Below are 288358 nucleotides of genomic sequence, written 5' to 3' on the forward strand. Positions count from 1 at the left end.
AGGCTTCGCGGCATGTGGGATCTTCCCGGACCAGATTACGAACCCGTGTGCCCTGCATCGGCGGGCGGACTCTCAACCACTGCGTCATCAGGGAAGCTCAAACAGGGCTTTTTAAATGAACTATTTCATGTCAGCTGCGTAGCATAAGTAGTGGCATTCAAAGCATTTTAGATTAGCAAGGAAGAGGCTTCAGGGTGAAAATAAGGTTTCTGGTCATCTTGAACTACTCAACAGGGACTAGAGCCTGAAGCAGGCCTTCTTCATAGAAGAGGTGTAAGAAAACAAACCTGGAAAGACAGATGTGAGGTCAGCATAGCCTTGTTTTACCCAGAAGCCTTCCTTTTCCTCGACTGCAGGTAAACTATGGCCCATGAGCAAAGAATTTTTAAACGGCTGGGGGGAGAGGTGCAGCGTGTAAATTGAATTTAGTAGTATTTTGTTAAACACACGAAAATTAAGAAATTATTTCAATTTCCCTGCCCGTAAACAAGGTCTTGTTGGAACGTAGCCATGCTCGGTTGTTTATAGTCCGTGGCTGCTTTCGTTCTGTAAGAGCAGAGGAGTGAGTGGAGAGCTATGGTTGTGACAGAAACCACCCGGCTGGCACAGCCTGACTTGTCCAGCCTTCACAGAAAAGGCTTGCCCACCGCTTTAGGCGTTAGTCCCCTCAAGGCTCTCCTCCGAATGAAACAAGTTCTGCCTCAATGTATGGATGTTTTCCTCAGTAACAGGAAATGGGAACAATCATTTTAACTACTGAAGTGCCTGAAGGTACACATTGGCACTATTTCTCACTTACTACACCTGCCGATATTTTCGCCAGTCACTTCTCACTGTACTGCGAGCTCCTTCAGGGCAGAGATCATTTACTTGACTGGTGAGGAACCTGGTACAGTGTCGGTACTTCAGAAATTGAATGAGCCAAGTAAAATGTTTTAAGGTAACTCTATCTCGAAATATTCTTGAAGACACCTATTTTATCATTAATAATCTTTGTGGTTGACAAGGAAGTAGGCACGGGCACACCAAGTAGCAGTACTTCAATCTGTTCCCTTTAATGTCCTCATGCAACCCCTCCTTTCCTCCATAATCTGATATATATGCAATTTAAAAGCCATTATTAATTGCCTCCTTATTTTATAAGTAACACGATGTGATGTTTAAAGGGCCATCTCTATTCTTTCTTTTAACCCTAATGCCTTATTTTCGGGGAGATATTTGAGCTGAAGGTCAAGGATGATGATCACACTTATTATCTGGTATTAAAAAAACAACTATTTTTCCAGTTAGATCAAAATATTCTACTTCACCTTCCTTCAACACCCAATTCCCAAACATTCACAGCTGTTCAAGAACCACTAATAAAATGCAGGAGGCTTTTTAACAGTACAGGAACACTTAGTATAAGTCAGGTAAATTAAAGGTGGCAAAGGAGATTAAATGCTGAAGTCCCTGACAGCTCCTGACTTCACTGTCTTGAAATCTAAAAACTGCCGTACCACACACTGACAGCTTTCAAGACTCAGAAAGAATAGACTGTTCCTTCTAAAAATGTTATATTTTCTCCATAGGAAAATTATAGTTTTTTTCTATCAATAGTAGATAATCAAATTACTTATGCAAAATTCATCTCCTCTTCAGTGAGCAGATGAGTGCTCCCTTTAAATGATCTTTACAGATCCCTCAAGTTGTTATCCTGTCACTATTTAAGTGATGGTTATTCAATCGAATTTTTCTGCATAAATAGTTCTGTTCAATCCAGAAAGGAAGTAGTATGATGGGACAGACACAGTCAACAGTTCAATAAAAATGCAAATTTTAAAAATTATTAAAATGTGCTTAGAAGTAACAAACTGTATCACACACTTCTTAGGTTTACAAGTGTTCCCTCAAGATTTTTTTTTTTAAGGAAACCAATCTTTGAAGCTTTTTTTTCTTGACTGTAGCTATTTTTGAAGCTTCTTCTTCTTTGTCTCTGGTTCACTAATGTCCACGTTTGAAGTATCAGTAGGAACGCTTATTCCTGGTATCTAAAGTAATGCAAATGGGAAAAATAGGTGAGTAAAAGCGTAAAATAAGGAATAAATCTTTCTCATCTTCCCCCTCCCCACTGACGCTTTTAAGTTCAAAAAGATGCAGGGGTGGTAGGGGGAAGAAGGAGCAGATTTTCCGCAGGATGCATGTGTTGGTATATATTTCACACACAAAGGAACAGTGGTTCAGAATGTAAAAGGCAGACATGATCTCAGCAGGTAGAAGCATGTCATTTGGGAAGGGTGGGTTTAACCAAAACGTTCAATTTATCCTAGCTGTGAGCCACTCTGTCAGAATCAGAGGCCTCAGGTGTGTCGGGGGCAGAGACAAGGTTAAGAACCAATGTCTTAGGTGGAAACACACTTTAACTTGATCTTCAAAAGTGCAGATTTCAGAAAGAACTAGGCAGATCTCAGAACTCCACTTTTGGCCCCAAGGACCTCAGAAGAAGCCCAGATGCCTGGGTTCCTATGGCCTAAGGAAATCAGTGAGAAAATAGGATTTCCTATACAGATATTTGTCTTCCACAATACTTACAGGATTCTATCCTTAAACAGGAATAACTTATGACTATATCACTCTCTTTCACAAAATACATACTGTTTATTCCACCACAACGTGGACACTCTAAGTTTGGTCTTACCTGTGGTTCTACCAGGGACATTCGGATTTTCTGATGCTGAAGATTAGATGAGTCTAACATGATTTTCACTTTAACTTTATCAAATATATGAAACACTGTATCTTCTATTTTAAGTGATGGTATCTAAACAAAACACATTTTACTATTTTTAATTGCTTTCTTACACTTGAGGCTTGGTTCTAATTCTTTATAATTTATCTTCCATATTAACTTAAAAGTTTAAATTCTAAAATAACTTCAATATTTATTCAGCATCTAGGTGTTCAACATAACAAAAACCATTAATCTAACAAACTCACATACATATGACCTAATTATGTGCAAACCTCCCCCTTTCATTAATATTAATTAACTGTAGGATTCTCACCCCTTTAATTGGCAAATTGTTGGTGTTATACAGGAGCACAAAGGTAATGTGGGCAGAATTTATTGTTCTGTAGTTCTATTAAGTTAGGGAAGTAGGGAGTGTGTCAGGTAAGAGACACTTGGAATTGGTTGAAAAAATTCCCTTCTTGGAGCTATAAACAGCCATTTATTCCTTTACTTTAATCCATTTGTCCACTAGGGACAAAGCATAATTCAAGTTTTCCTTAGAGGGGAAAACTTTTCATGGTATAAAAGAAAGAAATCAAGAACAACTTTTGTATATGGGAAGATACACTGAGCCAAGAAATTGTGAGTAAAACGATAATCTTAGCTAGCATAAAGTTCTGTAGGGTACAAAACTAATTTTACCCTTTATAGGTACCATTTGCAACTGTCCCCCCTCCAAAAAAAGCCAAAATAAAAACATTAGAAATACTGTACCTCATCATCGTAAGTAAGCCGTGGCTTTGGTTTGTCCTTTTCTTCAAAAAACACTGTACCTTCTAATCCATACTTTGGAATTAACACCACAAGAGCATTCTTTCTCACAAATAGAATATAAGCTTCTTCACTTACTATTCCTTTGCTTTTGAAAAATAACTGTAAAAAAGCATACAACCTTATCAAGGATTGTCTTAAGATATTTTGAACAACAACAAAAAAAAATTTTGCAATTAAAAGTGAACGAAACTTCATTTCTAACATTAGTGATAGAAGGCAAATACCTGGGTATGAAAAGCCACAGATGCACGCTGAGCGTACTGTGCCATTTTGTGCCGAAAATTGAGATTTTTACATAATTCTGCAAGCTTGTGTTTGTCTGTCAACTCTGGGTAAGTGCAGTCAGCCCCGACAGCCACAGCCAATAACCGATGAACGATGATGTCTGCGTATCTAGATATATGAAGGAGAAATAAGAATCATGCTATGTTAGCATTAAAATGTCCTTTTAAAATTTGAAATCAACTGTTTTCTATCTCTAATTTCATAAGGAAAAAGTACCTTCGGATGGGTGAAGTAAAATGTGTGTATATTGGGGACGCTAAGCCATAGTGATGAAAATCAGTATCCATTCCAGAGCAGAAGTACACAGCTTGCATCATGCAGCGAGTTGCCAATATTCTTAACAGGGTGTTTAGATATGGGAAGGTAAGTGAATCAGCCCGGTCCAAAGAGTCAGCCAAAGCCTTGGCTGTATCAGTTTTAATTTCCAAATTCTGTGGATAAAGAAGAGGGGGAAACACATCATATTAAACATTTTAAAATCAGTACCAGCATGTCTTCAAAATATAATCAATCAGATTGAACAAATATGGTGTTTTTTGACCACGTAATAAGTGTTTATATCTTTTATCCTAAACCTAGGAGAACTACAAATAAAGTCATAAAAAGTAATGGTTGTTTTTTGCAACATTAAACCTTAAATTTTTCTGAACGCATTTGAAGGTACTACAGTATCAACATTCTTAAATTTCAAGGGGAAGAGAACACTGGGAGCAGTAGTGCTATCTCTCAAAGTCCAATCTGTACTTGCCTTATCTCTGTTGGGGCAGAAAAAAATCAAAGTAGATCTGGATATTTTTCAGCATATCTGGATTTTCTCTGCAGAGAGTTTCCCTCCATTCAAAGTAGAAGACCAGAGGCAAAATAAAACTGTATTGGTTACTACAGCTCAACGTGCTGATACAGCAATTGGCTGCTTGTTTTACTTTGGGAGATGAGGCAAAAATACTTATTTCTTCCTTCCTCTACCCAGGTCATAGAAAGAAATAGGACAGTAAGAGAAAATTCTCCAATTTACAGTACAATCCTTGGAGCAGAGGAGAAGCTGATTCTGTTCTGATGGATATAATAGGAGCAGGCCCACCATAAAGGTCTGAAAAATCAGAAATCAACGTCATCCTGTTAGAATAATACCCTGAAATCCAAGCCACAGTCACCCCAAGGGTAGGGATAATCATGCCTAAATAAGTCTACTAACCAGAGGCAGGGAGCATAAGGGGCTGAGGAAAGGGGTGCCCCTTCTATGTTTTTCCTTTTTTCCACATATGCAAAAATGGACTTCTTTCTTAGGGACATGACATAAAGAGGGCTTAAGTGAGTTGAAGATAAAGAGAAAAAAAAAACTATCTGTTAAGTCTCTAAAGGTAGACAGTTTGGAGGAGGCAGGAAATAATATAGGCATAAAAAACGTGTAAAGGCACAGAGATATGGAAGAGCTTGATACGTTCAGGATATTATAAATAACTTAGTGTGGAATATCTGGCTTTAGTATAGGGCTCTCTTTATTTAAAGACATTAAAGAATTTTATTAAACAAATGATTTCAAGGTGCGAAGAGATGACCACACCCAAGTTAGATGACTTCTTTTTTAATTAAAAGAACTACGGGCATATTTTTGCATCAGGAGACAACAAAATTTTTATGGAAATGTAAATATAGATTATTCAGTGCGATGGCTGGATCACTACACAAATACAGATGCTTTTTCAAACTATGTGACCTTACCTTTGATTTAGCTGCCTTAACAAGAATTTCGTAATTTGATGGAGGAGGGGCAGGATGTTTTCGAAGCAGAGCATGCTCAGAAAATTCTTCGTGAATTTTTTTTGCAACAGAGATGTTGGCAAGTAACATAAATTCTTCCACCATGGAATTTGTTTCTCTGCCAATGGCAAAATCGTTAAATAAGGAAAAAGAATGAGACTTCTATATATCGTTCACAGGTTACCTTCTCTACCAAGAGATAATCAAAATTCCTATGTAAACATTCATGTGTGTATGCACGTGTTTTTTTAAGAATTTGGTATCCCTTTCATTTCTCAGCTACTGTGCTAACGATCTCTTACTAGGCATCTACTCCATGAGTAAATCTCACGCTAGAAGAGACTTTACAAATGGCAATAAAAAACAGAAGCTTTAGTAACTCTAGTAATATATAAAATCTAAATCATAAGCATTTTCACCTCTTTATACTGAGTACAAAGAGATTTTTATTCAATAAGTCCACAGAAATAAAGTTTTCTAAGAATTAAAAGCTATTTAGGTCATATCAATTTTGGCTTTAAAAAAATTAAAACTTTCACTAATAAACTTTCACCCCAAAACGAAGAGATATTTAAAATAGCTGTTTTGGGTGCGTATTATGGCCCAGGCATTGTGCTCTAAGTGCTATATACATTGCGATATGTGTGTGTGTATACATACACATATACAATACATATACACACATATGTGTGTGTATATATATATATATATATATATATGGATATAGATATTAGTCCTGTTTTGCAGGTGAGAAAACTAAAGGTGTGTAACATTATTCTCTTGCTCAAGATTAGAATTATCAGTAGAAACAGGATCTGAGCCCATATAATCTGAATTCAAAGCTCTTAACCAATGTGATATTGTTTTTCATTCTACATAGCCTATGTCCACTTAAAATTTAGTTTAGTAAATGATCTGTGTTGTTTAATAGTGCTTTCTTTCTCCCAAGTTACTGAACATGCATTATTAATCTGTCATTCATGTTTCCATTTTTAACAACATCTTATAACTTCTTGACAAGATTCCTAAAATATATTAATTTTTTTTTTTAATATTAGGAAGACCTCTAATTGTACCTTTAAAACTATGGGACAATCTCTTAGAAATGTGGTTTTTCTTCTTGGTAAGAAGAAATGGGTGATGTTCTGCTTTGGCAAAACTAGATTCAAGATATTCCTCAAAAAAGCCCTTGGTATTGGGTTCACTGTTCCTATTAACATTAGACTTATTTGCACAGAAATTCACCCAAAGGTATTTTTAAATTTTAGCTCTAATGCTATAACGCACACACTGGTCCTAACTAACAAACTTGAGTATATTCCCATTTTTAATCCTTGGTCATCTACTAGAAAAGAGTAAATGCATGATTAATTTCAGATCACCTTACATAACAGGCATGGAAAAGAGGCCTAACTCTGATTTAATCCAAAACAACCTTGCTCCCTAAATCTTAGCCCAAATCAATAAAACTGTAACAACAATACCTAACCTCTGACTATTCTTCGCAACACCCTATGAGGTAGGTACCATTACCAATCCTATTTTACTGACAAATAAATCGAGTCATAGAGAGGTCAAATAACTTGACCGGAGTCACTGGCAGAAGTGGGATCCAAATCTAGGCAGTCTGGCTTCAAAGCCCAGTGTTTGGCCACTATTCTACCCTATCACAGTATATTCTCTATTAAATACGTAAGAAATTAATGAGGGTAATCTTCCTTTACTTACCATAGCTATTACTAGTCAAGTTCTAATATACCACACATTAAGACAAACCAAACTGGCCGTTTTCCTTTTATAATATTTATCTTATAAATAAGATACATAGGTTTTATATAAAAAAGACTAGAAAGTGAAATCATTTACTTTTCTCTATATTTCGTAAGTAAAAAAAACTCTGTAGAAATCATAACCCTACTAAAAATAGATATTTGGGGTACAAATGTTTTATTAATATATATACTAGATATTACCTTAAAATCAAAATCTTATCTACTACCCATCAAAAAAATTGCATACCTAAGTTCCTTGGTCTGCAGATCTATAGGATCATGAGTTTCACTGTCCATGTGGAATCGAACTTCTGGAGAAGAAAGAGTCAAAGCCCTAAATAAGATAAAGAGGTGAATCAGTCATGTGAGCAGTAACAGATATAATTCTGGAAGTGATTCTTTTAAAACAGAAAATGATTAGAGCAAGTGCATAACAGTTTTTCTTATGAAAGATTTATGACCATCTGCTAAGTTTCATGTTCCATTTTCACGGATAGCCTAATATTTTACAGTTCTAAAATGCATTTTAAAAGGGAGGACAGTAGCAACACAACAAAATGAGTCCTTGTGTTTCTCAGGATTTGAATGACTTCTGTACCGAAACTGAGTTTTTACTTAGCTACAAGAGTTTGTAATCAGTTTTATAAATAAATAAGGTAATCAATAGTATTTTATTTACTATAGGAAACAGTGTATTAGGGTGAGGGATGGTGGAGAGAGGCAAAAGGGAAGCTGCCATGGGTAGATCAGTAACATCAGAAGATCCCCAGTTCGAAAGTATCTTCCACATACACTCAACCAAGGAGAGGAGACAAACTACAACTAATGTCACAAACACTAATGGCTATTAATATCTGAGTGCTGTGGGTCAGAGAGTACACTAGGCTAAGTGCTTTACATGCACAGTTCATTTAATGATTTGGCAAGTTCTCCTTTGAAAAGTAAATTCCCACAAGGCAAGGCAAGTATAATGTTTCTACACACCTTGATGCTATTTTCATCAGGTCAGCTCCAAATCAACCTAAAACTAAGAATTTTAATGAGGCTGGGTAACTTTGGACAATCACAACGAAGGGAAAAAGATGATTTGGGGCAAGTTAAGTGCGATTCCAAGTCCTTTTTTCCCTTGACTCTTCACCTTTGTTAGAAGAACTACAGAAGAAATACTAGAGAGGGAATCTCGACAAATATTCCTTTCTTTCCATGCATAATTTACAATAAGGTTCTAAACCACAATTAATCTGTGTTAATCTATACATCTTTACCTAAAGAGCAAGGTATACTAATCACATTTTGATCACTTTTTCTTCACAGAACATTTAAAACATGACATTTATTCTTTAACATAGACATATGATAGATATAATTTAAGACACAACATATCCTTTAAGAAGGTGAAAGACACCAATTTTTTTTTACTGATTCCTTACTCTATTCATCCTAAGACTGAGAAGACTCGATGATATGTTTTACCAGTAGATGACTATCTATCAATACTTACAAAACTAGAAGTACAGAGTGTTCAAGTTAACGAAATATCTTTCCTGTCCTAATTAGCGGAAGCTGTTACAGATGCAAATTATATCTCTTACTTTAAAACTGCCAAAATAAATACAGTTTCAATTTGTTTTATTCACTTTGCTTTTACAACAAACTTTCTTCTGATGCCTGGCATACTGAAAACCTTCAATAAATGAATACTTGATGAAAAATGTGTTGTTTTGTATTACAAAAGAAATCTAACTATACTCCTCTTATTTACATCTTAAGGACAAACTTGAGCAATAGTTTCATTGGGTTTTACTACATCCAAATTATCCTTATATAGTTCCAAGTTTCAGGAGAAAATTCCCAGAAAACTGAAGTGTGAGTAGAGATAGGGTTGGCTCAGCATAAATACCTAGAACACTGTCCAATGGAACTTTCTGCAGGGATGGAAATGTTCTCAATCCACCTTGTCCAACATGGTAGCCACTAGCCAAATGTGGCTACTGAGGACTTGAAATATGGCTAGTGTGACTCAGGAACTGAACTTTTTATTTTAATTTGAATGAATTTTAATTTAAATAGGCACATCTTATGAAAACAGCACAGATCTAGAGTTTGCACTCCCCAACAAAAACACTTTTAGTAACTACTTGTGACCCTACCCTAGATGGGCACGGGAACCCAGAGACCAATATATGAAAGGCTCAAGAACCTGCTTTACTCTGACAGTTGATGTTTTTCAAGAATCAAATTTCTTCTAACTACTTCAACAAGTTTGGGTACTTGGATACTCCTTAAAACTCCTCTGCAGTTTGGCAAATGCCATGATATAACAGCTAAAAGTTGTAAACCTGCCGCTAGCAATCAGATCTTTGGGAAGACTGCTTCTAGGTAACTCTTAATCATTTAAAAAATGAAGGTGTTGGATTAAACAACCTCTAAAATCTCTTCCAACTCTAAGTGCAAGAAGGACTTCATCTATATGTATTTAAACATCTGAAAACCAATGTTCAATCTTGAAACTCATTTCTAATTAAAATCAGGAACAATCCATATAGAACAGTCTTAAGACAATCTTGCCTTCCTAGAATTTCTTCAAGATCTTTAACTCAAACATATCAAGATCTTTGACACAACAGAACTCTTGAACAAACCAGAATCATGTCCAGAATCGAGCTGCTAATATTTAAAAAGGTATCTAGAAGAAACGGAATGTTTCTACTTAAGAGCCCCTATTCAGCCTATTAAATAATTCATCACCGTCCATGATAAAACACTTTAAAGAGTTCACAAGTTATCTTAATGCCAGGATAGGTGAATTAAGACAAATCTTAATAACTATTTTTGAAATGTACCCATTTTCAATTCTTCCTTTTTTCAAAATTTTAGCTAGTTTATTTAGTCCACGGAGACTAGTAGTAATACTATCATTCATGGTTGATGAATCAATTCTCATCTGAGCTTCAGCATATGTAAGGGAAGCCTATAAAAGAAACCATATGTTAATACAATGCTTATAAAAACTGGCTTACTATGTTCTCATATTTCCACTATATAAAATCCATGATTTCAGAAAACCTAAAATCAATAACAAAAGAAGAGATTCCTATCTATAATATTTATACTCCACACCTATGATTTCTGGTTCATTTACTCTTATCTGATGCATTACACAACATAAGCGAACTTATGTTAAAACAAAATAAAACGGTAGAATGGTTAGTAAATAGTTTAAACTATTTACTCATAGTTCAGTTAATGTATAAATACTTAGGTAATGTTAAAATAAAATAAAAGGAAGGTTAGATTATTCTCTGATAATGACTGTAAAGTGAAATCCTTTTCGGAGAACCAATACTGCCTTACTCACAGCAAATAATTAATAAAATTGTAATAGTCTAGACATCGTGTTTTATAGGAAATCTACTAAATACCCAAAATTGGGTATTTAACCTAAGAATCGGAAAAATCATAGTAGAAAACATTAATTTCCAATTACAATACAAATAGTACCCCTGTTCCTATTTTCCTCCTTATGTAAAACACCATTTTTTAGCTTTTTTTTTTTCTAAGCAGCTTCTTGAGTAAAAATCAGGAATAGTACAAGAGAGTTAGGTGATGCAGACCAGGTCAGATTCTTGGGAGAACCAACTTATCTATTAGGGGATAAGAGTTCCCCATCTAAAAATGTTTTCTGTTATATGTTTACTAATTTTTTTTCATATAATTTTGTTACACTGACCAAGTCTAGGAGAATTATAAACTCACCCTATTTAAAAATACTAATCTAGGAAAATTTAAATCATTCCCACATTACTGTCAGTTTAACATTGCTTTCTTTCCAATCACTAGCTGATTAGAAAAGAATGATGTCAAAGGGAGAGAAAAAGCCGGTAAACTTGGAAAACAGATCATTGGAAGAAAAGTGGTTTGGCAAACATCAGAGGTAGATTCAGGGCAAAATGAGAACACAAGGGAATCTGGGGAAAAGTATTAAAAAAAGGAGAAGAATGAGAAACATAATCTGGCTCCATTCTGTGTGAACATGGAGCTCACGCTAGTCCTACTGGAATTCAACCATGATTTATCACATTATTTCAGTGAGAAAATGTGAGGAACAAGGAGACGGTGTACATGCCATCTTTTAAAATACTAACCAGTTATAAACTGGGACAACTTCAAACACTGGAGCTCCTGAGGTAGGGCTAAAAGAAACCTACTCGGTCTCCTCAAGTATATAGGCTTGGTAAGTTTCTGAATACAGGAATAAACTCATTTCCAAATAACAGCAAAAATTAAGCAAATAACTGAAAACAACTAGAGTTTGCTGCAACACTGGGGAAAAACTTCTTCTTATTATTAATAAGCCTACATTTTTCAAAACAATCTAGAACATTGTTAAAAGTACCAAAGATGTTAAACATGAGGTAGTAACCATGAAACCAACCTTTGAATTAATGACACTTTTGGTAAACCTTGTTTTTAAGATTTCTGCATTGTGATTCATTTCCCAAATACATGAAAATGCCAACCTATGAGGAAAAATAGATGGTATCTGTTAATGGGAATCAGTTAAAGAAGTAAATACTATGTTTTTATGAAGAAATGTGATTAAGTACCTGTCAACGTTAGATCTTAGGGAACATAAGTTAGAGCTAAGCAACTCTGGAACCATGTCAATCCTCTGGAACAAATAAAATAGAGTTGTGGATTACTGAGCTGTCGCCACACGTTTTTTGAGGTTCTACTCTCAAATATCAATAGCATTGAACTTACAAGGGGAAAAAAAAGGCCTTTGTGAAAAGAAGTGAGAAAATGTGAAATAAAAAGTCTATTTCTAGAAAAGTAGTTACACACAATTTTTACAAGAGGGAAGCAATGAAAGAAAACTGGATTTCATGTCAGTCGGTCTAAGTTTAAGTTCTCTACACTACCCACCTAGCTGTGCTCTGAAACTTTGAAATCTCTGGTCTGTACAATACGTTTGTACCAGATAACAGACACAGGCCCTAATAGCTCTACGACTGGACCTTCCTCCAACACTTCACACAAACTACATGGTGTTTTCAACATTCTAAAAAAAGAGAAACACTAAATTTTTATGGAAAAAAGCTACACAGAAGAACTTTGACAATGAATTTACCACAGACTAAGCTTAACTTTCCCTTCTACTTTCACAATTTTTCTCTGTAAGTTTATGGGAGCATACTTAATGAAGAATAAATGGTAAATTGTGACAGTACAGACTCGACTTAACTATATATAAGAAACAGAATATATATTAATTACCCACCAATAATAAGTTAAATGCTACACAACAATTTATATCAACTACATCTACTTGTTATTTGGGTCACTCAATAACAAAACACATTGCAATATTTTCACTGATTTAAGGCCATCTTATTCTATGTATGTCTTTTAGCTAATTCATGTACTATTCCAGACTGTTCAAGAATCCAAAAAAGCCCATGAATTTGACAAACTGCACAATTAACAAAGTAGTAATTCATATTTCACTATATACTGAGGCTGTCCTCTTCTCAGGAAATACCTCAGATGGTTTTATTATTAAGAATAAAACAGATGATGGAAATGATGTATCAAAATTCCACTCTAAATTTAACATATTTACCTTTTCACAGAGATACACAGTTGTTCCCCTTCTAGCTGATTCTTGATCCAATGCATTTCCTGGTCTAATAAAATAGCTAACATCGGCAATATGAACACCAACCTTAAAAAGATAAAAAGGATGTCAACATGCTTAATTGGTTAAATGTACTAATGGAGTTCTAATGAGAAGAAATACGGCCAAAAGGAAAAAGGACCTTAGTCACAGTTACCATTTCAATTTTTTACATGCCCATTAGTCTCTGCAGCTACAACTGACTCTACTTGACATAAATAACTCACAAACAAATTCTACAATGGGTCAAAAGAAAATTAACTCAAGACCAGAACTATATTTGGATAGAACGTCATTATAATTATGAATACCTCCAAATTTCCATTTTCAAGTTCTCTACAATGGAGAGCATCATCTATATCAGTACATCCTGGGGGGTCCACACTACAAACACACAGATGTCTCAGGTCTTCTCTGTTTTTCATGTCCTAGAAGATGCCACATTATTAAGAAAGAAAAAACTATTTTGGTGGTACAGATGTAACACAAGCTCTTATGCAATCAACAATATCTATAAATTAAAAAAAAACAGCTTTATTTCTTAATTATAACTGCACATTATGATTTATAACTTGTGAACTCTTCATCTTAGGAAAATTTGACATAAGCTAATGTCTGTCCCCTAGAAAAGTCTGTCTTTCAGTAAAGCAAGTGATTTCCATGATATCTAAGAGTTCTGTACCAAACTAAATGCAGGGGAGGAGGGAACTACGGTTTCTACATATTTTAAAAAAACACATACAGAAATCAAACAAAATTAGTAGCTCAGATACAGTGATTCACTAAGAATTCTTTTCAACATACCTTCTCAGTGATGCTCCAGGGCATCTTTGGTAGAAGGCTAAGAACAGCCTGTGAGAAAGGCTGATGGGGAACATCGTGCTCAAGTAACAAAACTTCCGTTTCAGTCTCTTTGTCTCCGACTTCACCTAAATTTTTTACAAAGTGCCCCTAAAACCAAAAGATATTATTAGAAAGGTGTATTTTACAGCTTTTTGTTTGGCAATTTATTTTTACTATCACATTAAATCCCTCAACATTTACATATCACTTTAGTATTTCTAAATGTTCTCCACACTTCTTAAAAATGACAACTAGGTAAATTAAAGCTAAAAATGACAAAGACTTCTCAAGTGATTTATGGGGGAGACTTCCCAAGGGCCTGGTTCTCATATAAAAAGGTGTCTGTTTATTTCCTATTATTTTTCAAGTTTAAAATGTGCTTCAAATATCCTATCTTCCAAATTTTTTTATTTACAATCTACTTAGGTCTCAAATGCTGTTTTTGTAGTAGCTGTCACCAAAAGTTATTTGTTAGGAAGTCTGAGTAAAAGTCACCAAATGATTCACATTGGAATTTCCTAAAATTAATTTTCAGCTTGGACGTACACTTACCAGGTAACTGTGAAATACTTCTAGATCTCAGTATGTATTTTATACAAAAGCAGATTCTATTTTCAGTAAAAGAAGCAACTTTATTCCCAAAGTTTTAACTAAATATTCTAAAATAAAATGATTAATTCAAACTTACATTTGGATATCTGGAATTTCTCGGCCAACCATCAATAGCAACAATAATTCTCTGCCCTTCTAATGTAGAGGCCTGTCTGGTTTCTATCCGAATTCTAGGGATTCTCTTATCAGCAGGAGTAAAGAGATGTCTTCTTGACTAGAGAAAATTAGGAAAAAAGATTTTACACATACAAAAAAGGCTGGGGATGGGGGCAAGGTGAGGGCTGTAGGTTCTATTCAATGTATTTCATTTTCTATTACATAGCAACATGCTCTTTACTCACCTCTTTAATACCAGACTTGGAAAGCATGCCACAATATGGTCTCCAGTTCCTTCTTATTATTCCAACAACTCTACCTGTAGGCTTTAACATTTTTTCACTTACAGCAGTCTTAAGCTGAGATGTAAAAATAAAAGTAAAAATCTTCAGTTATCTTTCCTGTAAGGATAATAAGACAATTTCCCTTCAAAATTAGAATACAGGTACTTTCTCAGGCAGTAAATTATGACATAAAACTATGGAATTTTGATGCTTCAAAATTCTAGGCGAGAGCATGCCAAACAAAACTACAAAAACAGTTCCATAGTAAAGCACTACAAAAAAACAAAAGTAACTGAATAAATATGTCAGAACTGGACTCTGCAGTTTTAATATGAAGATTTACTGACTTGCACACATGTGCGTGCATGCACACACACACACATGCACAGGTCTGGTAACTAAAAGACTAGGATTTTAGTACTAGTTTTCAATAATTAGCTGAGTGGCATTCATTAATTCATTTAAAAAAGAGATGTATCTCTAAAGGTTCGTCCTTATCCAAAATATAAACCCAAACAAATAATAGTTTTTATTAGAAATAGCAGAAGAACCTTATGGTATTTCACCTCTAACACTCTCCTATGGCCTAGACTCTGCAAAGATAATGTTATAGTAAGACTCCAGAGTAGTGAATATAATTCATATAAAGAGAACTACTACTAATGTTGTGTGAATTCCAACTAATTGTATTATTCTTGTAATTCTAAAATGGGAAAATAAATAGGTCATATCAGGTAGACTTTAGGTCAAAAGAAACAACTGAAAGCACTCTCTTCATAGTAAATATGACAATAGAGAAGGAACTATTAAACAGACCCATTTGTAAGGGCCCAGAAGTACATCTCTTATGCTGAGGGAACTTTAACATTACATAAAGGCATTTCAGAAAATTTAAAATTTTTATTTACTTAAACCTCACTAATTCAGCCAGACCGTACACCTGAATGTCAGAATTCAAGTTTCATACTCAAGTCTTTTTGTATTTAAACCTTTGTTTTATTTGAGCAAAAGAAGACATTAATTTAAAAGCAGACTACTTAGAGGAAAAGAAATCAACTATGTGTATGACATATATTATTAAACTGACAGAACTATAATTTTATTCATCATACATAGCGAATAAAAAAAATTAATAAATCTGAAAGCAATGAAACTTGTTTAATTTTTTCCAAAGACAATACATTAACAACTTATTCAAAGCTACACAGACAAAAAAATAAAACTTTCTTGGTTTCATACAATGCATTCTCTCTCCTCTTCTTTCTCCATATCATCTTCATTTTGACCTTCGTCAAGTAAAACCACAGAAGATGGTGCTACCCACTGATTCTTCGGAAGAAGCTCCACAGCCACAATATCTTCATGAATAGCTCGGTTTAAATTTTTAAGTCCTTGTAAGATTATCTGTGTGAAACAGCAAATGACACGTGCCCAGATATTTTCAAAGGCAATATAATAATGGGAAGGTTGCCTACAGAAGTTTAGATATATTCTGATGTCTCTATGTTTCTATTTCCCCTCCTTTATATATTTCCTTCCTTTATAGTGGGGGCCCTTTACTCTGCCCTCTTAATTTCTCAATGGCAAATAGAAAAAACATGGTCAGAAAATATGGGTTGTGTTCATGGCTCTACCATAACTCTTACATTAGTACCACAATTTCTTAATCTCTCTAAATCTCAGGGTCCTGATTGGTAAAACAAAAAAGAGAGTACCTACTCTTACAGGCAGAGTTGAAAATATATGAAATGCAGCGTTCAAAGCAATGAGATGAGTACCTGCCCAATAGTGAGCACCCCAAAACAACTGCTATTTGCTTTAAAGTGTGTGAAGCTCTCCAGAGCAATTATACATTATGCAAATAGTATTTCCCACAATAGATCATAATACAGAAAATAGAGGTACCATAGTGGGGTTTTTTATTGATTAGATTTTTATTCTCTTAAAAGTGGGTTAATAGTCCTTTTCCTCAATAAGCAGTTTTCTGAAAAAGTGATTAATTCTACTAGTATCTATGACCTTTCACATAACTTTCTTCAAGCTGATAAATTGGGAGGATAAAGCAAACTTAACTTCTTGTACAAAAATGTTAAACACTTGTGAAAAAAAAAGAACAGAAAACATTTTAGTGTAAAAGGAATTTATGTACACACTTGCCTCTTTATTGTCTTCAGTGTCACCATGAACCCATACTGTAGCTTCTAAGTAATTTTCCCTGCTGGCTCTAAATGTCCCTTGAAGGTATGCACCAGATTTTATGCCTTGTTGTAGCTTACTTAATGGAAGATGCTCTGAAAATATTATTTTTCCACTATCTATTTCATTCTGTGAAATAAACAAACCAAGAGATATAGTTAGTAGTGAGTCTTCTGTATGCTCCATATACAACTATTAACACCATCAGGTATTTTTTAAAACAACCATCCACATTATGGTATATACCCCTGTATGAATTTGAATGAACATAGCACAGGAAGAAATTGATGCTACAGCTGTATGCTCTCTCTGCAGTGCCCACCACTTCTTTGTCAAATACCTACTCATCACAAGCTAGCCACGAACTCCTTCATTTATTAATCAAACAGATAGTGCCACCTTGTGCCAGGCCCTACTCGGGTTGCTGAGGATATATCAGTAAAGAGCGCTATTTGAGAAAGTCAAGTCTTTAGGACATTTTGATAAGAAGTCTATTAGAGCCACTCTTGTTTATAACCCAACTCCTATTCCAATTCCAGCTTACCCACCGATATTCCAATTTTTAAATTTGGTAACTATGAGCCTAACATCCGGAAGTGGATACATTAATAATTTCACTTTTCAAAAACAAAATAAAACAAACTCAAACATACCCCTTCTTCAGACAAACAAGCAAGACGATCTATGAGTTCGGGGTTAGCAGTTAGGCTTTTTACATATTCTTCACCTGAAAAATAAGTTTTTTGTTCTTGATAAATTCAAATGTGGTTTTTTTTCCTCCTTTGATATGTTTTTTTCCCCTTCTTTTGTTTGTGACAGTACATATGTCAATTTTTTTTGGTGGGGGGTGGGGGAAGCCCTCTGTTGAAGTGGTCACGCCCAAAAGGCAGTGGGTCAAGTATATCTATAAGCTTTCATTGCTAAGCCAATTCCAAGTCTTGATAGGGAAATTAATAGCCACTGGTGGCACAACTCACTTAGCTTAGAAATGCTGAGAAATTAAAAAAAACACAAAAATATCATATTAAGTTATATAGGACTATGAAAATACCAAATGGTCAAATGAACATCTGATTATGGGCCTGATGATAGTTTTTATATGCATTTGCAAACATGAACTAACAGTCCGGTCTCCATGGAGACTTACAAGTGAAAGCTGGTATCCCTTCTTCTATGGCTTTCTCTTTGTTTTTCCTGTCATTGGTTATGAAGATAACTCGCAGCTGATTCTCTGCCGACATTTTCTTCAAATGTTCATTGTACCACTTTGCTGCTACTCGAATGGCTCTATCATTCCTGTCATTAGAAGTTTCTCCCTGTAATTGTTCTACATAAGTTTCTCTAAGTGTAATAGAAAGTGAAAAAAAAGAAACAAATGGAAAACAACAGAATCAAGCACATGTAAAAAGTCTTAGGACATAAATGCCTAATAATTACTAAACTTAAAGTCAATGGTACATCTTTTTCTCTTGAATGTATTCACATTTATACCTCAGAGTGGAAACAAATAAGATCCCCCTAGTCACGTTTTTAAGACAACAACTTACTTGGAAAAGAAGAAAATCACATTAATGGAGCAATAAAAAAGACTAAAATAAATTTTTTTCACCAAAAGAAAAATTCAAGATCAGAATTTCTACTTGAAGTTGGGACATTAAAAAAGTAATAGTTTGTTGGAAAAAAACTATACTAAAATTTTGCAGGTCTGATAATGAAGTTTCATTCAAACTGTAGATTAACAGGAATTCCTAAAAGCTATTGATTGTATGATTAGATGATTTGTGATGATATGATTAATGTATAGTTATTAAATACATAATGCACATAAATTATCCATGGTAAACCCTGAATAAATGACAAACACCATCTAGGGACTTAAAGACCAGATACAGATATGATTGTATATTCCTTCTAAGTCTATCCACTCTGAGCTATCAAATGTCAGCATACTTATTTCTTTAAGTCTGTTCTTCGAAGCTAAATTTAAGTACAATAACAAAATTCAGCACAACAACTTCTACCTACTTCTTAAAAATTATAAGCTCAATTTTAGAATTCTGTACTTATTTATATGGTTTTCAGAATTATTTTATTATTCACCATTAAATACACCTGATAATGCTTTTAAGCTTATCAAAGACACTCATAAATTTTTGAATTGGTTTTAGCATGACTGAGCAACAACCTGACATGAGATTTGCTCGAGTGTCTTAATTCTTCCTGTCAACCCCAGTATTGCTAAGCTCTATTCACTGCACTTAAGCTAACAAAATTGCTAACCTTGGATTAAAAATCCAATGATCATGCTCCACAGAAACTAGGTCTTTGAGCGCTGAAAAACAGTGAAGTTTCTGTTTCTGGATTTCGAGAGGAGACAGAAATAAGAAGTCTACAGGTGCTTTACTGATGTTCTTTATAACAACAGTATTTAAGTGTGGGATATAAGAATAAAGAAGAGAGGGCTTCCCTGGTGGCACAGTGGTTGAGAGTCCACCTGCCAATGCAGGGGACACGGGTTCGTGCCCCGGTCTAGGAAGATGCCACATGCCACGGAATGGCTGGGCCCGTGAGCCATGGCCGCTGAGCCTGCGCGTCCAGAGCCTGTGCTCCACAACAGGAGAGGCCACAACAGTGAGAGGCCCGCGTACCACACACACACAAAAAAAGAATAAAGAAGAGAAATTTGAGAAATTAAATATTTTTAATTTGCATATTCCAGTGGGATTTCATTATTACATCTACTGTCTCATCTAGCAGTTCTCAACCAGGGAGTGATTTTCCCCGCCAGGGGACATTTCACAATGTCTGGAGACATTCTGGGTTGTTACAGCTCGGTGGATCGGTGGGGAAGGGGAGGTCTGTTACTGGCATCTAGTGCATATATGCCAGGGATGTGGCTAAACATCCTACAATTCCTAAGACAGCCTTCCCATAACAAAGAATTATCCAGTCCAATATGTCAATAGTGCCAACATTGACAAACTCTGATCTAATAAAAGTAAACTAGGGACATCCCTGGTGGCGCAGTGGTTAAGAATCCGCTTGCCAAGGCAGGGGACACGGGTTCGAGCCCTGGTCCAGATCCCACATGCCGCAGAGCAACTAAGCCTGTGTGCCACAACTACTGAGCCTGCGCTCTGGAGCCCGCGTGCCACAACTACTGAAGCCCTTGTGCCTAGAGCCTGTGCTCCTCAACAAGAGAAGCCACCGCAATGAGAAGCCCACGCACCACAATGAAGAGTAGCCCCTGCTCACCGCAACTAGAGAAAGCCCGCGCGCAGCAATGAAGACCCAATGCAGCCAAAAATAAATAAATAAAATAAATTTATAAGGAAAAAAAGTAAGCTAGGTACTTACTTTATGCTAGGTACTAATTTATGATGTACTAGGTACATCATAAATTATTTCTGTAACATAAGGAACAGGCAATATCATATTTTCTAAGATCACACATTAAGTTCAAACAAAGGTCTTGAATCTGAAACATAAAGACTTCTATTTCTTAACCTTATTGTCGTCAATGTGATCAGTTATAAGGTATTAGTTTAACTGTTAAGAGCTCATTAAGAATATATCTGCTTTATATTTTTAAAACTTTCCTTCACAAACTCCTATATTTTATTAACCTTTGTTGGTTATTCGCTTAATATGGTATACCAGGAACTTAGGCAAATCTCGTCTTCCAAAATCCTATTGCTCGACTCATGCTAAAACCAATTCAAAATGAAAACATTTTGGAAATTAAAGTACCTACCATAGCCGAGGAGCCAGGAGACTTTGGTTCTGGGTTTGACCCAATCAATGCCTATGTGAACTTAGCAAGATTTGTAAACTCTGTAAGAACCAAATATTACTCTCAGAAGTATGAAACCTATGGTGTATCTTCTGACGATGTCACAGATTACCGCCAGGAACTCTCCCCCCAGCTAATTCTATAGTTTCCTGATAATTGACATAATTTCCCCCCTACCTATGGTGCTCGTTAGTAAATGTATAGAAATGCTTCTCCTGGTTATTAGTCACATCTCGGATTCGTTTATATACCGGAGCACTCCGATTTCTCACTTCTTGGAGAACTGTTTGTAGCACAATGACATTCCTGATGGCAGGGTCCTCAAGGACATCAATCTTTTAAATAAATAAACAAATAAATAAATAAACGAAGAGTTAATTTTTCCTCTGTTCATTCATAAATTGCTTCTGTTGAACGTGAAACTCTGCCGGTTAAAAAAAAACACTAACCGTACATTAAATAAGGAGCTATTTTGCAACAGAAAACCCTTCAGGTCCATTAAAAAAGTACACATGTAAATAGGCTAATTACAAAACTTTGTAGAATTAACTTCATTAATAAAGTAATACGTTGGCCCACATAGCTTTCGTTCGTAGGCACTTACAAGCTGCCTGGGGGTCGCAGGCTGGAGGCCACAGAAGCCCAGGTCCCCGACCTCCAGACATTAAAATCTAAGGCAGAAGAGACACCAGGAGTTAGAAAATTGACGTATTTAAAATTCCTATAACTCCAAGAACTCAAAAAAAAAAAAAAACCAAAACAGTACATGGAAAAGAACCTCGGCCTGGGGGGGCAGGAGGTATAGGTCCTGACGGGGTTTGCCTTTCCCTAAAGTACGTGATGCTGCCCAAGTCGCTCCTCCTTGGGGATCAGTCTCCCTATCTCCCTTTCTCCCGGTGGCGCCGCTGTGCCCGCGGTTCGCCCGCCTACCGGCGCACCTGGTGGAGCAGCACGTTGGTGTCAGGCAGCAAGTAGTGCGGCTGTGGGCAGAGGCTGCTGACCCGATCCAGGGGCTGCGGCTCGAGGACCGGCCCCTCGTGCGCACTTCCGCACGCCGCGCATCCAGACGCACCGCAGCCTATGTCGTCTCGCAAGTAGTGCTCGCGCACGATCTTCATCACGCCGCCCGCCCGCGTCTTTTTTAAGAAAGTCCTGGACTTGAGCATCTTGCCTCGCGGCTTGGAATCCCGACCTCAACAGTTCTCTTCCGGCGGAAAATGTCAAGCTTGGAGCCCTGTCGCACAACTACACTTTACCCAGAGGTTTGCTCCTTCCCCCTCCAGGATATTAGTAAACCCCTCTTGTGGGGAAACTTCGAGACAGCCGTTGGTTGGCTCTCTGAGGGCTGCGAGGATTGGGCGAAAGCGGGTAGATGGGAGGAGCCCGGAGCCATTTCCGCCCGCGAATTGAGCAGGGCCGCCTCCGGACTCCATCTCCCAGCATGCATTGCTTTCCGCGCCTGGTGGACGCGGGCTGAGTTCCGGTAGCGCGGGCGTCTGCCTGCTGCAGCTTCCTCACTGTGCGGAAATGGTTATTTTGGTTACGGGTGCTAACGGTCACCGACCTCTGATTTCTCGTTAAGAGACTGCAACCCGAGCTGCTGTCTGGAGACACCTTCAGCTCACCTAAGGTAGCGGCGGTGGCGGCTTCTCTAGCCTGCGACGTGGAGTAATTGAAGCTTTCCAGGTAGCTCACGGCTCGCCCCTACCTTTTTTGCCTGGGACAAGGAATCTTCTGATGCTGCCAAATTCGCGTTTTATTCTTCACGCCGCACGTGTGGGCAGTGCCAGTCCCGGACCCTTTGTATCCCAGGTGATGTTGCCTGTCTTTGATTTCGCCTTTCCTTATCCCTTTCGCTTTAAAAACGAGGGAAGCCGATCCAGTCAGAGTTCTTAGGTTTCCCTTCCACACACCTTTTTTCTAATCGTTCAGTTTAGAAAAACTGGTATCTACAATACCGTGACTTATTATATCGTGTAGTATTAAAACGAGGGAGTGGCTGACATTTTTGTGAAAGGGTAAGGAGTTCGAGGAATTTGTCTTTTACACTCTTGTTTTCATTTTGCTATCTGCAAGTCTATAAAAAAATTTTATCTCACTATTTCCCTTTTAAAAAAAACTTAACTGATGCCTCATTGCCTGTAGAATAAATTTCGAACATACTGAAACATTCAAGGTCCTCCACAGTCTTGATTATGTATAAGGGACAACCCTTCTGTGTTTGTGTTTGGAGTCACTACTCAGATTCACATGGGCTTGGCCCAGGCTGACTACTACTATGTCCCTCTGTTGTTTTACACTTTCATCACTTCTATACCAACCTTAATATGTGAATGATTTTTCCTTTTTATTACTCCTTTCCAAATCCTTCAAGATTCTAAGTCCTACCTCTGTATAACCTTCCCCTGACCAACTCAGACGAAACTTCTCTATCTTCAACATGTGCTGCTTTTATTAGTAGTATTCCTGGGTACTAGCGATTTAGGGCTTTATTGTTTATCTCATACATTTCTTTGTTTACTCCAAGTAAGAGTCCTGCCCCCAGGAACTGGGTTTTCTATTCATCAAAAGTATGGGTTCAAAAAAAAAAAAAAGCATTGTAAAGCAACTATATGCCAAGAAAAATTAATTCTAAAAAAAGTATGTTTTAGAATAAGACTTAATGAGTTTGATTTAATATGTTTGAGCAGTAACTTAACCAATCTGCCCTAGATTTGGGGTCCTCCAGTTTGCCTAATATTTACTTAGGGAACCCTTAGTATCTCTTTGATATACTTTATGCTTTCCATAGAGAATGTTTGAGTACGTTTAAATCAATATTTTTTAATCTACAGAAAATTGAAATAGAATTGGAGAAGAAAAGTGACCCATAATAATTAAAAATGTCTCGAAAAGTTGCCAAGCCATCAAAAACACTGAACATCTCTAGCTCTCTGGAATCTGAAGATATTAGTTTAGAAACAACAGTTCCTACAGATGATATTTCCTCATCAGAAGAGAGAGACGGTAAAGTCAAAATTACCAAGCAGCTAATTGAACGGAAAGAACTGCTTCATAATATTCAGTTACTGAAAATAGAGCTATCACAGAAAAATATGATGATCGACAATTTGAAGGTTGATTATCTTACAAAGGTAAGATCATGTGTAAATTTGCTATCTGTGTGCTTTATTGTCTTGAAACTGCAGATATATAAGAATTAAGTTTATGTAATCTGAACTTGAAATGATAAATTTAAAATATCAAGAAAATAATTATATTTTCTTGCATAGTTAAAAAAAACTGTTTTTAAAAAGAGAAAGGGGGCCTCCCCGGTGGCGCAGTGGTTAAGAATCCACCTGCCAATGCAGGGGACACGGGTTCAAGACCTGGTCCTGGAAGATCCCACATGCCGCGGAGCAGCTAAGCCTGTGCGCCACAACTACTGAGCCTGTGCTCTAGAGCCCATGAGCCACAACTACTGAAGCCCGCGTACCTAGAGCCCGCACTCCACAACAAGAGAAGCCACCGCAACAAGCCCGCGCACCGCAACTAAAGAAAAACCGCCCACAGCAGTGAAGACCCAAAGCAAAAATAAAATAAATAAATAAATTTATTAAATAAATAAGTAAAATAAAAGAAGGGAAGTGAATAATAGTTCTGTGTACCAAATAAAAAGTCTTGAAAGAAGGGGTGACTTAAAGGTGGACAGGGATGAATTGCTTCTGTAGGCTCAGTTTTTTTTTTTTTTTTCGCCATACGCGGGCCTCTCACTGTTGTGGCCTCTCCCGTTGCGGAGCACAGGCTCCGGACGCACAGGCTCAGCGGCCATGGCTCACGGGCACAGCCGCTCCACGGCATGTGGGATCTTCCCAGACCGGGGCACGAGCCCGTGTCCCCTGCATCGGCAGGTGGACTCTCAACCACTGTGCCACCAGGGAAGCCTCTAGGCTCAGTTTTTTGAATGTGTGAGGTATATTTTCTCTAGTGTTTTTTTTCTGGCCAAGTTTTTTCTGCTTCATTGAGAATTAGCCCTGATGTGACTAGTTGGATAGGGAGAATCAAGATCATTATTACATTACTGAATCTGTTGAGTCCTCTAGCATGGAGATTTGGTTTCTTTATATCTTGCTCTTTGATAGTTACTGTGTCATAGTACCAAGTGTAACAAATTCATTTACCCTATTCTTTAACAAGCGGTATCTGCCAAGTAACAAGGGATGCCCTAGTCCTTGTTTTTCTGCCTTGTGTGTTTATTTACAGTTACGGAGTGTTTTATGTAAGGCCTGGTAAAGTTGTCGCTAGTTATAAAAAATTGACAGTGATTTCAGAAAGACAGGATAAACATTGTAACTCTTACTACTTCTGTCTTCTGAGAAAGTCTTTTCTTTCCAGTAGTAAACCCTCCATCTTTGCTCTTGATCCCACCTCTTCCTATCTCCTCCCCTCCCCATTTTGTTTCAGTTATATTTACCTTCTCTCTTGTTAAGTCAGTCTTGGCTAGTTCTTGCCTATGTATAAGTATCATGCTGCTAGAAAAATTTCTTGACCATGCCTCTCTAGGAAAATGAAATGTCCTAAATCCCAAGGTCTTGATGAAATCATTTAGGTACATTTAAATATATATATTAGTAGCTAACATTTATTGAGTGCTTATTCTGTGCCAGACCCTGTTCTGTGAGCTTTTTCATGTATTATCTCATTTAAGCCATACATCTCTTTGAGGTGTAGGAGCTTTTAGGGAGATCTTCTCTGACCTCTCATATTAAATGAATCAATAGAATAAGTTAGACTGATATTTAGTAAGCACACAATAAGTATTAGTCATTGTTGCTGTTATTAACTAAAATAATATTCTCATTTTTTTCACTCTGCTTATTTTCTGTGCCTTACATCTATGCTCATAGGACTACCTGCCTTGTTTGTTGGGTATTTGTCTCTCTTAATAAAGTGTAAGGATCCTGAGGACAGGGACTTCTTTGTAGTCCCTGTTGTATCTCCAGCACTTAGAACTGTCCCTGGCACCTAGTAAGTGCTCAGCTGTTTCTTAACTGAGTGACTTAACCTCATTTTGCTGTTGAAAAAAACAGAACCATAACTGGTTAATAGCTTGCCAAGGCCATTCAGATGGAACTGATAGCGCCAGGTGGGATTAACACCAAGAAGTCTAATGCCTATGCTCCATCCAAGTAAACCTCCTAAGACTTCCTTTTAGGTTCTTTATGAAGTCACCTACCTAGACTAGGTCACTTGGTATTTTATCAGTGTATCCTGTGGTTTCCCATTCTTTTCCCTTAATCATATTGTTTTTACTCTTCAAATGGACTGCCACAGTGTTACTGGCTCATGTATCTCTATCCTTAAGACCTCCTTCAATGGAAGTCATTGAAGAAGCCTGAGGTAGTATCCCACTTGTTAATCTACCCACTCAGTCAACAAATATTCTATTAAGTGCCAACTGTATACCACATTGAAAATTACATTTTGTTTGGCCACTTTTTAAATTATTTGTTTTCAGCTTGCATTGTGCTTGGTTATAAATAGCTTCTCTCCTTTTTTTAAAATGTAACGTTTACATTATTGGCATGGTGATTTATTCATGAGAGGCTTTCTAGTATAACAGATCAGAGCTGCAGTTCCAGACACACACAGTTTGAGTTTGAATCCCAGCCCTTATAGTTACCTTGAGCAAATTCCTTAAGTTTTTTTTCCCTGATTTCCTGTAAAATAAGAATAATCATAGTTTTTACTTCATGGAGTTGTTGGAGGATTAAATTAATCAAGGCACATAAGCTCTTAGATGCCTGGTATATAATAAATAATAGTAGTTATATTTATTCAGCACTGTATATTATTATTATTGTATCCCATGGTGCTTAGTATAGTTTTTTACTTTTGTGGTTTTCTGATTGGGCTGAAAATGTAGAAGATTAAGTTAGTCATATTCCTGAGCTTATGACACACAGTCATCATTGATCCTTGCAAGATCACTTCTTATTTTGTACATTTATTCTTTTTATTCCCATAATTCATTTCTCTTCCTCCCTTTCTCTATGTTTATTTTTTCCTTTTAGCATTTATTCTTTAAAAAAATTATTGAGGTACAGTCAATTTACAGTATTATATAAGTTTCAAGTGTACAACATAGTGATTCACAATTTTTAAAGGTTATACTCAACTTATGGTTATTATAAACATTTATCTTGAACACGAGTATTTTTCTTATTTTTTACCTTTACATAAATCTGAATTGCATGTTTTGTTTTAGATTTTATTTCTTTTATAGTTTTTCCTTTCAACTCAGTGCGGTTTTTAAGATCCTTCATGTTACCATGTGCAAGTCTAGTCCTTTGCTTCCAGCAGCTACACAGTTCAGGTGTGTGTCTACCCATCCGTCCACCCATTCCCGCAGTGATAGGCACCCAGGATGCCTCTAGCTCCTTGCCACCACATGCAACGTGGCCTTCTTTAGACATTCCTCTTCTGGACCTGGTGTGAACATTTCTTTGACATATATACTAAGGAGTGGAATTTCTGGCTCACAGGGTATATGTCTACTTAATTTAAGTGTACTTCCAAATTGCTCTCCAGAGTAGCTGCCTGCTCTACATTCCTGTGTTTTTTGTCTATGAGCACTAGGGTTGTCCTGCTTAGAGACCCCTTGGGGTAATATATTTGCTGTCAAATATGGGAAGAAGTATTATATGGTAGAAGAATTACTCTTCCTTAATTCGTCAAATCCAAGCCACCTGGATTGGAAGGCGTACCACTATGTGTATTGCTAGCGTTAAACACTGCCAAGTTAAACTGTTATGTGCTGTAGTTTGTAAGATGCACTCCAGCTTCAGAGATGAAAAATGTGGAAAAGTGTGAGTCTGGGACTGATGAAGAAACAGTATTTTTAGCCACTCATTCATTCTCCAAAGCTTACTAGTACATTGAACATCAGGGATACGAAGATGAAAATGTCACATTCTAGCATTACAAAAATAAATTTCCCTCCCAAGACTATAGCTCCATGATAATGGTTGGAGTGGGAAGCTGGGAAGTGTAAGTCTTTAACTGGACAGATTGTTGTCTCTAATAAAAACCAGAGTTACCTGAGAAAGAGGGGAAAACTTGATGTTGGGAGACAAGTAACAGTTTTTTCCATTCATCAAGGTCTTTTTTAGTTCGGAAATATGTGAATCTATATAATATAACCTCTCCACGCCAATATGGCAAGGGTACAATGCTTATGTTTATTATAGCTTATTACTGGTGGTACAGTTTATTACTAAGAATGCCTCGACCCATGTTGATTTGACAGAAGCAGGTTGGTCCCAGGAAACTTAAAAATCATGGATTCCCCCTCCCCACTCAGCTGCTTGCTGACTGAGAGCACTGGGAAGGCGAGCCGCTCAGGCCAAACTTCCTAATCTTAGAGGATTGTTAGCTTTGCACTTTTATCCCCACTTATTGCTACCTAAATTGCTTTCCTTATTCCCCTCCTTACTCCTTTCTTCCTCATTCTTCTTGCTTGTCAATTTTTAAATGCCAAAATCTCTCTTGGTTTATCTCTCATTGGAGATCTGTGGGTTCTTTATTGCTTGGAAATGGAGGAGTGAATCTCCCTAGCTTGACTGTCTCTGAGTTGAGGGACTTAATCTAAAAGTCAGTTAAAATTGTAGAAGTTCTAACCCTGGAAAAAATGGAAGTTTCTCCTTGTGGTAACAGTTTTCTTGATTTGCAAAATAGTAATTATGAGGAATGTGGTTATCTTTTGTTGATTTAAGACATTTATCGAGACATGTTGCCAGGAATATAGCAGTAAATATGACAGAGTCCCTTTTTTATGGGACATGATCAAACAACAATTAAACAAGATATCTTCAAGATATGTGACGTGACATTGCTCAGCAGTGGGAGTTTTCTGCTTTGGATAGGGAGTCAGCAAACTTTCTCTGTAAAGGCCTGGGCCAGACAGTAAATATTTTATGCTTTGCAGGCCACATATGGTCTATCACATATTCTTCCTTTTTTTTTTTTTTCTTTTAGCAACTTTATAAATGTAAAACCTATTCTTAGCTTGTGGATAATCAGGAACAGGACATGGGCTGGATTTGGCCCATCACCATGGTATATTAACCCTTGCTTTAGATTATGTAACAGAGAAGCTATTTGCAGATTTTAGGCAGCTGGAGTGACATGTCCTGATTTTTATTTTCAAAATGTTGGTGAAGTAATAGACTAAGAGCAGATAAGGTAGAAGAGGAAGACAGTATTAGGCTATTGCCTTATGTAAGACTCCTAACTTTTTGGCTTCATCACCTGGAGCCATTTATTGAGAAATAGAAGGCTGGGAGAAAACTGATATAGGAGATAAAGTTTAAGTTCTGTTTTGAATATGTTAAACTTTAAATGTCCACCCATTAGACTCATAAATAGAATTGTCGCTCTGACTTTAGAGGACAGTCCATGACCAGGGAGTGTGTGTGGGGGGGGGCACACACACGTAATATACATCAGCATGTAGGTGCCACTTAAAGCTATGGGATTTGATGGCATTACGTGGGGAGAGTAGAGGGCCCCAAACCAAGTCAAGGAGTAGTCAAATATTAGAAATGGGTTAAAAGAAGAAAATCCAGCAAGGGAACCTGAGAACCTTGAGAGGGTCCAGTGAGTTAAGCAGGAAAACCAGGAGGAGTATCACATAAGGTGAAAGAGGATGGAGTGGTCAGCTCTGCCAAATCATGCTGTCAAGTAAGATAAATACGCAGAAATAACCATTGGACTGGGCATTATGGATGGGATTCATAACTTTAACGAGAATTGTTACTGGAATAGTGTGGGACAAAAACCATATGGAAGTTTTGCTCTGATGATGAGCACAGAAAATGGTACTGTGGCAGAGGAAGTGGTGGGATCAAGGGAGTGGTTTGTTGGGTTTTTTAATGGGAGACAAAAACATGTTTGTTTAATGACAGGAGTAGTTCAGTAGAGAAGGAGAATTTGATGATGCGAAAGGAATTCACTTGAATATATTAAGGACTGACTGTTAAATTAATCTGCATATTTTAAAAGGTGAAAAAGAACTGCCTGGGTTGAAAGGGAAAGAGTAAAGAATTTTTAAATAGTCTAAGAGTGAACTCAGGTGCATGGAGGCTTAAGAGGGAGCACAGCATATTGGGGAAATGGCAAGCACTTACTTTTGCTGGAACAGAGTTTTCTTTTAAGCTAGGGATGAGAGACATGGTAGGTAAGGGCCAGATCAAGAAAGATTAGTATGCCATTAGGTTTGGAATTTATTCTGAAGACAGTGAGGACCCTCTGAAGGATTTAAAACTGGGGAAATAAATTTTTGATAGCATTTTTAAAAGATAAGATAAAGGAAGATAGTTTTGGAGATTGACAAAACTGAAAGCAGGGAAACCAGTTAGGAAACCATTATAATAATCCAGGTGAGAGATGACAGGGGTCTAACTGAAGACTTGTCACTGGGTATTAAAGAGGATGGTATAGTTTTGACAGCTTTTTACGGAATAAACTCAACAATAAAAACAGTGATGTCAGAAGAGGGGGAAGATGGTGGAAGAGTAAGACCCGGAGATCACCTTCCTCCCCACAGATACACCAGAAATACATCTACACGTGGAACAACTCCTACAGAACATCTACTGAATGCTGGCAGAAGACCTCAGACCTCCCAAAAGGCAAGAAACTCCCCCATGGACCTGGGTAGGGCAAAAGAAAAAAGAATAAACAGAGACAAAAGGATAGAGATGGGACCTGCACCAGTGAGAGGGAGCTATGAAGGAGGAAAGGTTTCCACACACTAGAAGCCCCTTCGCGGGCGGAGCCTGTGGGTGGCGGAGGGTGGGGAGCTTCAGAGCTGCATAGGAGAGCACAGCCGCAGGGTTGCGGAGGGCAAAGTGGAGAGATTTCCACACAGAGGATCAGTGCCGACCAGCACTCACCAGCCCGAGAGGCTTGTGTGCTCACCCGCTGGGGCGGGCGGGGCTGGGAGCTGAAGCTGGGGCTTCGGTCGGATCACATGGAGAGGACTGGGGTTGGCTGCGTGAACACAGCCTGAAGCGGTTGGTGCACCACGGCTAGCCAGGTGGGAGGCCAGGAAAAAGCCTGGAGCTGCCGGAGAGACAAGAGACTTTTTCTTCCCTTTTTGTTTCCTGGTGCGCAAGGAGAGGGGATTAAGAGCGCTCCTTAAAGGAGCTCCAGAGACGGGCACGAGCCACGGCTAACAACGCAGACACCAGAGACGGGCATGAGACACTAAGGCTGCTGCCACGAAGAAGCCTGTGTGCGATCACAGGTCACTCTCCACACCTCCATTCTGGGGAGCCTGTGCAGCCCGCCACTGCCAGGGTCACGGGATCCAGGGACAACTTCCCTGGGAGAATGCATGGCACGCCTCAGGCTGCTGCAACGTCACACCAGCCTCTGGCACCACAGGCTCGCCCCACACTCCGTACCCCTCCCTCCTCCCGGACTGAGTGAGCCGGAGCCCCCGAATCAGTGGCTTCTTTAACCCCGTCCTGTCTGAGCAAAGAACAGATGCCCTCCAACAACCTACATGCAGAGGCGAGGCCAAATCCAAAGCTGAACACGGGGAGCTGTGAGAACAAAGAAGAGAAAGGGAAATCTCTCCCAGCAGCCTCAGGAGCAGCAGATTAAATCTCCACGATCAACTTGATGTACCCCGCATCTGTGGAATACATGAATAGACAATGAACCATCCCAAATTGAAGAGGTGGACTTTGAGAGCAAGATCTATTATTTTTTCCCCTTTTCCACTTTTTCTGAGTGTGTACCTGTACGCCTCTGTGTGAGATTTAGTCAGTATAGCTTTGCTTTCACCATTTGTCCTAGGGTTCTATCCGTCCGTTGTTTTTTTTCTTTTTTTACTTCAAAAAAATTTTTTAATGATTTTTCTATTTTAATAACTTTTGTTTTACCTTTATTTTCTTTTATCCTCTTTCTTTCTTTCTTTCTTTCTACTTTTTCTCCTTTTATTCTGAGCCATGTGGATGAAAGGCTCTGGTGCTGTAGCCAGGAGTCAGTGCTGTGCCTCTGAGATGGGAGAGCCAACTTCAGGACACTGGTCCACAAGGGACCTCCAAGCTCCACATAATATCAAATGGCAGAATTCTCCCAGAGATCTCCATCTCAACACCAACACCCAGCTTCACTCAACGACCAGCAAGCTACAGTGCTGGACACCCTATGCCAAACAACTAGCAAGACAGGAACACAACCCCGCCCATTAAAAGAGAGGCTGCCTAAAATTATAATAACTCCACAGACACCCAAAAACACACCACCAGATGTGAACCTGCCCACCAGAAAGACAAGATCCGGCTGCATCCACCAGAACACAGGCACTAGTCCCCTCCACCAGGAAGCCTACACAACCCACTGAATCAACTTTAGCCACTGGGGACAGACACCAAAAACAATGGGAACTACGAACCTGGAGCCTGCAAAAAGGAGATCCCGAACACAGTAAAATAAGCAAAATGAGAAGACAGAAAAACACACAGCAGATGAAGGAGCAAGATAAAAACCCACCAGACCTAACAAATGAGAGGAAATAGGCAGTTTACCTGAAAAAGAATTCAGAAAAATGATAGTAAAGATGATGCAAAATCTTAGAAATAGAATAGAGAAAATGCAAGAAACATTTAACAAGGACCTAGAAGAACTAAATATGAAACAAGCAACGATGAACAACACAATAAATGAAATTAAGAATACTCTAGAAGGGATCAATAGCAGAAAAACTCAGGCAAAAGAACGGATAAGTGACCTGGAAGATAAAGTAGTGGGAATAACTACTGCAGAGCAGAATAAAGAAAAAAGAATGAAAAGAACTGAGGACAGTCTCAGAGACTTCTGGGACAACATTAAATGCACAAACATTCGAATTTAGGGGTTCTAGAAGAAGAAGAGAAAAAGAAAGGGACTGAGAAAATATTTGAAGAGATTATATTAGAAAACTTCCCTAATATGGGAAAGGAAATAGTTAAGTCCAGGAAGCACAGAGAGTCCCATACAAGAAAAATCCAAGGAGAAACACGCCAAGACACATATTAATCAAACTGTCAAAAATTAAATACAAAGAAAACATATTAAAAGTGCAAGGGAAAAACAACAAATAACACACAAGGGAATCCCCATAAGGTTAACAGCTGATCTTTCAGCAGAAACTCTGCAAGCCAGAAGGGACTGGCAGGACATATTTAAAATGATGAAGGAGAAAAACCTACAACCAAGATTACTTTACCCAGCAAGGATCTCATTCAGATTTGATGGAGAAATTAAAACCTTTACAGAAAAGCAAAAGCTGAGAGAGTTCAGCACCACAAAACCAGCTTTACAACAAATGCTAAAGGATCTTCTCTAGGCAAGAAACACAAGAGAAGGAAAAGACCTATAATAACAAACCCAAAACAATTAAGAAAATGGGAATAGGAACATACATATCGATAATTACCTTAAATGTAAATGGATTAAATGCCCCCACCAAAAGACACAGACTGGCTGAATGGATACAAAAACAAGACCCATGTATATGCTGTCTACAAGAGACGCACTTCAGACCTAAGGGAGGGTATGGAAAAAGATATTCCATGCAAATGGAAACCAAAAGAAAGCTGGAGTAGCAATTCTTATATCAGACAAAATAGACTTTAAAATAAAGACTATTAGAAGAGACAAAGAAAGACACTAAATAATAATCAAGGGATCGATCCAAGAAGAAGACATAACAATTGTAAATATTTATGCACCTAACATAGGAGTACCTCAATACATAAGGCAAATACTAACAGCCATAAAAGGGGAAATCAACAGTAACACATTCACAGTAGGAGACTTAAACACCCCACTTTCACCAATGGACAGATCATCCAATATGAAAATAAATAAGGAAACACAAGCTTTAAATGATACATTAAACAAGATGGACTTAATTGATATTTGTAGGACATTCCACCCAAAAACAGCAGAATATGCATTTTTCTCAAGTGCTCATGGAACATTCTCCAGGATAGATCATATCTTGGGTCACAAATCAAGCCTTGGTAAATTTAAGAAAATTGAAATTGTATCAAGTATCTTTTCTGACCACAACACTATGAGACTAGATATCAATTACAGGAAAAGATCTGTAAAAAATACAAACACATGGAGGCTAAACAATACACTACTTAATAATGAAGTGATCACTGAAGAAATCAAAGAGGAAATCAAAAACTACCTAGAAACAAATGACAATGGAGACACGACGACCCAAAACCTATGGGATGCAGCAAAAGCAGTTCTAAGAGGGAAATTTATAGCAATACAATCCTACCTTAAGAAACAGGAAACACCTCGAATAAACAACCTAACCTTGCACCTAAAGCAATTAGAGAAAGAAGAACAAAAAAACCCCAATGTTAGCAGAAGTAAAGAAATCATAAAGATCAGATCAGAAATAAATGAAAAAGAAATTAAGGAAACGACAGCAAAGTTCAATAAAACTAAAAGCTGGTTCTTTGAGAAGTTAAACAAAATTGATAAAGCATTAGCCAGACTCATCAAGAAAAACAGGGAGAAGACTCAAATCAATAGAATTACAAATGAAAAAGGAGAAGTAACAACTGACACTGCAGAAATAAAAAAGATCATGAGAGATTACTACAAGCAACTCTATGCCAATAAAATGGACAACCCAGAAGAAATGGACAAATTCTTAAAAATGCACAACCTGCCAAGAATGAATCAGGAAGAAATAGAAAATATGAACAGACCAATCACAAGCACTGAAATTGTAACTGTGATCAAAAATCTTCCAACAGACAAAAGCCCATGACCAAACAGCTTCACAGGCAAATTCCATCAAACATTTAGAGAAGAGCTAACACCTATCCTCAAACTCTTCCAAAATATAGCAGAGGGAGGAACACTCCCAAACTCATTCTACGAGGCCACCAGCACCATGATACCAAAACCAGACAAGGATGTCACAAAGAAAGAAAACTACAGGCCAGTATCACTGATGAACATAGATGCAAAAATCCTCAACAAAATACTAGCAAACAGAATCCAACAGCACATTAAAAGGATCATGATCAAGTGGGGTTTATTCCAGGAATGCAAGGATTCTTCAATATACGCAAATCAATCAATGTGATACACCATATTAAAAAATTGAAGGAGAAAAAAAATATGGCCATCTCAATCGATGCAGAGAAAGCTTTCGACAAAATTCAACACCCATTTATGATAAACCCCCTGCAGAAAGTAAGCATAGAGGTAAATTTCCTCAACATAATAAAGGCCATATATGACAAACCCACAGCCAACATTGTTCTCAATGGTGAAAAACTGAAACCATTTCAACTAAGATCATGAACAAGACAAGGTTGCCCACTCTCACCACTCTTACTCAACATAGTTTTGGAAGTTTTAGTCACAGCAATCAGAGAAGAAAAGGAAATAAAAGGAATCCAAATCGGAAGAGAAGAAGTAAAGCTGTCACTCTTTGCAGATGACATGATACTATACATAGAGAATCCTAAAGGTGCTACCAGAAAACTACTACAGCTAATCAATGAATTTGGTAAAGTAGCAGGATACAAAACGCACAGAAATCTTTTGCATTCCAGCACACTAATGATGAAAAATCTGAAAGTGAAATCAAGAAAACACTCCCATTTACCATTGCAACAAAAAGAATAAAATATCTAGGAATAAACCTTCCTAAGGAGACAAAAGACCTGTATGCAGAAAATTATAAGACACTGATGAAAGAAATTAAAGGTGATACAAATAGATGGAGAGATATACCATGTTCTTGGATTGGAAGCATCAACATTGTGAAAATGACTCTACTACCCAAAGCAATCTACAGATTCAATGCAATCCCTATCAAACTACCACTGGCATTCTTCACAGAAATAGAACAAAAAATTTCACAATTTGTATGTAAACACAAAAGACCCCGAATAGCCAAAGCAATCTTAAGAACGAAAAACGGAGCTGGAGGAATCAGGCTCCCTGACTTCTGACTATACTACAAAGCTACAGTAATCAAGACAGTATGGTACTGGCACAAAAACAGAAAGATCGATCAATGGAACAGGATAGAAAACCCAGAGATAAACCCACGCACATATGGTCACCTTATCTTTGACAAAGGAGGCAGGAATGTACAGTGGAGAAAGGACAGCCTCTTCAATAAGTGGTGCTGGGAAAACTGGATAGGTACATGTAAAAGTATGAGATTAGATCACTCAAAATTAAGCTCAAAATGGATTAAAGACCTAAATGTAAGGCCATAAACTATCAAACTCTTAGAGGAAAACATAGGCAGAGCACTCTATGACATAAATCACAGCAAGATACTTTTTGATCCACCTCCTAGAGAAATGGAAATAAAAACAAAAATAAACAAATGGGACCTAAGGAAACTGCAAAGCTTTTGCACAGCAAAGGAAACCATAAACAATTCCAAAAGAGAACCCTCAGAATGGGAGAAAATATTTGCAAATGAAGCAACTGACAAAGGATTAATTTCCAAAATTTACAAGCAGCTCATGCAGCTCAATAACAAAAAAACAAACAACCCAATCCAAAAATGGGCAGAAGACCTAAATAGACATTTCTCCAAAAAAGATATACAGACTGCCAACAAACACATGAAAGAATGCTCAACATCATTAATCATTAGAGAAATGCAAATCAAAACTACAATGAGATATCATCTCACACCGGTCAGAATGGCCATCATCAAAAAATCTAGAAACAATAAATGCTGGAGAGGGTGTGGAGAAAAGGGAACACTCTTGCACTGCTAATGGGAATGTGAATTGGTACAGCCACTGTGGAGAACAGTATGGAGGTTCCTTAAAAAACTACGAATAGAACTACCATATGACCCAGTAATCCCACTACTGGGCATATACCCTGAGAAAACCATAATTCAAAATGAGTCATGTACCAAAATGTTCATTGCAGCTCTATTTACAGTAGCCCGGAGATGGAAACAACCTAAGTGTCCATCATCGGATGAATGGATAAAGATGTGGCACATATATACAATGGAATATTACTCAGCCATAAAAAGAAACGAAAATGAGCTACTTGTAATGAGGTGGATGGACCTAGAGTCTGTCATACAGAGTGAAGTAAGTCAGAAAGAGAAAGACAAATACTGTATGCTAACACATATATATGGAATTTAATTTTAAAAAATGTCAAGAAGAACCTAGGGGTAAGACAGGAATAAAGACATAGACCTACTAGAGAATGGACTTGAGTGTATGGGGAGAGGCAAGGGTAAGCTGTGACAAAGAGAGTGGCATGGACATATATACACTACCAAACGTAAAATAGATAGCTAGTGGGAAGCAGTCGCATAGCACAGGGAGATCAGCTTGGTGCTTTGTGACCACCTAGAGGGGTGGGATAGGGAGGGTTGGAGGGAGGGAGATGCAAGAGGGAAGAGATATGGGAACATATGTATATGTATGACTGATTCACTTTGTTATAAAGCAGAAACTAACACACCATTGTAAAGCAATTATTCTCCAATAAAGATGGAAATAAAAATAAAAAAAAAAATGATGTCAGATAAGAATAAGCAATGGAGGAGATATATCAAATATGCGTGACTCGGATTTTTTTGCTTTGGAGACCAGGGAGATGTAAGGAATATAAAATAGGTGAGGGTGATGACTAGGTTCATTTTGGACATTTATAGCAACACCCATGTAGTCAATTGAAGATGTATAGTAGGCAGAGATTATAGATGGATCTGAGGTATATATTCAGGGTCTGACCAGGAAATAACTAGCTGGGCAAGGCACCAGCATAAAAATTCCAGTTGTCAAAGGGTTTTTCACTTAGATTAGATTAATGGGAAAAGATGATCTTAATGACAGCCTGGCAAGAAAACATTCATAAGGCAGCAGATTCAAAGCATAGTTTTTTTGTTGTTTGTTTGTTTGTTGCGGTACGCAGGCCTCTCACTGTTGAGGCCTCTCCCGTTGTGGAGCGCAGGCTCCGGACGCGCAGGCGCAGCGGCCATGGCTCACGGGCCCAGCTGCTCCGCGGCATGTGGAATCTTCCCAGATTGGGGCACAAACCCATGTCCCCTGCATCGGCAGGCAGACTCTCAACCACTGCGCCACCAGGGAAGCCCCAAAGCATAGTTTAACAACCATTTTTATGAACAAACAGAAGGTTTTATTAAACGATAAATTTGTGAACTGACCGTATAATTTATCTTTTTCTCTTTTTTAAGATTGAAGAATTGGAAGAGAAGCTTAATGATGCACTTCACCAGAAGCAGCTACTAACATTGAGATTAGAAAACCAATTGACTTTTCAACAAAAGGATGCCAGGTAAAAGTTTTAAAAAGCAGCAATACCGGGCTTCCCTGGTGGCGCAGTGGTTGAGAGTCCACCTGCCGACGCAGGGGACACGGGTTCGTGCCTCGGTCCGGGAAAATCCCACATGCCACAGAGCGGTAGGCCCGTGAGCCGTGGCTGCTGAGCCTGCTCGTCTGGAGCCTGTGCTGCGCAACGGGAGAGGCCACAACAGTGACAGGCCCGCGTACCGCAAATATATAAATAAATAAGTAGCAATACCTGTCTAGCAGTTAGTAATGTCATTACGTATTCATGCATGTGATCGTAAGCTAAAATAGAGAAATCTTAAAGACGGTAATAATTTTTACATCCAGACTGACAAAAAAAACTACTTGATACGTACACAAAATTCAAAAAGCCAGAATTCAACATTCATTCAAAAATATTGCCAGTGTCAGTGAACCATAAATGACAATGGAAGCTCTCTAAACTCACCACCACTTAACTGGCTGTCTGGATTAAATTTTTCATTTGCTCTGTAGAACATACTGATATATTCTTATGGCCCACTGAATTCTTCTGGGTTAATGTATCTTTTGTTTGCCTACATACTTCCTCCACCTCAGTTGTGTGTTTATCCAGAGTCTGTTGTGTTTACTCTCAAATATGCCTATGCCAGTCATATTTATTATACTTACATAATCATACTTACACTTAATTAAAATTATATTTTAAAATGAGTACAAAAACATATGTCATTTCTTTGCAAACTATAATGAATTCTTTGGAAAGATTCAATTAAAGTGAGTGACTAAAAATCATCAAATTAAGTGTAAGCAAGAGGTGTTTAGAGATTAGGGGCAAAAATCAAATCCATAAAAAGTATCCTCAGATTTCCCAAGTGTCTTTTCAAAAGGTCTCCTGCCATTGTAAAGAAATCAAATTTGGAAATCATGAAAAATGATTTACAGATAAACAAAGCATATCTCCATATTACAAAAAATCTGTACCCTACATAAAAAATGTTGCCAATGAATGTTTATGCTATATTTTAATTAGCTGTAAATGTGTAAAGTAGGTGTCTTTTCCCTTTATAAGATCTTACTCTTTAACTTATATTTTAAAAAATTATCAGACCAATTATCAGCTACTATCTCATTAGATAAGTGGTTCTCAAATTTTAGCATGCATCGGAACCACCTGCCGGGCTGAAAAAAGATTGTTGGGTCCCACCCTCAGATTCTGATTTGAGTTGAGCCCTGAGAATTTGCATTTTTACCAAGTTCCCAGATGATGCTAATGCTGCTACTGGTTTGGGGATAACACTTTGAAAACCACTGCATTGGATAATAGGACTTCTACTCTATTTCTTTAGGCACTGATCAAATTAAATGAAGTGGAGAGGGCAGTAGGAGACTATTGCAGTAATTCTCTTGATAGCTGATAGTGGTAAAAAGTGGTTGGATTCTGAATATATTTTGAAGGTAGAGTTGATAGGATGTCCTAATGGATTAGATGTGGGGTTTAGGAGAGAAAGAGGAATCAAGGATTGTACCAACATTTTTGGCCTGAATAAATGAAGGGATGAAATTGCTGTCAAGTAAAGATGGTTGGGGGTGGTGGTGGGATGAATTGGGAGATTGGGATTGACATACATACACTAATATGTATAAAATAGATAACTAATAAGAACCTGCTGTATAAAAAAATAAATAAATAAAATTCAAAACTAAAGATGCTGAAACCATAGGTTTGTGAGAGAAGAGCAGGAGTTCAATTTGGAACATGTTAAGTTAGAGTTGTCGTATTAGAAATCCATGTGGAGGTATATGCGAAGTCTGATCTAGAGATATAAATCTGGAGTCATTAGGATATAGATGGTATTTAAGTCACGAGACTGGATGAATTCCCCAAGGGAGTGAACACAGACAGAGGAGGGGACTGAGTACTCCAACACTAAGGCAAACTAGATAATAAGACCGAGAAAGTGCCACCAAGAAAATAGGATAAAAATGAAGAGGAAAAAAATATGGTGTCTGGGAAGCCAGATGAAGAAAGTGTATAAGGAGGGAGAGATCAGATGTCTCAAGTGCTATTGATAGGGATGGAAAGAACTGAGAATTGATCATTAGCAATCTGAATGTTACCAGACCTGATTGGCCTGGGTTTAAGAGGAAAGGCATTGAAGAGAGCACATACAGAAAACTTTTGAGAAACAAAAGGGGCAGTGAAAGAGGGTCAAAAATTGTGGGAGCTTGTTTGTTCATTTATTTTAAGACAGGACGAATAGCAGTATGTTTGTATGTTGATGGAAGTGATACAGTAGGAGGGGGAAAAATCAGAGGGTGCCTTCCTGCTCAAAATTTTTGGGTGGGCAACTAACAATGTGTACTACATGGATTCCTTGAGAAAGGTGGTTGATTATGTGTGGATTACTGATTTCATTACCTCATTGGTTGAATGAATACATTATGGTGGTTCAGTGTTGCCATCTTAAAGAGGTACACCTTGAAGTAACTGGATAAAGACAAATGAAAATTACTTTAATGAGTAGGGTCCAAAGCAGATATGTAAGATTTACACCTTAAGGAGAAGACATGTATAATTTTATAATTTGAATTTTAAACATTATTAAGAACATTAATTTTCTATTTAATAATTTATGTGGCTACACATTCAGTAATTAGTATAGCATTGTCATTTCGTGTTTAACTGGTTAAGTCAGCATTTAGCTGGAGCCAAAAATACTATTAAGCTTCTCATTTCTTAATTTTATGTTACTATAAAAAAGGAACTTTGAGAAAATTAGATCTCAGTGATTTTTTTAAGCTTGCTATACATTCTCTCCTAATGTAGAAAATATCAAGAACTAATGAAACAAGAAATGGAAACTATTTTATTGAGACAGAAGCAACTAGAAGAGACAAACCTTCAGCTAAGAGAGAAAGCTGGAGATATTCGTCGAAACCTGCGTGACTTTGAGTTGACAGAAGACCAATATATGAACCTAAAAGGTCTTCCGGAAGATCAGCTTTCTATTCCTGAATATGTGTCTGTAAGTGTCTTGTATCATTTAAAAAAAAAAAAAATGCATATATTTCCAGACTAAAATTTGCCATTTCTATAGTAGCCATAACTTTTTTTTCTTTTGCCATAACTTTTGAAGTACCTAATTGATAAATTATTTTATGGCTCTGATCTGAAGGCAGTGAGTGAATGGTGTTCAGATCACCAAATTTTAAAGGGTCTTGGCCATTGACCTCCAAATTCAAGCAATAAATAGGGCTCTAAAGTTAATGGCTGGATAATCCATAGAAATGAATTATTTTATCATAAACTGTGGCAGTTTATAGTGTTCTCAAATGAAAAATTATAGAGATGACAGATTAGTGTTTGCCAGGGGTTAGGGACATTAAAGAAGAGGGGAGTGGTGTGATTATAAAGGGACAGCATGAGGGCGATCGTTACGGATCTAGGTCAGGATCTCAACTGCAGTGTTGGTTACACAAGTCTGTATGTAGGATTGATCTATGGCAGTGTTCTCAAATCTTTCTGATATCAGCATCCATTTACACTCTAAAAATTATTGAAGACCCCAAAGAGATTTTGCTTATATAGACTATATCTGTTAATATTTATCATATTCAAAATTAAAACTGAGAAATTTTTACAATACAGGAATACACAAGTACACACTTCATTAGCCTTAAGGGCAATGATATCATCACACATCATGTAGCCACCGGCAGACACTTAATGGGCATAAGATTAAGAGTAAAACAGGCAAAAAATCTTAGTATTACTAGGAAAATAGTTTTGGTCCCATTGATTTCCTGAAATGGTCTCAGAGTGGCAGGGTGGGACCAGGGCTCTCAAGAGCACACATCTCACACAAACTGCAAGTTTGTGATATATAGAGGTCATTTCACCCTAAGAGGCTTGATTTTTTTCATCTGTAAAAGGGTTAATAATAATAACAGTGCCATTTATTCAATAGCTTGTCATAATCTATGATGAAAAAGAATCTGAAAAAGAATATTTATATGTATAACTGAATCACCTTGCTGTATAGTAGAAACTAACACAGCATTGTAAATCCACTATGCTTCAATTAAAAAAGAATAATAATAACAGCAACTTTCTGTTGAGGTAATTGTGAAGATTAACTATAAATTTGTATGTAAAATGCTTAACACAGTGCTTAGAACATAGTAAACACATAATAAATATTATCAGTTCTTTTTGCTGTAGTGGTTGCTACTCTTGGTTCTCATTTGGATAAGGCTTCCAGATTAATGATTTCCTATAAAACGGAGTACTGTTTTTTGTCCAGCTTTTTATTTAACATAGCTTGAACATAATTGTTCTGCCCAAAGTACTGTCCAAAACCAATTAAATATCTCAAGTGCTGTCATTGAGGCTTTATCCACTGTAGATGGAAAGTATCCCATTAGTGGCAGGCATACATATTTTTGTTCTCTGATCTGTTAATGTTCCTTGTCTTATCTTTTGTTTTCAGACAGTACCATCCTAACTAGTTAATTATACACAGGTTCATTGTGTCAATTACTAGCCTTAGGACTTGCCTCTTACCAAATATGGTACTCCTGCAATACAGCAATACATTAAGGAGTTTCAGATTGTATGCCTATAAAATAAATAGTCCCTAATTGTCCTCTCCTAATTTGCTGATAGCTTAGTTTTGTAGGAGCTTGTTAGTTGGAACACTTTACTAAGTTAGGGCAGGCAAATTCCCCTGAGAGAATTATGAGTGGGAAGAGAGGTCCAACTGAATGGAACAGTGACATGAAAATACCTCCTGATTCATCCTGATTATCCCTTCCACAGCGGTGGTAGTAAGTAGATTTCACCAAGAGCCTGGGGTGTAGGCTTTTCCTATATTTAGGCATGGGAGACAGAGCAGTGCACAAACCAGACAAAAATTCCTGTCCTCACAGAGCTTACATTCCAATGGAGCAACACACACAACAAATTAAAATATGTAGAACGTTTGTCCTAAATGCTATGGAGAAAAGAGCAGGAATGAAGAGTGAGGATGCTATTTTAAATCAGCGTAGGGGAAGGACTTCCCTGGCAGTCGAGTGGTTAGGACTCCGTGCTCTCACTGCCAAGGGACCGGGTTCGATCCCTGGTCGGTGAACTAAGATCCCACAGGTGGCGCGGCCCCCAGAAGAATCTGGTTAGGGAAGTCAGGGAGGGTTTTACTGATAGGGTGACGTCTGGTCAGAGACCAGAAGGGAGTGAAAGCATGAGCCGTACATTTATATGTGAGAAGAGCTTTTCCATCAGAGGAAAGAGCAAGAGCAAAACTCTGGAACACTTGATGTGTTGAGGAAATAACAAGCGGATAGTGTGGAGTGAGCAGTAGTGGGAGGTAAGGAGTAAGGAGAACATGGAGGACTGATAGAAGAGAGGAAAGAGAGACCGTGTCACAGGTGGGGAGTTACAGATAATCTGGGCCTTGAGGGGACTTAATTGAACACTAAGACTTAATGAAGTATTAGTGGTCAGGGACAATTAAAGACCGTCTTGTATCATTTTTGTACAAACAGAACTTTAGTGTACAGGCATATAATCTGAAACTCCTTAACAGTTTCCTTTATTATCTTAATACTTTTCCTTGTAGTACTGATAATTGAGAGTGCTGTTAATTAGCAAATTTTAATTGTAATTTGGGTCTCGAGACTGCTTATTAATTTGATTTTTTTTTCAAAGATTCGGTTCCATGAACTAGTGAATCCATTAAGAAAGGAAATCTCTGAACTACAAGTGAAAAAGAAAGACCTAGCCGAAGAATTAAGTGAAAACAAGGGTCAGCTGAAACAACTGACTGAGGTTTGTATAATTTTGATCCCTGGTGTGAAGAAGCTCCAAGAGGTCCTTAAGATTTGTGATAGGGAATATAAAAATCAGTAAAAGAAGAATGGAACTTGGGGATGCTGACTGCTGTGATTCTTCATAAGTAGTGGGAAGGAGGTGAGACTGGAAATAGCCATCTTATCTTGGCAGGGTATGTCCATGATATTGGCCATAAATCCCCGGCTGAGTGTTTTGTTGTTGTATCTCATTTCATTCTCAGTTCTTCATTATAGATCCACCCTGTTGGTGATAAGAAAGGGAGCCCTTGTCCATTTATAAGTCATTTTGCCTCTTCATCCAATACAGTTAGCTCTCCTAATACCTGTTCAGAGCACATGCACTAATATTAGCATCCACTCCACTGATGCCTGGTGCTGTGCTAGGTGCTGGCAGCAGTGAGTACGAGAGACAGTGCCTGCCCTTCCAGAGTTCAAATTCTAGTAGGTTGGAGTTATACCTTAGATGATATCTTGATACTCATTCTTTGTGTGACCTTGAACAAGTCATTCAATGTTTCCTGCTCTGTCAAATGAAGAAAATAATACTATTTGTCCCATTTACTTCATTGAATTGCTCACAATTCTGTTTCAGAGTAAAAATGTGATTTTTAGCAAGGTTGCCTATAAATAACTATTTTGTGTCCTATTTCAAGGGCAACTTTTACCAAAGACCTGTTATCCAGAAATAAACAATTATGATTTAATTTATATTTTGATGCTCTGATTTGCTGCACTGTTAGTGCTGGATGGAATCTACTTCGGTCATTATAGAGGCAATATTACAAGCAAATGAAGACTCAGCTTCCATCTGCTCATAGGAGCATTGAAGTAAGTCATCAGGAGCGATGCCAGAGAGGCCGATGTGCTGATGTGAACCCTACCACAGGGGTCTATTATGGTGGCTTTTTTCTGCTGCTAACCTGCCATATTGTGCAGGTAAACTGCTTTGCACATTTAGAAAAATAGCTCTTAACTTTTAAAAAATTTACATCTAAAGTCAAAATAATAAAGGACAAAGAAGACCTCAGTTTGGCTACTAATTTTTCAGCCTCGAGCAAATCATTTAATCTCCATTGTCTCTGTAGAATGCCCAGGATGGCGATGGTGGTGGCAACAGCGGTGGCGGTGTGGCACAGGGTTCGTTAGAGACAAGGCAGATAAGTTTTCAGGCTTAGTTCTGCAGCACCTTATGGTACGTCAGCGTCCCTCAGGGACTTATTTTTTAGAGGGAGGACTGGAGGAGCTTTCTATGTTTCTATCAAACAACCTCTTTTTCTTTTTTTTTTGCAGTACGCGGGCCTCTCACTGTTGTGGCCTTTTCCCGTTGCGGAGCACAGGCTCCGGACGCGCAGGCTCAGCAGCCATGGCTCACGGGCCCAGCCGCTCCGCGGCATGTGGGATCCTCCCGGACCGGGGCACAAACCCACGTCCCGTGCATCGGCAGGCGGACTCTCAACCACTGCGCCACCAGGGAAGCCCAAACCACCTCTATTTTAATCACTTTTGACATTTGGGGATTCTAAGAGTACTTTCTCCTGAACAAAGTATTCTTTGGACCAAAAAAAAGAAGGCTTGGATCTCTAAAATTATCATTAGTATGTGACATATTTTTACTGTGTGGTAAAGCAAGTCTTTCTACTCTCAAGGGTCAGTAATGGCATTGTATCCCAGATTTTAGTTTGTTTCAACCTTACTAATACCTTTAGTATTTTATTGACATGAAAGCATAGAAAATTAACACTGGTTTCACTCATAGAGTTCCTGAGTGTTTTTAGTGTGTGAATACCTCTTGAACACAGAAGCGGTTTTGTTTGTGAACTTGTGTTAGGGTTCTCCAGAGAAACAAAGCTAACAGGATATGTAAATATATATGGAGAGACGTATATTTTAGGGAATTGGCTCTTGTGATTGTGGAAGCTTGGCGAATCCAAACTCTAATGGGGTAGGCTGGCAGGCTTGGAGATTCAAGGGAGGGTTGCAGTTTGAATCCAAAGGCAGTCTGCTGACAGAATTCCTTCTTGCTCAGGGGAGGTCAGTCTTAGTTCTAGTGAGGCCTCAGCTGATTGGATGAGGCCCACCACGTTATGGAAGGTAAACTGCTTTACTCAGAGTCTGCTGATTTAAACGTTAATCTCATCTAAAAAATGCCTTCACAGAAACATGTAAAATAATGTTTGACTGAATATTTGGGTACCATAGCCTAGCCAAGTTGACATAAAAAATTAGCCATCATAGAACCTTTCCATGTGCAAGTTTGCTTCTTAAAGGTTTACCACCTCTCAGCTGAAAATATAATCTTCTGTCTTAAACCTTTTCCTGAACTTAATATAAAGAGGGAACTGAATCACATTCAGGAAAGAAAGAAAAGTAATGCCTTATCTCCATAATAAAAGGTCTTAGAAACTCAGAGAATATGATTTAGACATAATAGAATTACTTTTGTATTAAAGCCGCCCTTAAAGTTAGATTCTTCTGCTCTGTCAAGGGCCTAGTACAGGTCAACTTGCCCAACACTCAGAAAATATAGACTGAAAAGTTTTAAATGAAAAGTCACCAGCTAGGACCTTTTTATAAGGATATAGTGAGTAAATGTTAATATCAAATATTAAAAGAAATTTATTAGCAATATATTGTGGGGGGTTATTTTTTGAAATGGTTTGTTAAATTATTTACTGCTCTGGTATCTGGGGAATTCAGAGATACTAGTTTGAGTTTCATCTCTGCAACTCAGCGATGGTGTGATGATCTTGGATAAAAAACTTCGTCTTTACTACCCCTCCCTGCAGTCCCCATCTGTAAAATAGGGATGAGAATATGTAACATCTGCCTCACTCACATGGCCATTATTGTGAGAATAAAATTTATTCAATAAATAATTCACTATACCTTGATTATGTGGCAAGCATTGTTCTAGGTGCGTGGAATACCTCAGTGAACAAAACAGAGATCTCTGGCCTCATGGAATTTATGTTTTAAAAGGAGCGCAGGGGGCTTCCCTGGTGGCGCAGTGGTTGAGAATCCGCCTGCCAGTGCAGGGGACACAAGTTCGATCCCTGGTCCGGGAAGGTCCCACATGCCGCGGAGCAACTAAACCTGTGCGCCACAACTACTGAGCCTGCATGCCGCAACTACTGAAGCCCGTGCGCCTAGAGCCCATGCTCCACAACGAGAAGAAGCCACCGCAATGAGAAGCCCATGCACTGCGACGAAGAGTAGCCCCTGCTCACCGCAACTAGAGAAAGCCTGTGTGCAGCAACAAACACCCAACACAGCCAAAAATAAATAAAATAAATAAATTTATAAAAGGAGCGCAGGGAGGGACTTCCCTGGTGGTCCAGTGGCTAAGACTCCATACTCGCAATGCAGGGGGCCCAGGTTCAATCCCTGGTCAGGAAACTAGATCCCACATGCTGCAACAAAGAGCTCACGTGCTGCAACTAAAGATCCTGCACGCCACAACTAAGACCCGATGCAGCCAAATAAGTAAATAAATATTTTAAAAATAATAAAATTAAATTTTAAAAAAAGGAGTACAGGGGAACAAACAGTAAACATTATATTGGAAAGGAAGCACAAAGTAAAATCTCGAGTTTGCAGATAGCAAAGTTTTTCTGAGTGGTAGAGTACTACGCTAGTAAGGCAAATTGGAGGAAGATAGCAGAAGATTAGTAGACTGATTATAACCTGTGTGTTTTCTTTTATGTAACCTCTCAGTTTATGATCCCCAAATCAGCATATTCAAAATTGGTCACCAACCCTAGAGACTATATTTTTTTTCTGTTTTATTATGAAAGTTTTTGAGCATAGGTAACTAGAAAAAATTTTACAATGAACACCAGTATACCTGTCACCTAATTTCTGCCATTAGCATATCACTATACTTATCTTAATCACATACCTGTCCATCTATCCATCCACTGGTCATATTTAATTTATGAGAAATTGCCAGACTGTTTTCTTTTTAATGTATCAGTAGTTCCTTTTTATTGTTGGGTAATATTTAATTGTATGGATATATCCATCCTCCAGTTGATGGGCATGTGAGTTATTTCCACTTTGGAGACATCATAAATGAAGCTGCTACAAACATTTGAACATTGGCTTTTGTGTGGACATACATTTTTGTTTTTCTTGTGTAAAATTTAATAGTCAGATTTTTCACTTCTAGATTTCCATTTGGTTATTATAGTTTTTATTTCTCTGCTATTTGTGTATTCATTATAAGCACATTTTCCTTTACACCCCTGAGAATAGTTAAAATCTCTGCTTTACCTTGTCTGCTAATTCCAAAATCTGAGTCACCTCAGAGTTTGTCTCTGTTGATTGTCTTTTCTTTTAAGGATGGGTCACATTTTCCTGTTTCTTCAAAGGTTGAGTAACTTTAAATTGATAATTTAAATCTGAGTAAATTTAGATCTTAACATTGCAACTGTTAGGTTGTGGAGACTGCATTTTGGCAGTGCTGATGCTTTTGTTTTAGCAGGAATTTAAATGGTTTGTACTCAGATAGCATGCTCTGTCTCTTGGGCAGCAGCTCAAATTTCAGTTAGGTTTTTTTGGCCTTAGTAGGACTGCTTGGGTCTGTCCTACACATGTGTTGTTCAGAGGTGAGCCAGAGATCTGGCAGAGATTATTCACAGAACTCAGAGTGCCCCTTTTCTGGCTGTCTCTAGAATTCCCTCCTCATTTTAGAGCAGCTGAGTTGCCCCAAACTTTTGTTTTCTGGTTCTTCAAGCTAGAAAGATGTTTTACCTTTATCATCCAACTTGGCACATAGTAGGCCTGCCTTCCAGCTAAAAGGCATTTTAAAAAGAGAGAGAGAGACCAGGAAATTTACCCAATGCTGTTCCCTTCTTCCTCTTGTAGAAGACATCCCTCCAGAATCTGCCTGACTTTTGTCACTTTCCTGTGCCTTCAGGTGGTTGTTGTATATTTTGCCCAAAATTTGAAGTTGTATCTGCAGTAGGGTTGGTCAGATGGGAACTTGGAACCATCACCAGAAGTGGAATCACCTTACAATTTTGTTTTAAACACAGGTGAAGGAAGAGAAAATCCAGTCTGTGCATGTAAAATATTTAGCTTTGAAATCCTCTGTTTTCTCTAAAAAGAATCTTAGCTTCATTGGAGAATCTTTTTTCTCAACATGTTTAACTTTGTACTGATATGGGTGATGACTCGTTAGGCATTATGAAGAAAAATATTAAAAGCAAAATAAAATACATCACTAGACCTTGAACAAAATGTACAGCTTTGAACATTGTAATTTTGGTTGTTTGCACTACTTACCTATTAATAATTATTGAATTCCTGATATAGCCATAAAGTTCAGAGTTTGGAAAGTAAGATCTGATATTTGGGCAGCTGAGTTTACTATCTGAGGACATATAAAGATTAGTATGTGTCAAATGAACACCAACAGCTGGGGAAAATGTGATTGAAGTTCATAGAATCACAAAATCATAAAATCACGTAAGGTGAGGATTGGCTTGCAAGGGGATAAACTCAGGACAAATACAAGATGGTACTACTATTTTATAGAACAAGTAGTAAATTAATAGGAAACTTAAAAGAGGAGGCAAGAGCCAACAAATATAAATGCCTCAAAAATGGCAGCATCATGGCAATTCCATGTGGGTTACTAAGAGAAACTAAGATATTTGTTAGTTATGTCTCTGAGTTTTAAAACTGGGAGTTAGGAAAAAAAACTTTCCGCTTTACCAAGACTGTTGGATTGAGTTTTGTCTTTTCCAAAAATGAACTTAATGTTTGTTTTTTTTTACCACATGGTGGCAGCATATATCCATTTATTTCTGTAACTGGTTTTGGGCTACTCAAAACATCTTGTCATTTTTGACCTAGAGGCCAAAGTGTTACATTGTTACCTTATTTTCATTTATATTCCTTATTTCATATCCATTGCCTTAAATCAATCAAATACTATGTTTTTTTAATAAAATTTAGTAGATCTATAACTGGGAGATAGAATTTTTAAAAATTGAAACTTTTCTGGCAAAACATGTAGTCTTCAGATCAAAGGTGTCTCAGTTATTACACTGATTTTCATAATTACACCTAACAAAAGCATTCAGAGATGTTAAAGCCCCACAAGTACACAGTTAATTGTGCCTTTATTCATATAAGCTGCTAGTTCATGGCAGATATGAAGTGAAAAACTGATTTGTTCAATATCTATTACATGAAATGTAATAAAATGTGATTTTTGACCTTTAAAAAAGAAGTCACTCTTCCTGAAGTGCCAATTTTAGTAGATTTCTGGAATTTTCTTTCGTTATTTTTTTCCACACCTTTAGTTATTTGGAAATAATATCTGGATACTAACCCTGGAAAATAGGGCTCATCTTTTACTTCCAAGTTGAGAGTTTTTTTATAAGCATCAGTAACATAGTCTAATTATAGCATATTTTGAGCTGTATTTCATACATGAGCTTGTGTATGGTACTTAGTGTTTTCATAATTGCTATACGTTTATTTCCTATTTATGAAATCTCTTTGTAACAGGTCAGAATTTTGGTCCAGTACATGTAGCTAAGCTATGTGCAGCTGTTGTGCTATTGTAGAGTTATTTCAGAATGCTTCTTTTCAAAAGAAAGAAATGTTAACAATATTATATAGGGCATTAATGAGTCTGTACTTAGAGCCATTAAGTTTCATGAGGAAATGGTGAAATACTTTTCTCTTATGAGAACTTTGGTAACTAGGAAGCAAGAAGAGTGTTTTGTTTAAGAAAACTTCCTTGTTTAGGAAACATAGTTACATTTATTGAGAAAAATTCTGCAAAATTACCTTGAGGCTCATCTTAAGTATTCATACATGAATAATCCTGTTAATTTTATTTGAATGAAAATGAAGTATTTCATTAATGACACATACTTGTTAGTCGGGTTTTTTAATTTCAGGGCATTATTAACTATTTGTTTTCTGAAGTTTCTTTTTTATCCTGCCCAACTGATGAATTTAAAATTCCTTTATAAGATACATGTTATGATGATACTCATCAGTTGTAATTATTTTTGGGTATCTGACAAATTCATTAGTAAACAATAATAGTTTTGCCTCTCTATATTACATTTAAGTTGAGTAAGCTCTGCTTAAAACTTAGATTCCTGGATACTTTCATAGGTTCTGGTTTTGGTTTGAGACGGACCTAAGAATCTCAATTTTAATAAATAACCTAGGATTCTAATGTGGCAGGTTCATGGACCATGAACACAAATCTCCTTTGTTGTTGTTTACTTATTGAGGTACAAAAACACTTTATATTCTTAATTAAATTTCATATTTTTAATTTTATATATTATAATAATTAATATTTTAATGTATTTATAACATCCACGAATATAATAATTAGAATAACACTAGCTGTAGTATTACTACTTGGAGGTTCTAAAACCCATTTCTTACGTATACATCTGAAACCTGTTGCTTCTTTATAAACTTGTTGTATTTTTACGAATTATGTAAATGACTTAAAGATAAAAGTTCATGAGGAGGGAACAGTTCATGGGAAAGCTATAATGAAGGCAGTTTAAAATAGGATGTTATCGGGGAGAAGCCTCCTTTAACTGATTGTTTTATACATGGCTGTAAGTGGAAAAAATTTTTAAAGAGTAATGTGGCCTTTTTTTTTCCCCATCTGCCACTGTGTTTATAATCTTAAAGAAATTCAGTGGCATTGTTAATTTATTTCAGGGACAGATTTTGAGGGGATTATTAGGTCTTGAGATGAAATTTTGAACCTAGGGGCCAGGATGGTATATCATCATATTTTGGGAAGGGAAAACAACTCATGAGGGACCTTACCAAGTACTGTAGCTTCAATCTGGGTACACTATGAACACTTTGTTCTCTTGCTATACACATCTCAATCCAGATTCTACAGACATAATTTGGAGTGTCTAAGAGGGTTTTTTTTTTTATCATTTTAACTTTACAATTTAATTTCTTTATCGATATAAAAAAGTAATTAATAGCTGTATATGCTGGATCATCTGAATAAATAATTTATACTGGAGTATTATCCCCATGACATTCATGCCTATGTTTGCATTTAATTTTGTCATGGCATTAGCAGCACAAAAAATAATTTTAAAAACAGCCATCAACCTGATATGTAAAATAGGCATTTCAGCCAAATAATGGCCAGATATTACCATAGGTCACTGTATGAATAAAGGTTTCACAGCTCAAATAGAGAAAAATAGTGTCAAAATTGAGTCATCATACTACTGGGTATAGCCATGCCAAGCTCAAACCTAAATAAACTCCTACTTATTGTAACACTTTGAAGTTACATGACATAGTCAACGTAAACTACGGAAAGAATAAGCCTTGCTATTGAGGCATATTTGAAAGAGATGACACCCTAAATGCACTTCATTTTTCCTTTTTTTTCCAATTCCAATGATCTGCCTCTTCTTAGCCAAGCTCGCATTAGGGCTAGGAGGTGGCTAGACCTGACTGAAGTCTGGGGCTTTGGGAAAGCTAATGTTCCAGTTATGTATTGCTGCATAACAAACCACACTAAAAACTTCGTGACTTAATTTTTATCTGTCACAGCTCTGAATATTGATAGGCTCAGCTGGATATTTCTTACCTGTCTGAGGCTGGAGTCATCGGAATTCTTCATTCACATGTTTGGGGCCAGATCACTCTCCAGCTGGCTTCTCCATGTGACTAGTTTAGGCATCCTTCAATGTGGCAGCCTCAGGACCTAGCAGTTGGTCTCCAGAGTAAGTGTTCAAGCATAAAGAAACCCAGGCCAAAGCTGAAAGTCTTCTTAGGACTTAACTTTAAAGTCCCAGCAACATCATCATGTTCTCTTAGTCAAGCAGAGCATTAAAAGGAATAGTCTTCAGTCAGGGAATATCTTGCCATATACAAGGGAAGAAATTGGTAGAGGCCATCTTAGAAATAAGCTACCATGTTTGGGGTTTTTCTCCCCTGGCCTGAGTGAAAGCCTGGACACAGTATGAGAAAGCCCTAAGCAAGACCAGAACAGATTGTTGACAGAGCTTAACCTGTAAAAATCTATAGGACTCCCTGCCCCTCCCACTCCAGATAAGGTGGATAAAGTCTCCTTTGCCTCCAGAAAGCTGAAAAATAAAGTATTCCATTGAAAGAGTCTGCCATATTGACTGTAAAACCACACTCATTTCTATTTATCTATAAGGAATATGCTTAATGCATATTGATAAAGATTGAAAATTAAAGGGATGGACTAACAGTTATGAAAAAAGAACAAGAATGTAATAGTAATATAAGATTAGAACCACAAAACAGGGTAACAGAAAACAATAATGAAAGGTGATTTTAGAGACATAAACTTCTACGTATCAAGGAACATAGTAATTATAAAGAAAAGAGTTTTAGGAAAACAAGGAGAACTTAATGAAAGTGTAATGATGGGGGGAAAGTTTATAATGTACTTTCTACAGAATTGGATAGATTTAATAGACATAAAAATAAGTCAGGGCTAAAAGAATTGATTCAATCAATAATTTTGATTTAGTTGCTATGTATAGAGCTTAACATTCCTTGACCAGGGAATAACTTTTTTTTTAAATGTCAATGAAGGGAATTCCCTGGTGGTCCCATGGTTAGGACTCTGTGCTTTCACTGCCATGGGCCCTGGTTCAATCCCTGGTTGGCGAACTAAGATCCCACCAGCCACACAGGGTGGCCAAAAAATAAATAAATGAATAAATAAAATGTCAATGAAAAGTTGACAGAACTATCATGTATACACTTGACCACATAGTAAAATAATAAATTTTTAAGTAAAGATTTTGTAGTCCCTATTTTTATCCTAATTTAGTAGTGATAATTAAAAGGTGAGCGGAAAAAGTTTAGAAATTAAGAAACATTTTTTAGATCAAAGAAGAAACAAAAAGAAGAGAAACATATCTTTTAGATCATAGAGGAAGTGAAAACAAGAAAGCAATTAAAATGAGAACATTCTATATCAAAATCTTTTAGACACATTTAAAGCTGGGCCAGAGGAAGATGTATCGCCTTAAAGTGCCTTTATTATTAAAGAGAAAGATGAAAAATAAAGACATTTAGTAGTCATCTTAGAAAAGAGAACAGTCAAAATAAGGAGTTTGGAATTATTGGACATTAATATTGCATGTGGCTCTGTGAAAAGCTTGAAAACTGAAAAAAATGTCCCAATGAAATATAGATTACTAAAATTAGCAGAAGTGGAGAACTTGAATAGAACGATTACCATAGAGGTATTACAGAGTGAGTAAAGATGTACTGTTGATGAAGTTACCAGGTTCACAGATGGATTACCCTGATAGGTTTACAGTTGATTTCTATAAGCACAGCTGATTCCAGTTAAATAAACTCTACGAAACTAGTATTGAAAAAGATGGAAAGCTCTGAGAAGGATAGTACAAAAGCAAAAGAAAACAAATCTATCAGCTAATTTTACTTACTGCTAAAGATGCAAAAACTAAATGTTCAAAAATGAATTCTAGCATTGTATCAAAAGAATAATACTTTACGACTAAGTAAAGTATATTCTAGGACAGAAAGGATTATCCATTACATCAGCAAGTTTAAGGTGAATAACCATGTAATTGTATCATTAAATGATAAAGGATGTTAAAATTCAGTGACCATTCCAAATAAAGAGACTTAAAAATATTTACTTAAAAAAGCCCGCAAAAACTTTATCCTAAATGGCAAAACAGTAAAACCTTTTTCTGTAAAAATCAGGAACCAGACACAGACTGAGTTGCTCATTATTACCTAACATGGTCTTGGAGGGACCTAGCATCTGCACTAAGAAGAAAAAAACTATGCATGTAAAAATTTGAAAGGAGATTAAAATTTTTTTTCTCTTAGTTTAAAAACCAGCTAAAATTAATGTAGAAATCTCATATTGTGACTGAATGCAGGATAAATGTGTAATTGACCAATAGCATTTCTCTAGGTTTAGAGTAATAACTGCTAGAGATGGACTTGGGGGAAAATACTTAATTCATGGGGAAAGTAATGGACTTATATGAAGAAAATGATTAAATCTTACTGTTGTACCTGGAAGCACTATATCTCAGAAAGGAGACAAAGTCATAAAAATAGCAATTTTTCCACTGTTAATATATTAATTAAATGCAATTATTTATATTCTGAATAAATAATGTATAATAAAAGCAGTAATTTATATTATCTATATTATTATTAATATATTAGTATATACTGTTATATACAATAATATATTATAATATATACTGTTATTAATATATGCTACATATTAATATATACTAAATTAATATATTATGTGTGTTCATATGTTAATATTAATATATACTGTTAATGTATTAATTAAATGCAGTTATTTATATATTTATATTATAAATAAAATATATAATAGATGCACTTATTTATATTATTTATATTATAAGTTAAATTATATCCCAATAATTTTGTTATTTTCTATGTTTGATGTTTTGGTGGAGGAGAGAAATGCCATACAAGGATTGGGATTGGATAAATGATTTTAGTTTATGTGAATAAAACAAATGTTCTGAAATTGCCAAGAAAAATGTGGGGGGAAGAAATGTGAAAGGTGTGGAAAGCTGAGATGCTGGGCCTACCAAGATCCCAGTATATACTTCAGAACTACTGAGGTCAACTAAATGTGATATTGGCAGAGAAACAAATATCAGTAGAACAAAGTATAGAAACAGGTCTAATTATATACCACAATAGTGGTCGTTCAATTCAGTTGAAAAAGAGTGTTTTTTGTTTGTTTGGTTTGGGTTTTTTTTTTTAATTAAATTATTTATATTTTTGTTTGCGTACGGGCTTTCTCTAGTTGCAGTGAGCGGGGGCTACTCTTCATTTCAGTGCGCGAGCTTCTCATTGCGGTGGCTTCTCCCGTTACGGAGCACGGGCTCCAGGCACGCAGGCCTCAGTAGTTGTGGCACATGGGTTCAGTAGTTGTGGCTCACGGACTCTAGAGCTCAGGCTCAGTAGTTGTAGTGCATGGGCTTCATTGCTCCGTGGCATGTGGGATCCCCCCGGACCAGGGCTCAAACCAGTGTCCCCTGCATTGGCAGGTGGACTCTTAACCACTGAGCCACTAGGGAAGTCCCAAGAGTGTTTTTTTAGTATAAGGGTCCTAGCACAACTGGATGTTATTCATCCGTTAAAAAAAAAGTTGGTCCTCACATTCCATACCATATACACATATTAATTCCAGTTGGATTAAAATTTTTAGAAGGAAATCTAGGCCATTACTTCAGTAATCATGCAGATTCTTAACTCAGGGTCCACAAGCCTCCAGGTGGAATGGGGAAAACATTATTTTCATTTCTTACTGAAATTTAACATTTCCTTCAATTACAGGTAAATACAAAAACCACAGTAGGACTGTCACTGCCGATGACTCTGTCAGCATTAGAATTCAGGTATTTCCATATCACAGTGTAGTTATTGCAGGTATCTTTAGAGATTATGCTCATCACTACTTCAACTTCAGTGTAGTTGTAGACCCCTCACTGGATCTTATCTTTAGTGCATTAATAAAAAAGGACATGTATAACTTTAAAAAATATTTCAGTAGTTTTATTGCAGTATACAATTAACCCCTGAACAACATGAGGTGCTGACCCTCTGCGCAGTTGAAAAAATCTGCCTGTAACTTCTAGTCAGCCCTCCCTATCAGCAACTGTGCATCTGTGGATTCAACCAACCATGGATCGTGTAGTACTGTAGTATTTATTATTGAAAAACATCTGCATGTAAGTGGATCTGCACGGTTCAAACCTGTTGTTCAAGAGTCAGCTGTAATTTGTTTCCTTTGCAATTCTGTGTATTTTAATTTTTGATTTTAGAGACCTTAGTCTCAGAAGGGGTTCACAAGTATCACCAGATTGCCAGTGGGGTCCATGGCCCAAAAAAGTTTTGAGACTCCCTAATTTAGATGATTAGTAGTGCTTCTCAAACTTTAATGTAAATACGAGTCACCTGGGGATCTTGTTAAGATGAAAACTGACACAGTAGTTCTGGGATGGGGCCTGAGACTGTTCACTGTTGGCACACCTCCCGGACTGTATTAGTGCTCCTGGCCTGAGCCAGTTCATGGACTACACTGTGAGTAGCTAAGTTCTGGACTGAGTTGTCCAATATAGTGGCCACATGTTTACATTTAAATTAATTAAAATTCAGTTCCTCAGTCTTACTAGCCATACAGGTAGTTAGTGACTACTATATTGGATGGTACAGATATAGAACATTTTCACCATTGCTGAAAGTTCTGTTGGACAGTGCTGTTCTAGAGGTTGGGGTAATCTTAGCCAAGACAGAGAAACAAAAAGCTTTAAAAGAAAAAGACAAAAAGGAAACCACAGGCAAAGTTTAATATTTAAAGTACCCATTTGGGACAAAAATTGGAATGCAGATGATCAAAAGTTAGTATCAGCACTATTTCTAGCTCTTAGAAATTAACAAGAAATAGACAACCCAATGGAAAAATGGGCAAAGACTATAATAGGCATTTCACAAAAAGTGCAAATCCAAATGTCCAGGTGCTCAAACTAGCTAGCATTTTGGGAAATACAATTAAAGTAACTGAGAACTCAGGTTGGCAAAAATGGAAAAGGTCTGATATCTGTGTAGATATAAGGAAAAAGATACAAATGTTACTGGTGGAAAAGTGAACTGCCATAGTCTTTTGTAAAGACATCTGACAACATCAGTTAAAATGGAAAATAAGCTTTCTTCAACACAGCAACCCCAGTGCTGGGACTCTGTCCCATAGAGTAAAATACTAGTATGTAACCATAAATGCCTGTCAACACAACAAGGAAACGTTTGCATAAACCACGTACAGTGTACACCCTGGAATATTGTGCAATCACTGACAAGAATGAATTAAAGTATATCAGTTGATTTAGGATTTACACCAGGTATCCATCCTCCCATTTGTGTTGATGAGTATATGAACGTGGAGAAGAATAGGGAAAGATACATGTTACTTAACGTGAGTTACCTGGGGATGTGGATGGGAGTCAAAGAGGAAGAGAGGGAAGAAAGAGATAAAAAAATATGAAATTCTTGCTCTTAAACTTACCAGTATGTAATGATAATTCCATAATATATATCTTTTCATTTATAAAACTTATAAAAATTTATAAAATTGTTTGTGTATGTTTAAACTGTTGAAGTATTTTAAATAATTACAGTAATTTACTGGTAAAACAAAAATGACTTTCTTTTGCCATGAATGAGTCACCTGTTGTTGCACCATACATCCTCATTTGCTTCAAGAGCTAAAAAAGGGCTTCCCTGGTGGCGCAGTGGTTGAGAATCCGCCTGCCAATTCAGGGGTCGTGGGTTCGTGCCCCAGTCCAGGAGGATCCCACATGCCACGGAGCGGCTGGGCCCGTGAGCCATGGCTGCTGAGCCTGCGCGTCCGGAGCCTGTGCTCCACAACGGGAGAGGCCACGGCAGTGGCCACGGCAGTGAGAGGCCCGCGTACCACAAAAAAAAAGAGCTAAAAAAAATTATTTGAACCTGACCGTAAACTGGTGAATCAACTTAATTTTTTATTCTTTCTACCCACACTTATTAATACTTTTAATGCTTATCTAAATCACTTAAAAGGCATGGGAAACCATACCTTTTTGCATTGATATACTTAATTAACTTCTTTGAATTGTAAGGGAGATTTTAAAGATAATTTAGCCACTTGGTCTACTTTAAAATGTTAAGATTTAAATATTTTTGGTTCAGTCATATTTGGGTCAATACCTGTTGAAAGGCCAGTACTTCAAATTTGTTTTTGTAGTTTGCCGAATAAAATGTTGGCTATAAAAGTTGCCTCTCAACAAATCAACATATGGTTTAGCAATGGAGGGTTCTGCTAGATCCATGAGCTAGTTATGAATAATAGTCATACAATGTTTAGTACAATAGTAGGCACATAAAATGAGTTGGTGAATTAGTGTCCTTACTTTGCAGAGGCATCAGTTAAGATCCAGAGACCTTGGGAATTCCCTGCCGGTCCAGTGGTTAGGGCTTGATGCTTCCACTGTCTTGGGCCCAGGTTCAATCCATGGTTGGGGAACTAAGATCCCACAAGCCACCCAGTGTGGCCAAAAAAAGAGAAGGTCCGGAGACCTTGGCTTGCTGGGGCAGTTAGTAGCAGAGACAGATTTGACCCCATGTCTCTATCTTAATCTGATGTCCACGACACTTGATGAAAGTTACCTTTCTTCATCTCTCATCTCTTTCTTCATTATTGTTTAAAATTTTTCCTTTTAGAAAAGCTTCAACTTTTATGTTTGAGTTCACATTTACTGAAAAGATATTGAAGATTATCTTGTAATATAAAATATTTAAATGTTCATGTTTTCTTTCTAACCCAGAGTAGACTTTCAGTTCTTCAGTTTTGTCTTTTTTTCCTTAAGACCTTAGAAGAAGTCCAGAATTTTTTCTTAAATAATACATTTCTTGAGGCTCTTAACAACAACAAAATGTAGTCTCTAGGAGCAAACTGTTGTTTCTTAAAGGAACAGTCTTTAACAATCAAAGATTAATTAGGTTTCTTGTTCTTTTCAGTATTTAGTTGCTTGGAGTAGATTATAGGCAATGTGAAACTTGTAAGAGTTCTGAGGAGTGAATTCTCATTTTCTCAGAATAGCTAATCAAGACATTTCTTCTCATTCACTAAACTGCTATCCAACGTAAACTGCTTCTGATCTGAACCATTGACCATAAGATAAATGACACTATTTCCCATTTCTAATTTTCTTAGCTGCTCTGTCTTTCCCCAGGCAGGAGATCACTTCATTTATTAAAGATTTATTTTGAAACATAGGTTACCACTCTCTTCTCAGTTACATGGTGTGAGAGACAGATGATTTAAATGATGCTTAGAAATTGTATCTAAAGTAATTGCTTTTGGGTTTATACAGCAGCTAACTGTTTAAAATGTGCCTGTTGAATCTTTGAATACATTTTTACTTTTTGTAGAAAACATTTAGATTCGATGTTATTTTGTCAAATTATTTTTTAAATATGTATTTAAGGAATAATTGTAGTAATTGTTATAAAGGAGGGGAGTCCAAATTTAAATATGAATTATGCATGTGCCATATTTGAACCTGTAAAATTTGCAATAAGTTTTTTTAACACTCTGGATTTGAGCAGTAAATAATATTAACTTCCAATCAGTGGTTTTATAGGTTCCATGGAATAGAATCTTTAAAAAACAGAAACTTGAAATTAAGAAAGGAATGAACTATTTATGAATTCAAGAACCTAAATTCTAGCTCTGTCTCTGCTAGCTCTGGAATCCAGAGGTTTATGGGAGTGTGGAAGTGCCACACTTAAGGACAAATCACTTAACCCCCCTAGGCCTTAATGTTCTTGTCATGGAAATAAGAAGTTAGTAATAGATTATCTCCAGTCTATCTTTCATCTCTGAAATTCTATAACTGTGAAACGCTCAGCTGGTGGTGTTTGGAAATAAGAGCCTTGCAGGGGGATGGGGGAGAGAAGACATCTCATTTTAAATATAAAAGGCCTAATAGTTGATAACTTTGCCAAAACACCGTATAATATGAAATTTTCAGTTTTTATATCAAACAGTAGAGAAATATATAGAGTAAAAAACTGAGTGTCTCTTTATTACCCCCTTCCATCCTGCTCAGCCCTTTTCCCCTTCAGTGTGACCCTTGCATGTCCCCCTTTCCATTCCTAAGACCAGGATCCCTGCAGAACTTCTCCCCAGTTAGCGTTTTCTTACTTTTTTAAAACGTTTGTGTTGTAAAGAAATTTTAATTGACTTTTCACAAAGTGAACACACCCATTTAACCACCACCCAGACTGAGAAATAGAAGCGCCCTTTCAAGCTGCTTTTCTCGAAATCTTTGAGAAAATTCTGCGTATATGTTGCATTGATGTCATTGTTTCAACTGAGGTGTTTTATTTGCAGATTTATGATAATCTTTAATTTCAGTTGGAAAACTGATGATTTATTAATCCTTAATTTTTAAAGTCACTTTTGCTACATCTTGAACTGGTTATTTTAAATGCTAGTGCTGTATAGTCCCTTTATATTTCAACATTAGTTGACACCACAAGCATTTCCAGCGTTAACTACTATGTGAGGGTTACTGACTGTAACCAGAGATAAGGCAGGTCTTCAAGGAGCTTCAGGGTGCGTATCAGGAAAACCGAGGATTACAGACAAGACAAGAAAACATGCAACTACAATAACAGATTTACTTTTTTCAGGCTAGAGATAGCCTTCTATTATTTCCTCTTATGAATAATTTAGGAGATGGAAAAGATGACATTAACTCTGGCAATCAAAGTCAGTTCCATTCTAGATGTGTAGAAAACCGGCAAACAATTGAAATCTCAGTGACTTAATTGTCATTATCCCTATGCAGTTTTTTTTCTTTATTCAGAAAGGACATTGAGACTTGCTGTTAACCAAACCTATTTACTTCTTATGTAGAAATTTTCTGTTAGAAATGGCTGGTGATTGGAAATTTTGTGTTCTCTTTCTTTATGTTTGAAAAGATTAAGCTTTTTCCTTCTTTGGTTTCAGTCTGTTTAATATCCTCTTTTGCTCCTTCTTTTCCAGAAACATTAATTATATACTTTCTATGTTATAGGCAGAGTACTAGGTACTAGAATTATAGAAAATTTCCTTTAGTTTTTCCTTTGATGTGAGAGGCAAGTAATGGCTGCTCACAGCACATGTGATGTGTTTTCTGATGAGGTAAGAACCAGGTGCTGTGGAAAAATGTAAGACAGACATCTAACTCAGTTTTGGGGCTTGGAGTCTTCCCACAGAAGGTATTGCTGAGTTCGTAGGAGTAATACGAAGTAGTCTTCTCTACCATCTTTAGCCTTAGACTTAAAGTTCTACACAGTCATGGGTTTGATTCATTTTTTATTTTTTTTCCAAAGCTATGCCTTAATCAGTTTTATTTGCTAACAGTAAGAGAAGCAGATTATTTTTTTCAAAATATAAGCATAATCATTTTATTTAAGGGGAAGTTTTTCAGTTGAAAAGTCTTAGAAGATTTGGTAGGATATGTACATTCCTGTATTGAACTTCTGCTTATACTTGGTCATATAATGTTTATATTTAAAGAATATATATATATATTCACACCCACACATATATACTATGTTACAGACACATGCATGTACAATATAATAAATACACACATACGCATATCTCCTATGGAATTGCTCTCTGCTCCAGAAGTTTATACCCTGTATATTTCAGGGCAAGGTACTGATGTCCTCTCTAGATCTTAGATTTTGGCACTTCCACACTCACATAAACCCCTACCTTTGGGGGGACATTCATTTCATCTAGATGCCCTACTCTATAACCTTCTTCATTTGCAGACCACTGGGACATTGTTTTTTACTCAGTGGAACCCGCGGTCTAGATTTAGTCTTCCTTTTTACCTTAGCTGCTGCCTGGGTTACTTCTTGTGATTCATCCACGACCTTGGCCTTGCACGTCATTGATCTTCTCATTCTGAATGATTACCTCTTCTTTTCTTTAGCACTCAGGTTCATGACCCGTGTTCTGTTCCTTGTCTCCCAGAACTGATTTACTTCTGAAGTTATCAATTCAGGCTGACCACTGAACATACTACTTCCTATATTTCCACGTTTTTCAATCAACTGCTTTCAACCTATCTTTAGCAGAATTTCCAATCCATATAATTTTTTTTTATCCATATCTTCCTAAATGTCTTTTCTTCCCTCTTCATCATGTTATCAGTCTTAAACCTTTCTCTTGTCAGTGTTGTCGAATTCCTCCCTGTCTTTTTATCGAACCTGCCTGACAGAATCTCAACTCTTTATTTTTCTACATGAGCGCTACTGGAGAAAATCACAGAGGCAGTAACAAGGCTGTAAGTTTATTGTTACCGACTTCGAACGGGCCCACACAATTGTGCTGTAATTCTATTTTTTCTAGTTCTCATTTTTCACAGCAGTTATTTTAGGCATTCACCACTCTCCTGACATCTCCAGCTTTCCACTTTCCTTCTCCCTCTCAGCAAATGACTTGGTATTTCATTGCACAGAGAAAATGGAAATCCTCAGATGAGAACTCCCACAATTTCTTGCCATAAGCATATTTACATCTGCACTCGTTCGGTTTTGTTTGTTTGTTCTTACTGTTTATAGTGGGAAGAGCCTTTCAAGGAGTGGAAAGTCATATGCCTTTAGAAACCAAGTGGATAGTAGAAAATAGGTGAAGCAGTAGGGTAAGGAGTATTCTGTGACTTGTAGGGCATTGATAAGAGCAACCTGAGGACATCCAAATTCAAGTTTTTAACACTGTATCAGCTGGAGAAAATCCTGCCATGGTATGAGCATGGCTGCTGTTCTAAGACAAGTCTTCACAGTGAAGATGGAGCCCACACCCTGAGCCTTCTTAGGGGCTTTACTGCTCTGCCCCCCGACCATGCCCATTTTCTCCAGCATCAGTACCTCTTTTGCTGTTCTTTCCCATCGATATTTTAACATGTCCAAGCTTGTTCCATCTTTTGAAACCTTCATTTATCTCTATTTTCTTCTCTAGCTACTTCACTTTCTCCACTCTTAAACTAAAGAGAGAATTGCCTACAGTTCGGATGTTTGACAAATTTAGATTGGAGTCCTTACCACCCTGTTCGTGAGCTCTGAGACTTTTATCCTCTCCAAGCCTAGTTTCCTCAACTGTAAAAATGAGGATAATACTTTGCTCCGTCATAAAGTTAAGTATTAAGCAAGAGAATGCATGTATCATAACACGAAAAAGGACATATTGTATATTCAGATATATTTGCTTTAGCCCCTGGCAGTCTACTTTCTGTCCCGATCCCTGAAGAGTTAATGGATTTGTTTATGGGTCTCTTCTCAGTAGTAATTAGTACCCCTGACAGTCTTGTCTCCTCAAAGTAGCTCTTCTACGGTTGTCCCTGCCACACACCCCTGGTTCACCCTCTGTTTCTGTGAATACTCCCTCGGGTTCCTAGGGCTCTTTGTCCTTTCCTCACCCTTTAAATGTTTATATTCCTCAGGAGTCTGTCCCAGTCTTTGTGCAATTATTAAGGTCGAGCTATCAATTTGGCTATAATCTCCCTAGTAGCCAAAGCAAAGGAAAAGCATTGTGATGATATTAATTTATAGTTTATGATCATTTACTATGTGCTAAGCATTTTTATAAGCACTTCTCATGTATTACTTGATATAATCTTCACAACAACTCTACAGGGTAGATGACGTAGATGAGGACAATCAAGTGCTGAGACGTAAACCTGCTCGAAGTGTTACTGCAGGTAATTCAGTTCCGGACAGTTGAATTCTGGAGCTTTCCATCCTAACTATAACACTATACACTCTCCCAAAACAGTTACATGATTAGTAGTGTTTAGAAGGGTAAAAGCATTCTTCAGGGGAACTAAAGCATCTTCTGGGACTTAGGTCAGAAATGACGTGTGTGATGATTCTTTGGGGAGATGATAGAGTATCCTCAGCTATGATCCTCTAATAAATACCACATAGTAGCATTTCATTCTCATGGAGAACATCAGTGCAGAAGAACATAGTATGTACCAAAGCAAAGCACAGCCAGTATAGTTTTTCCATTATTACATTTTTCAAACAGCCCTTTGATAGCAATTTGGGAGCTAACATTTCAAAGTCATGTCTAATAGTTTAAAGGGGACAAAAACAGTCTTACTTATCTTTGTATCTACAGTGTCTAGCCCAGGACCTGTCACTTAGAAATAGTTCGGTCAGTATTTGGGGACTGAATGTGACCACACTGAGCTCATCAGCTCCTTAAAAAAGAATGACTTGGGACAGGATATATTTCTCGTGACAGGTTCTGGGGGTGGAGTTGATGACTGCTTGCAAGATCTGATGAGTTCAAAGTGGGAGAAGAAGTGGGAACTCCGTCTCTGTGTCCTGCTTCTCCTCCCCATTCCCATATTCCTGCATTTCTTCATTGATTTATTGAAAAGTATTTCATTCTTACCAGCTCCTGTGTAAAGTGATGGAGATCCAATGGTGAGCAAGACAAAGTCTGTGCCCTTGAGATGTTTACACTCTGATGTAAAAAAACGAATTTGATGATACATTAAGATCAATACTCTAAAGGAGTATTGACAGTATTCAGCTATTCAGGCAGTGCAAACAGATTAGAGCAGGGGTCCCCAACCTCCGGGCCACGGACTGCTACCGGGCCACGGACCGCTACTGGGCCATGGCTTGTTAGGAACTGGGCCGCACAGCTGGAGGTGAGCAGCACATGAGCAGGTGAGCAGGCGAAGTTTCATCTGCCACTCCCCATCGCTCCCCATCACTCGCTTTACCGCCTGAACCAACTGCCCCCCAACCCCCACCCCCACAGCCCCAGTCTGTGGAAGAATTGTCTTCCATGAAACTGGTCCCTGCTGCCAAAAATGTTGGGGACCGCTGGGTTAGAGGAAGTGTAGTGTGTTCAGAGAACCTCAGATCTTTATTAGGGTTGGAGGTGAAGTATGATTATGAGAAATGGCGAGAAACGAGGCTTGTAGTAAGCAGGGCCAGGTGTGCTTTTAAGGATTTCACTTCTACCCCTCTTCCACATCTCTGCAGTCCCTTTCTACTAGTCTGATGAGTACAAGGAAGATCAATGTAGAAATAGGTTCCAAGTGCCACAAAACTCCTTTTTTTCTGAATACCACAACTGAAAATGCATGGTTAATCTCTTCAGTAACTATTTTTCATTGTGAATGTTTGATGTTCATGTGGCTCTTTGTCTCTCGTTGTAAACTCCTCAAGAGCAGGGTCAGTGTTTTATTCATTTCTGTGTCCTTAGCATCTGATAGTAATTCAGTAAATGTTGAAAACATCCTTAACATTAGTAGTCATTTTATGTATTATTCTATTAACCAAACCATAGTTGACCTATTTATTTTTTCTTTGAAAAACAGAGCTCAAGTTTTAAACAAATGAATTTACAGACTACTCAGTGAGTTTAAGATTACCTGTCTTTGAGTAGGGAAACATTACTAAATAGAAAAATTGAGGATTTTTTAAAATTACAAAGATACGCACAACTTAACAGAAGAATTCAGTACAGAATTTGGTCAAGTACGTTTAGTTTGAAATGCCTTATTATTGTTTTTATTTATAGACTTATGAGGAAGATCGCAGAAACTACTCTGAGCTTCAAATTAGATGTCAACGTTTGGCCTTAGAATTAGCAGACACAAAACAGTTAATTCAGCAAGGAGACTACCGTCAAGAGAACTATGGTAAAGTCAAGAGGTAAGTAGTTAAGATGGCTACAGTTGCTCTCATTTTTAGCATGCATCAGAGTCACTTGAATTCTTACCATCAATGTCATTAATTCTACTTTGTATCTTATTTTTTTTCTGTCTCCATGGTTTTGCCTTTTCTAGAATGTTGTATAGTTGGAATCATACCATATGGAACCTTTGCAGATTGGCTTCTTTGACTTAGAAATATACACTTAAGGTTCCTCCATGTCTTTTCATGGCTTGATAGCTCATTTGAATAATGAGTAGTATTCTTTTGAATAATATTCATTGGAAAATAATGTGCTATTGAATAATGAATAATATTCCATTGTCAAGATGTACCATAATTTATCCATTCACCTATTGAAAGACATCTTGGTTGCTTCCAAGTTTTGGCAATTAGGAATAAGGCTGCTATAAATATTCACGTGCCAGTTTTTTGTATGGACATAAATTTTCAACTCCTCTGGGTAAATACCAAGGAGCATGAGCATACTTGTATTGTAAGAATGTGTTGAGTTTTGTGAGATACCACCAAACTGTCTGTTCCGAAGTGTCTGTACCATTTTGCATTTCCACCAGCAATGAATGAGAGTTCCCGTTGCTCCACTCCCTTGCCAGTATTTGTTATCAGTGTTCTGGATTTTGGCCATTCTAATAGGTGTGTAGTCATATCTCGTTGTTTTAATTTGCATTTCCCTGATGATATGATACAGAACATCTTTTCATGTACTTATTTGCCATCTGTATATCTTCTTTGGTGAGGTGTCTGTTAAAGTCTTTGGCTCATTTTTTAATTGGGTTGTTTGTTTTCTTACTGTTGAGTTTTAATAGTTTTTTATATATTTTGGATAATAGTCCTTTAGCAGATATGTCTTTGGCAAATATTTTCTTCCAGCCTGTGGCTTGTCTTCTTATTCTCTTGACATATACCTTATGTCTTCTTATTCTCTTGACATATACCTTATTCTTCATTGCACAGAAACATGCAGTTTTGGCAGTTTGTTGGATTTAGATTGTACTTTTATGTCAGTTGTTTTTATTTTATTTAGAAGCTGCTTTTGTCTTTTAAAATGTGATGCCTTAGAAGATAGGAACCCAGTGAAATCCTATGTGTGTAAATATTTTTGAAATCTTACTTGATTATTTTTATTTTATGGCATCAATTTAAATACTTTGCAGTTTTATCTAAAGTTTTCTCAGCTATTCCTTTTTGACAAAAGGCACACATACTTTCAAAAAATAATACTTTCTGAGGATATGTTTCCTATTGTGCTGCTGCTAAGGCAAAGAATTTTCTTTTTGCTGGAATGTACTAATGAACCACCACTTTAGCTGTATGTCCCTAGGAAATCTTAACATTCTAAGCCAAAGTTTTGTCATCTCTCAGATGGTGCTAATACAATAACTGCACTATATAAATTAAGAAGATCAAATAAAGTAATATTTATGAAAGTATATATATGTATGCATATATAGAGAGAGATGATCCTAATTGTTCACTGCTACATCTACCTGCACCTAAAATAATTCTTGAACTAAAGCAGTCACTCAATGAGTGTTTGTTAATTGAATGAATGCTTTATAAATTGTAAAACGCCATAAGTAAATTTGCCAGGATCTGGGGGATATAACATTGGTGTTCCTACGCCCAGCATGACTGACATGCATCATGTATTATTATGTATGCACTGTTATGTCAAAATATAGTGATTGTTGGAGCTTGAAATCCATGACAGCTATACTATTGGGCTTTCAAAGAAAGCTAGATTTCAAAAGAATCATTTCAAAATGAAGTAGGTTGTGATGGTAAGATGATACTTTGAGTTGGTGTTTTGATGTCCTCTCTGCCACTATAAATCTATAGCAATAATAAGCGAAATATGAAAGGAGAAAACCAGAAGGCATAGCCATTAGAATAATCCAGGGTGGCCATGAATGAAGGGTAAACAAACCAAGATGAGTCCTGAGTTGATAATTCTTGCAGGTGAGTGATGAAAGTGGGGGTGGGGAGGTGTCTCACTTTAGCATCTCTCTTTATGTGTGTTTTATTTTCTATAATGAAAACCTAAGAAACAAAAACATAATAAGCATCATCATGTGCTAGAAATGGAACAGGAAAACAACCAAGCAAGAGTGGCTCAAACTGTGAATCCTTTGGTTCACTCAATAGAAAGAATGGATTTTTAAAAAATGGTCTGGTCACAAACATATAAGATAAACTGGGGGAAAAAAATCACGTTTATGTCCCTGATAAATTCTCACAAAGGTGCAAAAGCAAACAGATACATGGATGTTAGCTGCATCATTATTAGAAAATTCAAATGCTTTTCAACAGCAGCCTGGAAAATAGATTGTGATTTATTTTTATAATGTAATTCTACATAACAATTAAAATCATTAAATTAGATCTGAATGTATATATGGATAAGTCAAACACATAATATTAAATTTTAAAAAGCAAAATGCATTTGCCCATCTTTCTTTCTTTCTTTCTTCCCCACCCTCCCACCCCCAAAGCAGGCAGTTCCTAAACTTTCTGGCATAACAGAAAGTTCTCAGGTTTATTTTGTGATTTCGTTGCCTCAGCCCTTTCTTTAAGGAGTCTTGGTTCCTTTTAGTGGAGAATGCTATTCAGAAATTAAGATTTGGGTCCTGGTCATTGCTACATTGAACGTTATTTCTAGGCCCTTTCAGTAGGCAGAGGCGCAATGAAGAGGCAAGTGAAAGGATGGCTTAACATACTATGGATAAGATCATACCGATATTTCTAATTCCAATTCAACACCACAGTAGCTAGTTTGAAGGGGCTCCAGCTGGCCAAATAGGTACAACTTGAATATCAAGACGAATATTAACGATAATGAGTTACAATCCATTGAACAGAATAAGAGTCCTTGAGTGTGTGCTAGTAAATAAAGAGGATCTTCACAGTAGAATGCCAACCAATAAATACATATGCTTATTGGAATTACTATTTTGTAACCTCATAATACTGTTTGATTTAGAGTCATCATTGGAAGCTAAAGCCACTGGGTAAAAGTATATTAGAGAGCAGAATGTTAAAATATATCCCATAGCAAATTTGGGTGAATATCTCTTCCTTTCAGATGTCACTGAAAGTGTGTAGAATCAATTATCCAGTTATTTTATAGGACTCAGTAAACTGTGAAACGTTGTAAAAGAAAATAATTCCCACAGATTACCTATTAATTGCAAAGGGCAAAAAGATACCTTTATAGTTGAGAACTTCGGCAGATACCACCTTAAGCAAATGATCAAAGTTATTGTCACCAATAATGAGATTAAGTGACATCATCTCAATATATCTTTATTTGATGTATCGGGGATACATTATCACTTCTGTAATATTCCTGCCCAAAATGCTTAATCTAAATCTAGTCATAGAAAAACATCAGACAAATGACAGTTGAGCAACATTCTCTAAAGTTGGCCTGTGCGCTACAAAAGGTCCATGTCGTGAAAGACAAAGGACGGGAGAATCTTAACCACTGGACCACCAGGGAAGTCCTGATGATTATATTCTGATTACATTAGAGAATATCTTTAACCTTTGGATTCACACCAAATTATTTAGGGATAAAGGGACCTAATGTCTGCGTATGACAAATAGTTGAGGGGGAAAAAATGCACATGTAGAATTGTGTGCGTGTGTGTAGATGTGTATACCTGTATATGTGTATGTATTTTTATATATGTAAATGCATATATATATATTTATTCACATATATGAACAACAGAGAGGGAGAGAATAAATATAACAAAGTAATATTTAGTAAATATTACAAAGTAAATATGACAAAATGTTAACAATTGGTGAGTAAAAGTATGTAAAAAAACATATGATATGGAAATTTATCATTGTATCTAGGGGATGATATTGGAACAGTGAGAAAATATAGGGAACTTCAGCTTTACTCATTGTGTTCTATCTTTTTAAAAAACAGAACAAAACTTTAATGCAAATATAGACAAATGTAACTGTCATCAGCTGTGGATAGCAAGTTCTTGAGTATTTTTCTGTATCTGCTTTATAATCTATTTTTTTACATTAAAAAATCATAGCAAAAGTCCTTACTTTGTGAGAATAAAAACATTTGTATGTAAAGGCATAAAATACTTAAAATAATATTACCAAAATATTAATATTGATAGTCATCTTTAATTAGTGGGTTTATGGGTGATTGTTATTTTTCATCTTGTGCTTTGCTCAAGTATAATTATAATACTTTGTTAAGCAGAAGAAATCTTAGAAGTCATCTTTCTAAATGTGTTATTGAAAATCTAATGAAAAGAAAAACAGTTCTTAATAGCTCTCTCCATGGAAACACCAGGGGAGTAAATGAAATCAAGTGCAAAGGAACTGATTCTCACTGCAGAGAACAAGTTAAGAATTAGCAAATCTATTTCTCTGCTCATTTTTTAAGATACCTGTTTGTAGGGTTGGTCCAGTTCTTGGTTTTGCTGTGTTGGGGAAAGAGCTGGTCTGAAAATGGAAATAAGAATCTCTGGGTAATCATAAACAATTTGTGAATGAAATAACCACAAGAATGCCTGCCTGTGTATCATCTATGCAATCTGAGTGATGATTTAAGGCCTTTTTAGCCTAACAACTGAAAGCCTAGAGCCATGTTTTAAATTCTTTAAAAGTTTTGGCTTCAAGATTAGACTGAAGATGATTAATGAAAAGATACCAGAGTGTACCTTAGAAAGTTTTATTATTTACTTTGCTGATTAGTGTAGCTTACATATTTATTTTTTGAAGATAATAAATTCATGTTTATGTATCTGAACAAGGTCTTGAACAGAGTCTCTTCTAAATTTGAAAAGCAGATACTTTATCGTTCATGGAATGACACTGAAGTATCTGTTCAGTTTCCTGAAACATAATTGATGCTTTTAAAATGTTCGTTATAAAAAGAGACATAGAATTTACATATGTGTTTGAGTTTTATTTTAGTAAAAATAAATAAATATATTTGAATTTTATAGTGAGCGTGATGCACTTGAACAGGAAGTAACTGACTTAAGGAGAAAACATGAAACACTTGAAGCCTCTCACATAATTCAAGCTAAAGAAAGAAGTGAATTATCAAAAGAGGTAAGCTTATAGAGACACTTGTATTTTATTGTACCGTGATTGTGGACACAGCTCAGGGCAGAATTGTGAGAGGGACATTTTTCTTCCTTTCTGATGTAATTGCTAGAAAGAAGGGATTTTTTAGTAGCTCTGTTTATATGAAAATTTTCATGGTAAGGATTATCCCTCTTTATATGTTGAACAAAAGCACAAATGAAAGAAAATAACTCAGTAAGCCTTGAAAAGTAAGATGACATTGCTCTGGACACTGTCTGTCTCTGCGTGTGTGTAGGTAGCCACCTTACAGCATACTGTTACTTTACTGCAAAAGGATAAAGAATATCTCAACCGCCAGAATATGGAGCTTAGTGTTCGCTGTGCCCATGAAGAGGATCGTCTTGAAAGACTTCAAACTCAACTTGAAGAAACCAAAAAGGCTAGAGAAGAGATGTATGAAAAGTACGTAACATCAAGGTAAGATTTACATTATTTTCCATATCAATAGATATAAATTAACACCAGCTTCTTTGAGGGAACTCATGGCTTTGGGGAAGAATAGTGATTTTTTTGTAAGGTCTATAGGATGATATTACGATAATCGTTCATTTTGTTTCCTCATAAGTTACTCATATTCTAATTGATTTTTTTCTTAAGATATTTTGTTTTTTCCAACAACCAAGAGCCTATTTCTTTTAGGTAGCGATATATACACTATGATTATTTTTATTTATTTTTTCTTATGATATAACCTTTTTTTTTTTCGGTATGCGGGCCTCTCACTGTTGTGGCCTCTCCTGTTGCGGAGCACAGGCTTCAGACACTCAGGCTCAGCAGCCATGGCTCACGGGCCCAGCCGCCCTGCGGCATGTGGGATCTTCCCGGACCAGGGCATGAACCCGTGTCCCCTGCATTGGCAGGCGGACTCTCAATCTCTGCACCACCAGGGAAGCCCAATATAACCTTTTTAATTCCCAGTGACTAAGATCTCTACATAAATGTTTTATGGAAGTATGTAAATATCTTTATAGAAGTATATTTTTGAAGAAAATGTAATTGTGTGGAGCCTGAGTAAGCTGACCTTTTCTTGACTGTGTGAAACATTAAAGAATAAGGAGAGACAGCATTGAGTACTGGTTTAAGATACAGGCTCTGGAATCAGACTCCTGAATTTCAATCCTGTCTTCTCTCTTCAAGTAGATGAATAAGCTATTCCTTTATACCAATAGCCTTTATAATCCTTGAATTATTTATTCTTAATAACTTTTTTCCCAGCTTGTGATATTTTTCATCAGTTTGTGCTTCTGCTAATACCCTGTGTAACGCTTTGTGACTTTGCTAAGAGATCACAGTGGCTATGGTTGTTGTGCTTAGAAGGAAAGGTTTCGTAAAGAGTACATTCGGGTCATTTTTTTTAAGATTAATTGTCTTCCAATATGCACCACATCAGATCATTGTTTGTAAACGAAGGACCTTCCGTAATGCATTAGTTTTCAAGTCTTTTGCCATATGCGTTAAATTAGTAAAATATTTTTGAAGATGAATAATTATTCAACATGAATGAACATTTTATATAGCAATTAAGCCTTTAGGGTAATATGTTTAAAAGAAAATCTCACATGGAACTAGTTTGGAATGGTATTTTTAAGAATTTTAAAGCTTTATATCTAAACTGTGTTTTTCAAGTAACATTGTATGTAGAGCATATCTGACATAAGATATTAAAATATTACATGAAGGGCAAAGACCTATTTCTTTTACAAACAAAGAAAAAAGGATATTCCTTTTGACTCTTTGCAGAGACCATTATAAAACAGAATATGAAAATAAGCTACGTGATGAACTGGAACAAATCAGATTGAAAACTAATCAAGAAATTGATCAACTTCGAAGTGCCTCCAGGGAAATGTATGAACGGGAAAACAGGTAAAAAAAAACCACGAAGTTTATGTGATATTTTATTGCTCTTTGTTTGAAGCTTATAGTTTTTTTGTTGTTTTGTTTTTTTTTTTTAAAGTATTTATTTATTTATTTATTTATGGCTGTGTTGGGTCTTCATTTCTGTGTGGCGGCTTTCTCTAGTTGCGGCAAGCGGAGGCCACTCTTCATCACGGTGCGCGGGCCTCTCACTATCACAGCCTCTCCTGTTGCGGAACACAGGTTCCAGATGTGCATGTTCAGTAATTGTGGCTCACGGGCCCAGCTGCTCTGCGGCTCGTGGGATCTTCCCAGACCAGGGCTCGAACCCGTGTCCCCTGCATTGGCAGGCAGATTTTCAACCACTGCTCCACCAGGGAAGCCCGAAGCTTACAGTTTTATCAAAGTTAAACTTTAGTTCATGACATAATGTCTTTTTTAATACATTAAAGAAAATTTGTCATAAATCTAAGTATAATGGAATATTAAAGTTCTAAGGTCTTTGATAACTAGCTTAGAACAGCATTTATCAGATGTTAGGCCTGTTTATTCTGGTATTCCTATTATCTTTTTATTACCCTGTTAGCTTTTCCTTTTGCCTTTACCTTAGTTCAGATTAAGGACAGAAATGAAAAGGAAATTAGAGAGTACTAAGAGATACCAGTAGTTCTTCCTATAATATGCCAGTGATTTCTCCAGGAAATTTTTAGAAGCTGGAATAATAATATGAAGTATTGCTTATGCCTCATATAGCTGCTGGTCCTAATGTTAGATAATCTTTAAGAAGGATCAGTTTTATTCATGCAGTTACTTTTAGAACAGCATATATTAGGTTTTTTTAGAGATTGGCAGCATTAAGGGAAAAATAAATGCTACTTATTTCAATAGCAGTTATTTTTATATACCATCATTATGGTTCATATGGCTTTTCAAAGTTGATGTTTTAGAGGGAAACATTTTTGAAATGGACTTAATTGTCATATTAGTTTATCAGCACTGACTTGAGTGTATGCTGTTATCTTTGCCAACAAGCAAGACTTTAAATCAGACTAAGGTTGATATTAGAGAAGGTTACATTTGAGCTCTAAGAACAATAAATTTACTTATTTAGCAAATATTTATTAAGGTCCACCATGTTCTAGATACATGTCAGATGCCATAGATACAGTGGTGACCTCTGCCTTTGCAAAGCTGGTAGTCTAATGGAGAAATAGAGAAACAATGATCAAAAGTATGATGATAATGGAGCAAATGGCAAGATACACAGGGTGAGACCACATAGACTCAAGGTATATCTAACTCAGCCCTGGGAGGAATCAGGGAAGACTATGTGGAGGGAGAAGTACCCATGCAACACCTGCATGATGACTAAGAGTAAGACTGTCAGTTATGGGAGGGAAGGGAATTAGGGGAATTAATGCACACCCTGGAGGCAAGACAAAATGAAGTTGTTTGAACAAATAGAATAATTCAGAGTGGTTAGACCATAGACCAAGAGGCAGCGAGTTGTAAGGGATGAAGCAGAAGAGGGAAGCAGGTCCAAATCATGCATTTGAGCCATTGTCTAAGACCATGAACAATCGAAAGATTTGGGGAATATGCGTGATATGATCTAATTTTATATAAAAAGACCATTCTGTGATGTGGAGGATAGACTGAAAGAGTATAAGGCTATAGACAAAGAGGCCACTTTTAGAGGTTGTTTCCCTTATCAAGACGGGTGGTGAAGATGGAACTGGATTAGTAGCAGTAGAGACGGGGAGAAGTGGGCCAGATTGGAAAAGTGCTCAGGAGATGGAACTAACCTAACTAAACAGTCAGGAGGATTCATTGGCTAGATTGGATTGGGGAGTGAGAAGTTACGGATGTCACCAGGTTCTTGATTGGGCAGCTGCGGGGATAGTGATGCAGTTTTTAAAGCATTAGAAAAAGACACGGCTTTAATTGGGAAACATGACAAATTTAGTTTAGTTTCATTAAGTTTGTGTGACATATGCAAATAGAAAAGTTGCTTATATAAGGTCTGAATCTCAGGAGAAAGATCTAGATGTGAGCTAGACCTGTGGCATAGGTGATACTACTATTTTGTTTTACAAATAAGTACTTATAGTCCTGTGACTCAATTCTGTTATGGATTTTATAATAAAGGCTTTTATTGGCCAACTTAATAACCTTAAAATTTATGGGATTGTTTCTATGGTAACGTGTGATTACTTCCAAACAATTCACATAGACACATAAACCTTGGTATGTAATCATTTTGAGAATGCACTGATTTTTTGGTTTTTGTTGTTGCCGTTGTTGTTTTACTTTTTAAAGACTCCTTTAAAATGCATTCCCTGGTAACATAAATTGATGTAAACTAGCCCCTATTCTCTAAGATGATTGGTAGAGGTAGGTTGAGAAACAGTCGACAGAACCATTTCTGGAAGCAGGGAAGCTGAAGACAGGTTTCGTTTTTCCCTGTGTTGTTCTGACTCCATAGCCACGTCAAAGTGGATACCACCTAGTCAGGGAATTCCTGGGACTGGGGCTACTGCCCTAGAAACCCCAGTCAGCCACCAGATCCAGAATGACCCCATGGATATTGAAGCTAGGGTGGATGGTTGCCACCAGGTGGTGCCAAACTGCATCCCAGGCCTAAAGACATTTGAATTGCACAGGACTTCTAGCCAGCTGTATGTAGTGTAGGCTCACCTTTATCATTGTATTAACCTCACAATAATCCAACCCTGTGTTTTGTGTGGCTGAATCTTTTTTAATCCCAGTTTCTTCATTCTGGCAGGATTTAACTATAGTTAGAGCTTACGTTCCACTGGTCTTTCACAAGGTAAAAATAAATTGCAACTTATTTCTTTTTAAATCTTACAACTTAAAATAATTAAGGAACGGATTTTAGTATTCCTTGTTATGAAACATGAGATTCAGAAAACACAAGTGTACACATTTAGATATCTTTGTGTCTGAGCAAATTAATCATGTGCTTTGGACTTACACGTTTAATTGTGTCAGTTTTATTTTAGCAAAGTATGCTGTTACAATATGAATTAAAATGGATAAAGTACTTACACTGGCATATTGGTACTTAGTCTCCTTGCCTCTTGGCCAATAAACATTTTTAGGAGAAAGTTAAATAATAAGATTAGAGAAATATATTTTGCCTTTGATTTGCTTTCTATACGTTGGGGGATATTAAGAGAGTACCTTTTTAAAGACTTAAATATAAGACATGACACCATAAAACTAGAAGAGAACATAGGCATAACATTCTCTGACATAAATCATAGCAATGTTTTCTTAGGTCAGTTTGCCAAGTCAGTAGACATAAAAGCAAAACTAAACAAATGGGACCTAATCAAACTTACAAGCTTTTGCACAACAAAGGAAACCATAAACAAAATGAAAAAACAACGTATGGAATGGGAGAAAATATTTGCATGTGATACAAGGCTTCATTTCCAAAATATACACGCAACTCATACAACTCAATAACAGAAAAGCAAACAACCTAATCAAGAAATTGGCAGAAGACCTAAATAGACATTTCTCCAAAGAAGACATACAGATGGCTAATAGACACATGAAAAGATGCTCAACATTGCTAATTATTAGAGAAATGCAAATCAAAACTTTAGTGAGGTATCACCTCACACCAGTCAGAATGGCCATCATTAAAAAGTCTACAAATAACAAGTGACAGAGAGGGTGTGGAGAAAAAGAAACCCTCCTACACTATTGGTGGGAATGTAAATTGGTGTAGCTACTATGGAAAACAGAATGGAGGTTCCTTAAAAAACTAAAATTGGAGTTGCCATACAATCCAGCAATCCCACTCCTGGGCATATATCTGGAGAAAACTCTAATTCAAAAAGATATATGCACCCAAATGTTCATAGCAACTCTATTTACAATAGCCAAGACATGGAAGCAATCTAAATGCCCATAGACAGATAAATGGATAAAGAAGATGTGGTATATGTATACAGTGAAATACTACTCAGCCATAAAAAAGAATGAGATAATGCCATTTCAACATGGGTGACCTAGAGATTATCACACTAAGTGAAGTAAGCCAGAAAGAGAAAGACAGATAACATATGATATCACTTATATGTAGACTCTAAAATATGATACAAATGAACTTATTTACAAAACAGAAGTAGACTCACAAACAGAAAACAAACTTATGGTTACCAAAGGGGAAAGGGAGTGGGGGAGGGATAAATTGGGAGTTTGGGATTAGCAGATACAAACTACTCTTACCTAAAATAGATAAACAACAAGGTCCTACTGTATATCACAGGGAACTATATTCAATATCCTGTAATAAACCATAATGGAAAAGAAAAAAAAAGATATGTACTCAAGGGTTGAGATTTAATAAAGTAATTTTACTGCTTTAAGAAAAGAGAGAGACAGAGTGCCTTTTATTTTCTCCTCTTAGATGTGGAAAAGAAAGATGGAATTCAAGCCATGCAATCTTGGTATCTGCCCCTGCAGTCAGTCATACCAGTAGTTTGTGAAGTTAAGGTGTTGAGAGGGAAGAGGAAGAGAAGAGATAAAGACCTAAGAAAAGGCAGAGATAAGCAAAGAAAGAACTTGGGTATTTGGGTACATCCAAAATACCATAGTTGGGATTATAATGTGTATGTATGCTTTGGCTCAGTCTATGAGTTAGGTTTCTTGTCTTTTTCTGTACTTTATATATAGTTGCTTTAAAATGATATTTTGGAGCTGTGGGAAATAATGAGTGAAACTCACTATGGTGGTGAGATTTATTGTATAAAAAACTTCTTACATAGTAGGACCATCTTGCACATTTGGAAGAAAAGCATTATTCCCTGAACAGGGAGTATATTATGAAAGAGATTTGGAATGAGACTAAACTTAAATCTTGGCTCTGCCACTTACTAGCTGAGTGAATATGTCACTTAATATCACTGAAGTTTAATTTTCTCTTTTATAAAATGAGCTCATAATACTCTTTCACAGGGTGATCTGTAAGGTCTAAATGAGATAATATATGTAAAAAGTACAGTATAAATTATAAATCTGTATGTAAATGGTAGTTATTTAGATACCTTTTGCTTATGAGAAATACTTTAAAAAATTATTTTATCCATTGTGTTGACAATTTAAGTAAAATGAGCATTATATAAAAGAAAACTGGTAGCATTATGGAATTGTTTATCGTCACTGAAAGGCACTATTACAAAACATATAATTATTCTTAAGTATTGATCTCCGTGGCATTTAACCACTTGTGTTGAATGAGACAATATAGACAGAGAGTCTGCATGCCATTTGTTTCAGTCCAAATTTTTGCATAAGATGGCTAACTTATTTGTTCCTGATTAATACTGTGAGATAATGAAATAAGAGGAGTTAAATTCAGCTGATTGTTTTTTCAGAAAGTAAAACTACCTTTACCTAAGAAAGGCTCATTATTATAAATAGTCTCATTATTATAAACACAGAAAGAGCTAGGCTCATAGTAATGCTGTAAAAAGGGTAAGGATGAGTTTGTTAGAGATATTCATTATACTCTTTATACTGCACAGAATATGGAAATTCAAATTGCTCTACAGTTATTTGAAAGGGGGAAGGCAGTAGGGAAAAGGGATCAAAAATATGTTTTTAAATGTAACAATTAGTATTGCTTTAGTGAATTTATTTTCCCACCGTATCAAGAAAAGCTATCTTGACCACAGTTTATCATCCTCCAAAAGTACTCAAGAAGAAACTTAATGACGTAAACTTAAAATATGCATAGAATCTCAGAGTGATAGTAAACACTTTTGAATCTTGAATCTAAGTTTATTTACAAAGGTTAGTTGAGTATACCTAATGCATTACAATAGGTGAATTGGAACTAGTGTACAGAGGTTCCGTTCATGATTTAAGAAATATATGTCCTCATTAGTGCTTAAACAAACTTCTTTCATTCATATCCTACCAGATACCTGTATAATTTTTAAAGTTCTTTTATGGAAAAACTTAAGAATATTCTACTTTATCTTTTCAGCTAGACTATTCTGAAAGTATATGGCTTTACAGATAAAGCCATAACTCAGTATCTTAACTTCTCAAATAATTGTAAATGAAATTTTATTGTTAGCTGTCTTTTATTGTCAACTATATTCTTTATGCCTATAAGTGATTACACATGCATTCACTGCTTAATTCATAATATTTAAGAATTTCAAGGTGTATAGGGTGTTCCAGGTATGAAGCAAGGACAGTTTGGGTTATGCAAAAACTTAGATTTTCCTTCATTGTATCATTCATAGGGTGGTGAGGGAGGCTGGTAAAGGGTAGGGTCAGATTTTAAAATGTCCTGTTGTCAGGTTATGTGGGGACGTTTTACAGTAAAAGGATGGCATGATATATTCATTTTTTGTAACCATGGTTGCAGTGTGAGGTGGATTATGGTTGAAAAGGACATGGGGGCAGAAAGATTGGTTGGGAGACAGTTGCAGAGTTTAAGTGAAGATGAGAAATGGAATAAGAGCTGAATTTAAAGATTATTTAGGTAGTAGAATTGACAAGACCTGGTTATTGACAGGAAGTGGACCAGAATAACTCCAGCTCTTCTGCTTTCCTGGTCTCAGAGAGGTGGATTGTTAGGCACAGCCATTAACTCAAGGTTGTAGACAAGATTGAGAAAGGAAGATAACACTTAATTCCTGATGTTTTACAGATATGGCAGCTCTGATCAAGCCCCAAAGTACTTCTCTAAGATCACATGGTTTATTTGTCTACTATTCATTAAGAAATTTTAAATTTTATTATTACTTATTTTATTATTATTTATGAGGTAACATTGATTTATAACATCAAATAAGTTTCATGTGTACAACATTGTATTTCTACTTCTGTATACCCTACAACATGCTCATCACCAAAATTTTATTTTTCACCTGTAATCGTACAGTTAATCACCTTTACCCATTTTGCCTTCCCCTTCCCCTTCCCACCACCACTCCATTCTCTGTATCTACGTGTTTGTTTGGTTTGTTCATTATTTTGTTTTTATTTATTTATCAGTTTTTCATATTCCACATATGAGTTAGATCTTACGATATTTGTCTTCCTCCATCTGACATATTTCACTTAGCATAATACCCTCAAGGTCCATCCATGTTGTCACACATGGCAAATTTCATCTTTCTTTATTGCTGAGTAGTATTCCATTGTTTGTGTGTGTGTGTGTGTGTGTGTGTGCGTGTTATATATATATATATGCCACACCTTCTTTATCCATTCATCTGTTGATAGGCTTAGATTGTTTCCATATCTTGGCTATTGTAAATAATGCCACAGTGAACATAGGGGTGTGGATATCTTTTCAGATTAGTGTTTTCTTGTTCTTGGACTATATACCCAAAAGTGGGGTAGCTGGATCATATGGTAGTTCTATTCTGAATTTTTTGGGGAATCTCCATACTGTGTTATAGTGGCTGCACCAATTTACATTCCCACCAGCAGTGTAAAAGGGTTCCCTTTTCTCTAGATCCTCTTCAACACATGTTATTTCTTGCCTTTTTGTTAATAGCCATTCTGTCAGGAGAAGGTGATAGCTCACTATGGTTTTGGTTTGCATTTCCTTATTAATTGGTGGTTTTGAACATCTTTTCATGTGCCTGTTGGGCATCTGTTTGTCTTCTTTAAAAAATGTCTGTTAATCTCCTCTGCCCATTTTTTAATCAGGTCGCTTTTGTTGTTGAGCTGTATGGGTTCTTTATGTATTTTGGATATAAACCCCTTATTGCATATATCATTTACAAACATCTTCTCTCATTCATTAGGGTCATTGTTGAGTTATTAATGGCTTCCTTTGCTGTGCAGAAGCTTTTTGATTTGATGTAATTCATTTGTTTCTTTTTGCCTTTGTTTCCCTTGCCTGAGAAGACATATCTAGAAAAATATTGTTAAAATTGATGTCAAAGAGCATACTGCCTATGTTTTTTTCTAAGAGTTTTATGGTTTCAGGTCTTACATTCAAGTCTTTAACCCATTTTGAGTAAATTTTGTGTATGGTGTGGGATAGTGGTCTAGTTTCGTGTTTTTGCATGTGGCTGTCCAGTTTTCCCAACACGATTTATTGGAGAGACTATCCTTTCTCCACTGTATGTTCTTTGCTCCTGTGTCGTAAATTAATTGTCCATATGTGTGGGTTTATTTCTGGGCTCTCTATTCTGTTCCATTGATCTGTGTATCTGTTTCTCTGCCAGTACCATGCTGTTTTGATTACTGTTGCTTTGTACTATAGTTTGAAACCAGGGAGTGTGATGCCTGCAGCTTTGTTCCTTTGTCTCACAATTGCTTTGCTTATTCAGGGCATTTTGTGGTTCCATATAAATTTCAGAAAGTTTTGTTCTATTTCTGTGAAAAGTATCTTGAGATTTTGATAGAGATTACATTGAACCTGTAGATTGCTTTAGATAATAAGGACATTTTGACAATGTTAATTCTTTCAATCCATGAGCACGGAACATTTCTCCATTTATTTGTGTCTTTTTCAATTTCTTTCAACAGTAAGATCACATAGTTTATAACTAGAAAATTTTCTCTACTGTGCCCCAGATACAACTCCCCTCACTTCTCAGGTAAGGCGCTGAGGCAAGAAGCGACCTTAAGGTGATGAAGCTTCTCCAGCAGTTTTCTCTGTTTTCCCCATGGTACTCTTAGAAATGTTATAATTTTCTTTATATACAATAAAAAATATTGGGAAACATTGCCCCAATTATCATTCTCTAAGTGAATACCTTCATATTTTTAATTTAGATTTTCATATTTTAAAATTTTTGTATTGAAGTATAGTTGATTCACAATATTAGTTTCAGGTGTGTAGCATAATGATTCAGTATTTTTATGGATTATACTCCATTTAAAGTTATTACAAAATCATGACTATAATTCCCTGTGCTGTACAATATGTCCTTATTGCTTACTTATTTTACACATAGTAGTTTGTGTCTTTTAATCCCATACTCCTATCTCACCCCTCCCCTAGATTTTCATATTTAGATAACATACTAACAATAGCTACTATTTATTGAGTATACATAAATAGATGTATCACATACATTATAGAGAGAATTAAATGGGACAGTTTATGAGGTTATAGGTATTAGTATCCCCATTTTACAAATGTGGAAGCTGAGACACTGAGAAGCTGTTATTTGTCTATGATCATAGACTTTTTAACTGGTGAAACTAGGTAGCTCTGACTCTGCAGTGTAATGCATACTCCCATCTTACTGGGCAAGGCTATGAAAATTGACAAAAGATTTCTTACTGAAACCTAATTTTGGACTTCCCTGGTGGCGCAGTGGTTAGAATCCACCTGCCAATGCAGGGAACACGGGTTTGAGCCCTGGTCCGGGAAGATCCCACGTGCTGCGGAGCAACTAAGCCCGTGTGCCACAGCGACTGAGCCTGTGCTCTAGAGCCCGCGAGCCACAACTACTGAGCCTGTGTGCCACAACTACTGAAACCCGCACGCCTAGAGCCCATGCTCCGCAACAAGAGAAGCCACCGCAGTGAGAAGCCCGCGCACTGCAACAAAGAGTAGCCCCCACTCACCACAACTAGAGAAAGCCCGCATGCAGCAACGAAGACCCAACACAGCCAAAAATAAATGAATAAGATAAATAAATTTATTTTTTAAAAAAAAGAAAGAAACAAACTCTAATTTTAGTGGCAATGTTTTTAGAAAAGAAACTCGGTCTTTTAAGAGAGTTTGCAAACCCTGCTTCACACTTGAGGGCTGAGTGCGGATTATTAGAACTTTATAAAAGCAGTAAAAGCATTCGTAATTTTGAAAATTAGGGAAGAGGCCTTTATTTTTCTATAAAATGGTATAATTTTTTGACAAGGTCTGCCTCAGACACTACTCTGCACTTATAACTAGAGCCCATCCCCTCTTGCTGTATAAGGACACACTCCAGAAATTCTCCTCTATGTCTCCTATATTGACAGTTTTCCCCTCTCTGCCATGTATTAAACATATTATTTCTCCCCTTTTTAAAAAGCCTCTTTTATCTCCACTTCCCCCTCCAGCCACTGCCCCGTTTCTTTGCTCCCCTTTGTGACCAGATTCCTGCAGAGTTTATATACTCATTCCTTACCCTCATTTTTAAAATTCCACTACCAAACTTTGCCCCCACACCAGTCCAAAAAAGCTGTTCTTATCACAGCCCCCAGAGACCATGTTCCCAAAAAGTCTAGTGGTCAGGTTCTCTTCTTACCTTGCTTGACCACAGCGATATTGAATATAGTTGATCACTCCCTACTCCTGGAAACACACTCTCTTTAATGGCTTCCAGGATCCCACACTTTGACTGTTCCCCTTCCTCACTGGCATCTTTACTGGTCTTTCCTGTCTCCTTGATGTCTTTTGCAGCTGCCTCCGTGACATTTCCACTTGGTTATCTAATAAGCGTCTTAAATTTAACATGTCCAGATGCAAACTTCTGTCCCTCCAACCTTGCTCTGCCTCAGTCTGACCCAGTGTGATTAAGGACAACTCTAGTCTTCTTGCTCAGGCCAAAAACCTTGAGGTCATCTTCAACATCTTTTTCATATTCCATGTGTTATTCATTAGCAGATCCTTTTGATTGTGTCTTCAGAATTTATTGATCTTTTATCATCAATAAATACTACCTTGGTCCAAGTTATCATTATCTCTTGATTGATCTTTTATCATCAGTAAATACTACCTTGGTCTAAGTTATCATTATCTCTTGCTCTGATTACTGCAAGAGCCACTTAAGTGGTCCCCCAGCTTCCTTCTGTGTTCCTGTTAAACAGTAGGTCAAATTGGATCACTCCTCTGCTCAGATAAAAAGGCACTCCATCTCACTCTGTCAAAGTTTAAGTGATTAAAATGGCCTGTGATGCTACCTCATCTGTGCCCAGCGTTCCCACCCTCATTTTGCTACTCTGTTCTACTCACTTACTCAATGACACTGCCTCCTGTTCCTTTAACAGTGGCATGTTTCCCACCTCAGGTCCTTTGTATTTACAGTTCCCACAGCTTAACCACCACTTCTGGATACCCTGCAGCCCTGTCTCCTCTCTTTCTCCACATCTTCAGATGTCACCTGCTCTCTCCCATCTTTCTTGACCACCCTGTTTAAAATTGTGAAGGCCCCCCACTCCTCCCACACCTACTAGCCCACACCCATCAGCCCCTTCTCTGCTTCATTTTTCTCCAGAGCACTTAGGACCTACAGACATACATTTGGTTTCTTTCCTACTAGAATGCAATCTCCACGTGAGTACGGACTTTCCTCTGTTGTTCACGGTTGGATTCCCAGGTACCACTGTCTGGTCTGTTGTAAGTGCTCAATAAATATTTGTTGAATGGAAGAATGAATTGCTCCTACTTTTGAGAAATCAGACTGTTGCTTTAGATGAAATGAAAAGCTGCACAAAATTTATAATGAGATGGATTTGATCAGAACCAAGCATGGTGACTGACATTTGTAGTACCTCAATTAACCATCCACCAGAGTCACCTAGTTTCATTTCAATATATTACATTTTATTCCATCAGCTACTTGTTAAACCTCAACACATTAATGGATTTCAAAGTGTTTTGTATTTTGGTGCTTACCTTTTTTTTATAATTTAAAAAAATCATTTATCTACTTTTAGCTGAAGTTTTGATATCTATAAAATGAAAAAAAAATGTGCTTGAGCACCAACTAAAGTAAAACGATAGGAAAATGTAGCGTCTTCATTTAACAGTAATCTCAAAAAGTTTCCACTCTTAAAATGCGTAACTTCCCCCAAGAAATTGTTACATAAAATTTGTACTTTGTTGTTTTTTTCATGTCCTATTCATTCACTTTTCAACTATGTTAATTAAAGGAAAAATTATCAGTCATTGATTATATAATAACAGATAATCCACTTGGAATTCTTTTATTTCATGCCATCTTTTTTTTTTTAAATCTTTATTGGAGTATAATTGCTTTACAATGGTGTGTTAGTTTCTGCTTTATAACAAAGTGAACCAGTTATACATGTACATATGTTCCCATATCGCTTCCCTCTTGCGTCTCCCTCCCTCCCACCCTCTCTATCCCACCCCTCTAGGTGGTCAAAAAGCACCGAGCTGATCTCCCTGTGCTATGCGGCTGCTTCCCACTAGCTATTTTACGTTTGGTAGTGTATATGTGTCCATGCCACTCCCTCACTTTGTCACAGCTTACCCTTCCCCCACCCCATATCCTCAAGTCCATTCTCTAGTCGGTCTGTGTCTTTATTCCCATCTTGCCCCTAGGTTCTTCATGACCTTTTTTTTTTTTCTCAGATTCCATATATATGTGTTAGCATACGGTATTTGTCTTTCTCTTTCTGACTTACTTCACTCTGTATGACAGACTCTAGGTCCATCCACCTCACTACAAATAACTCAATTTCGTTTATTTTCATGGCTGAGTAATATTCCATTGTATATATGTGCCACATCTTCTTTATCCATTCATCTGTTGATGGATACTTAGGTTGCTTCCATGTCCTGGCTATTGTAAATAGAGCTGCAATGAACATTTTGGTACATGACTCTTTTTGAATTATGGTTTTCTCAGGATATATGCCCAGTGGTGGGATTGCTGGGTCGTATGGTAGTTCTATTTTTAGTTTTTTGAGGAACCTCCATACTGTTCTCCATAGTGACTGAACCAATTCACATTCCCACCAGCAGTGCAAGAGGGTTCCCTTTTCTCCACACCCTCTCCAGCATTTATTGTTTCTAGATTTTTTGATGATGGCCATTCTGACTGGTGTGAGATGATATCTCATTGTAGTTTTGATTTGCATTTCTCTAATGATTAATGATGTTGAGCATTCTTTCATGTGTTTGTTGGCAGTCTGTATATCTTTTTTGGAGAAATGTCTATTTAGGTCTTCTGCCCATTTTTGGATTGGGTTGTTTGTTATTGAGCTGCATGAGCTGCTTGTAAATTTTGGAAATTAATCCTTTGTCAGTTGCTTCATTTGCAAATATTTTCTCCCATTCTGAGGGTTGTCTTTTGGTCTTGCTTATGGTTTCTTTTGCTGTGCAAAAGCTTTGAAGTTTCATTAGGTCCCATTTGTTTATTTTTGTTTTCATTTCCATTTCTCTAGGAGGTGGGTCAAAAAGGATCTTGCTGTGATTTATGTCATAGAGTGTTCTGCCTATATTTTCCTCTAAGAGTTTGATAGTTTCTGGCCTTACATTTAGGTCTTTAATCCATTTTGAGCTTATTTTTGTGTATGGTGTTAGGGAGTGTTCTAATCTCATACTTTTACATGTACCTGTCCAGTTTTCCCAGCACCACTTATTGAAGAGGCTGTCCTTTCTCCACTGTACATTCCTGCCTCCTTTATCAAAGACAAGGTGGCCATATGTGCATGGGTTTATCTCTGGGCTTTCTATCCTGTTCCATTGATCTATCTTTCTGTTTTTGTGCCAGTATCATACTGTCTTGATTACTGTAGCTTCGTAGTATAGTCTGAAGTCAGGGAGCCTGATTCCTCCAGCTCCGTTTTTCGTTCTTAAGATTGCTTTGGCTATTCAGGGTCTTTTGCATCTCCGTACAAATTGTGAAATTTTTTGTCCTAGTTCTGTGAAAAACGCCAGTGGTAGTTTGATAGGGATTGCATTGAATCTGTAGATTGCTTTGGGTAGTAGAGTCATTTTCCCAATGTTGATTCTTCCAATCCAAGAACATAGTATATCTCTCCATTTATTTGTATCATCTTTAATTTCTTTCATCAGTGTCTTATAATTTTCTGCATACAGATCTTTTGTCTCCTTAGGTAGGTTTATTCCTAGATATTTTATTCTTTTTGTTGCAATGGTAAATGAGAATGTTTTCTTGATTTCACTTTCAGATTTTTCATCATTAGTATATAGGAATGCCAGAGATTTGTGTGCATTAATTTTGTATCCAGCTACTTTACCAGATTCATTGATTAGCTGTAGTAGTTTTCTGGTAGCATCTTTAGGATTCTCTGTAGTATCATGTCATCTGCAAACGGTGACAGCTTTACTTCTTCTTTTCCGATTTGGATTCCTTTTATTTCCTTTTCTTCTCTGATTGCTGTGTCTAAAACTTCCAAAACTATGTTGAATAATAGTGGTGAGAGTGGGCAACCTGTCCTGTTCCTGATCTTAGTGGAAATGGTTTCAGTTTTTCACCATTGAGGATGATGTTGGCTGTGGGTTTGTCATATATGGCCTTTATTATGTTGTGGTAAGTTCCCTCTATGCCTACTTTCTGGAGGGTTTTTATCATAAGTGGGTGTTGAATTTTGTCGAAAGCTTTCTCTGCATCGATTGAGATGATCATATGGTTTTTCTCCTTCAATTTGTTAATATGGTGTATCACGTTCATTGATTTGTGTATATTGAAGAATCCTTGCATTCCTGGGATAAACCCCACTTGATCATGGTGTATGATCCATCCTTTTAATGTGCTGTTGGATTCTGTTTGCTAGTATTTTGTTGAGGATTTTTGCATCTTTGTTCATTAGTGATATTGTCCTGTAGTTTTCTTTCTTTGTGACATCTTTGTCTGGTTTTGGTATCAGGGTGATGGTGGCCTCGTAGAATGCGTTTGGGAGCATTCCTCCCTCTGCTATATTTTGGAAGAGTTTGAGAAGGATAGGTGTTAGCTTTTCTCTAAGTGTTTGGTAGAATTCGCCTGTGAAGCCATCTGGTCCTGGGCTTTTGTCATAACATCTTTTTTTTTTTTTTTTTTTTTTTTGCGGTACGCGGGCCTCTCACTGTTGTGGCCTCTCCCATTACAGAGCACAGGCTCCAGATGCACAGGCTCAGTGGCCATGGCTTACGGGCCCAGCTGTTCCGCGGTATGTGGGATCCTCCCAGACCGGGGCACGAACCCGTGTCCCCTGCATCGGCAGGTGGACTCTCAACCACTGCACCACCAGGGAAGCCCAAAATGTTAGCTTTCTAAAAAGCATTTCTAGGGATTAGATTTTTGAATTTTTATATTTTAAAACATTTGTTATAATGTTGGCCAACTCCCAGCATCTTTCTCTGTTACGATTACATTTGATTATATACTCGGTTTGGACTTTTAAAACTTTAGCTCCATTAGCTTGTTCATGCTGTCAATTTTTATAGTTTGTCTTTTGAAGAACATTTGAATTCCTGTTATTTGTTCTGTAATTGTATTTCTGTTACATTTTCTAATGCATTTAACATTTTTAAATGGATGGTTTATTAGTTATATGGCAGTTATGGTTTTATCTGTGACAGGAATCAATCCATCTAGTGTTTTTTTTCAAACCAGTCTGAGTTTCAAAGAGCATGGGCCAGACAAACAAGTGTATAATATATTCACAATTCTTCCAAGAATTGTTTTTGATTTAACATCTATTTGTGTTAGGAGATAATCATGTAATATAAATCTCATAATGACAGAATTTCCCAAGGAGAAGATTTCTGTGAAACAAGGGGACTCTTCAGAGAGGCAGCCTAGTATGATGGAGAGCATAGACTCTAGCACCATATGGTTTTGGTTCAAATTTGGGCTCCATAGCTTACTTGCCACGTGACTGTTGTAGGCAAATACTTAACTTCTCTGTGTTTCAGTCTTCTTCGTAAAATGGAGATAATGATACAACCTACACTTTTTGCAGTTGTCATGAAGATTAAATGAGTTATTATATGGGCTTCCCTGGTGGTGCAGTGGTTGAGAGTCTGCCTGCCGATGCAGGGGACACTGGTTCATGCCCTGGTCCGGGAAGATCCCACATGCCGCGGAGCTGCTGGGCCCGTGAGCCATGGCCGCTGAGCCTGCGCGTCTGGAGCCTGTGCTCCGCAACGGGAGAGGCCACAACAGTGAGAGGCCCGTGTACTGCAAAAAAAAAAAAAAGAGTTTTTATATGTACACTGCCTAGCAAAGTTCCTAGCACAGGGTGAGTACTCTGTGTTTGCTATTACTGTTATCGTCAGTGGAAGAATCACTCAGTTTCTCTTTCTCAAACTTAATTTGAAACATTAAAAGTCAATAATATTAAAGGAAGTATTTCTAATCTTTATGTTAAAAGGAATTGTGTTGCTTCTTACTGAAGTATGCAGGTTGTGACAGGATGTGGAAGACATGTTGCCTGATAAGAACGGTTTACAGGGACTTCCCCAGTGGCACAGTGGCTAAGAATCCGTCTGCCAGTGCAGGGCACACGGGTTCGAGCCCTGGTCCAGGAAGATCCCACGTGCTGCGGAGCAACTAAGCTCATGCGCCACAACTACTGAGCCTGAGCTCTAGAACCCGCAAGCCACAGCTACTAAAGCCCACACGCCTAGAGCCCATGCTCCTCAACAAGAGAAGCTACGGCAGTGAGAAGCCCGTGCACCTCAGCGAAGACCCATTGCGGCCAAAAATAAATGAACAAATAAATACATTTATATAAAAAAAAAAAAAAGAACAGTTTACACGGAAATCTTATCAGCAAGCACCTATGAGAGGATCTACTGGTAGAAACTTCAACTTCTAGCACTTTCTTCCATTCATTTCAGTTTTTCTCTTTTTGAATTACCTTTTTTTATTGGTCCTTCAAGCCCCAACTTACATGTCTTCCCGTCATTCACTCATCTGTTCCTCCAGTTAAAAATAATCAACTCCTCTTCTTTGTGGCCATAGAATTTTGTTCATGCCTAAATATAGTACTAATTATAGTTAACCGGATGGTGTAGATTGTAGCATGGTGAATGCCCTGGTATCTTCTAATGACACCTCCTTTCATAAGCCCTAATGTTTGTTTATTCTGGGTTTTATTTCTTTCTCTGTTTCTTCCTTTCTTTCTTCCCTCCCTCCCTTCTTTCTTTCTTTCTTTTTCTTCTTTCTTCCTTTCTTTCCTCCTTTCCCCCTTCCTTCCATCCTTCCTTTCTTTCTTTTTTCTTTCTCTTCCAGTTTTGAAATACAATTGACACACAGCACTGTATAGTTTCAGGCGTCCAGCATAATGATTTGACTTACATACATCATGAAGTGATGACCACAAGAAGTTTAGCAAACATCCATCATCTCACAGAGATACAAAATTAAAGAAATAGAAAATTTTTTGCCTCACGATGAGAACTTTTAAGATTTACTCTCTTAACACCTTTCGTATGTAACATACAACAGTGTTCATTGTTTTCATCATGTTGTGCGTGACATCCCTAGTACTTATTTACCTTATAACTGGAAGTGTGTACCTTTTGACCCCTTTCATCCAATTCCCCCTCCCCCCATCCCCACCTCTGGTAACCACAGATCTGATCTTTATTTCTGAGTTTGTTTGTTTCTGAGGTATAATGACCTACAATACTATGTTAGTTCCTGTTCCACAGCATAGTGATTCCATAGTTCTATACATTTCAAAATGATCACCATGGTAAGTCTAATTACCATATTTGCTTTTATTTCTGTTGCCCATTTTTGCAGTAAAGAAAATATATATAGTTAGGGACTGAAGCTTTGCCATCTGCCAGCTAAGCATTCATGATTAATTCGTACTGTAAATGTATCTACTTGGAATTTTGCAACTGAAATAGCTTATAGAATAATAAGGCTATAGTATTTGAGAAATGAAAGTTGCGACCAATTTTGGATGGTTTACTGACTAAAATATATAGATCCTCTAGGGATGAAAAATATATAAATGTTTAATATACTTTGAGAATTTCATTCTATCTATAAAATTAAAAATTTCATGTTTCAGTTAATTTGAGAATAGTAGAATATTTCTGAAGGTCTTTGCAGTCAGGATGATATCAGAAAATAATGACTTGCTATTTTATGATATCTACTTTAAAATGTATCTGCACTTAGATAATAGTGTACAAAAGTTATTTTCTTTTTAATAAGAGTTATCTATATTCCAGTTTTTTTTAATTATTTTATTTCTGGCTCATAAGCTATTTTACTGATGAATCTCTATTGGCTGACATATTCTAAGTTTTTAAATTGTTGTTAGCATCACTGTACAAAAGATGACTAAGCACTGCCACAGCAAGTATGACCACTAAATATTTCTATCTAATAGTTATTAGATAGATTTACTCAAACTGTGTGGATTTTCATGGCTCCCTACTGACATTCTCCATCAGTAATAAAAACCAAATTCTAATATCCAATCCAGTTCTTTATGGGAGATAGGTTGATGTGATGTAAAAAACACTCACATTGGAGTGAGACATAACTGGACTCAAATTATGGCTTTAACACTTCGGCTGTGTGACTTGGGCCTAGGGACTTAAGCCCTCTAAACTTCAGTTTATTCAGCTGTAAAGCAGCTTAGAAAGTATAACATCAAGGATTTGTAGGGACTAAGTGAGCACAATCATTTATGTTATACTCCAAATTTATTTATGTTATAACTCTGTTAGAGAAGAGGATTTTCAAAATAAATTAAGTGACTCTCTGAAAGAAGAGTTACTGTTGGTATTTTTCTTGATTCAAACTTCCACTTTGATTAAAAAACAAACAGGATTTGATCTTTGAGGGCCCATATCTGTCTATATCAGTCTTAATTACTCACTATTGTTACCTTCCACCTTTTGGACATTCCCCTTAACTGTCATTCAATGTATCGTTCTGTCAATTTCAGTTCCTGCTGTCACCAGCACTGTAAGTGGATGACTCATAGTCTGACCTCATACTTCCTTAAGCCCTGCATGAGTATTGACCTTCATCTCAGCTCTTTCATATAGCTACTCTAATGTCACACCCTGCATCTTATGAACTAAAATTCCAGGGCTGAAGACACTACTCTACCTCTGAATCACTGTTCTCCGACAGCAATCTCTAGTTTTCCATCTTGCCTGTGCAGCCACTTCCACTTAATCTGTTAGTTAGTTATTTTATCAGGACTTCAAGTCCTTTGTCCCTTACTTTCTCCTAATCTCAGTCCTTCTGTGTTCCCTTCTCTTTCCTTCCTCTCCATGTGAGACCCAGGGTCTATCAGTTTAGCTGTTTTCCTGCTTTTGTCCCAAACTTCATTTCCATTTGGATTCCTGTGATCTCTGTATCCCTCATTATAACATTTTATATTGCATTTATTAACTTCTCAAAACCTCAGCTCTCTTGTGGATAATATGTTGGTAATTATACCTACCTCATTAGATTATGGTAAGAATTAAATGAGTTGCTATAAATACAGCTGTTTACCCTACCTTCCCTTCGACCCTTGTGGAGAATAATTGTGGAGAAAGGTAATATGACATTTAGAGAGTAGACCATGTTTGTACCTACACTGCTGTGTGCTGCTAGAGAAACTCACCAAGCCAGGCACATTTGTATAATATACACTGTGGGACACCAACACTTAGGGTGTCCCCGAGATTATCAGTTAGTCCAATTCCAAGCAAGCCCATTTATGAGTCTTTAAAAGATGGATACTTGTGTAGTCGGAATAACTGAAGTGTACATTTACACTTTAGAAACCTCCGAGAAGCAAGGGATAATGCTGTGGCTGAAAAGGACCGAGCAGTGATGGCTGAAAAGAATGCTCTAGAAAAACATGATCAGCTCTTAGACAGGTAAGCATCCTGAAAATAGAAATGTTAAGACTCTTCGACTTTTGTTCCTGTTACTCTTTCTTTTAGAATATATTTTTTAATAGAAGTTTAATTTTCATTTCAGTTGAAGTGTAATTTATATGTAATAATTTACATATGTAAAAATTGCATATATTGAAACAAGATAGAGAAGAGTTTCCTTATACCCCTTTGGTCAGTCTGAACTACCACCTATCAAGAGGCAAACACTTTGTGATTTCTCTCACCGTAGCTTAGCTTGTTCTTCATGGACTAAAAATAAATGGAATTGTACAGTATGTACCCTTTTGTGTCTAGCTTCTTTCACTCAACATTATATGTTTTCATCCATTTTATGTTGTATCAGAAGTTCATTTCTTACTGTTGCTGGGCATAAATATACCACAGTTTGTTTATTCATTCACTTGTCAATGGACGTTTAGTTTGTTTTCAGTTTGGCGCTATCATGAATAAAGCTGCTATGAACATTTTTATACAAGTCTCTTTGTGGGTATATGTTTCTGTTTCTCTTGGATAAATACCTAGGAGTGGAACTGCTAATCATCGAGTAGATGAATGTTTTACTTTAAAAGAACCTGCCGGACAACTCCAAGGTGATTGTACCATTGTATACTCCCCAGTTTATTTTTCAAAAACCTATATTTTCTGGTTCATGTCTGTTGGAGGGAGGGGAAGAGAGAGAGTAATTTGTCTTTAATTAATCAATAGAAAATATATTTAATAACCTAGTTAAAAGGAAAATCACTGATGAGTATTAAAGTAAATATCATTACCTCATCAAACAATGTATTTTAGTGGTTCAACTACATGCAGAGTAAACAGAGTAGTTACCTTTTTTTTTTTAACTTTTTATTTTGAAATACTTTCAGACAGAAAAGTTGCTAAAATAGTACAGAAAAGTTTTCATGTACCTTTCCCATACTGGTAAACTTTGAAAATAAACTTTGAAGATAATCTCAGTGGGTCTTTTAATTGTTAAATGAAGATTACAGATTAATTTGTGGTTTAAGCAATACATGGAACTAATAATTCAAGCAAGTTTTCACATAATTAAACTATTGCTAATCCTCTAGAATGTCAAAATCTTTTAGAATCGTCCAAATTGTTATACTTCTGAATTCACATCAACCTTATAAACTTGACTCATGGAGAAATTCTAATAAATGTAATAATGAAGAAATCTTTTCTATAATGTGAAAGTACGTCTAATTCTAAAGATCTTAATATAAAATTAAACATTTATAAACCAGCTGCTTTTATTAGCATGCTGTTGCAACCTATCTTAAAATTGTCTTTTATTATGTATAATCCTTCTGTTTATAAATCTATATCATGTCCACTAAAGATTTACTTAGCTCCTTGTTGTTGTTTTTGAATGTAATATATTTAGTAATGGCTCTAGAATAATATTTATGGACCAACTAACAAGCTTTAAAAGAAAGAATAAGTAAACCAGAACTTATATTCACGCAAAATTTCATAACTTGCTAACTTGGTATGTGGTTGTGAGTTTGGAGAGAGAAGAATAGTAAATGTGACCTTAAAATTGGCTGCTTATACTAAGCTCTGTAATGTCCTACACTCTGAATCTAAAATCCTTCTTATCCTACTTGTTCACACACTAGCAACTGGGTATTTATCCTGAAAGCCATGCGATACTTTAATATCTTCTGAATTACAGAGAATTCAGTCATTTAATGTTTGTAAAGGACATTAGAACAGTGTCTTGCACATAGTAGTTCTATAGAAATTATTGGTATTATAGGAAAATTTGCTGAGTTAATTCTGCTTTAACTAATGGAATTTTTGCTCTTAATTCCTTGAAGTGATAGTAAAACTTTCCTTATTTGGAGCCTAATTTTCATCCAACCTTAAAAAATTAGGACAGTTTTAAAATCAGGACAAAGAAGGAAAAAAAAGAAAATGTTTCTAGACACACTAGAAATAACCTATGAGCAGCAAATAGTGTTAGTGCTCAGAACTTTAAAGCACATTATAGGACCAAGGATTTATTGAAAAAATGAGAATAATGTCTGGAATCTAAAACTCAAAATAAGCTTGGACTTTAATAAAATGCCTAAAACAGCTAAATGTACTTATCTGTTTTTTGAGCTACAATATTAAAGTAAAGGAGAAAATCCCCATGCTTAGGGTTATAATGTTGCTAGATGATTTCAAAAAAGTAGGATTCTAGATATCCCCACAATTTAATTTTTCCTTAATTACTCTATAAACTTATTACAATTCATGTCAATAATTTCAAAAGACTTTTAGTGAAACTTGACCAGCTGACTCTAAGATTCTTTTTCAGAATTGCTGTGGCTATGCTTGTGCCTACTCTTGTACGTTTACTCTTCCGCATGAATTTCTGTAGTTATATTTTTCATGTTAATACCTTTCATCCGTCCAGAGTTCATTTTGGGGTATGGTGTAGATAGAGAACAAATTTTATTTTATCTTGCTCACTATTAAGTTAACTGTACATTTAATGGCATCCAAATAAAAATACCAGCAAGATTTTTTTCTGCTTAATCTACACTCTAACTTTCTCTTGTGTTGGGTGGTATGGGAGTAGCACAGGCCTTTTGGGATCCTGGAAAGGGTAAGTGAGTTAGGGATGTATTTGGATTAAGTGGTTTGCAGTCACTTCTGTTTACAGTTAAATTATTGCTAGCCATTTCTGAGTATCAGTGGCTTCCAGGAATATTCTTATTACCCACTGTGCAACACAGGTTGTGAGAGATAGGAATGTGTCTCAGGTACCCATTACTGGAACCAGGGATTATTGACCTTCTTTCTTGGTGGAGGGATAAGCAAGATGCAATCATTTATCCTTTATTTTGGAGGGGAAGCCCTGGCAGTCCTCTGACCAGTGGATACTTAAACTTCTTACTGATGTGGTGGCTTCTCGAATCTTCATAGGGTTTTTTCCCCCCAGCTTTATTAAGGTGTAATTGACAAATTAAATTGTAAGGTATTGAAAGTGTACAATGTGATGATTTGATATACACATACATTGTGAAAGGGTTCTCCCCTCATGGAGTTAATTGACACATCCACCGCCTCACATACTTACCTTTTTTTTTTTTTTTGGTGGGAACATTTATGGATTTAAGGTCTCTCATAACAAATTTCAGTTATACGCTACAGTGTTATCAACTGTTGTCACTGTGTTATACATTAGATCCTCAAACATTATTCATCTTACAGCAGGATTTTTTTTAACCAAACATATCAAATCTATGGTTCATACGAAAAAATTAAAGATATTTCTTAAATAATAAGACTTGAAAGTCGAAATTACTCCTTGATCCATGGGCTGCAGAATCAATGTGTTAGCAGGCATGAAAACAACATTCATCTCATTGTACATCTATCCTCAGAGCTGTTGGTTAACTAAATACATTGTCATTGAGCAGTAATATTTTGAAAGGAATCTTTTTTGTTTTTTGAGCAGTAGGTCTCAACAGTGGGCTTAAAGTATTCAGTAAAACCATGTTGTAAACAGATGTGCTGTCATCCAGGCTTTGTTGTTCCACTTATAGAACACAAGTAGAGTAGATTTAGCACAATTCTTAGGGCCCTAGGATTTTCAGAACGGTAAATGAACATTGGCATCAACTTAAAGTTACCAGCTTCATTAGCCCCTAACAAGAGAGTCAGACTGTCCTTTGAAGATTTGAAACCAGGCATTGACTTCTCCTCTCTAGCTATGAAAGCCCTAGATGGCATCTTCTTCCAATAGAAGGCTGTTCCATCTACATTGATAACTTGTTTATTGTAGGCATCTTCATTAATTATCTTAGCTAGATCTTGTGGATAACTTGTTACAGCTTCTACATCATCACTTGCTGCTTCACCTTGTGTTTAAGTTTTATGTTATGGAGATGACTTCTTTCCTTAAATTTCATGATCCCATGAACCAGTCTCTTCAAGGTTCAAACTTTTCTTCTGCAGCTTCCTTACCTCTCTTAGCTTTCAAAAAATTGAAGAGACTTAGGGCCTTTCTCTGGATTAGGCCTGGCTTCAGGGAGCGTTGTGGCTGGTTTGGTCTTCTATCCAGACCACTAAAACTTGCTTCATATCAGCAGTAAGGCTGTTTTGCTTTCTTCATTCCTGTGTTCACTGGAGTAGCACTTTTAATTTCCTTCAAGAACTTTTCCTTTGCATCCACAACTTGGCTAACTGTTAAGCACAAGAGGCCTAGCTTTCAGGCTATATTGACTTTCAACATGCCTTCCTCGCTAAGCTTAATCATTTCTAGCTTTTGATTTAAAATGAGAAATGTGTGACACTTCCTTTCACTTAAACACTTTGGAGGCCATTGTAGGGGTACCGATTGGCCTAATTTCAGTATTGTTGTGTCTCAGGGAATAGGGAGGCCCAAGGAGAGGGAGAGAGCCTGGGAGGATAGGCAGGAAATCTGTACATGACCTTAAATGCTAAGCTATGCAGTCTGGATGCCATTCTGTTGAATGACATGATCAGAGTTCTCAGTTTTAGAACAATTACCCCAGAAGAATGAGGAATGAAAGTAATACTAAACTGATAACAGGAAGATAGTTCAGAGAACATTATAAATAGTTTGCTATCTTATATAGGCATGGTTCATGGCACCCCCAAACAATTACATTAGTAACATCAAAAATCACTGATCCCAGATCACCATAATAATAATAATAATGAAGAAGTTTGAAATATTGTGAGAATTGCCAAAATATGACACAGATACTAAGTGAGCAAATGTTGGGAAAATGGCACTGATAGACTTGCTTGATGCCACAAACCTTCAATTTGTAAAAAATGCAGCATGTGCGAAGTTCAGTAAAGCAAAAGCACAATAAAAGGAGGTATGTCTGTATAGGCGTGGAAGATTTTAATATGGAGATACTATTCTACAGTAATAGAAGTTATATCTAGAATGTGATTGGTGATTATCTTATTTATAGAATCATGCTGGGTCTGGGCACCCAAGCTCTAAACCAAAGGTCTTAAGAGGAAAATGACCAAACATATTCAAAAGATTAGAAAATGTCCTACAGTGTCAGATTATAACTGTCTACAGATATTTAAAGTGTACTTTTCTCACGTGGTCAGGCCTAAAGTAGTAGAATTGGGACCACTGAGTAAACATTACAAAAAAGGGTAAAGATAAACTTTCTAATAGGGACTTTCAAAATGCCTTGACATCAAGTATATTCTTCATCATTAGAAGTGTGCAGGCATCAGCTGGCCAGGCATTCAATAGGACTGTGTTTGTAAGCATCGAAGTATCAAGTGAGTAGCTTGATGAGTCTAAAGTCCCTTTTGATTCTGAAATTATCTGTAATGTAACAACAGCTCAAAAGAGTTGATACACTGGTTAAGTTACCATGTAAAGGGAATGGTGAACCCAAGCTGTTTTTGAGTGTATTTTTTTTAATCTCTGCAGTTCACTTTTCCTGTTTTTTGTTTGTTTCAAAATAAAAACCTAGTATTTAGGACTATTATTTGAAAAAGACACTATATATTTTTTAAATATCCACTGGATTTTAAAAAAAATATTTATTTATTTGGCTGCATCGGGTCTTAGTTGCAGCACATGGGACCTTGTAGTTGCAGCATGCGGAATCTTTAGTTGTGGCATGTGGGGTCTTTAGTTGCAGCATGTGGGATCTAGTTCCCCAACCAGGGATCGAACCCAGGCCCACGGCATTGGGAGTGCAGAGTCCTAGCCACTGGACCACCAGGGAAGTCCCTCCACTGAATTTTTTTTGGGTATAGATTGCCTAAGAATATTTTGGGCATATCATGTATATTTTTTGTATATACTGAAACCCAAGGAAAAGTATTATTTTATTTTTCAGAGGTTGAGTTTTTAATACTCAGGTGTGTGATTCTGGTTTCCTTTGTGTCAAAATCAGAATAAACAGATGTATTTCAATCTTTACATGCATTGTGATTTCTGTGAATCATGCTTAAGTAAAGTCCAAGACATGTCTATACACAATTTTCTAGTCAGGTATAACTAATCTCAACTTTTCATTTTGTTGAAAGTTTTACTTTATCAAATGCTTCATTAATGATCAAACAACCTGTGTTATTATAAAGAGAAATGTAAGGAAGTAGTATGCCGCTTTCAAACTTGAATGAAAAAGGCTTTTTGCTGAAGGACTTTAATTTTCTACAAAAAAATGGACTTTTCTCAGGCATATAAAAGACCTGTGTATGTCCCAATTCAAGTCCAACAATTCATTTAATAGTAAGTAACAAATACCCAGCTTTCATGAACAGGAACAGTTATTACCTCTTATTCTGTTGCTTTGAATCTCTGTAAGCACTCTGAGGATTCTTTCTGCCACAAAGGGGAAATTTTTAAACTCAATCAGGGTGACTAGAATAAATTTGAATACACTGTTACATCTGTGGGATCCTACAGAAGAGACCTATGTTTGAATCTAAAGTGTTAGCTTGTAATCCAGAATTAATTTTAATAGCTTTTTTTTTCAGTTATAGTTTTAATTTTTTTTAAACTATGGTTTGATGTATTCGGAATAGTTTTTTCAGTTTGTTAAGTATTTTTAAATGAATATTACTTAAATTATGCTTTCATAATTATTTAAATTATGTTTTCAATCCCTACAACTTCTCTGGTAATAATAGAATTTTGTCCTTATTTTTTCTCTTAGAAGACCAAAGTAAGGGGGAATAGATCTAGTGAGTAGATTGAGTTTTATGTTATACTGGGCTAGTTTAAAGCTTGATATAGCAGCCAGCTGTCCTAAATTTCCATTCAGTGCTTTATCCCCAAGAGTAGAACAGTTCTGACATGCTTTTATTCTACCTTTTGTCATATTCTTATACTGTTTTATCTTTGTTTATCCGGTTTTTTAATCTTGCCTTGCTTCTTCAGCAGGCAAGTAAATGTTTGTGTCATTTTCAATATAAACTTAATGGGATAAAGGATGTTGAGATTTGAAATAAAAGCTATAGTACTGTACTTAAACTTTGTTTACTTAGTAAATTCTGTGATAATTTTATTCATATTATTCTTAGTTTTCATGATTACATAAAGTAATCACATCATAATTGTTACTTGAATGCAGAAATTCTTGATTCTCAATCCTATATTGTTATTCTTTTGACATACCTCTCTATGAAAGAGGTATTCTTTTGACATACCTCTTTATGACATACCTCTTTATGAAGAAAAAATATAACATAAATTCGTGCTTCTTAAATAATTTTTAGTATTTGATTTTTTTCTTTGAAAATTTGCAAAATACTCTAATTATAAGCTACTCTAATGATTTTTCAGAGTTTATAAAATTATCTTTTGTTACTTGATTTCTCTTATTCTTTAAAATGTTCTATTTGCCTATTGGTTTGTTTCATTTATATTGAAATAGTCTAGCCCCATGTTCTCAAATTTCTCTTGGCTTTTAAGCTGCTGTTCCATCTGACATATATTTGTCCACTTATATAGGATATCTCAAGCTGGTCTCATTACATCCTAAGTTACCACAATTGACTCTATTCCTTTCCTAATAAAGGCTTTGGAAATAGTAGTACATAATGTAGTGTACATGAAAGCATTAAGAAATTTATTGCTGAGGTGAAAAATATCTGTTCCTTCTCAGTCTAGACACAAACCTTTGAAAGGAACCGATAGGAAGCACCCACATTTGGATCACAATGTATGGATTTTGTTTTATCCACCTCTCATCTATCTTCCTTTTTCTTTATTAGGTATTGGTCTGATCTGACATTCCTTGCCCCACCAGAAACAATGGCCCAGGGTGTCCTTTAACCATTCATGGATAATTTGTTGCCTATAATTGGGCTTAAATGGCACTGCTAGTTCTGAAGTGATACACCTATTCTCCTCCACTTCAAAAGAATGTATCTTTTTTTTTTTTGCCACATCTTATTTAATTATGAATAAATTCAGAGATGTGTGTTGTATTTATAATTGAACCATTCTGCATTCATGTTCTCAAACATAATATAAACTTAAGTTTCTAATATTCCCATTATTTTCCAGATGGGAAAGAAAAAACCTCATGAAACTTGGAAAATAATTTTTTTTCAAAAGAATGTATCTTGAATATTTTTGTGCAGCGAGTCAAAATACACACATACACAAAGCAATTAGATATTCTTTTCTGTCAGCCTTTTTTTCTCAAAGAAGGGCTGATGGCTTCTGTGGCCAAAAAGGATATTTACTCTATATCAGGAGAATTAATGATGGATGCCAATATTGTTAGCCTGCAAGTCCATGGGATAGAACATCTTTATCCAGTAATAGACTAGAGTTATCAGCATATTTTGTTGTTTAGGTGGAACAATTGATGTAGAGAAGGCTGTTTTCATACCTACCGATTTAAACCTCTTCTCTCCTCAACCCTGAATAACTCTCAATGGCCGTCACTCTCAGGAGATCAATTGACTGTTGATCTTATAAAATCAAAGCTGTGCTCCAGCATTCTGTCTTAGTCCTTACTCTTTTTTAACTTCTTATTTCAAATTTCATGTGTACACAAAAGCTACAAGAATGATGCAAAGAATTCCTTTATATCTTTTATCTAAATTCACCCCTTTTTAACATTTTGCTACATTTGTTTTATCATTTTTATTCTCTCTCTCTCTTTCTCTCCCCTCACCCCACACATTATTTTTTTTCTGAATAGTTCAGTAGACTGAATGCATCATATACTCTTGCCTCTTCAAGGTTTATTTTCTAGAAGTAAGAATATTCTCTTATATAACCACAGTACACTTATCAAATTCAGGACAACATTGATAAAATACTTTTATCCATTTTTGTCAGTTGTCCGAATGATATCCTTTTATAACAATTTTTTTCTGGCACAGCATCCCGTCCAGAATTATGCTCTGCTTTTTGTTATCACGCCTCTTCAGTGTCTTTTAATCTGAAACAGTTCTTCAGTTTTTCTTTTCTATTTTGTTTTCATGACATTTGATTCTTTTTATGTTGGATCATATACACATATATGTCTCTTCCTTCTGGGATCTCTCCTACTCAGCTTTAACTGTCACTTTAGGGAATGATCAACAGTGTTTTTAAACTCAAACCATACCTTTCCTTGCGTTTTGTAAACTTGTATTTCCAGCTACGTGATTGACATTTTTATCTCAGTGTTTTTCTGGGACTTTAAATTCAGTATTGGTGAAACAAACTCAGCTTCCTCTCACATGCACCCTTCCCAAGACAGAATGTGGGTTCAGCTGACTTCAAGTCAGTAAACTATACTGCCATTTTAAAGTCATTTCTGTTTGAACTTTCAGAATAATAATCCTTTCCCCTTGCTCCTGTGTGTAGGTTTGTCAAATTTCATAGCTTCTCCCCCTATAGTATCACTAAAATCCTCTGCACTCCTGCTGGCAGTCATCCTGGGTCAGCTTCTCGTTACTTCTTGACTGGGGTCGTGCTGTAATTGTGTACGATAACCTCTCAATTCGTTGCTCCATCTTTCCCCCTTGCTTAATCCTCTTGCTCAGACCTTTTCTTCCTGCCATAGTTTTGCATCCTAACATCATCATTTGCCCAGACACTTGAACAAGAAAGCTGGTGGTTCACAACTACTTTTTTTCCTCACTCTCCTTCCTATTTATTCAACCAACAGGTTGTTTATTGATAACTACCATGTGCCATTTGCTGTGCTAGATGTTGATGTACATAAATAAATCAATAAATGGGAGGTTGCCCCTGCTGAGAGTCAATTGAGGTAAATGGAAAATAAGCAAACAGATTCATAATTGTTATAATTATGTGTTTTGATGATTGCTATGAACTAGATTGTGTGAGGAGGAATAATGGCTCCAGCAGGGTATATCATGATAGGATAGTCCAGAAAGGCCTCTCTGAACACTTAAACTAAACAAATATCATGTTTTTTCTAATTCCTAAATATATCTAATCTTTTCCCACCTCTTAATCCCAGGTGCCACTGCTTTAGTCAAGTCTTTCTTTTCTCTTGCCTGAACTATTTATAATAGTCTCTGAACTATCTCACCGCTTTCAGTTTAGTCCTATTTTCATCACTTATTCTTCCAGGGTAATTGTTCTAAAACTCAGAACCCTAATTATGTCATTCAGCAGAATGGCGTCCATACAGCACACAGCTTAGCTCAGGGTCATTCACAGACTTCTGGCCTGTCTTCCCAGTTGCAGATACTTCTTTTGATTCTCCCCCATTTACTCAAGACAAACAGATCTCTTCAAGTTCTGTAAGTGTTTATATGGGTTCTTTGCTAGGAATGACCTTTTCTCTTCCCTTGCTCATGTATCTTACCATTCATCTACTAGGTAGATACCCATTCATTTGGTAAGAATGAAATCCATGATCATGTCTTCTATGCATACCTTAACTTCCTGTCAGAAATGCTGAAGTCTCTTCTCTCTGTTTTCTAGCATTATATTATAATTGTGTGTTTGTTTACAAGTCTTTCCTCTGAAGTATTGGGGGTTTTTTTGAAGTCAGAGATTTTCTCTTCCCCGTTTTTGCTTCTCTAGTAAGGTAAGGCCTCTACTCAGTGTCTTTGATGTAAGTAATTCTCAATAAATATCAATTTCAGTTGATTAGAGCTTACCATGTTCATTTTGACTCACAACTTTCCATTATGAAGGCAGTTCAAGTGCTGAAAAGAGTGCCCAGGACTTGTCTTCATTTTATTGTATCAGTGGTTCCCAAATCTAGATGAATTTCAGTCACCTGGAGAGATTTTTTTTTTTGGAAGACGTATTTTTTTGCCTCCCTCTACTCCTAGTATCTAGTGTACTTCCTACAAAACCCCCCAAATAATCCTAAACTATCCATTCATCGAATATGTGTTTGAGAAACACGACAACAGCTTTTGAAAACACTTGTAAGCTATAAGTTCTAAAGAAATGCTAGTTATTACTATCTATCACTGTGCCCTTCTTGGTGCCTTAACCAGTAATCTCAAAGAAGATGTAAGCTTTTTCTCGAAGGCTAATGCCCTAAGTACCCTAAGATTTGAAAGAACTTGAGCAACTGTTGGTTATCTTATTAAAACATTGTTATCAGACCAAGGCCAGAAGACAGGAAATAAGCAAATGTGCCTATGCTCTGAAACACTGAAGAGGAAAGATTCTAGATCTATATATATCAGTAAACTTGAATGTAGCCCACTATGAACATTCTAAAACAGATCATTAAACAGATAGTGAGCATTTAGAAATAGAAATGGTGAAAACCAGAAGTCACCATTAGTTAACTATTAAGTCTTGACAAACTACTTTTACTTCTTTTTTTTTTTTTTTTGAGGTATTTACTAGAATTTCTAGAGAAGAGTGCCAGTGATAGAAGGTATCTCAATTTCAGCAAAACATTTTATTAAGATTATCTTTGTAAAGACATGGGAATTGTGAAATTAATAACACTGTAAATAAGTGATGAATTGAAAGCAGTTTAAATATCAGTTTCAAAGAATGTTGATTAGTAGATCAACCTAGAGGGACATTACTGATGAAATGTTTACAGGCTTTTTACTTAATTCTTAACCTGCCATTGGTTAAATCATATTGGTTAAACCTAGATTTCTCAGTGAGCCCAGTGCGTAATTCTCTTCAAATTTCACACTTTAGACAGACTTTCATTCAGTAAATAAATTTAGTGAATCGTGCACCTTGTACCTGTCACGTACCCCATTTTGATATCCCTCTTTCCGTTCTCAGTGATTAACAGGGAAGTAACTATAAGTTAGCCAGTATTGCATAAAATCATAGGCTAGGAAACTCTGACCTATGATTTAAAGAAACATTTGTTTTTAAGGGAACTCTGAAATGTTAAATTGATGGAGGACTTCTAAAAATGAAGATTTTGTAAGAGCATTTTTAGGATTTTCTCTGTTTGAATATTATATGGATGAAAATAAAATGAAGAAGATACTCTCATCTCCATTGGAAACTAAGGGAAGCCTCAATATGGTGTCATAAATTTCAAAGAATTTTGGTCAGAAACCGTGTAACCAGAACACTCTACAATTCAGCAGGTAGAGTATAGTGAGGTGGATAGTATACAGAGGAAATTCTGCGCAGCTCCTGGAACTCTGCAGTAGAACTTTCTGTAATAATGGAGATATTCTTTATCTGCCCTATCCCATACAGTAGCCACCAGGCACGTTGGGCACTTGAAGTTTAGCTAGTGTAGCTGAGAAACTGAATATGTTTTATTTTAATTAACTTAAATTTAAATAGCTACTTGTGGCTTCAGGCTCTTATTATATTAGACAGCTTAGCCCTAAAGTGAAGGGGTAAAAGCTGGAAATTTCAACCTCTTTCTCCATTATATATCTGCAGGAATGCCAAGCTAGAGGAGAGCCTGTTTAGTTGTGCTGTATCTTTTTTCCTTTGGTGTGATTTAGATTCTCAACCAAGAGTGATGGGGTTTGTATTAAAGCAAACCAAATAGATGTAAAACAGATAAATTGCAGAGAATGCTTGCTGTTCCATAGGTTGAATGGGGGTTATGTAAAATCTGAGGGGTTATGATGAAATTTGTAGTCTAAACTGACTTTTTACCAATATGACTAACTCTCCCAGAAAGAGAAATAAATACAAAATATGAGAGAGAAGACTAGAACTATAAACTTCCAATCCCATAAACTTGACCATGGGTAAAAGTATTTGGAGAAAATACAAACATAAGCTTCCAGACTTGGAACCTCAGCTTTCTCCCCACCTTTAAGCAAGGAAATTGCTGACCAGATAATATTTTCCTAGTCCTCCAGTTCATTGGATAATGGAACAATCCAAACAATGTTTTGTTAAACAGGAAATAGGCAAAATGAAGTCTTGGCTAGAACTGCCTTCATTCAAAGATTATTAAGTGATGGGGTGGGGGGCGGTTCAGGGAAGACAAGTATGAGATATATGTAAATATTTTTTTAAGTGGAAGGAGACAGCAGGAGTCCTATAAAAGCTGCAGAAGATAAAGAGAACATTTTAAAAGATCTATGCTAGGAATCTAGAAAGATTTTATAGATTATAACCTATTCACAACTAAAAGAATTTAAGAAAGCACAGAACTCTTTGAAACCAAAGACTTTGCAAAAGAATAAGATAGAAGGTGACTGGCAAAGTTAAAGAAAAAGATTACATAGAAAAATGACATACAAGACTTACAAAGGAATTAAAGAGAAAAGGGGGTGTAGGGAGATCCAGAAAACTGAATTAAGGGAGGGTTTATAAAGCAGAAACAAATCAAAAAAAAGAAAAAGCAACAAAGAAGTGATGCAAATGGTTAGAGAGGAGGTATTAGACATGGAGAACAGGCAACACATATCCACATTCAGAAAATTAGTGTGTCAATGGCAGAAAACAAAATGAAAGAGGAAAAAAATATTTAGAGATACAATAAAAGAAAATTCTTTCTGAAATTTATCAGAACTCACCACATTCTGGGTGGTGTGAAGAGGATGGGAAATAGCAATGTATTAAATCCAATTGAAGTTATTGAATATGAACATTAAAGGAACATTATTAGAAGCATCTGGGCTGGATAAGTAAGTCATTTGCTAAGGAAAAATTGCAGGTTGAGCTTAAGTTTCTCCTCCATAACTTTATACTTTATTTATTCATTTAGCAGTATTTATGAACAACCTGCTTTAAGCAAGCACTTTAACACTGGGATTGAAGGTTTAACAGTGGTCTCTGTCTCAGTGGAATTTACGTTCCTATGATGTAAATCAACACATATAAATAAATGACAAAATAAAGAAGATAATTTTAGAAAGTAACAATTATTTGAGAGAAATAAAACAAGAGTGTGATTCAGGTAAGTGAGACTATGTGAGGGGTGACATTTTCTGCCTCCTGAGTGATGAAAACTCACTAGTCATGTGAGGACTCAGGAAGCCTCTTACCCACGTGGCATTCCTGAAAAACCTACTTGGAATGGTAACCTCACTAACCAAAGAATCAAAGAACTCATTAAAAAGAAAAAAAAAAAAACTCATGAATTGAGATGTCAAGGTATAAAAGAACTGGCAGTGAATATTTAATGTAAAATTAAATCTCAGTAACTATTGTCATTCTGCTTTCAAAACACATTGTAATCATAATTGTTATGGGGAAATTACAACATAAAAATAATAATTTAACATAAGTAGAGGCAAAAATAGCAACTTGCAACTAAAATTAGAGAATTGACGGTAAGAGGAAATAGTGTGTATATAATATACTTAATATTGTATAATTATAATTTCCTCAAACTTCATAAGAATTAGTGGTTTTATGAAGAAATATCTATTTAAACATATTAGTCAGGAAACAAAACATTAATTAAACTGTAAACAGATGATATCCTGTGTATATTGCCAGAGGAGAGGGAAGAAAAAAGAAAGCACAGACCTTATAACAAAAGATAGATAACAAAGCAAACAACAAAGAAGCAAAACACAGAAAATATAAATTCTTAAGATGGCAGATGACCAATTGTGTCTTTTCTGACAACAGTTGTAAATGTGATGAACTCACTATTATACAAGAAAAGAAATACAGTTTGGGTCAAAAACTATATTCTTTTCACAATAATAAGTGACTCTGGATGTATAAAGATAAAAAAATGAAAAATAACACAGGATCTAAAACTCTTCTGCAATAAATATTTATTAAAATTTGTTTTAATAATTCAGGATCTTGAGACTCCCTTTGTCATGACTATATATGCACAACGAAATGCTCCAGAGCATTTATGCGTCGAATTTGCCACAGGGAAAGTGCTGATTGTCCCACTTACAGCCCACACCCAGACTGCTCACTGTTGCCAGGGATCATTTAAAACATGGTTTGAGGGTAGGGATAGTTTCTAGATAAAATTCCTAGATAAAGGGGGGTGCCAACAGTTACTATAATGCACTGTTTACTACACTTCCTGATCAATAAATAATTGATGAAATAGGAAATAAAGCTCAGAAAATTTAAACAAACTGGAATCATGTTGTTAATTCATAAGCACTTTTTCACTGAATTCAGCTTAAGGGTCACATGAAAGTTATATCAACGATACAGTTCAGTATGTGGCTTATTAATTAGCTTAGAGAGAATGTGTGGTAGTGAGATCAAGGTTTCAGGTCCATTCACCTTGCAGACCTTTTTTTTTTTGCAAAGGTGGGTGGAGGGGGATGAGTGGGGACTATGATCTTTTCTAAATCTAGCCAGCTGCCTCAGAAATGTGTAATTTTGGGTCACAAGCAGAGAGAGTAGATAGAATCAGTACAAATATCTAAGTATTAAAAAGAACTCAAGTACATGTCCTCCTGGTGACTGATCAATAACGTTGTGTTTGTAAATGAAAGAAAACACTTTATTATATATCTGCACATTTTTTAAGATGCTTTCTTAGAAATCCAGAGTCATAGGTGGTCAGTCATGCATATGAATTGAATCACAGAGTGTGTGTGTGTGTGTGTGTGTGTGTGTGTGTGTGTGTGTGTGTGTGTTTGTACAGCTTTCTTTATAGGCTGCTGCTCTGTTGCTGAGGGGGAAATTTTCATAGATTTACATTTGGTAAATATATCCACGTCCAAAAAAAGATGTGTAAAATATTGGAATGCCAGCTGACTAAATCAACTCATAAAAACTTCAGTTAAAAGTAAGATATTTTCCACGATTATTTTAAAATATGATGTTTACTGGAAGGAAAGTCCAGAGAATTACCACAGTTGAAGTGTGAGTGTATTTCTCCCACTTGTAAATGAGCTCTTATTTCCTACAGTGCATATTCTGGTCCACAATGAGTCATTTTCAACATGTTTCAATTTAACTCCTAATACATTTTTAAACTTGGCAGGCATATTTAGATGAACGTTACTTCCAGTTTTAGAGACTGCTTCTAAATTATACTTCAGTACTGCAGTCATTATGAAAAGTTCTTTCAGTAAAAAGGAAACAGGATTGATTGGAAGTGTATGTTTTGAGGAATAAAAAAATGGTTGCCATGAATAAAAATCAGATAGTTAAGCTTTTAAAAATTTTGTTACTACATAAACCCTCTTAATATTATATTAAAAAGTTGTAGTATAAGGTTCTTTTTATTGATAGAAGATACTTAAGAAAAAATAAGATTTATTCTAGATAATAAAGTTAATATTTATTGATCTCTTACTATGCCTAGCACTTTTGTGTGTTAACTTTTTTAATACCCATATAATAGGTAGTAGTTTAGTTTCTATAAACCATTCAGGCTTTTTTTCTATTATAGTGCATGGAGCCTAATACATTTCTGGACATATAACTGGTGCTACATGAATGTTTGTAAAAGCTAATACTTTATGGAGAATTTTACATATTGCCAACTCTCAATAAGTATTTAATAATTACCTTTTATAAATTTATGCAATCCTGTAAATCTTATGAATCTTCTGGCAGATTTCAGTTGACCAAGCTGTCCATTGTTAACGATTTTAATATCTTAATTTTTATCATAATGATGTTTACACTGTGCCTTACTCTTTTTAACACTTTATTTTGTATTTAATTTAATTTATTGTTTTTGGCTGTGTTGGGTCTTCGTTGCTGCACGTGGGCTTTCTCTAGTTGCGGTGGGCAGGGGCTACTCTTCGTTGCAGTGCATGGACTTCTCATTGCGGTGGCTTCTTGTTGTGGAGCACAGCCTCCTAGGCACATGGGCTTCAGTAGTTGCAGCACACGGGCTCAGTAGTTGCGGCACATGGGCTCAGTAGTTGTGGCGCACAGGCTTAGTTGCTCCGTGGCATATGGGATCTTCCCAGACCAGAGATCGAACCCGTGTCCCCTGCATTGGCAGGCAGATTCTTAACCACTGCACCACCAGGGAAGTCCATAACACTTTAAAGATTCCCAAAAGTTTAGAGTTGGGAAAAACTTAGAGGTTATTGAAAACAGTCCACCCATTTAGCAGATGAGGAAACAAAATCCAAAGAGGTTATCTGACTTGTCCTGAGTTACACTTACTAGGAGCAGGGCTAGAAGTAGATACACATTCTCTTTGTTCCCATCCAAGTTGTTCGTTCTGCCACACAATTGTGTCCTTCCATCAGTAAACAGTAAACAACATATGAAGCACAACATGTGTGATGTTAAACAACATCAATAGGTACATCTTTTGCTCTCCAGTATGCATATTAAAAACAACAGGCTCTTCTCTTCCCGTCTGAGGTGGCAGCTGGCTCCCTCTTCGCCAGCTCCATTTTCTCTCTGCTCCTGCTTCACTTTTCCCTCGGGCTGGCCCGGCCTGAGCGCTTCTGCCCGCCTCCTCAGGGTGGCCGCCTAGCCCCTGACCCCTGGAGTGCTACACCTTCTCCTTTCTCTGGGCTTCAGTCTGCACCCAGCCCCTCCGTCAATGAGGAGTACATGATCATGCTGGGCACTGGCCTGATGGAATGTATCCTGTCAGGTATAATGTCAGTGAATGGAAAGAAAGTTCTTCACATGGATAGAAACCCATATTAGGGAGGAGAGAGTGCATCATCTGTAACACCACTGGAAGATTTATACAAAAGATTTAAAATACCCGGAGCACCACCGGCATCAATGGGGAGAGGAAGAGACTGGAATGTTGACTTCCTTCCCAAGTTCCTTATGGCAAATGGTCAGCTGGTTAAGATGCTGCTTTTTACACAGGTCATTCGCTATCTGGATTTCCAAGTGATTGAAGGGAGCTTTGTTTATAAAGGAGGAAAGATCTACAAGGCTCCTTCCACTGAAGCAGAAGCTCTGGCATCTAGCCTAATGGGGCGTTTGAAAAACGTCGATTCAGAAAATTCCTGGTGTATGTTGCCAACTTTGATGGGAACGATCCTAGAACTTTTGAGGGCGTTGATCCTAGGAAGATGGCAGTGAGAGAGGTGTATAAGAAATCTGACTTGGGCCAAGATGTTATAGGTTTTACTGGTCATGCGCTGGCACTTTACAGAACTGATGACTGTTTATATCAACCATGTGGTGAAACCATTAACAGGATTAAACTTTACAGTGAGTCTTTGGCAAGATATGGCAAAAGCCCATACCTTCATCCACTCTACAGCCTTGGATAACTGCCACAGGATTTTCACAGCTAAGTGCTATTTACAGAGGTACATACGTGCTGAATAAACCAATTGAAGAAATCATTATGCAAAATGGAAAAGTGATTGGTGTAAAATCTGAAGGAGAGATTGCTCGCTGTAAGAAGCTCACCTGTGATCCCATCTACTCCATCATCTTTGATCGAGTAGAGAAAGCAGGCCAGAGACTTCCCTGGTGGTCCAGTGGTCAAGAATTCACCTTCCAATACAGGGGATGCGAGTTAGATCCCTGGTCGGGGAACTAGGATCCCACATGACGTGGGGCAACTAAGCCCACGCGCCGCAACTACTGAGCCTGAGCCTACTCTCTCTGGAGCCCGAACGCCACAACTAGAGAACCCGAACACCACAATTACTGAGCCCATGTGCCATAACTAGAGAGAAGCCCATGCACTGCAGCAAAGGATCCTGCATGCCACAGAGAAGATCCCACGTGCCACAGCTAAGACCCAACACAGCCAAATAAATAACTATTAAAAAAAAAGAAAAGAAAATTGGGCCAGGTGATCAGAGTCATCTGGATCCTCAGCCACCCCATCAAGAACACCAACAATGCCAGCTCCTGCCAGATCATTATTCCACAGAACGAAGTCAACCAGAAGTCAGATATCTATGTCTGCATGATCTTCTCCGCGCACAACGTGGCAGCACAGGGCAAGTACATTGCCATCGCTAGCACAACGGTGGAGACCAAGGAACCCGAGAAAGAAATCAGACCAGCTCTGGAACTCTTGGAACCAACTGAGCAGAAATTCGTTAGCATCAGTGACTTCCTTGTACCAAAAGATTTGGGAACAGAGAGCCAGATCTTTATAACCCATACATATGATGCAACAACTCACTTTGAGGTGACCTGTGATGACATTAAGGGCATCTATAAGAGGATGATGGGATCTGAGTTTGACTTTGAGGAAATGAAGCAGAAGAAAAATGACATGTATGGGGAAGACTGACAGTAGTACATGTTGCCAACTAATTAGGACAAACTTAAAATTTGGCAAATGATGCATATTGTATGAAATCAATATTGTAAGGCCTGCTTTTGTAATCAAAACTGAGAGATTGCAGAGCACCATACCAGTAAATATTCCTCCCCTTTCTAATATCATGTATTAACTTGTTTTCATGGAGTGGCTCTTCAGAATTGGCAGGTTCCCACATTCTGTTCAATTTAACCGATACCAGCTTATTTTTTCTAGTGAAGAATCAGTTTTAAAACGTCATACTGATACAGAGAACTTGATATAGTATTTGTATCTTTTAATCAGTGTAACCTTTACAGTTATGAGCTTCTGCTGCTCGAGAGCTGGGTCAGTACAGTTTGCGTGCCATCTGTCCTCTGGGCATTAAGGAGATTCAGAATCGAATGTTCCATAATCAGGGATAGCATACCTCATTCCTCCCCACCCCTTTTCATTTACATCACGTGTTATAACAGTGCCCAGGCAGCACAGCCACAAGCTTGGTTTATGTGGGCCTCCAATTCTAACCAAACTCCAGACTTTGAGAGTCATTTTGGAGGAAGCCTCTGTGCAGTGTTTTAACCTAATAAAATTGATGAGAGCAGAGGGAAGAGAAACCTATCATAAAGCAGGTAAATGTAGAGCTTCTTTTGTGTCCCAGGTGTGACTTCTTCAATGGACCAAACTGCAACGCAGTATTTATTTGACAGAGCCTCTGCTTCAACGATGTCTGTCTCACAGTGGCTCCGAATGATTTCTGTACTGCAAAATGAAGCCAAACTCTGGAAACCAAAACAAAACAACAGCAACAAAATTCACAATGATACTGTATTAATTTCCTGTGGTTGCCATAATAAATTACCACAAATTTGGTGACTTAAAACAACAGAAATTTATTCTCTCATAGTCTGGAGGCCAGAAGTCTGAAACCAAGGTGTCTGTAGGGCCATGCTCCCTCCACAAGCTCTAGGGGCAATCTGTTCTTTGCTTCTTCCATCTTCTGGGGCTCCAGGCATTCCTTGCTTTCCTTGGCTTATGGCCACATCACCTCCAGTCTCTGCCCCCGTCTTCACATCACCTTCTCCCGTGTATGTGTTTTATAAGGACAAATGTGATTGTATTCAGAACCCACCCAAATAACCCAGGACAGGCTCTTCTTCTCAAGGTATTTAATTTAATCACATCTGCAAAAAACCTTTTTCCGTGTAAGGTAATATTTACAGGTCCTAGGGATTAGAACATGGACATATATTTTGGGGAGGGACCACCATTCAACCCACTCCATATGCCTTTTAAGTCATTTGAATTAGTATTTATTCAGATCCTCCAATCGGAATATGATTTTATTTTTAAGTTATCCAACCAGAACTTTTTAAGGTATCAGCGAATTTTAGGAGTTATTAAAATTCTATAAAGTTAGATTATCTTTTCAACCTACTAACTTGACATTTAGCAAATTACTTGCTCTTGAGCAAATGGCACCTTAAAGATATCTAGACTCTGTACCATATAATGTTGTGGCATATTTATTATGGATTAAAAGACATCCTACATGACTTTTAGTAACATATTTTAAGAACATCATGGCAATGACATTAAGGGTTAAAGAAATAGAGTTGGACATTTTCAACAGAAACAGTGTAAAAATCTAGCTTTAAGCTAAGCTATATTAACTTCGTTTAGACCGTATAATTGCTTTCTTCTATATAGCGATTGAATTTTGCTTTACTCTATTTAAGATTCAATAAGTAAGATCTTGAATGCTTTAATAATATAATGACTTTCACGTTTTATTTTTGTTCTACTTATTTTTTTCAATCAGCAAACTTTTAGCCCTTCCTGGTTTTAATAAATGTATGTGTAACCTGTTTATTTCTATGGCATATGCCAGATATATGATCATTTAGTTTCTCCTTCTGTAGAAATCATTGTTACTAGACATGAAGAAATTCCAGAAATCATTGTTACCAGATGTGAGAATATTCTCAATTCCTTTTATCCATTAAAGTGTCTTACTTGTAAATGAAAGAAGAAAACGTAACTGATATTTTACATAATACTGTGCATCACAAAACTAAATGATTTTTATTATACAGTTTTAAGTTCTCAGTAAATGTTAACTATTATTATTTGTTCTCATCATCCAGTTAGTTGACTTTTAAAGTTCAGTTGTGTCTGTTCTCTATTCAGTACGATAAAGATAAAGGGTTAGGAGCAGTCTCTGACACAATCTAGTAAAACTATTTCATGCACATGGATAACTGGACTTGTTACAAGCCTCTCTGAAGAAGGGATCCCTTTCCTCAACTTACTGTTTATTTTAATTATTAGTAATTTACTGTTGGGATTTCCCTTGCATTGTTGTGAGTTTTAAAATATATATCCATGTATTTTTTAAATGGATCTTTTTAGCTTAAAGGCAATGTGTTTTTATTTTACAAATGAAAAGTCTAATCTGTGTATTTGTTAAAAGTAGGAAATGAGTTAATGGGTCTTCAAACAGTGAAACTTAACTGACATCCACATACCTATTATTAGAATTCAGATGTTTCCTCCTAATTCACTGGGACCCCAAATATGAACTTCTATTAGCTAGAATATTCATAGATACTCCAAATGTGATGATGCCTACCATTTCTAAAATTCCTTTTGTCCAAAATCACAGATGGAAAATGCCCAAAAGAATGCATCTCCCAGCCTCCAGGCAAGGGTGCACCCAGATCATTCTAGTCAGATAGACTGTCCATATGTAAACCTGTAAAGGAACTCATATACCTGTAAATGACAATGAAATGTTAGCTTTGAAATTGTTTTTTAAAGTAGTTTACAGGAAAATCAAGGTATGGTTAATAGCCTGTCATTTATGAGAATGGAATGTTCTGTATGTTGCTACCACAGGACATGTCTGTTCTTACTCACTTCTCAACTTTTGCCATTGGTTAAACTGTGCATTGATCCAGAAATAAGTCAACATGTTTTAATGGGAAGTGTGTTATTAAATTCAATCATTTGTATATAGTAAGCATTTTTTTTTTTGGACCCCAAATAGCACTTGTAAAATATAAATCAGGTTGTTTAACTAAAGTGCTGGTCTCTAATTTTTGAAAATTAAAACTATGAACTGAATGCTTCTAAAGGAAAACAGTTTTTTAGCCAGTTTTCCATGTTGCTAGCTACTCTACATTTATATGTTATCCAGTATAGTAAATAATGCCTCTTTTCATTATAGAAACCACCCCTTGCCCACCACTATCAATAGCTCCCTTAGATATTAAGCATTACACTTATAAGAAATTGTAAGCTCTAACAACCTTTCTGCAGGCTTATGTACCAGTTCTCATCCCACAGATTTTAAGCACTACATTTACAAATTAAGGTATACCAAGACATAGCTAAAGTTTATGACTTCTTAAACCATACATATGTCTTTGATGATAGAGAGCACTAGAGAAATGTTGAACTAATGGCTCAAACTTTTTATAAGCTTTCAATAAAAAGAACAGCAATAGTAATTCTTGGGGTTCATTTGAATAGAACTATGAAAAAGGTATCTAACTTCTTGCTTTTTATGAATTTTATTTATAAAAATTATGGTAGGGCTTCCCTGGTGGTGCAGTGGTTGAGAGTCCGCCTGCCGAAGCAGGGGACACGGGTTCGTGCCCCGGTCCGGGAGGATCCCACATGCCGCGGAGCGGCTGGGCCCATGAGCCATGGCCACTGAGCCTGCGCGTCCAGAGCCTGTGCTCCACAACGGGAGAGGCCACAACAGTGAGAGGCCCACGTACCGCAAAAAAAAAAAAATATATATATATATATATACACACATATATATATATAATTTTATAAACACTTCTAAGAATTTTTAGTTGCCAATACTATCTGATAGGTGTTACAAATTTATACCTACATAATTGTACCTAAAGTAAAATTCCATACAGCTAAACTCATTTTCCTTGATCATTTTAAAATAGAACCTAGTGGAAATTAATTGCCATGACTGCCTCTTCCCTGTGAGAATTTGAGTATCCATCGCACAATTCTATGAAATGTTCTCTGCCTCCCTCGTTTCTTTAATATGCGGATGAACTTAAGGCTTCCTTCCTGTCAATTCCAAATGTTTAACACTGCTTGCCTTATTTCCTTTTATTTTAAATGGGAGCCAACATCATGAACTCCGTACTTTACAATGAACCTCAGAAAGCAGAAGAGAAACATATCTCTCCCCATAGTTTCAGAGGAGAATGTGGAGAAAAATACGTTATGCTGTGCTCAGATTTCTCTTTGGTGGAGTGTGAACTATGATAACAGTAATAGGGAGGTAAAATCTCTCTCTGAATTTTTCTTATGCTGGGCTAGAAAGTATTCAACTCAATATACATTGAACCTTTGTGCATAACACTGTAGAAGAAAAAAAACTTAAAATATGATTTTTGTTTCCAAAGAGCAGAAAGAATAAATGTATATATATATTTATATTTATATTTTAAAGCAAAATGTTCTCTATCTTAAGGAGTCTATACTGGTCTATGAATGTCCCTATCTATTTTAAAGGAGTATCGGGAATGACCTTTTAGAGGAGGTGGTCTATGAAACAAGCATCTGAAGTATGAATTGTGATATGCAGATCTGAGAGAAGGGCAGTCCCAAAACTTTATAAACCTTCCTAAATGTAGGAGAAAAAAAAAGTGAAGAATTGTCAGGAAACAGCAGATAATTCAGTCAACTGATTTGGAGTGTACAGTTAGGTAGAGAATATAAATAATTTCATATTCTGGTAGGCCTGAAATGTCAGAATAAAGAGCTTATATTTCTTCAGTGAGCAATGAGGGGTGTTGTGATAAAAATCATTTTAGAGAATTAACTTGGCAGTAATATATCTATATAGACATATTTTATATATATATATTATATATACTTCTACATATATATATTCAGAGTAATTCAAGATACCATGAATAGGAGCACCTGAAGCTCAGGTGACATGTAACCATGGCCTCAATTGGTGTGATGGCATAGGGAATAGATGGGAAAATTGGTTTTAGAAATACAGCTGGGGGATGGTGACTTTTGGAGATTTTTATACCCTGCTCTCTACTCACCACGCTCCCTTTCCTAGAGAAAAGAAATTTCTACTATGTTTGGATCCTATTCCAAGACATTGTTCGGGCCATGTTTCTAGTTGGGTAGTCTCTAGCAAAAAGGTCAGAATCATGAGGACAGCTTGCTCTTCCGCTTCCTCTTTTCCTGTGACTAGAAAAACAGGGTTGGAGATCACTTGCAATTTTCAGCCTTTGGCAGTATATATGCGCTGATGTATATAGTCTTCAGAAGCTAGCCCATGTTAAGATGGGACTGGGGCTTAATGGCCTCTCTTAAACCTATCTCATTCTCCATCCACATCTAGCAGAGACCTCTGAATTGGGGTTTTCACTATGAGCCCAGCAAATAACATAGTCATAATTTTATTTCCCATTTGCTCCTGGCCTCTTTGCACCTGTCTTTTTCAAGAACATCATGCTGAGGGTGCATTAATGCATTTAATGGAGCATTAAATATTTCTTGGATTTCCCCAAATATTCTCTAATAGTACCCAATCCCACTATCTTCACAAACAAGTGGATCCTACGGTCTGCACACGTTAGAGGCAATATAATTTATGTTTCAGATTACTGTTTCTGGACGTAGATTGCCTAGCTTATGATACTGGCTCTATTGTTACTGGGTGCATGCTTTAGGAAAGATATTTAACCTCTGTGTCTCAGTTTCCTCATCTATAAAATGAAGACAGTAATAGTAACTTAACTCATAGAATTGTTGTGAAGACTAAATTAGTGTTTGGCATAGAGTTTGTCACATAATCAACATTAAACAGTAGCTATCGTGGTTATTAAGGACTCAGTAACTGACTAGATTTGAAAGTATGTTTGGGGCAGTTATCAGTGGTTCCTACAAAAGTTTGGATAGTGGAGTTGACAATGATTTCATACAGAAATAAGACTTTCTGAAAGCAGAGGTGATTCATGGATGAATGAAGGTTATGATATTGATTTAGGACTTGTACTTGAAGTTCTAACACACCATTGACATAATAAAAATATGGTAAATAAATGGGACTAAGGAACTCAAGCCTGGGAGAAAGATCAGGCCTATAAGATAAAAATTTTGGACACGTCAACATTGCTGGAACTTGTACTAAGAACTGTGACGTTTGGGAAGAGATTTAATAAGTGCTAAATACTTTCTGTGGGTTAGATACTGTGCCAAATGCTTTGAGAGTTTTTTTCCTTCCTTGATTAATTTTTTTTCTCAATTTCTGTTATTTCTCACAAATGCTAATCTTTTTAAGTGAGGAAATTAAGGCTGAAGGAGGTTGTTTTCTTAAAATGTCATAGCTGAAATCTACAAGCAAGCAATTAAACTAATGTAACTTTAGCAAGATTACAGAATACAGAGTCATCATGAAAAAAGTCAATTGTATTTCTGTATACTAGCAATAAGCAGTTGAAAATTTTGAAAATTAAAAGTTTTTTAATACTATCTGTAATAGCATCAAAAATACTAAGTATTTAAGGATTAAATTAACAAAATATGAAGCAAGTACACGACACTGAAAACTAGTAAATATTGTTGAGAAAAAGTAAGGTAGACCTAAATAAGTAGAGAGACACATCACATTTATAGATTGGAACACTGAATATTGCTAAAGTGTCAGTTGTCCCCAAAATGATGAATAGATTCAGTGCAATCATGATGAAAAATTCAACAGGTATTTTGTAGAAAATGAGAAAGTAATCTAAAATTTATATGGAAATGTACAGGACCCAGAATATCCAAAATATATATATATTTTTTTTTGCGGTACGCGGGCCTCTCACTGTTGTGGCCTCTCCCATTGCGGAGGACAGGCTCCAGATGCACAGGCTCAGCAGCCATGGTTCACGGGCCCAGCCACTCTGCGGCATGTGGGATCTTCCCGGACTGGGGCACGAACCCGTGTCCCCTGCACCGGCAGGCAGACTCTCAACCACTGCGCCACCAGGGAAGCCCTATCCAAAATAATTTTTAAGAGATGAAAGTACCAGGATAATTCAATAAGGAATTACATAGTCTTTTCAACAACATGCTAGAATGTTTTGATATCCATACGCAAAAATACTACACCTCAACCCTTACCTCAAACAAAATATAAAAATTAATTTATAATCATTCATAGATCTAAATATAAGGACAAAAACTAGTAAAAAAAATAAGAGAAAAATCTTATTAACTTTGGGTTTATCAAAGAGTACATAAATAGGACACAGAGTGAAGCATGAAGAAAACACTTCTTAAATTGGACTTCATCAAAAAAGAAATTTTTGCTCTTCTGATAAAAAAGGAAAAGGCAAGACACAGACTTGGGGAAAATATTTGCCAAAAATGTATCTAATAAAGGACTTGTATCCAGAATGCTTACAACTTAAGATAAGCATTCCAATTTTTAAGAAAAAAGGCGGGGGGGGGGGCGGTGTCCAAGATTTGAATAGACATTTCATGAAAGAAGAAATGCAAATAACCAATAAGCAAAAGAAAAGATGCTCAACATCATCAGTCATCAGGAAAATGAAAACAAAAACCACAATTAAATACCACGACAACCAGAATTCTACAATCTAGAATGGCTAGTTTTTAAAACACTGTTGTTACCAGATGTTGACAAGATTGTGGATTAGCTGGAGTATCCATACATTGCTGGTACAAATGCAGAACAGTACAGTCACTTTGGAAAACAGTTTGGCAGTTTTTTATAAAGTTAAACATTAACTTACTATGTGATTCAGCAGTCCCTGCTTCTGGTTGTTTACCCAAGAGAAATAAAAACATGTGTCCACACAGGACCTGTCTGTAAATGTTTATAGCAGCCTTATCATAATGGTCCAAAACTGAAAACAACCCAAATACTCATCAGATAGTGAATGAATGAACAAATTTTGGTATATTCATAATATGTAAAACTACTCAGCAAGAAAAAGAAACCAGCTACTCAACATACAATAACATGGGTGAATCTTTTAAAACTCATTATGTTGAATGAAAGAAGGCAGTTACAAAAGGCTACATACTGTTTGATTTCATTTTTGTGACACTCTAGAAAAGACAAAACTAATGACAGATGGTCAGTCACCAAGAGCCAGAGGTAGCTAGGTTAAAAATATTGACTTCAAAGTAGCACAGAGAATTTGGGGGTTTGATGGAAATGTTCTGTATCATGATCGTGGCCATGATTATATGACTATAAACATTTGTTGAAACTCATAGACTTATATGCTCAAAATTGGTGAACTTTATGTATGTAAATTACATCCCAATAAAGCTGGGTTTCTTTGAGTGATTAAAAAAGGTATAGCCAATGGGTGCTTGTGCCAGTATTCAAATTTATTTCTCTACTTTATGGCCGGGGTGGGAACGTCAGACAAAAAATAATTGAAAGTTGGGAAGCAGAAGAAACCTTTGCTGGATAGATAACTGATCTTAGTAAAGAGGAAGTCGTCAAAGGAGAGTGAAGAGGGCTCTGAATGTCTTAATAAAAGACAGCAATTTTTGGAACACGCAGTGCAGAGAATATAATAGTCTAATAGATATGAATAAGTTTATTCCAAGCAGCAGTAAGAGCCAGGTCATGGACTTCGTTAGCATGTTGTCAGTAATGTTCCAGAGCTTCTAATCAGAGGTTGACAATTCAAATCAGAGCCAAACCAAATCTAGCCTGCCATCTGTTATAGCACAACCTGCAAGCTAAAAATGGTTTTTATATTCTTTAATTATTAGAAAAAAATCAGAATATGTCATGACATTTGAAAATTATGAAATTCAAATGTTAGTGTCCATAAATAAAGTGTTATTGGAACACAGTACACACATTAGCTTATGGATCATCTATGCCTCCTTTCATGCTACAACTGCACAAAGCCTAAAGTTTTTGCTCCTGGACCTTTACAGAAGTTTGCTGATTCCTCATCTAAAGCATTTGCGCCAGCTTTTCAGGAGCTTCCACAAGTAGCAGTGGTCATTATCCACCTCCTTCTCTGCGGCCATTCCCAGGTCTGAGTAGGCGGGTCACCGTTTGTGGACTGCTTCCTGGAGATCAGCATGCTTTTCCCAGTACATCTCTTTAGCTGGGCAAATGAAAAATTATTTGACTTTGAAGACATAGTTCTGTGTCTTGGTAAGGATAACATTCTACTAACTGGAAAAAAAAATCAAGTTCTATGCTTCCAAAATTTCTATATTTCAAGTAATTAGAACATCTTATGGTTCATGTGAAACATGATGAGACATGTAGGCCAGATTGAAAGATGGAACTGCTTGGACAGGAAAGCATGTAAGGTCACCTATCGTTTTACCCATGACAGCCCTTTTTTAAAAAATTTTTATAAAAAGTGTCTGGCAATCTTGAGTCTTTAATTTCATTCAATAAATACTTAGTGTTTACTGTACCAGCAGTTTTAAGCATTTTACTAATATTAGTTCATTTAATCCTCATAACATGATGATATTACTATAATTATTCACATTTTATAGCTATGGAAACTGAGACATAGGTAGAAAGGGGATGGTGTGGACCCACACAGTCTGGCTTTAGAATCCTTGCTTGATTTAGTTATATGTAAATATTTAAAATTACATTATGTAAAAGAATGCTTCAGTCTCATTACATGAATCTTCAATATCACTTGAGGCACTTTTTTAATTAAAACAATTAAAATAGTTTTCCAAAACAAGTCATCTTCACTGCTTTTTTTTAATACAGCAGGTTCTTATTAGTCATCAGTTTTATACACATCAGTGTATACATGTCAATCCCAATCTCCCAATTCATCCCACCACCACCCCCAACACCCCGCCACTTTCCCCCCTTGGTGTCCATATGTTTGTTCCCTACATCTGTGTCTCTATCTCTGCCCTGCAGACTGGCTCATCTGTACCATTTTTCTAAGTTCCACGTATATGTGTTAATATACGATATTTGTTTTTCTCTTTCTGATTTACTTCACTCTGTATGACAGAATCTAGATCCATCCAGGTCTCTACAAATGACCCAGTTTCATTCCTTTTTATGACAAATATTCCATTGTATATATGTACCACATCTTCTTTATCCATTTGTCTGTCGATGGGCATTTAGGTTGCTTCTGTGACCTGGCTATTGTAAATAGTGCTACAATGAACATTGAGATGCATGTGTCTTTCTGACTTATGGTTTTCTCTGGGTATATGCCCGGTACAGGGATTGCTGGGTCATATGGTAATTCTATTTTTAGTTTTTTAAGAAACCTCCGTACTGTTCTCCATAGTGGCTGTATCAATTTACATTCCCACCAACAGTGCAAGAGGGTTCCCTTTTCTCCACACCGTCTCCAGCATTTGTTGTTTGTAGATTTTCTGATGATGCCCATTCTCACTGGTGTGAGGTGATACCTCATTGTAGTTTTGATTTGCATTTCTCTAATAATTAGTGATGTTGAGCAGCTTTTCATGTGCTTCAAGGCCATCTGTATGTCTTCTTTGGAGAAATGTGTATTTAGGTCTTCTGCCCATTTTTGGATTGGGTTGTTTGTTTTTTTAATATTGAGCTGCATGAGCTGTTTATATATTTTTGAGATTAATCCTTTGTCCGTTGATTCGTTTGCAAATATTTTCTCCCATTCTGAGGGCTGTCTTTTCGTCTTGTTTGTAGTTTCCTTTGCTTTGCAGTCTTTTAAGTTTCATTAGGTCCCATTTGTTTATTTTTGTTTTTATTTCCATTACTCTAGGAGGTGGATCAAAAAAAAATCTTGCTGTGATTTATGTCAGAGTGTTCTTCCTATGTTTTCCTCTAAGAATTTTATAGTGTCCAGCCTTACATTTAGGTCTCTAATCCATTCTGAGTTTATTTTTGTGTGTGGTGTTCGGGAGTGTTCTAATTTCATTCTTCTACACATACCTGTTCAGTTTTCCCAGCACCAGTTACTGAAGCTGCTGTCTTTTCTGCATTGTATATCCTTGCCTCCTTTGTCATAGATTAGTTGACCATAGGTTTGTGGGTTTATCTCTGGGCTTTCTATCCTGTTCCATTGATCTATGTTTCTGTTTTTGTGCCAGTACCGTATTGTCTTGATTACTGTAGCTTTGTAGTATAGTCTGAAGTCAGGGAGTCTGATTCCTCCAGCTCGGTTTTTTTCCCTCAAGACTGCTTTGGCTATTTGGGGTCTTTTGTGTCTCCATACCAATTTTAATATTTTTTGTTCTAGCTCTGTAAAAAATGCCACTGGTAATTTGATAGGAATTGCATTCAATCTGTAGATTACTTTGAGTAGTATACACATTTTCACAATGTTGATTCTTCCAATCCAAGAACATGGTAATCCAAGCTCTCGATCTGTTTGTGTCATCTTTGTTTTCTTTCATCAGTGTCTTATAGTTTTCTGAGTACAGGTCTTTTACCTGCTTAGGTAGGTTTATTCCTAGGTATTTTATTCTTCTCATTGCAGTGGTGAATGGGATTGTTTCCTTAATTTCTCTTTCTGATCTTTCATTGTTAGTGTATAGGAATGCAAGAGATTTCTGTGCATTAATTTTTTTAAATTTATTTTTGACTGCATGGGGTCTTTGTTGCTGTGTGCGGGCTTTCTCTAGTTGCAGTGAGCAGGGGCTACTCTTCATTGCAGTGCAGGGTCTTCTTATTGCAGTGGCGTCTCTTGTTGCAGAACACGGGCTCTAGGCGCACAGACTTCAGTAGTTGTGGCATGCAAGCTCAGTAGTTGTGGCTCAGGGGCTCTAGAGCACAGGCTCAGTAGTTGTGGCACACGGGCTTAGATACTCTGCAGCATATGGCATCTTCCTGGACCAGGGCTTGAACCCATGTCCCCTGCATTGTGCCACCATGGAAGCCCCGTGCGTTAATTTTGTACCCTGCAACTTTACCAAATTCATTGATTAGCTCTAGTAGTTTTCTGGTGGCACCTTTAGGATTCTCTATATATAGTATCATGTCATCTGCAAACAGTGACAGTTTTACTTCTTCTTTTCCAATTTGTATTCCTTTTATTTCTTTTTCTTCTCTGATTGCCATGGCTAGGACCTCCAAAACTATGTTGAATAATAGTGGTGACAGTGGACATCCTTGTCTTGTTTCTGATCTTAGAGGAAATGGTTTCAGTTCTTCACCATTGAGAATGATGTTTGCTGTGGGTTTGTCATATATGACCTTTATTATGTTGGGGTAGGTTCCCTCTGTGCCCACTTTCTGGAGGGTTTTTATCATAAATGGCGTTGAATTTTGTCAAAAGCTTCTTCTGCATCTATTGACATAATCATATGGTTTTTCTTCTTCAATTTGTTGATATGGTGTATCACATTGATTGATTTGCATATATTGAAGAATCCTTGCATCCCTGGGTTAAATCCCTCTTGATCATGGTGTATGATCCTTTTAATGTGCTGTTGGATTCTGTTTGCTAGTATTTTGTTGAGGGTTTTTGCATCTATATTCATCAGTTATATTGGTCTGTAATTTTCTTTTTTTGTAGTATCTTTGTCTGGTTTTGGTAGCAGGGTGATGGTGGCCTCATAGAATGAGTTTGGGAGTGTTCCTCCCTCTGCAATTTTTTGGAAGAGTTTGAGAAGGATGGGTGTTAGCTCTTCTCTAAATGTTTGATAGAATTCATCAGTGAAGCCATCTGGTCCTGGACTTTTGTTTGTTGGAAGATTTTTAATCACAGCATCAATTTCGTTACTTGTGATTGGTCTGTCCATTTCTTGCAGGTAGTCCGTTTTATTAGCATAGAGTTGCTTGTAGTAGTCTCTTATGATGCTTTGTATTTCTGCAGTGTCTGTTGTAACTCCTTTTTCATTTCTAATTTTATTGATTTGAGTGCTCTCCCTCTGTTTCTTGATGAGACTGGCTAAAGGTTTATCTATTTTGTTTGTCTTCTCAAACAACCAGCTTTTAGTTTTATTGACCTTTGCTATTGTTTTCTTTGTTTCTATTTCAGTTATTTCTGCTCTGATCTTTATTATTTCTTACCTTCTGTTAACTTTGGGGTTTTTTTGTTATTATTTTTCTAATGTTAGATTGTTTATTTGAGATTTTTCTTGTTTCCTGAGGTAGACTTGTATTGCTATTAACTTCCCTCTTAGAACTGCCTTTGCTGCATCCCATAGGCTTTGGATCATCCTGTTTTCATTGTCGTTTGTCTCTAGGTATTTTTTTGATTTCCTCTTTGATTTCTTCAGTGATCTTTTGGTTATATAGTAACACATTGTTTAGCCTACACGTGTTTGTGTTTTTTACGTTTTTTTCCCTATAATTGATTTCTAATCTCATAGTGTTGTGGTAGGAAAAGATGCTTGATACGATTTCAGTTTTCCTAAATTTACCAAGGCTTGATTTTGTGATTCAAGATGTGGTCTATCCTGAAGAATGTTCTGTGTACACTTGAGAAAAAAGTGTAATCTGCTGTTTTTGGATGGAATGTCCTATAAAAATCAATTAAATCTATTTGGCCTATTGTGTCATTTAAAGCTTGTGTTTCCTTATTAATTTTCTGTCTGGATGATCTGTCCATTGGTGCAAGTGAGGTGTTAAAGTTCCCCACTATTATTGTGTTACTGTTGATTTCCTCTTTTATAGCTGTTAGCAGTTGCCTTATGTATTGAGGTGCTCCTATGTTGGGTGCATATATATTTATAATTTTTATATCTTCTCCTTGGATTGATCCCTTGATCATTATGTAGTGTCCTTCCTTGTCTCTTGTAACATTCTTTATTTTCAAGTCTATTTTATCTGATATGAGTATTGCTACTCCAGCTTTCTTTTGATTTCCATTTGCATGGAATATCTTTTTCCATCCCCTCACCTTCAGTCTATATGTCCCTAGGTCTCAAGTGGTTCTCCTGTAGACAGCATATATATGGGTCTTCATTTTGAATCCATTCAATGAGCCTGTGTCTGTTGGTTGGAGCATTTAATCCATTCACATTTAAGGTAATTATTGATATGTATGTTCCTGTTACCATTTTCTCAATTGTTATGGGTATATATTTTTTTCATATTTAGTACGATTTCATTAGAATACAAATGTCATAGTGTGAACTAACATATCACTGATGAAAACATTTTAAATTACATTAGCATTGAAATTTAACCAATTTGTAACTTTCAACATTAGTGACTATTAATCTCAATCAAAATAAATTTGTTTGATAGTGCCACTTAAGCAGGTCAATGATAGGGTTTTGGTTTTTTTTTTTTTTAACATTTTTATTGGAGTATAATTGCTTTACAATGGTGTGCTAGTTTCTGCTTTATAACAAAGTGAATCGGTTATACATATACATATGTTCCCATATCTCTTCCCTCTTGTGTCTCCCACTCTCCCACCGTCCCTTTCCCACCCCTCCAGGCGGTCACAAAGCACCGAGCTGATCTCCCGGTGCTTTGCGGCTGCTTCCCACTAGCTGTCTACCTTACGTTTGGTAGTGTATATATGTCCACGCCTCTCTCACTTTTCACAACTTACCCTTCCCCCTCCCCATATCCTCAAGTCCATTCTCTAGTAGGTCTGTGTCTTTATTCCTGTCTTACCCCTAGGTTCTTAATGACATTTTTTTTTCTTAAATTCCATATATATGTGTTAGCATATGGTATTTGTCTTTCTCTTTCTGACTTACTTCACTCTGTATGACAGACTCTATGTCTATCCACCTCATTACAAATAGCTCGATTTCATTTCTTTTTATGGCTGAGTAATATTCCATTGTATATATGTGCTACATCTTCTTTATCCATTCATCCTATGATGGACACTTAGGTTGTTTCCATCTCCTGGCTATTGTAAATAGAGCTGCAATGAACATTTTGGTACATGACTCTTTGAATTATGGTTTTCTCAAGGTATATGCCCAGTAGTGGGATTGCTGGGTCATATGGTAGTTCTATTTATAGTTTTTTAAGGAACCTCCATACTGTTCTCCATAGTGGCTGTACCAATTCACATTCCCACCAGCAGTGCAAGAGGGTTCCCTTTTCTCCACACCCTCTCCAGCATTTATTGTTTCTAGATTTTTTGATGATGGCCATTCTGACCAGTGTGAGATGATATCTCATTGTAGTTTTGATTTGCATTTCTCTAATAATTAATGATGTTGAGCATTCTTTCATGTGTTTGTTGGCAGTCTGTATATCTTCTTTGGAGAAATGTCTATTTAGGTCTTCTGCCCATTTTTGGGTTGGATTGTTTGTTTTTTTGTTATTGAGCTGCATGAGCTGCTTATAAATTTTGGAGATTAATCCTTTGTCAGCTGCTTCATTTGCAAATATTTTCTCCCATTCTGAGGGTTGTCTTTTGGTCTTGGTTATGGTTTCCTTTGCTGTGCAAAAGCTTTGAAGTTTCATTAGGTCCCATTTGTTTATTTTTGTTGTTATTTCCATTTCTCTAGGAGGTGAGTCAAAAACGATCTTGCTGTGATTTATGTCATACAGCGTTCTGCCTATGTTTTCCTCTAACAGTTAGAGAGTTTCTGGCCTTACATTTAGGTCTTTAATCCATTTTGAGCTTATTTTTGTGTATGGTGTTAGGGAGTGATCTAATCTCATACTTTTACATGTACCTGTCCAGTTTTTCCACACCACTTATTGAAGAGGCTGTCCTTTCCCCATTGTACATTCCTACCTCCTTTATCAAAGATAAGGTGACCATATGTGCGTGGGTTTATCTCTGGGCTTTCTATCCTGTTCCATTGATCTATCTTTCTGTTTTTGTTCCAGTACCGTACTGTCTTGATTACTGTAGCTTTGTAGTATAGTCAGAAGTCAGGGAGCCTGATTCCTCCAGCTCCGTTTTTCGTTCTTAAGATTGCTTTGGCTATTCAGGGTCTTTTGTGTTTACATACAAATTGTGAAATTTTTTGTTCTAGTTCGGTGAAAAATGCCAGTGGTAGTTTGATAGGGATTGCATTGAATCTGTAGATTGCTTTAGGTAGTAGAGTCATTTTCCCAATGTTGATTCTTCCAATCCAAGAACATGGTATATCTCTCCATCTATTTGTATCATCTTTAATTTCTTTCATCAGTGTCTTGTAATTTTCTGCATACAGGTCTTTTGTCTCTTTAGGTAGATTTATTCTAGATATTTTATTCTTTTTGTTGCAATGGTAAATGGGAGTGTTTCCTTAATTTCACTTGCAGATTGTTCATCATTAGTGTATAGGAATGCAAGAGATTTCTGTGCATTAATTTTGTATCCTGCTACTTTACCAAATTCTTTGATTAGCTCTAGTAGTTTTCTGGTAGCATCTTTAGGATTCTCTATGTATAGTATCTCGTCATCTGCAAATAGTGACAGCTTTACTTCTTCTTTTCCAATTTGGATTCCTTTTATTTTATTTTCTTCTCTGATTGCTGTGGATAAAACTTCCCAAACTATGTTGAGTAAGAGTGGTGAGAGTGGGCAGCCTTGTCTTGTTCCTGATCTTAGTGGAAATAATTTCAGTTTTTCACCATTGAGGATGATGTTGGCTGTGTGTTTGTCCTATATGGCCTTTATTATGTTGAGGAAAGTTCCCTCTATGCCTACTTTCTGCAGGGTTTTTATTATAAATTGGGTTGAATTTTGTCAAAAGCTTTCTCTGCATCTATTGAGATGATCATATGGTTTTTCTCCTTCAATTTGTTAACATGGTTTATCACATTGATTGATTATTATACATTGAAGAATCCTTGCATCCCTGGAATAAACCCCACTTGATCATGGTGTATGATCCTTTTAATGTGCTGTTGGATTCTGTTTACTAGTATTTTGTTGAGAATTTTTGCATCTGTGTTCATCAGTGATATTGGCCTGTAGTTTTCTTTCTTTGTGACATCCTTGTCTGGTTTTGGTATCAGGGTGATGGACTCGTAGAATGAGTTTGGGAGTGTTCCTCCCTCTGCTATATTTTGGAAGAGTTTGAGAAGGATAGGTGTTAGCTCTTCTCTAAATGTTTGATAGAATTCTCCTGGAAGCCATCTGGTCCTGGGCTTTTGTTTGTTGGAAGAATTTTAATCACAGTTTCAATTTCAGTGCTTGTGATTGGTCTGTTCATATTTTCTATTTCTTCCTTATTCAGTCTTGGCAGGTTGTACATTTCTAAGAATTTGTCCACTTCTTCCAGGTTGTCCATTTTGTTGGCATAGAGTTGCTTGCAGTAATCTCTCATAATCTTTTGTATTTCTGCAGTGTCAGTTGTTACTTCTCCTTTTTCATTTCTAATTCTATTGATTTGAGTCTTCTCCCTTTTTTTCTTGATGAGTCTGGCTAATGCTTTATCAATTTTGTTTATCTTCTCAAAGAACCAGCTTTTAGTTTTATTGCTCTTTGCTGTCGTTTCCTTCATTTCTTTTTCATTTATTTCTTATCTGATTTTGATGATATCTTTCCTTCTGCTAACTTTGGGGGTTTTTTGTTCTTCTTTCTCTAATTGCTTTAGGTGCAAGGTTAGGTTGTTTATTCGAGATGTTTCCTGTTTCTTGAGGTAGGATTGTATTGCTATAAACTTCCCTCTTAGAACTGCTCTTGCTGCATCCCATAGGTTTTGGGTCATCGTGTCTCCATTGTCATTTGTTTCTAGGTATTTTTTGATTTCCTCTTTGATTTCTTCAGTGATCACTTGGTTATTAAGTAGTGTATTGTTTAGCCTCCATGTGTTTGTATTTTTTACAGATCTTTTCCTGTAATTGATATCTAGTCTCATAGCGTTGTGGTCAGAAAAGATACTTGATCCAATTTCAATTTTCTTAAATGTACCAAGGCTTGATTTGTGACCCAAGATATGATCTATCCTGGAGAATGTTCCATGAGCACTTGAGAAAAATGTGTATTCTGTTGTTTTTTAATGGAATGTCCTATAAATATCAATTAAGTCCATCTTGTTTAATGTATCATTTAAAGCTTGTGTTTCCTTATTTATTTTCATTTTGGATGATCTGTCCATTGGTGAAAGTAGGGTATTAAAGTCCCCTACTATGAATGTGTTACTGTTGATTTTCCCTTTTATGACTGTTAGTATTTGCCTTATGTATTGAGGTACTCCTATGTTGGGTGCATAAACATTTACAATTGTTATATCTTCTTCTTGGAGCGATCCCTTGATCATTACGTAGTGTCCTTCTTTGTCTCTTCTAGTAGTCTTTATTTTATAGTCTATTTTGTCTGATATGAGAATTGCTACTCCAGCTTTCTTTTGGTTTCCATTTACATGAAATATCTTTTTCCATCCCCTTACTTTCAGTCTGTATGTGTCTCTAGGTCTGAAGTGGGTCTCTTGTAGACAGCATATATATGGGTCTTGTTTTTGTATCCATTCAGCCAATCTGTGTCTTTTGGTGGGAGCATTTATTCCATTTATATTTAAGGTAATTATCAATATGTATGTTCCTATTCCCATTTTCTTAATTGTTTTGGGTTCATTATTGTAGGTCTTTTCCTTCTCTTGTGTTTCTTGTGTAGAGAAGTTCCTTTAGCATTTGTTGTAAAGCTGGTTTGGTGGTGCTGAACTCTCTCAGCTTTTGCTTGTCTGTAAAGGTTTTAATTTCTCCATCAAATCTGAATGAGATCCTTGCTGGGTAGAGTAATCTTGGTTGCAGGTTTTTCCCCTTCATCACTTTAAATATGTCCTGCCAGTCCCTTCTGGCTTGCAGAGTTTCTGCTGAAAGATCAGCTGTTAACCTTATGGGGATTCCCTTGTGTGTTATTTGTTGTTTTTCCCTTGCTGCTTTTAATATGTTTTCTTTGTATTTAATTTTTGACAGTTTGGTTAATGTGTGTCTTGGCGTATTTCTCCTTGGATTTATCCTGTATGGGACTCTCTGTGCTTCCTGGACTTGATTAGCTATTTCCTTTCCCATATTATGCAAGTTTTCAACTATAATCTCTTCAAATATTTTCTCAGTCCCTTTCTTTTTCTCTTCTTCTTCTGGAACACATATAATTCGAATGTTGGTGTGTTTAATGTTGTCTCAGAGGTCTCTGAGACTGTCCTCAGTTATTTTCATTCTTTTTTCTTTATTCTGCTCTGCAGTAGTTATTTCTACTACTTTATCTTCCAGGTCACTTATCCTTTCTTCTGCCTCAGTTATTCTGCTATTGATCCCATCTAGAGTATTTTTAATTTCATTTATTGCATTGTTCATCATTGCTTGTTTCACCTTTAGTTCTTCTAGGTCCTTGTTAAATGTTTCTTGCATTTTGTCTATTCTGTTTCCAAGATTTGGGGTCATCTTTACTATCATTATTCTGAATTCTTTTTCAGGTAGACTGCCTATTTCCTCTTCATTTGTTAGGTCTGGTGGGTTTTTATCTTGCTCCTTCAACTGCTGTGTGTTTTTCTGTCTTCTCATTTTGCTTATCTTACTGTGTTTGGGGTCTCCTTTTTTGCAGGCTGCTGGTTCATAGTTCCCATTGGTTTTGGTATCTGTCCCCAGTGGCTAAGTTTGGTTCAGTGGGTTGTATAGGCTTCCTGGTGGAGGGGACTAGTGCCTGTGTTCTGGTGGATGAGGCTGGATCTTGTCTTTCTGGTGGGCAAGTCCACATCTGTTGCTGTGTTTTGGGGTGTCTTTGGACTTATTATGATCTTAGGCAGCCTCTCCGCTAATGGGTGGGGTTGTGTTCCTTTTGTGCTAGTTGTTTGTCATAGGGTGTCCAGCACTGTAGCTTGCTGGTCGTTGAGTGAAGCTGGGTGCTGGTGTTGAGATGGAGATCTCTGGGAGATTTTCACCCTTTGATATTATGTGGAGCTGTGAGGTCTCTTGTGGACCAGTGTCCTGAAGTTGGCTCTACCACCTCAGAGGCACAGCACTGACTCCTGTCTGCAGCGCCAAAAGCCTTTCTTCCACACAGCTCAGAATAAAAGGGAGAAAACGTAGAAAGAAAGAATTAGTAGAAGAAAAAGAAAGAAAGAAAGAAAGGAGGGAGGGAGGGAGGGAGGAAGGAAGGAGGGAAGGAAAGAAAGAAGATAAAGTAAAATAAAATAAAGTAAGATAAAATATAATAAAGTTATTAAAATAAAAAATACTTATTAAGAGAAAAAAATTTTTTAAAAAAACGGACGGATAGAACCTTAGGACAAATGGTGGAAGCGAAGCTATACAGAGAAAATCTCACACAGAACCATACACATACACACAAAAAGAGGAAAAGGGGAAAAAATCATAAATCTTGCTCTCAAAGTCCACCTCCTCAATTTGGGATGATTCGTTGTCTAAAGGAGGGAAGGAAGGAAACAAAGAAAGAAAGAAAGAAGATAAAGTAAAATAAAGTTATTACAATAAAAAATATTTATTAAGAAAAGAAATTAAAAAAAAAAAAAACGGACAGATAGAACCCTAGGACAAATGGTGGAAGCAAAGCTATACAGACAGGGCTTCCCTGGTGGCGCAGTGGTTGAGAGTCCGCCTGCCGATGCAGGGGACACGGGTTCGTGCCCCAGTCCGGGAAGATCCCACATGCCGCGGAGCGGCTGGGCCTGTGAGCCATGGCCGCTGAGCCTGCGCATCCGGAGCCTGTGCTCAGCAATGGGAGAGGCCACAACAGTGAGAGGCCCACGTACCGCAAAAAAAAAAAAAAAAAAAAAGCTATACAGACAAAATCTCACACAGAAGCATACACATACACACTCACAAAAAGAGGGAAAGCAGAAAAAATCATAAATCTTGCTCTCAAAGTCCACCTCCTCGATTTGGGATGATTTGTTGTCTATTCATGTATTCCACAGATGCGGGGTACATCAAGTTGATTGTGGAGCTTTAATCTGCTGCTTCTGAGGCTGCTGGGAGAGATTTCCCTTTCTCTTCTTTGTTCTCACAGCTCCCAGGGGCTCAGCTTTCGATTTGGCCCCGCCTCTGCATGTTGGTCAGCCGGAGGGCGTCTGTTCTTCGCTCAGACAGGACGGGGTTAAAGGAGCAGCTGCTTCAGGGACTCTGGCTCACTCAGGCCGGGGGGGGGAGGGGGGGGGGACGTGGGGGTGAGGGAGGGGCACTGAGTTCGGGGCAGGCCTGCAGCTGCAGAGGTCGGCATGATGTTGCGCCAGCCTGAGACGCACCCGTGCGTTCTCCTGGGGAAGTTGTCCCTGGATCCCGTGACCCTGGCAGTGGCGGGCTGCACAGGCTCCCCGGAAGGGGAATGTGGATAGTGACCTGTGCTCACACACAGGCTTCTTGGTGGCAGCAGCAGCAGCCTTAGCATCTCATGCACGTCTCTGGGGTCCGCACTAGTAGCCGCAGCTCGCGCCCGTCTCTGGAGCTCGTTTAAGCAGTGCTCTTAATCCCCTCTCCTCGTGCACCAGGAAACAAAGAGGGAAGAAAAAGTCTCTTGCCTCTTCGGCAGGTCCAGACTCGATAGTGCTCTTTTATTAATAGTGTAGGATATTTTTTTCCTTTGGGCTTAGTCTGACTTCGGTTGCTCAGAGGGTGGCGCGTGCAGAGGCTTCACACCCATCCTTTCAGACCAGATTTCCTGGTGTGAAATGTTATGGGTTTATTTTTGTAGCTCCTTTTCTTCTCTTGTGTTTCCCACTTAGAGAATTTCGTTTAGCATTTGTTGTAGAACTGGTTTGGTGGTGCTGAATTCTCTTAGCTTTTGCTTGTCTGTAAAGCTTTTGACTTCTCTGTCAAGTCTGAATGAGATCCTTACTGGGTAGAGTAATCTTGGTTGTAGGTTCTTCCCTTTCATCACTTTATTTTTTTAATTAATTTATTTTTATTTATTTATTTATTTTATTATATATTTTTTTGGCCACATTGGGTCTTCGTTGCTGTGTGCAGGCTTTCTCTAGTTGCGGCAAGCAGGGGCTACTCTTTGTTTTTGGTGTGCGGGCTTCTCATTGTGGTGGCTTCTCTTTGTTGTGGAGCACAGGCTCTAGGCACGCGGGCTTCAGTAGTTGCGGCATGCAGGCTCAGTAGTTGTGCCTCGCAGGCTCTAGAGCACAGGCTTAGTAGTTGTGGCACATGGGCTTTGTTTCTCCACGGCATGTGGGATCTTCCTGGACCAGGGCTTGAACCTGTGTCCTCTGCATTGGCAGGTGGATTCTTAACCACTGTTCCACCAGGGAAGCCCATCATCACTTTAAATATATCATGCCACTCTCTTCTGGCTTGTAGAGTTTCTGCTGAGAAATCAGCTGTTAACCTTATGGGAGTTCCCTTGCATGTTATTTGTCATTTTTCCCTTGTTGCTTTCAGTAATTTTTCTTTGTCTTCAATTTTTGCCAGTTTGATTACTGTGTGTCTCAGCATGTTTCTCCTTGGGTTTATCCTGCCTGGGACTCTCTGCGCTTCCTGGACTTGGGTGGCTATTTCATTTCCCACACTAGGGAAGTTTTCATCTGTAATATCTTTAAATATTTTCTTGGATGCTTTCTCTCTCTCTTCTCCTTCTGGGACCCCTGTAATGTGAATGTTGTTGCTTAATGTTGTCCCAGAGGTCTCTTAGGCTGTCTTCATTTATTTTCATTCTTTTTTCTTTATTCTGTTCTGTGGCAGTGAATTCCACCATTCTGTCTTCTAGGTCACTTAGCCATTCTTTTGCCTCAGTTTTTCTGCTATTGATTCCTTCTTGTGTATTTTTCATTTCAGTTACTGTGTTGTTCACCTCCGTTTGTTTGTTCTTTAATTCTTCTCGGTGTTTTTTCTCTAATTCTAGGTCTTTGTTAAACATTTCTTACATTTTCTCAATCTTTGCCTCCATTCTTTTTCCGAGGTCCTGGATCATCTTCATTATCATTATTCTGAATTCCTTTTCTGGAAGGTTGCCTATCTCCACTTCATTAGTTGTTTTTCTGGGGTTTTGTTTTGTTCCTTCATCTGGTACAAAATCCTCTGCCTTTTTATTTTATCTTATCTTTCTGTGAATGTGATTTTCCTTCCACAGGCTGCAGAATTGTAGTCCTTGCTCCTGCTGTCTGCCCTCTTTCTGGAGACAAAATCAGTGACATCATCTGCCTTCCAGTGGAAAGAGTACTTTGTGATGTACCAGTGTTAGCCTGTCTGATATAATAGGTCATACAATACGGGGAAGGAAGTTCACTGCTTTTTATATTTTTTCACTGTTGGAATCCCTAGATGGTACTGTTGTCAGATTTTCATCTTTTGCCACAGTATCCACTCAAAAACAATTTTTTTCCATTTGTTTTTTTGGTGTGTTTGTGATCTTCACAGTGTGATTGATTATGTTTCTTTTTTAAGATAATCTTTAACACCTGCTTGTGGTGTAGTTGTGAGGCTGCATCCCAGAAATAATTATTATATGTGTTAAGTATCTTTGCTTCTATATTTATTGATTCTTTTAAGAGAACAATATTAGCATCAAAATTTGCGTTGATTATGGTCTTTGCAAGCCAATGTGTCCTCCCTACACAGTGTCTTATATTTCCAAATAAAGCTATTGAGAGAATACTCAATGGAAAGGATTTTATGAAAACTCAAAGAAAAAGTGACACCCTTTTTGCCTTCCGAATGATTTGAGGGAAAGGCCTCATCTTATATTCACACCCGTACTGTAGGTATTGGTGGGGCACAGAGCCAACTTTGTCCAAAGCAACAGGAATAACTTTTCTCTCTAGATTTCTTTCTAGGACATCGATAACACCTTTAATGATTTGAACCTCCTTAAACCCCACACCTAAACCCAGGTTTACTCTCCCCATGGGGAGTCATTGTGTGTTTGATTCTTTTCGTGGACAGCCCTGGCCTGTTTCATCTTCTTTTTTCACCTTTCAGTCATGCCCTTTGCCTCTGCTGTCTTCCTTCTTTAGTTGTGTCTGTCCACTCTTAGCTGCCAACAGGGTATTGCTGGAGTTTGTGTATGTCTTTTTGGTACATACTTTATTTTTATTTAAAATTTTTTTTCTCTCTTGGATACAGGTTGTTATAGGGTAAGAGCCCAGAAATTTGAGGCAGGCCTGGGTGCAAATTCCAGCTTTGTTACTTACTTGGGCAAGTTACTAACTTTTCTAAGTCTCAGTTTCTTTATCTCTGAAAAGAGAATAATCTGAAACTCTGTGTTAAAATTTTAGAGATGATTAAGTGAAAAGCATATATATACATGAATAGCAAATATAAACATAAGGCACTAAAACGTTGGGCTCCTTTCCTTTGTATTGTTTTGTACACATGCTCACAGGAGTCGTGCCAGTTCAAGTTTCCTTGTAGTAAAATCCTATAGAGTTCATCTCTGACGTTTGATCACAAACCTCTCTCTCACTTGCTATTCTAACCAAGACCCAAAGCCTCCTACTGCTTTGGGTCTCGATTAGAATAGCAAGTGAGAGAAAAGGAAGAGGCGGCAGGCCGTAATCAGTGGGCGGTAATAAAAGTGCCAACTTTCCCCCAGCCTAGGGAGGAGGAGCACGAGAAGCAACCAACAGTTGCTGGGATGGAAGGGTATATATAGGAAAAGTATAGGGAGACAGGTGAGGCTCCGGAAAATATTTAAGGGGAGAAAGCATTTCTTCAAAGTACTAATGTGAGATTTTTTTAATGTTTAATTTTTTTATGTTTAATTTTTTTCATTCAATTAATACTTATCTTTGAGTATATGAGATACTTTATTATTTCACTTTTATCCTGATGCATTTGTAGCCATAAATAGACAGTTAAATAAGTACCTAGGTATGCAGACATTTTCTGAAATTTTATAAGCTTTCTCATTTGACAAACGGCTGTAGAAAATAAAAAGTATGATAATAACATGATATGTTAACTGTGCTAATATAACATTGTCTTATCTATCTAGTTGTTTGAAAATCCCAAGGTAGTATTGTATAGAAAAACTAATAAGCAGTTATTTAGTCCGTTAAGTCTAATGAGAGAAATTTAGAGATGAGGAAGTAGACCTAACAGAGTGATTTAGTTCTTCTCATTATTATGTTATGTTTTTCTTCTTCATTTCTGTTTTACATGCCTTCATGAGAGACATTCATGCTAGTGAGTTGCACTTATATTTTTTAAATTGTGTGTACATTTTGCAACAACTTTAACTCCTTACAGAATTTAGATATATCATGCTATCATGTCACACTAACTTTGCTTCTTGTTTGTATGTCTGTTTTTTAAATGTTTTTTGAATGTGGTCACATCTCCATCCTACCACCTTAGCCATTAGGTAAACTACATTTTTAGAAACTTTAATCTTTCTTGTAGCTCATTCATACCTATCCCATCATTTTGGTTTCTTTTTCCTTCATTCCCCGTGATTTGTTTTCAGCTTACACTGACACCCAAACCTGGAAATAATCATCTTAATTCACTAGTTTTGTCACACTTCAGAAAAGACTGTCCCTCATCAGATTAGTTTATGATACTTTAGTGTTTTCTACCCTGGCTTGAACCGACTTAGTAATTTCAGTTTTATAACACCCAAAATGGTTAATATGACTCCATTTATTCATTCAGTAAAGAGTCATTAAGAGTTTCTTATATACCAGGTGATACACTAGATCCTAAGAATCCAGAGATACATTAAACAAGATTCTTGTACTTGAGTAACTTTTAATTGTACAAGGCACTGTTGTGAGCATTTCACTTATATTTGCTCATTTAGTCAACTAGAACTCAGTATTCCCAAGTCTGTCCTTAGAGATTTTGATGCAGTAGGTCTAAGGTGGAACCGCGGCATCTAGAATTCTTGCAAGTACCACAAGTGGTTCTGAGGTCATTCCTGATTGGGCAGATGGAATCAAGCTTAGGAGTCATCCTCACACTTAGAAAATAAAAAAGTCTTCCTAGTGATCCAGCTCTACTATCAAACTCTATGATTTTGAAGACCCAGGACTCTGGTTTCTAGATCCCTATTCAGGAATTTTCTGAGAGTTCGCATGGAATTCTTTAGCCTATTTTCAAAACACATTTATATAAGTTAAGGTTTGTAGTTTTTGCCTGTTAATAGGAAGTTAGTCTAAATGACCTTTATATTCCTTTTTGCCTTATACAGTACTTTGTATGTTAGCTGTAGTAAGTTGATATCCTTTCTTTGCACTATGTCTTCTGGAAAAATAGGACAAAACCATGATTAGCTTATATTCTGCTTGTTCATACCTGACACTATTCTTCATAAAAGCATCCCCCCAAAGTGTATTTTCTTATGCATTTTTTTTAAGACTTCATTTTTTTAGAGCAGTTTTGGGCTCACAACAAAGTTGAGAGGAAAGTACATACAGCAAACTTAATGACTTTTTTTAGATTCAGCTTTATAATATTCTGATCTTTTTCTTTAATGTAGCCTAACACTCTAGGGTCTGTATTGAAAGCAGCATGAAATAGTTTTGAGTACTCTGATGCACTGATATAATAAATACTCTTGGTTCAGAGGATGATTCAAGTTGAATTTTTAGTGTTGTCATGTTGCCACCAAAGAGAAAACAGCTCCCCATTCAAACACTGTTATAAAATATTTTACTCTAATTTTATCTCATGCATGCTTTGATTTATTTTAAGGCTACATTCCTTTCATTATATTTGTTTCACTTAAGTACTTACTTTTATCTTCACATACCTGGTATCAATTTTTTGCCTTTATAGACAGCCAAATATTACTACATATTGTTTATTAATGACATTACATATTTTATTTGATCATGATATGATAGATGCATTGAATTACTCTAAATGCATGCTTGAAATTCTTATAAATCCATGGTACAGTTGTTAAACATACTCAGCATTTTTAACTCAGCAAAAAAAAGATCTCTCACATTCATTTAAGAATAAGCTTGTAAGCCAAAAATGACAGATGTAGTATTACAGCTGATCAGTGGACTTGTTGAAGAAATCATCTAAATGGCAGAAGCATTTGGACAGATACCCAAACGCCTTTTAAATTCCTTCCTCATGTCCTGTAATAATCATTGTTGCAACATAGATGGTCGTTTTATAAGTTTTTTCTGCCTGCTTTTTCAGTTTTGAAAATTTCACACTTGAAATGGAAAGACCAGAGTTACTAGAATTCTGTTTCTCTGTAATGTTTTATATATATATATATATATATATATATATATATATCTTTAAACTGCAGTCATTGCTCTTCTAACTTTCACTGAAAATAGTTTGGATTCAGTATCTAAGTATATATTTTAAAATTTTGTAATATCGAGATGACAAAAATAAAAGAACAGTTGGTAGAACACTAGGTAGCAATAATGTATAAAAGTAAAATCTTAAAAATAACACTTTCCATTTCAATGTCAATGAAAATAAAACAATTTCAGATATATTCTCTAATATATATTAATTGTTTTAAACATGTTTTCTACCTTCAAAGCTTTCACATGGGCAACATGGTCCTATCAGTAAATTTCTCTCATTACATACAGCAATTCTCGATTAGAAAACAAACACTTCCCAGTGGGAGGGCATATTAACAGGATAGTAAATTAGTATGTAATCCGAATAATAGGAGATTCTGACCTACTCCCCTTTCCAACTGATATATAAATTCATAAATTGAAGAATATAACTATATATTTAAATATTAAAGATATAATGATATAAAAAGTTATTTTTAAAGAAATACCTGTAGAAATTTTCACAAATCCTCCTTTCAAAATTCAATTGTAAGTTCTGGTATTAATTTGTATAAATGTAAATGTGTATATAAATGTGCATTAATTTGAAATATGTAAAACTACATAAAATTGTGGTTTTTCAATTTGGGGTTTGTTTTGTTTGCTTTTTAAAGTAATGGATTAGAAATTATAGATTAGGTCTGGTAGAGCAGGAGTACTTATTTCTGGCTTCAGAGATCTTTCAGGTGTTTTCAGGATATTAAAAAACTTAACCAACCAAAGATTTAGCTTTACTAGACAGTGATGATGTAGTGATAAGTACTTCATCCCTTACTTGGCTAATAAATACTTTTATTTTGAGAAGTAAAATGTATGTCAACCAAGATTATTTAAATGGAAAGTGCTTAAGTTTACATTTTTTAATTGCCCATATCAAAAATTTTTGAGTTGCCTTTAGCAAAATTAATTTTAAGTCAAACCACATAATGTAAAAAGAGTAACTTTATTCCACCCTCCCATCTCCCAGATACCTTTACCTACAGTAATATCATTTTTCCCAAATGTACACTTTTCTTTTTAGATATCTGTAAATGTCCTTATGTGATTTTAGATATATCCGTGATACATGTCTAAATATGTGCATACGTAATGAGTCAAGTTTATATTTTTTTAAAGAAACACATCAGGATATATGGATCCAAACAATAATATCCTCCACAAAGTAGACATATTTGGGCCTCATATACTTTTCCCAGCTATCCTGGCATTGCTCATTATGGTTACTTTATAGCACAGCCTTTAATTGTAAGAGCCTTCTTCCTTCAAAGATGTATTTTGTTTCTGGAAATTCATACTTTGCTCAGAGTAAAGAATAAACTGGGTACGACTATTTGGTATGAACAATGAAGTAAGAAATTTGGGAGATGCTAAATGTCTGACAATAGAGGAATAATAAAGAATGGAAAATTATGTGTCCAATAAAAATAATATTTATAAAAGGCGTTTAATAGCATAGGAAGATTTTTAAGTTATATCTGGGGGGAAAAGATAGCGAATTCTATATGAATATATAATTTACATATATAATGTGCATAGCAAACATGTTTATATATGATAATATCAAATATTGGTGAGGAAGTAGAGGAACCATATTTCATACACTTCTGGTACCATTTTTCATTGATACTGCCACTTGGGAGGGAAATTGGGCAGTATCTCTTAAAATTTTAAATCTTTTGATTCAACAATTCTACTTCATGATGATCTTTCTTAGAGAAACATTCGCTCGTGAAGTGGAGGCATTATTTATGGTGGCCTTTGAAGCACTGTGTGTAATTAAAAATTGGAAACAATCTAAATGTTCATTAGTTTAGGATAAAATAAATGAATTATAGAATTAAATGATTATGTCCACATTGTGATCTACTGTGTAGCAAATGGAAAGAATGAAGTAGAAACATGGATGGATCCCAAAACATATTCTTAGGTGAAAAAAATTTGCAGACTGTATGTGACATGAGCCACTTTTTAAAAAATGAAAAAGGAGACTGATATGTCCTTCTGTGTATAATACACATGTATTGTTTAAAAAAAAGAAAAAAGGGCTTCTCTGGTGGCGCAGTGGTTGAGAGTCCAACTGCCGATGCAGGGGACACGGGTTCGTGCCCCGGTCCGGGAAGATCCCACATGCCGCGGAGCGGCTGGGCCCGGGAGCCATGGCCGCTGAGCCTGTGCATCCGGATCCTGTGCTCCGCAACGGGAGAGGCCACAACGGTGAGAGGCCCACGTATGGAAAAAAAAAAAAAGAAAAGAAAAGAAAAACCACAATGAGGATGCACAGAAAAGTGATAAATAGGAGGTCTTTAATCTTTACTTGTAATATTTGAAGTTTCTTCCCTAAGAATGGATGTGATAAATTACAGAATTAAAAATAAAAACTTGAAAATATTTACTTGTGCAGAGAAGGAGATATATGAAAACATAAACAGCAATTATCATTATGAGCTTACAGTTGACATTTTCTTCTATTTTCTGTATTTTCTAAAATTCTATAATAAATGTGTTATTTGTATAATCAAGACAAAAATTGTAAAGCTATTTTCAAAAAGACACACTATAAATGATGAAAGGACATTTCTTATGTGGCTTATGAATTACTTCAGAATAAAAATGAATTCAAAGCATTTCTTTTTTTTTTTTTTTTTTTTTTGCAGTACGCGGGCCCCTCACTGTTGTGGCCTCTCCCATTGCGGAGCACAGGCTCCGAACGCACAGGCCCAGCGGCCATGGCTCACGGGCCCAGCCGCTCCGCGGCATGTGGGATCCTCCCGGACCGGGGCACGAACCCATGTCCCCTGCATCGGCAGGCGGACTCTCAACCACTGTGCCACCAGGGAAGCCCCAAAGCATTTCTTAAGTTGATCGAATTGTTTGTTCAAATAAGTGTCTATTTCCCAGTCCTGTGAAATAGTAGCATTCATCCTGATGTCACCAATGCATTTGTTAAAAATTCAGTCCTCTTTGTTCTAGTTACAGTTCATATAGATTAGACTCTCTAGTAAATCCATTAGTATAGTTTGGGTAGGTAATTTTAACTACTGGTTTAAGATACCAAGTTTCAAATCAGTGTGAAGGACTCCTATTGCCTTCATATTTTTAACATTGTATCTCTTTAAAATGAAAAAGTCTTTATTATATAAATCTTATATAATACATATAATCTTTACATGGCCAGTAACTATTTTTTATTAATCATTTATTTTAGTTTTAAAATATAGATTTTATTAAATCCTTTGCTCAAATATCACCTTCTAACAGAGCGATGCCTTCCCTGCCCAACGTCTTTAACATAACACCACCACTAATATCTCTATCATTCTCTCTACCCTCACTCTATTATTATTATTAGAATTTATTAGCTTATCACCCAACTTTTGTTTGCCTTTTCATCATTACAATGTGAGATCCTTAAAGAGTAGTGATGCTATTTGTGTTTCTCTGGTATCTAATAGTACCTGGCACATTTAGGTGCACAATAAATATTTTTAAATGAATTAGATGTTGAGGAATGAAATATTCTGGTTGGGACTTCCCTGGTGTTCCAGTGGTTAAGACTCCACGCTTCCATTGCAGGGGGTATGGATTCGATCCCTGGTGGAGGAACTAAGATCCCTCATGCTGTGCAGCATGGCCACAAAAAAAAAAAAGAATAAAAGAAAAGAAAAACAAGAAAAAAAAAAGAAAGAAAGAAATATTCTGGTTAATGGAAAGTTAGTCCTATATAAAACAGCAGATATGAAAGAGGAAATAAAAAGTGTACTTTTGTAAAAAGTATTAAGTGTCTTGTACTTCATACTCATTATGCTTTAAATATATATTTGATAGAATACCAGTTAATATAAGATTAGATATGGGTCTATAAATATAGATATACAGATAGATACTATTGAGAGTAAAAAAAATATTTAGGGATAATTGAAAAATCAGTAGTTTAGTATCTTTAACCTAAGATGATTAGCTTTTCCTCAGTTCATAGAAGCAGAAAATCCAAACAAACAGGTTTTTGTGTCCTGTTTTCTTTTTCCCCCCTCAATTCTTAATTGGCATAAGTGGATCTTAGGGTTTGGTTAACTATCACTCAGTGACTCATCCAGAAGCATTTTCAGCATGTGGTACAGGGCTAGTAATACATGTAGAACAGGTTCAGAAACACAACCGAAATTCTCTGTAAATAGAATGGAGATGAGTTTTATCCCCTGAGAATTACAAATAGCAGGGACAAAGAGTAGTTAAGGTGTGGATTAGTTAAAATGAATAATTCAAAGGGAATTGAACATCAACTCAATGAAGCCTTATTAAAAGAATAAGGAGAGGGCTTCCCTGGTGGCGCAATGGTTGAGAGTCCGCCTGCCGATGCAGGGGACACGGGTTCGTGCCCCCGTCCGGGAGGATCCCACATGCCGCAGAGCAGCTGGGCCCCTGAGCCATGGCCGCTGAGCCTGCGCGTCCGGAGCCTGTGCTCCACAACGTGAGAGGCCACAACAGTGAAAGGCCCGTGTACCGCAAAAAATAAAATAAAAGGACAAAGAGGAGCCCGAAACACCAGAATAAAATGGGATCAGTGTCCCACTCAGGTAGGCAAGATTGATTCTCAGTTGCTTAGAGATGGCAGCTTCTGCCCTTGTCAACTCCAGTTTCCCACAGCGAAATCCCTATCTGGAATCTCAGGCCCATCTCTGTTTAAAAGCAATTTTTTTTTTTAATACACGTAGAAAGTTTATCAGCAGCGTATGCGCCAGTTGCTTGTCGAATTTAGAATTAAATTATCCTCCCCAACACAAAGGATTTAGTGGTCCAGCCATGACTACCTGCTCCCATGTATTCTTTTAAACCCCACAAGTATTTTCTCTATATTGACCCAGAGTCCCTTTCAAAACTTAATCTAACTGATGCCTAACTACTAAAATCCTTCCCTGAACCCTTTCCTGTAACTGGAAATACTGTTACTTTGCTTAACTTCTTTTACCAATCTTCCTTGTGCAGGTGTTATTTCCTGTGCTCTTTATCTATCTATAGTTGTTCTCCTGAACATAGACAAATGCCTTGTCTCAGCTGCTTCACTGCCTTACTTCTAAACTGGACCAGCTCTCAGAAAATCTTAATGGAAGGACCACTTACTGGTCCTGGTGATTATAGGAGCCTTACCACTTAATATAATATTTGGGGGTATTTTGCCTTAGAAAGTCTATCTAGGAAATGAGATTAGATAATTGGGTTCAGAATAAATATCCAGTTTTATTTTTTATTTTTTTTTTAATTTTATTTATTTATTTTGGCCATGCCACGCTGCACGCAGGATGCAGGATCTTAGTTCCCCGACCAGGGATCGAACCCGTGACCCCTACAGCGGAAGCGTGGAGTCTTAACCACTGGACTGCCAGGGAAGTCCCATATCCAGTTTTAATATTGGAGAAGCCATGAACATTTTGTGGATAAAATTCAAAGATCAGTTGTTGTTTCTCATTGCAATAAAAACTAAAATGAATAATTATAGGAGTCTTTGACTTTCGTACCAGTGATAATCCTGTTGATAGAGATTGGAATAAACAAGCATTGCTTGGCTTAATACATCAGAGTGTAATGAGCAAACTTTTCACCATCATATATATGTAAAGACTGCTGATGTAAATATTGTTATGAAAACCTGTTGTTATTTAGTGTTTTATCTGGTGCTTTTGTTCAAGTGAGCTCTCCCATTTCTGAGAACAGAATTCCATGTTGATGTCTCTCCTGCAGTTATTTCTCAGCACTGCAGAATATGCCATGCTGCTTGGAGTTTAATTCACCATAGCTGAGAGCATTTCTCATGGGTTAACATCTCTGTTGTTTCCTGTCTAATTGCTGATTTTCACCTTTTAACAGGTAAAATTCTCCTTGTTTGTCCAGCCCAAAGTACGTTGCAGTGAATATTCCTTGAGAGCAAAAACAGTTCATTCTAGGTCCTTATATTACTATTTTTAAAGTAGTATGTGATTTATGAAAAAGTCGTATGAAAACTAAAAACCCAGCTAGCATAAAGACTCATCTAGTCACGTTGGGGGCCTGGGCTAACAATAGTTGGAGATTCTGATTATACTTTAACTTTGTAAGAAATGTGACCTCTTAAGGTTACTAGGTTAGGATATCAAACATAAACTTGTTAACATGTGAATAATATTGACTTAGTTCAAATAAGATGTTCACATTAAGAGGATAAAATGAGAAGTCTGAGTCAACAAAGTAAAATGTGACAGGTTATATTAGCAAAACAAGTAGGAGGAAGTTACCTGAGATTGTCAGCCTGTACCCTTGTCATCTGTTCCTCACTCTGGAACTGCTTTTGCAGCTCTAATGTTTCCTCAGCATTTTCACAGTTCAACTTAAATTAGAAGAGTAACTATTATTACAAAGTCAGAATGATTTGAGGCAGATTTTCTTTTAGTGTGTAAGCAACATGAGAATAGATGAGTCCTTTAGAATTATCATTTGAGGTGGGGGTGGTGGTGGTATGAATTGGGAGATTGGGATTGACGTATATACACTAATATGTATAAAATAGATAACTAATAAGAACCTGCTGTATAAAAAAATAAAAAATAAGTATATCTGGTTAAAAAGAATTATCATTTGGTTCATAGAAGTGTCATTTTATTAAACTTAGTATCCTCAAATTTCTAGGAGATAACTACTTAACTGTTCAGTATAGGGGAAGAATAATAGTGCTAAAAGTAACTTTCAAGTGTCATATAACGAATAAGAAGAGCAGGTGAAATCTAAAAGCTAAGTCTTTCATTTCCTGTTTGGAGTTAGCATTGACCTCAGAATTAACCACAATGTCCTGAATCCAGAAAAAGGCAAACTTTGCTGTTTAATTTTTTCGAAACAAATTCTTTTAAAGATAAATAGCACATTCCAAATGACTTATCAAGAATATATTTCAGTAATGAAGTCTAGTGTGTCTCACAGTTTAACATACAAATAGGTATGGATTTCACATACGTTTTATGCATTTATAAGACAATTTACCCCAGGGAGTACAGGGCATTTTCATGTCAGTAAATTGTTGAATTAATAAATTTTTGAGTAAAATAATTTTTTACTACTTCACATCCATGATGATGGCTATCATCAAAGAGACAATGGTAAGTTTTGATAAGGATGTGGAGAACTTACCACCCTCGTAATTGCTGGTGAGAATGTGCAGCCACATTGAAAAGCAGTTTGGCAGTTCCTCAAAAAGTTAAAACTGGAGTGACCATATGACCTAGCTGTTCTTTTATACATACATAAAATTAATGCCTGGACTTTCCAGAAAGTTAAAGACACAAGCTGCATTCACCTTAAAGCCTTGGTATGAATTAAAGAATGTGTAGCAATATGCTTGAATGGAACTTCCACCAATCTGATTGTGAGATGCTTTTACTAAAGATAAGAGTACCAAGAGTGAAGTAGCCTGTAGCAAGTATCTAAATGCCTATTTTCTCTGGTTATACTTTGAATGTTATTGTCACTTACAAGAGTGAAATGACCTTTAAAACACATTTGAAAGTTTATCTGAACTCAGAAATGTCAGTTAAGAGTACTGTGTAATAGTGGAAAGATCATTCCTGTAGACTCAAACATAGCTGAATTTGAGACCCCACCTGAAATTTACCAGCACCTTCTTCCTGTTTAAAGAAATTAATCTCTGAACCTCTGTTTTTTCATCTGCAAAATACCTAATAGAGCTCTTGTAAGGATTAAATGAAATACTGTGAATAAAACAGACTATGCTCTCTGCTTCCCGCCCTGCACATACTCTTGTTTCTACTTCCGAGAGTACTTTCCACCCTGTACCTCCGCCTGCTGCGCACACACAAACACACACCTGCACAAACTGAGTTAAATCTTCTTCCTGTAGGTTCCCATTGAACCTAGGGATTACCTTATTGAAGCACTTACCATATTCTATTGAATTTTCATGTATATTTTCCTCTCTTCCCCAGAAAACTAAGTTCTTTTTTTTTTTTTTGCCACGCCACGCAGCTTGTGGGATCTCAGTTCCCCAACCAGGGTCTCAGTTCCTGGAACAGGGACTGAACCCTGGGCCACAGCATTGAAAGCGCTAATCCTAACCACTAGACCACCAGGGAACTCCCGAAAACTAAGTTCTTTAAGGGGGAAGAAAAAAAAGAAAACCTATTTTGTCTTCCATTGTATACATATTTGCTTGGCATGGTGTCTAGCTCAATAAATATTTGAAAAAATGAATTTTAGGAACATCTAGCATTATACTGGGTTCATAATAGCTCCCTGAAAAGGTGTAATATGTCTTTGTTTGCTTTCTGTTAGAACACAGTCAACTTGAAGCATTTTCAAATCTATAATATGCAGTGAAATATATGTTAAATGGAAATGTTTTCATTACTAGCTATACCTATGGAATGAAGAGAATGTTTCTTATCTGTGTTGTAATAGACTGCTTATCGTTTTATATTTATCTTTGTACTTTGTACATTGTGTTTTCTTGTAATATTCAGATATATACATTTACTAACTTAAAAATTTATTTTACAAATATCTCAAGAAGATGCAGGTTAATGTGCATATTTCACGCCATTCTTCTCCATCTGATATTATTTAGACTTAGATGAAATAGCAAGTTTGGAAACAATGCTATAGATTTAAGAAGGCCTATGAAATATATGGAAATTAAGTCATTTTAAGCAATATAACTGAAATTTGTTCTTACCATTTTTTATTTTAAATGTCTTACAAAATAATAATAATCATAGAGAGGTAATAACTATTTTTGGATGGAAGGAATGAAAAGAAGGGAGGAGTAGAGGAAGTTTAATTGGTATGTTTTGTTTCCTGGACTTAGCATATTTCCATACATATGCCTCTCTAAATTATTTACAAAACCTTTGCTGAATAAATAAAAGTTATTAACTGCATAATAATATGGGGATATAGAAAAAAGTAGAAGTAATGTTTATGTTTCTATAAATCGAGATTTCTTTAGTGTTTCATAATTTTCTTCTTTCAGGTACAGAGAACTACAACTTAGTACAGAAAGCAAAGTAACAGAATTTCTCCATCAAAGTAAAATAAAATCTTTTGAAAGTGAGCGTGCTCAGCTTCTACAAGAGGAGACTGCAAGAAATCTCACACAATGTCAGTTGGAATGTGAAAAATATCAGAAAAAATTGGAGGTACATATACAAGCTTTTCTTTTAAAATTAACACAGACTGTAAGCTCCATAAGTACAAGGTCTGTATCATATTGAGCTTTATAAATAATATTTGTGTTATGTATGAGAACAAGCCTGTGTCCTTAAGTTTTAGAGATCTCTTATCAAGAGGACATATCTTCCTCTTTTAGATAAAGAGGTGGAAAGAAGGAATGGACCATTTCTAAGAAAAGGAATGCAAATTGCCATAGGTCTGTTTGTTGTTTTTAAAATACTGGCAAAAGTACCCTTAAATCAGAAATCTCATTTAGCTAGAAAATGGAGGGCTTCCCTGGTGGCACAGTGGTTAAGAATCCTCCTGCCAATGCAGGGGACAGGGTTTGAGCCCTGGTCCAGGAAGATCCCACATGCCGCGGAGCAACTAAGCCCGCGAGCCACAACTACTGAGTCCATGTGCCACAACTACTGAAGCCCGCGTGCCTAGAGCCTGTGCTCCACAACAAGAGAAGCCACTGCAATGAGAAGCTTGTGCACAGCAATGAAGAGTAGCCCCGCTCCCTGCAACTAGAAAAAGCCCACGTGCAGCAATGAAGACCCAATTCAGCCAAAAATAAATAAATTTATTTAAAAAATAATAAAAAATTAAAAAAATAAAAACACTGAATGAGGAACTTCCCTCGTGGTCCATGCTAAGACTCCATGCTTCCAATGCAGGGGACCCAGGTTCAATCCCTGGTCAGGGAACTAGGTCTCACATGCCGCAACTGAAGATCCCACATGCTGCAACTAAGCATGGGACTTCCCTGGCGCTCCAGTGGTTAAGACTTCGCCTTCCAATGCACTGGGTGTGGGTTCCATCCCTGGTTGGGGAGCTAAGATCCCACATGCCTCATGGCCAAAAAACCAAAATGTAAAACAGAAACAATATTGTAACAAACTCAATAAAGATTTTAAAAATGGTCCACATCAATAAAATCTTTAAAAAATAAATAAAATAATAATAAAAATTAAAAACATAGAATGAAAGGTGCACTAATACCATTAAAAATTAAAAACATGGAAATATCATTAACATGATTAATTAGCTAATGATGTAAGTATTCATTACAACAATCTTTCAGAAATATCATTTCTGAAGAGTACTCTGTTAAGTAAAACTAACAAAATAGAGTCTCAGAAAATAAAGCCTTAGGGAAAAACATAAAAACAATGTTAAATAATACATATTTAAAGAAACGTAAGTGAAAATTGTAGATGATGCTTACTTCTAAACAAAGCAGTGTTCAGCATTTAAAACTTCTTCAGGTACCTTCTTTGGGAAATTGCTGCAGTCATAATCTGCTACTGCCAACTCTCCCACACATTTTAGATTAGATTAGCTCTGATTTTGTATTCATCTTTTGCAAATTTTTCATGGTTTAATTTTATAATTCCTAGCAATTTCTTTTTCTTTTCACATTGGATGGCTGTGCTTAAGGATATGTTTGGGATGGGGAGGTGGGGTTATATTTAGGAAGGTAAAGAAGCACTTCCCCTCTCTCTGTACTGAAACAAACATTTCACTAACCAGTACTTCACAACATACAGTGCTGATATTTTCTAAGCCATTCTATTCTATTATTTTTAGCTGGTTGGAGTTTAAATTGATTTCACGACCTCCTAAACGTTGTGACTTTAGGAGGTCTATGGGAAAGTGGTATGAAAACCACTTTCCCATAGACCTACCCACTTGGTCTGTGGATGCAGGTGACTAATAATTATTGTGTTCTCTTGTGTAAAGGTCTTACATGGAAAAACAACTTTGTAAAAAATATCATGATTCTAAAAACTTTGGTTGATGAAACTGAAGCTGTAGGGGAGTTTCTTTACAGCTTCTCCTTTGTTAAACTAGGATCTTTGAGAGGACAAGGACTGTTTGTTTATTACTGTGTCACCAATGCCTAACACAGCGCCTCACTCATGGTGGATGTTCAATAAGTATTTGATGAGTGAGTGACTGGTTTGATGAAAGCTAATATAATACCATTGTTTGAATCCATTTTTCTGATAGCAGAAGGTATCTTAGAGAATTGTTATTTATAATGAATTTAGAGAGAAATAATTTTGTGAAAGGTAGAGATTGCTATAATTATGTACTTTTCAGTGGCTTTTACCCAGTATTCTCATTGATTTATAACTTGGGAACAATTTGTTTTATTTTTACATAATTATGAATTGCCAAAAGCTTTCAAAACACTGGCTTTATATTTTTGTCTCTTTTTAAAGCAATTATTGACCTATAATTTTGTATTTTCATTCATTTTATATATGTGTTATCTATATAATTTTATATAATTTTGTATTATTACTAAAAGGAAGGAGATATCCACTGTGAAAGCTTGATATTTAATGGATTCCTAAAAGCAGTTGACCTATTTTTTGCATTCGTGTTTAAACTCAAATGTTCATAGACTGGTTTTTTCCTAAAGAATCTTTAATGTAATAGCCTTCCATGCGTCCAAGAATCAAGTTCTTCAATGGCTTTTCAGAAACTGTAATAAATTTTTTCATAGCAGCCACTCAGACAAATCCATAATAAAGGAGAATTCACTACCATGGGGTACTGAGGTATTGGAAGGTACCCCAAATCAAAAGTTTCTTACAATCTCTTCTCTATGTTATGAATGAGAATTTTAAATTGTACCTCTCAATTTAATACTACTTTTAAGTCTCTTCTTTAGATAGTATTTTATGAAATATCTCATCTTCAGCATTTTGATTCTTTATCTCTTTATATATCCATTTCTGCATTTTTTCTTTGTGTGGTATTTTTATTGGAGAAAGTGGAGTACAGATGAAAAGTATCAGTTGTGCTGTAGGAATTGCCATTTAACACTATCCTTACTGATCCTCTCTTTGACAAGGAATTCAGCCACCAGATTCTTAATGAATTACATCGCAATGTAGTGAACTCTCTGAAAGCTCCAGATTGTTAAACCGTGCGGTGATTTTGTTATAATAAATTCTCTAGAAAACATTTCCAGCCAGCAAGAATGAATAATGCTAAAACAGGAATTTTCTTTTTCTGACCCAATCAGGGACACTAGAAATCATACTACAGATATTATTCCCATGTTATTCTTTCTCCGCCCTTCAAAGGAATGTATTTGGAGGGTGGGAATGATGTTTAGTTTATCTAGGGTTAGGGGAGGGGGGGTTAATTAATTTATTTATTTGTTTGGCCGTACCGTGCAGCATGCGGGAGCTTAGTTCCCCAACCAAGGATCAAACCCATGCCCTCTGCACTGGGAGCACGGAGTCTTAACCACTGGACCACCAGGGAAGTCCCTGGGGTGGGGGGGGAGTTCTGATGGAAATAATTGAAGAAAATGAGATGGAATAGATTAAAAGAATATTAAATCAAAATTTCTGCTTGTTAAAAACTGTAAATAGATCTTCCACATCTTTCTCGCCATCACAGGAAGCACACAATCACATACATTTGTTAAGGTAAACTTTGTCATTAGAGAAACTAATAGAGAATTCAGAATAATTAAAGCAGTACATCTCATTTTTACAAACCATTTAATACGAAGTTCTCATAGTTGTATTTCCTGCAGTGGTAATAATATTTTTCAGCACTTTTACTATGTTCTAGGTACTCTGCTAAGCACTGTGAGTTTATCCTGTCACGTAATCCTTCCAGCAATATTCTGAGGTAGGCATAGAAAGAATAATTACCTAAGATCACAACGAATAAGTGTCAAAGACCGGACTGAAATCCAAATCTTTCTGGCTCCAAACCATATTCTTACCATAATATTCTATTGCTTCTCAGGAAATACTACATTACTTATGTTGTGTTAGGAAGTAAGTGTAATACCACCCCATAATTTAGTCTGTACTAGTAAGTAAACTTTCTAGGTAGTTGGAATTTAATGTAAGCATTAGAACATTCCTTTGTTGCTAGAAATGTCTCCTGTTTTAGTGAATTCATTATTGTCACCCTAGTGATTCCTTCAATGAGTTACCATAGGAAAATTCAGGATTTTTTGTTCTTACATAAAATAACTCCAATTTCCATGTCTTTTATATCTCTTTTTAATAATTTTTTAGCCTTTCTTTCTATACAAAGGCATTTTCTGATACTGCCCCGAGTAGCACTTCACATTTACATTTTGATTTGCTGCTTTGGATTTTTGATTGTTCAGCAAACCAAAAATCTTATTAAAACCATGGTAAGAGTAAATGAAATAGGACTTCCCTGGTGGCGCAGTGGTTAAGAATCCGCCTGCCAATGCAGGGGACACAGGTTCGAACCCTGGTCCGGGAAGATCCCATATGCCACGGAGCAACTAAGCCTGTGTGCCACAACTACTGAGCCTGTGCTCTAAAGCCTGCAAGCTACAACTACTGAGCCCATGTGCCACAACTACTGAAGCCTGCACACCTAAAGCCCGTGCTCCGCAACAAGAGAAGCCACTGCAGTGAGAAGCCCACGCACCGCAGCGAAGAGTAGCCCCTACTCACTGCAACTAGAGAAAGCCTGCACACAGCAGCGAAGACCCAATGCAGACATAAATAAATAAATAAATTTTAAAAAAGACTAAATGAAATAATCTCTGGTGAAAAACTGAAGGACTCATTATGAGTGTATAATTTTTACATACAGCTCTGTAAGCCTTTCTCAAATACCTGTGGTCACCAGATAAATAACCTCCACCTAGGTGAGGAGTATAACATTATTGAATTTTTTGAATTCTAATAAGCAAATGCTAATGTTACTCCTATAACTATTACTAAGTTTTAATATTTTTTCAATTTATATAATAAAGTGCTTCATAATTTTCATTTAAAAACAAATTATTTTCCTCAGAAATAAATGTATTTTACCTCCTCAGTCATCTTAATTGAGCTACTTCATGTCTAAATCATTAAAAAAAAATTTTGTATCATGTTTTTTTTGTCTTAACTGTCAACCTATTTAATTCTGCTTTTGCAATTTTTTTTCTTCCACTCTTAGGTTTTAACTAAAGAATTTTATAGTCTCCAAGCCTCTTCTGAGAAACGTATTACCGAACTTCAAGCACAGAACTCTGAACATCAGGCAAGGCTAGACATTTATGAGAAACTGGAAAAAGAGCTTGATGAAATAATAATGCAAACTGCAGAAAGTAAGTCTCCCACCACTCCACACACAGCTTTTTTTTCTGGCAGCACAAGGAACCTGATATTGTTTCTAAAACTGCTTGAAATATAACTTGTACCTTTTTGTTTGAAAGAATACTTGACATTTTAAAAATTAGTTAACTTTGGACTTGCCTGGTGGCGCAGTGGCTTAGAGTCTGCCTGCCAGTGCAGGGGACACAGGTTCAAGCCCTGGTCCAGGAAGATCCCACATGCCACAGAGCAGCTAAGTCTGTGCACCACAACTACTGAGGCTGCACTCTAGAGCCCGCGAGCCACAACTACTGAAGCCCATGCTCCTAGAGCCCGTGTTCCACAACAAGAGAAGCCACTGCAATGAGAAGCCTGCGCAGCGTAACGAATAATAGCCTCACTCACCGCAACTAGGGAAAGCCTGTGCACAGCAATGAAGACCCAAAACAGCCTAATTAATTAATTAATTTTTTAAAATTAGTTAACTTTAATTCTAGTAGTTGAGATCAAAAAAAATATAACTATGATCGATTTTATCTTTTCACTTATTTACCTCACTCATTCAGCAGTAAAGTGATTACATATGCCAAGGTTTTATCTTTTCATTTATTTAGCTCATTCATTAAATAATTATTAAGTGAATACATATGCCAGGATCTGGGGATATGGAGTTCATGCAATAATTCTTGCTTATAGGTATTCCTAGTCTAGTCTGCTGGGAGAGACAAACATATTAACAGATAATTAAAGTGCTATTAGCAAGAGAGAGGCAGTTCTTGGTGTAAGTACAGAAGAGATCTTGAGTTAATTCCATGTTGGAGGTGAGGAATCCCTGAGAGGGGAGATGACACTTGAATGAGGGACAGATAGAAATTGAGGGACAGATAGAAATTGAAGGACAGATAGAAATTCATTGCATACACTGTGTTATAGACTTTGACTTTAATTTCTACTTCTTTTTTTTTCCTCTTATTGTCTGTCTTCCAGTGTTGTCCCTGACTCCAAGGGAATATTCTAAATTAACATTTCACCATTGACTGTGATGTTTGCTACAGTACATTATTTCTGTTCAGAAGTCAGAAATAATAGTGGCATTCTTATAAAAATGGGTTTAAAAACTTCAATTGAAGTTGAGGTTGACTTTATATGGGGCACCTTTTCTCGTAAAGACTGTATTGTGTTGATAGCCCAGTTTAAGAAAAACTTTTGTTTTATTCCTATCATTGCCTTTTTTTTTTAATTTCCAAGGCCAGTGTCTGATAATTACAATAGTTTCCAAATTTATCTTCAGTTTCTTCATGGAGTCTGAGTAATCTTTATAAAATACAGATTTGATCATACCATGCACCTGCTTTAATTCCCCTAGCAACTTTAAACAGCCTAAAGTCAAATTCCTTAGCATGTCTTTTTATGATTAGACTTATTTATCTTTGTACTTTTTTATGCCTTGCCATTCCCTATCATATTGCATTATTTTGAAAGTTCCATACTTCTGTATCTCTATAGTTTTGCAGATATCCCTCTGTCTAAACAAATTAGGAGTAGAAGAGAACTTCCTCAATCTGATAAAAAATATCTAGAAAAAACGTACAGCTAATATTATACCTAATGATGAAATATCAAATGCTTTCCCTTTAAAGGAGAGAACCAGGCAAGGATTTCTATTTTCATAACTTACATTAAACATTGTATTTGAACTCCTAGCCCGTGAACTAAGGCAAGAAAGGAAAAATAAGTATAAAGATCGGAAAGGCATAGGAAGACTGTATTTTCAGATTACAAAGCAATCACTAACACTGATAAGTAAATTTAACAGGCTATAATAATTACACAGAAATATACTAGAAGCTCAGACTTCCCTGGTGGTGCCGTGGTTAAGAATCCACCTGCCAGTGCAGGGGACATGGGTTCGATCCCTGGTTGGGGAACTGAGATCCCACATGCTGCAGAGCAACTAAGCCTGTGCGCCACAACCACTGAGCCTGCGCTCTAGAGCCCGCGAGCCATGACTGCTGAGCCCGTGCACCACAACTACTGAAGCCTGCACACCCTAGAGGCCACACACTGAAACTACTGAGCCCATGCACCGCAACTACTGAAGCCCGCATGCTTTAGGGCCTGCGTGCCCCAACTACTGAGCCCACATGCTACAACTACTGAAGCCCACGCACATGGAGCCCATGCTCCTCAACAAGAGAAGCCACCACAATGAGAAGCCTGCGCACCGCAACAAAGAGTAGCCCCCGCTTGCTGCAACTAGAGAAAGCCCCTGCTCAGCTACAAAGACCCAATGCAGCCAAAAATAAATAAAATTTAAAAAAAAAAAAAAATATATATATATACACACACACACAGACACACTAGAAGCAAACAATTGGAAAAAGAAATTTAAAAAGCAATTTCATTTACAATAGTATCAAAAAACATAAAATATGTAGGAATAGATTGAACAACATGAAATACAAGCCATTGCTAAGAAAAATTAAAGAAGACTTGCTAAAACATCAATAGATATATCATGAATTCTATAAATTCAATATTGTTCTAATCATAATTCCTTTTTAACATTTTTGTATTCCATTTATGTGGAAATTCAAAGGACTTATTAAAAGGTCTACTTTTAATAATACCAGGGCACACCTACCAGAATGGCTGAAATTAGCAAGACTGGTTATACCAGACGTTGGTGAGACTGTGGAAGAACTGACACTTTGTTATAAAACCAAACAGCCTATCCAGTGATCCAGCAATTTCATTCCTAGTTATTTGCCTAAAGGCAAAGAAAACATATGCATACTAGAATAACCAAAATAATTTGAAAAAAAAAAGAACAAGATTGGAAGAGTTACACTTCAAGACAATATAAAGCTACAGCATCAAGCTAGTATACTACTGACATAAAGAAAGACAAATACAACAACAAAATGGAATAGAGAACTAAGAAAGAGACCCACACTTGTCTGATTATTTGATTTTTAATAAAGGAATCATACCATTCAGCTAGAGAAAGGAATGTTTGTTCAATAAATGGTGCTTGGGCTTCCCTGGTGGCGTAGTGGTTGAGAGTCCCCCTGCCGATGCAGGGGCCACGGGTTCATGCCCCGGTCCGGGAAGATCCCACATGCCATGGAGCGGCTAGGCCCGTGAGCCATGGCCGCTGAGCCTGCGTGTCCGGAGCCTGTGCTCCATAACGCGAGAGGCCACAACAGCGAGAGGCCCGCATACCGCCAAAAAAAAAAAAAAAATTCATGTTTGAGTGGACCCAAGCAGTTCAAACCCTGTTGTTCAAGGGTCAACTATTTATATTTCTCAAAATTCATTGAATGATAGACTTAAGATTTGTACCTTTCACCATATGTAAATTTTATTTTTAGAAAGGAACTATAAGTAATATTCAACTATAGTTGATGATTTACATGTTGAACTGTTTGGAGGTGAAGGCACAGGTCTGCAACTTATTTTGAAATGCATCAAAAAAATAAGATGGATTCATGAATGGATACAGTGATAGATGAATGTGTGAGAAATAAATATAGTACGATGTTTAATTTTGAATCCAGATGTTGGATATATGAGTGTACACTTCTTTCAGCTTTTCCATGAGTGTAAATATTTTCTAAACAAAATCTTTAGAAAAGATACATAAATTAATTTTTTGCTATGATATTTTATAAACCATCTTAAAAGTATCTTAGAATAAAATACATTTGTTTGTACTTGGAAGAATAGTAAACTAGGTTCTTTTCTATCTGTTGACATTAGAAATTAGAATATTCCTATCCTTGTTTAACGAATTCTTACTGATTAAACAAAATTTGTAAGATGTAAGTACAGAACATTCTTTTTTAGTACTATAGTGTGTACAATATTCAAAGGATTATCATCTAATTCAGCTGAGATGAAGATGGTTAGACTTCATTTGTTAAGGTGTAACCATGGCAAATTACAGTATCCTGTTTACACTTGAATTGCTTTTTGTAATCAAATAAGTTTAATGTTTGTATATTTGAGGAGTTTCGTTTTCAAAGATCGTCATCAGATTGTTAAAAGTACAGGTATTGTCTAGAAGCTAAATAAATTTTTTTTAAATATCAGATTTCTAATTGTCAAATTGAGGGACCTACTCTCCAACCTCATCCTACTTGTAACCTCTGCTGGGCATTTGTCACATTTCTCGAAACTCTTCTCTTGCTTAAGTCACCTGCCTTTGATTGTTTCTTCTCCGTCGCTTTTGTTGTCTCTTCTTTTATCTAACTCTTTCTGGTTCCCAGGGTTTTTTTTTTTTCCCCTCATCCTCTTCAATTCTTACTTACCTACTTTCTGGATAATTTTATCCCTTTCCACAATTTCAGTTACTGACCACAGGCTAGTGATTCCACAGGTCTGTATGGAATTCTTGCAGTCATTGAAGATGTAACATTATTTATATTTTCCCTTCCTTCCCTAAGACGTATTAATTTTCTTGTATTCTCGATCTGTTAGTAAGGTTAAAGTCTTTCTAATTACCCAACTAGCTTTTGTCAACCTTGATTCCTCCCTCATCCTATCTAGTGCCTCATCTCACCTCCATACCTACTCATTTGTCTAGAATCCAGGTTCGTTTCTCCATCCTCCATTGCTATTATGGACCAAGTCACAACTGGATTATTACTATAACCTGTAAGGAGTTCTCTGTGCTACCAATCTAGGTCACCCTTTTCCCATTATTGGAATTTTTTTTCCTATAATATCAGCATCAACAACAAAAATCTATTGGTCATGTCACTTACCTGTACTAATCTCTTAATTTCTTGTTGTCTCTAGAATAAAATCCAGACTCTTTAGCCTAGCAAACAAGACTTTAGTCCCATTCACAGTTGGAACTTGGCCTCCCTTTCTACTACTATTGTTTTCCAGACTAACTTCAGCCACTTTTCTCACAATTACTGAAACTTTACAGCTCTGTGCCTTTACACATTGCAGTTCCTTCCTGCACGTTCTCTGTGAATGTCATTCTCCCCATACCTTCCTAATGCCTCTAGCATGGGAAAAATAGTGGTACTAAGACACATTCATATCTCTTTAGTACCATTTGCCATTTTGTGTAGGACATTGTTTCTGTAATTAAATCACCACTGGAATAGTTAGCCCATGAGTTATTAATCCAGTAAGTATTAAACTCAAATGTAAGTTGTCCATCAATATCTGATGGGTTTTTGAGATGTTAGCTAAATCTACCCCTCTTTCTTCTGACCTTAGAACTATTTAAGAGAAACAAGCGTTAGATAGGTATCTAAATGCCTCCTCTAGTTCTGATAGAGCTGGATTGGAGAAGCCAACTTGGATCTGAGCAATGAGATGTTACTATCAGCAATGGCACATAGGATCTCTTGCTTACACTTGTCCCTCATAACTACTAATCCTACCTCTGAAAACTGATCTTGGTTCACTGTGAATAGGGTCAAAATTGAAGAAAAAAAACACATGAATATTCCTGAAATGTTTACTACAGAAGGATCAAACAACAAATAAGTGCATATTACAGTGATAGGCCTGCAAATAGCTTCACTTACTAATGTAAAATATTTGGCTTTATTTTAAACCTGAAACATTTCTGAAAGTAGTTTTCTCTTTTTGACATTAAAATACTGGTTATTGATGAATAATGTTATAAAAATTGTTATATGTCATGAACTGCTTTAAATTTAAATTTTAAACCTTTTTTAAAAGTTTAAAAAAACTTTAGCTTTTATAGCCTTTGATTAAATATTTTTTCATCTCAACTTACAGTAAATTGTCATCGCATTTAAACGTTTTACCCATAAAACATTAACCTTTTAGTTGAAATTCCTTTGGGAGAGTGGTGTGACAATAGCAAAATTTAGAAGTAAATGGTGTTACTGTGTTTTCTGTAATTTTTTAAAAAATGCCATCAATAGATTCTTAGGACTGTACATTTTCCTCACACAGTAGCCTACTTAAATGCATAATTTCATTATTGCAAGTTAGGATAAAGTTGTTCTTCTGATAAAATAATGAACATCTTTCCTAATTAAAAATAATCATTTCTCTTATCAAGAAAAGAAGTAATGAAATTGAGTTTATCATTACTTTTTCAGAAGTACATAACATACATTTCATGCAGAAAGCCTTTGAACCTCAGAGTAAATAACATCTGTATTATTATGCTTTATAACAAGAAAACTTAACGTGTCATATGATGCAGTCCCTTACTAAACCTTTTAAAAATAGATGGAACAAATCCAAGCAAGCATATACTTTACGAAATAACTGTGCTGCTGCTTACAAATGGTCTGCTTGAGGTTATGCATTAGCCCTTTTAAATGTTCTTATGCTCCTTAATTCATTATTATGACCTCTTTTATTTTCGCTTCTGCCATACTTTTTAAGAAAAAAAAGATTTCACATTGTACACTTCAATATTTTCCAGTTGAAAATGAAGATGAGGCTGAAAGGATTCTTTTTTCTTATGGCTATGGTGCTAATGTTCCCACAACAGCCAAAAGACGACTAAAGCAAAGGTAAAATCAATATATATTCATTTCACTTATCCATTCAAGCTAAATGTAATTACATTGTGCTTTTTGATGATGTACTGAGTGGAGTGACAAAATAAAGTTACTTTATTCTTAGTATGCATAAATATTAAATTGCTCACAAACACAGTAAGTAATAATCATGCATTTTCATGTATTTTTAAGTGAGTTTAATGTTGGGTAGAATGTAAGTGTACATTAGAATTTTCCTAGAATTGGAGTCAGTGATAATGACACCATTTTAAATTTATTTTCATCTTAATTTCAGGTGAGTTACAAATGCTTTTTTGTACCAACAATTTTCAGGTTAAAATTAATGAATTATGCTTCCTTTTATTTTCACTTGTTTTTTATTCACCTGTCTACATTCCTTGATGTATACTTGAGAGAGAGAAAAAGAAAGAGATTGGGAGAGAGAGATAGAGCTAGCATATATACTGTGATTGAAAGTATAAAACACTTTGTGAAGACCAAGAAAATTTTTAGAAGATCCACTAGTTATTTGTTGAGATACTATTTAAAGTATACTAAGAGAAAATTGTACCTATGTTAATTGGTTTTCTAGTGACCTAACTCCTAACTCCTTTCTCCCACCTGAATTCATCCTGCTTTGCAGAAAGAGCCCTGCTTGCTACCATAACAAATCTAAATGTTTCTATCAGACTTCTAAGCCCTTCCATGTGGCCCTACCTCTCCAGCCTTATTTACCTCTCTACCCCAGATGAGGGTAGTATATCTCTCTGCCTATAATGTCTATTTTCCACATACCATACAACAGAGCATTTGTCTTATCTCACTAGCTCTCATTTTCCATATTGTTTCCCCAGCTAGATGGAAAGTTCCTCAAGGTCAGCAATTACATCTTATTCTTGTTTATTCTCCATTGTCCCTACCTAGCATGGTATAAGATACCTAGTAGAATTGTCTCTTCATCTGAGTATTTGAGGATTCAGAGCTGCTATCTGTTATTTTTACATGAATAGATTTAAACGTTTAGAGACATTACACACTAAGTAAGAAAAACAATTCATCTTAATTCTAATACTTTTGTAGAAACTTTGGCTCAGAGGGCAACGGCTCTTTAACAGCTATCTAAAGTGATGTAAGATATAGACCATTTTGTGAGAAGTAACAACAGGATGCTTAGAATTTAAGTTTCTTACTGGTTACACTGAACAGATCAAGGGTAGAAGACTACCAGATGTCAAATTGTAGTTGGAATGGTTAATTCTGTTTAGTGAAGATGCAATATTTCTAAATTATGTATTACTTGAAAAAATCGGTTATAGTCCCATTCCATTCCCATTCTCCCCTGAGTCCCTCCTGAGGGTGACCTAGGATAATTTGTGATTTTCAGCATATCTCTGTTTTTGAGCATTATGTTGCCAAGGGAGGAATAGAAATGTAGTTTTATGGGCAAGCGACTTTTTTATCAGTGGCAAATGATTGGTAAAATGCTAAAAATGGAAATTTGAAGGAGGAAGTCCATTCTCTTCTCTATTTTATCATCTGATTCCTTCAAAAGAATCTTGGTCACAAGAAGAAAAAAGAATTTTTCTGTTGTAAGCTTTCTTTCTTTAGCCCCCAAATGCTGAGTTCTTCTAAAATTGAAAGCAATTATTACTATTATCTTACTATTTTTTTAAGAATTTCCAAAACAGATGTTGATTTCTTAATATTGAGATTGAAGATTTAAGGAACCACAACTGATTTATATTCTGAATAATCTTAACTGTCCAAATATTTCTAAAGATTTTATCACTGAGCTATCTATGTGCCTTGAACAAGTGCCTAATGGGCATGCTATTAATATCTCCTACCAGCTGGTGCCAGGCATTCTTCTCATGATGAACCAGAGGGTTATTTTGAGGAAGTGCTTCTGAGGTCATCTAAACTGAGTGAAGGGAAAGTAAGTCTAGATAGCCAAAGAGGACATTTATGAATTCCTTTGCACATTCATTGAACAACTTTTATTGAGTGCCTACTGTATGCACAAAATCAACCAATGACAAAGAAGATCCCTGTTTAGCGTCTGATGCATTTCTGAAGTTTGCAAAGTCCATATTTGATTTCTTAATGGATATTTGTAAAGAAGTCAATGGCTTTGTGCTCTAAGTTTAATTTATTTAAGATGAAAGCAATATAACCTTCAAGAGAATCTATATTTAATTTGTCACATTTGAAATTAAAGCAATGGAAGCTTAAGGTGAATTATAAAATAACTCAGTCATAATGGCAAATGAAATATTTGCATAATAAAGTTTTCATTATACATCAGCACATTTCAAAATATATTAAAATTTCAAAGGAACTTATTTCTCATCTGCTACACAATATATCCCATTCATACTAAATTTGATTTAAAATTTCATATATTCAACAACCAGAATTAAATATTTTAGGGTAACACTTAATTGGAGGGGATTTCTGATTATAAAAATAATATATGTTTATTTTAGAATATTAGGAAAATTACCAGTAATCCTACTGTCCAAAGATAGCCATTCAAAAATGTATACAGATACATATATTTTCTTATGTATTTAGGGTATTATTGTATGTAACTTAGAAATTTAATTTTTTATCTTATAATTTCACCCTGAATATTTTCTTATATCACTGACTATTCTTCAAAAAGGTAATTTTTAATGGTTATTCACAACTTTAATTTTTAGGCCTTCTGTTTTTGAGTGCCATATTGCTGTTAGTAAATTGGATAGCCACTGAAATTTTTCACTAGTTACCTATTGCCACCCAACGTATATTATGAAATTAAAATGAGAAAATGGATGTGAAGAAGTTCACCACACAGTGAGTGCCTGGCGTAGAGTAGGTGTCCAATAAAAGTTTTTTATGTCAATTAATGTTTCTTAACATAAATAGATCACACAGTTGATTTTCAAGGTAAAGCCAATGTTCCAGAAACTTTAATGAGGCACAAGGTGAGTTTTCATTTAAAACAATTTTGTTTTAAAATTTTAATTAGACCTCTTGAAATAATTAGTGGAAACAACTCCTGGACATGAAACTAGTTTTGAGATTCACTTTCTTTGATATTAATCAGTTTCTTAAGACATAGACCATAATGCCAGTTTCCAATAAAGAAGTAGCAAAACTAATTTTTCAAAATTAGTTTGAAAAATAACTTCCAAAAGTGTATCTTAAACACATTATAATTGTTAAAGAAGGTTACTCACATTTTGAATTTTCAGTGGAGATATGAACAGTAACTATTGCGTTAAGCTTTCTGGGACAAAGTTGTGGAAAGTTAAAAGTGCATATACAATTAAAGTTGCTTAAAATAAAAAAGGCTCTTCTTGACTAAACTTGAAAATCTGAAGTAATGTTTTTGTTTTGGTAGTGATTGTTTTGAAAATAGCAAACAAGATTTTCTAGTTGCATGTTTTGGTTATGCTCTTTAACCTGTAACACTAAATGGGTAGCACCCAGGCACTAACGTGGCCTTAGTGTGTGCTTCTCTGTTTGTTTTGGCATATCTGAATGTGGAGACTTTTCTGAAGGTTTTTAAACCTTTCAAATTGCAAGATTTACTGCATACTATTGATCTTTGTTTTAGTTTCTGTCTAGTTTTATAAAGAGCTTTAAGTTGAAACTTTCACAGTAGACTAATCTTTATAATAAAGGAAAAAACAAAGCAGAGGAAGCTTTTATTTTCCTAGCAAACTTTTGTGCATAATGAAATTTTGTTTTTATCTCCTTTATTCTCACATGTGTGAGTTCTCATTTTCCTCCTTAGAGAAAGTTTTGCTTATTTCATTTGGGTTGGTTTTAGAAACCTTTAAAAAGTTATTGCTAATCTACTCATGATCAACTTGAAAGTTTAAACCTACAGAAAAACTAGAAAAACACTCATATAACTATAGGTAATCATAATGCACCACTATTTAGTCCTCAGTAACTGCCAAGAAAGCAGTCAGTGCAGGGAGCAACCTTATGCTTTCTGAAGCTGAAATCGTTCTGGCCCATGTGCCCTTTTTTTGAACCATTTTTCCATGCCATGCTAATTGAGACAGGACTCTGACCTGTTAAAACTGAAAAAGAGCAAAAAACCAAATGTTATTTCAGACCAAGTAACTAATTAGCAGGTAACTAAGTACCTACACTTACTTATTTGGAGTTTTGGTAATACTAAGAGAACCATCCAATATTGAAGGACTCAGGACAGAGCATCAGTCCTCCACTGTGCTTTAATATCGCAGATATAAATGGAGGTCAGCCATGTTCACACTGCCTGGGCTAGGCTACTATGAAACTGTATGTGATAATCAGAAGTACTGACTGCCATTGACAAATCCAAGAGGATAACTTTTATTTTGAGTCAAGAGGTGCTGAGAGAGCTAAGAGGTAACCCTTGGGGAAGTAATTTTACCAGATAAGAGGTGAAGTTTTAGTTTAAAATTCAAATACAAAACTATACTCTTGTGGTATTGGTTTCTAGTTGATGTAAAACTTAATGTTGGTGCAGGTAAAAATCACATGGCAGTTATATAATTACAAAGAAGAATTGTATGCTGTACCTACGTGTCCCAACAGAGAGCCTGTAAAAGCAGTGCTTTCTTGAGGAGTTCAGTACTAAATAAATAAGTAAATAACCAAACAAACAAACAAACTTTAGCAGGAGTCATTTCCCCTAACTGTATCCATGGTTACTCATTATAAAAAAACTCATTAAAGATTTGTTTTCATAGTACGTACATTGTCGTTAAGGAGACATAAACTCAGCTAGTTGAGCAATTCTTCTTTTGTCTTGCTTTGAATTTCAGTTAAACTAAACTCCCCTCCTGTCTTCTGACTTCTAATATCCCAGATTTCTAAACAGAATCCACCTATAGCACCAAATCACTCAGCACATCAATGTGCCACATTTAAAAGTTTAGGAGGTTGAAATATGGAAGCGGTGAATTGGTATCTGTGACATTTGCCTTCTTCCCTTATAAACTTTATGCTCTTTTTTATTACTAGTTCAATGCTTAGATGCTGAGCATTAGTTGTACTTTAATATTGAGACTCTGCAACCTTGGAATATGGTTTGTAGCAATTTGAGCAAAATTCTAGCATTTGAGCAAAATTTACTTAAAATCAGTCAGGAAGGATTTAGTAAGTGCCCCCTCTGTTCAGTACACACCACAGAGGGTAAGTCTTCATTTAAATTGTATCTTTTGGGGGAGAAAAGATGAACACCTGAAAGACTATCAAGAAATATCTAAAACCATATAATTTAGCACTGTATTGTGTGCCAGCCTATGTCAGTCAGAGGAATAGAGATCAGTGAAGGCTGGCCTGGTCAGAAATGGAGGAAGTGGACCTCAGAGAGAGCCTTCCAGAAAAAGCTGGGCTCCCAATCAGTGGAATAACCTATCTTCTCCAGACTGGAGGACCAACAGAGGTACAGTGGAAGGAATATACAAAACATGTTTATGGGACATTAAGCAGAGTAGACATTAATGGAAAATAGGTTGGTTCTGTTGAGATTTTGGGAGGCCGTGATACTTTTAGGTAATTTAGATGTAGAATAGAGTTAACCACGTAGGTAAGATTTGAAGTGAATGGTAAAAGGACATAAACATCAATTTATTAAATAAGAAATACACATGTCTGACAAAGGTAGAGATGTTTAACCTCACAAATTTAATTTAAAATAAGATTCTATTGTTTATATGTAAAGTTAGCAAAACTTTTAAAGATTGATATTGCCCAGTGTTGGCTAGGGCATAAAGAAACAGGAGGTCTTGTATAAAGTTCATTCACCGAACAGTTTATTACTGAACAGATTATTATTGTACCAGCTATTCTCCAAGGCACTTAGAATACGTTAGAAAACGAATTTTTAAAAAATTTCTGTCATTGGAGAACTTTCATTCTAGTTCATAGGAATTTAAATTTGTACAGCCTCTCAAGAGGAATATCTGAAAATTCATAATGCACATGTGCTTGGACCCAATCATTGCACTTCCTAAGGAAATCACCATATGAGAAGTGCAAAAATGTGTGTATGCAATTATTCAGAACTTTCTATAGATAAGGCACTGTTGTAAATTCTCTAATTGGACTGTCTTGTAATTGTTGAGTTATAAGTGTTCTTTAAACTGCAAACATCTTAAAAATCAATAAAGGAAGAAAGTAGATTAGTGGTTCCCTAGGGCTGAACTGGGAGGATGGGGAGTTATGCTAAGGGGTACAAATTTTGAGGGGGTGGGTGTAATGAAAATATTCTAAAACTAAATTATAGTAATAGTTGCACAACTCTAAATATACTAAAAACCATTGTACAGTTTAAATGGGCAGGATTTATGGTATTATAAGTTACATATCAAGAAAATTTTATATCAATAAAGCTGTTTTTTGTAAAAAATGACTGTCAGGGGCTTCCCTGGTGGCACAGTGGTTGAGAGTCCGCCTGCCGATGCAGGGGACGCGGGTTCGTGCCCTGGTCCGGGAAGATCCCACATGCTGCGGAGCGGCTAGGCCTGTGAGCCATGGCCGCTGAGCCTGCGCTTCCGGAGCCTGTGCGCCAGCGGCGGGAGAGGCCACAACAGTGAGAGGCCCGCGTACCGCAAAAAAAAAAAAAAAAAAAAAAAATGACTGACAGAAAACGGGACTGTGTCTTTTCCATCTCTGACTCCAACTGATTATTAAGGCAAAATCTTATGCCAGTTGAAAGGATAGGAATTTAGATATGAGCATATCTAAATAAGCTACCCAATTCACTGTATAACAAAAGAACTCATCTTTTTCATTTGGAATAACAAGTTCTTAGAAATAGATGTATAGGGTGACATTTAGCATTTTTTTTCAGAGTTTTGTATGAATTCCTTTATCTGATGTTAGGAAATATTTGAAATACAATGGAATTATTTCTGTCCTATAATTTCTTTTAGAACAAAAATATTTTACTTCTTGTCATTGTAAAACATCTGTCTTCTCAGTTTCTACAGATTTTGCAATTCAGAGATTAATGGGTTAAGTCACATAGAATATGAAAATGTGATAAATATTAAATTTTTAAGTTTCTGGAATTACAGAGAGGGGCTTTGGAGCAACATCTGTTCTCAGCATTATTAGCAGATATTTTAAAGAATTATGCCTCAGTGGTTAGTAGGGATGATTTTATGATTCTTATAGCTAAACCTTTTTTTCTTAATTATGTCTTAAAAGTAGAATTGGGACATTTTACATTTAATGTGATTTAAAATACTAAAGATTACACTCAGTACAATAAGTTGTGATCATCTTGTGATGATCACAGTGTGATCTTTTAGTGGTTTCTTTTAATACAGAATTGTTGCCTTTACTGTTAGACATCTGTCTCCACTTTTCAGACATCTTTTCCATCTCTTTTTTCAATAGAAAATCTATTCAGTTGTGTTTTGTATTATAAAATGCATTATGTTGTCTGAGGAAAACACTGATGCTTTTCAAAGTACAAGGTTATTACTGTTTCAACTAATTGCCTTATTTGTTTGTAAATGGTAAATTTTTTTTTTTTTTTTGTAAATGGTAAATTTTTATAAAAATGAAGAAAAGCTGTGAATTGCTTTCTTGCGGTCTTTTCAAGCAAGTATCATAATGTAACTTTCCACTTTTATAGCAAGGGCTAGAAACTATTACTGTGATAATCAATATATCACAGTTACATTATTATGCAGATTTTTAATGTTACTTTCAAATTTTGAGTTGTTGGGATATTGGTCTTCCACTGTTGACACCTGAAAATATTATTCGACTCCATATTTTTCCTGTTAATATTTAAGTATTATTAGGAAATGGTTAGTTTTCAAGCACACAAACACATTTTGAGTATTTGAGATAGTATTCCTCATTTGTAAGCATTAATTTTCTTATTCCATTCTCCTAGTGTCCATTTGGCAAGAAGAGTGCTTCAGTTAGAAAAACAAAACTCGATGGTTCTAAAAGACCTGGAACATCAAAGGAACCAAGTAACACAGCTTTCACAAGAGGTAAATAACCTAAATAAAAGAAACACATATAAAGAACCACAGTGTTCATTTTAATTCCTTGTTACTCCTTTATGTATTTTCTGAGCAGTTTTAAAATAAGCTGTTCGCTAGTATAAGATGATTTTATAAGCTATGAAACTAACTTAATGGTAAAGCCTTATAAAACAACTTAAAGTGTATGGCAAAACCTAAGATCAAAAGAGAGATTAAATGCCCAGACTAAATATAAATGCAGACTAGACAGACAAAGCTTTGATTTCTGCAAATATCAACTGGCAAAACAAGTTTGGCAAATTTTGGTAGCACTTTAAGTTTTTAACTAAAACCTCGTTTTTAAAATAGATTTCTTTTTGCCTTCTTTGATAAAAAATCACTTATCTATTAAACACACTTGACTTGGTATACACTTAAGCTCTCACAGTCTTTGGTATATGATAGTTCCCAAATTATACTTATTCTTTAAAAATCAGATTCATAATTATTTTTCTTAGCGTTCTGTTGTATCATTTAAAGAATATATATACATTTTATATAGTATTTCCAATCTTCTTCTTTAATCACTATCTAATTACACTTTATATGCTTCTAAAATTCAAGTAATGAAACAATTCAAACCAAAGATGCTACCTCCCTAGGGTTCTTTATTTCCTGAGCTTCAGCATAACAAGTTTCTCTATGTTAATATTTTGGATCTTATAATAAAGGAACTTTAAAGGCATATATTAAAAATTATTAATACATACCATGTATTCTGCATTTGTTTTCCTACAGACCTATTCACATTTGTCTATTTGGTGCCTTCTATTTAATATGCTTTTAATACTGTAACATTAGAAGGATCATTATGCTCAAATTTCAAAAGACAAGAAATATATCATGTGATTCCAGTACCTGACTCAGAGTTAATGCTCAAGGTGGAAGCAGTGTGGTGCTGGCCACTGTTAACAACAAGCTGTCCAGGCAGGGGTGTGAGGGATGGTTCTAATTTGTAGCATTTGCTTATATCTGTGGCATAAATATTCCCACCATGACTAACTTCAGGCCTCCAACATAACATTACTAAACATGGAGTAGAGAAAAGATGCTCAGTAGCAAACATGATGTTTCCACCACGCAGATATTGTACAATAGACATGTAAACTGAAGAGCATAGATAATAGTAAAATTAAAATTGTTGAGTTTTTGAGTATTGGGGGTTTTTTAATAAAATTTGTTTTATTAAAAATCTAAATAATTTTTAATAATAGTGATGTTTAACAACCAGCTCACAAAATTCCAAAAACTTTACCAGCCATCTCTCACAAACTGCTACAAGCCAGCTCCACTACTGGCTTGGAACTGGGTGGAACCATGGAAGGATATATAAATAAGTGAATTACTAAAGAAACAAATGAACCTCTGTTTGTTAATATGTTCTAGATCCCTCCTGTTTGTTTTAATTTCAGAATAACCTATCAAAAATATTTCTCTTAAAAATATTAACATTCCTATAAACTTATACATATGTCTTTATATTGCTTTTCTTAAAAACCATCTTCCTGAGCACTTCAGTTAATGAAACAAGAATTTCTAAATGGGACACACCCCTATACAAATTGTAGGGAAGAAGCATAAGAAATTAAATTAAGTGTTCTGGTAATGAAATATAATTAACTTTGTGTGAGGCAATTTTTTAGAAAGCTGTTGGCATATTAGAAAAAGATGTAAATATTGAAATATCTGTGATATGAAATGGTATGATACCTGGAATTTGCTTTAAAATGTTCCATAAAAAGGTGAGGGGAGCTCAATAGATAAAACAAGAATCTCAAAATGTTGATAATGATTGAAGCTTGGTGACAGGTACATATAGATTCATTATTCCGTTCTGTACTTTTGTGTATGTTTGAAATATTTTCGTAAGACATATGGAGAATCAGTACCCTAAATTACAAGGTCTGTGCTGACTGTAGCATATAATTTTTCCCTTGAGATTGAAAAAAAAAGCGTTATAATTTGAAATATTCCATGGATTTTACTTTTGTCTGCCTCACAAAAATTGCTTGCTTAAATTGAAAAACAATGACATAAACTAATTAGCTGAAAGATAGTACTATTAGATTGCTTCTATACCAATAGACTATTCATGATAGATGGTAAAAAAAACAGAGAAGGAAAGTTTTTCAGAATCTATTTTTTTGAGCAGATTATATATTTAAACTAGCTTGGAGTTTTTGAGAATAATATGGAGATGAAACTCAAATGACTGATACTAGAATTAACAATAATTTATATGCTATTCAAAATATGTCTGAGATTATACATAAATGAATTGCCAAAATCAAAGTGCTAAAAAATATTCAAAATGAAAACAAATACTCCTTTTATAGCAGCTTTATTGAGTCATAATTGATATAAACTAAATTGCACAAATTTAAGCTGTACAATATAACTTTCAACACGTATAACCATGAAACCATCACCAAAATGAAGATAATGAACACATGCGTCACCGCCAAAGAGCCCCTTAGGAATCTCTCTCTCCCAGCCCTCTCTACCCACAACTTTGTCCCCAAGCAACCACTGATTTGCATTCTGTCACTGTAGATTAGTTTGCATTTCTTAGACTTTTATATAAATGGAATCAATATATACGTTATGTACATACATATACACACACACACACGCACACACTACTTTTTTTAAGTCTTCTTTCATTCTGCATAATTATTTCAAGATTTGTCCATAGTTCATTCCTTTTCATTGCTGAGTAACATTCCATTGTATGAATTTACAACAACTGTTCATCCATTCACCTGTTGGTAGATATTTTGGGTTATTTCCAGTTTTTATCTATTATAAATAAAGCTGATATGAACATCCATGTACAGGTCTTTATATAAACATATGCTTCTGTTTCTCTGGGGTAAATACCTGGGAGTGAAATAGCTGGATCATATAGTAGGTATCTAATGTTTTAAGAAACTGCCAAACTATTTTCCAAATGTTCATATTATTTACTCTTTCCACCAACAGCCTATGAAAGTTCTAGTTCCTCTACATCCTTGCAAAGACTTGATATGGTCAGTCTTTTTTAAGTTCAGCCATTCTAATGGGTGTATAGTGGTATCTCATTGTAGTTTTAATTTGCATTTCCCTAATGATTCATAATTGTTGAACATCTTTTCATGTGCTTCTTTGCCCTTTGTTGTTTCTTATTGGGAGAAGTGTTCAAATTTTTTGCTCATTATATCAGATTGTTTTCTTATTATTGAGTTTTGAGAATTATTTGTATATTCTAGATACAAGTCTCTTATCAGCTATATGATTTGCAAATATTTTCTCCCCCTCCATGGCCTGTCTTCCCATTTCTTTACAGTGTTTTTTGAAGAGCAGAAGTTTTTATCTTGTCCATTCTTTCAGTTCATTCTTTTTTGGACTATGTTTTGGGTGTTATATCTAAAATATCTTTACCTAACTCAGGGTCACAGTGTTTTTATATGTGTTTTCCTTTTTTTTTTTTTGCGGTACGCGGGCCTCTCACTGTTGTGACCTCTCCCGTTGCGGAGCACAGGCTCCAGACGCGCAGGCTCAGCGGCCATGGCTCATGGGCCCAGCCGCTCCGCGGCATCTGGGATCTTCCCAGACTGGGGCACGAACCCGTGTCCCCTGCATTGGCAGGCAGACTCTCAGCCACTGTGCCACCAGGGAAGCCCTGTGATCCATTTTTAACGTTTGTAAAGTGTGTAAGATATAGATTGAACTTCATTTATTTGCATATTAAAACCAAATTGTTCTAATACCATTTGTTGAAAAAAGACCCTTGTTGAAAATCAGTTTAAAAATCTGTGTGAGTCTGTTTCTGGACTCTCTCTGTCTGTTCCAATTATCTCTTTGTCTTTCTTTATGACAGTACCACACCATCTTGATTACTGTAGCTTTATAATGTCTTGAAATTAGGTGGCACTGGTCCTCCAACTCTGTTCAGGTTCAAAGCTTTTTGGCTATTCTGTGTCCTTTTCATTTCCATATGAATTCTATAATCATTTTTACAAAAAAAAAAAGCTCTCTGTGATTTTGATTGGGATTGCATTGAGTCTGTGGACGAAATGAGGAAAATTGGCATCTTAATAATATGAATATTATGACCATGAACCCATTATATCTTTCCGTTTATTTAGATCTTCTTTAATTTCTCTTAGTGGTGTTATTTTTTAGTTTTTATTTTAAAGTTTCACATCTTTTGACTAGTGTTAACAGGGTATGTGTTTTTCCATCCTTTAACTTTTAACTTGTTTATGTCTTACAGTTGTCTTATAGGCAACATATATAATTGTATCTTGCTTTTTAATCTAGTCTGACAAAATACAACTTTTAACTGGAGTTTGGAGAACATTTACATTTAATGTGTTTATTGTTATGGTTATTTTTAAGTCTGTTATCTTGCTATTTGTTTTTTATTTGTCCTAGCTATCCTTCCCCCCTCCCTTTTATTTCCTTGCCCTCTTTTGGATTAACTGAATATTTTTTATCACTTTATCTCACTTTATCTCATTGTTGGCTGATTGGCAGTAGCTCTTTGTTATTATAGTGGTTGCTTGAGATTATACTATATACATCTTTAACTTATCACCACCCAGCCTTTGTGTGCCCATTGTCACATATTCTATTTATACATGTATAAGCCTCACATTAAATTGCTATCATTTTTACTTTATCTTTTAAAGAAGTATAATAATATGAAGAAAATGTATTACATTTAACCAAATAGTTACCATGACCTGTGTTCTTTATTCCTTTGTGTAAATCCAGATTTCTACCTGGCATCACATTGCTTCTGATTCATCTACTTCTTTTAACAATACTTATAGAGCAGGTCTGCTGGTGATGAGTTCTTTTCACTTCCGTATGTTACAAAAAGTTATTTTACCTTTTTGTTGTTTTGTTGTTTGGTTTTTTTCTCTTTTTTTTTTTTTTACATTTCTATCTATTCTTAACAAAAGTAAAGATTAAAACATATTTCTCTTGTTATGCTACTATGGCCAAATAGACTGGAAGGGTTCACTCTTTTTTATTGGAGTAAAATTCACCATTTTAACCATTTTAAATTGTACAATTCAGTGGCTTTTGTTGTGTTTGTAATGTACAACCATCATCACTATTTAGTTAGAGAACATTCCCATCACCCAGAAGGAAACCCTGTACACACTAAGCACTCACTCCCCAGTCTCCTCTCCCTCCAGCCCCTGGAAACCACTAATGTGCTTTCTGTCTCTATGGATTTGCCTGTTCTACATACTTCATATAAATGGAATCATACAATATGTGACCTTTTGTGTCTGGCTTCTCTCATTTAGTGTAATGTTTTCAAGGTTCATTCATGTTGCACCATCTGTCAGTACTTTATCCCTTTTTATGACTGAATAATATTCCATTGTACAAATATATCACATTTTGTTAATCAGTTAATGGACATTTATTGTTTCCATCATTTGGTTACTGTACATAGTGCTACTATGAGCATTCATGTACAATTTTTTTGTTTGTTTGAACATGTGTTTTCAGTTCTTATGGGTGTATACCTAAGTAGTGGAATTGTTGAATCACACAATAATTCTGTTTAACTTTTTGAGGAACCACGAAACTTTTTCACAGCAACTGCACCATTTTACATTCCCGTCAGCAATGTCCAGGGTTCCAATTTCTCACATCCTCACCAATGCTCATTTTTCTTTTTTTGTGTGTTTTTCTAAATTCTAGCCATCCTAGTGGGTGTGAAGTGGTGTCTTGTAGTGATTTCTATTTGCATTAACCTTATAACTAATGATGTTAAGCATTGTTTTGTGTTCTTATTGGCCATTTGTATATCTTCTTTGGAGAAATGTCTGCTGAAGTTCTTTGCCCATTTTTAAATTGAGTTGTTTGTCTTTTTGTTGTTGAGTCATAAGAGTTCATTATATATTCTGGATATTAAATCCTTTTAGCTATATGATTTTCAGATATTTTCTCTCGTTCTGTGAGCTGTCTTTTACTTCCTTGTTAGTTCATTCAATCACAAAAGTTTTTAATTTTGATGAAGTTGAAGTTATCTGTCTTTTCTTAAGTTTTGTGGCCTTCACCTTTGGGAGTTTCTGTTTGTTTTGCAACTTGAATTTTTATTTTTGCTTTTTTCATTTTACTTTTTAATTATTTTTAATAAAAATTGTATATGTTTAAGGTGTACAACATGATGATATATATATATAATGATTACGACAGTCAAGCTAATTAACATACCTATCTCTTCACATACTTACCTTGTGTGTGTGTGTGTGTGTGTGTGTGTGTGTGTGTGTGGTGTGAGCATCTCACTATAATGTACTATACATAATACTGTATAATACTATGTATAATGTATAATACTATACGTGAGGTAGTAAAATATGACATGAAACTGGATAGTGATAAGTTAAAGATATATGTAGTATAATCTCAAGCACCTGAAGTCTACTCTTGTAGCAGATTTCCAGATATATCACATTTTGTTTATCCATTCATCCCTTGATGGCCATTTGGGTCATTTCCATCTTTTCGCTGTGAATAGTGCTGCTATGAACGTTTGAGGACAACCACCCTATACTTAACTACCTATTTTAATTTTTTTTTGAGTACACACCTAAGAATTTCTGAGTTCATCTTTGTTTTGTTTGTTTGTTTGTTTTCATCTTTGTTTTTGAGAGATATTTTTCCTAGGTAAAGAATTCAAGGTTGACTTTTTTTCCCTCTCTCCCTCTTTTTCAGTACTTGAAAGATGTTGCTCCACTCTCGTCTAGTTTACATTGTTTTTACCAAGATATATGCTGTCATCTGTACCTTTGTTCCTCTCTAGGTAATGTGTCTTATTTTTCTAGCTGCTTTAAGATTTTCTTTTTTTCACTAGCTTTAAGCAATTTGATTAAGATGTGGCTTGCTGTTGTTTTCTTCATGTTTCTTGTGCTTGAGATTTGTCAAACTTCTTTTCTCCGTAAGATCATCAAATTTGGAAATGTTTCAGCCGTTCTTTCTTCAAATGTTTTTTCTGTCCTACCCTCTCTCATCCCTTTGGAGACTCCATTACACATATATTTGGCTGCTTGAAGTTGTCCTACAATAGAACAAACAATGTTCTGTTCAATTTTTGCAGCCTTTTGAATAGTTTCTCTTACTAAGTCTTCAATTCCACCAAGTTTTTCTTCTCCAATATGTAATCTGCTGTTAATCCAGTACACTATGTTTTTCATCTCAGATATTATATTTCTAGAAGTTCAATTTGGATCTCTTTTGTATCTTCCAGGTTTCTATTCAACCTTTTCAAACTTTATTTTCTTGAGCATATGAAATACAGTTTCAATAACTGTTTTGTTATCCTTATCTAGTAATTCTGTTATTGTGTCATTTCTTGATTGGTTTCAATTATATTGATTTATCTCATATATAGCATATTGTCCTGCTTCTTTGCATGCCTATAAGTTTTTATAAGCTTTTTTCTCAGACATGATTAAGTTTCTTGGAAAACATTTTGTCCTTTCGAGTCTTGCTTTTATAAACAAAGAAGTGTTCATCTTAAGGCTAATTGTTTTCCCTGCTGCTGAGACCAAAGTCTTTTAGTTACTATACCCCATGTCCTGTGAATTAGTAGGTTTCTTACTTTGGCTGGTGGGAACAGTACAATTCCTGGCCTGTGTGATCTTCAGAGATTGTTCCTCCTAATCTTTTCAGTGGTTCTGTCTCAGTCTCTCGTAGCTTCTTTACACACATGCACTGTTCAGTGCCCATGTGAATACTCAAATTTTAGTGTTTTTTCTCTGTGCAGCTCTTTTATTCAGCACTCTGCCATGTGAACTGTAGCCACCTTAAGTTCTTCTTCTAGCAGCACTCCTTAATTCAAGGAGTTTGGCAGGCTCTGCCTTGATTCTCCCTCCCTGCACCATGGCCTGGAAACTCTCTCCATGCAGTAAACTGGAGCAGTTGTGGGGCTGGGCTCACTTTGTTTCCCGTGTCTCAGGGGTCACTGTCCTTCAATGCTTGATGTCCAGTGTCTTCAGAGCATTGCTTCATTAGTTGGCCCAGTGTAAAAGAGAAGAAAGTTAATTGGCTTCCTTTTTTGTGCGTATGTATATGCCCACCTAATTCTCAAGAAACCACCAAGTTAGTTAAGAGTGTCGATGTGGAGTTTATTAAACAGTAGAAAATCTAGGCTAAATCGTAAATTATGCCACATTACTAGCAACAAGAATTGGTCTTCCTTCACCTCCTTACTCCAGATTCTTGCTCTTTCTCTTTCTAGTCATTCAGTAAATATTTATCAAACTCCCACTATATTCAACCACTGATAAACAAAGGCAGCATGGTCTTGCCCTCTTAGGGTATACACCCTTTTTCACAAAGGCCTTGTCCTCTAGTGTAAGCAGTTACAGATTTATCTGTTATAGCTAACTTAATTTTAGAAAACTTATTTAGAAAAGGACATGCACAATCTCAAGCGCCCAAATGGATTGAGTTGCCTGGAATTTTGTACTTAGGAGGCACTTAATGCAATCCAGGTAATTTGTTACAAAAGTTTAGATTGCTAGATTTTTTTTTTTTTTTTTTTTTTTTTTGTGGGGTGTGCAGGCCTCTCACTGTTGTGCCCTCTCAAGTTGCGCAGCACAGGCTCTGGACGCACAGGCTCAGCGGCCATGGCTCACGGGCGTAGCTGCTCTGTGGCATGTGGGATCTTTCCAGACCAGGGCGCCAACCCGTGTCCCCTGCATCGGCAGGCGGACTCTCAACCACTGCGCCACCAGGGAAGCCCTAGATTTTTTTTTAATAGATCTTTATTGGAGCACAATTGCTTCACAGTTCTGTGTTAGTTTCTGTTGCACAACGAAGCAAATCAGCCACATGCATACACGTCCCCATATCCCCTCCCTCTTGAGCCTCCCTCCCATCTTCTCTATCCCACCCCTCTAGGTCATCATAAAGCACCGAGCCGATCTCCCTGTGCTGTGCTGCTGCTTCCCACCAGCCAACTATTTTACATTCGGTAGTGTATATATGTCGATGCTACTCTCACTTAGCCCCAGCTTCATCCTCCCACCCCATGTCCTCAAGTCCATTCTCTATGTCTGTCTCTTTATTCCTGCCCTGCAACTAGGTTCAGCAGTACCATTTTTTTTTTTAGATTCCGTATATATGCATTAGCATACAGTATTTTGTTTTTCTCTTTCTGACTTACTTCAGTCTGTATGACAGATTCTAGGTCCATCCACCTCACTACAAATAACTCAATTTCATTTCTTTTTATGGCTGAGTAATATTCCATTGTATATGTGTGCCACATCTTCTTTATCCACTCATCTGTTGATGGACATTTAGGTTGGTTCCATGTCCTGGCTATTGTAAACAGTGCTGCAGTGAACATTTTGGTACATGACTCTTTTTGAATTATGGTTTTCTCAGGGTATATACCCTGTAGTGGGATTGCTGGGTCATATGGTAGTTCTATTTTTAGTTTTTTAAGGAACCTCAATACTGTTTTCCATAGTGGTTGTATCAATTTACATTCCCACCAAGAGTGCAGGAGGGTTCCCTTTTCACCACACCCTTTCAAGTAATTATTGTTTCTAGATTTTTTTTAAAAAAAACAAGAAGTTTATTTAAACAAACAGAAGCTTGACTTGAAGGGAAAACTATCTAGGATTCATTTATTTTAGAGTAATTTATCCCTACTTAAAGACAGATTGCCCTGCATGTAACAGCTACGTACAAAAAAGTTGTAAAATTGTCCTTGGTTTTACAATGATAAATGAAAAACATTAAAATTCTCCAATTGAACAACGTATGCAAGAATTTTTATGTTCTTTTTTTGTTAAACAGTGAGAGCAAAATATCTTACTGGAATATAAAGATAAGAGCAGGGCTTCCCTGGTGGTGCAGTGGTTAAGAATCCACCTGCCTAAAAAAAATAAAATAAAATAAAATAAAAATTAAAAAAAAATTATAAAAAATTTTTTAATTAAAAAAAAAAAATCCACCTGCCAATGCAGAGGACACGGGTTCGAGCCCCGGTCCGGGAAGATCCCACATGCTGTGGAGCTACTAAGCCCGTGCACCACAACTACTGAGCCTGCTCTCTAGACCCCGTGAGCCACAACTACTGAGCCCACGTGCCAAAACTACTGAGCCTGTGCTCTAGAGCCTGTGCTCTGCAACGACAAGCCACCACAATGAGAAGCCCACGCACTGCAATGAAGAGTAGCCCCCACTCTCCGCAACTAGAGAAAGCCCACGCACAGCAACGAAAACCCAATGCAGCCAAAAATAAATAATTAAATAATTTTTAAAAAAAAAGATAAGAGCGGATGAGCATGCCACTAATGGAGAAAAGGGGGTATCTTCACAGAACCAGTATTTTTCCCCATTCCATCTCCATTTGATGTCAATCAAAACATACCGTTGGCCATTTAGTTAAAAAAAAAAAAGCAATATGCTTGTGCACATATACCAGTTACTTTATGTATAAAAATAAAGGAATGGGGAAGGGGAAAAATGAAAGAATAGAGAAACTATACTGTAGTAGCCAGGATGTGGTGGAACCAAATTGCTGTTTTCTAATTGAGAATGTCTTCTTGGTCTGGAGGAACAGAACTCTGGAGTAAAGTAGCAGGTTCCCTTTTTAGTAGACACCTCCTGTCTGCTGCTGGAGCACATCAGTTGTATCTTCAGCCTCCATTTCCAGCTGCAGGTGTGTCTGTTTTATTGATTGGCTGCCCGTCAAATTGGAATCTGATCTGACTCATTGACAAACCCTGTCATTCACAATAGGCTTTCATTAGTTTACTAAGTGGTGTATGCCACTTAATCTTCAACTGCACCACGGAACCATCCTGCCCCGTCACCTTCAAATTAATACTATCGTTGTTCTCAGTCTTGACTCCTTCCTTGGACTTTTCATCGGCCACGGCGAGCGCCGGAGCCTCCTCCGCTGCTGGAGCCTCCTCCGCTGCCGCTTCCCAAAAGAGGTACCAGGTCCGCACCGAACGAGCACACAAGCAGCACCAAGAGGGCTGTTTCTAGATTTTTTGATGATGGCCATTCTGACCAGCGTGAGGTGATACCTCGTTGTAGTTTTGATTTGCATTTCTCTAATAATTAGTGACGTTGAGCATCTTTTCATGTGCCTTTTGGCCATCTGTATGTCTTCCTTGGTGAAATGTATACTTAGGTCTTCTGCCCGTTTTTTAACTGGATTGTTTGTTTTTTTGATATTGAGCTCCGTGAGCTGTTTGTATATTTTGGAGATCAATCCTTTGTCTGTTGTTTCATTTGCAAATATTGTCTCCCATTGTGAGGGTTATCTTTTTGTCTTGTTTATGGTTTCCTTTAGATTGCTAGATTTAAGAAAGACTTCAAGATGCATAGGTAGAATAAAGTAGATCTATATGTACTAACTTTAAAGAACATTCATACTATCTTGATAAATTTTTTTAAAAGTAAGATTGCAGAATAATATTGTGTTCCTCCATTTCGGTTTTAATGTGTGTGTGTATGTGAATGTGTGTGTAGGGGGTAGGGTTGTGTTTCTGTTAAAACGTAGGGAAAGGGCTTCCCTGGTGGCGCAGTGGTTGAGAGTCCGCCTGCCGATGCAGGGGACACGGGTTCGTGCCCCGGTCCGAGAGGATCCCACATGCCGCAGAGCAGCTGGGCCCGTGAGCCATGGCCGCTGAGCCTGCGTGCCCGGAGCCTGTGCTCCGCAACGGGAGAGGCCACAACAGTGAGAGGCCGGCATACCGCAAAAAAAAAAAAAAAAGTAGAGAAAAAGTTTAGAAAACATACAACTCTCATGCCAGGGGCTTACAAGTACCACTATTCACGCATTATGAATATAAAATCAGCTTTATTTGATAAACTTACAATCAAAGAATTAACAGAGCATACACCATCACCCAAGTTATCTTCCCACAGATAGGTGTGCTTAGGCGTAGCAGAGGAGGTCTGGATGCACCACATAAAGGGATCTGATAGAGATCCCCAAACACTGCACATTTAAAGTGAAAGAGGGTAGGGAGCATCTAGGTGACTGTGTAACAGTGGAAGAGGGAACCTCTAGAACTTACCGCCTATCAGCCTATTCTAGTAGTAGGAAGTGAGCCTCCAGGACCATCCATGTCTGTCTCTCTGACATCAAGCAGTGGTACCACTGGGATTGGGAGTAGAAGCGAGGAACTAATTTTCACCGTATTTTTTTTTTTTTTTTGCGGTTCGCGGGCCTCTCACTGTTGTGGCCTCTCCCGTTGTGGAGCACAGGCTCCGGACGCGCAGGCTCAGTGGACATGGCTCACGGGCCCAGCCACTCCACGGCACGTAGGATCTTCCCGGACCGGGGCACGAACCTGTATCCCCTGCATCGGCAGGCGGACTCTCAACCACTGCGCCACCAGGGAAGCCCCTGTATTTTTTAATTGTTGGGATCTATTCCAACTCACATAAGATTTTTCAAAGGCATAGATTTGGCAACCAATGCATTATCGAACTCATAATAGGTATAAAATAAATGTTGATTCATTAGCTCGATCATTGACCTAACCCATCCACCAAACATAGGTAGATTTATAAAGGTTATGAAAATAAGTGGTAAAATTTTTTCTAATGTATCTGTAAACAAGGATTACATTCCAACAATATTGTTTGTACCCAAAATCTAACTGCCAAGTAAGTATATACATACATATACTTGGAGACCCATACATACACACCTAAATGTGCTTATGATGTATGCATGGAAATACTTGGAGTGATGCACTCCAAAAGAAATCATTGATGTTGGTTGTTATTGGAGAGGAGGTACTGAGGTTCTAGGATGGATGGAAGAGATCCTTTCAGTTAATATTCCTCCTCTGTAGTTTGAATTAGTTACTGCATGCATGTGGTAATCCCTCTCTCTCTCCCTTTCTTCCTCACCTTCTCCATTTCATTATCAAGAGCAAGTATATTAAAGGAATATGGAAATGTTACAGCATCCCAGTAAAGGGATTTACTATAGGAAAAATTCAGAAGCATCTAAAAACATAACATGTGATTTGGAAGCTTCAAGACTGAGAAAAGGAGATAGCAAGGGTATCTAATGTATGCTCAGACAAGGAAAAATTATGTGGCAGAAGGAGTTCGTGCTTTATGGAATCTTTGTAATACTTGCCTGTGTGTTCTAGTATCTACTAGTGACCTTGGGAAACATGATTTCCACAAACATAGTAAGCATAAGTATCTAGATGAGTAAAACATTTGCCTCTGTCCTTTGAGTTACCTGACGCTAGTAATTGCAGGGAGTGTTCTGCCAGCATCCTCAGTGAGCCCGGTCCCTTGGAAGGAGTCTACAGTACACACGACTCCTACAGCCCCGCCTCAGCGTTTTAAAGGAGGATATTCACATGCCAACCCCAGCCCTAAAACTTCAAGGTCAGCCTTTCCCACCATATTTCTAGCATTCCATTGGCACAATAAAAAACTCCACTATTTTATGTACTAAAGAGTAAAAGCGGGGATGCTGCCAGTTAAACTGCGATGCAATGCTTTATTATCACTTTAATTTTAATTTTAGGCAAACATTCCTTTAGTCTTTAGGCAGTGATTTTTATCATACATTACACAACTTTTTCTCTATGCTTTTCTTCTAACACAAACTTTGTTTCAATGCCAAATCACGTTGTAATCTTTATGAAGACACTTTAAATGGTGGCTAAACTCAACCTATGAAGGATTATCCATACTCAGAACTCAGTTGAAATCACAGTATAAACAGCTACAACCAAATTTCTTCATGTGCAAGCATGTGCAAGTATGACCTTTCCTATGAAAACCTTTCCATTTTCATTTCATAGGAAAGGTGAAAAATAGTGTGATTTATTGGGTCCCACTGCCTCCCAAGGTGTTTTCCTGAAAACTTGTTGATACATAAAATTCCTTTAATAAAGAACAGTGCTTTTATTTCACCATTAGAAATACAAGGCTTAAAAAGTAAACACTTGGATGAGGTACTGTGTTGCCTACAATTTTTTAAATTTAGCAAATGGAGTTTAATTCATCAGTCCATCAAAAGTCTTTCTTCCAACCAGAGCTGTCCTCCCTACTGTAGATCATGATTTCCTATTTTAAAATGTCCATTGCCTCCCAATGTCCAGATTCTCTAGCATGGCATAGAAGACCAATTTGACCCTAACCTACTTGTCGTCCTCATTTTCTGTTACCCTCCCTTCCCCAGGCCCTTGTTTGCAGCCTCCTTCTCCTCCAGGTAATGTGTCTTTTGCTCCTACCCCACCACTTTATTATCCTGCTACTTCTCAGTCTCCTTCGTTTCCTTTTGTTCCTCTGTTCTGTAACTGTCAGCGTGCCCCCGAGTTCTGTCCTGGCACTGTTTTCTTCTTACTAAGATGCACGTCTTACCTCATCTTGTTCCGTGGCTTCAGCCACCACCCGCAATAAATCTTTTTGTTTTAACCTTTTTTTACTAAGTCAGTTGTGTATGGGCTAAGTATAGATAATCATAATTCAAAGAGTACAGAAGTATTCAGCAAATACCAAGTCCTCCCTGCTCTTTTCACATCATCTCTGAACGTCTCTCTACTCAACCTCCTGCTTTAGTGGTACTGACTGGGTACAACCTCTTATACCATCTCTCATCTGAATTATTTTAGTAACCATCTGTTCTGCCTTACTCTATTCTTTAAGCCCTCCACCTTGTTGCCAGAGTGCTGTTTCTAAATATAAATCTGATTTTGTTTCTCCCACAGTCAGAGTTGTTTGTTTCCTAAGAATAATGATATATAAGACCGTCCATTATCCAGCCCCTGCCCACCTACCCAGTTTCATCTTACATCACACACACACACTCACTCACTCACTACACCATGCTCCCTCCATACGTAACTACTTGTCCTTTACTTGTAATTCTCCAAGCACTCTATGCTATTTTGTGTCTCCATGCTTTTGCACATTCTGGTGTCTGCCCAGCACACGCTTGTCTAAATCACAGATACTTGTCTTTCAAGATCAATTTCAAGTAATCACCTACTCTTTTAAGCCTTTTCTGAACCCGTGGTAAAAATGACTTATGTATCCCCATGATACCAAATATACCTATACACACACACACACACACACACACACACACACACACACACATAATTGTTGACATGGCTGTCTATAAGCTTTATAAGGGGAGGGACTCTGTTTTTATTGGTCTGGGTATCTCTCCCATTTAGTACAGTTCTTGTTTCTAGTAGGTAGTAAATAGACATTTGTTGAAGGATTAGTTTTGGGTTTTTATGGGACAAAGTATATTAAAGTACTGAGGTATACTAGAATGAACTTGAAGCAGAGTGGAGATCCCAACCAAGAAGGCCAAAGAATGACAGTGAAATCAGAGCTGCTAATCAGAGAAAAAAAGAAAACCTTATAGTATCACAGACTCTACCACATGCTTTCTGTTATATATGGAACCAGAAGTCAGTATATATCATCTCTACCCACCACCACCATGAAAAAAAATACTCCAATTGCATGGGATCCGTAGAATCATCAACCTTTATTAAAAACACTGGGGAGTTTTTTCTTTTGCTTTGTTTTGTTTTAGGGTGAAAGGGAAATAAAACCAATAGCTAAGATGAGTAATAAAAAGATATAATAAAGGTTAAGAACGTTTTACATGTCTGTAGCACTTAAATGTTGCTATATTCACTTACCATTGGATTATGAAAGCCATGGGCTTTCAAGTAAGGCAGACTGGCTTACATGACTCTAGGCAAGTTATTTATCCTCTGTAAGCCTCAATTTTTCAACCTGTAAGGTGGGAATAATAATACTGTATATATGTTTGCCCCAAGAATTAGAGATAACCCAATCTAAGATAAGCATTTAGCACGCTGACATGTTAATCACTCAGTAAATGCTGACAGTTTTGTTGTTTGTTTGGTTGGTTTTTGTCCTATATGTCATTATATTTCACCTGGCCATGGTATTGATGAAATAAGTATTTTATTAATAAAGGTGGCATTTTTTAAAAGAAATAGTAGTTCCAGAATTGGAGTAACTTATGCTTATTTTGCCTATATGGAAATATTCAGAGTGAACTATTTGAATGAATTTTAACACAATATAGTAAGATTTGTTAATGATAATTAATTTCTATGAAGACGTACATGGTATTAAAACTGCAATTCTAAAGAGTAATCAGTTGCTCTTCTCAAATGAAAAAGTATATATATATATATATATATTTTTTTTTTTTTTTTTTTTTATGGTATGTGGGCCTCTCACTGTTGTGGCCTCTCCCGCTGCGGAGCACAGGCTCCAGATGCGCAGGCTCAGCAGCCATGGCTCACGGGCCCAGCCGCTCCGCGGCATGTGGGATCTTCCCGGACCGGGGCACAAACCCATGTCCCCTGCATCGGCAGGCGGACTCTCAACCACTGTGCCACCAGGGAAGCCCGAAAAAGTATATTTAATTGCATACAAACTTAGCATTTTAGGAGAAGTGTGCAAAACTGCATATTTTAAAACTAATTAAAAACTTCAAATTAACCAGAATTGTTCAGTTTAAATTAGAGAACATGAATTACTGATAAAATTCAACTAATTCGTTGAATCATTATATAGAAAAGCAAGGGTTAAGCAATAATAATATGTAATAAGATAATTAAGATAAACATTATTTAACAGCACTGATAACATAGTCTTTATTACAAATATTTAAGTAAATACTTTATTAAAATCAAATTATGTGAATAGATAATAATAATAAAAGCTAGCAATTTTGAGTGCTTACTTAATACTAGTGGTACTATGGTGTGAAACCATAGAAATGTTCCTTGGGCTAACTGAAATCTTCACAGTGTGAGACCCATGAGTTTCCCAGCCTCCCAGGCTCCCTGAGGCCTGAAAGAAGTTCTTGTGACTGAGTGGACTTCATTAGATTGCCAAGTGTATCAGAGAAGAATCAGAGAATCAGAAAAGTGACTCAAATGCAAAGTCTATTCAGTTCATTCAGGTTCCTGATGGATATGCTGTTGGCCTAGTTAGCATATTGAGTACTGAAACACATGGTCCCTTCACTCTTCAGATCTAAAATTTTCACTTAGTGATCAAGCCCTCAGAAAACTGGCTACAAAGTTGACCTGAGACTGATTTGGATTTGGACTGATTTGAATATAAATCTGGTCCTTTATAATTAAAGATGTAACTACCACCTGAACAAATAGCTTTCATATTTTTTTGACCATGACCTGTAGTAAGAAATGCATATTACATAGCAACCCAGTACATACGTATGTATGTGTATTTGCTTGTGTGTGTGTGTGTGTATGTGTGTGTGTGTGTGTGTGTGTGTGTATGTATATAGGTATGTGTGTGTATCTGAAATGGTTTTCCCATCACAGTGAATACCCTTACCACGTGTAGCACCTTCTATTCATTGCTATTCTGTTCTGTTTCTTTTTTCTTTTTTTTAATACTGCTTGCAACCCACAAAGTGCAAACACTTATCTGGACAGATGTGTAACACATTTTTTTCTCCTTATGGAAGCCTTCTTGAGAAATCATTTTAGGGGTTGAAAAGAGAAGAAAGGTGAAAAAGTAAGAATGAGTAAAGCATGTTAGAGAGATAGGGAGTCATCTGGTGTGACTGTCGTATAAAAACCTGTAATGCTTCCCAGTTGTATGTATCCACCATCTCCAGGAGCAATGCTAATCTAATCTCTCATTTTGAATTAATAGTATCATGGTGAAGCAATTGTTAATATGTTTCCATATTTTTGTCCTGCCCCTTTTCAATCTGTTTTTTCAGTTTGTTCAAGACTGCCCCTTGAACAATCTTGAACAAATTTACTGTGGTTTCTCCCATTGGTTGGAATTAGTACCGTTTACAAATATGAATAATTTCAGTCTGTAACTCTCCTCCAAATTATTTATAATTCATATGTATGACCATGACTCAGAGAACCCCACTATTTTCCTTCTTTATCTAGGGAAATAGTCAGGCTTCATCTTCACAAAAAGGCAACCCTCTCATTCCATGGTGGTTCCCTTCTTAAAATAAATCTTGTTTTACACTTTACTGAGTTTTTTTGAAGGCTTTATATCCATGTTTTAACATTTTTATCACTAAATCACAGACATTATTCTTGACAAACTCCAATAAATAGCAGGATTTTCCATTATAGAAACCATGTTACTTTTCCCCCAAATAAATTTGTATCCCTATGGCTCTTCACACAAGAAAGGACTATGTAGGAAAAATTTATGAAGGTAATGTTATTGTAAAATGTCTTAGTCTATTCCATGTCATTTAACACAGCCTAGGAAATAAACTATTTAGGGACTTCCTAAATAGTGCAGTGGTTAAGAATCTGCCTGCCAACGCAGGGAACATGGGTTCTAGCCCTGGTCCAGGAAGATCCCAAATGCTACCGACCAGCTAAGCCCGTGTGCCACAACTACTGAGCCCGCGTGCCGCAACTACTGAAGCCCGCGTGCCTAGAGCCCATGCTCCGCAGCAAGAGAAGCCACCGCAATGAAGAGTAGCCCCTGGGCTTCCCTGGTGGCGCAGTGGTTGAGAGTCCGCCTGCCGATGCAGGGGACACGGGTTCGTGCCCCAGTCTGGGAAGATCCCACATGCCGCGGAGCAGCTGGGCCCGTGAGCCATGGCCGCTGAGCCTGCGCATCCGGAGCCTGTGCTCCGCAACGGGAGAGGCCACAACAGTGAGAGGCCCGCGTACCGCAAAAAAAAAAAAAAAAAAGTAACCCCTGCTCCCCACGACTAGAGAAAGCCCGCACTCAGCAATGAAGACCCAACACAGCCAAAAATAAATAAATTAATAAATTAATTTTTTAAAAAAATTAAAAAGGAGAAAAAGTAAGTAAGTGACTTTGTCAAATGTTAGGTAGTATTTATATGAAATTCAGTCTTACAGTAAATATTTATTGAACACCTACTATGTGCTGGGCATTGTTCTAAGCCCTGGGAATAATCAGTGGATAAAACAGACAAAAATTCCTGCCCTTTGGAGCTTATGTTCTACTGGGAGGAGAAACAAGGATTTGTTCCAAGTAAAATATATTCTCAATTAGAACTTAAGTTGTATGAAGAAAGTAAAGCAGGAAAGAGAATAGCGACTGTTGCTGCCTGTAGTTCTAGCCAAATGAGCATAAGAAAGACATAAATGAATGCCATGGTTCTTGTATATCTTCTGAAAGTGACCAAAGCAGCAAGGAAAGTGGCTCTAGCTTGAAAGTCCCACATGAACAGAGGTGCCCGGGTAGAAGCAATCAGATATTTTTATCATGGAAGAATGGCTATGAAGCATATTTCTTTGTGGTAAATTGGCCACATTTCTTTACTGTTTGTCTGTGTGCATATTCATGCAAGCTTTTAGTCCACGTTCTTTATTTTGGGAATAAAGGGTAAGGGAAAGGAATTCTTATCTCTTCACGTTTTGGGCTAGTCTTACATAATACTGCTTTCTTTTCTGTTATCAAGAGGCAATGATGAATATTGGCGAAGCACGTGATACTGGAGGCAGACCCACTGGGTTAAAATCTCATTTTTGGTAACTTACAAGTTGTAAACGTTGGATAAGTTGTTTAACCCCTCTGTGCCTCATTTTCCTCATTTGTAAAATATTAACTTCCAAATAAAATGTTTTATTGAAATTTGATCAAATGAGTGGATTACTTTTAGTTTTGAAGACAGATTGTTTTGTAACATTTAATACAGAAAAAAAAACAGAAAAGCAAGGCAGAAGGAGAAAAAATAACTTTTAAAAACAGACAAAGACATTCTGAAAAGACTACTTACTGTATGGTTCCAACTAAATGACATTCTGGAAAAGGTGAAACTTATGGAGACAGTAACAAGATCAGTGGTTGCCAAAAATAATAGACAGAGCTACAGGGGATTTTTAGGGCTGTGAAAATATTCTTTATGATATAAACAGTGGATACATGGGATTACGGTTGGTCCTCCGTATCCACAGATTCCACATTCACGGATTCAACCAACTGCAGGTCAAAAATATTCAGGAAAGTGTCTGGAAAGTTCTAAGAAGCAAAACTTGAATTTGCTCACACCAGCAAGTATTTACATAGTATTTACATTGTCTTTGCAACTATTTACATAGTATTTGCAATTATTTACATAGCATTGACATTGTCTTAGGTATTATAAGTAATCTAGAGATGATTTAAAGTATATGGGAGGATATGTGTTGGTTATATGCAAACACTATGCCATCATTTTTTTTTTTAATTTATTTATTTTATTTACTTATTTTTGGCTGTGTTGGGTCTTCGTTGCGGCATGCGGGCTCTCTCTAGTTGCGGTGAGCGGGTGCTACTCTTCGTGGCAGTGTATGGGCCTCTCACTGCAGTGGCCTCTCCCGTTGCGGAGCATGGGCTCCAGGCACGCAGGCTTCAGTAGTTGTGGCACATGGGCTCAGTAGTTGTGGCTCGCGGGCTCTAGAGTGCAGGCTTAGTAGTTGTGGTGCACAGGCTTAGTTGCTCCGTGGCATATGGGATCCTCCCAGACCAGGGCTTGAACCCGTGTCCCCTGCATTGGCAGGCAGACTCCCAACCACTGCGCCATCCAGGAAGCCCAACTATCATATTTTATATAAGGGACTTGAGCATCCTCGGATATTAGTATCCATGGTGGGGGGGTCCTGGAGCCAATCCCCTGTGGATACCAAGGGACGAGTGTACGTTTGTCAAAACCCATAGAATATACAGCACCAAGAGTGAATGCTAATGTAAACTGTGGACTTCTGGTGATAATGGTGTGTCAGTGTAGGTTCATTAATTGTAACAAATGGTGATGACTGTGGGGTTGTGGGAAGGCAGAGAATATGTGGGGCTCTCTGTACTTGTGCTCAATTTTGCTGTGAACCTCAAACTGCTCTAACAAAATTAAAAAACAGAGACATGAAAGAGAATGAAATCTGAGAACCACAGAGAAAAGATAGGAGGAAAGGAAAGGAAGGAGTAGGGAAGATGTCAGTGACTCACTTTTCTGTGAAGGTAACTGTGGCCACCTTTTGTCACTTGTGCGATTTGGCAGTCCTTAAAGCTATTTTTGTTGGTAGCAGGAAGATACCCCCAGGAAAGTAACATTGTCTAGAGAAAAATTAACTTCTTGACATAGACAAGAGAACTTACTTTTTTGTAATGTTAAGGAATTTGGGAGAGACTTCCTTTTCTCTGTGTGTCTGTGTGTATTTCATGTGGTATATCACTCCTTGTGAAGTTAGTGTTACATATTTTATGGATGCACACTATGTAATGTGACTGGACATGACGAATAATTAAATTGTTGATGGGTGATAGTTTCATAAAGATTTAAAGCGAAGAGGCTGTTGGAACAAACAGTATTCATAGGTAATATGTGACATAATCAAAACACAATACCAGAAATTGCCCTTAACGTATATAAATTATCATTAATTATTGTCATTCTGTCTCTTATTTTTTGAGGTTCTGATGTAGAATTATATAGAAATTAACCTTTTTATTTTAGTAATGATGAACATATATTTACCATACAAAGGTCTGATTCATTACGTGGACAAAACATTAACTTTAATTGTAGTAACAGCTCTGTGTCTAACCTTGCCAAGTGCTTAAACCAAGATGTCTTTGTTATAGTTCATTCTGGAAAAAAATTCAATTACATGGATCCAGGACAATATACTAGAATTTATTCTTTAAGCCATCTTTTTAAAGGTTCGCATACCAGGTCATATGAATGTGTGTGTGTGCGCGTGTGTGCACCAAATGCCAGCCACCACTGAAGAAAAACAATGACTTATTTATAAATTATATTCTGTTTACACATCAAACAAATAATATAATTGTTTAAACTTTTTCCCTTACTGGTGTGCCTTGATAATTCATAAATGACTATAATTTTTTTCTTTCAAGAGCTATTACAAATCACACTATAAATCCCTCCTTCCCCATCAGCATTGTTGTACAAGTGAACCATATTAAAATGAATTTCTCAGGGGCAACTTTGAGGGGGAAAGAAATTTAAAGCACTTGAACTTGAAAATTCCATTCTCTGACGCTAATCACCGGTCCTTCCAGCTCTCCCAGTCCTTCCAGCTCTACCAGTCCTTTCATTCCCAGTAAATCTGTGCTTTATTTGTACTCATTAGGAGTCCCAGACTTATAAACTCTTTGCATTTCCAATATGTCAAGCCCCTCCTGGCTCCACTTTGCCTCCTAACCCAGCCTTGGACCTTATCAACCATCTGAGCACTACATTCACGAGCACTCCCCATTGCTTTGTTGCCAGATTCATCCATCAGGCTTTTCTTGACATTCCCACCTTTAGCCTAGTATCTTACAATCAGGTAGTTACTCTATCAACATTTAATGAAAGGGAGGAGAGGAGAGAAAATTATTTGATTCTTTGTTAACGTACTGAAAATTTCTTGTGGAAATTTGTTACTTTTGCTGCTTGGAAGCATAACAGATTCATGTTGTTGTACATCAACAAGGCCCTCATTCCTGTTGCCCGGTATTTTTATTTTTCTGTATCTATCCTATTTCCCATTATCTTTATTGCAGGTCACTTCCACTTCCCCAAACCATCAATTCCATCATATATCTTTTCATTATTACAATTAAATCATCTAAATTTATTTTCCTTGAGTCTTTTTCACCCAGGGATTTTTTAGTCTCTTCCCTTACTTTTTTTCCCTGTGGTCCCTCTTCAACAAATGAGCGCGAGTGTGCGTGTTCGTGTGTGTGTTAACATACATAACTTTCAAAACTTAACCGTTCTCTCTGTTCTTAATTCCTTCTGCTCTCTCCCCTCTTCCTTCAGCTATGCCCTTCCTCATTGATCACCAATGACTTCCTAATTGTCAGTATTCTCGTCTCAGTCCCCTGATCTATCTGTGGCATGACATTATAGATATTATAGATATTCTAGAAATTTTGTCCTCTGTTTGCTTTGCAACACGGTTCTCCCTCATATGACTTTAGTCTTCTTAGCTGATATAGTCATCTTCTTCTAGATCTGGAATGTAGGTGTCCCTCATTGTCTGCCCTTTGCTCTGTTCTTACACCTCAGTGGTGGTTCTCAAATGTTAGTGAGTGTAAGAATCATCTAAGATTTTTGTTGAAAATGCAGGTTTCTAAATCCTGCCCTCAGAGATTGTGATTAAGTAGGTCCAGAATGAAGCCCAGGAATCTGCATTTTTAACAGGCTAGTCTTGTGACTCTAATAAAAGTGATACAGAAAAGAAATAATCCTCTGCCATCCTATGTACTCCTGTGACTTCAGTCATCACTTCCACGCTGATTACTTTCAAATATTTTAACATCCTCCTCTCATGAATTTCTCCTTATTATCTGGACCATACTCAGGACCAGCGCAGGGCTGATAGTCAATGAGTATGCGCTTGCTTTTGGTTATTAAAATAATAGAATATTTGCACAAACACTTGTAAAACAGATGTTGCCCTCAGCCCACAAGTGTCATTCTGCCACCACTATCCTGTCTGTCCTGGTCCCTCTCCTAAGATCTTCTAGACCTCCCCATCTTCTGGCAACAAAAAAGTAACACCTAGAACCACAGAGTTTCTTCAGGATCCTGCCCCAGTGCAAAGGCTGACATCCTAATTGGTTGACTTGTATCCATTAAATATTACCCCTGTTGAAGATGATGATGTCATTAACCATATAGGGACCTAGGAGAAGAAGCCAGCGTTAGTGGAGAGGATGGCAAATTCAGCATGTGAGATGGTTTATGTGCAGTACTTTTAAACCTACTAGAATAGTTGAATGGAGTGGCCTATAACAAGTCCAAGACCACAAGAGCTGTGCCTTCCAAATTGGACTGATCATCAGAATCTAAGGCCCAACCCTGAGAAATTTTGATTCACTGGGACTGGGGCAGAGCCCAGAAATCCACTTTTTAACATTTCCCCCAGTTCTTATGATGATTGGCTGGGTTTGAGAACTACTGCTGTGGACTGAGAACACAGAAAAGTAGTACCAAAGTATTGCCCCCTACTGGACCTCAAATAGGCATTTTCCATTCCATGGCACAATCAGAAAGTTCAGGCAACAGGATATGTGGGTTTTTCAGCACAACTAATTACCACTACTAGAAGGTGTCACTTGTATATATTTTATACACAGAAAACAACTCAATGTTAAATTCCATTCAACAGAATGTGTTTTGTCCCTGGTAAGGAAGAGTACCATTTCTAGGAGTTTCTTTGAAAATAAACTCCACAAGAAAAAAAATCCCACTTTTAGGAAAAACACAACAAATTGTAGTCACCTTCATATGTCTTTTAACTGTAAGAGAACATACGTATTATAATCAGGTGTTGCTTTTCTCTGAATCATGTGTACAGTTTACTGAAACAAAGGAGAAAAAACGATTCTATAAAATGTTGTATCATGGGTTTGGTCCTGCATCATTCGTTACGTATATGATTCCTGAGTCACTAATTACTAAGGCTTTATAAGGAAAAGATTACTAACAATAGGCAAAGTGAGCGATTGTGAAACTTTTTTTAATACTAATGATTATAGTTACAGAAAGCTTTTTTAACCATATTGGAGGAATTAAATTCTGTTAAGTTACACTGATTTCAAAAATAGATATTAGCATCACTTTTCACTGAAAAATGTACGTGTACCTTTCCCTGAGGAGTTAAATTAAATTGAGGAGATTTAGAAGCTCACAAGTTTATAAAGAAACATTCTTAAAATTGACAGCACTATAGAAGTTTTATTATCTAGAGAGTGAGAAGTTTGTAGGTTGTATAGTAGAAATACATTCTGAAAGTAAGGCTTTTGACCCTTAATTTTGTTATAATACTAAAACCTAATATATGTAATTGCTGTAATGAGAAAAAAATGAACTAAAATAATTAAGACTAATGCCTGCTGTTATATTTTTTATGTAACTGAAGTCAGGTTTGGTAAGTTTAAACATGGCTCATTCTAGACTACAGCTGACTACAATTTGAAAATGCCCTTAGTTCTTTCCTACACCACCCAATCCCCCCACATGCACCCCGGGCTATTCTGCACTTCAAAACACAAAACAACTTGCCAGTTCAGTTTATTCAGTTAGGGTCAGTTCTGTAAAAACAAAGTCAAGGCAATTGTTTGATTTAATTAACTAGTGAAACTGGTTGTACAGGTAAGTAGGACTTAGTTTTATTTTTGTCCAGCTGCATATTTGAATGTTCATAAAGTAACTTAGTAGAGTAATAAGATTCCAGTGACATTGTAATAGATTTTAAAGAATGATTACCAAAGCAAGGAAAAAGGACACTAAAACCCAAACCATAGAAAATATTTATGGTATTTTTTTCTTTATGGCTCTCCTTTCACTGCAATGAATTGTGTCCAAAAAAAGTCTTCTTTCCTTTCACTATTCATTTCTTATTCTTTGAGGAATTTTTTTCCTGGGCTATACTTAATGCAGCCATAACAAAAATGTCTAGTATAATTTAGATGAATAGTTTACATAGCTTTTATAAAGTGGTCCTCAAACTGTGTGCAGATATCCTCTAACAGTTGGTCAGCCACCTCTTGGCTTCACTTTCCTCCTCACCTACCTGGACCTCATGGTTGATCATTTTCACAATGAATGTTTCTGCCTTTGATTATTTCTGCCTTCCTCTCTACCTTCCACTATACCCATCCTGCCCTTCTCTCCACCTTCAGCTTCGAGGCTGCTAGTAACTCGTTATTTTTTTTTCCTTGTGAGAGGGAGACCAAAAAACTTGCAGTGCTACGGACTTCCCTGGTGGTGCAGTGGTTAAGAATCCACCTGCCAATGCAGGGGACACAGGTTCAAGCCCTGGCCCGGGAAGATCTCACATGCTGCAGAGCAACTAAGCCCATGTGCCACGGCTACTGAGCCTGAGCTCTAGAGCCCATGAGCCACAACTGCTGAGCCCATGTGCCACAGCTCCTGAAGCCTGCACGCCTAGAGCCCGTGCTCCGCAACAAGAGAAGCCACGACAATGAGAAGCCCACACACCACAACAAAGCGTAGCCCCCGCTGACTGCAACTAGAGAAAGCCTGCGCGCAGCAACAAGGAGCCAACACAGCCACAAATGAATTAATTAATTAATTTGTAAAGAAAATTGCAGTGCTAAAATAAATATGTTTAGATCTTAATTTGAAGAAAAAAATGTATAGAACTTGTAAATGTAGTTTATTTGAGAAGGAAATAATAATCATTTCTTGTCCTAGAAAAACAGCAAATCTTTAGCCTCAAACTTGTTAGGGGTTGTAAAGGAAAGAGGAAAAAAATTTTTTTCATATAAAAAGCTAGACATTTTTTGTCAAAAAACATTTAAGTTCATAAAGCAGGAATTTTATAATTTATTATTCTGCATAATAAAATACTCCCTTCCCCACCCCCTCATCCTTATAATAATAGATACCCACCCTTTTGTTCTTATTGTTCAGTTTTTGCATATCCAACTTTAGAATACCTTTTTTGAGAACTTACTATATACCAAAGTAGGGGCCTCCTGATACTGACAGTGCTGTGTTTAGTCCTGTTCTAGCATACATTTCATATTTGCTTAGGAGAAAAAGAGTAAACACAAAGAAACAAAAAGAAAACTAAGGTTGGGACTTCCCTGGTGGCCCAAGGGTTGGGAGTCTGCCTGCCAACGCAGGGGACACGGGTTTGAGCCCTGGTCAGGGAAAATCCCACATGCCGCGGAGCAACGGAACCTGTGCACCACAACGAAGAGTAGCCCCTGCTCGCCACAACTAGAGAAAGCCCACATGCAGCAACGAAGACCCAAAGCAGCCAAAAATTAATTAATTAATTAAAAAAAAAAAAAAACACTTAAGGTTGGTTGAGTATACAAAATGATAAAATCCTTTAGAAAGAACTTTGGTCTTATGTGTCAAGTGTATTACATAGTTATACTCCTTTAACCTTAGTGCATCTTCTGTTCTGAAAAAATTTAACAAACAAAATATTAAGAAAAAACGTCTAGGGACTTCCCTGGGGGCACAGTGGATAGAACTCTGAGCTCCCAATGCAGGGGGCCTGGGTTCAATACCTGGTCAGGGAACTAGATCCCTCATGCATGACGCAACTAAGAGTTCACATGACACAGCTAAGGAGCCAGCAAGCCACAACTAAGGATCCCACGTGCTGCAACTAAGGAGCCCTTCTGCCGCAACTAAGGAGCCCGCACAGCGCAACCAAATAAATAAATATGAGAAAAAGATAAAACATCTACAATACAAAACTAGTTTGTTTTAGCATTATTTATACTAGTCAAAAATTGATAGCATCCTAAATGTTTACTAGTATAAACAATGTAATTAAACTCTAGCACATTGGCTTACTAGACAGTTTTGTAACCATTAAAAATACAAAAATATAAATGAAGGTATTCTAACAGCCTGGAAGAATGATTATGATATAAGGTAAAGTAAAAAAGAATAATATAAAGTTGTACATAGTATACAACATAGTATATATACAACTATATACATAGTATACAACTGTACTAAGTTGTACATAGTATATTAACATTGAACAATCCAGAAAGGAACTAAAATAATTTCATTTATAAAATAAAATAGAAATAAATTTGATCAAAGGGGAGAAAGACTTGTACACTGAAAACTACAAAACATTCCTGAAAAAAATTAAAGAAGACCTAATAAATGGAAAGACATCCCAGGCTAATGGATTAGAAGACTTAAGATTGGGCTTCCCTGGTGGCGCAGTGGTTGAGAGTCCGCCTTCCGATACAGGCGACACGGGTTCGTGCCCCGGTCCGGGAAGATCCCACATGCCCGCGGAGTGGCTGGGCCCGTGAGCCATGGCCGCTGAGCCTGTGTGTCCAGAGCCTGTGCTCTGCAACGGGAGAGGCCACAACAGTGAGAGGCCCACGTACAGCAAAAAAAAAAAAAAAAAAAGACTTAAGATTGTTTTTTGGTTGGTTGGTTTGGGGGTTATTTTCTTGAATTTTTTAAGTTGAGGTATCATTGATTTACAACATTGTATAAGTTTGAGGTATACAACATAGTGATTCACAATTTTTAAAGATTATACTCCATTTATATTTATTATAAACTATTGGCTATATTTCTTGTGGTGTACATTATATTCTTGTAGCTTTTTTTTTTTTTTTGGCCACTCAGCTTGTGAGATCTTAGTTCCCCAACCAGGGATTAAACCCGGACCCTCAGCAGTGAGAGCATGGACTCCTAACCACTGGATCGCCAGGGAGTTCCCACTTATTTATTTTATACCTACTAGTTTGTACTTCCCCTACCCCTCTCTTCCTCCTCCCTCTTTTCCCTCTTTCCACTGATAACCACTAGTTTCTTTTCTATATCTGAGAGTCCTTTTCTTTTTTGTTATATTCACTAGTTTGTTGTATTCTTTAGATTCCACAGATAAATAACATTATAGTATTTGTCTTTCTCTGTCTGACTTATTTCACTAAGCATAATACCCTCCAAGTCCATCCATGGTGTTGCCAGTGGCAAAATTTCATTCTTTTTTATGGCTGAGTAGTATTCCATTGTGTGTGTGTGTGTGTGTGTGTGTGTGTGTGTGTGTGTGTATACCACATCTTCTTTATCCATTCATCTGTTGATGGACACTTAGGTTGCTTCCATGTCTTGCCTATTGTAAGTAATACTACTGTGAGTATTGGGTTGTGTGTATCTTTTCAAATTAGAGTTTTCATCTTTTCTGGATATATGCCCAGGAATAGGATTGCTGGATCATATTGTAGTTCTATTTTTAGTTTTTAAAGGAAACTCCAGACCGTTCTCCATAGTGGCTGTATCAATTTACATTCCCACCAACAGTGCACGAGGGTTCCCTTTTCTCCACATCCCCTCCAACATTTGTTATTTGTGGTCTTTTTGGTGATAGCTGTTCTGACAGGTGTGAGGTGGTATCTTACTGTGATTTTGATTTGCATTTCTCAGATGATTAGCAATGTTGAACATCTTTTCATGTGCCTGTTAGCCATCTGTATATAGAAGACTTAATATTGTTAAGATAGATAACAGTACCACCCAAAACAGCTTACAGATTCAGTGTAGTCTGTATCAGAATCCCAAAGGCATGTTTTTGCAGCAATAGAAAAACCCATTCTAAAATTCATGTGGAATTTCAGGTGACCCCAAATAGCCAGAACAATCTTAAAAAACAAAAGTTGAAAAACTCAGATTTTAAAATTTACTGTGAAGTTACAGTAATCACAACAGTGTTGTGCTGGCTTAAGGATAGACATATAAGACTGATGGAGTAGAATAGAGAGCCCAGAAGTAAATCTCACATATATGGTTTTTCCAGTAAGGTTGCCAAGACCACTCAATGGAGAAAAGACAGTCTTTTCAACAAATGGTGCTGGTAAAATTGGATATCTATGTGTAAAAGATTGAAATTAGACCCATGTCTTACACTATATACAAAAATTAACTCAAAATGGATCAAAGTCCTAAATTTCAAAAAGAAAGGTATAAAACTCATAGAAGAAAACATAGGAGAATATCTTTATGACCTTGGATTTGGTAGTGGTTTCTTTAAAATGACACCAAAAGTATGGACAACAAAAGAAAAGTAGGTAAGTTGGATTTCATCAAAATTAAAAACTTTTGTGATCCAGAGGGCAGTATCAAGATAGTGAAAAGACAACCCACAGAATAGGAGACAATATTTGCAAATCATACAGCTAATAAGGGCTTAATATCCATAATATATAAAGACCTCCTACAATTCAACAGCAAAAAAAAGAAAAAAAAAAGACAGCCTAACTAAAATATGGGCAAAAGACCTGAATAGACATTTCTCCAAAGAGGATATACAAATGGCCAATAGGCACGTAAAATAACTTTGTTGGCGAGGATGTGGAGAAATTGGAACCAAGTGCATTTCTGGTAGGAATCTAAGATGATGCAGCCACTATGAAAAACAGCTGGCAGTTCCTCAAAAAGTTAAATATAGAATTATCATTGACCTAGCAATTCCACTCCACTCCTAGGTAGATACCCAAAGGAATTGAAAACAGGGACTCAAAACAGATATTTATACACCACAACATTGGTCACAATAGCCAAAAAGTGGAAACAACACAAGTATCCACCAACAGATGAATGAATAAATAAAATATACTATAAACATACATTGGAATATTATTTAGCCATAAAAAGGAATGAAGTTCTGATACATGGTACAACCTGGGTGAACCTTGAAAACATTATAATAAGTAAATTAAGCAGACAAAAAATGACAAATATCATATGATTCCACTTACATGAGGTATCTAGAATAGGCAAATACATACAGACAGAGAATAGGGGTTTCCAGGAACTGGGGGATAAGAGGAGTGTTTTTGCTTAATGGGTATAGAGTTTCTGTTTGGGTTGATGAACATGTTCTGGAAATAGATACTAGTGATGGTTACACATCAAGAATGTACTTAATGCCCCTGAATTGTACACTGTAAATTGGATAAAATGGTAAATTTTATGTTATTTATATTTTAAACATAATTGTTTAAAATTTTAATTATACATAGTGATTTACGTACATAAATTATATATAGTGGTTTAGGTACATAAGTAAAGATGGAAGGGAATATGAAGACATGAAAAATTACTAAATTATCATGTGATTATATTATTTTGAGTAGAAATAAAGTTCAAATAAAAGTTTCATTTTTAGCTAAAGAATAGTTTTGTTGATTAATAATTTTTAAAACCTTCGAATTTATACAGGAAGAGCTTTTCAGAGTAATTCATATAAGGGAGAGTTGGTGTACTGTATCTGTGCTAGAACATTTTGAACAATTTTAGGTTCTTATAAAATTGTCTAGATTTTAATGAAATCTGTTTTTCTTTAGCTTGACAGGGCCAATTCTCTGTTAAACCAGACTCAACAACCTTACAGGTATCTCATTGAATCAGTGCGCCAGAGAGATTCTAAGATTGATTCACTGAAGGAGTGTATTACCCAACTTGAGAAAGACGTCAGGTAAACCATCTACAAATCTTTTATTTGAGTAATAAAGGCATTGTAAGCACAATACTGCTATAGACGAATTCAGGTTGGAAATTGTGAAGAAAATATTGAAATAACGAAGGGGGTCTTAAATGTAATGAGTTCAATTTCTCTTAGAAAAACTAAGGCACATCACATTTAAGGTGTTCAAAAACAGATAAAATGTACAAATTTACTTAGATTCATGTTGACTTTACCAAGGAATTTTTAGGCATTTCTTCCACTGACCCTTTACATGAAGTAAACCATGAATTACCTCGATGTAAATAAATTCCTTTCACTTCCTTAGATGATTGAAATTGTTTTCTTACATGACACCTTATCCAAAAGACTTGCTCCACTGAATAATCATTCAAATTCTTTACCTGTTCATCTATATGATCATTTTAGTCTTTTTAAATAACAGTAGAAGAATGATTCTATATAAAGAAAGAGGTTTTAATTCATGGATGCTTAGTTAGTTGGCTTGTTATTAGATTTTAAGATTATTTAGAATAAGTAATTAGATAAATTATCAACCAATTTATAAAGGTAGAAGCAAAGAATTAGATGGGAGAGAAAATTCTTAAATTAAGGAATTAGAAAAGGTAGTTTATTGAAAAATATAGTTATTGGAAAAGATAGCTATTAAATTCAGGTTTCCTAAGATATATAACCAAAAATATAAAACTGCTGGTAATTAACTCCAAACTGTGAGTGTTCTTTTTGATAAATCAGAGTAGCTATCTTTTCCTCTCGTTTCTACCCCACCAAAATAATTGGTCCAAAACTTTATTCCTGATCAGAATTTTTTGACAATATAATGAAGTCATTTAAAATCACATTTATGTTTTAAATGTCAACATGAGTAACAATTTATTTGTAGATTAACTTTAAAGTTAAAATTAATATTTAGAATATTCATAACCAGCATTAATAAATCAATTCAGTGAATTAATTAAATAGTTCTATAAATAGCTGTTGGGAGCAATAGAAATTATGTCTCATCATTCACTGGAGACTTGCTTATCTTAAGGAAATTGAGGAAAGAACCCCAAAGAGAACCTTTTCTTTCCATATTATATTTTCTTTCCATATTATATATTTGATATATTTGAAATTTTGTATAGTGTTTTGTCTTACCTTTGTAATCTTGGAGCAGGGATATATAAAAGGCCTGTGGAAAAAATTACCTCTTTCACAGTTACCTTCAAGTAGGTTTATTTGAATAGTTATTTTACCAAGAACTAGGAAAGCTGAAAATGTTTAATATAAAGAAAAATAATAGCCAGCTACAGGAGAAAATTGTAATGATGAACAAATTCAGCCCTAGAGAAATTTAGCACCTTGTCATCTAAAAACATATTAGTTTTGTGATAGGGCCAAAATTTGAATCCAGATCTGTCTGCTTTCTAATTCCATACTCTTAACCATTATGTTATACTGCCTCCCTATGTTCTAATCTGAATAAGGGATAATTTTTCTTTAACTAATGTAATTAACGAAAAGAAGCAAAAAAAAAAAAGTGTAGAATAGTGGTTAAAAGGAAGGCTTTTAATGAGTTGATAATTGTTGAGGCTGGGTGACAGATACATTGTTATAGTTTCTCTCTTGAAATATTTCATAATAAAAAAAAAAATTCCCTATCTGCATTGTCCAATATGGTAGCTGCTAGCTACATGTGGCTATTGGGCATCTGAAATATGGTTAGTGTTTCTGAGGAACTAAAATTTTAATTTTATTTGAATTAAATTAATACTAATTTTCATTGCCACTTGTGGCTAGCTAATAGCTATGGTATTGGACCCTATAGCCAATTTTCTCATCTGTGAAATGAGAGTAGCACCAACAGCACCTAATTCACATGGTTATTCAGAGGATTAAATGATATAACCTTTGTAATATATATAGCACTATTCCTATACATTGTTAAAAATGCTTTTTAAATGTTTGCTATTACTAGTATTGTCTTATATTTAACATATTTTTGTGTTGAAAATTATCTTTGAAGTGAGAAATAACATTTCTCAAAATATGCTGAATTTTGACAAAAATTAGGACTCCCTTAATTACAGCAACAGTAATCACAAGAACTATGCCAATTATGGAATTAAACAAAAACAAAATATTTTGTGTGCTAAACATCTGAAGGCTTTAAAGCTGTCTGTGTCTCATATATTTATTGTATACTATTTTAGTAGATTCTGAACTAATATTTCACAGGATATGAAGTCTTGCTCTTCATTGAAGCAACTATCTTCTAATGTGAAAAGTTAAGGTGCTTTCAGAATTTTAATTATGGCTTGTGAGATGCTGTAGCTGTACCCTGATGACGTGAATGAAAGGATGTGATGCCATACAATACAATCAACAAGTCAGATACAACAGGTTAGATCACATTTCTATCTACCATCACCCTGACTCTGAGCCAACGGCATTTCAAATAGAGTAGAATTATCCTGGGCTTTGACTACACGTCAGCCTGATTTCTCTTCTCATGGTAAATGTGTCTGTAAAATGTAGATATTAATGTGAACATCAAGGGGTAGTTGTGAAAATTAAATGAAGTAATATATATAAAAAGCTTCCGGCACACAGGAGGAGCTCAGTAAATGTTACCTCCCTTCCTTTTGTCCTTCATTAATTCGAAATTTAAACATTCGATGATCCATCCAGAAAGATGACTAAGTGATTATGTTCCTTGATCATTCCTGTTACTTTTTGCTGGGTGTGGATTTTAATTGTAAAGAATACTTACATTAACTGGTTAATTTGTAAATGTTTCTCTAGCTTATACAATAAAAGCTCTTTAAAGAACTGAATATAAATTTTATCATTTTCTTACAAAATAAAACAATATCACATCCACAACTTGCCAATTTAGCCATCGATACAATTTATTCAATGCCTAGAAAGATTAGCGCAAACATGCACTAAAATGAAATTGTGATAAACATGTTAAAAGCTAACATTTGAGATATCACTACTAACTGTCATTAAAGTAATACTCTGTTCTAAAAGTAGTACTTTTAACTCTCCTCCACCAATCCATAAGAGACAATCTGCGTTATAGTGTTTGATCTATAGTTCAGGACCAAAGGAAGCATAGAAAGAGAATAATTAGCATAAGTTTTCTTTCTCTGTTTTCAATTCGCCATTTATCGTTAACTAGTCATTTAGGAAGAAAAGACTACTTAGGCACTTATAAGGCTAGGCCAGAGTATATTGATCCAGGAAGTTAAAGAACAATATATCAGGAATATGTTTTCATATAGCAGGTGAAACAGAGCCATAAACATGAATTTCTGAGTAATAATTAACAGTGAATTGAACAATTATGGGTGTAATATACCATTCACGGTAGACGTGCTCATAAGGAGATTTGTTTTGTAGTTGCTTTATGAGTCACACATAGAAGCTTTGTATTTTTAAAGGTAAGTTTCCACTGTTATGAAATGTCTTATGGAGACTAAACTTCTATTGAGTAATTACTGTGTGTGGAAGAACACAGTATAATCATCATCGTATTCAGTTTTAGAGACCCACGTGTTGAAGGTAGTCTCCCTTGTAATTTAAGAAAGAGAAGGCTAAGACTTTGAAAATATATATCCAAGTATTGTCTGTGGAGGCAACGTCTTGCAAATAGAACTGAGTTGCTTTGTCAACCAGTTTATCCACTTACCTTTTATTCCATGTTATATGTTTAGTTTTGTTATTTAAATATGGAATACTTACTTTATTCTGAAAAAATTAAACACTACATATAAAGCATTTGTAATGAATTATTCAGTCAAAATTCTTTAATTACATCAACATTCCGTTCCTATTACACTACACTTTATTTAATGGGTCTGTTGGTATTTGAGAGCCTACGTGTGTGTGTCGTGTGTCTGTGTATGTGTTTGTGCAAGCGCACCCATGTATGTACTGCATGTAAGCGCATGTTTACATTCTGTGTGTATGTGAGTACATGTATACGAACATGTATATGTGCATGTATATGAACACATCTGTTCCTTGAATATTCCTATTCGTATTTACTGAACATTTATTTTCACTTTGAAAAATATTTTGGGGACTTCCCTGGTGGCTCAGTGGTTAAGAATCCACCCACCAGTGCAGGGGACACAGGTTCGAGCCCTGGTCCGGGAAGATCCCAGGTGGCACAGAGCGGCTAAGCCCGCACACCGCAACTACTGAGCCCACGCGCCGCAACTACTGAGCCCACACGCCGCAACTACGGAAGCCTGCACATTCTAGAGCCTGTGCTTTGCAACAAGAGAAGCCACTGCAGTGAGAAGCCCGTGCACCGCAATGAAGAGTAGCCCCTGCCCACCGCAACTAGAGAAAGCCCACATGCAGCAACGAAGACCAAACACAGCCAAAAAATAATAGAAAAATAAAAGAAAGAAAAATATTTTGTCTTCAGTGTGACCCTAGCTAAAGAGAGAATTTTAAAGTTACAGAAACACCTGATCTTTACCGTGCTTTGGGGGACTCAAGCAGAACACAGCGCTCAGTTTCCTTTTTATCATCTAGTTCTTTTCAACTCCTCGGCTCAGTAGGATCTCTGACGCCTAACTCCAAAAGTCAGTTTGTTTTTATGCTGAGCTGCTTACCTTTATTGACATTTAATTACTGTTTTCCTCTGATGACTGTTTCTCATCTAAATTAGTAAAACGATATAGCATTTTGTAGAGTTTTATGTGCTCGGTGTTTTATGTAATCATTCATTAGATAATTCACATGTCCCTTTGACATACATGAGTATTATTTTCCACTTTTACGGATGTGAAAACAGGTTCAGTGGGGTGGTATGTGTCGTGCTTTACACCACACAGTTGAGTCAGTGGCACAGTTGGAAACAGAAGTCAGAGTTGCATCTAGTCTTTCTTCTCAGAGGACAAACTCTGATGCTTCCTTGGGGAAGTTCTCAATTAGTAGGAAGGAGGAAAATGTATGTTTTTTTTTACTCTTAAGTCCTTGGAATTACCAGTGCTTTCAGAATACTACTACTATTCACTGAGTTTAAAAAAACTTCTCCGTAATATTTTGAAAATTGGTGGCATTCTATTTTCTTAAAGTATAACTTAAAACATCTTACCTGTTCAGCAAAACAATTCTCATTAATTTTACCGTTACAGATTTTGTTTTGACATTCAAGGAATTATGTTGCTTCAATTCAGTGTTGCTTTTCTTAATCCTTGTAGTGCTTTCTGGGTAGACTCATCCCAGTGGCATTCAAAGAATATTTTATTTAATGGTTCTAAATATTTTTATATGTTGAATAATCAAACTCCTGACAATATAAGACAGGCCTCAAATATTTATGTTTTAAAATATTAACATGTCCTTACAATTAGGCTTCTCATCCTTTCCTATCAGAAGATAGGTCATTTCAAAAAGAAATTCACAATGCGGACTTAGAAGTTGAAGATTGAACTAAGAATTTGGAGACAAAAATTGTTTCCCCGAGGGCTTCCCTGGTGGCGCAGTGGTTGAGAGTCCCCCTGCCGATGCAGGGGACACGGGTTTATGCCCCGGTCCGGGAAGATCCCACATGCCATGGAGCAGCTGGGCCCGTGAGCCATGGCCACTGAGCCTGTGCTCCGCAACGGGAGAGGCCACAGCAGTGAGAGGCCCGTGTACCGCAAAAAAAAAAAATTGTTTCCCCGAATTTACTGTAGATCAAATATCTGATTCATTTATCTCACTCAGTTATATACCTGGTAATTTAGTATGTGATAAATTATAAGATACTACTTTCAGTTTTAAGGATAAATGTTGTACTTTGACTTTCAGTGTCTCAAATTTTAATATGGTGCCCATACGTACTTTCTTTTTACCTTTTATATAAGTCCCACTTCATCTTTTTACATTTCAGGAGTAACCAGTCATCTTTAAAACACCAATTTTATGCCCCTACTAGGCAGGAAAGTATTCTCAGAAAGCATCTCAGTTGCATTGTCAAATAGTTGTGAAAAGAAAAAGTATTCTTATAAAATAGCCAGGCCAATGATTGAATCAAACATTGTAGTCACTGATCTGATATCTTTATGAACTATAAATTTAATTTTTCTTTAATTCAAACCATCAGATTTAGTCTTTTGCTATTTATTATTTGTTAATTAAATTTATATTAGTATGACAACTTTTAAAAACTTGGTGGGTTTTTTTTTTCCAGCAATTTAAATAAAGAAAAGTCAGCTTTACAGCACATGAAGAATCAAATGGCATTAGATTTGGAACAACTTCTGAATCATCGTGAGGTACTTTTTCCATTTTGTCATAATTTTTACCACCTTAGGCTTTTTCAAAATCATATTGGGTTAAGATTATTGGATCCCAGTAGTCTGTGTTAATTATGAGTTAATTCTTATTTCTGGAATGCTCTTTCTTGATGGCCCCTATTGCCTTGTTCATATCTCTGTCATTGAATTTCCATGTTATTTAATAATTATCTGTCTTATCCCTTTCTCCCTCTAGACAGTAAATTTCTTTTTTTTTTTTTTTTAATATTTATTTGGCTGCGTCGGGTCTTAGTTGTGGCATGCAGTATCTTTAGTTGTGGTATGCGGGATATTTTAGTTGTGGCATGTGGACTCTTAGTTGCAGCATGTGGGATCTAGTTCCGTGACCAGGGGTCAGACCCAGGCTCCTTGCGTTGGGAGTGCTGAGTCTTTCCCCCTGGACCACCAGGGAAGTCCCTAGACAGTACATTTCTTTAGTGTACCTCTGTCTTATTCATCATTGTATGGCCAGTGCCTGGTGTACAATATTTGTATTGAACTTTAAAATTCATAAGTTTTCTTTTAATTTGTTCCTCACAAAAAATATTTTAAAGGTAACAGAATCCCTATTTTATAAAAGAAGAAAATCAGGTTTTTGTGGCTTCCCCAGAGCCAGGTGGTAACTAAGAGATAACCCCAGTTTTTTTTCCTCATTTTTTTAAGTCAGATTTATTGAGATATGATATACAATAAAATTTACCCTTTCCAGCATACGTTTCTATGATTTTTGACTAATGCGTACAGTTGTGTAACCATCACCATAATCAATATATAAAATCGTTCCATCACCCCAAAAAATTCCCTCTTGACCCCTTTGTAGTGACCCTTTTCCCTAACTCCGGTTGATCTGTTTTCTATCCCTATAGTTTTGCCTTTTTTTTTTTTTTTTTTTTTTTTTGTGGTGTGCAGGCCTCTCACTGTTGTGGCCTCTCCCATTGTGGAGCACAGGCTCCAGATGCTCAGGCCCAGCGGCCATGGCCCACGGGCCCAGCTGCTCCACGGCATGTGGGATCTTCCCAGACCGGAGCACGAACCCGTGTCCCCTGCATCGGCAGGTGGACTCTCAACCACTGCGCCACCAGGGAAGCCCTATTAGTCTTTTTAGTCTCGGTTTTTTCACTTACCATGAAACAGATCAATCTATGTTGTTGTAAATATTAGTAATTTGTCCTAATTTTTATTGCTGAGTAGTATTCCATTGTATGGATATACCACAGTTTGTTAATCCATTCACCAGCTGATGGACATTTGAACTGTTTTCATTTGGGAGTGCCTATAAATAAAGCTGCTGTACACAATTGTGTACGTATTTTTGTGTAAATATAAGTTTCCATTTCTCTTGGTAAATACGAGGAACAGGACTGCTGGGTCATATGGAAAGTGTTTCATGTTGTAAGAAACCACCAGACTATTTTCCAAAGTGACTGTGTCTTTTGCATTCCCACCAGCAGTGAATGAGAGTTCCAGTTGCTCTGCATCCTTGCCAGCAGTTGGTACCGTTAAGCCTAGTTTTTTAATCCATGAATTTTTTCCACTGTACTATCACTGCCTTGTCTTAGCCATGTTTTTACCGTTTTGCTGTCCTAACAGAGAAAAAATGCTCAAAACAGATCATTGGTTTATGAGTATCCTGAAGACATTGTTTCCTAGTCTGGGAAAGATATATCAGGTATTTGGGAAGAAATTATTGGAAGGAAATTATTGAGAGAGATGAACTAGGGAATATTCCTGGAAGCAGCTCAAAGATGCATATCATCTAGAAATGGTGTCAGGGGAATTGGGGGAAGTGCCCAGAACAGCCAGTAGATAACAGTTGAATAAGAATAACTTGGATAAATAAAATTTTTTGCAAGTTAAAATCAGGGCTGAGACTAAGGTGAGGGCAGCCAGGCACTGAAGGCACAGAATAGAGGAGGTGCCCCCTCTCAGAGGCATGCACAGTGCAGCGCTGGCACCTGAGACCTTGCCTTACCCTAGTCAGGACCCTGTGAAAATGATCTAGTATGAATCATTGCTTCAATCAGCTAAATTTTCTCAGTTTAAATTAGTGACTCATAAAGAGACCAAATGAACATTTAAAGTGTTTCATTTTCTTTTTGCACTGGGCAGCTCTTGCTCTAACTTTTTAAGTGGTGTCACTTAGTTCTGGTAAGACTGTTTATGGTAATATGAAATGAGATCCCCACCTCATTTACATAGTTGTCCAATATGTGTTACATGAAAAAAGAAAATGAGTGGGATAGTTCTAGGTTGACAATGCTAGGATAGTTGAGGCATGGCCACAGAAGATTTATTTTCTATTCGTGTTAGCTCAAAACTGTTAGCTTAAAACTTCTCTCACGTTGGGAGTTCAATTGTGGTCCTAAGGGTTTCCAGGAATGATAAAATCCATAGTGGCCTCTTATTCTATAAACTTCTAGCATTTATACATTCAAAAATGGTTGTGTGGGGCTTCCCTGGTGGCGCAGTGGTTGAGAGTCTGCCTGCCGATGCAGGGGACACGGGTTCGTGCCCCCGTCTGGGAGGATCCCGCATGCCGCGGGGCAGCTGGGCCCGTGAGCCATGGCCGCTGAGCCTGTGCGTCCAGAGCCTGTGCTCTGCAACGGGAGAGGCCACGACGGTGAGAGGCCCGCTTACCGCAAAAAAAAAAAAAAATGGTTGTGTGTGTTTGGAAAGTGTATTAGGTGATTTTTATTCTCATCTTTAGAGAAAATGTATTAACCTAATAATAAAAAAAAAGTGAAGAGAGGGTGAGTATGGAGAAAATTAGCCTTTTTTATTTTGCCTTTTCAGACTACAAAGCTCAGCTGAGTAAATATATTAGGTTAAAGGATCTGCCCAAAAAATACTAACTGAAAGATGTGATCATAAATTGAATTGAGATCTCATATCTGTCCACGTCCGTCTATTCTGAATTCTCCAGGTTCTGTCCCTGTATTCAGTGAAACCTTTGGAAAGCAGAGAGAAGGGGAAAGGGGCAAAATATCTCTCCCAACAAAATTCCTTCCATTAAGGCACAATTGAATGTCATGACCTCTGCCTTTATAGAAGATCGGAATAAAATCTGGTGTCATTTCTCTTTGTTTCGTGAAACTATTTAAGGCAATCTACTAAGTACTTCCATTTATATTACATAATTTAGTCTTTGCTACAGTACCCTGAGATAAATATCTTTGTCCCTACTTTTACAGACGAAACTGATGCTGATAAGAGTTAAGCAACTCAACCATACTTACTGTCGAAACTTTTTTTTTTTTTCTGAAACAAAAGCTTATGATCTTTCTCCTTAGTCACATTTAGACAAAAATCTCAGGATGAATTACTGCTTGTGTGAGTTCCAGGAAAATTTTTGCCTCTGTAGATGAAGTTATATCCTTCTGTCTTTTTTACAGAAAATGAAAACTATGTAATTTAATGTGCTTCCTTTTCGTCTTAGTTGCCAGAAAAGTCAGAGCTGAATATCTTATCCAGGTGTTGTAATCTTTTTTTCTTTTCTTTCACTTTTGATGCTTCAGAATAACTTTTTCTTTGTCTTTCAAGTGGAATGTAATCCTTTTTACCCTTAAATGTCTTCATTTATGCTAAGAGCTTTTAGGTATAAAAATATAAATCTTAAATAATTAGGTTTTACAAAAGGTAAAGGAAAAGATTGATAGGATCTCACTCTTAGTTAACATTGTCAGGGCTTCAAATTAAGCATTCAGTTTTGAGTATACGAAATGTGATTCCTTAGAATGGCTTCTCTCTCGTTGAGCATACCTCTCGAGTCTTCTTTAATGGCCTTCATTTTTCATTCATATTTATCCACTCATATTTGCCTTAATGAAACAAGATTTGCTGAACACCTTTGGAAATTTTAATCCTGCTTTTATTTGTATATATTTCATCATGTGTCCTTAGAATCTAAGCTTTCAAAAGTAGGAGAAGTATCTTTAATCAGCCATGTATCTAATAGAATACTGAGCATAATTTTAAGAAACTGATATAAAAGCCTTTCTCTCATTTCTTTTGCAGCTGTATTAGGGGGAGTGGTAAGAGCCCCACTTAGGAAGCTATTTCAGTATTTCATTGAGCAATAGGTGGTATCGTGAACTAAACTGGTGATGATGGTGTCCAACAAGCAGGGACCAATTTGAAAACTATTTAGAAAGCAGAATCACTGGGCTTGGTGACTGACTGAATTTAGGGAATGATGAAGAGAGGAGGAATGAGAATTGATGCCTAGGGTTTTGGCTTGTATCCTGGGTTTATGGTGGTGCTACAAAGAACATAGGAGGAATAGGTTTGGGAAAGAAGAACTCAAGAAAATATCTAAGTGGATATATTCAGTAGAGAGTTAAAAATGTAGGTTCTGGAGCCCAAGAAAGAGAAGTTATCTGGAGGTGGAGATTTGAGAGTCAACAGCATAAAGATGGTGCTTTACATGGAAGTAGATTAAATGAACTAGTAAGGGTATATAGCGTGAGAACAGAAAAAGGCCTAGGACAGATTCTTGATGAGCACTAATATTTAAGGGCTGGGCAGAGCAAAAAATGCTTACTCAAAGAAGAGTGAGGAGTGACCAAAGAAATGGCAGGTGCCTCAGGAAAAGAGTAGACCCATGCGAAGCCAGAAGCATTCAGAAGGGAGGAAGTTGTCAGCAGTGGCTTAGGCTGCCAAGGGGCCAAGTCGAACAAAGATGAAAAAGAAAATGGTATTTGGATTTAACAAGATGTTTAAAAAAAGCAGTTTCGTGGCACTAAAGGCAGATTGCAGTGAACTGATAAATAAGTAGAAGTTGAAAAATAGTAAAAGGAAAACTAGGCAACCCTTTGAATAAGAGAATATAAGGTGATCAGGAAGGGAGCATGAGATCAAGGGCCTTTACCTCCCAGAGTTGGAGAGTATCCGGCTTAAATGGGGATAGGAAGGAACCAAACAGAGAGAGACATTGAAAGTACAAAAGAAAGGGATGATCAAGTGAGCAAAAGTGTTGGGAAAGGAGCAAATCCAGGGCGAAGTGATGGGATTTAACTTTAGACAGGTGGGGTACCTTTTCCATTTTGCAGGGGAGAAATCAAAATTACGTTAAAAGTAATAAGTTAGTAGGTTTGGTGGTAAGAATTTAGGGAGTTCCCTTCTAATGGGCAAGACACATGATAAGATCAGAGTTTTGAGGAAAATAGAAGTTTGAAATGGCTATGTAATAAATGAGTGATGTACATTACAGAAACAAATAATTGCCAAGATGAAATGTCATATATTTGTAGTAGTGCCATTCTGTGTAATTTTTCTCTAGCAGCTTACACTCAGCATGCTAGGTGCAACCATGGAGAAGGTGGACAGCTGGATTAACCCAGAATTACATATCTACTTGTTCAGCTCTCTTCTTAAATTCTAAGGCTGGAATTACTCTTATATTCCTTACATCACCTATATTTTGTAATACTGTGGGAAATGCCAGCAGTCAGACAGGCAGGATGGCTCTGCTACTTAATAGCTATGGATTCTTTTTTTTTTTTTTTGAAGAAAATTTTTTAGAGCAGTTTAAAGTTCACAGCAAGATTGAGAGGAAGGTACAGAGATTTCCCATATACCCCTGCCGCCGCCCCCGATGCACAGCCTCCCCAGAGTGTGGACATTTGGTACAAATGATGAACCTATGCCAACATGTCATAATCACTTAAAGCTCACAGTTTAATAGCTATGGATTCTTGAGACAATAATTTAACCCCTCTAAACTCAATTTTCTCATGTATAAATAAAGGTAATATCTACTTTACAGGGTTATATGAGAATTAAACAATGTAGTACATTCCTGGCATGTGACAGTAACTCAGTGAATGTAGGACCCTTCCCTCTTTTCCTTCCTTTTCAAGAGTCAGTTCAAATGTTATCTATTCTTTGAAGCCCTTCATAACTCAATAAAGAAAAACTTATCTTTGTTTTTTACTTCTTTCCCGTAACTTTAAAAATACTTGTATTAATATTCCTATCACTATATATCACAATTACACATCTGTCTTGCCAATAGAGTGCCTAGTTTTCCTTTGTGTATTAGCCTTTAGCACAGTATTTGGTAAGTATTCAATTGAATGTTTGTTAAACTAACTATGATCTTTTCCAACCTTCAATAATAATTGCAATAGAAGCTGTCAAATTAGAAACCAGCCTTTAATATATTCACATTCTCTCTCCTCAAAAGTAAATATTTGTGGAATATAAGAAATCTGTTTCTCAAACCTGAGATTCTTCTACCCTTTCACTCACTACTTCTGCCAATAATCTCTCTCAAGGTCCACAAGCATTTCAGTTAGTATTTAACCAGCATTTAACCAACCACTTCTTACTAAGTGCCTAGCATGTGCAAGGCCTCACACTTACCTGGTTGGACTAACTCCCATGGTTCCAGATAACTTGCCTTTTATTGCAGTGAATGTCACTTAACAAAAAGAAAACAAACCCTACAGTTAGCCAGGTTTCTGAAAAGTGAAGTCACAGTATAATTATCATTCTTTTATGGTATGTTTATGTTCCAGGACTCTAACTCCTGTGTTCTTTGTGATTTCTCGGAAAGTTTCAGGGACATTTCAGCATCACAAGTGCCCCTTAGGCAATCCACTTCATAAAGGGTTCAAACAAATTACATATTTCTATATGTGTGTCATTCTTTTTGGTTCATACTTAACTGTTTTGAAATTTTCTTAAGAATACCTTTTTACACGATTTTCTTATACACATATGTACTTAAATTTTACAGTCAGAACAGTCAGTATGACCAAAATAACAAAAAGTGTGTGGGTAAGTTAATTTTTCTTTAAATGAAGATGTAATTATTTCTCAGATTCATACATTTCTCATCGTAGTGGTGCTCTTCAAGTTCAAGTTTGTTTTTGATTTCCTAGATGTAAATGTATATTTTAAAGACAGTTATTATAGTGGAAACCTAAAACACATACAGTATAAGTCATATTTTCCCTATAAAGTTTTAGAATGTTTATTTTTTCCATATAAGGGTATGTGAATTTAGGTCTGAGGAAATTCAGGGAGTAAACTATTGCAAAAAATACTCATTTGTGAATGTTGAATTTAAATATACTTTAAGTATGACAAAACTAAACCTACTGTATAAAAGTAATAATAATATCTTGAGTTTTTATAACTTCTTCCTACCAAAATATTTTAAAATTTTTCAGCCCAATTATGTTATACTAAAGTGTCTCAAGAGCTCTGTGATGGTCTTATACCCATTTGACAGACGCAGCAACTGAATGTTCCCTCTCCTCAATTTTGAATTGCATAAAAGATACAAATTTTTTTAGATTGTACTCTGTGGACCTCTATGTTTATGTGGACTTATACAAAACTTAGTAGAACTAGGTCAGATTATTTTGATTTTATAAGTATTTTGGCTTCATTTTTCATCTTTTCATCATCAGCTTTAAAATTACAAATATCTCTGTTGTGTCCTGCAAGTAAAATTCTGTCTTGTGTGAAACATTCTATCTCATCATAAAAATACTTTATCTGTGTATATATACTCTTTTAACTTTTTTCACATCACACTTTCACATCTATTATGTATCATATAGACCTGTCATTTTCTAGTTATTGTTTTTGCTTTTTTTTTTTAAAGAATGAAATGTGTATTTTTCCCACTACATTTTAGAAGTTTGGTATGTTTTCTTTTAAATAGTAAGTACACTTCTCTGACTCTTTTTTATCAGTAAGGAACAAGTAAATGACCTCTTGCTATCATTTCTAACCCTGTGTTTTTATGACTTCTAGAATAGCAGCAGTTTATAACAAACCAAACAATTTCTAGCGTATAAGGAAACACGCAAAACAAACTGCAAAGCTATTAAAGTAAGTCTCTGGAAATATGTTGGCCAGGAGAGATTATTAACAATGAAATGAAATGATTATGGTCTTATTTGGCAGTATTTTAATTTAAACTTAACAAATCTATATCCCATATGAAGGAGCTGACAGTGAGGGAAGGCAGGGAATACAACACGAAGAAGGTACAGGCACTGGAGTGAGTCACGCTCTGGACACCAGTGCTCAAAATGGAGGATAGAGTCTGGAGTCTGAAATTGATGATGGAAATCAACAAGAACATGCGTCAAAAACTATCCGATTATACTGAAGTAGTAAAGGCCAGACAGCAACTAGATGAATACTGGTATAGAAGGGAAAGCCAGGCACCAAGAGGACGTGAATACCAGAAGGCAAAGCAGTTAGAAGTCCAAGGTACGATTCAGTAATCAGATGAGTGAAAGGGTCTGCACAAACCAATCAGAACAGAATCAGGGTGCCCACACTTCTGTTTTAAGTCAACAGTCGCAGTAAATTTCAGTTCAGAGGGGCCTACTTCACTGTGTTACTGCTAGCTTCCTCTACCTTCCGCTGTTGAAGATGACCTTAAGATTATATCCAAATTTAGGAAAGAATGTTGTAGATGATTAGTTACGTCCCCTAGGCTATGACAGCACAGTTGTGTCTCATTCACCGAACACTTGAGCTCTCACTAAGCTTTCAGTGGTAGATAGGGTATGACTCCAAAAATGTTTGTCATCTGAAATGCATTAGAATAAGGAGTAGATAAGCCTAACTTCCCTCTGCTCTGGCCAAGACTCCTTTCTTTATTCTGTCCTAGGCCCAAAACTTTGAATACTAGGAGATAATCAGAGGAAAATAATCAAGATGATAAAAGAATTCTTTTCAGTCATAAGAGAGATTAATGGATTGGGGGTGTTTAGAGAAGAAAAGACTTAGAGAGATACAAGAAATTCAAAGTAGGCAGAAATAGACTTGCGATATGTCTCTGCAAAGGCTGAAATTAAAACCTAAGGGTAAATATTATAAGGAGACATGTTTTGTTTGCTTTGTTCAGGTGTTATTGTTGTTGTTCTGCTTTGTTTTGTATAGAGGTTAAATAACTTGAAGGTCCCTTCCAAACCTGAAATTGCGGCTATCAAAGGCCTTGACAGAAGGCATCTGCATTACTGTGTACATAATGTCTAAATAATGACAGCTTTGAACCCATTTGAATCCTGATTACATTTCTTAATAGCTAATGAATCTGGCTTTTTTTTTGGCCGCATTGCGTCTTCATTGCTGCACGCAGGCTTTCTCTAGTTGCGGCGAGCCAGGGCTGCTCTTCATTGCGGTGCATGGGCTTCTCATTGCGGTGGCTTCTCTTGTTGCAGAGCACAGGCTCTAGGTATGCAGGCTTCAGTAGTTGTGGCACGTGGGCTCAGTAGTTGTGGCACATGGACTTAGTTGCTCCACGACATGTGGGATCTTCCTGGACCAGGGCTCAAACCCATGCCCCCTGCATTGGCAGGCGGATTCTTAACCACTGTGCCTCCAGGGAAGTCCTTGGCTATATTTCTTAAAATCTTCCAGACCTCAGTTTCCTTATCTTGAAAATTGAAGTCATATCTACCTCTTGGTATTTGGGAGAGGATTAAATTTTTATGTAAAATACTTAGTGCAAAGCCTGGCACATAGTAAATACTGCATGAATGTTAATTTGCCATACAAAATCTGTTTTGTGTATTGTTTAGAATATAGTGCCATTGACTTTCAAGGTGTATTTTTACTTCTTCAAAAATCATACATTGAACTATGTTAAAAATTTGTTTTGATAATATTAATAATTTAAAATTCTCATTGAGCACTTAGAGTATTGATAGATGACTTTGAAATAAATTTACATTTTCTTTTAAACTATAGTGTTAGATATGATAATGATATTGTGGGGTTGGGTTTTTTTTAATCTTTATCTGTTAAAAATCTCTACTGAAGTATTTACAAGTGAAATGATCTGAGGTCTGAAATCTCTAAAATATTTCAAAATAACTAGAAAGGAAGTAGATAAAACAGTGTTGACAGAACATTATGGCAGTTCCTCAGATGATTAAGCATAGAGTTACCATGTGGCCTAGCAATTCCACAACTAGGTTTATACTCAAGAGAAATGAAAACATGTCTACACAAAAACTTGTACATGAATGTTAGATGTTAGCAGCATTATTCACAACAACCCAAATGTTCACCAGCTGATGAATGGATAAACAAAATGTGGTATAGCCATACAATGGAATATTACTTAGTCATAAAAAGAAATGAAGTACTGATAGATTTACAACATCGATGAACCTTGAAAACACTATGCTAGGTAAAAGAAGCTGGTCACAAAAGACCACATATTATATGATTCCATTCATTTGAAATGTCTAGAACAGAGAAATCTACAGAAACAGAAAGTCGATTAGTGGTTGCTTAAGGTCAGGAAGTTGAGGACCAGATGGGATAGAGGAGTGATTCCTAGAGGACTTGGTGTTTCTTTCTGAGGTGATAAAAAAAAGTTTTAAAATTGTATGCTTTAAATGGATACCAATATGGTATGTGAACTGTATCTCAATAAAGCTGTTTGAAAAAAATGATACTGACAAAATGTTGATAATGATTAAAGTTGGGCAATAGACACTGGGGGCTCACTGTGCCATGCTCTCTTCTCTTTGGATGTTTGAAAATTTCCATAATAAAATGTTGTTTAAATACTCTTTTAGATGAAGTTTAAACCTCCAAAATATGGATGTACTTGGTTTAAAACAAGGTTGGTTTCTACCTTGCATTAGCTCAGGTAGGAAAGATGCACAGAATTCTGACTTGACTGCCAGATACATTGTTACTCCTCTAAAAAAGCACTTACATTTAGCCTCCAGTGGAGCACATAGTTTGCATTATACTTGTCAGAGCTATTTTCATCAAGAAATGCCATCTATGTGTCCCCTTGCCAACATCTTTGCAGAGTTTACAACTTTCAGCAATTTATTGGCATCAACTATGCAATACTCTTAAGCAGCTGCTCTGCAGTTGAGCTGTTTTAATATGCCACCCTCTATGCAAATAGTTTATATTAAATGGCCAAGATATGTGCTTTCGGATTCAAGAGAGCAATTTCTCTCTTTTATAGAGATTGTATAGTAACAGTCATCATCTTCATCATCATCTGGAATTTTCATAAGAATGTCCTTAACTCTTCCATTTTGAAGAGTACTGTACTGCAATGTGCGTTTTATTGTTTTGTTTTAAGTTTCAATTGTGTAATCAGATGCGGTTCTACATTTGTTCATTTTAATGAATGTTTCCTTCATTCTTGAAATTACTGTAATTGTCTTATGTATTTGATATACTAGAATTATAAGATATATACTGTAAGGTTTTTGAAAATCACTATAAAAGCATATCAGAATTAATGAATATTATTAGAAATCAAACTGTTATAGAAGAGTGTTTAAAGGTCTCATACAAGTGGTAAAAGGAAAGAATTTGAGGCATGGCACTTTTGCTGTATTTGAATTTTACAATGAACAAGTAATGCTTCTATAATTTTAAAAAGCAGGAATTTAAAAAGATATTTTGACAAATGGCTTTCTAAATTAATGGAACATTTGCCAGGAATAGACTAGGACTGCCAAAACGAAGGGGCCACATATTAGGACACTCCACATTTTGGACAAGAGAGCCTACTTTCCACCTGAGGACCCTAGAGTGGAGCCTGCTTGACAGATTTTCTTATCCACATATCCAGAGATTGTACTCAACTGTCTCATTCAGATGAATGGCCCATAGCAGCAGAAAGAAAACATTTAATCTGTTCCTTCATTCATAAATTGGAACACACAACCAAAGACCGTCAGAAACTGGAAGAAAATTAATAGCACAAAAGGGAAAAATCACAATAAACAGAGAAACTGACTCCCTTCTCCAGAGAAAACAAAAATTTCTGTAACAGAAAAGAACTTACAAAGTATTGTAATTAGTTTCTTCAGAAAGTTTTGAGGAAGTAGTATTTACAGAAAATAAGCATTATACAGAAAAAGTTTCTGGTGTTTTCAAAAATTGCTAAAATCAAAATCATGAAGTTATTATAAGTAAGTAAAAATGCCAGTAGAAGGATGTCAGGAAAAGCCACTGAACTCTCCTAAAGCTTAGAAAAAGGTAAGAAGACAGAAATTAACAGGGAAAAGCTAAACAATATCAACAATTCCAGAGAGAAATAAAATACCTGCAAAGATATAAAGATCAGCTTGGCCTCATAGTTCCTAGAAATTTGACTTTAGAAGATAGAGATGTAACACCGTAAAAGTTCTGAAGGGAAGCACAGTACTTTACCACAGTACCCTCTCTCATGAAATTACTAGATTGTTTGCCATCAAACGACAGAAAGACAGCAATGCAAGAAATAATGGAACATGCCAAGATGTGCAATAAAAAGAAATTTCAGAATAACAACTGTGCAGCTGTCTTAAAAGAAGGCAGTACAAAATTGATCCCAGCAAACAGTATGATTAAGCTAGATAATCTTAGGTAATATGGAAAAAGACATATACTAGTTCCATCAATGAGGGAAAAAAAGGCAAGAACTCTTAAGAAGGGGGGGAAAAGTCTCTATGAGAAAGTCAGGGCCCAAGTAGGAATCTAAGTAAATGGCATGATTTTGAGCGATAAATGCAATGTGAGAAAAAGAATCCAGTTGAACTTGATACCTAAAACATTTTCCTTTGAACATCACAGGTTCCTTTTCTGTGGACCTAATCACGCTCTCTGCTCTGCAGTGAACAGTATTTATAAATCATTAAACAGTAGTGCAAATAACCCTGCTGACCAATCACAGAAGGACAGTTAGAGAACAGAGAAAAGCAGAAGCAAAAGCTAGAGAAATGACATGTGAAAGTCAAGTCCAAACAGTAAGAGCAGCCTCTTAATAGGAGGCGGAGCCAGCAATCAGGAGGCAGACAAGAGAACATGGTAAGGACCAAGCCAGACTTCAAGATGACTTAATCCTAACAAAGGATCCCATTTTGTAGTGACAAGTTTTTCTGGTTCTTGTATGTTATGTTGGTTTATTTTTATTTGCTTTGTCAATTTGCAAATTGGGATTTTGTGAATCACAAACATTTCATTGTAATAGTAACATCAACTAGGGAAGGACAATTTATGCCAAAAATGTAGGTAAAAGAAATATTAAAATATTTTCATGGTAAGGAAGATTCAGTATCATAAAAGCCAGTTCTAAGTTGTTGTTTTTTTAATTCAACATAAACCCACCCCTATCCCTAAGAACATAGCCCAAAAAAACCCTCAATCATTAAATGTTAAAACAGTGTGACATGGGTGCATGAATAGACAATTGGAATAGAATTTAAAAGTCCAGAAATAAATCATACACTTATGGAAATTCAGTATATGATAAAGATAACATCTCAAATCAGAGGAAAAAATTGTCTCTTTAGTACATGATGTTGTTATTACAGAATAGCCAAGGGGGGAAAAATGCTGAATCCACACCTTTCACCATAAGCCAGGATAAACCTCAAACAGATCAAAGATCTAAATGTTTGAAAAAGAAAAGAAAAAGAAACCATAAAGTAACTTGAGGAAAATGGAAGAAGGAAACATGGGAAGACCATAAAATTAAGGATTGCCATGTTCAGCTACATCACAACCAGAAAGTTCTGCACAGGAAAAAAACAAAACAAAATAAAAAGCATAAACAAAGTCAAAAAAAAGATTAAAAGGGAAGAAAAACTGCCGTTCATATTACAGACAAGAGCTAATGTCTCTAACATGTAAAGAGCGCCTTGAAATGTAAAAGAAAATGACCAGTCACCCAGTAGAAAACTGAGCCAAGGATATCAACAAAAAAGGAAATACCCTTAAACAACTGAAAAGCTGCCCACCCTTACAGTAGGAGAAATGCAAAATAGACATACCCAAACACTTATCAGACTGGCAAAAATCCAAAAAGGTAACACAGACATACATTTTATCAATTAGGAAACTGAAGCTCGTTCAATCAGAGTAGATTGCTTAAGTTTACACAGTTAATAACAGAGTCAGGAATAGATGTGTCTTTGACTTCTAACCTCATACTAAAATATCTCCACTACCTATGCTTGGCTTTCTGTGTGCTCAGTCTGTGGTGGTATCGTGGATACTATTTGATGTTAAAGTGGAATTTTCTTTGTTCAAATTTACAATTGATATAAAAGAGATCATCTATATGACCAAACATAATAAAACTGAACAGAATTGTTCTGCATGTTATTTTGGTGTCCATTGTAGCTGTGTATTATCCTAATAGGAATTTTACAGAATTCTGTTGCTTTTTCAGTGTTCTTTACTTAGATTTCAAAAACCCATGCTAACATTGTATAATACTATCAGATGAACAAAAGTGGTACTGTGACAGCACGCTAAGCTGGGGTGATCCTAGTCTAAATAAAGCAAACCTGTGAATTTCCCTTCTGTCTCCTGACCAGCATCAGGGGTGATCTGCTTCCTGTAACTGTTCCTATATGAGCAGCAGGTGAAGCCAAAGAGAACAAAACTATGGCCTCCTCTTGGGCACTCAGGAGCCAAAGCCCTCTGCCTGGTACCCCACCAACTCCTTCCTTTTCTTCCTCCTCAGCCTTGCTCTCCCTCCCTTCCCTTCTGCCAGGAGGTATGATCCCCTTGACCTTATTTATCTGTAATAGAGTGGTAGGTTGTGATACAGGAAATTTTTGCCTATTATTTTATTTTCTCTTCATGCCAAGGCACAAAAGTTACGGCTAGTAAAAAGAGGTTCTTTCAGATAAAAAGTGTTTTTTTGATAGGCTGAGAGACCGTCATCTCCCCTCTCCCCTCTACTTATCGTGTGGTAAGTAAAGAAGGAGCTGAAATCTACCATAACACTAGACATGTTTAACATTAAATCAGTGGTATATACTTCACTAAAGGGAAGCATGTAAATGAAGTAACGATCTCAAAAGCAATGAGTCCTCAAAAGGGTCAAATAAAAGTGTATCAGATTGGCAGTTTCTGAAGGTAGACACATCCTCATGTGCATTGGCCAAGCCAGCCTCAGTCCTGCAGAAATGAGAAAGTGGATTCTGGCACCATTTCTTCCAGCTCCTCTCTTGGCCCTGAGGTTTATTAAGACTCTGTGGCTTAAACTCAACAGCTCTGTTTTAAAATACCCACTCAAGCTAGATGGTTCTAAATAGAACTAATGACAGCCAGAAAAAAAAAAAGGCCTGTAGGAACTTGCTCTGACACAGAGCTGATGTCTATAAACAGATTAGTAGAAGGGAGCAGGACATCTTTCTGTCGCCCTAACTTTTGTGTCTTGGCATGAAGATGCAATAAAATAATAGGAAAAAATTACCACCAACACAGCCTACCACTGTTGTACAGATAATAAGGTAAAGGAGAGTTCAGTCCGCCCTCTCTCCATATTCTTGTGTTTGATTGACTCAATTTAGTAATTAAGCATAAATATCCACTAGTTAGTGTTTGGTGCTAAAGGTTTGACTATGGGGGAAAATAAAAGACTTGGAAGAGGGAATGAGTGGAAATTTTGATCCGGGTTCTTCAAGAAGTTCAGCATAATGAATTCTTTTTTTTTTTTTTTTTTACTGTACGCGGGCCTCTCACTGTTGGGAGCGGCATGTGGGATCTTCCCGGACCGGGGCACGAACCCGTGTCCCCTGCATCGGCAAGCGGACTCTCAACCACTGCGCCACCAGGGAAGCCCAGCATAATGAATTCTTAGTTCAAACAACGACTGATAAAGCTAACTCAGGTTTTCATTTGTAAAAGAAGAGGGAATAATATGTTTTGTTTTGTTTTTATTGAAGTCTAGTTGATTTTCAATGTTTCAGGTGTAGAGCAAAGTGATTCAGTTATATATATATATATATATATATATATATATATATATATTCTTTCTCAGACTCTTTTCCCTTACAGTTTATTACAAGATACTGAAGACAGTTCCCTGTGGTATACAGTCGGTCCTTGTTGTTAATCTATTTTATATATAGTAGTCTGTATCTGTTAATCCCAAATTCCCAATTTATCCCTCCCCGCCTCCTTTCCCTTTTGGTAACCTTAAGTTTGTTTTCCATGTCTGTGAGTCTGGGAATAACATGGTTAAAGAAATCCTGAAGCTATGTTAAACTTACTGTTTGAACTGCTGATTAATAGGCAGGAAAAAAAATTTTGGACTCTTTTTCACTTGCATCTTCATGTAAGACTTCAAAAAGGAAATAGAATAGTTTAAGAGGTAGAAGAGAAGTGCCTAAATAATGTGCTTATCAAACATGTGTAGAGAAACTATGGGGGAAAGTAGCTATGCCAGTGGTTCCCAGATTTGTTAGAATCACCTGGGGATCTTTAAAAAATTTCAGAGCTGAGGCCACACCCCAGCCCAACTATCTCACAGTCTCTGGGGGTGGGACACAGGCATCAGTTGTTTTAGAAGCTCCACAGGTGATTACAATGTGCAGAAAAATTGGGGAACCACTAGGCTACAGAATAATACTTTTTTTAATTGAAGTATAGTTGACAATACCATGTTAGTTTCAAGTGTACAGCAAAGTGAGTCATTTATACATATGTTTTTTCAGATTATTTTCCAAGATGATGAATATATTTCTTTATTCTGTTCAGTAAATCCTTGTTGCTTATCTCTTTTATGTATAATAGTATATGTCTGTTAAACCCATGCTCCTAATTTATCCCTGCCCTCTTTCCCCTTTGGAATGATATATTTATCATTTAACGGTATTAATGACTATGAGATTCATGTGCATAATTATTGAATATTAATATGTTGTTTTTTCACAACTTTCCTCATTTATATAATGTAGTAATTGCTTCAAATGTTTTCTCTACTTCAAGGATAAAAATAAATATTTTAACATCAACATTATGAGCCTGCTTGTTAAAATCATACTTCCATCTTCTATTTTCATACACAACAGGAATTGGCAGCAATGAAACAGATTATCATTAATATGCATAGTAAGCGTTCTGAGGACAACTTGCTTTTTACTAAAATGGAATCCAAAACTGTGACAGGAAATCAGAAATCAAAGACTTTGAATGTGCCTAGAGAACATGAAGACAATATATTTATACCCAAACCAACACTCTTTGTAAGTACAATAAAAATTAACTTAGAATGTTAGTGTCTCTTATTTTTACTAAATATATTTTACTTAAATTTCTTTCCTCTCATAGTGGTTTCAAACTAACTTTAAAAGGACTATATTTATCCTTTTTCTGAATGTATATGTTACCTATCTTAACAGTTGATAGTTGGGGTTTATATTTCTAGTTAACATATCAGACTTGCCTAGGAATTAGCATTCTCTAGCACTGTCCTCCTCCAGTCTCCAGGGATGACTTATAAATGAATCAGAAAGACAGTCTTGATTTGACTGGTTTACAGCACAGATCTCTCAGTTTTCAGTAGGATGTAGCTGAGGTCATACCTCTTTTGAAAATTTTTCTCTTGTATATAAAAGAAAGTTTACTGTAGAAAAAAAAGAAAAATACAGATAAGCATAAAGAAGTTTGTTTGTTTGTTGTTGTTTTGGCCATGCCATGTGGCTTGCAGGATCTTAGTCCCAGCCCAGGGATTGCACCCTGGGCCCTCGGCAGTGAAAATGCCAACCAGAATTGCCTGTTTTTGTCATTTTAAATTTGCATAAGAATAAAAAGGATGCAAAATATCACCCACCCCCTCTTATTTGTAAAATAATATATTTTGCTTTGAGTTTTCTTATAAAGTATAAAACCAATCGTATTAACATAAACTGAAAAACTGAAATGCATTATTAGGTAAAAATGTATGTGCCCGGAAATTAGTCGAAGAACAAGAAATTAGAAAAATTTGGATTAAAATAGAAAATAAATTAGGAAATATTGAAAATGATGTTTTAACAAGTAATAAGAATCCAAAGGCAACAGAATCGAAATAGGAGTAACCTCATTAAATAGTTCACCTTACTTCAACATGGTTTCCCCTCCATACCTAAATTTCTCAGAAGAAACATTTCTACCGTCTGAACATAGAGACTCAAAACCAGAAAGATTTTCTGTACGATATTCGATTCAGTGAGTCCCCAGAATCTTAATTTTTTTTTAACTCCCTAGATGATTATAATAATCAGTCAAGTATGGGAACTTCTGATCTAAGCTATTTCATTATACATTCAGAACATGCTATTCAGGATCAATGGGATGTGAGAGCTTGCTTGGTGACTACATAGTTCAACCTCCTTTTTTAAAAAAAATGACAGAGTTACAGTCTAAATGAAATAAGGGGTAATTATCATAAGGATCCTTGTAGCAATACAGGCTGAGCTAGCAGGATGGAGAACACAGGAAATCGAGATTGACCAGCCTGGGTACAAGGCAGCTCTATGGATTTCCACAGCTGAGTGCATGGATCTTTTCCTCTAGTGGTACTTCAGCTTCCCTATGTTTCTCTCCTGGTGTCTGCTTACTCATGTTTTCCAGTTCCTCACCAACTTGCTCACAGCCCCTTGTCTTGAGACGTATTTCTATGCATCCTTTCCCTAATCTCCTCTCTTATAACCTAGTTCTTCCTGTATTTTCCAAAAGCAAGTTTAATTGGCCCAGCTTCTCCTTGTTGGCAGATACCCCTTGTGGCAAGACTAGTTAAGGTTATTAGCCAGCCTACTGAATGGCTGCCCTTACCTGTGACCAGGGGGTCACAGGGTACCAAAGAAAGTTGCCTAGGGCTATTTATTCAGAAGGGCCATGGCTAGGCAAGTTTCCCTCAGAAAGTCAGCTAAGATTGTGACAGACAGTGTGATGTGTCTATTATTATATTATAATCTACAAGAAGAGAGCAGACTGAATACATAGATGCTAATGGAAAACGTAGGATTGGTGGAAAACTGCAAGATACAGCCACATACTTAAAGCCTATCACACTCCCTGATCTGCTTTTCTGACCCTTCTCTGTTCCAAGCAATGAACTATTCCTTCTGACCCTGACCTCCTACATTTCTGACTTTAGCTTGGTAACCTGATTCTGATATTCTGAAATCCTGTCACCAGTACATAAGTAACAGATTTCTCCAGTATCTCGAGATAAGGTTCTGCAATGAAAAGAAAATGAAGAAGGTTTGAAATATGAAGTATTAATTGGGTAGTTTTATTTCCTTCTTTATGCTTACCTGTATTTTCTTTTTTTTTTTTTCTATAATAAACTATCTTTTGTATACAAGAGAAAATTTTTCAAAAAAGGTATGGTCTCAGCTACATCCTAATGAAAACTCAGATATCATGCTGTAAACCAGTCAAATCAAGACTGTGCTAATACTGCAGAATTAGGAATGGGAACCTACTAGGTCACCTGGGGCAAGTCATTTAAATGCCCTGAACTGGGTCTTATCTATAAAATTAGGAGGGAGATTACATGAAATGAGGGCTGGACTTCTTTTATACTAACATCCATGATTCTCTTAAGGCATCCTAATTTTTATGGTTATTATTTTCAGTATTTTCAATTTTCCATAATAGTGCTTTTCTTACGTTTTTCTCTCATCTTGTCAATAAGGAATTTATGGTGCAAATATTTGAAAATAAGATCTAATCATTACATAATCTTATGGTTTTATAGCTAAAATGGAAACATTTCTAATTTACTTCCAGATCCTTTGGCTGATATTATCTGCTGTTGGTATTTTTCCCTGATACTCAATTCAATGATAGAGAGATGGATCAATGGATGTGTGTTTATATGTGCACTGAAAATATGAGGAAGACACACAAAGCCCCTGTTAAATGGGCAGTGGGGTGAACATAGAGCTGTGTTACAGAGGAGGAAGGGGAGAAATAAAAGCTTGAGACATTTTTCTTTACATATTTGTATAATCATGTGAACGTTTTGCAGTGCTCATGTGATATTTACATAAGAAAACCCCAAAAGGTGTATTTTATAGAAAAGCTCTGACTGTTGAAATCACAGATGTGGGAGAATTGTTTTTCAGGCATTCGATACACCAACAAAGACTAAATTGAACCACGGAATGTAAGTGCTTTAAGGATAGAAGCTGTGTTCCCATTGCCTTACATAGCACATGATCAAAGCAGGTACTCAATAAATATCTGGTAACACAGCATTAAAAAAAAACAACAGTTATTTGCCTCCCCAGTTTAGTTATCTTCTTAGCCGTTAAGACTCTAAACTGTGTGGGGAACTTTAGTGTTGAACTAAATAAACTCCAGGGAGAGTGAAAGCAACAACTTCCAAGACCATGGTCTTGGAAGGAAATACAAACTACTTTAAAGGAAATATAAACTGCTATGGAAATTCGAAGAAAGAAGAAATAATGTGATGTTGATGGACTCCAGGAAAAGAAAGTATTTGAGGTTGACCTTGAAGAATGTCTAGGATTTGACAAGGACAATAAGGGTTAAAGAGTGAGAAATTCCAAGGGCAGAGAGTATAATATTCACAAAACATTTTCTAATTTGTGTTCCTTTTCATTATTCAAAACTAGGATGTTTAATAATCTAGACTTTATTCCTCTCTTACTACATTCTTATGCCTGACTTCAGTCATTTCACCACTTAACACTTTTCCTTAGGAGAAAAGGAAAATACAGTGGATAGGATATACCTAGAGTAGTCAAATTCAAAGAGGCGGGAATTAGAATGGTGGTTACCAGGGACCAGGGGGAATGAGGAGTTATTGTCTAATGTGTGCAGAGTTTCAGTTATACAAGATGAAAAGACTTCTGTGGATGGATGGTGGTGATGGTAGCACAGCAATGTGAACATACCCCATGCCACTGAACTGTACACCTAGAAATGGTTAAGGTGGTAAATTTTATGTTATGTGTACTTTACCAAAAAATTTTTGAAATTTAAATTGATAGGTTATAAAAAGCGGTGTTTCTCATTATTCATAAAGAAAAGTTTATAACTTCATTAAAATGGAATTTAGCAGTTATTTGTAATATACTTAATATAATGAATACAACTCATTGGATGTCTTAAGACACAGGGTGCCGCCCTGGGATAGCATTACCACAGAGCATGTCCTAACTCTGTGCCACCCCACATTTTTCACATTATAACACACATAGAAAAGTATAGCATTTGTATGGCACACCGGGGTAAATGAACTTTGCTGGTAGATTGAAGGGGCTCCAGCCATGTCTAGGAGCTGAGGGAAGCAATTGCTCTTCATACCTCTAATGCTTTGTCACATTTGTTTTGAAGCTCTGGTCTCACTTTCTCTTTTCTTCTTCTTCTTTTTTTTTTTTTTTTTTGAATATTTATTTGGCTGCATCAGGTCTTAGTTGTGACACGCGGGCTCTTCGTTGCAACGCCCGGGCTTCTCTCTAGTTGTGGCGCGCGGGCTCCAGAGCACGCAGGTTTAATTGCCCCACGGCATGTGGAATCTTAGTTCCCCAACCAGGGATCAAACCCACATCCCCTACATTGGAAGGCAGATTCTTAACCACTGGACCACCAAGGAAGTCCCTGGTCTCACTTTTTCATGTTGAATCTAGATTTATCTGACCAGAACATGCTCAGACCTCAAGATAGCTAGCTATGTACATTTACATTTTTAAAAATAATTTTTCAATTTCGAGTCTCAGGAATACTAATTGCAGCCTCTTCCCGGTATAATATAGCTCTAAGCTAAATTAGAAATAAGGAATTTTTTTGTGAGCGTGGAAGTAGAGCCGTGAGGGCTGAACGATCTGGGGCAGTTTCTCTTTTTGTCACTTTGTTGGTAGGAAAGCTGGGTCAGCTCTCTTAGACACATTTTAGTTGGGCCCTGCCTCTGAGGAATCATAAATATTTATTTCCTCAATTCCTAGCTTATAGCGTTTTTTTTTTTAAAACAAGTAATTATATCTACTAGACATAGTATTTCTTTTCTTTAGAGAAGTGGCGCTGGTTGAACACTAATAGATTCTTAATTTCTAGCTCTTTTTCTAGATTCCAGGAATAATCCACCAGGCTTATTATGTCTGCATTTATCAGTCAGCATTCTTTCTCAATATGTTATAATCCCCAAGTTATAGATTAATGTTTTAGTTGCCTGCTTATGGATGACACAAAAGTACCCATCTTAGCAGTTATTTATCTCCCAAATCACACTGGAACAGTAAATTACTTCTGGTTGCTTTACAGTTAATCCTGTCATTTGTTTTTATCACAGCCCTCTGAGCTCTTTCCTACATCTGAATACAATTTACTTCAGGGCCTGTTAACACCACTAATTTGTGCTGTTTCTTTATACAATTACAAATATAATTAATCTAAACCAGCACATAAAAATTAAAGCAATGTTCCCAATATAAACGCTCACATTTAAGTAATTTGTATGTCTAACATCATGTCATATATGTGTGTGTGTGTGTGTGTGTGTGTGTGTATGAAAAATATATTATGAAAAGGGTTTCATACCATGGAACCTATGAAAGTCTTAAATTCAAAAAAAAAAAAAACAGAAGTGTGAAATAGTCAGAAAATAGGGCCCTCTTCAGTTAAAATATTAACTCTGTTAATAACTGCATAGACATGGGACTTCCTTGTTGGTCCAGTGGTTAAGACTCCACGCTCCCAATACAGTGGGCATGGGTTCGACCCCCTGGTCGGGGAGCTAAGATCCCACATGCCGTACAGCGTGGCCAAAAAAAAACTGAATAGGCACAACAAAATTTGTTACCCAAAGCACCATCTTATGGGTAGAAAGGGTAAATAACTTTAAGATAGTAACATAAAAGAAACACTACTGTTTAAATAGGTAAAGAAGTGGAATTACCAAAATAAAAAGCAGTTAACTGTTAATCTGAATTTTTGTGCCCACTTTATTTAACAGTCATCTATCAGGAGATGGCAAAATTTTCCTTAAAGGGCAAGACAGTAAATATTCTAGGCTTTATGAGGCACATACCATCTTAATGCATATTCTGTTTGGTTTTACCTTTCTTTAAAAATGTTAAATCCATTCTTAGCAGGCAATCCATACAAAAACAGACCATGGATCATAGTTTGCCATTCTGTGCCCTATCTTAATGCTAGTTGCTCAGTACTAATCAGGAGTTGGTAAAGGCTTAGAAACTTCCAGTGGCTGGAACTTTGGGCCGTCACTAATGGATAGTACCTTACTGACAAAATATCTAGAAATGAAGAATGTATGTCTCACGAGAATCAGAAATCAACTTTCCAGAATCATTATTATCTCCATGAAATTTGTTTGAATTTTGGTAGTGTTTAGACATAGATACTGATGTAGATGAGAAGTTGACCTATTCTATCCTAATGTTCCTGCAGGTAACCTGAGTTTCAGACCGTAATGTGACTGAGAACAGAACTTTACCAATAGAAAGATTGAACATATCTTGAGTTCATACAAGAGAATATGCTATTTTCATATCTTATTGCTTATTTTCATTTCCACTCAATAGTTGCAGTGTTACTTAGAATCATAAATACTGCCCACTATGCTTATAAAGGGCAGTGTTACCTGATTAGTTGGAGCCATGTTATTACGTTACTGTAGTGGCATTTTCTTTCACATTACATAGGGGCAACTCTTGAATATAGACTCTCATGAGGCTTTATGTCCAGATTTAAATTGAACTGAGAGGCATCTGTAATAGTAAACCCAAACAACATTCATTCATTCATTTAAAAAGTTTACTGGGGGGCTTCCCTGGTGGCACAGTGGTTGAGAGTCTGCCTGCCAATGCAGGGGACGCGGGTTCGTGCCCCGGTCTGGGAAGATCCCACATGCCACGGAGCGGCTGGGCCCATGAGCCATGGCCGCTGAGCCTGCGCGTCTGGAGCCTGTGCTCCGCAACGGGAGAGGCCACAGCAGTGAGAGGCCCGCGTAAGTTTATTGGGAGTTCGCTGGCAGTCCAGTGGTTAGGACTCGGCACTTTCACTGTGGTGTGCTAGGTTCAATCCCTAGTTGGGGAACTAAGATCCTGCAAGCCGCATGGCATGGCCACCAAAAAAAAAAAAAAAACCAACTGTTTATTGAGCACCTCCTTTGTGCCAAGCACTGTTAGAGCCAATAAAAGTATAAAACTTCCTGCCCGTGAAACTTACATTCTTTTTTGGAGATTAGACTGTAAAGCAACAAACAAACCAAAAAATAAATTGTAGAGAAAGTGAAAAAATGACAAATGCTATGGAGAAAAAATAAAACAGGGCAGTCGGTGGGTGGAGAATAGGGAGGGATGGCCTCTCTGCGAAGACGGCACTTAAATAAAGGCCCGAAAGAAGTAAAACCAAATGCTCAAGGTTTTTGAGCAGCTGAATTTTGCTAGATCTCATCATTAACTTAAGACTAAGGAAATTTTAAATGGCAGTATACCCAGGTAAAAATAGATTCCGATGGAATCTTGCTTTGCTATTAAATATGTAGGAAATGAGGTCCTACTACTCTCTTTGTTTTTTCTATTTTAGAATGTAAAATATCTAATAAAATATGTAACTTTCTTTAACAGCGAAGTCCAGGTAGCTCACATTGGAAACAATACACTTTTTCAGTATTGCTGCATTTTTTCAAAACATTTTTTTAAAAAGCTCTTGGTATTTTTGTTTGTTTTTTATTGTGATTAAAAACATATAAAGTTTACCATTTTACCATTTTTAAGTGTACAGTTTAGTAGTATTAAGTATATTCATATTGTTGTGAGACAGGTCTTCAGAACTTTTTCATCTTGCAAACTGGAACTCTGTATCCATCGAGCAATGCCTCCCTTCTTCCCCACCCTCACCTCTGTAGCCCCTGGCAACCCACCACTCTACTTTGAATTGCTATGAAATTGACTGTTTTGTATACCTCATAGGTGGCATCATACCATATTTGTCTTTTTGTGACTGGCTTATTTCACTTAGCATAACATCCTCAAGGTTCTTCCACGCTATATCTCAAAGCATTTTGCAGTACCTCTTATGGAATTGTCTTTTGAGTCTGTGGCACATTCTTTTGAAGCTATTCATTTATTCAAGCCTTATTCCATGCCCAGGGCCCCTGCGCTAGAGTGCCTCAGAGTCTGATCATGGAAACCGTGTGTCATATAACATGTGTGATAAATACCAAATAGAAAGCAAGTAAAAAATACTGTGAGGGTCACGTTTGTATTTTCAGACCTGGACAGCAACAGTGAAAGATGAACTAGAGGAATGGAAAGAAAGAGCCAACAGACTTTGATATCAATTCAGACAGAAATTAAGAAGGTAGCAAAGGTGGTGGTGGAGGAGAAAGACGAGGCAGATGGAGGGATAAATTGGAGGGAGTGAGAAACACCTCTATAGGAGAAACAAGGAGGTAGAAACCAACAGGCGATAATGAACATTTTAGGCTTAGTAACTATGCAAAGTTATAAACACTCCTAGGTCTCAAGGGGCAAGGAGAGGAATTAGAGCCTTTGTAGGAAACTTTGGTCTTCCATAGAAGAATTTACTACTACCAAACTATGGCCAGGCAAAGGAGCTGAAGAATAGATATCCCAACTTCTTTCTCCTCTGACCCACAAGCCCACTTTGCAGCTCATTAACTGAACCTAATCAGAAACCATAAGCCACCACTGACAGCATCCTGAGGCACAGCAGGTCTGAGGGTACCCAGAATATCCATCACCATTATTTTTTATTCTCCTCATATTATGTGTGAAGTAACTGGTCATCAACTTGCCCGAGTTTACAAATAAATGGCTGGAGCCTGTTTTATTCCAGAGCCTGTACTTTAACCCATTATTCTGTACTGTGCTCCAGCTACAAAAAAAAAAAAAAAAATCAACAACAAAAGAAGCATGTCATTGAGCACCTACTGCATGCCAGACACTTTTCCTGTGTGCAGAAAATACAACATGAAACAAATGCTATAACTTAAGGATTAGAGTCAGTGTCTAGGAATTACGTTCCACTGCTAGTTCAGTGACTTAAGTAGATTGTTCTGGCTCTCAGATAAAAGCCTGAAGATAAGCTTTTCAGGGCTAGTATGTGGCCCTTTGAAGTCATCAAGGACCTAGGTTTCTTCTGCCTTTCTCTTCAAACCATCCTTGGTGTGTGGCCTCTGTCCTCAGAATCACAATATAGCTGCTGTAGCCTAAGCCATCACATCTGCATTCCAAGCAGGAAGCAAGAGGAAATGCGGGGAAATACCATCTCCTATTCTAAAGGCATTTTTCTATAAGTTCTACCCAACATCTTCTATTTGTATTCCATTGGTCAGAATTTAGTCACTTGTCCACACCTAGCAGCAAGGGAGGCTGATAAATGTAGTTTTTCACTGGATGAGCCCATTACTCTCATAATGACATCAGAGTTCTGTTATTGAAAGGGGAAAAATAGATGTAATCTAGGCAACCACCAGGCTCTGTCATAGGGTCTTACTCATTTTTATAGCCGTACAACCTAACACAAAGACCTGATACATAGTCGGTGTTCAATAAATTACTATAAAACTAATCTCAACTACAAGTAATTTAGTTCATGTAGTAGAGTGTCAAGAGATAGGGTTAGAGAAGTAGGCCTGGACCAGATCCTACAGGGCCCTATCTTCTAAATTAAATGTAGCTTGGACATGACAATGATAGTCAAGTTCCTGCCAAATAACCTAGCAATAAGGAATATACATTAGACCTATGGGACAAGCTGTGAAACTAATTTTAAATGGCTATGACCAAAAAACTGAAAAGTCAATTTATGAAGTGGGAAAGCAGTTAATCCCCAGGACAGAGGCACACTCGACTGTGGCAAAGCTACTTCATTAATACATCTGAAGAAAGAAATTACTGGGAGGAGGGGATGGAGGGCGGATGGTCTGCAATGGACCAGACACAGATTGAAGTAGTCAGGAAGGACAGTCTACCATTAAAATGCTTGTACTGTCCTTTATGAGTCTTAAGATTCCCTTCTAATATCAAAAGTTTTATTTACCTTCTACTATACATACATAGTAGTAAAAGAACTTTTAGTATCAGTTGATTGAGAAAATGCAGATATACAAATTCTGTGCCTTTTGCTTGATCTGTAGAAGTTGCTTTCATATTTTTTTGTCCACAAGCCACAGTTAAGAAAACCAGTTTACATTATGACCTAGTGAAGATCACAGTTTCTCAAAATGGAACTTACCCCTCCCCTGGCAGATCAGCTAGCATTCTGGTTTGTACTCTGGTTTCTTTTGGATTTGGTTAGGCCCTGTCACCTTTGAATTCTCTTGGAAGATAGCACCTGGCTTTTCCCTATGATTTCCTTATTTTACCCTGGAAGCTTCTTTCACCTTTTTTTTTTTTTTTTTTTTTTTGCGGTACGCGGGCCTCTCACTGCTGTGTCCTCTCCCGTTGCGGAGCAACAGGCTCCGGACGCGCAGGCTCAGCGGCCATGGCCCACGGGCCCAGCCGCTCCGCGGCATGTGGGATCCTCCCACACCGGGGCACGAACCCGTGTCCCCCGCATCGGCAGGCGGACTCCCAACCACTGCGCCACCAGGGAAGCCCTTCTTTCACCTTTAATACTAATAACTTTGGACTTTATATTAAAGAAAAACTACTAAAGTGTTTTAATGCAAATTTGCATTTTAGAAAGATAAGCTTGGAGGGATTGTGGGTGATGAACATAATAGAAGAAAAAGCCAAATCAGAATTAGGAAATTCTTGAGGGAGTGAAGCCCAGAAATGATGAGGGCCCAAGGTAAGCTTTTTGGGGTCAAGATAGAAGCAGAATAAGGAGTTTAAAAGATATTTCTACAAATGTTAGGGACTGTTTAGAATGAACGTAGCAAGTGGGAAAAAAAAAGGAGAAGTCTAAGATGAAGAGGAATCAATCATTTCTGGTTTAGATGACTGAACAAAATATGGTACCATTCACCAAGACAGAGAATATGGCGATTGGGGGAGTTCATTTTGACATACTGAATTTTACTTGCCTTTAGGCATCATGTAGAAGTATTTGTAGCTCAAGTTAGAGCTATGGTTATACAGATGGGGCTGGAGGAAGGAGGTGGAGGGTCTACTGGTGTATTTGGTGGTAATTGAAGCTGCCCAAGGGCATGGCTAAGGGCAAGAGGAGCTGACCATTGATGTCACTTCTAACATTTTGTGCATCAGCTATGTCATATGAAAAAGATAAAATTGTCATAACTTATCTTACTTATCTATATGCCAATGTATATACATTTAGGAATGTGGTTCTTCATAGTTTTAAGGAGATATAAGTGGGAAAGGAGTAATTGCATGTTTGATTTATTATATTATATAAAATAAGATGTTTTGATTGGCATCAGTATCTTATATAGGGAGTTCTAAGTGCTTTATCACAGACCACCTTCCCTGCTCTTTTGTTACTACTCTGTATAGCCAGGCTCTTTTACATTGAAATGATTGAGCAGTAAACCCAAGAAGTACTCTGATAAATACTTAGCAATGCAGAATACCCAAAGCACAATGATTTGGATCTAGAAATTCTTTACTAAATATCTATTGAGTGAATGAGTATCTGTATGTAGATAGATAAGACAACTAAAAAGAAGCTGTGCCCTTGATTTTTTTATAATTTTATTTGAAAATAGAATCAATTCATAAAATATTCGCCTCTGTAGAATATATTAAATATCAGATTTAAGCCAGAAAACACAGCTGTGTATTTATTTTAATAGACATACCAGGTGGGAGATTATTTCTGACAAAAGACAAAATCTTTGCCCTTAAGTCTCTTTCTGAATTACAAAAAGCAATTATTTACTATAATTTTACATAAAAATCCCCAATGTATATAGGTACTTAGTTCTTTGAATTGTTTCTCTTCTCCTCCTTATAAGCATTTTACTTAATTTTCTTTTCTTCTTCTTCTTTTTTTTTTTTTTTTTTTCCTTTTTTTTTACAGACCAAAAATGAAGCACCTGAGTGGTCTAAGACACAAAAAATGAAGACGTAGTGTTTTGGACAGATTTGCTCTATCATTATTTACTCCTGAAGGTCTTTTTCTGATGAACAAAATTTATCTTAATCATGTACTTGACATTTTTTAAATAGCTAATTTAAAGTTTATTTTAACTGAATGTTAAATTAACAAATTATCATAATAATCAAACTACATAAAGTGCAAATATTTGGTTTTATCTATTTTGTTACAAAATAAATATTGTATACTCTATTATAATTTAAATATTGGAAGTTTTGTAATTCTTTAAGGCATTTTAAACATGTGGCTTATAAATATTTTGATTAGTTGTTATATTGGTGAGTATTTTTCTAAATATATAAATTTTGAATTTAAATATCATAACACAAATACCAAGACACCTTACAATTTTTAAATTAATAGTCATCTGTGAAGTCTACTAGAAGGCATTTTATATGCCCAGTAATGGTGGTCAGATATCATGTAAGTGGATATGAATTGCTGATTCTTTCTTTGGGCTCTGTTTTTTCTTATATTTCATATTATTATTAACCAATACAATCTGGTACAAAGTCCATTATTCCATTGGTCAAGTAAAAATTTGGTGGAAACTGTCTTGTTACTTTGGTCAAAACAGATGCAGTATGGACCAAATATCTCGTCTGTAAGAAAAAATCAGTAGCATTTTCTCTTTTTCTTGTCATAAAATATGCTCCATTTGTCATTCGAGAGTTACAATTTAAAAGAAAGAAGGGGTGGAAGAGAAAGAAAAGAAAAAGAAAGAAGTATATTTTCATGTATCAGATTTTCTCAACCACTGTTGACATAGAGGATGGACAATTCTTTATTCAGGACAGGAGTGGGGCAGTTCTTTGCCTTGTGGGATGTTTGTCAGCATCTCTGGCCTCTACCACTAGATGACAGTAGCACCCGCACCCCCAGCCCGAGTTGTGACAGTCAGAACCCTCTCTGTCCCTCAGGGTCACACATCACCCCTGCCTCCTAGTGAAGCACCACTGATGCACAAATCACTGATTATCCTGGTAGATATGATAAAAGAATCTATCTAATCACTGTGTTCTTTGAAAGTTTACAGTATCATAGGCTATTAGTTGAGTGTGAGAGAACAGAAAAAGCCTCTGATAATAATATGCACTTGTAAATCTACTGTTGGCCTAAAAACCCTAATCTCATCCTTCCCTTTTATTTCGTTTGGATACATCTAAAATACGACTTTCTGCAACAAAGATTTGTGAAAACGGCCTTTCTCAGGCATGCCTCCTAAATCCAGATGCGCTTATAATTCATTAAAACTAAATTTGTAGCGTAATTTGTTTCCTTCCAAAATGCTAGAAGAGAATATCTGTTTTATTTTCACCTCTAGTTATTAATCGAAAAGCATTTTATAGTTTAGTTCAGTCAACGCTGTTTGTTATATGTACGTATTTTAATATAAAGGAATACTGATTGATTATCCAAGTTAAAGTTATGGTGTGGACAAAGGCACAGAAGCAGGAAAATTTGGAGCTAATTTTAAAAATAGAAAATGCAATGATGAGGAAATTGAGGATGTCTTCCTCCCTCCAAATCCCTATTTTTTTCCCTCTTCCTTTCCTTTCCTTTCTAGATATGAATTACTCCTTTAAAAAAACATAGTTCTTTCTATCATATCCTACCATTAATAAAGCTCAGGATTAGACTGTGGTATGAAATCTTTTTAGATGACATTTGTGAATTTTCTAATTCAGATGCCACTCCTTCCAGAAAGTTCTATCTGTTCTACCATAGTAATTTATGTACTCTGTACTCTATATCTCTAATTCTGCTTACCATATTTTATAATAATTGCTTACTTGTCCATTTCCTTGAAGGCAAGAACTATTTCTTAAGCTTTTTTTGGTCCTCAGTATTTAGCACTGTACCTTGAATTTAAGCTCTAAATGTTTATTTGATGAATTTGGGCACAGATGAGATACAGTGATGTAACTATTTTTTAATATATTAAAAATCAGTGGGGTTTTTTTTTTTTTTTTGCTTTTTAGTATCACAGAATCTATTCTAGCTCATTTTTGTTTGGGGTTTTTTTTTTGAATTTTTGAATTTTATTTTATTTTTTTATACAGCAGGTTCTTATTAGTCATCCATTTTATACACATCAGTGTATACATGTCAATCCCAATCTCCCAATTCATCACAGCACCACCCCCCGCCGCTGCTTTTCCCCCTTGGTGTCCATACGTTTGTTCTCTACATCTGTGTCTCTATTTCTGCCCTGCAAAGTGGTTCATCTGTACCATTTTTCTAGGTTCCATATATATGCATTAATATACGATATTTGTTTTTCTCTTTCTGACTTACTTCACTCTGTATGACAGTCTCTAGATCCATCCACGCCTCTACAAATGACCCAATTTCGTTCCTTTTTATGGCTGAGTAATATTCCATTGTATATATGTACCACAACTTCTTTATCAATTCGTCTGTTGATGGGCATTTAGGTTGCTTCCATGACCTGGCTATTGTAAATAGTGCTGCAATGAACATTGGGGTGCATGTGTCTTTTTGAATTATGGATTTCTCTGGGTATATGCCCAGTAGTAGGATTCCTGGGTCTTATAGTAATTCTATGTTTAGTTTTTTAAGGAACCTGCATACTGTTCTCCATAGTGTCTAGCTCAATTCTTAATACCACTACAACCCTTGCCTTTTCTTTAAATTTCCAGACCTTCATTTTCGCTTTATAATTTTTTAAAATAAATTTATTTGTTTGTTTATTTATTTATTTTTGGCTGCGTTGGGTCTTTGTTGCTGTGCATGGGCTTTCTCTAGTTATGGCGAGCGGGGTCTACTCTTCGTTGCGGTGCACGGGCTTCTCATTGCAGTGGCTTCTCTTGCTGCAGAGCATGAGCTCTAGGCGCACGGACTTCAGTATTTGTGGCTCTCAGGCTCTAGAGCGCAGGCTCAGTAGTTGTGTCTCATGGGCTTAGTTGCTCCGCGGCATGTGGGATTTTCCCGAACCAGGGCTCGAACCCGTATCCCCTGCATTGGCAGGTGGATTCTTAACCACTGTGTCGCCAGGGAAGCCCTCTTTTTTTTTTTTAATATTTATTTATTTTTATTTAGTCACGCTGGGTCTTAGTTGCGGCAGGCGGGCTCCTTATTTGTGGCATGCGTGTGGGATCTAGTTCCTGACCAGGGATCGAACCCAGGCCCCCTGCATGAGGAGCACAGAATCTTAACCACTGTGCTACCAGCAAAGTCCCTCTGCTTACTTATTTGTTTTTTTTTGTTTTTGTTTTTGTTTTTTGCCGTACGCAGGCCTCTCCCTTTGTGGAGCACAGGCTCCAGACGCGCAGGCTCAGCGGCCGTGGCTCACGGGCCTACCGCTCCGCGGCATGTGGGATCTTCCCGGACGGGGGCACGAACCCGTGTCCCCTGCATCGGCAGGCGGACTCTCAACCACTGCGCCACCAGGGAAGCCCTGCTTTTTTTTTTTTTTTAATTGTGGTAAAAAACACATAACATAGACTTTACCATCTACTCATTTTTAAGTGTAGGGTTCAATATGTTGAATTTATTCACATTGTTGTACAACAGGTCTCTCAGACTTTTTCATCTTTCAAATCTGGAACTCTAGACTCATTAAACAACTCCCCTTTTCCCCTTTCTCTCATCCTATAACACGGTGACCCAGAGTCACTATGTTGTACAGGCAGTGGTTGGATAATCACCAGGAAATTTAAGGCCAGATTCCCACCTTTAGGGGAGGTTGAAGTTGTTAATGAGCCAGTTTCCCTTTTATTTTACGATCCTGAGAGACTAATGATAGACAAAACAAAAGAGTTTGTCTTAAATATTACTCCTTTTAAAAAGTAATTAGTACTGTAAATGCTTCAAAGAAAGACTTCCTGAGGCTTGGAGGTCACCAGGCAAAACTCGCCAGCCAAACAGCTATCTAGAGTCCTCCAAGGTAATGTTTACTTTCGTTGATTTACAGAGCCCATGGTCTAGTTCTCAGCCTTACAGGACTCAGAAACTTAATTCTGTTAATGAACTAAAGATGACACATCTTTCAGGAGTATGCCCACACTTACTGGTTATAAATCGTAATGTATCAGTTATGAGCGAAAAGTAAAACTATTATACAGAATGCAACTTACTGGGATAAGCACAAATGATGTGTTCTTGCCTTATTTTCCCTTGGCTTCTGCAATACTGTACTCTCATTTTCCCCCTTGCTCCTCTTCTAGCTGATCATAAAACATTAGTTTTTCAAAGTGTCTTTTCCCCCTTGAGTCTTTGTTCTGTTCTGTACTTATTCTCTTGATAATTTCTGCTCCCTGGCTTCAGTTACTATATGCCAACATTCCCAAGTTTATATCCCTAGTCCAAACTGTTACCTTTTAATATAGGACCTGCCTACTTGACATCTCTACTTGAATGTCTCATTGTAACCTTAAACTTAACATGTACAAAACTGAATACACCAAGTTTCTTCTCCAGTGTTCCCAGTTTCAATAAATGGCTCATATCAGTGGCTATTCAATGGCTTGTATTACAAACCTATGAGTCATTCCAGACCCTTTTCTCATTAGGCCTCAAGCTTCAGTCATCACGCCCAGATGATCTAGCTCTTAAATAGTTCCCTTTTTTTAAACTTTCGATTATGAAAATTTCCAAATATATAAAAGGGCAAAATAAATCTTGGGGTGATGGATATGTTCACTATCTTGATTATGGTGATGGTTTCATGTGGGTGTATATGTATAAAAATGCTTATCAAATTCTACTTTTTTAAATGTACAGTTTGTTGTATGTCAGTTGTACCTCAATTAAGATGTTTTAAAAAAAGAAAGGTAAGAGTTAGGAAATCACCATTTAGTAACCCCTGATGAAATGATTCAGGCATCAATCACCAATGAATGCTAAAGCAGTTAGAGGATATCGCAGAACTTTATATCAGGTCATAACCACCAAAATGCTCTAATCAACCTTAGATTATGTTGATTTATGTGACTCTTGATGTGATGTAACGTGAAGTATAAAACAACACCTAGGGCTTCCCTGGTGGCTCAGTGGTTAAGAATCTGCCTGCCAATGCAGGGGACATGGGTTCGAGCCCTGGTCCAGGAAGATCCCACATGCTGCGGAGCAACTAAGCCCGTGCACCACACTACTGAGCCTGCGCTCTAGAGCCCGCAAGCCACAACTACTGAAGCCCGCGCGCCTAGATGCTGTGCTTCGCAGCAAGAGAAACCACCGCAATGAGAAGCCTGCACACCGCAACGAAGAGCAGCCCCCGCTCGACGCAACTAGAGAAAGCCCGCGCACAGCAATGAAGACCCAACACAGCAAAAAATAAATTAAGTAAATAAATTAATCAAATAAAAACAAAATAAAACACCTATGCAGTATCCTTGGAAAAAAATAAATAAATAACCTGAATCAGATCAAGTCTTTAGACCTAACTTCCAGTCTGTAGGCAAAACAAGAAATACACCAAGCCTAATGACACCATGAAGAATGAATGAGTCATTCTGGGCACTGGGAATGTTCATTGTTTCTAGGCCCTCAATGTTTCTAGGCTTTTTCAGTAGACAGAGTTATGAAATAAGTGTTTTTAAATAGAGAGGGGAAAATCATGAGTTCCTACCAGTATATCCAATTCTAATTTAAGATTTTTTTAAAGATTTCAACTTCTTTAATTTTATACTTTGTATTTCATTTCCTGTTTGTGAATTTCTATCACAACCTTAGCTCAAATCCTCATGTCCTCTTCCCTAGATTACGTCAGTCTCCTAACCAGTCTTCCTAAATCTACTCATGCCTCTCTCCAAACCATTCTCCACAGAGAATAATGATCTTTTTCCTTTTTTAGACACTACAATTTTTTATTTAGAGCTTAATCTACAGTTTATACAAGGTATTATAAGATATGAACTTAGAAAATGGAACAAATTGCGATTGAGGTACAAGCTGAGAGCATAGTATATCATGTTTCAGTAAATTTAATTGAAAATTTTTAAATGAGGACTTCCCTGGTGGTGCAGTGGTTAAGAATCCGTCTACCAGTGCAGGGAACATGAATTCGATCTCCGGTCCGGGAAGATCCCACATGCCACGGAGCAACTAAGCCTGTGAGCCACGACTACTGAGCCTGTGCATCACAACTACTGAAGCCTTTGCGCCTAGAGCCCGTGCTCCGCAACAAGAAAAGCCACCACAATGAGAAGCCCTTGCATGGCAACGAAGAGTAGCCCGCACTTACCGAAACTAGAGAAAGCCCCTGCACAACAACGAAGACCCAACGCAGCCAAAAATAAATAAATAAATAAATAAAATTTATTTTTTAAAAAAAAAACTTCTGTTCTGGCATTATCAGGATAAATGCTTCTAAATAGATGGATTAAAGCATATTTTATTACCCCCAGTTAGAAGCCAGTTCTTTTAGTTCTTGTACTAGACGTATGTTGTTTCCTTTATATTCAAAGAGAGTACCTACAGTTTAGAAAAGTCTTCATAAATTTCTTTTAAATGAAGCTAACTTTTGATACATTATTTCTACTTTTCAGGGGGGGTTTCCCCTTATTTTATAGTTGGGCACTTTCTAATTCAAAAGCCCAACACTACCTAATACACTTAATTCTGTGACCTAATGAAACAGGCTCTCAACTGTATTTAGCAGTTTAGAATCTAACATATTGCCTCCAAATGGAGTGGGATGGAATAGAGTAAAAATGACTGTCCTCTTAACCCAGATGCAATATAAAATAGTTCTCTTTTCTTCTAATAATAGAAATGCTTATGTATTACTTACGAGGAAAAAAAAGTTTTAAGCTTTAAAGATTTAAGCTATTCAATTCCACAGCATATAATACAGCAGTTATGTCCTTTATTGCTGCCAGCTTCATAAAACTAATCTGTAGTTTCAAACACAGAAAAAGCTATAATACAAGTAAAATTTTTCTTTAATTTTCTAAAATTCCTCAGCATGTGGACTAAATGGATTAAGAACAGAGGGAAAAAAATTGTTTCAATTGCAATTTCTTCTTTTTTTTTTTTTTTTTTATTTTTATTTTGCGGTACATGGGCCTCTCACTGTTGTGGCCTCTCCCGTTGTGGAGCACAGGCTCCAGATGCGCAGGCTCAGCGGCCATGGCTCACGGGCCTTAGCCGCTCCGCGGCATGTGGGATCTTCCCGGACCGGGGCACGAACCCGTGTCCCCTGCATCGGCAGGCAGACTCAACCACTGCGCCACCAGGGAAGCCCAATTTCTTCTTTTAAATAATCAAAACATAAGCCTAATAAATCAGAAGAAATGTTAGAAGCTGATCCAAAAACTTGAGTAACAGCTTTGCCATTTTAGGGAAATGCATTGAACACTTTTTGGTTAGTTTATGGTTATAGTTGCCTTCCAAGTAAAGCCAAGCATGAAGGGGGTGGGGGGGATTGCCATGACTTCTAAATATTTGTGAAACATTTTTCTAATATTTTTACTATATCACCCTGGAATTAGCATGTTGATTCTCAAAACCGCCAGATCTTCGACAATCTTTTAAATTATAGTAAAAAAAAAAAAAAAATTGTGTCCCTTACACAGTATCAAGGGGTGTGCTCGTAAGTGTTCACCAGCCGGCTCTCAGGAGAAAGGATCCAGATTCGGTGGGACCCAAATTTCAGCGGTGAGATGGGATAAAGACCCCCAAACCACCCAGCTGGCGCTGGACAGGGATGCTCACCCTCTGCTCTGAGGTGCCAGCCAGCTCCTCACGCTGCCACGGCCTACGGGGTGCATCCGTACCTGCTTTTCAAGCTCCTTTTGAGCTACTCTTTACATAACTCAGTGGCCTTTTTGCAGTTCCTTAAACTCTTCCAGCCCCTTTTTTCCTCAGGATCTTCACCACGGCTGTTTCCTCTGCCGAGAATACTGCGTCCTTCCTCCTCTAGTTCTTAAAAAAGCTTTAAAACCCCTGTCTTAGGGCTTCCCTGGTGGCGCAGTGGTTGAGAGTCCGCCTGCCGATACAGGGAACACGGGTTCGTGCCCCAGTCTGGGAGGATCTCACGTGCCGCGGAGCGGCTGGGCCCGTGAGCCATGGCCGCTGAGCCTGCGCGTCCGGAGCCTGTGCTCCGTAACGGGAGAGGCCACAGCAGTGAGAGGCCCACATACTGAAAAAAAAAACAAAAAAACACCACTGCCCTAGACAATACTGGAATGGGCGATGCCATCCAGACTCTTTATTTTATAGGTTTTAGATTAACAGTCCTGACCTCACCCTGCCATTACCACATTGCCTATACCTCTGTAATTTACATTCTAGTCACTTTCTTGTCCTCCTTCTGGGAGCCTATGAACCTGCGTTCTAGGTGACTGTGCTCATGTCTGCTCTAATCCAGTAAACTGGTGATTTTATTTTCACTCCGGAGGACTGCTTGATCCTTATGTGCCACAATACCTTTGTGCTCCATGCTAGCTTCACAAGTTGTATTTCATTTGTTTCTGCTAGTGATTTCATCACTGCTACTGTCATGTGATTTTGAAGTCATTGTTCAGACTTCTGTTTTAACATCCCTCTTTAAAAAGGAGATTGTACCTCATATCTAACCTAAGTCATTTAAATACAATTGAAATGCAAAAGTCACTTTAATCACCTTATAAACATTGTCTTTAAGTAATAGGGTTTATTTATACCACTGCTGCATATTTCCAATGACATCATTTGCAGGAAGGTACTATGGAATTCTCCATGGCCCTATACTTATTAAGTCTTCCTTTCTCTTCCCTTTCCCCCCTCACTCCCTCTCCCTCTTTGCTTTTCTTTTTTTTTTGAAAAGCTTTCCTTTTTATTTCCTTTAATTAGTAAATTGTTCTCTGAATCAGAATAATGAACTTGTTTTTGTATCTTCTTTGATCTGATACTTTGTATCAGTTATTTACTTAATCTATTTTTTTATATTTATTTATTTACTTATTTATTTGGTTGAGCTGGGTCCTAGTTGCTGCAGGCGGACTCCTTAGTTGCAGCTCACTGGCTCCTTAGTTGTGGCATGCGAACTCTTAGTTGCGACACGCATGTGGGATCTAGTTCCCTGACCAGGGATTGAACCTGGGCCCCCTGCATTGGGAGCACAGAGTCTTATCCACTGCACCACCAAGGAAGTCCCCCCCTCTGTTTTCTATGTCTAATCATGTTTTATCCTCTCTTTAATAGCTGTAGAACAATTAAAACATTTACTGAGAATCTAAAATTAAATTTCTATCCCCTAAACCTTCAAATTTCATAGCATATGTAATTCCCTGAATGCCATCTGTTATTGCTTTATTAAGCAAGTTGTTAAATGTAGCAGAAATGTCACTAACATTCAAAACTGTGCTCTAAAATATGTGTAGACATTCTAAACTGCTGATGACTTCTCTCTCATTACTCTGCTCACTTATTTGTAATACCGCAATCAGTCATAAATCTGCCTCTTTTACTTTCACTTCCTTCCATTTATTTTTGGTATGATCATCTTGATTTACTATTATTAGCAAGATTGGATCATTATCATTACTGGTTACTAACACAGTTCCAGGAACACACCACCTATTCTATAAAATGTTACCTCACTTTTATTTTCTTACTTCTGGGATCTTCTAAACATATCTATCTATTTAAAATACTTTCACCAGGAGCTAGAACAAAGCTATGACCCTAGGGACCTAGAACAAATAAGGAAAACACTTGTTTAATTCCTATTACCTTTGGTAACTAAAGGATAAAACACGATGGCCACTAAGGCCAACTTTAGGAGGACAAAGAACTTTGGGAGGGCATATCCTCCCCCTGGTGTCCTCAGAGCTTAGAATAATGCCTTGCACACAGTGAATACTCAATACAGGATGGTTGAATCAATGAATCTGTGGGCAAGCAGAGACAATAGCCATGTCTTATGTGGCACTGAATACCCACAAATACATATGTGTATTTGTTAATTGTAGAATTAACTGGTGTGTACGTCCAGTTGATCAAAATTAATTATATGGTCAAATATAATCACATATTTGTCCATGTGGGGTGTTCAGTAACAGGTTCTTTAGGTACCTTTGTTTCAGTAAAGGTGAAATAAAATTTAGCATGTGATTGTTCCAGCAAATATTCATGCAGACAAGTGAATTGTTTTTGGTTTTGTTTTTTTTAAAAAAAAGATACTTATTTGTTTTCGCTTTATAGAATCAGGAGTAAATGGTTTTGGCAGAAGTATACAGATGTTGATATGATTTTCTTTGACTTCATAGTTTTGAATTTATTTTTTTAATACCTAGATTTTATAGCTTATTCAATATTTAGATACATAATTCCTTAAATTCCCATTTCAAGGTTTAGGGTTCAGCCCCTTCCTCCTCACACATACTACCCAGGCCACACACCTGCCCCTCTACATTCCATTTGCTTTATTTTCTTTAGAGCAACATCTGAAATTCTTATTTTCTTATTTGTTCATTGCCTGTCCCTCCTAATAGAATATACATTCCAGGAAAGCAGAAAATCTTATCTGACACTACTGTACCCCCAGCACCTAGCACAGTGCCTGGTACAGAAAAATTGTCCTTCAAAATTTTGTTGAATGGTAGGAAGAAAGAAAGGAAAAAAGCAATGATGTTTGCTTCCTGATTTTTTTTTTACATTGAATTTTTGCTGGAAAATGTCTCAGTCCATTCGGGCTACTATAACAAAATATCATAGACTGGATGGCTTACAAAGACCAGAAATTTATATCTCAATTCTGGAAGCTAGGAAGTCCAAGATCAAGGTGTCAGCAGACTCAGTGTCTGGTGAGGGCCCATTTCCTGGTTCATGGGCAGCTGTGTCTTGTTGCTGTGCAAAGAAGAAGTTTGGGAGCTCTTGGGGTCTCTTATAAAGGCACTAATCCAATTCATTAAAGTTCCACCCTTGTGACCTAATCACCTCCCAAGGACCCCCCTCCCCACCTCCAAATACCAGCACACTGGGGAATACGATTCGACATATCATTCTGGGGTGAAACAAGCATTCAGTAGAGCAGAAAAAAAAAACGTTAACTAATTCGGTGACCCTTTCTCCCATGTTACCCAGAAAAACAAGATCATTTTCCATCTCTATCTTAACATCTTTTCTTCCCTGTTCTTAAAAGCAGAGGTTTGGGCTTCCCTGGTGGCACAGTGGTTAAGAATCCGCCTGCCAATGCAGGGGACACGGGTTCAAGCCCTGGTCCAGGAAGATCCCACATGCCGTGGAGCAACTAAGCCTGTGTGCCACAACTACTGAGCCTGCGGTCTAGAGCCCGTGAGCCACAACTACTGAGCCTGCGCACCACAATTAATGAAGCCCGCGTGCCTAGAGTCCGTGCTCCGCAACAAGAGAAACCACCACAATGAGAAGCCCGCGCACTGCAATGAAGAGTAGCCCCCGCTCGCCACAACTAGAGAAAGCCAGCGCACCGCAATGAAGACCCAACGCAGCCAAAAACAAATAAATTAATAAATAAAAAAAAAAAAGAAGAGGCTTTTCTCCCTTCCACAGTTAACCCCGTTATACTTGTACTGTTTACCTTAGATTAACATCCGTGGGTGAGCAGATGATCCAGGAAGAGTGAGGAGTGAGGAATGCAGAGGGCCCAAGGCAAAATTCGAACCTTTGAGGAAAAGACAAAGGAAAGGAAAAAAAAAAGGAGAACGTCTCATTTACACCTTGCAATCTGGTTTCTGCCCGAATCACCAAATTGAAACCATTGTCCCCGAAGGCGAAGGCGCTTGCTACACCTCCTGTTACTGAATTTCTAAGTCTGTGTCTCTCACCATGTCCTGTCTAAATGTCCTTCTCTCTCTAATCCCTTGGATAAAGTCATTCCTCAATGTTCAGTTGTGAGCCCCATGTTTTGTTTTGTTTTCCTCCATTCTCCTTTGAGCATAAAAAGTATCAACGGGAAATAAATGTATCCCGCGGTCACCTTCCCACCCACACTCCATGTTTTCCATGAGGAGTTTTCCCAGATGCTTCTGCCTCTTTGCACCTCCTGACTATCTTTGTTTAAGGAACTGGGCTTGTATAGTTTTTCCTCTTTCTGGTTTTTTTTGTGGTTGGTTTTTTTGTTTGTTTGTTTTGTTTTTGTCTACAAAGGAACCACCTTTTCTATCCCTGGGACAGTGCCTTGCTTTTCTTGTTCTAAGTCATAGTTGGGGGAGACTAAGGCCCACTTGACCTTCACTTTCAACTATTGATATGTCCTCCGATATAACATTTATTAATAAGAAAGAGGGTAGGGCTTCCCTGGTGGCGCAGTGGTTGACAGTCTGCCTACCGATGCAGGGGACACGGGTTCGTGCCCCGGGCCGGGAAGATCCCGTGTGCTGCGGAGCGGCTGGGCCCGTGGGCCATGGCCGCTGAGCCTGCGCGTCCGGAGCCTGTGCTCCGCAATGGGAGAGGCCACAACAGTGAGAGGCCTGCGTACCGCAAAAAAAAAAAAAAAAAAAAGAGGGTATAATCTCTATCCATTGCTTTTGTCTTCCTCATCTAGACCCTGCCTGGGAAGAAACATTCTAGTTATTGAGCTCCTCGTATCTCCACAATAGTAAAGATTTTTTTAAAAATGAGATCTGTGTACTCATCTTGAATACATATAAAATGTCTTTTTTACCCTTTTCTCTTCCTGATATACCTTTCTGGTGTCCAAACATACAGAACTTGTTCCTCCCAAAAGAGTCACTGCAGACTAATTTATTTGAGCATTTATTTTTCATCACTTTGGAAATAAAGGTGTCAGTAGTTCTAATAGTTAGTACAATTGTATTTTTTTTTTTAAGCCCTAAATGATGAAAAGTATCTTTCTGAGTGGATGAAAGGAATGAATCAGTTACTCTCATCTGTTCTCACATATGACTTTCAAATCTTCCTCTGTACCCTCCTGGAGTCTTTTCTACTTCCAGTCCTATGTTACCAATTGTCTACAGAATATTTCCCCTTAGATTTTATTTTATCCCATGCCCTACATGTTTTTCAATTCTTTGAAACTTTTTATTTTGACATAATTGCAGGCTTACAGAGAAGTTGCAAGAATATTGCAAATAATTTTATCCTTTACCCAAATTTTCCAAACGTTAACATTTTATCACATTTGCTTTGTCCTTTTCTCTAGTCTCTCTTTTGTTGTTGTTCTAAACCTTTTGAGAGTACTTTGAAGATATGATTTCCCGCTATTGCCAGATGGTTCAGTGAGCATTTCCTAAGAACAAGGACATTCTTTTACATAAGAAAAAGACAATGATCAAAATCAGGAAATTAACATTGATACAGTACTGTTATCTAATCTAAAGACCTTATTCAGATTTCACCAATTGTCCCAATAATGCCTTTTATGCCAAGGAAAATCTCCAATCATTCATTGCATTCAGTTGTAGGATCTCCTAAATCTCCTTTAATCTCAAATAGTTCCTCCATCTTTCTTTGTCTCTTAGAACATGGATATTTTTGAAGAGTACGTGTCAGTTATTTTGTTGGCTGTCCATCAGTTAAATATTCCTTTGACCCCATCCATCCACATTAATTTGCCCTTGGAACAACAATGAATAAATGTAATCCATTTTCCACGTGCATATTCCAGTTTCATATTTCATCACCTCTCAGTAGGTGTGTGATCACTTAACCTCTCTGTGTCTTAGTTCCTCATCTTTAAAACTGGAATAATTACACCTTCCTAATGAGTTATAGAGAGGCTTAAAGGAACTGATATGTTTAAAAGGAATTTACCCTACAAACTCATCAAGTTGTATACATTAAATATACACAGCTTTTTGTATGTTAATCATACCTCAATAAAGTAGTTTTGTGTTTTTTAAAAGGGATTTACCCAATGCATGTCACAAAGTCATTTGCTTTTCATGTGATTTGATTTCTCAACTGTCCACCATTTTGCCACTCTTACATAAATGCATTCTAGTTTGCCCATGTGTCTCTAAAAAGGGGCTTCTAGAACTACTCACCAAAATAATTGTCAGCCTCATCTGACTACTTTTTTAATTTATTGATTGGTTGATTGATTGATTGATTTTTGGCTGTGTTGGGTCTTCATTGCTGCACACGGGCTTTCTCTAGTTGCAGCGAGCGGGGGCTACTCCTCATTGCAGTGTGCAGGCTTCTCATTGCCGTGGCTTCTCTTGCTGAGAAGCATGGGCTGAAGGTGCGCAGGCTTCAGTAGTTGTGGCACGTGGGTTCAGTCGTTGTGGTGCATGGGTTTAGCTGCTCCTCGGCATGTGGGATCTTCCTGGATCAGGGCTCAAACCTGTGTCCCCTGCATTGGCAGGCGGATTCTTAACCACTGCACCACCAGGGAAGCCCCTCAGACTATTTAATATTGAACCTGTAGTCAGTTAAAACCCCTAAAACTTTTTCTGCATAACCTTTTTTGGTATTAGTATCATTACTACAACTAATACTAGCACCAGTACATCTTGACCTAATTATATGTGCCAAGATCTGCATAGAACACCTCTTTGGATGGCCCTTTATGTTATGTACGTCTCCCAATTCCATGCAGTAGTTATTATCTGCATTTTTGAGATGAGGAAACAGATTCAAAGCAGTTAAGTCACAGGATTTGTATAAGTGAGAGAGCTGGAATTTAGTCCCAGGCTTATTGGAACCCTTAAGATTCCTGATTTTGCCAACCAACATATTAGCTTTTTCTTCCCAGTTTGCATCTTGTATAACTCTCATGTCTTCCTCCAGGTCATTGATGAAAATATTATTTGAGAGAGACCCCTGTGATAAATGCTGAACGTTTTCTTCTACATTGAAATCAATCACTCTCTGGGTACAGTTTTTACAAATAGTATAAATAAACCTTGCTAGATTGTAAGCTAATTCACCTATAACCATCTTATCCACAAGAACAACTTAAGTTTTTTTTTTTCATGCCTCTGGCATCCCCCCTGGCTACTAATCTAATAGCACCACTGGGGGAAAAATGTTTGTCTTAGTTTAGCCCAGCTTGTTTGTATTGGAATAATATTGGTCCCTAGTGGTTATTCCTTTTCTTCTTACAAATTTTCCCTTTAGTAATCTATTCTAGAATTTTGATAGGGGTGAATTCAAACAATAGTAGTTTCCAAAATTCTGGTCCCTTTCTAACAATGTCACTGAGTTGCTATGTGACCTAGAAAAGGTCACTCTTTTGACCTAGACATTTCTGAATGAATGAGAAAATTAAATCCACCATTTATTAAGCTCAGTGTACAAATTACGTTTGATTTTGGCCACAACTTACCCAGCAAATATTATCTCTGTTTCACAGATGAGAATGCTGAGAGTTGGAGAGATTTGGAAACTTACCTAAAGTCACTCAAGTTATAAGTGGTAGAGCTGTTAGATATATTGAGTCCAAAAAATTAATAAATAAATAAGTGGCACATTTTTGCAAACTCTTTACGCTGTAAATCATGTCAGGGCACTCTGCTGCCATTAATTGTTCATTTGTACCAAATAGTATAGACTAAAAAGTAGATTTGCTTGAGCATCTCAGTGTTTCCTACCCAATCAAATCCATAATGTATCAGAAGGCAACAGTCCTCAACGTGCACTGCAGTAGCCTCAGGCTAAAGCAGTTCTGTCAAATGTTTGACATAAGTTTCATTCTACTGAGATTCTCTTGGAGATTCAAAGCTTTCTGAGGAGCCCTTTAGAAAAGAAACCCATTTAACATTCGTGAGCCACAGAGCTAGAGTTTCCCTAATCACTTTTGACACAAGCTGTTATAGGTGTTAAAGTAGTTTTTCTTTTTTCATCGTTTCTACTCCTTGGCACTCCAAGGATGCTTCTCCGGGGGTACAATGAGGTTTAAAAACATATTTTTATTTATACGAACATACCTCTTATTTGACCGTGCTCCCTCATGTACTGAGGTTGAACCTGGCCTTCACAACCTCCTAAACCTCCTAGTTTAGGGATGTGCTGCTATCCCTTTTTTTTCTTTTCTTTTCTTTTTTTTTTTTTTTGGCTGCGCCCATGCAGCTTGCCGGATCTCAGTTCCTCCACGAGGGATTGAACCCGGGCCTCGGCAGTGGCCACTGTACCGCCGGGGAATTCCCATCTGTTATCCCGATTTTACATTTGCAGAAAAAGGTCTAGAGTTTCTAAGGAATTTGCTCAGGCCTGACAGCAAGAGAAGGGCCAAACCGAGACTCAGATTCAGATTTTTCTCAAACCCAATTCAGCACTCTTTCACTTGACTCATGTCTTTGTTTTTCTGCCTGTGATCATTTAAAAAGCTTGCTGACGTTTCTGAAAACAAGCAACTTTGGAAAATGGACCAGGTTATGTTAAAAATGGTCGGTGACCTTTACATTATGACTGTTTAAATACTAAAACTGATATTTGGAATTTTCCCCCTTTTGAAAAGTTCTTATTCCTCCCTCAGCATCAGCAGTTGGGGCTGGGAATGGAAACGGGGTAAACCATACTAAGTTTGAGCCATGTGGGAAAATGATGGGATCCTGAAAACAGCAAATTAGCCCACAGCTATACCTGTTTACATAGTCAATGTGTGTTTGTTCGGTTTGAAGATACTTCAAAAATAACAACTGTAAAAGAGATTACCGCTTTGATCAGAGAATCTGAATCTCCTTTGTTTGACCATGAATAATTGGTCTTTGTAATGTTAATGCTTCTTTTAAGGAATATCAGATCTGTAAATGCACCTTAATTACAGGCAAGCCGTTTTGGAGGGAATTCACGACAGCATTTTATTGAAGGTCTTTTCTAGTTCCCCTTCAAATCTAATTACAGTAGAAAGATTATTTTACGCCACAAAGCAAAAAGCTATAATTATTAGTGTTTTCATTCATGTTCACATAGGTGAAAAGAGTTATCTTATTGAAGAATAAGATTGAAATCTTAAAAATGTCCTAGTTTTCCTATTAAGCACAGAAGGAGGTAAAGCCTTAACTGAGTTATACTTGCTAACCTGTTAACCATAATCCAGCCGGCAGCTCTGAAGTCTGTTTTCCCCAGACTTTACACTTGGAAGCACCACTTGGGAATCCGCAACTTAAGCAATGATTGATTCCTAAATCTTGTTTTTAAATTTGAAACCAATTAAACAATCCACTCAGAGTAAGAGAGTAGAAAATATCTTTTTTTAAAAAGCTTTCCTATTGTAATTTTGTGGTATTCAGCTTAGTTATTTTTGTTGTAAGAAAATAGATGTCAATATAGAAGGTTAGATGTTGCTGAAGATGTGAGGAAATGGGATTGCTAAACTGCAGATTGGGTGATTTAGTTAGATATGAGGAAGAATGTCTCAACAGCAGAGTGAAATCTCCTTACGTGGAGGTGGCTTGAAAGTTGCATATTTTATGAAACGGTATGGGGCAAAGCTTGTGAGCCAAGCAGGGCCTGCTCAAAGAGGGGAAACTTTCCATAGACTGCATTTGCTGTCTTACTTTGTATTCAATCCCAAAATGGAATTTTCTCCTCCTCTGGCCAGAAGGCTAACGACCCTTAAGCACTTATACCTTGCACCCACCAGCTTCCACCTTCCAACCTGAGAGCATTTTTTGCAATATCGTGTTAACATTTAAACTTATCATTTTAAAACTATGAATAGAGCCCATCACACCTGTATAGGAGGGGAAATGTCTCTGAGGTTTAAACCACACTGAGTTAGCACATTCCCAGTCATTTGGGGTGTGGTTTTTTTCCTAATTATAGCAGCAATTAGCTTTGCAGCATTGCATTCATTCCGAACAGCAGGGATGGAGAACAATAATCTTGTTTACCTGAAGCTGGAGAGAGTGTACCTAGCTTTGTTCCCTCTGCAGCCTAATCTAAGTGCTTTGCTAGGTGCCATCCTGCACAATAGAGTGTGACTGGGCCCCTCAAAGAGCCTCCCTCACCTGGTTAATTCAGTTGTCACTGAAAACCTCCACAAGGTCAACGAAAAACAGGTAACACGCCGTTTCAGACTTAAAAAGGGTGGCATCTTTTATTTACATTGATTTCAAAGACGGAGCCCTCAGATATAGTGATACCTTTTTTTTTTTTTAAATCGTTTAATCTGTTAAAATTATCCCAGGGAAAACAATGGAGCTCCTTTAGAGTGTTCTTGACAGTGAATGAAATAGGAAGATGGCTGTTGTCAAAGGCTCTTTTGCAGTCATGGGGAGGAGCAAATTATTAAATGGACAAGTTATTTACATTTGAAAATGAACTGCATTACAATGGGAACGTGTCATTAGTTTTCATTTTCCACAACAAAGATTTTAGGGTAATTTCCTTTCATGAGAGTTGTTTCTCTTCTATGTACATTATCCTTCAAAACCACTGTTGTCACCATCAGAGGGTCTTCGGTTTGGCCTTGGGTTTTTTCCTTAAGGTGTAGGAAGAATAGCCTTGATTATTCTAAATACCTAAATGTTAGGGCAAAAGTTTGATTGCAGCCAGCAAGAACTGAAATGGTGGGTGGGTACAGTACAAATGGGTCGTAGCCCTTGTACAGTGCCAAACGATAATACTCTGAAGGTATACTACAGCGTTTGACATATTTTAGTGTTTTACAGTGTACACAGTGTATTTCTCTACTGTCAAATGTAGGCTACTACAGAGGAAGAACAGTAATCAGTTATACATTAACCACGAAAGGTCATTTCCTGTGGCAAATGCAAGGTCTATTGATCAAGTAATATTTGTTGGTAGAAATGAGTCTCATTACTGAATGAAGCTTGTGAAGGAAAACATTATCTAGTGGGACATGATGATGTGTGCAAATCATCCATTTGCTCAAGGTGGTTTGAATATCATCAAATGTTTATCTGCACTTCTTAAATGTAACTTACTGACTTCTCAGCTAATCAATCCCCAAAGCTGCGTTCTTTTGTCAACTTACTAGGCTGCACATTCAAACAATGATTAATTGCCTCATGTTAACTATGAGATAAGAAAAAAAAAATGAAAAGAAAATGAATGACGTATTCATTTGGGTTACAAAATGGGCTATAAACTAGTTTCCCAGCATGAGCTGTGGTTTACTTTCAAACTTAAATAACTTGTCTATGTAACCTTATCTTCCGGGCACTTCCTGCAAACTTCATATATTATGCAATGACGCCCATAAATATAGGTAGAAGTTAACTTGAATGGCTGAAACAGAGTTAACCACACACATGTAGTTAAAGCTTTATCACCATTTCTGTCATAAACCTCTCCCTTTCCTTTAAGAGATTTACCAAGCTATCATAAAAAAGTATTATGGCTGTATCTTTGCAAAAAAAGAACGCTTGAGAAGTGGCTTACCTCCTTAAACATACTGGACTTCGGCTTACCGTCCCATAGTCATGAACCATGAGTGCTGCCACATGTCAGGAAGGCCACTTTGTTTGCGTGTCCAACGTCGCAGGGTTGAGGTGGCACCGGCATTTATTATTCCCTTATTTTTCATAAATTCCTTAAAATTTTAACACAATATAACTCCAATGATGACATATTACTAGAGGTATACGATTTAAACACATGTAGCCAAGTCACCAAATAAACAAGGAAAAGTGTAAAATAGAATGCTTTATGGGGAAAAAAGTGATTATACATAATCAAATATCTGTAATGAGAGGGATAGAAATTTTCCAGGCATATAAATCGGCCTTAAATAACTGGGCAGGAAAATTGAAAGCATCAGATCCCCTACATTGACTTGGTAAATGGCTATAGCAAGCATCCTGATGATTCTGCTGACTTCTTTTCAAGAGCTAACACCAGTGGCATTATATCTTGCAGTATATATGTAGCATCTTGAGAAATTTTGCGGTACGCGGCCTCTCACTGTTGTGGCCTCTCCCGTTGCGGAGCAACAGGCTCCGGACGCTCAGGCTCAGCAGCCATGGCTCACGGGCCCATGGTTCTTTGGTTCTTTGGTTCTTTTCAGACCAACCACATTCCATGAATCCTAGCTCATATTCCTAGTAATAGGCATTTATGGAGATAGGCTACTTTTTGCATGGAATCGCCAATGCTTAGCTGGGACATAGCTAGCAACCTCCCTCCCTGCCTGCCATCCACAACCCCCAATCTCTCTCCTGTCTCCAGAGGTAAACTGATAACAGTTATGTGTTAGCCATTTTAGACAATGTATATTTCACATACATCACTTACATAAATGACACCATGAAATATGTATTAACCAGTGACATTTTTTTTTCACTTATTGTGCCTTTAGAGACATTTCATGTCGGTATAGATATAGCTACTTCATTCTGTTAAAATTTCTGGGTAATATGTGGATAGAGTAGAATTTACTCACTCATTTACTTGACCATTACTTATTGTTGGATATTTAGATAATTGTCAGTCTTTCATTATTACAAACAGTGCTGCAATAAACATTCTGCTACATCTATCTACTTTTGTGTACACTTAAGGGATTTTCAGGAATGAATTTCTAAAAGTAAAATTTCAAAGTGTGTGAAAATTTTACCTTTTGATAGATGCTTTAGAGTGCCCTGTGCAGAGAGCCGTTTTACCAAGACCCTACAAAGTTTTATTTTTACTAACATTATGAGACTTCCAGTTTCCCCACACCCTCTCTGAATCACTTTCATTTCTGTACATCTGGTGAGCAAAAATGGTTATCCCATTGCTGTTTTGCATTTCCCTGAGAGTGGTGGGGTTGAGAAACTTTTCATACATTTATCGCCCTCTTGTACTTCTTCTTCTGTGAATTGCCTATTTACCACCATTGCCTAATTTTCCTTGGGTTCTCTCTGTCTTACAGATTTTTTTTTTAAAGATCTCTTTTATGATTGTGAATATGAATCCTTTGTTGCAAATGTTTTCTCCCAGATAGTCACTTACTATTTAGGGGTTTGGGGTAAAGGGGTCATTTGTCTTTTACCTTCACGGTCACACTGATACACAAGACTCTCCATTAGGTTAGACTTTCTCTTGGACTTTATTATATAAATTCTTTATATAGCATGTAGAAATTAGGTTTGATCTATCCGTGGGCCAACTGTCCTCACCAGTTTACCCAGTTTGTGATTTACCCTAAGCACTATGTCTGTTCTTACCCAGAATTCCCTCCTCTCTCCTCCTATCTGCTGTTTTGCAGAAACTTGTGTTTTCTTTAAGGTCAATTCAAGAATCAAAGTCCACAGCGGATCTCTCTTCCTTGTTCACTATCCACTGGCACAAAGTTATTTTGTTATTTTATGTGCACATATACTGTAACTTCAATGAGTTGGGAAGCTACCCAACTGAAGGTCCCTTGCTTTTGCCATAACTCCCACTGTCTAACACATAGTGGGACTCTAATAAATAATTGTTGGTTGTTTTAAAAATTCTTTTTTATAGGAAAATACTTAATCTATCCCTTCTCCCCCAGACAGGTACACCATCCCTGTGCATTTCTTCAATCATCTTTTTTGTGTAATTTATCTTTTGCTCCATTTGTCGTTAGGTCACACCTGCTTATAATGTCTGAGGTTCTAAACCTCAACAATAAATTGAGAGCAATGTTAAGGATCTGCTTTTCTGAAAATTCTCTGGTGACACAAAGAAGAATCTAGTATTTTTCAAATTTGAAAGACGCATCTCTAAAGTCTAACTTATTCCCTGGGATAGGTTTTTATTTCATGCTACCTGAGACCTGTCTTCTCAGACACTAAAGAGAGACTATGGCTTTACGGCAGGTTTTTTTTTTTTTTTTTTGGTTTATTTGTTTTTTAAAATTAAAAGTCAAAAACCTAATCTACACTACATTAAAATACAATTTATATTTCATTGATTGGTCAAGTTGTTCTTATTACTACTGCTTCTACTGTGCTTTCCTTAAAAAATTTTTTTTTATATCATAGAATGTTTCCAAAAGATACAAAAATAGTGAGAATGAACCCTTCATGTACTCATCACCCAGCTTCAACCATTATTAACTCGTGGTCAATCTTTTTCATTCATACCTTCATTCAGTGTTTATCCTCTCTGGGTTATTTTGAAGCAAATCCCCAAATGTCAAATCATTTTATACTTAAATATAAAATTTAAGTCCAAAAATGTAGTTCAAAGCTCTGGAGGCCCTTGTGTTTTGTGTGTGTACGTGTGCATTCTTCATTCAGACATGCATTTTCATATAGTACTCTACACGGCAGAGCCATGGTTGGCTGAAGAAACAAAGATGAAGGTAATATGTAATATAATAAAAATAAATTTGATAAGTGCAGTGATAGTGGTGGTACTCAGTACATAGGGCCATCATGACAAAAATGATAGTTCCATAAGGTCTGTATGTTTTAGCTGAGGTGGGATTGCTTTAGTGGGTTTGTGATAGGTTCTCCTCAATTTAACTTCAAGTCTCCTACAAAAACAAATCTGTGAAGACCAGTGCTAGAAAGCAGGATCTCATCTTTTGAAATAAAACAAATAGTTCTCAAACCTTTATTCTTTTTTTTCCTTTTAATTTCAAAATGATTTCAAACTTAAAGAAAAAGTTGCAAGAATAAACAAAAAAATCCCATATTCATTTTACCCAGATTCATCACTAACATTTTGCCACATCTGCTTTCTCTGTCTCACGCTTTCTCTCTCTGTCCCTCTGTTTCTGCCTATCTCTCTCTGTATACACACACACACACACACACACACACACACACACACACACACTGATTTTGGCCTTGATTAATTCAACCATTAGTTGCAAACATCATGACCCTTTATCCATAAATATTTAGAGAGTATATTCTAAGAACAAGGGTATTCTCTTATATAACCAGTTATACTATTAAGTTTGGAAATGTAGCATTGTCCACACTCAAATTTTGCTAATACCCCAATAATGTTCATTGCAAACGATGCTGCAATAAACATTCTGGCACGTCTATCTTTGTGAATATTTAAGAGATTTTGAGGAATGAATACCTAAAAGTGGAATTTCAAAGTGTTTGAAAATTTTATTTACAGTTCATACTCAAATTTTACTAATTAGTCCAATTGTGACAATTCCCTCCGGCCTCCCCCCATGTAGTTCAAGCCAGGATTATTTATTCCTTTAAAAAGAAACAGTAGCTGCAACTTTGTCTTTCATGACTCTTTCATCATATATATATATATTTTTAAAATTTATTTTTGGCTGCGTTGGGTCTTTGTTGCTGCGCCCAGGATTCCTCTAGTTGCAGCGAGAGGGGGCTACTTTTTGTTGAGGTGTGCGGGCTTCTCATTGCGGTGGTTTCTCTTGTCGTGGAGCACGGGCTAGGCACGTGTGCTTAGTAGGCACGTGTGCTCAGTAGCACGGGCTCTAGAGCGCAGCCTCAGTAGTTGTGGCACACGGGCTTAGTTGCTCCGCGGCATGTGGGATCTTCCCAGACCAGGAATTGAACCCGTGTCCCCTGCATTGACAGGTGGATTCTTAACCACTGTGCCACCAGGGAAGTCCCTCTTTCATGATATTTATTGTACATTTTTGAAGAGTGAAGCCAGTGGTTTGTAGAAAGTTCCTCAATTTGAGTTTGTCTGACTTTCCTCATGGTTAGATTCAGGTGATGTATTTTTTTTTTTTTTTTTTCGTTACGCGAGCCTCTCACTGCTGTGGCCTCTCCCTTGAGGAGCACAGGCTCCGGACGCGCAGACTCAGCAGCCATGGCTTACGGGCCCAGCCGCTCCGCGGTATGTGGGATCTTCCCAGACCAGGAATTGAACCCGTGTCCCCTGCATCGGCAGGCGGACTCTCAACCACTGCGCCACCAGGGAAGCCCTCAGGTGATGTTTTTTTTTTTTTTTTAAAGATGATGTTAGGGCTAGGAGTTTATTAATTTATTTAATTTATTTTTGCTGTATTGGGTCTTCGTTTCCGTGCGTGGGCTTTCTCTAGTTGTGGCAAGTGGGGGCCACTCTTCATCGCAGTGCGCGGGCCTCTCACTATTGCAGCCTCTCGTTGCAGAGCACAGGCTCCAGACGCGCAGGCTCAGTAGTTGTGGCTCACGGGCCTCGTTGTTCCGCGGCATGTGGGATCCTCCCAGACCAGGGCTGGAACCCGTGTCTCCCGCACTAGCAGGCAGACTCTCAACCACTGCGCCACCAGGGAAGCCCTCAGGTGATGTATTTTTATGTACAGTACAATACAACACAAGATAAACAACACTGCATCCTTCTCAGTTCATCACATCAAAAAAACCCCATGATATCAATTTGTCCCATTAATGATGATGTGAATTTTGATCATCTGCTTAAGGTAGTGTCTGCCAAGTTTTTCCATTGGTAGGTTACTATTTTTCCCATTGTAATTAATACCTTATTTGTGGGGAAATACTTTGAGACTATGTAAAATATCCTATTTCTCATCAGAATGGTACCCAATCATTTTAGCTTCCATTAATTCTTGCCTTAATCAATTAATACTACAATGGTTGTTAAGAGGGTGATGTTTCTAACTCATTTCTTCTACATTTTAAGATGGCATTCTATGAAACTTTTATTCTTAATTTTACCTTTTATGTTTATAAGAATAAAATTGAGTTCACCAAACATCAGTGGTCTCTTTGGTGTGGGACACTGTGCTCAGAGACATCATGATGGACACAAAGACAAGACCATTCGTGTCCTGCAGGGGCATGCGATTTTGTAGGGGGAGATGGATTCAAGGCAGATGGTTAGGAATGCTTTACTGGGGATACAAAGCTAATGGGAAGGAGAAGAAACCAAAAGAGTATAATTTTTACTGGGGTATACGGAGTGACCTTGGGAGAGGGGTGGGATTTTAGCTGGGCTTGTGATTTATGGTATATGTAGTCAAAGACAGACATTGGAGGGAACAGCAGCGGCATTTGGGAAATGACAAATAATCCCTATGCTTAGAGCCTAAGGCTCCTGGGAGAAGAGGCAGGGCGGCGTAGGGAGATTCCAGGCTGGAAAGATCGGCTGGGGTTGCCTCAACATCCCGAACTGAAGAGTTTGGACTCCAATTTACTGAGAAGCAAGAAACATATTTGAGGTGGGGGTGGGGGGAGTTACCTGTCAGATAATGCTTAGGGCAGGGACTGTATCCTACCCATCTTTGTATTTTCAAGGCCTACAGCAGTGCTCAGCACACTAAGGGTGTTCAGTAAATGTTTTCAGGCACCAGTGATGTGCTGGATGATTTAGAATAGCGGTGTGTGTGTGTGTGTGTGTGTGTGTGTGTGTATGTTTTACTTGTGGGTTGAGGTCATGAAGGGAGGGTGGAGAAGGGGCATGTGGGCCCTTAACTCTGAAAGCAGCTCTCTATTGACTTGTTTATAGAAAAATGTTTAAAATATTAAGTTCCTAGACCACCACCAATATGCTCCGCTGACTTTAATTTTCAATTCCCAGAAAGCAAGTTTGGGAATTACTTTAAACAACTTTAGGTGCCAGTAAGGAGAAAAGGCTCTCAGAGAGAAGATAGTAAAGACATCCCATTAGAAACCATTTTACTCTATATAGTCTTTATGAATATTTTAGAATTTAAAAAACTCCAAAAATGGGAATTCCCTGGCTGTCCAGTGGTTAGGCCTCGTCGCTTTCAATGTGGTGGCCCTGGGATTGGTCGGGGAACTGAGATCCCACAAACCCTGAGGCGTGACGGGGTGGGGGGGGCGGGAACCACAAAAAACACAAACAGCTCTTAAGAGATGCATATGAACTTTTAAGAGTCTATGCATTTTGTCAAAACACTGTAAATAACCTGGTTCATTTAATAGGGGAAAACAAAGCAAGAAAGTAAAATGAGATACCCAAAATAACTTTGAGTATAAATCATTGCAGAAGTCTTGTTGATCACTTAGGAAATAAATTAAAGCATATTTATATTTAAAACATTCCCAGGTTATCCCTTTCCAAACTTCAAACCTTGTAATCTCTCTTCAGCTTGTTTATTCTGCAGTGAATGCTGAAAATCTACTGGCTTGGTTAAGAAGGTTTACATATTTTCCCAGCACAGGGTGCCGGCAAGTTGTGGCTGTATTTGGTGCTTTCAAATGGAAAATCATTTGATCTTCACCTACAGTTCCAATAAACCCTTAATTGTATAGAGGTAACATTTATGTATTTTTTTTATTGAAAACATTTATTCTGGTTACAAATGAAATATGTGGCAATTGTGAAACATTTAGAAACTATTGAAAAGTATAAAGCAATGTAAAACCACCCATCATTTGACCATCCAATGAGAGCCACCAAAATACATACGTGTTTTGTATTTTCTTTTCATCTTTGGGTCTGTGTTTATAAAAACCTCTTTACTTTGTTTTACTTAACATGTCATGAGTATTTTCCCATGTGACTAAATATCCTTTAATAATATGAAAATGGTAGTAGATTCAGTGGCTGCTATTGAACTACTTTCCTATCGTTGGATACCTGGGTTCTTTTCAGTGTATAATGTAATATTTTTCCTAGAGGGAGAATTATCTATTGTTTTAAACGTTGTTTACATTTTAGCCTTCTTCTGCTTATTGTCAGACTGTCCTCTTCAAAATTTACACAAGTTTACACAACCATCACCAGTGGATAGACACAAAGGCATGAAGAGCCAGCATTGGGCTTAGCACTATCCTTACACATTTCATTCACAAATTAACCTCCAAAGGCGTGTTTTCTTGTGCCCCGTGCACAGTTCACTTGAGCATTCAGTAGGAGTGCCTCACAGCCTAGGACCATTAGTGCTTTTGTCATCACATGGACAGCAATTGGCTCAAAACACTGCTCATTGTGATGCCGGTGATGAGGCCTCCTTAGTGTTCTAAAAGATTGTTTGGTGTAACTACTTCAGTTCAGGATTTTTCTCTTGACCTTTCCTAACATGTTGAGAGTCAGAATTCAAATACTGTACAGTTTAAGCTACAGTATGCCTGGCCTGTAACTTGGTTCAAGGCATTTATAGTTGTCTGCTTATCACACTAACAAGGTGGAAAAAGCAATCCCAGTACCCCCAAAAGGTAAAATACTGTTTGTTGTATATTACTAGAGTTTTGAAAATAGGATAAATTATAGTACATTTAGGAATAAGTGCACATTGAGAGTTTTATGAGATATTTCAGGAAGAACACGTTTAACTCCAAACTTAAATATAAAATTTAATTCCTTAAGAACTGAGGTTGAGAGAGTAAAAAAATAGAATATGAAGCTTTTTTCTTGACATCACTTTAATTTATTCAAAAAGAAGTCTATAATCCTATTTAAATTACATACTGTTTCATCACAAAAGGAAAGGACATCTTTTCTTGTGTGTCTTAATTTTTTGAGTCAAAATGGTTTGAATTTTGACTAATCTCATTTGAAGCTTCTGTTTATTGTGTTCTTTTCTCAATGGCATTTTTTTCTTTTTATGTGGGGGTACAAGCAGTTGCCATTAATGAATAGAAAAGATTAAAAGTGTGAAATAAAGGACAATAATTCTGTCTTACGTTCCTACTGATACAGATTCTGACACTAGGTGGATAATCAATGATTATCAAAAAAGTCACTTTAAATTGAATAATCTTGCCCTAGAGGAGAATTTACTCCCTTATTAAAAAAAAAAAAGAAAAAGATTTTTATTCTTTGTTGTGCTTTTTCTATGGCCCAATATCACTTGGAAATTTGACTTTGATTTTACCGAGTTGCAATATTCCATGAATAGTTTCCAAAGTGAATAAAATGTTGTCAAAAATACTCTAGATCCCTTAATTTCAAGCTCTCCGTGATGTGTCAGCCAAACAACTGAATATAGATATTTCTTTTGCCGTGTCTTCCTGCGAACATTGCCCTAGTGATAGCTTCATATTTCGCTCATCTCATCATTCAGAAGCTATTTATCCATTTTTTTCCACTGCCTCCTTCAAACCTCCCCTTCCCCCATCGTTGAATGCCTATTCAGCCTCCACACATTCAGGCGTATTTATTCCCGTAAAGATAGTGACACTTAGGGTTTATTCTAAGACTAAATCTGTGTTGCCCAGTGACTAAGGACTCAAGCATGCACACTGCTTCTGTGCTTACCCTCCTACCTAACTTGACTACTCAACTTTTCTTCTTTCTTTCCCTCCGAATTCTCTGTTTTGGCACAGTTCAGTTAACACACCACTGCCAGGCCACTAATTGATTTTTGAAACCTGACATTTGTTTTTTGTTTTCTCCTATCTTCCCTCATGGTACAGCACTACTAAGCAGGAAGGAATGCAAAGAACTAGAAAGTTCAAAGTAATTGAGTATCTGTCCATTCACACTGTCTGGCTTCACGCCAATGCAGAACCTGGAACATTTGAAAAATATTTATCAAGTTTTAACCCTTTTGGCTAAGTCAGTGAAGCAGGTTTGCAGCTGGAGCATTTGTGTTCACAGCAACAGCAAGTAAGCTTGGTTGAACATGTCTTTTATATGTTCAGAACCGCATGGCAAATGTCTCAGAAAAGGATTTCTTTCCAATTTCTGTACTATTGTACAGTGCTAAGCTAATTATTTTCTGTGAGACTGCAGACCTGGGTATTTCAGAGAAACTTACTTAAAAGTGGCAGCCCTATTTCATGAACCCTTATGTCAGGAATGAAATTTAAATAAATGCTACTGTATTTGATCAAAAAAGATTGTATTCAGCTTTTCTGCTGTAAATATGTTTCGAGCCCAACCATAGGTAGGTTCATATCTGCATTCATTAAGAAAAGTGGAAATATGAAAAAAAATTTAAAGGGCTATAAAAATATTTTATTAAAAGTTTATCAAATAGCTTTTATTTTTGCATTGGAAATGCTTTTGTAAATGAAAGCATGTTAAAAAATGGTGTGAAATGTAGAAATATTTCCAGTAAAATAACTGGATTTTATTGTAGCAAAAGCTTAGGTTGAAATAACAGGCCATCAACGCTCTGGTTAAAAAAAAAAAAGAGAGAGAGACAAAAGGAAAGGTCTAGATAGGTTTTAAAGCAAATTAAAATATAAATAGATACCAACTTGTATTAAATCTAAGTTAGATTTAAAGTTAAAAGGAATACAAAATTGTATTGAGTTATCTATATCACACAGGTTTGATCGCGTTATCAGCATTAAGTACTAAAAATCTTGCAAGGTTCAATTTTTTTTTAAAGTTACATTAAATCCCATACCAATTCTATAATCTGTTTCTAAATTATTTAATTATATAATTGGGTTCAATATCAGAGAAAATCAGGGCGGCTTTTTAAAGGTGAAGGTGGATGGTGTGAGATTGCTTAGAAAAAAATTTGCCAAAACACATTAAATAATACTTTGGTAACATGAAAGTAGTCGTCAACCATTCTCTGAAATCAGTGATCACAGCTCTAAAAATGAATCATTAACAAGAACAGAATGAAAAGGAGAAAAAATATATTTTACAGCATAATTTTATGTTTTCTAATAATAAACACCTGTAACACTTTGTGTATATAAACTTTTTTAATCTACACACTGAAACGAGATCCCTATCTTTGTTAGATTCACTTCTTGAGGAGAACATTTTCCTAAGAACTCTTTTTTGTAAAAGCTGCCTTACTGTGAAGTGATGTTGTATATGTAAAAATGTCTAATGGTATAGTGTTCTGTCACCATATATACACATATGTAGTAATATTCCAGGCATTTTTATTTCAGTGTATTGTTAACGGCTTCCCAATAAGCCAGATAAAAATCTTGTACAAGAACATTAAAGATTAAGGAAAGTGCTTTCCTTAGGTGATTGCTGGCAAAAATTCACCTTCCCATTATGACACAGTCAATGGACAGTCATATATTTTGGCTATTACTTTCCTACAAATTTGGATTCCCAGTTTTCAGAGCTGCTGCCTGTCTAACGTTTGTGGCTTCTTTGGTTGCCTTTTCGTAGGAGTAGGTGCCATGGTGAAAGGTAAATGTGCTATGTTTCTGTTTTGTAAATATTAAACTCCACTTTTTGAACACACAGTGGTAGCAAAAATAAGTCAAAGATGTAATGTCTATTTAAATACGTTTCATCTAGTCGTCAGTGCTTAAATTAGATTGCATGCTTTGGCTAGAATCAACAGTGTAAATATTAAAAACTTCAAAATTCATATGACCCATCCCCCTCCTCTCCATACACGGATACGAGGTTGAAGTGTGTGTGAAAACTACTCCTACCCATTTAAATACTGTAGGGAAAAAAAAAAAAAGCTTTTATGTAAGGACTTAAAAAAATACTTGCCATTAAAACTTTTATTCAGGACATTCCAAATTTGCTTTGCTAAATGGATATATTCACTGCTAAAGATACACAGAGACAAGAGCTGTTTTTAAATTTATCACACCGCCCCTAGTTCTGCGCTAAAGAAAGTACATTTTGTATATTTAAAAATACACGCTCATTAAACAAAACTCTTCAAAACCCTAGCGCCCGCACCTAGCTGCCTTCTAGGTTTCAGCTTGAGTTTCAGGTCCTTGCACAACACCTAAGACCTGCAAAACTCTTTTTTCTCTCTAATCCTGGCAGAGAACAGTCCGTAGAGATCTCCCTCCACGTCTCCACCCGAATTCCCTCTCTTCCCCAGATTCCACCCGCTTCTTTCCTTCCTCCGCCCCCAGCTCCGCCAGCCCAATCTGTCAGAGAAGTTGTGTACAAACTGCGCTGCCGCCCTGAGCGCGAAGCTCGTGGCCCGAGAGGGGTGCGGTCCGCCCGGCGGAGGCGGAGCTCTGGGCAAGCTTCTCCTTTCTCATAGGCTAGCCGCTCCGGCCCGGCCGGCCTCGGGGCCTCGGGATTCGCCGGAGCGCTGCCAGTCTCGCCGCTGGGCCCCGCCCCCCAAGAGTTGGGTAAAATAGAGGCGGGCGTCAAGTGTCAGTAGTCGCGGGGCAGGTACGCGCGCTAGCAGCTCGCTCAGGGACACCGGCAGTGGCGGGAGCGGGCTCCGGGGGAGCGAGGGAGCGTGGCGGGGCGGGAGAAAGTGGTCGCCGGGAGGACATCGGCGTTCACGCGAGGCGGAGCGGAAGAGTTTGGGTTTTCGTGCGCGCCTTCAAAAGCCGCGCCTGGTGTGAGCTGAGCGGTCCACCCGGAGCCTCCCCTCCTCCGCCCGCCGCCCCGCGCCGAGCTCGCCGGCCCGAGTCAGCGTGGGCGACGTGGGAAGCTCGCTCAACCCGCACCCCGCGCCCGGAGCCGACCCCCGAGTTCCCATGGCTACGCGGGTGCTGACCATGAGCGCCCGCCTGGGACCTATGCCCCAGCCGCCGCCCCCGCAGGACGAGCCCGTGTTCGCTCAGCTCAAGCCCGTGCTGGGCGCCGCGAACCCGGCCCGCGACGCGGCGCTCTTCCCCGGCGACGAGCTGAAGCATTCGCATCACCACCCGCAGGCGCAGCCCGCGCCGCCACAGCCGGCGCCGCCGCCCGCCGCCGGCCCGAGACTGCCAGCCGAGGAGCTGGTCCAGGTAGGAAGAGCTGCTCCCCTCCCTCCGCCTCCCTCCCGGGACTCGGGCGTGTCCCGCCGCTGCGACGCGCGGGCGACAGGGGCCGCTCCAGGCTGGGGCGCGCGTCGGGGCGCACCGCGGCCCGGGTCTGGGGGGCAGCCCCGCCCTGCCCTCCTGGCCGGGCACTCGCTTTTCGCCGGGAGAAGGTGGGGGTACCTGAAGGGGAGGGTCCAAGGGGAATCTGCCCTGGCAGCTCTGTCCGGGAAAGGGTAAGGAGGGAACTGGTGCTCACACGCACCTTAGTTGGTTTTCTTCCACTCGGGGGATGAAACCTCGTACCTCACGCCCTACTTCGCTTCAATTCCGCATGTCCTCTTAATCCCGCCTCCTGCCGCTGCCCCGGCCTTGAACTCTCCCCCTACCCACCCCCGTCCCACGCCGTCCCGGGTTCAGTGGAAACGCAAATCGGGGTGCTGTAGGGAGGCCCCTCGGGGTGCTAGTTTCATATCCCTTGGCGCAACCTGCTTTAGACGCTATCGTAGGGCTGCCTTTGGGAAACGGGAGTTGGGAAAGCTAAGGTGGTGTTGGAGCGCTTATTTTAACTTAAAAAGAAAGACAAAGAAAGACCGGGGGTTGTTGGTTTCTTCATGTGCGTGTAAATTTCCTCTTGGAGCCTCGATGAAAGCTGGCAGTTGGCTTTTACACTTGCCCGGCAGCCGAATTAGAGCAACCGCCTGTTTCTTTCGCCCACGCAGGGAGTCATATAGCCCAGAAAAAACTTCCCGGGACTTTTAGCCTGTCCCAAGGAAAAAAAAAAAAAAATTGGAAACATACCCACATGCAAACAGCTGGAAGAGCTAAAATCAGAAACCACTAACCACCATGGGAGCGAAGTGCACGAAAGGGTTTAGTTCGGTTTATTTCAAGACGCCTCATTTAATAGACCCTTGGTACACTGTGTATTTGCTACCCAGCTTCTGCTCCGGGAGGTCTGCGAGTGTTGCAGTGCTGTGAAAGGGCAGTGGCATTTGTCAGAGAAGTGACTCACAAGACCAGAGCGTTAATTTTTATTTTTAAATCGTGTCTATGCGGGAGACACGGTCTATATCCACACCGAATGATTCGGGGTCTGATTTGAAACACTTGAAATTAAGTAGTAGCAGAAAATGACTGTATTATTCACTGGCTAGGATACCGTGGTTGATCGTTCTATGAGCATCTAGTTTGGGGTGTTTTGTGTGTGTTTGTGGGGTTTTTTTCTGTTGAAATTTCTTTTCAGTGTAAAAAATTGTAGAAGTTTATGTTATACCAGGAAAGACGATAGCTGGAAAAGACGGAGGAGACCAGTTACAAGCTGGGTTGTGTCCTAAAAAAAAAAAAAAAAAATCACCGTTTTAAAATGATTTGGTTATTTGTCAGTTTGCTCCTTAGAAGCCACGAGGATAAGGTTGAGCTTTTTACAGAGTGAGGGGGAATGTAACATTGGCCCACTGAGGAGCACACGATAAATCTTTGGCTGATGACTGTGCTGGCGACAGGCAGCCTATCCCCACCCACGGGCCCCTTAGCACCACTCTACCAAGGGGACGGTTTTCCCCTAGGTAATTAAAGATCTGTTTAAATAGGGATATGAATAGGAACATTTCATTATCATATTAACCAATTACAGAATCTGCAGATTAAAATCAACATTTAGATCAAATGGTGAAGGGTGAAGTTGGTTTGTTCTTTTCAGTGGATACTATGTTTTGCTCAAGACATTGTATTTAAGTTTCCACTGAACTATAAAATGGAAAAGGCACTGAAATAGCCAAGGAATATGTTTTATATTAAATATTTTAGCAATATCTACCCAAGCAAAAAAAAAAGGAGAGAGAGAGAAACTTTTCAATATTATGGTTAAGGTTTGCTGGGTTTTTTTTTTTTTCTTTCTGTTTTAAACACTGAATTTACCTGTATGACATGAACAGAATCAAGGTAATTTGGCCATATTACAATACTGTATTTCAGCTGCAAACTTAAATGTAATGGGGCAGGGAACCTTGCTTGTACGTGAGTGATGATAAAGTATATTTTATTATTGCATCAGAAAGGAATATTGTTTCTGTTTGCTTCCTTTTTCTTCTTGGTTTGTCTCTTTCACTTTTTATCTGGGGTTGATTGGGGGCTATTTTACCAAATACTTGTTAAACACAGTTTTGTAAGTTTTTGGTGAACCATTTTGTTACACAATTGACAAATAAACCAGATATGTTTATAAGCAACACTTAGGAGTTTGCCTTAGTACTTTTCATAAGGATTGTTGGGGGGAATTTTTAGTAAGCACAGTTTGTCCTTCCTGAGAATTGGGTGGATTATACATGTTTGTATCTCTTCTTTTTTAGACAAGATGTGAAATGGAGAAGTATCTGACACCTCAGCTTCCTCCAGTTTCTATAATTCCAGAGCATAAAAAGTATAGACGAGACAGTGCCTCAGTCGTAGACCAGTTCTTCACTGACAGTGAAGGGTTACCTTACAGTATCAACATGAACGTCTTCCTCCCCGACATCACTCACCTGAGAACTGGCCTCTACAAATCCCAGAGACCGTGCGTAACACACATCAAGACAGAACCTGTTACCATTTTCAGCCACCAGAGTGAAACGACAGCCCCTCCTCCGGCCCCGACCCAGGCCCTCCCTGAGTTCACCAGTATATTCAGCTCCCACCAGACCGCAGCTCCAGAGGTGAACAATATTTTCATCAAACAAGAACTTCCTACACCAGACCTTCATCTTTCTGTCCCTCCCCAGCAGGGCCACCTCTACCAGCTCCTGAATACACCGGATCTAGATATGCCCAGTTCTACAAACCAGACAGCAGTGATGGACAGTCTTAATGTTTCAGTGTCGGCCGCCATGGCGGGTCTTAACACTCACACCTCTGCCGTCCCGCAGACTGCCATGAAGCAATTCCAGAGCATGCCCCCTTGCACATACCCCATGGCAAGTCAGTTTCTTTCCCAGCAGGCCACTTACTTCCCCCCGTCACCACCAAGCTCAGAGCCTGGAAGTCCAGATAGACAAGCAGAGATGCTCCAGAATTTAACCCCACCTCCATCCTATGCTGCTACAATTGCTTCTAAACTGGCAATTCATAATCCAAATTTACCTGCCACCCTGCCAGTTACTTCGCAAAACATCCAGCCTGTCAGATACAATAGAAGGAGTAACCCCGATTTGGAGAAACGACGCATCCACTACTGCGATTATCCGGGTATGTGATCCTACCTGGTTGAAGCATCGATGTGTATTTAGTGTGTGTTTGTGTGTGCCTTTTTACACGGGAGAGTAGTGCTTGACAATAAAAAAAAAAAAATTCACCTACTCTGTTCTTGTCGCATCCCAGTCTCTGTGCCTTACCCAAGTTTGTAACCATTTAGTTACCTAGTGTTTATGTGATGTGTTAAAAAGTCTGGAATATTTGGAAAAAAAGATTACTTTGGACTTTTTTCTCTTTAATATTATATACCTTAGAGTCTTGCTACATTTTCTTTGTTTACCGTAGCAATCTAAATTGGAGTTCTTAATTCTACATTAAGTACTCTGAAAAGGGATTACTTAAGTAAGGTAGGGGAAAATAAGGGGTGGGAATGAAGAGTAGATTGCTACAAGACAGAACTATCTACAGAATAGATTTCAAGGTTGGTTCTGATAGCATGTGAACATACGCTCATTCTTGAATGAGATACGTGGCCCAAAATATAAACTGATGACGGTTATGAATATATCTATAAGTTGCTGGCATAAGCTAGTTTATGATTAATACAGGGTATAATTTATTATACATGATATGGCATGACATACTAAATGAAAAAACAAGAAATGTGGGAGTACAGAAAATTGCAGTCATCTTGCATAATGGTTTAACGTTGTCAGCTCTAGAGCCATTAAAATTTTTTAAATCACTGAAGTATGTTACTAGTATAAAGCACCTACTGGTATAAGCACACATTTCCCATTTGTAGCTTGGCTTGATTGCCTGCTCTCTTTCTGCTAAAGTGATACATAAAGCAAATCACATTATACCTTTAATCAGGTAGTAGGGGAGTATGCTTTAAGACATCTCTTAAAATTGAAGTTTCAAATACCTCCTTGTGTGAGAGATTTCTTCTTTAAAGCCAGATTTTAAACTCTGAGTCATCAAATGTAAAGATTGCAAAAGGATCTCCAGAATGACACGCTGTTCTTCTCCTTTATTTTAGGCTGCACAAAAGTTTATACAAAATCTTCTCATTTAAAAGCTCATCTGAGGACTCATACTGGTATGTTAATTTTCTTGTTAATTCTGTGAGTTTTGTAAACAGTGTTAAGTGGTATTCATCCTTTAAAAGCCAACACATGGTTTGATCTCTTCTTTCTTCTTTCAACTTTTACTTTTTTAATGGCCTACCTTTTCAGCACTGGCCTGGCTCAAAATTCAGTTCATTGAAAAAGTTTGGTTCCAGGAAGGCTGACGTTCCCTCACTAAGGGCTTGCCCTGTCACCTCACATAGAATTAATTGCTCGCAAACATAAACAATGAAGTTTACTAATGGATTTTAAAACTTTAATGGCACTGCTATTCCTATCTTGAAGGAAAAAATGTAACTCATTTTCTCCCTCTGCAGCAAATCAGTTGGCTTCTATAAAACTATATCAAACACTAAAACCTTTTCTATTTAGCATGTAAAGCATAACTGCTGAATACATTATCTTTAGTTTCACCTTAACCTAAAATATCTGCGTTTAGCATGTTTTCCGTGCTTGGTGAAAGGGTCGAAATTGCAGAGTATTAAAATCAGGCAAAACTGGGGCCATGGTTTAAAAGTTACTCTACATCCTACCGCAGCCCGTATTTTATACATTGGAGAGACTTTATCTTTATTCTAGCTTATATCTCATCCGTGTCTAACATGTTTAGCCCCTATAATTTTGTGAATACATATCTTGTCAGATCTTTACAATCATTTAAAAATGCTTTTTCATTTTAAAACTTTACATCAGAACTCATTTGAGGACGAAACGAGGTGGCAAGCTGTAAAAGCCTCCAAGTACCCAAAGTGTTTGCAAATATATAGGTGGTTACTGTTCGTGATTTTCTTAAAAGGATAGCCCTAAAGGGAGGAACCTGTACAAAGTGATGTTTTGGTTTTTTTTCTCTCAGTAAATGCAGCTTTAACCTAAAGTTCAGAGAATAAGTTTGCTAATAAAAGCAATGACTTAGCAAAATGTTTTATTCCATCATTGCTATGGAAACCAAAGTATTCAACAGTTCCTTTGAATGGGTTGTTGGATTAGTCTGAGGACTTGAATCTCCCCAGGCTGGATGTTACTATGGAAATTGAGTTTTGATAAATGAAACAGTTATCTCTTAACTGCTGCATTAAAAAGTAAAAGCCTTTGAACAAAGGTCAGTGCTGAGATCGAGCTCTAAGAGGAATATGGCTGCAGACATTTTGTATGCACGTTAGGAAGTATTACTTGACATCGCAGTGATAAACACTACTTCTTCAAACCTGAATAGTGTTGGTGACAACGTGGTAGATTCCAGGGCTTTCTGAGCAATTGCTTTTAAAGAAAAGACATCTTATGTATTTATCAGTGAAACCAATGGGTTAATCCGGCCCAAAGTTTTTGGATAGAGACAGATTGATTCTGTAAAAGGAAAGATCCTACCTCAGCAGCCCCAAGTAGAAGTTGTATTTATAGTTAAACAAACAGCCATTAAGCATATAAACTCAACCTGAAGTTTTCAGAATACATATGACAAGGCCATGAAAACATTCCCTATAGAAATACTAAACTATCCTTTATGTGTTATATATTAAGGAAACATTGAAAATGGGTTTTTACTTGAATTTTGATTAAGGAGAAGAGGAAATACCTTCAAAACTTCTGAACGATTGTTTTATTTTCCTTTGAAAGTCCTTGAAACAGGAGATAGAAAGGAGAGAACACGTTTCTCCTGAGGTTAAAGTCTCCTAATAAAAGAGGAGGGTGATAGTATATAACGATGTAATCAACTGCTTATTGCAGGGATGTAGTCAGAGCATATCTAAGTGGCCTTGCAACCCCTGTCAGGGTTTAGTGCTCTGAATGCTTATACCTAGGATTCTGGAACTTGACCTGCTGGCAGAGAAATTTAATAGTGGGTTGTCTTAACAATGCTCGTACTTAAAAAAAAAAAAAAAAAAAAACAACTAAAAAGAAGATGTAGGCCTAGTTTGGGTCCCATGCATCGACTTTTTCACCAGATCATAAATGTGTGGCCATCGACATCTGATGAGTGAGACCCTGTAATCCAGTTTAATAAAGTTTTGTTTGATAGCCTTTCAGATGCCTTGGGGAGGGTTTGTAGCAGACTTGTTCATCTGGCTAAACCCGTTCTTGGGTAATCATAGAGCATTGAGGTTGTTTTCTCCTCATTTCTAGTTTCTAGACAATGCCTTTGAAAATTACCTGTGCTCTCTCATTGCATCCTCCCCTCCCTGCCTGTTGTTTTTTAATGAATGTATCTGAAGCCAGCGAAGTCTTTTTTTTTCTTCTTCTTCCTTTAAAGGCCCAGGTATTTCTAAGTAACTGCTCTCATGTATTAGATTTTTGTTTTCTTTCTATCTCCCGCCCACCCCCTGCCCACCTCCCCTGACAATTTTTTAGGGGACTTTAAAAATGATTTATATGGGAAGGTCGATCTTGTTTTTGATATCAAAAATAAAAAATGACTTTTGAAATGATTGCCATTTTGCAGGCAGAATGTGAAGGACCCTAGGATTTCTTTGCAGTATAATTGTGTTGCTTTAAAATGTCAAGTTACCTTATGTTTTAAAAACGATTTAAGCAATTAAAACAGCCTATGCCTGAGTTCTATTTAATTGCATATTCTGGATTTTTAGATTGCAAATGCTTCTTGACTTAAAAATTGAACCTAAGGAAATAGTCCTTCCAAAACAAGACCTTTTTAAAAAAATTTGGGATGAAAGAGTAGAAAATAATCAGTTTCTTGAACCAGAAGTCTCATAGCATTCAAGTTTTTCTAAGTTTATACACTTCAATTTCTTTATTCAGAAAGAATATGCAAATAATAAAAAGTTCTATATATGGGTAGACAGGATACCTGAAACGGATGTTTCCTCTTTTCTAGGGAAAAAACTGTTTCACTTAAAAACATGCTACATCTTTATATACATGTGGTACCATACTTATAAGCCTATACGGGTACCCTTAAACGTGTGTGGGGGTGTTTGTGTGTTTTTTGTAGTGTGTGTATATACATGTCATGCTTCTGGTTAGAAATAATTATGGCTGCTTCTAGGCAACAGTGTCAAGATGTGTATATTTCCAAATAAAATTATTTGCACTCTTAACAGCATTTAAATTCGAACATTCTACTGAAGTTTGTGTAAGCCTCATGATGTGTACAAGGGGCTTTATCCATTGCCATCATTTGAAAGCTGCTCCCAAGCACCTTTTTAAAAAAGAGATTCACATACCATTCTGCCCTTACAAATCAAGGTGACTGTTAAACTGATTCATAAATCAAAAAGAATATTCTGCTGCAACCAGCAGTATGTTGTTTCTGCTCATACATCTTACTGTCTTTAATTTCGTAGTGAAGATTTTAAAAACTTCTGAGCACAGGCTTGGGGCCAAAATATAGGAAAAGTTAAGACTATATATAACAAAGAAAAATTTGCAAGAAATTGAAAACATTTCTCATCATCTGATACTGGTTTCTTGAGTGTGGAAATTTCTTTGAAAATTGTGTTTACACATTAGTAAAAAGTACTTACTTTCCAAAGAAAGAGTTTCAGAAGTAAATAGTGAACTCTGAATACAGATGTTTGAAATCTGAGTAGTTGTAGTCACATATATGGCTGTGCACTTAACCCTAGAGTATATACTAAAGCAGTTGGGAAAAGCGGGTATGGTAACATTTTAAGGTCCTTTGTCAGCTGTCTGGAGCCGGGCAGAAAACGAGCATCTGTGCAGAATCTGAGCAGCACACGCACTGGGCTCCAGTATCCCTTAGACCCAGACTCTGCACGGGCTGCCACGTGGGGACTAAATGACCCCAGAACGCCCTGCCATGGGTTGACAAGAAAAGGACCGTTGGAAACACCCCACAGAAGAAAATGGAAACATAAATAACATAACAACACAAAATGGACTGTGGGTGAAGCACTGTCCTGTTAGAATCTCACAGTGAGCTGTATTTGGGATCCCTTGTTTAAGAAAGAATTTCACAGTAGGCCTTGCAAAGATTTTGAGCCCAAGCCTACTTGTAAAGAGACTAAATTCCTACGTTCTGCCTTACTTGCTCTGTAGAACACTTTCTTTTCTAATGACATTTATATTAAGATGTTACCATGAATACTTTAAAATACAGAATCTCTGCTAGAGATTTATTGCTAAGCATTGATTTTAGTTTCAGTTTGGGTACTAAAAAATCCTTAGGTATAAATTCCTGTCTAGTTCCTTGCTCTACACTTATTATCCATTAAATATATTAGGTATGGATTTTTATTTTAAAATACTGACCATGTTGATAATAAAGGTATTTTGATTTGTAGCACTTCCCCACAAATAGAAAACATTCATAATGTTCTGAGCATGAGTTACTCCTTTTGTGGAACTGTGGGAAGTGGTAAAACACTTAAAAAATATAGGAAGGACTTCATTTCCTTAAAAGATGATTTAGAGCTAAAATCAGCGTATGATTGTATATATGGCCTTAGTGGAGATCATGCAGTTTGGATCTAGAGATCAATATTGGTTAAATGTGTAACCTGTGTTATCTGTAGAGGCGAAGAAGTTTTGCAGCATGAAATTATTTAGTGCTCAGTGATTTTTTTGAGTCTATATTTGAAAACTATGCAGGAAAAAGTATCACATTTAGCCTGTGTTATATGTTACTAGTTAAACATTCTTAAATTATTTTTGTTGCCAGCTTTGAAATTTATTTTCTATATTGACAATTTCAAGTTAATGTAAACAAAAAAAATAGTGGCTTAAAAAGATTCTCTGGTTCAGACCCCTGGAAAGGTATTTATGAGCGTGAAAGCTTAGAAACAATTTCTTTTTAATGACTCACTGGGAAGATTAAACTTTGCTTTTGGGACTTGTTCTTTCATCCGAAAAACATTTACATAGGAAATTGATTAAACGTTATTTTGAGATGATAAAGCTTATGGAAGGTTAAGAAGTATAATTTGATTAAGTAAACGTTTTTGACTGATCTTGTGGAGGATCCAAAGAGAATCTCTTCTTCCTTCTGTTTTTATAAATTAGTGGGAAAAGGTGGTTCATAGATGGATTAAATAGAATTGCTGAAGTTGAGACAGAAACAGGTAGTGAGAATGTAGTTTTTATTAAAGTAATGGTTTAATCACCAAAGGTTTTTACTTTGGCAGATATTTTTAGCTCTATAGAAAGTAATAGTTGTTGACTTGATGAGCTACGTCTTTTCAGGTGAAAGATTAGAAACAAAGTAATGTCCTACTTCAGTAAGTGTCTCTGTAGCAGCATTCCTATTCTGTCAGCCTGTATTATTTATATTCAAGGATCTTTAACAACTCTGATTAAGGGTGAGTTACTGTTTTAGAAGTACACCATAGGTAGCTTTCATTAAAAAACATCGGGGCAAAAGAAAATACTTTTGACTACTTTATAAATATAAACATTTAAGAGTTGGGAAGAATCTGCAGGTCAAGGTAACCACGTTAAGTGCAAATTAAAGGAAAGGATATCTAGTACTCATTCAGTGCTAGAAAAATGAAAACAGAATTTTTCTGGTTTGGTTAAAAAGGAGAAGGTAAAATATTTCACCAAGACTTTGCTTTTTTTTAAAAAAAAAATTCAGTTTGGGCTCTTATTACAAGAAGGTGAATCTGAATGTTGTCTTTTTGTCAGGAGACTCAGGAATTGGTATTTCATTAACACTATCAATGATAGAGGATGTTTTTGTCCAGAACCCCTAGGAGAAGTAGCAGAGAGGAGCTTAGGTGCCTAGAGATTGGTCCTGCTGGGGTAGAGTTATCCTGTCACCCAGGATATCACACCCACCCCTGTCCCCTTCACGTGTGGCAGTTCCCCGGCTGCCTTTGGCCAGCACTAGGGGCTCCACAACTGCTTGGTTTTCACCAAATCCAGTCCAGTTCTGGAAAAGAAAGCTCATTTACATAGTTGATTTATCCTTGGACAACTTCAGGATGGATAATCAACTGATTCTGAACATGTCCTTCTGAAGAGGCTAAAAGTACGGTTCTCGCCTAAATGTACCTTTAATCAGATTACACTCAGTGGTCCTCAGCAAAACAGAACCAGGCAAAGCCCTGCTGCAGGTGGGTTTGTAGAAAAAAAAGACACAATATGGTGGCCTCACACTAGATGCTTCCCTGTCTCTTATACCTTCCCTCCTTTTCGTGAATGAAAATTCCCAAGTTGGTCAGCCTTGGGCCAAACGTGATTAACCAAAGGTGCATGAGGAGAAGTGAGGCAATAGAAGACAGTCTCTGCCTTTGAGGAACTTTCATGGCTAGTTAAGGAGTCAAAATACAGCTATTTGAAGCCTTCATTCAGCAATATCTGTGCCAGTGTAAAGCAGTCATTTAAATCACATTTAAGTGATGATGGGGATATAGAGAAGTGGAATAATTTCTCTTGGACTGTTCAGAGGTTTTCTAGAAGGAATCAGGTGAGTCCGATTTTAGAGATACACACACACAGGGAGAAAGAAGGGAATTTCTTAATATATCCTTTTAATTAGCCTCCTTAAAGTGAGTATGTTATTGACAGGGATACTATATCAAGTAAACATTAGGTGCATTTTGCAAATACTGGCAATACAGATCTTTGAAATGAACTGCCTACCCTTCTGTTGCCAGGTGTAGGAGATGTTCTGCAATGACCTTTAGTAAAAAGATTTTTAATGGAAAATTACTGACATAGATATATAGAAATATGAATTAATGAGCCCAAATCATCTTGCTTTATCTGTTTTTTAAGATACCTAACATTTCCCTATGAGTTCATTTAATCTTGGATTAAAGCTTCTTTTTTTTATCCTTTTATTAGAATGTATACTGTTTCAGCTCTAAATTCCTTAAGTCGCTAATGATGGGAAAGATCTAATTATTCTTGAATTGCATGAAAATATTTTCCTCCTGAAATAAGAGCTCATTTTGAGCATCAAGGACTCAAATTCTAAGAATTAAGCTTAAGTATTGACTATTGAAATAATTTTATTCCACTTTAACAGTCAGAATAGAATATGGATGTTAAGCTCTTTGAGGCCAGAGACCAAGTCTTATTCGTTGTGTTTTGCAAGTCGCTTGGTACAGGTCACACTCATCAGTACAGGTTTTACTCTACTTTACTAAACATTGACTTGAATTTTGATGATTTTGGGCCTCTGTCAAACGTAATTGATTGGATTTATTTTTTAGCCATCAGGAAGGAAACCAGGTACACAAATTTGCTGTAACAAAAACGTTACCTAAGATAACTACTGTAAGATAAATATTGCCATCTGTGATATTTTTCTTTTGTTAGAAGAATCTGTGTAGAACATTCTAGGGGAAGGCCTTGGTGTGAGTCTATTGAGTATGTTCAGCAGAGCAGAGAAACTTTTCCCATTCTATTGTGGTAGATTCAAAAGTCATTTCTTAATCTATTCAGCAGAAGAAAAAACATCGCTAAAGACTTTTCAAATACTTTACAGACATGTTCTGCTAACCCACTGAAGTTCCTTTAGCCTGAGGTAAAAGAGAGCCGTCATTAGGTGATATTTGGGGATTGTCAGTCCCAGCATAGAACAGCTCTCAGGACTCCACAGGTCCTGAAAAGCAGATCTCCGCCCAACCAGGGATGGCTCAGTCGGAGTGTGTCCTGTGCTTCAGACCGTCTGTGATTTCAGGCCTGCTCTCAGTCCATTAAGCTAGTCATTAACTGACCTTCACAAGTGGCTTCAGAATCTTTAAATAGAGGTGAACAATATCTTTGTGTTCCTTAAATCATTCATATAGAGCGTGTATTAGTGTTTGCTAATGGAGGATGTAGGCAGGACATTGAGGAAAAGTGGCAGGCCAGGCTTCTGAACGTGGAGCTCATCATTTTGCTTCTGACTTCTGGAGGTGTTGTGAGGATAAATGAGATACAAGTACCTGAGTTGGGAGTATGTGCTCAGTGTCTGCTTCTGCCTGCTCCCTTCTTCTACTGGTAATGTTTTTGCTTAACATTAATTGACTTAATCAGTATGGACCCATATGTATGTGTAACTTAACAATTTTTTAAAAGATCAGGGATTTCTAGTAAAATAGTCCTAGTAATTTTAAAAGAGAATGAGAAAGTACATACTTTATTTGAGATAATTGAAGCTTGTTTTACATGCTGTACAAATTTGTCACTTTTTTTTTCTTTTTTTGCCTTTGGAAAGTTTCACATTAACAGCATGAGAACTTAAAAATACAGTTGATGTTGAAAGAGCTTAACTAAATATTTTAAATTGGTGGTATTGGAAAGAGATTCTGTAAAAATCCAATTAAACTTTTGAAAGCTCTATCTTGTTGAAATAACTTAAAGGAAGTTAGTTTGGTTTCCCAGAAGTACTATGCATAGTGTTTCTGGCTGAGGAAGAAAGGCCTGAATCTGCATTTGGCCAGAAATTGGGTACCAGTTTCCTCTACAATGTTTTACTTGAGCCGTGTTGACACTTGAACAAATCCCGTAGAAACTGCCTCAAGTGGGGAATAGTTGTCCTTGCTTTTATGGTGAAGCCCTGGCCCCATAACTAACGTCCAGACAGTGGTAGTATTCTTGGCTGAATAATCTATAGATACATATAAATTGAGAGCAAACCCCCAAATGTTTTAGGAATTTTCATGGCTACCATTTTTCAACCAATCAGTAAAGTAAACTTTAAAAAATACTGATGCAGTTTATTGCTTCCTAGCCAGTAAAAATAGTGAACAAAAAGAGTCTAGTGTCCCTTGTTTCTTAAATAAACTTTGAAAATTCAGTTCTCTTGCCATTTAATTATTCAATTCAAAAGACTAGAATGACTTCTTTTAAAATTGGGGCACTTTAGGAATTTTTTTCCTTGCCTCAGACATCAGAAATAACTTTCTCTTCCCATTAAATGACAGTAAAGTATTTAACCAACATGTTTGTTTTTGTGATTTATTTTTCACGGGGAACAAAAACAAACACTTGTGTGCAAAAGGTTAATTTTTTCTGTTTGATTTACATCTGGCATTAAGACGTTTCTATGTATTAAACAGATTACATGTGAATATAAGTGAAAGAAAAGTGGTTTATTTCTTGTTACTCAAAAGGTTTAAGTATATTAGCTTAAATTCTTTGAATTTACTCTGAGGGGGAAAAAAAAACACTTCAGGTATTGAGGTGTGCATTTTTTTTTTTAATGGAGCAGTAGGAACCTAAAAGGGACTTAAAAACACAAAAAATATCTGTGTCTTGGCTCAGAGGCAGAGGAGAGGAGAGGCGAAGGGTGGCTAAGGGGTGCACACCACAGGCGTTGAAAGGAAATCTCCTGGGAAGTAACTGGTACAAGATTCAGAGGGCTGCTCTGGCCCTTCCATCTTTGTCCTTAATGGGATTTTGTTCAGGTGTCAAGAGTGGTTATCAGGACAGCAAAAATACATTAACCACGAGCTGTGGAAATCTCAGTTGATGTGAACAATGTCTTTTAAAATTTGGACTCAGTTGAGTAATCTTACAACTTCCTGAATATGATCCTGCTAAATCAGGCAGAAAGGTAGTTGGATTTCATTGTGGTACTGAGTAACCAGTGTTCAAAGCACCTCTTCCCTTGCAGAAGAAAACGTTTTAAGGAATTTAGGAGTTTGGCTACTCAGAGTTTTAAAATGCTATCCATATAAAACTCAGCAGTAAGCCAGCAGTACTTTAATGTGCAGATTGACTTCACAAGCTCTCATCTTAAACAAACTCAGGGAAAAATTTTCATAACAAAATAAAGCAAAAATATAGGAACTACTAGTGAATGCTCAGTGAGAAGTTCTTAGGTTTGGGGGTTTATTTAGAGGAATACATGATCTTAATGAAATAGAACTAATCAATTCTAAAACTGGGAGTTACGACTGCCTTATAAATAGCAAGTAGTTTTTTTTTTCCAAAAGTGACATTAATTTTATTTGTATATCAAAAATATGCAATGATGCAGGGTAATTGCATGAAGTCAGAAGCTGGTCTGGAGTGAAGGGTAGCAAAGGCCTTTGCTAGACCATCCGGGAGTTTCTTTGGGTGCCACTATAGGCAGAATCCTTTTGGGCTGCCAATATTGAGTAGTTTTGAAAGATTAGCAACCAGCAAACTTTAGACAACATTAAGAAAAATACAGATTGCAAGGGATAGGGCAGCGGCTCATATATCAATTCACCATTTAAGTGAAGAGAGCTGTGAAAGAACAGGAAGATTGAATTAGAGGCTTTTATATGTTACACATACAAGCTCCATGAGGTCAGGCATTTTTGTTTTATCCTAAGCATTCAGGACGGTGCCTGGCATATAATATGCATTTGGCACGTCGTTGACGGAGTGAATTTTGCTTTTTGGCTCAATGCATTGCAGAGGAAAATCAAATGCATTTATCAGCAAATGTTAGAATTGTTGTGGCTGTTTCATGACCCTTCACCAAAGTGAAGTTATTGGTACCAGACTTTCTGATCTGGTTGAGGAATTATTAAATAGCAAATGCATAAAGCTTTAGCACCATTCAACTTTACTCTTTTTCCAGCTTTGGTTTGCTTCAGTCTGAAAAATGGGAAGGTGTGTACGTATGTGTACTGGAGTGAATTTCAAAGAGCCAGTGCCCAGTAGTCCATGTTGGAAAGCCATGTGTTCAAACAAACTGGCTTACGTGCTGGACGTTCCAGTGTGGCTAATTCAGAAACTTTTAGGACCACTTTGTTGAAGTAAAGGATCTCAGTTGTGGTCCATTAAGTTTATAGTATTGATGGACAGAATACTTTTTCTCTCTGTAATTAAGTGCTCTTCTGCAAAACAGTGACTCTCTGTGCTAGATGACTCGAGGGGTTTTTAGTTCATCAAGGAATTCGCACACTTACCTCCTCGGAGCATGAGTTTGAGAGAAACGCCTTAGCAGGCAGTACTGCCTGTGTCCGTGTTCCGAGTCACCCCTTCACCTCCTCCTCTTGGTCCCTTGGCACAGGTGAGAAGCCGTACAAGTGCACCTGGGAAGGCTGCGACTGGAGGTTCGCGCGCTCGGACGAGCTGACCCGACACTACCGCAAACACACGGGGGCCAAGCCCTTCCAGTGCGGCGTGTGCAACCGCAGCTTCTCCCGCTCGGACCACCTGGCCCTGCACATGAAGAGGCACCAGAACTGAGCTGCCGCTGCCGCCGCCCGTGTATCGCCTGCCGCCGCTCCTCCGCTCGCTTGGCAAAATTCTAAACTACAAACTTAACTATATAGAGAAAGATGAAAACGAAAACAAAAGACTGGAAATGTATATTTTGTATATTTGAGAAAACAGGGAATACATTGTATTAATACCAAAGTGTTTGGTCCTTTTCAGAATCTGGAATGCTTGCTGTAACCTGGCTTCACCCAGGCAGATGCCAATCATCTCAGACAGGCAGCCTCATCTCAGTGCGGATCGGGCGTGCAGGGCGTGTTTGCAGTGTTCTTCCCAAAGCACCACCATTTAATGTGACAGTGTTTAGTAAACAAGTCAGTTGGCAGGCACAGGAAGTCGGCTGGATTGTGTGTCAAGATTTTACTTGACATCAGAGGAGTTTTTTTCAATACTAGGTAATTCTCTAGAGGTGCGCAGCATACCTGGCAATTCCAAATAGCCATTGAACAAACGTTGTTTTGTTTTTGTTTTTTTAAAATATGAGTTGCCTATATTTGCTCTTCGAAATTTTGTAAATATGCAAATCAGCTTTATAGGTTTATTACACGTTTTCTAAGATTCTTTTGGGGGAAAATCATAAATAATTCTTTTGAAAATAACCATGAATACATTGACAGAACCTGTGGTAAGATACCTTTTAAAACCTTACCAAATTCATTTCTCTAGGGGGAAGAGATAATAATCATTCAAATGAACTTCAAAAGCAGATTTCATGCACTGATTAAAATCAGATTGTTTATTTTAAATACGAGCGACATTTTGTATGAATTGTGAACTCGAGCTAAAAGACAGTTAACAATATTCAAAAATTAAACCTCTTACAACAAGCTGAACAGTATCATTTTTTAAAAAGACGGACTTACATAGTTTTCACATGGCAATGTTGAGTTTATGATGTAGTTTTTCGTATATGGAAACATGGAATTTATGATGCAGGTTTCATATATCGAGATGTTTGCTCGTGCAGTACAGTTGGTTAAATGCCAGTTTATGTCGACTTTGCATGTAATATACAGTGAGACACAGTAATTTTACCTAAATTACAGTGCAGTTTACTTAATCTGTTGTTAATACTGACTCAGTGTCTGCCTTTAATTATAAATGACATGTTGAAAACTTAAGGAAGTAAGTGCTACACATATGCAATATAAAATAGTAATGTGACACTGATGCTGTCAACCAAAGGGCAGAATGAATAAGCAAAATGCCAAAAGCGGTCTTAATGGAAATGAAAATTTAATTTTGTTTTTAAAATATTGTTTATCTTTATTTATTTTGTGGTAATATAGTAAATTTTTTAGAAAATTTTCATAACTTGATAAATTATAGTTTTGTTTGTTAGAAAAGTTGCTCTTAAAAACGTGTAAATAGATGACAAACGGTGTAAATATTTTGTAAGAGGCTTCAAAATGTTTATACGTGGAAACATACCTACATGGAAAGCATAAGTTGGTTGCTGTTTTGCTTCTTTTTCCCTCTTATTTTTGTATTGTGGTCATTTCCTATGCAAATAATGGAGCAAACAGCTGTATAGTTGTAGAATTTTTTGAGAGAATGAGATGTTTATATATATAAATGACAAATTTTTTTGGAAAATAAAAAGTGCCTAAAAGATTCATGTTGTGCCTTCCTTCTTCCCCTACCATAGCAAAAACAATGAACAAATTCCTTTCTCATAGCTATATAAAAGGGTCTGTTTTATGTGGGCAGTTAATAAGAAAACAATTCCCACTTTGAACCAGTATCTACTTTTGTTTAAGACAAAAGAGAGGAACTTGTTTTTACAATATCGGAGGTATAAAGGGAGGCATACTTCATGAATGCTGATTTCTTTAGCCCCCCCTCTGGTCATTACACAGACACATACTGACTTTACCTTTTCAAGATCATTAGTTGAAGACACTGTGGAGCTAACTTGTATATAGCCTAGTTTTGTCAGAGGTAAACAAAACAAGAATTAGGGTTTTAACATTTTTTTCCTTTTTAAAAGAGAAAGGGAATTTCCAGGTGGTCCAGTGGTTAGGACTCCACCCTTCCACTGCAGGGGCCCCAGTTGGGGCCTGGGTTCGATCGCTGGTTGGGAAACTAAGATCCCGCAAAGTGAGCGGTATGGCCAAAAAAAAAAAAAAACACTGAGATGATTTTAACCACTAGCAACAGTACACCTTGGTTTCTAATGCCATCTCCAATAAAAAGAGCCAAGAGTTGCTCCTTGGAGAAATGGCTGATTCTGGGACTAGAGTAGGAAGCATACAAGGATGCCTGGAGCAATCTTACAGCAATGAGAAGTAAGCAATTAAAAAAAAATTCCAGGACTTCTCTGGTGATCCAGTGGGTAAGACTCTGCGCTCCCAATGCGGGGGGCCTGGGTTTGATCCCTGGTCAGGGAACGAGATCCCCCGTGCTGCAACTGAGTCCGCATGCTGCAACTAAGACCCGGCACAGCCTAAATAAATGTTAAAAAAAAAATTCCTACAGTGATGCTGGAATGTCAGAGCAACAATATAAAATAGGATTGGATTATAACCCAAAGTATAAAATACCCATGAGTCCATGCTAATATAAATGAGTGAAAATATAGGAAAGAGGTCTGCAGAAGAATTCCAAACAGTTTTCGTAGATCCTCCACCCTCAGAGATAGAACAAAAGTCCCCGCTCGCTTTAAGTGCAGGTTGCACAAGGTGACTTTATTCCAAAGAGTACAATATGGCCAGGAGGGGAGGTAGGATCACTTTACACTTAGAGAAGCCTGCCAGGCACCCTCAGCAGGTGATCAAGGTCCTCGTCAACAGCATAAGTCATGTTCATAGTGTATACTCTTGGTTTGATGTTATGAAAATGGAACTTTGCCTTGTGGTCTTCCTCCTAAAAACACATAAGCCCAGTCTAATGGTGAGAAAGACATTGGACATCCCAGTTGAGGGACATCATACAAAATATCCAACCAGTAGTCAAAACTCCAGGTTATGAGAAACAAAAATGTGAGAAGCTGTCACAGCCAAGAGAAGCCTAAGGAGACGTGACCAAGTGTAATGTAAACGAAATGGGATTCTGGAACAGAGAAAGGACGTTAGGGGAAAACTGAGGCAATCTGAATAAAGTATGGAATAGAGGAAACTGGGGGTTGGGTAAACGGGAACTCTGTATTATCTTTGTAGTAGTAGTTTGATAAATCTAAAGTTTAGAGCATCTTTATTCCTGTCCTACCCCTAGCAATTATACTCCAATAAAGACGTTAAAATAGATAAAGCTTAGAGCAGAAGTTAGAGTGAAAGTTTAGAGTGAAGGAAAAGAATCAGTATCACTATTATATATTTTCAATAAGTGGGAAAATCCCTGATGGGAAAATAAAGTGAAATTGCAGTTAATAATTTGGCATCATAAGTTTATTCAGCCTCTCTCATTATTGGACCCCTCATTCTTCCCTGTCATTCAAGTAACAGCTAGCTCAAGAATACCACACATCCGTTCCCTAGGCAGAACCTCATTTTTCCATGGGTGAAAAACATAATTTCTTTGGCTTAAATTTATTTCTAGACATTGAGATAGAAAGTGAGGCTCCCAGGTTTCTGAAGCAAAGACAACTCTATGTCTAATGACAAATAAGAGGTGGGTCAGTATTCAGCTGATAATTGTAAGAATTAAGTTTTCTTGTGCGTAGAAACCTTCACTCTTGCTTTGGTTCCCGGCACTTAATTGTATTCAGCTCTCTAACACTTCAATACCATTTTACTCCAGATTACAGAGCACATCTGTTTCTAGTCTGTCTCCCTTTCTTTATTCTCCTTTCCTCCCTTTTGTAGGCTGCCCTTTCTCCTCTCTTGCCAGCTACCTGTTCACGTCCTTGTCTGCCACAGCTCAGTTCAGATCCTCAGTGGAACTTCTTTTGCATTTGGAGACATTGTGACACTTCAGCATTTGAATATTTTCCAACTTCTATCATATGTGTTTTTCCTCCTCAGATTGTCAGCTCCTTGGAAGAAACACCACTTCTCAGATTGCCTTTGTATTTCTGCTCTTTTTGATTGATAAAGCAGATGTCAAAAATGACTTTACGGTGCTGTGTGAATTGGCTTAAGCCCTGCAGGGGTTGAGTCCGTCTGATGTTCACCAAATTTCCTCTTCATGTTGCCCTGTTGATACAGCATTGGTGCTGGATTCTTGATAAGGTGTGTGACTGAAACTGTGATTATAAGGTGAGCAAGCAGATAATACCTTGTGAATTTTCAAACATTGTGAGTGAACTTTCAAAGGGAAAATTATTTTACACCATTGTGCCTAACACACTTTCAAAGCTGCAAGCAGTTTATTTACTGATCATTAGCATATCCATTAAATAAATGTCTGCAGTCAAACATAGTCTGACCAGTCTTTTGGTAAACAAGCTACCCCATCTAGACAAAAATTGATGACACCAGCTTCCAATTAGCCAGAACACAATGATGTGATTTGACGTTAAGTTAGTAATGCTCTGAGTTTTAACTATCTTCAGTTAGTTTTTTATTCTCCCTTCCACTCCTTGCCCAAGTTATCTTATTTTCTGTTTTGCTTCATGTTGTTGTTTCATTCTTACGTTGCAGCTTGTGTTAAGTGCATCACTTCATGGCATCCAATTAGAGAATCCTTAGATAAGCATGACTTGGCCTGCCTACATAAAAATGTTCTTTAAAATCTAGCTAGATTCCTTTTCCTATCTGCAACTAAGCCCACCAGAGCTCTTTGGATTAACTCATGGGCCATAACATAACAAAACAGGGCTTTATTCCCCATCACTAAATCTGGTCTCTACTTTGAAGTTAACCAAATTCCATCTTTGGTTAGATTCTTTACTGCAGTCTTAAACTAATCGATAGGAGACCCCCCCCTTTTTTTTTACTCATACCAGAGTTATCGGTGACAAAACCTGGCAATTATTTAATACTTATTTTACAATGACTATTAAGAAAAAAAAGCATAATAAATTACATGAGAGCTATGTGTGATTAGAAGAGTTTGCTACATGAAAACTCAGAATTTCCCTTTTTCTTTGTAAACCAGTAATCTTTATTTCACCTATCACTCTCAGTGCCTCCCACCCCCATGAAAGCATTTGGGGATATAGAAATGGTAATATTCTTGAACCTGAATGTAAAAGCTTAATGCTATTTGGCAACCAAAGACATTTGAATGATGATATATATGAAAGGAATTGAGTGGGAAACTAAGAAGCTCATACAGACGTCTAGGGAAAAAGTGGTAGATTATATGCATCTAATTTTGCAGCCTCCTAAAGCCCCACTAAGATGAAGAGCCTTTTCCCTTCAAGGCATAAAGCTATGGGGCGCAAAGGAAAATAGAAGTACCAACAAGCTTGTGGGAACCGGGAAAAGCTAGACAGAAGGAGCAACAAGCTGGGCAGAACTGAAAAAGCTAAGTCTGAAAGTAGTTGTGGAGAAAACTAGGAACAAACCTAATTCTAATCCCCAGGAAAATCCCAAAAGATCTCAGGAATTTGTAGACTCAAGGACTTCTAAAAGTAGAGCCAAAATACAATTGTTAACAGTTTGTCTAAGAAGTTGTTAATTACCTAGTCCACCCCCCTCCCCCCTCCCTCGCCAATCCTGCAACTGCCCCCAAGCCGCCACCCACTCCATCATCAACACCCTGAATAGGGCATAACCAGCTAGTCCCCTCCCCAGCAGAAGAATGGAGGTTTATCTGCTTATTCTCTGGAGAGGGTAAAGACAAAGAGGGCCTCTAAATTAGTAGACTACAGGCCCAGTTGTGGGGAGGAGTGCCAAACAGAAAATAGGAGAATTAAATAAATGTGCATGTTGGTTGTTGAACCAGTTCCTCTTCTCTTCTTTATTTGGTTCCCAGAATACTGGAACCAAGACTTTATCCTCCAGGCAGGAGACTGGAAAATTCTTCAGAGTGGACCAGCCCAAGAGGAAAGATCTAAATGTACTGAAAATCCCAAGTTCTCCAATAATATGGCCCAGCCAGATCACTCACAGAGATGGCTACAGATGGTTAGCCTCACACATATACTCAGAGCTTCCAGTTTTTGGTCCCTCACTATTAAATATTAATAAACAACCAAGAATTACCAGATATCTGTGGAAACGATTTAACATGAAAGAGAGAAAACAAAGAAGAGCACCCTGGAGAAGAAAAAACTATGTGAGATAGGTAAAATATAAAAACAAAACAAAACTATTATTAATAGCCTCAGAGATATAAGAAAGATATCACAACTATGAAACAAACAGGATGCTCTGAACATGCAGAGCAAAAAGTTAAAATTTGAAATATGAGAGCAGAAATGAAAGAATCAAAAGTAAACAGAAAAATGCAAAAAAGATAGAGTTCCAGTCTAAAAGAAGATAAGTAGAGTTCTATCATCTAACAATAAGTCCCAGAAAGAGAGACTAGAAAAACTGGGGGTAGGGAGAGACATTAAGAAAATAATTCAGGAAAATTCCTTAAAATCAAAAGACATGAATTTCAAGAGTAAAAGGCTTTGATGTCCTAACACACCAGTGTGAATAGATATACATCTGTATGAACTTTCAAACCCTGGGACCAAAAATAAGTTCCTAAAACTTCCAGAGAGAAAATAAGTCATATATAAAAGAAGCTGAAATGCTTCAGACTTTTCATCGGTGACATTGGAATCTAGAAGATAGTGGAGAAATGCCTTTTGAATTCTGAAGAAAACTGAGTTTTAATCTAGAATTTTATAACCAGCCATACTATCAGTCAAGTACAAGGGAAGAATAAGATATTTTTTGGACATGCAAGTTCTCAAATTTTTTCCTCTTTTACCTTTCAGAAAGCTGCTGAAGTCTACGCTTCACCAAAATGAGGGAGTAAACAAAGAAAGAGAAAGTTATGGAATACTGAAAATTATCTGTGCATGGGACCCTGTGCAGATGAGAAGTGAAGGGGATCCTCTGGATAAGTTGAGAGAACAGGTAACCAGGCCAGACTGGAACCAATTAAAAATCTCTGGGAGATTCTTCTCCAAGATATGAAATTGATGGAATATTGGATACATCTGAAAGTCTTTCAAGGAGATTTAGGCCAGAGGTTAACAAACCACAGCCTGAAGTCCAAATCTAACCTAAGGCCTAATTTTTTTCCTGCCTGTAAGCTACAGAGGTTTTCTTTCTTTCTTTTTTTTTTAAATTATTATTTATTTTGGCTGTGCCGGGTCTTAGTTGCGTCATGCAGACTTCTTAGTTGCAGCATGCGGCTTCTTAGTTGCAGCATGTGGACTCTTAGTTGCAGCATGCATGCAGGATCTAGTTCCCTGACCAGGGATCAAACCTGGGCCCCCTTCATTGGGAGCGCAGAATCTTATGCACTGGACCACCAAGGAAGTCCCTACAAAGGGTTATTTACATTTTTAAAGGGTTGGATCAAAAAAAATGTAGCAAACTGTATGTGAACCAGAAAACCTAAAATATATACTATCTATCTCTTTCACAGAAAATGTTTGCTGACCCCTGATTTAGACATCTGGTGAAAATTTGGGGGGTTTAATTAGAGATCTGTGTATAGAAAGCCAGACAAACAGAAATTTACACACACACACACAC

The 288358-nt window shown here is 37.0% G+C and overlaps 4 protein-coding genes and 1 pseudogene across 6 annotated transcripts; 3 read left to right on the plus strand and 2 right to left on the minus strand.

Moving 5' to 3' along the window:
- Positions 1-1946: 1946 nt before the first annotated feature.
- DIS3 (DIS3 homolog, exosome endoribonuclease and 3'-5' exoribonuclease) lies at positions 1947-22042 on the minus strand. Of its 2 annotated transcripts, none has more exons than XM_065895909.1 (21): positions 21802-22042; positions 21041-21198; positions 18218-18411; positions 17724-17797; positions 17032-17199; positions 16114-16278; positions 14836-14949; positions 14571-14708; positions 13844-13990; positions 13351-13467; positions 12986-13087; positions 11970-12034; positions 11798-11882; positions 10206-10333; positions 7610-7696; positions 5552-5708; positions 4046-4260; positions 3769-3937; positions 3485-3643; positions 2678-2800; positions 1947-2030 (listed from the first exon to the last, which is right to left on the minus strand). In XM_065895909.1, exons 1-21 carry the CDS (start codon positions 22027-22029, stop codon positions 1947-1949), a joined length of 2877 nt encoding a protein of 958 aa, XP_065751981.1. In that variant the 5' UTR covers positions 22030-22042. The 2 variants fall into 2 exon arrangements, with proteins under 2 accessions (XP_065751981.1, XP_065751982.1); XM_065895910.1 differs by lacking the exon at positions 21041-21198 and adding an exon at positions 21468-21534 and having other exon boundaries at positions 21798-22029.
- A 1703-nt stretch (positions 22043-23745) lies between these two features.
- Positions 23746-223212, plus strand: PIBF1 (progesterone immunomodulatory binding factor 1). The gene is made up of 17 exons (XM_065895935.1): positions 23746-23997; positions 38130-38230; positions 41054-41252; positions 43934-44053; positions 66260-66393; positions 71400-71508; positions 71780-71961; positions 73285-73410; positions 92852-92950; positions 148121-148286; positions 153268-153418; positions 159835-159925; positions 167817-167919; positions 198823-198953; positions 205144-205228; positions 222055-222228; positions 223123-223212. Exons 1-17 carry the CDS (start codon positions 23746-23748, stop codon positions 223210-223212), a joined length of 2313 nt encoding a protein of 770 aa, XP_065752007.1.
- LOC136137853 (rab GDP dissociation inhibitor beta pseudogene) lies at positions 101144-111993 on the plus strand (annotated as a pseudogene).
- On the minus strand, positions 178574-182342 carry LOC136137854 (small ubiquitin-related modifier 2-like). Its single transcript, XM_065896314.1, has 4 exons — positions 182338-182342; positions 180859-180934; positions 178714-178970; positions 178574-178646 (listed from the first exon to the last, which is right to left on the minus strand). The coding sequence occupies exons 1-4, from the start codon at positions 182340-182342 to the stop codon at positions 178574-178576; spliced, it is 411 nt and encodes a 136-aa protein (XP_065752386.1).
- A 41890-nt stretch (positions 223213-265102) lies between the features above and the next one.
- Positions 265103-281111, plus strand: KLF5 (KLF transcription factor 5). Of its 2 annotated transcripts, XM_065896020.1 has the most exons (5): positions 265105-265221; positions 265303-265356; positions 267720-268593; positions 269582-269641; positions 280567-280749. In XM_065896020.1, the coding sequence occupies exons 1-5, from the start codon at positions 265105-265107 to the stop codon at positions 280743-280745; spliced, it is 1284 nt and encodes a 427-aa protein (XP_065752092.1). In that variant the 3' UTR covers positions 280746-280749. The 2 variants fall into 2 exon arrangements, with proteins under 2 accessions (XP_065752091.1, XP_065752092.1); XM_065896019.1 differs by having other exon boundaries at positions 265103-265356; positions 280567-281111.
- Positions 281112-288358: the final 7247 nt, after the last annotated feature.

Source organism: Phocoena phocoena, chromosome 18 (genome assembly GCF_963924675.1).
Source record: "Phocoena phocoena chromosome 18, mPhoPho1.1, whole genome shotgun sequence".
Lineage (NCBI taxonomy): Eukaryota > Metazoa > Chordata > Mammalia > Artiodactyla > Phocoenidae > Phocoena > Phocoena phocoena.

Coding starts and splice junctions, on each gene's coding strand:
- DIS3 (XM_065895909.1), bottom strand. CDS start 22,029: ATGCTCAAGTCCAGGACTTTCTTAAAAAAGACGCGGGCGGGCGGCGTG. Junction 13,088..13,350: donor TTGAAAATGGAAATTTGGAG/GTATTCATAATT, acceptor TATCTTTTTAAG/GTTGGTGTTCATATTGCCGA. Junction 10,334..11,797: donor AAAGTGTCATTAATTCAAAG/GTTGGTTTCATG, acceptor TTTCTTTTATAG/GCTTCCCTTACATATGCTGA.
- PIBF1 (XM_065895935.1), top strand. CDS start 23,746: ATGTCTCGAAAAGTTGCCAAGCCATCAAAAACACTGAACATCTCTAGC. Junction 23,998..38,129: donor AGGTTGATTATCTTACAAAG/GTAAGATCATGT, acceptor CTCTTTTTTAAG/ATTGAAGAATTGGAAGAGAA. Junction 71,509..71,779: donor GAAGTGAATTATCAAAAGAG/GTAAGCTTATAG, acceptor GCGTGTGTGTAG/GTAGCCACCTTACAGCATAC.
- LOC136137854 (XM_065896314.1), bottom strand. Junction 178,971..180,858: donor TTGATAATGAAATGGAGAAG/GTGAGGAAGAAA, acceptor CAAAAAATCTAG/AAACAGCCCTCTTGGTGCTG. Junction 178,647..178,713: donor CTAATGAAAGCCTATTGTGA/ATGACAGGGTTT, acceptor AATAAAACAGAC/ACACCTGCAGCTGGAAATGG.
- KLF5 (XM_065896019.1), top strand. CDS start 265,105: ATGGCTACGCGGGTGCTGACCATGAGCGCCCGCCTGGGACCTATGCCC. Junction 265,357..267,719: donor CAGCCGAGGAGCTGGTCCAG/GTAGGAAGAGCT, acceptor CTTCTTTTTTAG/ACAAGATGTGAAATGGAGAA. Junction 268,594..269,581: donor CCACTACTGCGATTATCCGG/GTATGTGATCCT, acceptor CCTTTATTTTAG/GCTGCACAAAAGTTTATACA.